Source organism: Stenella coeruleoalba (assembly GCF_951394435.1).
Source record: "Stenella coeruleoalba genome assembly, chromosome: 14".
NCBI classification, from domain to species: Eukaryota; Metazoa; Chordata; class Mammalia; order Artiodactyla; family Delphinidae; genus Stenella; species Stenella coeruleoalba.
The window spans coordinates 46047175-46335532 of NC_137160.1; the positions used below are offsets into that span (position 1 = coordinate 46047175).

General features: G+C 39.4%; 1 protein-coding gene across 2 annotated transcripts; it reads left to right on the plus strand.

The window, feature by feature from the left end:
- Window positions 1-12027: 12027 nt before the first annotated feature.
- Window positions 12028-226039, plus strand: CDH2 (cadherin 2). Of its 2 annotated transcripts, none has more exons than XM_079942955.1 (16): window positions 12028-12188; window positions 42013-42124; window positions 164222-164448; window positions 166115-166261; window positions 167996-168151; window positions 172390-172534; window positions 175221-175393; window positions 183340-183477; window positions 184154-184339; window positions 186929-187182; window positions 188605-188747; window positions 191600-191833; window positions 192136-192369; window positions 194326-194465; window positions 214384-214548; window positions 224527-226039. In XM_079942955.1, exons 1-16 carry the CDS (start codon window positions 12129-12131, stop codon window positions 224731-224733), a joined length of 2721 nt encoding a protein of 906 aa, XP_079799081.1. In that variant the 5' UTR covers window positions 12028-12128; the 3' UTR covers window positions 224734-226039. The 2 variants fall into 2 exon arrangements, with proteins under 2 accessions (XP_079799081.1, XP_079799082.1); XM_079942956.1 differs by lacking the exon at window positions 12028-12188 and adding an exon at window positions 13433-13451.
- The last annotated feature ends 62319 nt before the right edge of the window (window positions 226040-288358 follow it).

Sequence of the window (288358 nt, forward strand, 5' to 3'; positions counted from 1 at the left end):
GTATGAGCACCTCCTAATGGCTGGTTCAAAGAGCAAGGCCACTCCACTTCCATTTTTAGAGTTAGACATTTAAATAAAGCATTAAAAAAGTCAGTAGTGTGGGGGCTTCCCTGGTGGCGCAGTGGTTGAGAGTCCGCCTGCCGATGCAGGGGACACGGGTTTGTGCCCCGGTCTGGGAAGATCCCACGTGCCGCAGAGCGGCTAGGCCTGTGAACAATGGCCGCTGAGCCTGCGCGTCCGGAGCCTGTGCTCTGCAACTGGAGAGGCCACAACAGTGAGAGGACCGCGTACCGCAAAAAAAGTCAACAGTGTGATAGCTGAGCATCCTTTTGTTCTTTCCTCGCCACTTACCCCCTCCTTATTTGTGTTTTCTTCCTTGCTTGTTTTTAAGATATTGTAAGCTGACTCAGAAGAAACAGATTTTTAAACATAGCATCAATCACAGAGAGCTAAGAAGTTATATTAGCTATAGGTTTTGATTCAAAGGAAAACAAAGGTGGAGAAATGTTTAGTGGAGACAAACGTGGTCAAAAGTAAATATTTTTAAACAAAACAGAAGTTGGGAAAATGGTAACTAAGGGTACAAAATATTTATTTATTAACATCTTTATTGGAGTATAATTGCTTTACAATGGTGTGTTAATTTCTACTGTGTAACAAAGTGAATCAGCTATATGTATACATATATCTCCATATCCCTTCCCACTCTCCCTATCCCACCCCTCTAGGTGGTCACAAAGCACTAAGCTGATCTCCCTGTGCTATGAGGCTGCTTCCCACCAGCTATCTATTTTACATCTGGTAGTGTGTATATGTCAATGCTACTCTCTCACTTCGTCCCAGCTTACCCGTCCCCCTCCCTGTGTCCTCAAGTCCATTTTCCACGTCTTTATTCGTCCTGCCCCTAGGTTCATCAGAACCTTTTTTTTTTTTTAGATTCCATATATATGTGTTAGCATATGGTATTTTTCTCTTTCTGACTTACTTCACTCTGTATGACAGACTCTCTAGGTCCATCCACCTCACTACAAATAGCTCAGTTTCGTTTCTTCTTATGGTTGAGTAATATTCCATAGTATATATGTGCCACATCTTCTTTATCCAGTCATCTGTCGATGGACACTTAGGTTGCTTCCATGTCCTGGCTATTGTAAATAGTGCTGCAGTGAACGTTGTGGTGCATGTCTCTTTGAATTATGGTTTTCTCAGGGTATATGCCCAGTAGTGGGATTGCTGGGTCATATGGTAGTTCTATTTTTAGTTTTTTTTAGGAACCTCCATATTGTTCTCCATAGTGGCTGAATCAACTTACATTCCCACCAACAGTGCAAGGGGGTTCCCTTTTCTCCACACCCTCTCCAGCATTTATTGTTTGTAGATTTTTTGATGATGGCCATTCTGACTGGTGTGAGGTGATATCTCATTGTAGTTTTGATTTGCATTTCTCTAATGATTAGTGATGTTGAGCATCCTTTCATGTGTTTGTTGGCCATCTGTATATCCTCTTTGGAGAAATGTCTATTTCGGTCTTCTGCCCATTTTTGGATTGGGTTGTTTGTTTTTTTGATATTGAGCTGCACGTATATTTTGGAGATTAATCCTTTGTCAGTTGCTTCACTTGCAAATATTTTCTCCCATTCTGAGGGCTGTCTTTTCATCTTGTTTATTTTTATGTTCAAAATTTTGCACAAAGAGTTAAGAAGTTTCATTCTGGAAGAATATTAATTATGATATTGGTGTTTACAGTAAATGCAATGTTGTGGAGGATCACATCTTTTTAACCATTAGTGAAGATTTTTAACATTAACTTTGGGAAACTTAAAATAGCAAATATATTTTTACTTTAACTTTCATAATCATCTGATTTTGCTATATGGATTATAGGAGATGCTGTCAGTAGTCTGAACTGCAGGACATAGAGGAATGCAAAAGGATTCCTTAAAGGTGTATATCATGGGCAAGCAACTGGATTGATTTTGTGAGTTTTAAAAATAGACAAACAAAAAAACCAGGAAAAAAATATGTACCACAGGGGAACGCCTTTAAGGTTTTAGTCAGGGTCTTGGGTTAGTTTTTCTAGGCTCCACTGACCAAACTAAAGCATTTCCTCCTTATTCTAATCCTGATTTCCTCAGGCAGGAGCTATATGAACTCATCATCTACTCATCACTAGCTTTTGCCAGGTACATGGAGTAGAAAAGTCTCTCTAGAGTTTTCATCGTCCGTGTTCCTGTTCGCCATGGTTCTCCCTCCCCGCCAGCGTGTTCCTTGCCCCACTGTTTCTTTCCCCATAAACTCTATAGTCTGTACAGAGCTGCTCTAAGTTGACCTGTCCTCCTCATAGCTAAGGGTAAAAGAAATTGATTGGCAGTTTTGGTCTTGTAGTTTGTTCTCACTCAGAGAAGTTCTCTGCACACAGTCTTTTAAAAGTCATCTTTTTTTAAGAGTAATTATTTCCCTTATTATTAAAACTCGGCTTTTTCCTCCCATACGTTAATACATTTGTTATTACTAATAAGTGGTTTCCTACCCAATTCTAATGAAAGGTAAACCGGATACTCTCAGCAAAAGAGATACATTTCTTAGAACTGATTATCTGGAAATAAAAATCTTCTGGTGAAATGGTGAATGATTTCTATGCATCTGTTAAATGGATGCTAATATCCCTCTGAATTCCAAGCTTGCAATCATCATGTGGCTAAAGTCTTTATAAATCCCTATAAGGTGAAGTGATGGTACCCTGCTGAATAGCAAGATGATGAAATTCAACCTCATAAGGCTTCGAACAAATATTGGGTCGACCAAAAGTTTCATTCAGGTTTTCCGAAAGACGTTACAGAAAAACCCAAATGAACTTTTTGGCCAACCCAATAGAAGGTTTATACTAAGTGAGAGTGAAGAGCAATTAAATATTCAGTCAGTGATTCTCAGCACCAGGCGTGTTAGTGGGGAAAGTAGTAATGACTGTCCCCACCAGGAACATGTCACAATATTTTGGGGGGCAAGTTAAGGTAAAAGCACCTATTGATTCACATACATTTATAGGGTTCACCTCCCCCAATGAAAGATTTTTTTTCTAAGACATTTTAGCACCCACATATAGTATGACAACACCAGAAAAAAAAAAATAGTTGAAGACAATTGTACTGATATATATATATATATATATATATATATACATTAGTTAATGAGACACTTCTTTCTCCTCTAAATTTCAAGTTTGGATTACTAATGCTGTAAATTTATATCTTATCATTGTCTATTGGAATCATGAATCTAGCCATATTATATAGATAAGTACTTCATTCTGCATTGTTTTAGCTAGTGAGAAAGCAAGTAAACACATTAGGTGAATACACACCCATGAATTGCTTCAACAGCATGTGGTAAAACCTTAAAAATAGTTTTCATAACTATTATGTACGTTGAGGATAGAGCACTTACATTTTTTTAAGCTGAAAACTATAGGGGCTAAAACAATGATTTGGGACTAGGTAATTTGTGGAGGTGACACTATTTCTCTTAAAACATGGAGAATGGGGGTGTCCTTAATTAATTGGAGGAGGGGCTGGGTCCTAGTGGGAGTTCTAAGCTGCTGCCATGAACATGGGCCTCCCTTGAGACTGATGTGTATCTCATCCTTGGGATGGGATAGATGACCAACTTAGACAGGGGAAAATGTGAGCAATCATCCAACCTCCAGAAGATCACCGAGGGCTTCTTCTTTCCTCTGTCAAGTGATAAGTCACAGATTAAATCTGGACAGAGATAAGTAAGGTCAAGCCAGCAGCACAGGGCAGTGTGGCATGAGCCTGTCCCAGCGGGGGAGACTCTTTATACACTTGTGTGGGGCAGACATTAGAAAACTCTGAACTCATGACCCAGGGAAAACTGAGGCAGGGTAGGGCGGCTTATCAAAATCTGGGAGGATTAAGTGACATTCTGCATACTGAACATTATCCCCAAGAAAGTCTCTCTAACATCAAAAACAGAGACAACAATAAACCCTGCAAGAAAAGCAACAGAGAGAAAACCAAGGTAATCCAATGAGCAGAAGACAACTTTTAAGCAATATGTGAAGAGATAAGAAAAACTCTCACATCCATGAAACAAGAGCAAGTTTCTAGGAAAGAAACTATCAGAGAACCAAAAGCTCTTGGAAATTAAAAACATGATCAACTTTTCAACAGAAAGGCTGGAAGAGAGAGCTAAAGAAATCTTCCAGGAAATTTATTTGAAAGAGAGAAAGAAATTGTGGGGTGGGGGAGGTGAGAAAGATAAGAAAATTAAGGATTAATCTGTGAAGTTCTAAAAAACAGGAGTTCCAGAAAATTAAGGAAAAAAAAATAAAAGAAGCCAACATATGTCTTCCTTAGTTAAAGCGTATACTACCTCATTAACAGATGAATAGTGCTTATTTTTGACTTAAAAACAAACAAAAAACCCAAAAAGTCATTGTACATCATTTCCACCTTTACAAAAATAACTCAAGAGGAGAATTTTTGAAGTATAAACAGGGTTTTAATATTTGTTGAAGTAAACAATTTAAGAGTTGAGAGTTAGCAGCTGACAACCCCACTAGCAAGCATCTGAGTGAAACTTTCTAACTGGCAGCGGTGACGACTTGCCCTTATCAAGAGATGTGCAAATTCTGGGACAGGACATTCTGCCATGGATGGACTGTTACTTATCAGTTGCCCTGTTGTGTGGCCCTTCCTATCTATTCTAGATGCCAAAAGGCTGTCCGCACGCTCTTGTCCAAATTCCACGTCCTGTGTTTTGTTTTGTTGCAAAAACTGAGCAAATGTTTACTGAACAATTACTGGGATTATGACCTTGTCCCTATCCTGTAGTTTGGCCATAGTCCACGTTCTATCCACACACGAGCCCCTTCCCTCATTAGAGAGCACAAACCTCAGGTGTTTTGTTTTGTTTTGTTTTAAAGCACATTCTCTGCATTCAAAGACCTTATTCTTTTTTTAAATTATTATTAATTAATTTATTTATTTTGGCTGTGTTGGGTCTTCGTTTCTGTGTGAGGGCTTTCTCTAGTGGTGGCAAGTGGGGGCTACTCTTCATCGCTGTGTGCGGGCCCCTCACTGTCGCGGCCTCTCTTGCTGGGGAGCGCAGGCTCCGGACGCGGCCTAGTTGCTCCGCGGCATGTGGGATCCTCCCAGACCAGGGCTCGAACCCGTGTCCCCTGCATTAGCAGGCAGACTCCCAACCACTGCCCCCTCAGGTGCTTTCTTTAGTCCCCACCTTCTTCTGATGTTCGCTTGTTCACTTGTGTCCATTTGTCCCTGCTTCTTCTCACCCCTTCCCTCAGAGCCTTGATGATCAGACTCCTTAAAGAACTCTTCCTTCAACTGGAGACATCAGGTGTCCTAGGGATCCTCAAAGAGTCTGAAATTTCATAAGGCTTGGATCAATTCATTTTGAAATGCAAATATGTGTTTTTTATTGGCCAGCCTAACAACATCAGCAGGGAGAACATTCCCATCTCCTGCAAACTCGTTTTTGAAAAACCTTTCTCAGGGATGACTCAAAATAATAGACCTCCCAGAAGGATAATGCTTATTTGTGATATCACTCAGCTCTTTTGAGCTATGTAAAGAATGAATCACAGTGACATACGTTATAAATTCTGTGATAAATGGGACTATGGTTGACTTTTTGCATTCACTGTATAAAAGGAAAACTCAGATTGTATCTTTCCAGAGAGTGCTGTGATATAGAGAATCAACTCTGAATCATCTGTGAATGATCATGGTGCACAGAACAATATAATTTTCTCAAGTATCTATGCATGAACATGTGTTGCTTTTGTAATAGAAAGCTAAATATGTTATTTTTAAATTTTGTGGATAAATGAAAATTAAAAAGGAGGAAGATTTAATAAGCACTTGGTGGCTTGTTGGTTATGCCATATCATTAAAATGTGACTTAACTTTTGGAACCAATTAATCATTCCTCTTGTGGTAGCTGAAGCCACAGCCTTAAAGAATTCCATGTATTTCTCTAGAACTTCTCTCTAAAGAACTAAATAGGCTTTACTGACATCCTTTTCTTAGTCCTCTGGCATTTTCTGAGGACAGTGGAATTATTTCTCTTCTACAGATGAAAAAGCATGTAAAGACATGAAGTGGCATGTTTAAGATTATTCAGCCAGCCATTGACCTGGGAAGAGAACACAGGTATCCATAGCTTAATAAATACTTTATCAACTGCCTCTATTTTCACTGGAGGAAAGGGTACAGTCAATAAAAGTTTAGATACTAAAGATGTCTTACTATCGTCTAAACACTGAGAGTTGTATTTCAGAACTTTCCAGAAAGCAGAACTTTGCTTTTAAAAGGACATGAGGGCAAAAGCTTGGTACCACTAAACGTTACCAAAGTCTTCAGTATGATTTGTTTTATTTTCTGAAGAGAGGTTTAGCTTGAGAAATAGGCAATCTGACTTTTAAATAATCCAAAGTGGTACCCCATAAATACTCACACTTCTGCTGTAGAAGGTAGATTTCTTGAATAGCATGCAAATCATATTTTCTCAGATACAGGTGATCTTCAAGCAGGACTCACGAAATCAACTAGGAAACCTGGACTCTGGGAATGAGTAGGCAGAAAGTGGTTCGAGAACTTTCAAGAGCCAGGTTCACAGGAGAAAGGCTCTGAGCAAAACGCGTTGTAGTCCTGGTCTTGCTATTATCAACTTCTGAGATAATTCAAAAATGAATTCGTTTTCCTGTATGAAATCAATATATTGACATTGACTATACTGTTCCTATGAATACTTCCATATTCTCAGATTTGTTTTTATGCATTTCATAAAGCCACCAAATTTTTTATTACTTTTATCAGCCTGTGTGTTACTTACAGAGCCATTACGATCTACATTAGAGATTTCGGGTTGTTCTGTAAGATCTGAGCCTCCCGAATAAAACTCTGATTAAAAGTCTCGGCTTTTTTTTTTTTTTTTTCAATTGCAGACAGAACTGGAGGAGGTGAGAGGAACAGTCACCGAGATTCCTGAGTAACTCCACTCCAAATCCTCAGTGGAAATAATCATACTTCATACATGTACAGATAAAAAGCTAAGGTCCTGGGCTTCCCTGGTGGCGCAGTGGTTGAGAGTCCGCCTGCCGATGCAGGGGACAGGGGTTCGTGCCCCGGTCCGGGAAGATCCCACATGCCGCGGAGCGGCTGGGCCCGTGAGCCATGGCCTCTGGGCCTGCGCGTCCGGAGTCTGTGCTCCGCAGTGGGAGAGGCCAAAACACTGAGAGGCCCGCGTACCACAAAAAAAAAAGCTAAGTTCCTAGTGTGTTGCTCTGTGTTCATATCAGGCTTTCTTAAGAAATTCTGGTATATTATCCACATTTGGGAGAGAGGGAAAAAGAACCTCAGAAATGTTCAGAAACTCACCCAAGTTCATGGAGCTAAGTCTACCTGAATTCAAATCCATAATCTGTTTATTACACCCTTCCACCTTCCAGAAGGGGACTTGGTGGTGCTCCTCCTAATACACGGGCCGCTTGTGAATAACTTCCCTCGTCATGCAAATGTATAACAAACTCATTTTCTCACTTCCTTGACTGTATAGACTTCAAGTGATAAATTTGGTGATATTTTCCATAAAAACTTTGAGTTTCATTTTCAAATACTGAAAAAAAGAAAGGTAAATAATATTTCCAAACTAGAGTGGATTTTTTTTTTAAAAGCCAGGTTTTTCTTCTAGTATTGGAACAGATCATGACTTCTCTCGGTGAGGATCAGATGAACGGATGGCTTGCACTTGGCTATAGGTTATATCAGAGATAATGACTCTTGAAATGCCAGAATCACACTAAGTCCCATGAGATGATCGTACTGAGAAAGGCATCTGAGAATGGAGACCAGTGAAAGGAAACGCAGACTTACATCTCCAATCAGACATACTTTGAAGAACAAAATACCTGAGGGAAATACTAGACAAATCCCCAGCATTATTAAATTCTCCTTTTCTTGTTTTTAAACCATCCTCATTCCACATAGGTGAATTTTTCTAAAGTTAAAAGAGACTCCGTAGGGGAGACTGGGAGTAAGACTGAGTCCCAGCCAGCGTTCTCTACTTGCCCGCTGGTAGCCTTCTGTACGTCTTTAAGCCTCAGTGTTCCTGTAAAATGAGGGAGTTGCACAGACCACCTTTACGTTTCATTTACAACAGTCCATGACTCTAAAAGGCCTATGAACCCAGGGAAGGTCAGTTTTAACAGACTAAAGCTGGCTGGGGAGAAACCTGCAAATGTGACGGCTACTTCCTAAGGGACAAGGGATAATCCCAGCTTGCCCTGGAGATGGGGAGAGAAAGGGGGAAGCGTGGAAGGTCTTGAGTTAACATTTGGGAAGGACACTCAGCTGGGTGTCAGAGGCCAAGACTAGTGTGTGTCCTTCCCCAGAGGTGTGTGTGTCTGGGAGGAGTGTGTGTGCAGACTTGACAACTACTGTTTGCATTTCTTTCCAATGTCAGGATCCTTTCAGAAAAACATTCACGTAATGTATGTTTAGCAACTCCTGTTTGAGAATACACACCAGAAAAAAAAGTTATTATGACTTTTCTTTGAAATGAACGTTTAAAAAGGAATCATCATGGCATTTACATGCATATGAAAACTTGCCATGAGTGCAAGAGGCGTCATTTATTCAGTCTGTCTGTAATGTTTGATGCAGGTATTCATTTGCAGACCTCTTGTAGTAAATCGGCAGCAGTGCCTAGGTCAGAAATCAAGGGATTAGGCGGATTTTCAGTGTTATGAGTCCAGCCTTAGTTTTAATTATTATTTTTCTGGTTTTCCCCCTCTTTCCCCCCTTCCCTCACAATCAAGCTGTTTCTCTGGGTCACTGCCTAAGTCCCTGCAGCCCTGGAGCTGAGCAAGCTGATAGGAAGTCTTCAGACTGGCAATGCCTTGAGGAGAAGCTGAAATCCTGACCGCTGGGTCACCACTTGCCCAGAGAAATGAAAGGCCCCATTAGATTACCTTTAGAATGGTGCAATGAAAGTACCATTTGTGTTGGGTGTCAAAGTCAACACTAGATCTACTTTCATTAGCATCAAATGGATGCACAAGTCTCCAATAAGTTGATTTGAGACTAGGCTATCCCTTCTTGTGATCAAAGGCTGATTAGCAAGGTTCGGCTGACCACGTGATCAGGTTAAACTCAGGCAAGATTCCAAAGCAGTCCATAACCATTGAAGAGTGAGAGGCATGGAAGCTGGACATAAAATAAAAAAGTAAAAAAAAAAAATGCTGCCAATGCTTACCTGTCTGATTGAAATCTACTGGAGTCAGAGAATTAGTTGACTGACAGGCATTCCAAAGCAGATTTTGAAGTCATAATAAGAGTTTAATTTATAAGGGGCAAGGTGTTTAAAGCTTCAAGCAAATAATACTAACAAGCAATAGTTATTCATGCTGAAATCTCTTCTACCTTTACATTAATCAGAATGGCAATAAACATCAGTGGCTATTGCTGGGAGTGGTGAGGATGTAAGTAAAGCCTCAAGTCCAGGATCACAGCTTAATTCTTAGGCATAGAGATGGGATCTATAAATTCCACTTTGGAATACAACAAAGGATATCCCCATATTGCTACTAAGTGTTTTACTATTATGCATGACTCCTTGAAAGTGGAATTTATAAATACCCTATTGCGAGGAGTAATTTTAGGCCAATCAGCCATAGTATGACAATAATATCTAGCAAAGAAGGAAGAGAAAGAACAAGTGGGGCCTTTTGTCTTTAAATTTAATTAACATGACCTTCCTTATCCTTTTGAAAAGAAAATCCAGAAAAAATTTTTGAATTTCATTTTAAAAAGGCCTACAATATTATGTTTTAATTAAAATTGCATAAACTTCCCTATGAATATTGAATTTTGAAAAGCCTAGCCAGCGACAGTACATTATTAAAAGCTACATCACTTACGTCAAAGAAATTAGTACTTGATTTTTAGAGATTCATTATCAAGTTCTTAAATGATCAGTATCCTGAAACTCAAATTCAAATAATCTTAATACTTCAGTTACCCAAAGCAGAAGAGTAATGTACATTAACCGCAACGAAGTTCGATGACCTCCGAAGTGCTGAAACGCTTAGAAAAAAAACCGTATTTTTATTTACCTGAAAAACCTTAAAAAAAAAAAAGTTCTGACAAAAACTTAATACCTCGCCAAAATCAATTGCTCCTCACCCTTCCCTCCATTCCACAAATGCTTGTGACCCAAACTTGTAAAGTCTCTCACTTTTTGTGAACCACCCCAAGTTCATGCCTTAAAAGGAGGAAGCAAATATCCTTTACTTGGTGCGAACTCTGAATCAGTCATTCATGTCTCAGATAATCCTATTTTCACGGCAAGTTCTGGTTTTAGGTCGTTTTCCCTTTTCTCTTTCTTTCTTTACTTTCTTTTGTTGTTATGGGGGGGGGGTGTACGGAGGGAGTCAAAGTCCCTTAGACCGTTTGCTAAAAATAGTGAACAGTATCACTAACGAGTAGAAACAGACAACAGGAGATTTCAAATAAAATAACACGCACTCTCAACCCCCCAGAGGGAAAAACAACAAAACAAGCACACACAAACTTGGGCTGTTCCAGCACATCCGCAACGGAGGGAGAGGTGCGTGCGCCCGAGAGAAGCCACGGGGCCTCCCCCCTCCAGGCCCGCAGGTGGCTCGCGGCGAGCGCCGCAGACAACAATGGCCAGGATGGGCTTTGCCTGCGTCGCCAGTTTGCTGTGTCGGCCCCTGCCCAGAAAAACAGCCAGAACAGAAAGAGAAGCGTGCGTGAGGCGACGGAGAACGCATTCCCTCTCCAAAGCCTAATCTCTGATTCCCCTTCGCGGTCCACAAATGAACCTGCCACCAATCAAGTTCCTGCGCAAGTTCTTTTCTTTCCCGCAGCCCCTCCACCTGCCGGGGCGGTGCTCTGCGCACCCCAGGCCTCCCTCCGGCGACCCCCCGCTGGCTGCAGCAAAAATGGGGCGCTTCGGCTGGGCGGGGGCGGGCGGCTGCCGCGGATCCGGCCGGCTACCGCTGCAGCTTGGTGGCCTCCGATTGGCCACGACGCGGGCGGGGAAGCTCGGCGGAGGAGGGAGGCGGGGGCGAGGGCGGCGGCGGCGGGAGGAGATCCGAGCGGGGAGCGGGCTGCGCAGCCAGGCAGCTCGCGGGGCGGGCGAGCGCGGGGAGAGCGGCGGCGGCAGCTCGCCCTGGTCGCGCTCGCGGAGGACGAGCGGGGCGCGCAGGCGGCGGCGGCGGAGGGGGTTGGGGCGGCGCGCGCGAGTGAGCGGCGCGGGGCGAGAACCGGCGGGCGGGTTCCCGGCGGGCGGGAACCAGCAGGGGCAGCCGCGGCGGCAGCTACGCGGGACGGAGCCGCGGCAGGAGCGGCCGCGCCGGACCCTGGCCTCACCCCCGCGGGTCGAGGCCAGAGAACAGTCTCCAACTCTCCCAGGGACCGGAAAGGGGAGCCCAGAAAGGGTCCTCAGCCCACACGCAGCGGGGGCGGCGGGACAGCTGCCCTTTGTGGGCGCAGCGCTCACGGCCCGAAGCGCCCTCCCCGCGGCGCTTTCGCCGCCGTCTTCGTCGTGCCGAGCGGCCCTGGAGAGGGGACCCGGAGGAAGCAAAACCCTGAGACCGAAACCTCGCGTTGCGGAGCTCCTGGGGGGTGCCAGCCGCTCTTCTTCCACCTCCGCATCCTCCACCGGCCAAGGTCCCCGCCGCCTGCATCCCTCCTGGCTTCCGCTGCGCTTTGGGCAGAGCAGCCGGCGCTGCCACCGCGGCCCCCCACCCCCCACACACACACAGAGACACCCTCACGCGCACGCCCGCCTTCTCCCCCGCCCCCTCCCCAGCTCCTTGATCTCTCGGTCTGTTTTATTACTCGCGTTGCGAGTCCCGCGGACTCCGCGGCCCGCTATTTGTCATCAGCTCTCTCTCCATTGGCGGGGAGCGGGGAGCAGCGGCGAAGGGGGTGGGGTGGGGAGGGAAGGGAAGGGGGTGGAAACTGCCTGGAGCCGTCTCTCCGCGCCGCTGTTGGTGCTGCCGCCGCTGCTGCCGCCGCCGCCGCCTCCGGCTCCTCGCTCGGCCCTTCTCCGCCTCCATGTGCCGGATAGTGGGAGCGCCGCGGACCCTGCTGCCGCTGCTGGCGGCCCTGCTTCAGGTACGCGACGGTCCCCGCGGGCCGGGCCGCGGGCGGGGTGGGGCGGGCGGCGCCGGGTCCCTTTGTTCCCCGCGCCGCTGCGGGGCCCGGCTGCGCACCCGGGAAGGGAGTTGCCGCACCAAGCGGGCGGGAGCTGCGCAGACACTAGGCTTGGGCAGGGCGCAAGGGCAGGGCTGCCGGAGCCAGCCGGTCTCCCGCGCCTCTCTTGGCGGGTCCCGAAGGGGCCGATCGCGGGCCCCCTCTGCTCCTGCGGGGTCAGGCGAGCTCGCGGGGCGGGGGGTGTCCCTAGGCAGCAGAAAGGTGAGGTAGGATAGCACTCCGGTTTTGCAGTTTTCCGCGCTTCTCGCCCTTAGCATTGAACTTTGCTCCATTTTTTGTTTGTTTATTTCTGCAGGGATGGGTCGCGAGTTTGCAGTAGGAATTCTCACTCTGGTATCTTAGTTACGGGACTTGCTTCCACCCCACCTCACCCTGGCACCCGCGCGCCTCCCGGTGCCCAAGGGCTCCCCCGTCCTATTGTCTTTATCGCAGCTTAGAGTTGCTTCTTATTTTTGTTTTCCTGCCCTCACAATTTATTTTTTTGAGTCGGTCCTACCTGAAAAGAAAACCTCACCCCCTAGCCCCAAAGAGTCTACGCGGGTCGGCGCCTCCGCACCCAGCCCCTGGCCCGCACGCCCCTTATCCCGCCGGGCGGGGAGAAGTTCCGTTACTCGGCTTTTATTCTTCTCCTGTCCGGCTGCCTCTGCCGTGCGTGCGTCCTGGGGGCGCCTTTACTTTTCACGCCTTCGGGAGAGCGCCAGACAGCCTTTCCCTGCAGTCGGTACCGGGAGGCTCCTCCGCGGCAGGAAGCACCTGCTCCAGGCTGGTCGCAGCCTCCCTCCCCACTCCGCGCCGCGGATCCCCAGTCCGGCCGAGCGCCCAACTTTCCCGCGGCGTCCGCCCGGAGGATGTACCGAGGCCCCTCCCGGCTGGCCAGTCGGGTCTTCTGAAGCGACGCCACGCGCCGCGGCTGCGACACCCGCGCTGGGCGGGGTCCGGGCGGGGGTCGCGAGTCTGCCCCCGCGAGCGGCGGGGGCCCCAAGCAGCTGCGGGAGAGGGGCGTGTCCGCCTTCACTTTAGGGCAGGATCTTCAGGGGAATCCGCCTGAAGGGCCCCCAGCGCACCGCCGACGGCTAGGAGTGGCCGGCCGGTGGCCGCTCCAAAAAGTGCGGGCGCGGCTTGGAAGTGCCTTTGCCACCGGGGCGACCGGGGCAGAGACAGATGGTGCGGATCGTCCCTCTCTGTGGTCTGCGTGAGTCAGGGCCTGGCGCGCTCCGGCCGCGGGCGCCGGGGGCTGGATCGGGCTGGCGCCCGCGGTCTCTCACACTCCCTCCCGCCACCCCCTAGAGGGGTGTGGGCCGCGGCTGCGCCGAGCCCTGTCCATGGTGCGCCGGCTCCGCGCTCTCCTCCCCCGGGTCCAGTTCTCCTACTTTCCCGGCTTTCTCCCTCCCACTGGCTCCCGGGCCGCCCGGGTCCCGCCGTTCCTTTCTCCTTTCTTGGGTTTCTCCTTTTGTTCTTATCATCTCCAGCTGGTCTTTTTCTTTCCCCTTCCCCCATTCGCCAGTCCGCTCCCCCTCCCCCGTCCCCATTCTCTCTCCTGACTCGGGGGTTTCAAAACTGTTAGACATTTTGGCCTCTGCACTTTTGGGGAGTGGATGGAATTTCTCCTAACTTGGGGGAGGAGACCTGCCAGTCACTTGCTAACAAAAGTACCTCCTGTTATAAAACCGCCCTTTATTCTTGGAGCGCACACTCATTATTTCACCTCCTGTCACTTCATTTATTGTTTCTTCTTTTAAAATGGGGTTTATTGAAGAGGTTAGGCTGAATGGGGAAGAAGGAGAAAAGTGCTACTTCAAGTGTTTGAAGTTAAGGGGAAAGCAAGATAAACTTAACCCTGTGGACATCAGGTTTTTTTAAAACAAATATGTCATAGATTAAACAAATCTCACTTTAAAAAACATTATGTTTTGGATATCATGGCATGGTCTGACTTATTTACAGGCAACTTATAATAAGTCCTAAGAGTGTGAGTCCAGCAGTGGATGGTATGCTCACCAACTTTTTGATCTGAAAGTAAGTTTTAATTGAATACTGTGCAGTGAAGTTAGGACAGGAGGAGACGTTTGTTGGTCGCTAATAACATGGGACTAAAGTGTGTACCACTGGAGCAATCTCATTTCCTCTTTGAGTCATCTGCCTTGAAACCAGGTGTGGATTTTGTAGGTCATTTTATTTCCTTAAGCATTTTTAAAATACATCATTTATAAACGTCAAATCACGCCCTTCCCTTTTCCATTGTATGTTCTTTCTCAGTTTCTTCCAAGCCAATGTCTTGTTGACTTTTATAAACCTCGAGGAAAGGGGAGATTAAAACTTTGTCATCAAGTTTGGGTTATTCACGGGTTCGAGTCGAGCAATAACATTGAGTGGTTTGCAAGGTCATTAGAAGTGGAAGCAGAGCAGTTTATGCAACACGAGTTTTAGGGTTAAGTGCACCTTGTGGATTGTACACACTGAGATTGGAAATGACTTTGTGCTAATGGTCTGATTTACACACCAGAATAACACAGATCTATTCGCAAGGTGAAAATGGCCCCTCTGCAGTCATCTGCTATTAAAAGTCTAGGTTTTTGTTTGTTTGTTTGTTCATTTGTTTTCAGGCCAGACTAAGGAGTCATGAGTTTTAGAAAAGAGAATGAGTAGGTTATTAGTGTAGATAACGGAGCCGCCTTATTTTTTTCAGACCAGTTAAAGAAGAATAATTGAATATTCAAAAGGACTTTATCCCTTTAATTAACTGAAGTGTTCTTTTACTTGGAACACTTTTTTCACTTTGAGAGAATCTTTACTAGTTGAGTTATTCTGTTACCTAGATTTACATAATTCTAGTCAATTTTGCATATTATGATACTCAGGTTTAAGATTTTCTCTATTCTTCCTCATTTTAGCTTGAGGCATTAGCATCGTCCTATTTTTAAAAAAAGCAGAATTTGAGCATTAAACTTCACTGATCAAGGGATATCACAAAGTTATGACAAGCTTTCCTTTTAAATTATACAAGTGACTTTCAAATCCTTAAATAGATTTATCATCAGGAATAAAAACCAATTTTACTTTTACTACCCATCCAGTAATGAATAGATTAGAAGCCTGCTTTGTTTTTCTAGTTCACATTTTAATTGCATAGCTGCATTGTTCTAATTTAAATATGTTTGTATGGGTTATGAAGAATCAAGGACACCTCCTTAAGATTCACAGATATTCTAGATTCTTAGTCTTATTGCCTTGGTTCTGCTTTCAACCCTGGATGAGGATGTATGAAAAAAGATGCACAAACCATATGTGATTTTCACCTATTAAGTATAGACGTTCAAGGCATTAATATTCAACACGTGAAATGTAAAAAAAAGCTTTGTTTTAGAATGTGGAAAATCTAGGATACAATAATCATTTTAAGTATAGACCATATATGTATTCACCATGTTTATTTGATTTTCAACAGCTTTGTAACAAGTTCCTATGAAATTAAGAATTAACATAGTTGGTGTTCACAGTTTATTCCACTTATGCGTCTCTGCCCTTTTTTAAACTTGTGGCATGTGGCCATGACTAACAAGTGGTGCATTGCACATGTTCTAGGGGTGATTTGAAAAATAATTTGTGTATCCTAAAATATTATAAACATATTTTAAAATTATATACATAAATTAAAATTATATATAATTTTTTAGGCCTTAATTGCAAGTTCAAAATTTACTTACAAAGTAGACTTTCATACCTTCATCAGAGTCTACCCTGACCTTCTTCTAAAAGTTTGAACTGAGATTTTAAGGGGAAATTCTTTTAGATAGTTTGTATTTTTTACGTGTAGAGACTCAATTCTTCTTGGAACAGATTATTTTGGTGACAGTGTATTGCACCAAACTGTCCTTAATTTCCGTTTTCATTAAAAAATCTTCAATTCTTAAATCTGTTGCGCCTCATTAAGCTTTAGGGTTATTAATTGTGAAATGTCAGGACTTAAAGCAACAGTTAATCTTGCTTTAAAACGCCTTCAAAAAAATCCTCATCCCCATCGTGTTTTCAAAGGGATAGTCTCAAGTTAGAAGAGTGATTTAAAAAAAAAATCAGCTGTTATTTAAGAAGTGTAGTGTTTGTATGTACTTTCTATGGGTTTGCCCAAGTTAACATTATTCAAATTTGCTCTTTGGGCTCAAATACAAAAATTAATCAAGTTTAAGCACTGCATAGACTTGTGGTGAATTTCATCAGCCATTTAAAAAATATGATAGATTTGGAATTTGGGTTTTGTTATTTGAGTAATTATTTCACATCTGCCATGAGTACACCTTCTAGAATCTATTTTCAAGTTGGGTTAAGAACTTTAAGCTGAAACATAATTTGTACCAACAAATCATTACGCCTCACATTTCTGTTTTTTTCCTTCTACAAATTTATTTTTGTTTGAATTTTTCAGTAAATTATGCCAGTTAATTTGAGCGGATGATAGTCTTTGTGTATTTAACTAAATGTAGATAAGTTTTAAATTAAGCAAACCTATTCATGCCAGGGAGGAAGTATATACAGATAAATATTGTAGTAAGAGCTACATCTTCTGCATATACCAAGTGATGAGTTTAAAGTAGGCAGAAGGTGAATTCAGGATCTAAATGGGACCTTGTGAAAAATTTGAACTTAAAGATTATGATTTGTGTTACAATCGAGTTTTTAAGCTCTATTTTAGATTATGCGTAAACACTGCTCAGTTTTTCCATCTTACTCTCTTTAGGACCCAGTGTACTTCCTTGTCTGAGCTTCCAACTGTACTTACAGCAGGCAGGCTCTTGGGTTGCATATATATGCGCAGTACGTAGGTTGAGGACTGCTATCTACATGCGTTCCCTGCAACATTTACCACAATTTGGCATGAACTGTCAATTGATAGTTAATTGATAACTTTGTGTGTGTCATCCAAGGTGGTTTGGGCACAAAGAGTATAATAGCTTTGTTCTGTGCAAGTGAGCTGCCCTGACATAGTGTCAAGGTCAAGAGCTAGTGTCAAGGGCAGAAAGCCTGGGGTTCTAATCCGGTCCAGATGTAGTTTAGTCTCTTAAACTCTGCTGACCTCATTTTCCTCAATAATAAAACCTCGGGCCTGGTTGGATTAGTTGATCTCTAAGGGACTTTCTAGTTCTGTGACTCTTGGGACTGCTTAAAATATCCCAAAATGATTCCTTTTCAAAGACTTTGGAATGACTTTAATAACTAACCTGAAATGCAGAGATTTTTCAGGTATTCAGAGTGATAGAGTATGATTTTTGAGGGCTATTGACAATAGTTTATCATATATGATAGCATATCATTCAGCATTAAGAATATAGCTCTTTTGGATGGACCTAGAGATTATCATATGAAGTGAAATAAGTCAGACAGAGAAAGACAAATATCATATGATATCACGTATATGTGGAACCTAAAAAAATGCAAATGAACTTATTTGCAAAACAGAAATAGACTCACAGACATAGAAAACAAACTTATGGTTACCAAAGGCGAAAGGGGGGAGAGATAAATTAGGAGTTTGGGATTAACATATACACACTACTATGTATAAAGTAGATAAACAACAAGGACCTACTATATATAGCACAGGGAACTATATTCAGTAGCTTGTAATAACCTATTAAGGAAAAGAATCTGAAGAAGAACTTATATACATATATATATATGTATGTATGTTTAACTGAATCACCTTGCTGTATACCTGAACTAACACAACATTGTAAATTAACAATAAATAATAGTTCTTTTTTAAAAAAAATATGGCCTCTTGACCTAGCAAGTTCTTCTCTAGTCATTTTTACAGATATGTCTGTATTCATGATGTATGCATGATGTATATATATTTACACATACAGGGATTTGCATTGAAGCATTGTTTATAATTACAAAAGATCAGATTAGATGGTCTCTGAAAGTCCGGTAGGGACTGATTTAATAAATTGTGGAATAATGTGCAGTCAGATTTGAGAACCCCTGCTGTGTGGAACAAAACATTTTAGTTCTACTTACAGTTCAAGAAAATTATTGTTAAACCACCTAATGTTTTAGCATAATCACTAGGTATCTACCTAGAAAAGCTTCAGGGAAGGACAGCCAAAATCATCAGTGGGATTTCAAGGCCTCTGAATGAAGAGGAATTGGACATAGACCACAGAGAGAAGCTATAACTGAAGAACAGAAAATCAATGAGAGTAGAAATAAGATGAAGATGACATACACTAACACTAGAACATCCTAAAGTTGGGTTGAGAACAACCCGTAGCAGGCTGAGCTTATAAGTAAGTCCAAGGAAAATTGGCTAAATTTAATGGGTAGTTATGTAATAGATAGTTTGCATGTTGTATCATGGAATGACCACACTGTGCTGAGTTATCTGTGCCCGAGAGATTATACTAGTTGGTTAAACCATTAAGATATTTCTTACATTCTCTTGACTGATTGAATATTTAATTTTTAACCTGTTCTGATAGTGAAAAGGTAGCCTAAAGTGGACCTTACTAGTACCTAGAACTTGAGATCCAGGAGAATGTTTAGTATTAGAATCAGATGTTTTGGTCTACAGTCTCAATTAAGTAAGATATTTAACTTTCTCAGGTAGCATTGGGAGAATTCGTGGTGTAATGCTTTTAAAACAGCTTGAGTCATTTAAAAGGAGGTGTTATTATAAACATAATATGGCATTCATAATCCAGTAACTTGGAGAAGTATTTGATCCATGATCTGTTCTTAGATTTTCTTTTGCAAAATATACCTACCTATACTAAAAATAAATAAATAAATCCTGGAATAATAGTGTACTTCTGTACTCCTACATACTGTTATTTTAATATTGTTTTTTATGTTAATTTTAAAAATTAACTTGACCATAGCATACTTATGTACGACCATATAGTTTTATATTTTTATGGTCTTAGTTTTAATGTTTGTTTTTGTGTTTTTTAAAAAATTGTACTTGACCATCATAATTTAAAACATTCATGTGGAGTTTCCCCACCCCCATTCTGTATATAATTTAGTGTTTTGGTGAATTAAGGAATTAGTAAAAAAAAAAAAAAAAAAAAAAAAAAATTAAAGGATCATAATTTGGAATCTTTATTATTCCAGAAATTATTGGAACTAGAAATGTGAAATGACTCTCTTTATCCTCATTATTATAATAAATTTTGAGTTTATTCAACTTTCTTCTATTGCATTAAATATCAAAATTGGTAAAATTCTGGCAAAGGGAAATCTAAATTGTAGGGACAGGAAATAGTTTAGTGGTTTCTGGGGCTGGATGTGGATGGAGACAAGAGATTGTTTACAAAGGGGCATGAGGGAATTTTGTGGGTGACAGGAATGCTCTAGAACTTGACAGTGGTGGTTAGGTGAATGTATAATTTTTGAAACTCATTGAACTATACTCTTAAAATGGATGCATTTTATTGTATGTAAATCATACCACAATAAAATTGGTTAAAATATAAATGACAATTCACACATTAAAAAAAAAAGTATCGAATTTCGTATTACTGCTTCCAGTAAGGAATCTAAGGAATGCCCTTTCAGTGTTTTTTTTTTCCCATATGCAGTTCTAAGACATTTCACAATTTATTTTATTTTTAGTAATAATCAGTAGGTCATTCATATAAGTCAGAAGAGCACACATGCCAGATAAAACTATTTGAAACTTTAGATATTTGCTGTCATCTCTTCAAATATTTTTTTTAAAACCAACGTCTGGTAGTACTAAACCTTAAAAATGAAATAAGTTTAATTGTAGGGAAGGAAATTAACATGTTACGTCAGTTAATTATTTCTATAACCTTGTAACATAGGTGGTTTTATTTCCATTTTAGAGACTATCAAAGAGGGAGTCAGACAGTCTGAGTATTTATTGTGAGAGTGCATAGTAGAGCCATATCTGGTTATAGCAGAGTTAAGCCTGACTGCAGGGCCCAAGGTGTTTTCCCTCCACCAGGCTGGGACCCTTTTAATATGATATTCAGGGAATGAATATCGAATTAGAGGGAAATTTCAATTCCTCACTACTGAGTTTATAAGGTTTTTGTAAAGTAGTTAACTTTTGAGTTACATTCTCTATTTAATTTTGACCTTAAATAGTTTGATTTATTTTGGCATCTGAAACCAAAATTTAATGCTTGGTTAAGATTTTCATTCTTTTTTTTTTTAATATGTTCCCTTAGAGAAAGAAGAAAAAAAATCTTAGGTAAATGATTCATAATCAGTTTTATAATGTTCTTCAGATTGTCTTGATCAACAAATAATGTGTTGGTAAGTACTCAAAAAATATCTTTTTGTGTGTGAATCCTGGAATTTAAAATACTTTCTAAGAGCCAAGAAAGCCTCAGGCTACGCATGGTTGTTTTTGTTTTTTGGGTTTTTTTTTTTTTTGAAACTGTGTTTTTTCAATAAAAGTAAATTCAAGAGATTCTGTCATTGTGTTAAAACATTTTAATGTTTAATGGCACATTTTCCATGTTTGAGTAATTCGAATTACTTCTCCCACAAATGAAACCAGTTGACATCTTTTAAAAATATATACATCCACATCTACAACAGGTTTTTGTGTGACTGTTTTGTGGCGTGACTGAGTACACGCTGATTTGTTTGCTGCCCAGAAAGCCTAGAACTATTTTGTTTGTAACTTGACCTATCGTTGGTGGGTGGATACACTTGGCTTGACTATAATAGCAAACAAAATGTCTCTTAGTTGGTTGGGGAGCTGTTAAGCGAACTCTGAAATAAATCACTTAAAAAACATTAAACTTATTAAGTTAAAGGCTATGATTTAATCCCTATGCTTAACACAAATCTTTAATAAATCAGAGGCTGTGGCTACTTTAATTTTTCTTCTTTTGTTGTCTTAATTGGTTAACACAACAGTTCAAAGTCTGCAGTTCATTCTTTATGGCTTTCTGGTCCAGTTAGTAAAGAAAAGTGTGTTCTGTGCAACCAAAATATTAGTCTTTCACAGCTCCTTTGGTATACACCCCCACAAGAGCAACTCCAAGATTGGGTTCTCATGTCTTGCTTCTCATATTTCAGGAAATTCAAATTTTAAATTTCACACACACACACACACACACACACACACACACACACACTCACTCTTTATGAAAGTATCAAATGTATATGGGACAGTGCACGTATAAGTGGATAGCCTGCTGAGTGTTCATTAATTGATCATAGTATTTAATCAGCACTCAGTCAAGACACAGCATTCCAGCATCCCAGGGGTACCCTCTCCAATTTGAGCCATCTCTTCAGTGGTTACTATTTACTTGACTTCTAATGGCATATATCAGTTTAGCTTATTCCCATACTTTATGAAGTCGTACACTGTACGCCGTTTTGTAGCTGGCATCTTTCACTCAATTTGTAGAATCATCTGTATATTTGTATCTTATATATTTTTTAATAGTCACAAAATTAGGAAAGGCTCATGGACTCTATAGAAGGATCTGGGGGATGAAGGAAGGTGTAAGCTGAGTTAAAAACAAAAATAAAAACAGGCTGTTTCATTGCAGCTAAAGGTCACTTCAGTGTTCATGGTGTCAAACCACGAAACACCTTTTGTGGATTTTCCTACCTAGATATCTTCTTCTTTAGTTCTGGTAAATTGGCAATATTGTTCACCAAAAACCAAAGACATTTGGAATTTAGTAAGGTATAGCTTTTCTTGGCTTCCCTATATCAGAAGGAGGATGGAGACAAAGCACTAAATATCTTTTTGACTTGAAGTCTTAAAGCAGAAGGTTTGGGTGTTAAGACTAATCTTTTCAGTGATGCTTCTTAATACCTTCTCTGAGCTTCCTAGTGACCCACTTCTCAATGAGGTCCTACCCAGATTTGTTTTTAATTAATTTTTATTGGAGTATAGTTGCTTTGCAATGTTGTGTTAGTTTCTACTGTACAGCAGAATGAATCAGCCATACATATATATTTATCCCCTTTTTGGATTTCTTTCCCATCTAGGTCACCACAGTGCATTAAGTAGAGTTCCCTGTGCTATACAGTATGTTCTCATCAATTATGTTTTATACATAGTATCAAGATTTGTTTTTAATTTAAAAAAGGTTAAGTTGGGGGTTATAATACCACAGACTGCTAGTTTTCCGGCTGGTCAGTGCATCTTTGGGTATAGTTGATCCTCTTTTGTGTTTGTGTAGCTTTTTTAAATATCTGAGAGGTTGCCATGAAGGATGCGGAGCGCCATGCTTGTCCCAAGCTTTCTTTCTGAGGGCCTTTTCTCTCCATTTATAATACATGTTGAGTAGAGCTAGAATCTAGGTGGAGGATTCCATGCATAAGGATAAGGACTAAGGAATCCATATCCAGAGGGAATGGCCCACCAAGGGTCTGGTTTTTTTCAAGGCAGCTCTCATTCATTTATGTTTGTACATGAGTGGACTTCACAATATTTAGAAAGATTGTACTCTTGTGTGGCTTTAGCTTATTGATATCTAATTGGTACTTCACTTGTGTTCCGCCCTTACACATGGTTTTCTACCATAAAAGCAATTGTTTACATACAGTGTTTGTGTTTTCAGCATTAAATTTTATTTACAGTTCTGTCTTTTTTGTTTGACAGATAGCTAAGAACATTTGGGGAGAATCGCATAACCATTGATTTAATTTACCATCTGATTTATAGCTAAGTGCCTTGTAAATGAAGCTGAATTAAATCCGTGATTTGGTTTATGGTCTTTCCCTTTATTTGAGGCTGTCTCAATGGAGCTTTGTTTGAAAGGGGGATAGTGGTATATTTGAATGTAGATAACAACGGATTATGTGTAGATAGCTTATAACATTTTATGGCCTAGAATAAAGGCATTTTGGAAAACAGTGAGGTTACTTTTTCTAGTGTTTGTGTATGTAATGGATTTGTTAAGAATCGTCAAGACTCTGATATCTTATTTTCTGAAGTCTTGGTTCTTCATAATTAAAATAAATAATATATAATAATATACATAACATGTAATATGTATTATATATTATATATAGGTTGTATATATTGGAATAAAATTATATATAATAAATTAAATATATATACATATGGTGTGTTTCTGGAATACTACTTCGGTGGGTATGCCAAGATATAAATTGAGACTGTCCACCTCCAAACACAGTCTTCTCAAACATCATGCTGTATCAAATTATATTTACCTCTTTATATTTCCACATTGAGATATTTTGCTTATCTGAAATTTACTTTTGTATTTGGTATGAAATAGGAGGTCTTTTTTTTTTTTTTTTTTGCGGTACGCGGGCCTCTCACTGTTGTGGCCTCTCCCGTTGCGGAGCACAGGCTCCGGACGCGCGGGCTCGGCGGCCATGGCTCACGGGCCCAGCCGCTCCGCGGCACGTGGGATCTTCCCGGACCGGGGCACAAATCCGTATCCTCTGCATCGGCAGGTGCTGACTGTCAACCACTGCGCCACCAGGGAAGCCCCGAAATAGGAGGTCTTAACATGTGGGTAGCTGTCATTTGTCAAAGAAAACTTCTGGTTTTTCTAAACAAATGCTTCCTCTATTAAGTACAGGTTGCCATAGGCTTCTGGATGTCCTTTTTTCTCTCTCCAATTGTGCTGATTGCCTAGTGAGGCAGTGTGCACAATGGTTAAGAATGTTGGCTCTGGAGCAGGACGACCTGTTTGGGGCCCTGGTTTTGACACTTGGCTGTTGTGTGAAGTTGGACAGCATGTGTGGCGTTTCTATCACGCAGGATGTCTGTTTGTAAAATGGGGGTAATAAGTAGTATCTGTCATGAGGTTGTTAGGAAGAGTAGGTGGGTTAATGTATATACATCATTTAGAAAAGTGCTTTCATATGGTAAACAAGATGTAAGATCTTTAACTGAAGATTTGGGGGTATAATCATTACCCTCGTTTTACACAAACGTAATCAAGGGGTAATTTAATTGTTTGAATAAGTTTGAGTACTTGGTACATTCGAAGCGCTGTTCTGTGTTCAGTGTTCCAGGGGGATAACTTGTCCTTCTGCATGGAATGCTGCCAGTGCCCCTTAGATGGCATGTGGAAGCCACAATTGAAGGGCGCATGTTTTAACATTCCTCCTTTAATTCTAACAGATGTTGTCTAGGCTGATACAATTAGGGAAAGGGATGAATATATATGGAGTGTCATTCTGTCAGCAATTTGATTTGGGAATTACAGGTAATCAAACAGGAGCTATTCTGGTGTCTTCGTAGGTCTGTCTCTTTGCTTCTGTGATTTAATTCTTTAATGTTCTTTTATGGACACAAGCGTGTGTGTGTGTGTGTGTGTTGTTTTGAGACTAGCCTGCAACCAGAGTAGGTTACTTAGTCTCTGAATGTTTTTAACATGATCATGAGGACCCAGCAGAGAGGAGAGGGTTGAGGGTAGTCTTATCATACTGGTTGATGCCAGTACAGAATCTGCAAAAACAGAGTGAAGGTAGATTCATTGTTCTTGTAGATGTTGATGATTTATTGATGATTAGATGCAAGAAATGTTACATTTAACTTAGTTTCATTCTATCTTAATAATATTGCATTATTTTTGAGTAATTACTATGTGCAGGCACTGTTCAAAGTACTTTACATTTATTAACTCATTTAATTTGCAAAAAAATTTTACTCAATTACGTATGAGGACACCAAAGTACAGATAGGTTAAACTGAGGTGCCCAAAGTTATTTTGTTAAGTGATGGAGCTAGGATTCAAATGCCAGCAGCCTGATGTCGGAGCCTGTGTTCCTAGGTTTGATATTTATTTGAATGTAGGTAAAAAAATTAAGGCAGGATAGACTTTTTAAAACAGCTTTTTCCATTGTAAAATGTGGTACATGTAGAGGAGTATATAAAGCATATATGCAGTTTAAACAATAATTAAAGTTTACAAAATATGTCCATACAACTACCAGACATCTTGAGAAATAGAATATTACCAGTGCCTTGAAAGTCTCCAGAGTACTGTTCCCATTTCCCTCCTTCCTCCCAGACGTAACCATTATCTTCATTTTTGTGACAATTATTCATCGATTTTCCTTATAGTTTTATCATCTATGTATATATTCCTTTTATATATGTGTAAATGTATATATAGAGATGTTTATATAAATGTGTATATATCATGCATATATGTGTAAATGTACCATGTATACGTGTGTATGTATATGTGTGTATATATACACAAATGTGTGTGTGTGTATATATATATATATAATATATTTTTTGTGATTCCTTCTTCTCAGTATTATGTCCATAAGATTCATTCAACTGAGTCGTGTAGCTATAATGTATGCATTTTCACTGCTCTAGAGCACTGCATGCTATAAATACGATACAATTTACTTACTCAGTTTATTGCTGATGGACTGTGTGTCTGGTTTCAGAATTTTGCTGCTGCAGACATTCCTGTACATGCCACCTGGTCGTAAGTGCCAGGGATACTCTAGGGCTGCATTTCCCAAATTTTAGCTTATATAAAAATCACCTAAAGCTTGTTAAACAGATTCCTGGCACGATCCCCTGAGCTCCTGATTCAGTACATCTCCAGCAAGCTCCCAGTGATGGAATGCTGGTCTGCTCTGGGGTATGTCCCAAGGAGTAGGATTGCTGGGTTACAAGTTATGTGCCTGTTCTTCTTTACCAGCTACTGCAAGAGTTGTTCTCCAGCTGCGCCACCAGCACCACGTACATACTTTTCTTTTTTCATAATCTTAGTATACATACTCTAGTTAAGCTTTAGCATTTTTAACGACCTGGTGGACTGCATAATGGTATCTCTTTTTGGTTTCAATTTGTATTCTTTTTGTTACTAACACGATGGAGATTGTTTTCCGGCCTTTCGTCTTCCTTGCGGTGTCTGCAGAGCCCTAGTCCATGGAATGAAGTTTGTAACTCGTCTGTAGCTTGGCCTTGCTATTTGTTGCCCATTCTCTTTGCCTAACGTTTCCAGTCATGGTTTGTATAGTATCTTTCCAAGGAGTGTGAGCCTTCTGGAGAGCTCACTCGTGATTAAATCTATTATTTGTGGAGTGCTTACTATGTTCCAGGCCAAGCAGGCTGCCTGCATTGTCTTATGTAATCCTCACCTCAGCTTCCTGAGATAAGTCGGCATCATTATCATCATCCATTTTACAAAAGTCTGAATGCAGCCTGGCTTAACCCAAAGGCACAGCTCTAGGAACCTCCCAGGGTTTGAGTATTTCTTCCGCCCTGGTAACAATCAGGTCCTTGGGAGTCTCCAAGAGCTGACCCAGTGGGAGCAAGATAAGTCTTTCTATTCAAGGTTTTGTAGGATTGCAGCCTGGAGGAGAATTTGGACTCTAGAATGAAGTCTTCAAGGATCTCAATTCCAGGGAGCAACCTTTGGCCTTATGAATGGGAAAATCTAACACTGAGCCAGTATTAGGCTAGGCTGCTGTGGAAGTAGGTGATTTCTGTCTCTGGCCAAACCACCCCTAGTGGTGATTTTAAGAGATGCAGGTAACTGATTGGTTGACAGTGCTGTGAATTGCCGTTTTTCCCGACCTCAAGCGGCTTGGCCCTGAACTGTAGACACCCAGCAATGCAGAGGCACATGTGATTCTCTGTTCCCAGGACTTGGGCTTCACCGAGCACTTGAAGAGACTTGGTTGTCTGCTCTCAGACCCTCAGTGTCCAGCCATCCTAGTGGTCTTGCGGCCCTGCTGGCGGTCTCAGGATGTTATTTGGCCTGGCTTCTTTTTGATCTTCAGCCTTGGCCTCTGAGTATTCAGTAATGTTGAGACCTTGTTGGTAATTTTGTTGTCTTTGAAGAGACCTAATAAATAGTGCTTCTTATCCATCTGAGTTCTGGATGAATAAGACAAAAGAGTCAGCAGATAAAGAACCACAGTACAACCTTTATTACTGAGAAGGATGAGGGTAGAACATACATAGGTCGCTGAATTAATTCCCCTCCCCCTGCACCCGCCTCCCATCTTTAATGGTGCTGGATGAGAGCCAGCTTCCCACCTAGGGATCCTGCTGTTTTAAGGTCATCTACAGCATAGAAACATTTGCACTGTGGAAGGAGGCTGGGCATCCAACAGAAAAGAGGTGAGGAAGGGACCAGGCTCTGTGTGCCCAGTCGTTTCATCCAAACTGACCAGAAAGGTTGACAGAGGTTGGGGAGTGGGTGGAGGTGGGACGTTGCTCACGTAGCTCTGTGTGGAAGGAGGGAGTAAGGGTTCCGCTAAGCCTTCCGCAGAGTTTGCATTAACCATTGAGTTTATTATGTTCTTACCCATCAAGTGTGTGCTCATCCCAAAGAGTGGCAGTCACCCTCAGAGGGAGAGATGGACTCTCTCAGGACAGTCTTGCTCCCAACTTCATGAAGTCCTGGACGATCAATAGCTTTACTTTATAAAGAATCCTCGAGCCTAATGCAGCACGCAGGATGGTCACAGCAGCGCGGGCGCATCTCGGAAACACTGTGTGTTAGATTCCAGAGCAGTGTGATAAAGCAAATACCGTAGTAAATGGAGTCACAAACTTTTTGGTTTCCTAGTGCATATAAAAGTTCTGTGTACACTATACTGTAGTCTTTTAAGTGTGCAGTAGCATTATGTCTACAAACGCAATGTACATGCCTTCATCAAAAAAGACTTCAGGGCTTCCCTGGTGGCGCAGTGGTTGGGAGTCCGCCTGCCGATGCAGGGGACACGAGTTCGTGCCCCTGTCCGGGAAGATCCCACATGCCGCGGAGCGGCTGGACCCGTGAGCCACGGCCGCTGAGCCTGCGCATCCGGAGCCTGTGCTCTGCCACAGGAGAGGCTACAACAGTGAGAGGCCCGCGTAGAGCAAAAAAAAAGACTTTATTGCTAAAAAATGCTAACCGTCATCTGACAATGCACAGTTGCCACAAACCTTCCATTTGTAAAAAAGAAAATCAATACCTGCAGAGTGCAGTAAAGCTGCGTATGCCTGTAGCTGTGCAGCCTACAGAGTTGGAAAGCAAACCGATCCTGATCCTAGGCGAGTTTTTCTAGGCGACATTATGACCCCAGAGCCTGTTCTTAAATGTCCCAAAGACCATGATAGGAAGCAGGTGACATCTGAGGGAAGGACTCACCATGGGTGGCAAGAACCTTCCCTGGTTGAGTCTTTCCCCAATGCTAATGGGGCTAAGCCTGTTGTCTGTAAGTCGTGACCTTTGAACTAAACACAGAGGTCAAAGGGGAAATGGAGACTTACAGAGACAGAATATGCTGGATGAGAAGGAAGGGCACCTCCAAAAAGATGGGGATCACCACCGGGGGTATTTCTGAACCTTGCACATAGGTGGCAGTATCTCAAACGCCAGCTTCCTGAAAGAAAACCCAGAAGGCACAGGTGGGTCCCCTCCCCCCGGATAAATACAGAATGCTAAATTTAACCTCCCACAGGGAGCCTCTCCCAGATGAATTTTGATTTGCAACCAGCACATTCAAACCTTCTACCTGGCCTTCCCCTGTGAGCCCCTCGAGGCTGTCAGCCCGCCACTGTCCCCAGCGTGGGTTCTGTTGGGTAGATGACTGGGGGATGCACTGTCTTGGGAGCAGGTGTTTTCTGTCTCTCACCACTTGCTGTGGGGTTGCTTTGGCCAAAAAAGGCCATGTGCGGGGGAAGATTTCTCCTTAGTTTATAAAGATCAGTCCAGACTGCTTGGTGGAGGCTGGCCCTTGAGCCTGTGGTCAGGTTACAAGAAGCCAAGATGTGCCTTCTTTGGCCTCCGAATGCAGAGCAGAATTAGAGGCGGGCAATCCAGTGCCGCCCTCCTAGACCTGTCATTCATAATTTGAAGTGAGAACCTCCACAAGGCTCTTGAGTTCACTGCATTTAAAAATAGCAAATATTGTTCTGCTCACTAGTCTTTAGGCAGGAGATGTTGAAATAATCCCCTTTTTCTGTGCCTCAGCTGTCTCTGCTCATTCACGGGCACCCCCAGGAGTCCTGAGCTGCCTCAGACCTTTACCAAGGCCATGCTGCTACGGCCCTCACCCAAAGGCCTTTGCCATTTGGCCGTGGTCACCGCGTGGCCTGTCTCCTTGGTCCATGGCCTTCCCTGAAGTCCACCGTCTTTGCTCTGGGCCCTACCTCTGTAAACAAGCACTTTCCTAGAGAATAACCACCGTAAGTTGTGGTCACACATCAAGATCAAAATACCCTGTGGTTTAGGAACTAAAGCCTGTTGATGTTAAAAGCTGCCTGCCCAACTATAAAAACCCACCACACTGCACAATCAAGACTGCAAACCACCAAGTTGAAAAACAGGCAGGGCCCTAGGAAAGCACCCTTCCTCCCCTGCCCAGAGCCCCAGTACCTCCGGGACTGTTTTCCTCCCCAGCACTGGATTCCTTTTTTTATTATTTCTCAAAGTCTCCAGGGCGTACACCAAATGCCTAAGTCTTTGAAGGGGCCCAATAAATGGGACCTCTCCTCCCTGAACCAGGTTCCGAACAGAGTGAGATAGAAGCCATGAGAGTCAACAGTTAGGAAAGGAGAATCTCACCATGGTTCTGGTGAGATCTGGGCTGGAAGGCATGGCCTTTATCCGTGGGCTTGTCTGTTGCCCATATGGAACCCCAGAATTCCACAGACCTGCTCACTCAGTTGCAGGTGGTGCTGCCCCCCACCTACAAGTGCTGCAGGGGATCCGTGAGCTCCCAGCGTGGAAAATGAGATCACCACGCTTGTTCTCTGTGGGCCTGCGACTCCCAGGTGGGAGGAGTAGGGGGCAGAGCTGGGCACCAGGTGCCAAGATTGTTATTTCGAATTCAGCCTTCAGATAAGTTCAGTTCATCCCTCTTCTCTCTACAGTAGCAGCTCACACATTTCTTGGTCTAAGGGCCCTTTTACACTCTTAAAAATCATTAAGTGCCCTAATGAGCTTCTATAATGTGGGTAATATCTACCGTTGTTTAGCATATTAGAAATTAAACTGAGGAAATTGTATGGTATTGATTTAATTCATTTAAAAGTATTAAACCCATTATGTAACACAAATACCAATTTTTATGAAAAATAACTATATTTTCCAAAGCAGAACAATGAAATTAGTAGGAAGAGTAGCATTGTGCTTTTGTATTTTTGCACATCTCCATGTCTGACTTAGTAGAAGACGGTGGGTTTCCTGTATCTGCTTCTGCGTTTACTCTGTGAAGGTATGACACATCACTCACCCTTTGGAAAACTCCACTTGACACTCGTGAGAGAATGCGAGTGGAAAGGATAAGAATGTTGTTATATTATGGAAGTAGTGTTGCCTTTTCAGTTCCCCTGGAAGGATCTTGGGGACCCATAGGGATCCCGAGACCACACTTTGAGAACTGCTGTTCAGTCTGACTGACAGGTGGAGTGGAAACAGATGAGAGTATTAGAGAAGCAGAGTTCCTTCCACACGGAAAGAAGCTTCGAGAAGGGAAGATGCACTCCCCCTCTACAGGTTATACAGTGCAATTGTCCAAATGCCAGACTTAAACTACTCAAGATGGAAGGTGGGCTGGTGGAAGAAATGCTAGTCTGCAGTCCCCCCGAGTTGAACCTGAAACTGGTGGCATTAGCCCTGTAACCTGTGGGTTAGCATGCAGGGCTGGTGCGCTGGCTTCTTCATGGCTTAACCTAGAACACCGCCGGGCAGGGTGCTGCTTTGGGAGCAGGTTCAGGAATGGCTTGGAACGCTGACGTTATTGACAGAGCCCTCTTCACGGCAGCACATTTCTGGAGGCTGTGCTGGGAATGTGATTTTCTCACAAGAATAATGGTATAATTGTCTTGATAATTATCTCATCAAGGACTCAGAATGAGATAAATCATCACCATGGCCAGCTATTCAAATTAAATCAGAGTTACAGGCACTAGAAGCATTGGTAACCATTTTTAAAAAGTGAAATCATGTTCCAGGTTTTATGAAACAGACGTAATTGTACATGAAGACCAAGGAGTGTGGGGTACAGAAAGTGTACAAAGAGTCTATCACAGGCTGTAATTAAGCCCTCATCGATATATCACCTACAGAAAATGAATACACTCACCATGGTGGGTATTTACTGATCATTTTCCATGTGTGCTTTTAGAAGAGTTTGGGGTTGGTTATGGTGGGGGCCGGGTAGGGCGGGGAGTGGGGTGACTTAAAAAACAAGTTGTTTATAAAAGTTTGACCTGATGTCTTCTCTCCGTTTTTTTCACATGGTGAACAGAAACACTGTAATTATTCTGTTAACGTATGTCACAGTCATATTTGAGGATCATATTTTAGGAAAAAATTCACAATGGCAGCAGGTAGATTTGTCACTTGGTCTTAATTCTTATAGGACAATTTCCAGCCCTTAGCCAGTGTCTGAGGATGCTTCCTGATGGTTTGTGTGTGTGTGTGTGTGCCTGTGTGTGTGTGTGTGAGATGGGGCAGTGGCTAACAGTGGTCCCCAAAGCCTTTTGGTGTAGGTTTGAATATCATCCCTAAATTGACTAGCTAAATGCCTCATGGCGGTTTCCCTTCAGTTTGCTTCCTTGCCTGCGAAACAGCAGTAGTAATAGTACCTACCTTGTAGGGTGGTTGTGAAGATTGTTGAGATCTATGCATGGAAAGCATTGTAGCACCGTTCCTAGGCACTCGATAAATATTAGCAATCACCAACGTTCAGTGTATTTAGTTAATTTCCAAGTTGATTATAGCCACAGTCTGATGCCACGTACTCTACTACTTGATGGCATTTTGAACCTTGTGTAAAAGCACAGTCTCTGCTGAGTGTAATGAGTTGATGGGGCAAAATCAATCAAAGCCAGGATTGGCCACGTCTACTGGAATTGCTGCTGTAGGCACTTCTGGAACTTTCAGTGGCAGTTTAATTGCATAACTGCCTGAGCCACTGTCTCAGGATTGTGTTATACTTCTATAAGCCGAGTCAGTCTGTAGGTGTAGCGTTGCTACCCCTGACGTTAAACATCCAGATGCTTATTGTAAACTCCTGTCTATCTTTTGAGACTCCACTCCACAAAGTCTTGATGCCTAGGAAGCCTCCCCTCACAGGGGCTGAAGAGATCAGCGACTGCACAGACCTCTGTGGACGTGACTTGCTACATGTTTGTATGTGGCCTAAGGTCTGATAGGTTCAACTCCTGAGAAGTCCACACTCTAAACTGCACCTCCGATGAGGCACTCTGATTTTTGTCTGTCAAGCGTTTGTACTGCAGTGCTGTCCTCCAGCTCAGAGTTCAAGGTCACCATGGTTGTCAGGTTCCTGGACCAGCATCAACACTGCTGTTTGACTCTCTTTGTCCTTACTTGATTAAAAGAAATGAAAATCAGAAAAAAATAAAAGTACTGATACCAGAGATATTCAAGGACCTGTACTAAGAATTGAAATAAAGATGGACACGAGGTGGGTCACGGGGGGCAGTGTGACCCCTGCACCTAAGGTGGTCTAGGTTGTATTATGAAGGCAAGAAAGAGTTAACCCGTTCAAAACGCTGTGCTCTCCCTCCAGGACAGTACGTGACAAAACAAAAATATCAAAGTCCAGGGTTAAACTTCTGCACGTTTCAAGTATATTTCCAGGGATATGAAATCCAAAGTGTCATCAGTGGCATGACTTATGCAGAGAAAGATCTTTAAGGAGTGGCACTAGCTCTTGAATAATCTTCTTAACATAGCCTCCCACGTCATGGATGGAATCCTGTGAAATGTAGAGAATCTGGCAAATGTATGGTGATAAATTGGATTTAAACATTAAAAAAAAATTAGTCATGCAGAATTGGTCTTGAAGGGTTCCATTATTCTATTACCATGTACCCCACTAACTGCTTTAAAAGTGTCTTCACTAATTGCTTATATTTGCTTATATTGTTTGGAAGACATACAGGCATAATAAAAGCATCCTCAGAGCTGTCCCCACCACCACCGCTACCCACCCACACCCACACATCACCTGTTATGAAAGGAATTTCACTTGTTTTCTTTTGTACATGTTTGTGAATGAAGTTTTATTCTTTGTCACCTTGGTTTCTTTTTTTTTTCTTTTTTTAAATTTTTTATACAGCAGGTTCTTATTAGTTATCTATTTTATATGTATCACTGTATACATGTCAATCCCAATCTCCCAGTTCATCACACCAGCACCCCGCCCCCCGCCACTTCCCACCCTTGGTGTCCATATGTTTGTTCTCTACTTCTGTGTCTCTGTTTCTGCCCTGCAAACCGGTTCATCTGTACCATTTTTCTAGATTCCACATATATGTGTTAATATATGATATTTGTTTTTCTCTTTCTGACTTATTTCACTCTGTATGACAGTCTCTAGATCCATCCACGTCTCTAAAACTGACCCAATTTCATTCCTTTTTATGGCTGAGTAATATTCCATTGTATATGTATACCACATCTTTATCCATTCGTCTGTCGATGGGCATTTAGGTTGCTTCCATGACCTGACTATTATAAATAGTGTTGCAGTGAACATTGGGGGTGCATGTCTTTTTGAATTATGGTTTTCTCTGGGTATATGCCCAGTAGTGGGCTTGCTGGGTCATATGGTAATTCTGTTTTTAGTTTTTTAAGGAACCTCCATACTGTTCTCCATAGTGGCTGTATCTATTTACATACCCACCAACAGTGCATCACCTTGGTTTCTTTTCAGTATTCCTACTTCACAAAATTCTTTAAAAATATTTCTCGGGTATTTATGTAGCAAAGAGATAAAAGTCTTCACAAAAAAACCCCCAACAATATCATGACAATAGCTAACCCTTGTCTTATGGTGAATCAGGTGTTGTTGCTATGCCTCAAAGCAATCCTAGGAGACCAGTACTTCTTCTTCTCCTCCCCCACCCCCCCCCTTCTTCTTCTCCATATTATTATTATGGAAAAGGTGGAGGCACAGATGAATTTATAAAGCTTGTCAAGGTCACATAGGTAGCCAGAGGGGAGCCAGGATTTAAACCTAAGCGGTTTGCTTGGAGACCCAGGTCTTAACTACTACACACATTCCTGCCTTTGTTTCCGTAAAGAATAAGGGGAACAGACATATAAAGCAAAAAGAGTTTTCCAGCTTTGTGGACTGCATTTGATCATCTACCTTCTCAGTACTTTAATTGTTAGTAGATTCTGACCATCTGAAAGGGAAAAAAGGAAGAGATCAATGTATGGGGGGGGAACCCAAACATTCAATTGGTTAAACTTAAAGAGTTTATGATAATCAGCAGAGCCTCGGTTTTAGGTAGGCTGTCTTCAGAGCCAGAAAGAAAAGAGGAAGGTTCCATTAGGTTTGGGCTGCTTTCAGATGTGAAACGTTGAGCCAGTCACCATGAATGATCTTGATCAGGAAGAAGAGGGGCACGGAAAGGTCCGCTGTGGCTTCGGTGGAATATTTTAAGAGCTTGGATTCAGGAGTGACTTGGAGGAAATTGGAAAGCAGAGCCAGTGACCAAGGAAGACTATAAAAAAGAATCACGGAAATAGGAACCTCAAAGAGTAGTGGACTCAGCTTGAAAGCTCGTGGTACTGAGACTATGGGAAAATCATAACGAGAATAAAAAGCGATGTCACTGTGGGTTCAGAACCGGAACAGATAGACCAATCCTAACAGGCCCGCAGAACTTCTCCGCTCCCATTATGCTTCTGTCCTTTTTAGACAAGGAGGTCGATCTTCCGCCTGGGAAGAGTAGAGCAAATACTTGTAAGAGGAAATTGAAACTCAGGATAGGTGAGCTGATTGTATTGAGCACGCAGAGCAGCACTAAATGAGTGGGGATCCTCTGCTCAGCGTGAATTTCATCCTGGTGGGCCAGGAGGACGTGCCCACTGCTTTCATCTTGGAAGAATTGTGGAGAACAGGGGAATTACTAATGGACTGGGGATGGGTTAATGTCCCAAGTAAAAGAAAAGCCAGGGCTTCCCTGGTGGCGCAGTGGTTGAGAGTCCGCCTGCCGATGCAGGGGACACGGGTTCGTGTCCCGGTCCGGGAGGATCCCACATGCCACGGGGCGGCTGGGTCCGTGAGCCGTGGCCGCTGAGCCTGCGCGTCCAGAGCCTGTGCTCCTCAACGGGAGAGGCCACAACAGTGAGAGGCCCGCGTACCGCAAAAAAAAAAAAAAAAAAAGCCAAATCCAGAAAATGTGGTGTTCAAACAAAAGAATAGAGGGCCCCATGCTGACCTGGGGCAGAATTCTGCAGCCAGTAATGAGGAAAGTTTGGCTTGCAATTTTCATTTTCAGATGTACACAGTAACTAGGAAACAGCATGGACTTGTTCAGAACAGAAAAAAATAATTGTTTCTTTATTCCCTTTTGTTGCAAAGTTATTCAACTTGGAGACTAGGGCGGAAAGGCAGGCATGCCGATATCTGGAGTTCAGAAAGGTTTGGGGAGATGGAGGTATTGGGTTGGATGTGTGGCTGCCCAGTGCTGCACGGACACTTGTTAAACATACTGATTTATCCACCACAGCTCTTAAGATTCTGTGTTAGTGAGTCTTGGGTTGGGACCCAGGAATCAATTTTTGGTGAATGTCCCAGATTACTTGCTATGCTGAGTAAGTTGGGAATGACTGGGCTTTAGGACAGATGTACGAGGTAGAATCGTGTTGTCATCATAGTATCAATACTGATGTTACTCAGGGCTAATACACTGAATAACCACGTGCCAGACACTATTCTAAGTGCTTTACACACGTGATCTCATTTAATCCTCACACCCGCCCTGTGCGTGGGTGCTATCTCAATATACGTATTGCACACATGGGGGAACTGGGACTTCTGAGGTCTCACAGATAGTAAGTGATGGGCAGGATTCAAACTCAGGCAGTCTGGCGTGTTGAAAGTCTGGGCTGTCCCTCTTAAGAGCCTGGTTTATGGCTCTGGGTCAGTGGGAAGGGCCATGCCTGGGCATGTGTCATGCCCTGTCTTTAACATCAGAGTAGCATCATTATGAAGACATTGGGGTGATCCAGACAGCCGGGAGGAATGACTAAATCTGGATGGGAGTATTAATTTATCGAGATCAAGTCTTGGAGGGTTAAATGTAATTGCTGCCCCTCAGGGCCCCAAGTCAGAGCAAAGATACTGGAAGCCACTACTTAACAGTTGCCTGGTAAAAAAGACCTGGGTTGTTTGGGTTGACTGCGCGCTCAATATAAATCAACAAGGCCTTTGTCTCTGCTGTACCTTTTGCCTGGGATGCCCTTTTCCACTTCCTCCTCTTTCTCCTGGCAAAATTTTAATCATCTTTAAAGGCAGAGCCTAAATGTCACTGCAGCTATGGAGTCTTCTTTGATTTCTACAGGCAGATTTATCATCCCATTCTGCTGCTTTAGCACTTTGTTCCGGATGTTATAATTTTGCGATTATCTTTCTTAGCTTGTGCCACTCATGTCCACGGTCACTCAGCTGGAAACACGGAGGAGGAGGGCAGAACCTCCTTCCTCCCTCCCTCCCCTCCCTCCCACTCGAGTCCCTGCCGAGGAATCAATTTTAACTGTCTGCGTATTGATACAATCGCCCCTTTCTCATTCCTGCAGCCCCTGCCTGATTCAAGTCTGTGCCCTAACTTGTCGCCAACCTGTCACTTGTTGCCCCCCAACAAAACACACACATTTCCCACGAAGCATCAGAGAATTCTCTATCAAACACAATCTGCCTGTGCTGAAAATGTGTGCCTGGCTCCCCACAGCCAACAGGATAACCCCAAGCCCCCAGCCATCTATGATCTAACACTGTCTAACTCTCCAGCCTCAACTTTTGACTCCCTGCCTTGCTTCTTGGACTCCCGTGACACTGAACTCATTGTAATTCCCCAGGCAGTGTGCTGTTTCTTGCTGCCTTGTTCTGGCTCAAGCAGTGACTGCCTGGGATGGCTTCCCTGCCCACCGCCCCCCACCCCACTGCCTGACTCCTCCTGGGCTCGGCTTGGGAGGCCCCCAGATCCCTGCCCTGGGCTCTCCCCATGCCCTCTGCATCCCTCTACCTCTCACTGCCACTTTCTATTGCAATTATCTCTATTTTGCTCTCACTTGAAGCCTTGAACTTCCTAAGTGCAGGGCTGTGTTTCCTTCTGTTTCCCCTGGCAAGTGGACACTTAATACATGTTTCTGCAAAGAATTGTAACTATTTGTCCTACTTGGCAAGACTAGAGGATTAGAATCTTGCCCTTTCCTCTTCCTGGAGGTGAGGTCTTGGGTATTCACCTCTGAGGGAGAATCTGTTTGCTTATTTGTAAAATTCGGATAATTACAGTCCCCTCGGGGGCTATTGTGAGAATTAAGCAAGATGGCAGTGTTTTATAAAATTTAGCATCCTATTCCAGGGATCCACAAACTTCAGTCCTGCTGCCTGAGTTTGTATGGCCAAGAATCTTTTCCACATTTTTAAATGCTTTTTAAAAAATCGTAATAATAACTTTTGACCCTTGAAAACTATATGAAATTTCAATTTTGATGTCCATGAATGAAGTTTTATTTGAATGACCAGAGCCACGTTTATTCATCTACTGATTGCCCACTTTTGCACTTCGGCAGCAGAGCCGAGTTCATTATTCAAGTTAGGAAAATGCATGCGATTCACTGCCCACTCCTTGTACACGGAACTTTTTGAGAGGAGGTTTCCTCTCTTTGAACTTCTGGAGCCCTCCCCCTGGTCCCCGCAGTGATGAGTTAGTGTCGGGGGTGGGGAAGCCACAGGAGCTGGCTTTGGGCTTTCGGAAAAGGAGAACGTTCCAGTAAGAGTTTCGTGGGCTGTTGGGATAGATAGTGACCTCTGCACTGCTGGGGGTGTTAAGGGTAGTGGTCACTGGTTTTCTGTGTCACTGTGGAGCAGGGTGTCACAACATTGGCCCTATTGACATCTGGGGCTGGATAATTCTCTGTGGTAGGGGCTGTCCTGGGCATTGTGTAATGGTTGGCAGCATCCCTGGCCTCTGGCCACTAAAAGCCAGTGGCGTCACCTCTTCCAGTTTCAATGACAAATGTGTCCAGATGTTGCCAGATGTCCCGAGGGGGCAGTACCACCCCGGGTTGAGAATGAATGTTGGAGAACGTTGAAGCATTATGGGTGAGACTACAAAACTTTCAATGTCCAAAAAGCTGTTGGCACTAGAGGCTTCATGAGTTGGAGCTGGCTTCCCTGGGTGGGTTGTGTCACCAGCTCCGGGGTCTCGCATGATCCCGGACTTGGTCCCAGCCCCTGTTTTGTAAGGTTGCTGTGAGCATTGGATGAGATATCCACGCATCTACAAAAGACCTGTTTGGCGATTGTATTCATTTCAGTGCTTCCTGTCTGCTTTAGGAACATGTTACTTTTGTTATTCCTGGACTGAATATTAAGAGGGGAAATTAATAATAAAGTAATAGGGAGAAATACATACTTGAATAATTTTATGGAGCCTGTATTTAAGAAAACACATTATAAGGGCTTCCCTGGTGGTGCAGTGGTTGAGAGTCCGCCTGCCGATGCAGGGGACACGGGTTTGTGCCCCGGTCCGGGAAGATTCCACATGCCGCGGAGCGGCTGGGCCCGTGAGCCATGGCCGCTGAGCCTGCGCGTCCGGAGCCTGTGCTCCGCAACGGGAGAGGCCACAGCAGTGAGAGGCCCACGTACCGCAAAAAAAAAAAAAAAAAAAAGAAAGAAAAAGAAAACACATTATAGAATAATAATAGCATGTTATTTTGTGGGTCCATTTTGTCTTGGGGAAGAAGACTTCAGAAAAGTTTCAGTTGTTTAAAAATATGAAAATCTCATAAAGTAATACAGGACGCCCATGGCTGTTTAATATTGGTAGCCAGCATTTGTTAGGCCACAACAGTGAGAGGCCCGCGTACCGCAAAAAAAAAAAAAAGAAGAGATGACAGTTTTCCTCTAGTCTGTAGATTTCATTGCCCTCTGAGAGTTCACCTAGAAAACCACACACCGCCCTAACCCTACCACCCACAGGATGGAATGTGACCCTTGTTTGTCTCTGGCCTGCTGCCCCCTCCGAGCTCTGTTCCCATCTACCTCTTGGGGTTGGATCCCCACCATGGCTCCCCTCTGTAGCGGGAAGGCTGGAGGTAAAAAGGCCCCTTAACCCCTAACCTGTCACTGGGACACAGATTTAGAACACATTGGTCCAACTTATATGGCGAACTTGGGACTTCCCTTTGTTTGTTCTAGTTAGCTAAAAGTTAACTAGAAGCGCTTGCTCTGTGCCAGGGCCAGTATAAATGCCTGGATGGTTGCAGCTGGCAAGTAGCAAAATATCACCCTGTGTCCCAAACTCGATGGCTGTTGGAAGCCCAAGTTCTTACTTCTCAGAGAGTCCTAGCGATTTTCTCTTTCTCACTTTGAAATACGTAGAGCAGGCAGGGTATACAGGGAATGATATACTTTGCACCCACATGTCTGTGCACACCTTCACATTTTACCCTGTTTGCTTTAGATTCTTTTAGAAAGAAATGAATTATGACAAATAAAATCAAAGCTGCCTGTAGGATTCTTCCTGATGCTTTTCCTGACTCACCTTCCCCTGGGGTAGCGACTCTCCTAAATTTGGTGCTTATCGCTACTTTGTATATTTTTATATTCTTACTACATATGTATGTTGTACATTAGCCTTTGAATTCATACCTTATATATAAAAACAGTCATCAATCATGCTTTGGATTTTTGGGTTTTGTTTGCACGATTTAGACTGCAGTGCACCTTGTTGCCAGTCTGAATGTGGAATGTCGTATGAATAGATTTCTGAACTTACTAAAGATAATAGTCGTTCCTAGGTTGATTTATAATTAAATTTCTTTTTCAACCTTACTTGAAAGTTAAAGAAACTGAGTATTTGTTTTGAGATGGAACCTCGTGGATAGATGTAGCTCCAATTCTTCCACTTTAATGCTTTTTTTTGACTAAGTGAAAATTTATTGGTCCATTTCTCCTATTGATGGGCGTTTAGGTAGTTTCTAGGTCCTGCAGTTACAACCATGCTGCAGTGAACATTGCTGCACACGTTGACTGGGGCACCCATGGGAGAGTTTCCCAGGGAATATACCTGCCATGTAGGATATGTCTACTTTTACCTTTACTAGGAGTTTCCGAATTGCACTCTAAGGTGATACCTGTGTAAGGGGGGTGATTGTTCTGTATCCTTGACTCGAGACAATCTTCTCTTGCCCTTAACAGACTTAATATTGTTTGCTAATTTGTTGGGTCTGACCTAATATCTCACTGTTGCTCCAAATACGGTTTTGAGATTAGATACTGTGTGAGATGTAACAAAGTCCAAATGTCCTTTTCTCTTGATTTTCTCGGATCTGAAAAGAATCCTTTAAATACTAGATTAGTCTGGATCCTTGCAACTTCAGTATTTGCAGTACTTCCCATGCATCATCCAGGAAGTCCTGTAGTTGTGAAGCTGTGCTGTATGGCTTCATTCAGACAACTGTTTCGAGGTCTCCCTATTTCTGGGGCCTCCCTTTCTCCTTCGTCCCAATTTCTTGTTCTCCTCCCCAGCGCAGACTTCTCCTAAGGCTGGTCCTGGAGCTTTTAAAATCCCTCCTTCAGGCAGCTTCTGTCCACTCTCTTCCTCCTGTATTTGGATCCCCATCAGGGCCGGGTAAAGATTTTTATAATTAACGTAAATGCTGCATGAGTTCTACTGAGGCTTAATCATCCTGTGATGATGTCAGTAGGAAGTAGGGAAATTAACTTGGGGTGGGGACGGTGGCGGCAGGTGGATAGCACTTGGCATGACGGAGATTTCAGCCCACTGGGAAGTTAGCTGTGTATGTGATGAGACAGAAGAAAACGGCAAGAGATAGTGACTTTCTCATTTTTAAGTATAAAAAGGAAACATAATTATATTAATTTTTATTTACATTTTTAATGTGTTCTTGCCCTTGATCAAATTAGAGAAAGATACACTTTTTTTTTTAACTGAAGTATAGTTGACTTACAATGTTGTGTTAGTTTCAGGTGTACAGCAAAGTGATCAGTTTTATATATATATATATATATATATATGTATATATATATATATTCTTTTTCAGATTCTTTTCCCTTATAGGTTATTAGAAGATATTGAATATAGTTCCCTGTGCCATACAGTAGGTCCTTGTTTTTTATCTATTTTATATATAGTAGTGTGTATCTGTTAATCCCAAATTCCTAATTTATCCTTCCCCTGCCTTTCCCCTTTGGTAACCATAAGTTTGTTTTCTATCTGTGTCTGTGAGTCTAGAGAAATATATACTTTCGATTGGCTGGTTTTACTTGGTATGAGACACTCTATATCCTTCAGTAAATATATTGCAATTTTGCTTTTTAATTCAAGGGTATATTGAAACAAACTTCATAGAGGATTAGACGAGAATATAGAAATCAATATACTCAAACGTACACATGTTTCTTGCGAAGTTAAGTTAGTGAAGGTGATTTGTGGAGGCTCAAAACTCTCGGGCTGTCCCCACACCTCCTGCTTCACTTGAGAGTTTTTCATTCACAATGACCATTTTGATGGAAATGTTCAGTCCTTAGAAGAACCTGGAATGTGCATTATTTAGATTTTACTGGACAAGTGGGATTTGTTTCTTCTACCCTAGTTATCAAAAAGATTAACCCTTTGACCTCTACACTCTAATCGCAACCACTCTGAAAACAAAGGGGTTATTTGTACAAACTAGTGGGAAAAGCAAGGCTTTATGCCAAGTGGGATGTTTCTCGGTTGAAGGAGGTGGCAATCACCGCGCACATTTTTTTTCTTGTGTTGCAGGCGTCTGTGGAGGCTTCTGGTGAGATCGCATTATGCAAGACTGGATTTCCTGAAGATGTTTACAGTGCAGTCTTGTCCCAGGATGTGCTCGAAGGACAGCCTCTTCTCAATGGTAGGATCTCAAAAGATACATTTGTACACACAGCGTCTGTGCTCTTGAAAGACTGTTCCATGCTGCAGTTAAAAAAGTCTCTAAATGATCTCTACTGTACAATAAGTATGAATTTTTCACTGTCCCTATAATGAAGCTGTAGGGACTTTATTTTAGGATTACAGAAGAGCTCACGAATCTCTTATGTACGTAACTGGAAGGCTCCCGATCTCTTGAAAACGTCAGAGAGCTTTCATTTTTCATTTACAGTGGAAACCATCACACAATTAATTTTTACAATTTTCTGCCTACATTTTACTTATGTTGAAAAATCATATTTACCAAATATCTGATTCTACTGCTTTTAAAAATTATTTACAGCTGTCATCTACTTAGTATTTTGAATCAAAGAAATGACTATAATATTATCTCTGCTGAGACATGTCAAACTTTAATATTTAGCAAAATTATAATGAACAGATTTAGCAGGTAAAGAAAGTCTCAAGACAGGAGCATGAAATCCATCTTTTTATTATGCCATTGTTTATAGAAATTACTAGATAGCTGCTTTAGTTGTAATATATGTGAGTTTCCAATATAGACTCATCTTCTATCTAAATATGGATCAAAGTCATCACAGTTATCATATGAAATCTCTTGCCAATAAGTCTAGATTAAATCTGAAATAAAACTTGAAATCAAAAGCAAAATTCAAAGTCCTTTCTGTTACCTCTAATTGAAAGCAAATAAAATTTTGGGTAGTAATATTTTCATGGACTTATTTATCATTACTCAAAATGTCATTGAAATAGGAAAGCAAGAAGAATTGATTAAGAAGTTGTATTTAGGTTCTAATTTCCCACAAATCGTGCATCTCTCTGAGCCTGTTTTAGACAGTCGCTTTTAGAAAATCTGAGCGACCTCAACTAATTAATTTACACGGGACTCTACCACACAGCCTTAATTGAAGTGTCTCTGTAGCTCTGACAAACCTTAGTGGTACCATACTTAAGAATACCATAGACAGAGGACTTTGAAATGTAAATGGACCCTACTAAGCATCTGTGGTGCAGGTCATCTTTTATTTTAATTTCTGTTCTGATTGTGATTTGCTTACACCTATGTGATCTTTCTGAAGTTGATTTCTTATTTAAAGACATCCTCCCGTCCCTGCCTCATCACGTGGTATTTTAATGAGTAAATGTTAAATCAGTCTGTCTCAATGCTGAATTGCTATCTCATCTAGTGGTTAATGGTTGATGCGATAGAGGTTTAATTCAAATCAAAATGTGTAGTTTTTTTTACTTAATACAAGTTTCAGAGTTCTGCACATTTGTCATTTTCTTTAAATCTATAAATTATTATGCGGCATCCTAGGACCTATGTGACCTTAAATATTATTTGAATGCTGAAAAAATATATTGATATGATTCTAAAGAATAATTCAGGCAGAGCAAAAATGTCAGTGGAATTTGTTGCATTTTATTTTTGAGATACATTTTTAAATGGATAATTCCTTCTCCTACTTTCTCCTTCTAAAAGCTTGTTGAAATTTGCTGGTTACAAATAAACACACGGTCTGTCTCTAGAAGCCATTGATTTAAGATGAAATACATTGGCATGCTGAATAGTTTTGAAAATGAAAGCCTGTTTTTTAGTTATTAGATAATGCTGGTGACAGTAGAAACCGGACACAGCTGATTGCCAGTGTCATTTTAGTATAACCTAGAAACTTGGAACTTCGCTGGACTTGTAAATATAAAAGATTGAAAATACTTCTGACTTTGTGCTCTAGCCATCTCTGAGGGGAGTGTGTATGACAGTCTCTGGTAGAATTTCTGCGCTTTCCGTATGCCCAGTTATTACCATTTTTATCTTTTAGCCTTTTTGATAAAACTGTTTCTCTTCTGATACACCATTATTTTTTTTCTTTATCATTCATAGAATATGTTAAAGAACACCAGCATCTCAATGTGTGAAACGTAAAGTTCATAGTATTGATTCCTAGAAAAAACGGGTTTTTTTGGAAGGAGGAGGGCTTTTGTGAAACATCAACATTCCTTTTTACAAGAGTGTTGTCACCGGTTATATTTATTTGGGAGAATTGTTACTTAGAAGAATTCTAGTTATTTATTATTTTTTTTTACCTTTTCTGTCTTTTTGGAGCTTTTAGTGAGATGATAATCCAAAGTTGGGTGTGTCCACTGAACCCAAATAAATACCATACCATAATTATATTCACGAATTCTACGTTCTGCGCTAAGTCCATTCACCATGTATATTCTAAAGCTGAGAGGAATCTATTGCAAGACCAACCAGAGTGATCACTTTTGCCATGGTTTTATGATTTACAGTGTTCAAGGAAAGAAGTAATTGTGCATAAGAAATATGCAACAGTTTTCCAAGGCATTTGCCTCATGGCAGGTTCTACCATATTAAGGTTGACATTAGAGTCTAAAAACCTGTTGAAGTCACGACTCCTAACTCTTGATGCTTCCTTTAATTTCCCACTGATGACATTTGGGGAGAGGAGGACAGTAGTCCAACCGTATGTATAGGCTGGTTTCATAGTGTACGTTCCTGGTGCACTAGACTTTGTACAAAAGTTTAACATTTGGGTGTGTAAGTGCCATGCAAGCTGATTCTTTTTCAAACAGTGAAGTCACAATCTTTGTGAAGGTGCTTGAAAAACATCAAGCATTGGCTAGAGAGAGACAGCGTTATAGTCATGTTAGAAAAGCGGGCTCTAGTCTAAAGAGCGTCCTCTTCTCCCATCCGCCCCTTCTATTTTCTGCCGTTGTAATGAATTTCATAGAAAGACTGGACCCAATGAGCTAGTGCTATCCCTCCAATTTCTCTTACGGTTTTCATCAGAGAGTTTTTGGTAAAGTCATAAAGAGGGCAAATGTATTTTGTGATAAACCTTCCCATTTCACATTATATCATGTTGAATATTTCTACTCTTTTGAAAAGAGGTCAGTACTTCAAAAAAATGGTTATCTAGGCCTCTCTCTGTTCCATTTTGTTAGCAAAACCAGATTTTACTTAACTGTGCCTCTATTTTTGCACTTACAGGTGGTTTCCAGTTTTTCTCTTACATATTGTGCTGCCGTGGAGATTCTTTTTTAGCGAACTCTGATTTTTCTGTAGGGGTATTTTCTTTGGGGATTTGTGTTCGAAAGTAAAATTACTAGGTCAAAGGGAATGGAGAGCGTATATACTTTTTTGGTGCATTTTTGTAGACCTCTTCTTTTCAGGGCTGAAGGTCTGTTAGTTCTTTTCTCCATCCTCATTACCATTGAATTTTACAATGTTTTTTATTTTCCTACTTCCCCTCAGGTGAAAAACATTCCTTTTTTATCGTGTGGTATTCTCTGCTTGCCTTTTGTAAATTAGGATCAATTTTAATATGTTTAGGTCGTCATTTTTATGTTGCATTTTTCTATTCTGTTTTAAAAGCATTTCTTGCCAACCCCCTCATTTTACAGGTAAGCACATTGGAGCTCAGAGACATAATAATAGGCTTTTCCCATGACTGTACAGTTCTTTAGATTGTTAACTATAGATCCGGAATTAGAACGCAGGTTTCTGATATCTAATTTAGTGATGATGATGATGATGATGGTGATAAAAAGCCATTATACAATAACCCAGGAAAGAGTGAGAGCTAGCCTACCTGTCCATGTGTCTCGTGACAAGTTTATCTTAGAGTTGGTCTTCTTTATTTCCCACTTAACACCATGGTTTGTGTGTTACTAGACGCATTTGGGAATTGGTGACGCTAAGGCAAACAAACCCCCCTATGATTAAAAAAAATCTCTCAATGATTGTCACTATGAGTATTTTGTGCATACCTGTTTACAAGCAGAAACATTTAGGGCTTTAGAAAATAATAGTTAGTCTTGAATATTTAACTTACACTCCACTGAACTAGAAAAAAATCTCTTGTGGGAGCACATTACTTGAAATAAAATAACTGCAATCATAAATTTTCATTCTGTCACCAGCAGTGTGTCTGACACTAGGAAATAACAACCATGCTGCAATATCAGCAGAGAGCATCTAAGCCGTTTTTCGGCTGGATGTGAAGAGTGATTTTCCTGTGTGTTTTGCATTGGTGGTCCGCATGCTTAGACATCTCGCTAAGTAAACTCCTCCAACTCTGGTCAACATAAATAGCAACCTGCAATTACCAAGAAGCTCTTCAGTAATGCATTCAGACTCACCAACTCTGGGCAGCCCATGATGATTATTTTCAACTAGATGGAATTTGATTTAGATTAGTTTACTTACTGATTGAGGCTCGCCCGCATTAACATGCTGAGAGGAAGCTGTCATATGGTATCTTTAGATACCAGTACTGAAATTTTTTTATTATCTAGCAGGACTATACAACTGCACTACTTTTTTAGTAATATAAGTGCTTGTGTATGTTACGCATTACTGAATTGGGAAGCCATCTATATTTTAAGCAGTTCTGCTGTGTTCCAGGCTTGTATGAATATGTTAGGAAACCTTGGCTTTTGTTTCAATTACTGTGGTTTTTTTTACATTTTGATAAATATTTTTTGTTGTTGTTATTGAATGTGTAAATGTTTTAAGATATTTAAAAGGTAGGTTTCTAAGCATCTTGTTTATACCGTTGGGCAGCCCTTTACACTTTACTGATTCCCAGTTGATTGTGGGAAAAGGTGTTAAGGACTGAGATCGTTCTCTTGGATATTGATGATAGGCTCTTAGGAGTTACAAATGAAATAAAGATTCTCAGGGATGGAGAACTTTTTTTTTAATACCTCGTGGCATTTATTTTTTAAAGAACTATTAAGAATGTAATAAGATCAACATAAGAACTAAGAAATTTCATCCTTGTTTTCATCGTAATCATTTAGACTTTATTTAAGACTTGGGGGCTTCCCTGGTGTCGCAGTGGTTGAGAGTCCGCCTGCCGATGCAGGGGACACGGGTTCGTGCCCCGGTCTGGGAAGGTCCCACACCTTGAAAAGTTATTTTCAATAACTTTCAATAACTTTCAATAACTTTTTGAGGAACTGACAAGCTGTTCTCCACAGCAGCTGAATCATTTTGCATTCCCACCAGCACTATGCAAGGGTTCCAATTGTTCGGCATTCTCACTAAAACTTGTTGTTTTCTGTTTATTTTGATAGTAACCATCCTAGTGAGTGTGAAGTGGTACCTCTTTGTGGTTGTGATTTGCATTTCCCGAAAGACTAATAATGTTGAGAATCTTCTCATGTGTATCATTGGTATATCTTCTTTAAAGAAAGGTCCTTTGCCCATTTTTTAATTGTTTGGTTTTCATTTTTGAGTTGTAAAAGTTTTTACGTATTCTGGATACTAGACCCTTATGAGATAGATGATTTGTAAGTATTTCTCCCATTCTCTAGGCTGTCTTTTCACTTCCTTGATAACGTTCTTTTATGCAAAAAGTTTCTAACTTTGACGAGGTGCAACTTACCTGTTTTTCCTCTTATTGCTCTTGCTTTTGGTGTCACATCTAAGAACCCATTGTAAAATCCAAGGTCATAAAGATTTATTCCTGTGTTTTCTTCTAAGATTTTTATGGTTTTAGCTCTTCTATTTAGATCACTGACCCATTTTGAGTTCATTTTCGTATGTAGTGTGAGATAGATGTCCAACTTTGTTCTCGGAATATGTTTTGGCAGTAGAGCTGACAGGATTTGATGGATTGGTTGTGAGAAAAGAGGGGTCAAGGATGACTCCGTGATATTTGGTCTGAACCCTGGGTAGGACATTAGTCACTGTGATGGGAACGATCAGGAACTTGGTTTGAGTGTGTGGAGATGAATATCAAAGATAGGTAAGAAGACATTGAGTTGTGGGTTTGGGGTTTAGTGGAGTGGGCTGGGCTCTAGAGTGGGGCGTCCTAAGTGTATGAAGGAAAGCCATGACCCAGGGTGAAATCATAAGAGGATTTTCACAAAGTGTGAGGAGGAGAAAGCCAAAGAGAGAAAGAAATGGTTTCGTATGGTGCCTTTGAGCACTCCAGGGTTAGGAAGTCAGGATTAAGAGGTGGTATGGAGATAAACAACAAGGTCCTACTGCATAGCACAGGGAACTATATTCAATATCCTATGATAAACCATACTGGAAAAGAATATGAAAAAGAATGTATATAGAGAGGTACATATATGTATAACTGAATCACTTTGTTGTACAGTAGAAATTAACACAACAGCAGGTTCCCACTAGCTATCAGTTTTACACATGGTAGTGTATTTATGGCAAACCTAATCTTCCAATTCATCCCACCCTCCCCTTGCCCCCTGTGTCCACCTGTCCATTCTCTATGTCTGCGTTTCTGTTCCTGCCCTGAAGATAGGTTCATCTTGCTCTTTGATGACCTAGATGGGTGGGATGGGGTGGGGAGGGAGGTCCAAGAGGGAGGGGACATAAGTATACATATAGCTGATTCACTTCATTGTACAGCGGAAACTAACACAACATTGTAAAGCAATTATACTCCAATAAAAAAATTTAAAAATAAGTTTACATTGTAAATCAACTCTACTTCAATAAAATAAAATTTTAAAAAACCTCAAAAGATTGGTTTTATGCCTTTATCAACATGATAATGGGCATTTCCTCTAAAATTTAGATAGTTTTTGACTAGGGTCTCAAATATTTGGGATGTATGGCTGTTAAAATTTTATGCAGGAGCTTTTTCATCCCTTTACAGTTATGATTTCTTATTTTAAAGATATGACTGGGGCTTCCCTGGTGGCGCAGTGGTTGAGAGTCCGCCTGCCGATGCAGGGGACGCGGGTTCATGCCCCGGTCCGGGAAGATCCCACACGCCGCGGAGCGGCTGGGCCCGTGAGCCATGGCCGCTGAGCCTGCGCGTCCGGAGCCTGTGCTCCACAACGGGAGAGGCCACAACAGTGAGAGGGAGGCCTGCGTACCACAGGAAAAAAAAAAAAAAAAAAAAGGTATGACTCAAAAGGAAAAAAAGAGGGGGAATGGAGACCAAGAAAGAGTGACCAGAGAGTTAGGGGAAAAATCAGTAGGATGTGGTGTCTTCAAAGGCATGGTGGTAGCTGGACGTCTTTGACTCAGGTGTATTCCACAGTCAGGTGGAGGAAGGAAGCTCGCTACAGATTGAGTTTTCCTTTAGAAGGAAGGAGAGAAATTGGGTGGAGGTTGGAGAGGGAAGCAGGGTCAACCAAGGATGTTGGGCTTTTTGTTTTTTTATTTAAGTAAAGTTGAATTACAATGTGTTAATTACTGCTGTACAGCGAAGTGACTCAGTTATACATATATACATTCTTTTTCATATTCTTTTCCATTATGGTTTATCACAGGATATTGATTATAGTTCCCGGAGCTTTACAGTAGGACCTTGTTGTTTATCCATCCTATATGTAATAGTTTGCATCTGCTAATACCAAACTTCCACTCCTGCCCTCTCCCACCCAAGGATGTTTTTTTGTTTGTTTTTTAAATTGAATTGTATACTTTATTTATTTATTTTTAAATTTATTTATTCTTTATTTTTGGCTGTTTTTTGGGTCTTTGTTGCTGCATGTGGGCTTTCTCTAGTTGTGGCGAGCAGGGCCTACTCTTCGTTGTGGTGCGTGGGCTTCTCATTGTGGTGGCTTCTCTTGTTGCAGAGCATGGGCTCTAGGCACTCGGGCTTCAGTAGTTGTGGCACATGGGCTCAGTAGTTGTGGCTCGTGGGTTCTAGAGCACAGACTCAGTAGTTGTGGCGCACGGGCTTAGTTGCTCCGCGGCATGTGGGATCTTCCCGGACCAGGGCTTGTACCCGTGTCCCCTGCATTGGCAGGCGGATTCTTAACCACTGTGCCCCCAGGGAAGTCCCAAGGATAGTTTTTAAGGATGGGAGTAACATGTTTGCATGTTGATGGCAAAGACTCCAGTAGGGAGGGAAGGTGATGGTGCAGAAGAGAGGAGACAATTACCAGGGCAATATCATGGAGTGGACTAAAAAGTGAGATCATGTGGGACTTAGAAATCTGTACTTATGATGAGCTCCATGGATGGTCTTATGTACCTGTCTTTGGGCACCACTCTAGCCCATTTTGTTGACTTATTCCTAAAAGGGTTTTAAAGTCCTTCCTTTCAGCTTGATGATTTTATGTCAGCAGAAGGTTTGCTGTACAGAAATGGCAGCTAGGATAAAAATGAAACCCTTGTGGTGTTCAATGATGTAAACAGTGTTTTCATCGTTGTAGCATCCCTGACAGATGGTTATCCAGTTTCTGCAAGAATACCACTGCTCCTCCCTCCCCCCACAGGAGGAGGAGATCACTCCTTTCCAGAATCTGCTCCATCGTTGGAGAGCTCTTACTGTTGAAAAGTGATTTCTGAAAAAGTTTAACTGAAGCATATGTTCCTAAAGATTTTACCCACTGGTGCCTGTTTCGTCATTTAGCACTGCACGGAGAAGCGAGTGTGTTCTCTTATGCTCTGAGGTAATTCATTTCATCAGTTTTTGTTCAATGAGTATTTTTGATCATTCATCACATGTCAGGTCCTTTTCAAGGAACAGGGCAATGCTGGTCAACAAGATGGGCAAAATCCTTGCAGTGGAAACTTACACTGAGAGATCCTTCAAATACCTGAGCATAATCACCTTGGCTCCTTAAATCTCTGCTGCAGGCTGAACATCAAAACGTTTCTTCCGTGGTGTTTGAACATTCTGGTTTACTCTTTCCTTTCAAACAGAGGAAGCTGAGCTTCCCTCCAGGACTGAACGCATACCTTCTATGTCCTGCCTGTGCTGCCAAGGTGTCCTTCTTGCCTTCGATGTGGATGCCACACTAGTGCAGCCCAAGGTGGACTTAGCATTGTTCACTGCTGCGTCCTTCTGTTGGCTCCTGTTAAGACTGTGGTTAACGAACACTCATGGGTGTTTTTCAGATGAACTGCTTACCATCTTGCACTTAAAAAAAATGATTTTTGAACTCGATCTGCTTACTGTCTTGCACTTTAAAAAAGTGATTTTTTTGAACTCAAATGTTAAACCTATACGTAGATTTTTTTTTTTCAGAAAGGCCCTAGCTTCAACACCATCTGGAGACCCCAACTGGCAACCTAGACACATAGAAGCCCCAGGAATCAATGCCAGTATTTCTTTTAAATCTTCATTTGAACGAAGGGGCATATGATAACATCTGTACGTTTAAGATGACATAAGATGCCGAATTGGTGGAGTAAAGCATACACACACACACACAACACACACACACTCACACACTCTTTAAATTGCTAAATGACCAAAAAGTGGTAGATGAGTTTCAGCCTATAGCAACTTCGAGACACATGTTAAGATTCTATTTGAATTCATGGTTTATGGTTTTCTTAAAATAGGATTTCTCCATGTCAGGCAGTGGAGAAAAGGCCCATGGCAGATATGTGTAGGTATAAATAAGAGGGGATTTAGATCACCCCAGTTACTACTGTTTGACGTTCCTGCTGCAAAATGAATTTCCTTCGTCTTAACGGAAAATAAAAATCATCTATTTTCAAGAATGCACCTATCTTATTAAAGCACATCTATCGGTGTTACGAAGTCTCCATTTCATCTTGAGGACTTCTACCTCAGTAGATGGTTATCCCCTAAGTTGACGGAACATAGAACAGAGATGAACCTTTTATTGCCTTTGGAGATGTGAGCACTGGTTTTTTTTGGTGTTTGGGGTTTTTTTTTTTTTTGGCCTTCAGTAACTTTGTGTTTTGAACCCTGTCTCTGCAGGATTCTAAAGTTTGCTTTTTTAATTGTTCCTCATTGAATCTTTTATAGCGCACCCTAGTAGGGGTTTGCTCACTTTCAAGGGGAAAGTCACTGATACCTCATTCTATTATTTTTCTTTCTTCAATGTGGACTAGTTTCCTTTTGTGGATATTTTAGCTTGCTGTGATTTTAGGGGGAAAAATGTCTTTTAGGTTTGTTTTTTTCCCCCAAAGGGAATCATCATCGTACGCTGTTGTTTCAAGAGTGAAGTTGAGAATGCCAACCACTGTTGAAGACGTGTGTCTCTGCACTGGCACGTGCCTTCTCTGAGCCTCACTGTAGCAGCCAGTCAGGCTTTGTGATGGTGCATCGTTTCTCCTTTGTGTAAGGTTTCCAGTCTATGAGGAGGTATCCCTGTAACATACAAATCCATCAGATTTTAATTGCACTGCCTTGTAATGACTGTTACATGGCTCTGCACTCTTTGCATGCTTTTATTCTTTCGAGTGTAACTTTTGTTGGTAGTGTCTGTATTAAAAAAGTACAGGAACTTACTCTTCCAGAGTTCTCTTAACTTACTTTTTTTTAAACCAATATGATTGGTTTTTAGACATTCCAGTTTTTACCGATGAAATCCGAGTGATTCTAATAAAGGTGGTCTTCCGCCTGACTTACACAGTTGGCCCTTAGTGTGTATTTACATGACAGAAACACAGATTAGATGGATCCTTAGAGGTGTTATACTTTGAAGATTGTACATTGCCTCTTCTCGAGTGCTTTTTTATGAAGAAGCCTACTTTCTTCTCTTTGTTTGGACAGTTTTGGATCATCTAAAATAGATATTGATGAAACCTTTGTTCATGTTTACAATCCAAACATATCTGTGTCCACTATTATTATATTTTTGTTTTTTTTAAACATCTGAATATTTATTTTACCAGATGAGGAGACTATTAAGTTCTAAAAAAGTGCTAATAAATCGAGACTAAGATTCTTCACTTACCTGGTAGAAAAAGAGTTACATCAAAGGAAATGGCTCATAAATTCTAATTCCTAGGGTTGAAATCTCCTCTTTCCTGGCCCCTTCATTCACTTGCTGATGTCGTGGTCTAACCCAGGGCATCTCTATCGGAGGGGAAGCACCCGATAGACTACATTTGATTTTCCTCTGACATCAACTGGCTTTCCGGAAGTTCTCCTTTCCTGTTAGCCCTTGACTTTATTGAGCCATTTGTTGAAGGGCATTTTCAAACCCTACAAACAAGGGCTAGTTCATTATTACTTTTGTCTTTTATGTCAGAGTTTCACTTTAAATTAAGTGTCCTCAGATTAAGGTATTATGAATTTAACAAAATGTTGATTTGGAAATTCTCAGAGCCTGGGGAGTATTTGTGTTCCCAACATTTATTCAACAAATATTTGTTTTTTCTTCTGGGTAAGGAAGTCACTCTGCATTGCTTTGGAAAATGCCAGTGCCCAGCTCACATTTATTACTTGTGGTAGCGGGGAAAATAGTCCCAATTTGTGGTAATTATTTAAATTATAAATGTTTCTTTGGAGCATTTCTGTGTGGTTTTAAAGGGCAAAAATAATGGGCCACCTTAATGAAATGCTCGGTGAAAAAATTCGACAGAGCTGAATATTTGTTCTCCTAATTCCTTTGTGAAATTAAACCCTGCAGATTTTCACATTATGCATATATGTAATTATTCCTTCAGTTCAGTCACTTTGATTCGCTGTAGCATCTTTTGTTGACTTGTCATCTCTTCTGTCGTTGTAGAAGACATTTATTAAAGCATCTTGTTGCATTTATATTGTAGGAAAATGTTCCCTTATGAGGTAATCTCACATTAACTACTCAAATTGATAAAGCCCCAGTATGGTATTGTCACTTTACTAATGATTAGCAAATTAGTAGATAGCGTGAATTCTCAATCCCTATTAGTGCCACATTCTCAGAAGTTCAGTAGTTTTATATTTAAATGCCCTAATTGCTTAACCTATCTCAAATAATAATCACAATTTATTATTTTCCAAGCAACCATTTAAATAAACTAAGCAGTTAAGAGCAGGATGCATCCTTTGTTTTGCTGATTATTGATGTATAATGTCTGGTGGTTGCAGCCTGCACATTTGGGCGATGCTACGTTGAAATTTGTAAGAATCGCCTTACCTTCCACATTCAGATTGGTTATTTATAAGTGTATTATATTTGCATAGCATCTTATACTTCTTGAGAAATTTCATAAATGTTATTTTGGCTGCCCCAAACTCTGAGGGACAGCTAGGATGGGGCCCGGGGGTGCAGAGAGGGGAACATTTCTATGCCCACATGATGAAAGTGAGTTTACGGAGGTGAGGTGATTCACTTGGAATCATGAGTAATAAGTGGCTGGATGTGGTCTGGATATTGTCTTCTGATTTCTGTCCCTTGTACAGAGTCCTTCCCCTCCAGCTCATGAGAGATCCCTTTCTGAGCAGCCTTTCTGCTGCTCAGAAAGGCTGCTTCGCGTGGGACATTTTGTGCCCCTTCGACGCTCTCACCCCCCACGTGCCAGTACTCACTCGCTTGTCTGGGGTTTTAAAATCTGTGTTGCCAGACAAGGTGCAAGTTCATTTTCTCATCCGTTCTTTTATAAGAATGACCACAAAACGTTGCTCAGTTCCCTAGTGAGATCATCTGAGTTCTTCTCAGTCATTTGGTCCAATTGCCCCACCTTTCTGAACTCTAATAGGTTCTCAGCAACTTAGGTGTGTTTTAGGGGTTTTTGTCGTTGTTGTTGTTGTTGTTTGCTTATTTGTTTGTTTTCGTGGTGTGTCATCACCGTCTACTCAGCATACTCTACGCCCTGAATGTTTTCTACTTAAGAAATAGAAATTCATTTCTATGGAAGATGATAGAAGACACACGTAGCCCTCATGAAGCAGCATCTTGGTTTTGCCAGATGCAGCTCGTTGGGCACAGATAGAGAGATGAATCCTCTTGTTTGCCCAGAATACTTGTTGTTAATTGAAGGTCTAGCATATGAGAGCTCTAGACAGCAACAGAAGTCTGTGTATAAACAAGAGATTTCATGGTCCAATAATGATAATAGATTTTTTATTTATCAAGTGACTGTATGTTCCAGGTCCTCATAGAAGTTAAGTTTCATCTTTAGCTGTGTTTCCATGTAAGTAAATTCAGATGTAAACAGTTTTAAAGTGACTTCCCTGAGGTATACCATTAGCAAGTGGTGGAACTGGGGGTTGAGTCTGGGTCTGTGGGATGTCTACTCCTGTGCTCTTCCTGATGGACTGTGTTGCCTCCATAGGGTGTGCTGAAAAGTCAGGTCAGTGAGGGACCAGATCCAGCAGGGATGAGGTATTGGAGGAGGTGATTGAGCAACACTTTGGAGAGGGGCAGTTTGGATACATAAGGAGGTGACATAGAATAAGGGGTGTGTGTCTGAGATCAGATGGACATGGGAGGAAGATTTTTATTGGAGAACACACCCCCAAAATGTGGACTGATGGGACAAAGTCTTAAAGATCCTTGAGTTCCAGAGTGAGGGATTGAGTTGGCTGTTGAGGTGGGAGTCATCCAGAGACGGGAAGGAGAATTAGGTAATTACGGATTCTGGAGAGGACCATATGGATGAAGCTGACTTTAAAAGCTATAAACAGTACGTGCATAATGATTTGTGGTGAATCAGTGGCATGGTGGACATCATGGCAGCCTTCCCTGAGATTCATTCCTCAATTACTGTGCAGTTCTTAGCTTTAGGAGAAGTTTAATCCTCCTCCAGTTTTAGGGAAGAGGCATCACAGCCTTATTCCGAAGACCGCAGAGGAAACCTTTGGACCAGTGATGTCAAGTTTAGGGAAATTTTACTCCTTCTCCATCTGCAGGGGCAGGAGAAACTGGTTTACAGGGTTATGGCCAGGAAGGGGAAGTATCAAGACAGAGGTAAGAAAGGTGCTGCTTTGATCAGGGGTCTGTGCTTTTCTGCTGAGGGCTTGAGATGGTGGTCAGCTCTATGTGGTGGGACGTGTCACTTATTTACCCATTATCCTCAGGGCCTCACACAAGACCTCCCAAATCCTGGCCGTAGCTCTAGCTGATAGATTAAATGAGTGTGAACAAAAGTTTGGAGATTTACGAGAAATAGGAAATGAGGTCAAGGAGAGTATCATCTGTTGCAGGGAATAGTGTGGAAATTAAAAGAAAAATGAAGTCTTTAGTAATTTTGAAAGATGTAAATGGGATGCTAGCTTGTGAATTGATGAAAAGTATTTGGGTAAAAGGAAATTTTGACTAAGCTGTAGGGTCTCACTGTTTTAGGACACAAAAAACTGCTTTGGGAACAATTTCTTCTCTACTGTATCCTTATTTTTTTCTCTCTCTCTCTCGCTAAATGGACCTTTTTTTTTTTTTCTAAATCTCTTCCAAAATATTTTGATTTTCTTACAAGAATATATTGTAAGATAGAAAAGTGCAGGAAGAAAAATTAAGGGTTTTTCTAGGTCAGATCTTAATAGAAAATCACCATAGCAGTGATTGATGTGCTATGTGAAGATTCTATCAAAGTATTCCTGTAACTTGCCTAGAAGTGAAGTAAGGGATTGTCATTAAAAATCCTCAGGGTGCTTGCATAGGAACCTTGCTATGGTCATAGGGACCTTGCTGTGGTCGTCTTCACCCTATGGCCTCTGTTCTTACAAAGTAAGGATGCAAATGTCATTCAGAGGGTTGGATTTTTAAAAATTGAAAGGAAATTCACTATCCAAGAAATTTTTTCCTTTGGTTTCTGTCTGAGTCCTTTTGGGCTGCTGTAACAGAGTACTGTAGACTTACACACAACAGAAATTTATTTCTCACTGCTCTGGAGGCTGGGAAGTCCAAGATCTAGACTCTGGCTGATACACTGAGGGCCTGCTTCCTGGTTCACAGACAGCTGTCTTCTCATGGGGTCCTCACATGGTGGAAAGGGCAGGGGAGCTCACTGTTATTTGTTTTTTTTCCATAAGGACACTAATCCCATCATGGGGGCTCCACCCTCATAACCTGATCACCTCCAAAAGTCCTACCTCCAAATGCCATCATATCAGGGAATAGGTTTCAACATATGAATTTTGGGGGAGCCACAAATATTCAGTCTATAGCAAGTTCCTAGCATAAAATTTAGTATTTACTAAACATAAGTTTTAGTATTTTTGAAAAAGAAAAGATATACAATTCTAGATTTGTGAAAAGGACAGAAGAGACTTGAAAGGAAATCATCACTTTCAAACACTGTACAACTTAGAATATCGTAGCTGAACTTTTGTGTGTAGTTATATGGTATCTGTGGGTCTAAAATGACATTTGCTTTCTCAGATTTTTGGAACTATTTTTTTGGTTATATGTCTGGTTAGCTGAGGACATGGTGTAAAGAGATTTTTTAAAAATAAAGATTCCATTGAATAGATGAGTATGTGTGCTCAGATACGTGCCTGATTCTAAATTTTTAATTAACTCTTAAAGGGGGTTCATCAAAATTGGGGATTACTGAAGCCTCAGCCTCCCATGGAAATTTAATCCTTTCACTCTTCTCAACTGCTTTAAAGAGGGCTATTGCCCTCACAGTGGAACTCCACTTTGGAAAGTCTTGGCAGAATTACAGCTCTCAGGGCCCCAATGGAGGCCTCCAACATAATTTTAGACTTTAGTCCCTGGAGACGGAGCCCAAATCTTCTCCTGCAGGGCTCGCTGGAAGAGGCCTGCTCAGCTGCTGTGATGCTCTCTGTTTTCTCAGGACTTTTGCCAATTAATTCTGCCATACAGACCCCAGCTTGGTGTCATTACTTCGCAGATGCCCTGTGTGGGGTGGGTGTATACCCGTGTCTTTTAGGGCACTAGTTTTCAAATTGCTATGACTGGGAGATGTCAGAAATACATTTTATGATCCTGTATATATGTATTTCACAAGACAGTACACTTACCCTTGACTGTGATGTACTCCATTTTCCATTCCATTCCAAATTATACTAATAATCTGTTGTTATCCGTACTTTGAAAAGCAGTGTATTCGCCCTGCTTTCTAGCGTGGAGGGAGTACTCAGCCCCAGAGTCTCCAGAGGGTTTCTGTCTGTTCTCCAGCAGAAGTGGCCCTCCGATGACCTGCCATGACTTCCCCATGCCCACAGTCACTCTATTAGTGCTAATGCCATTCCCAAGTGGTCATAATGCTTCTAACTAGTATTTATTTATTGAACACTGTGTGCTAGATATGAAAGGTTTTTTTGTGTGTTTGAATGACCACCCATTTGCTTTACAATCATCCGTTAGGTGTGAGCGCTGTGATTGTATGTCTATTTTACAAATGAAAAGAGAGGTTCCTTATTCTGTGAAGGATGTAGCAGAGAAGGGACACTATGCTTAAAGCTGAATTATTCCAAAAGTATGGCTTTTTAACCTAATAACACCTCTCTTATGTAGTTCTAGATTTCCTCAAAATAGGTAAGAAAGTTATATAAATTATGACTGATGACATATAGAGTCGTCATTCTTTTTTCTTATATTTATTTTATTAAAAAAATTTTTTGGGGGGGCTGCATTAGGTCTTAGTTGTGGCACGCGGGACCTTCGTTGAGGCATGTGAGATCTTTCGTTGCGGCACGGGCTCCTCCTTGTGGCATGCAGGCTGCTCTCTAGCTGCGGCGTGTGGGATCCAGACGCGTGGGCTCTGTAGTTTGCGGCTCACAGGCTCTAGTTGAGGCGGGCGAACTCAATAGTTGTGGCGCGGGCTTAGTCACCCTGTGGCATGTGGGATCTTAGTTCCCCGACCAGGGATTGAACCCACATCCGCTGCATTGGAAGGTGGATTCTTTACCACTGGAGCACCAGGGAAGTCCTTCCTCATTCATTTTCTGTAAGTTAATAAATTTTATTTTCCAAGTTGTGGCCAGGACTAGAGTCTCACTGGTATTCATCTGATTTGCAAATCATAAGCTGAACTTTCATTAAGAACAAGAAAGTTTTGATAGTTTATCTTTGGTTTATGTTTACCAAAGGAATCAAGGCCATCTTCTTTCACATATTTTTTGATAATTAAAGCATATTTACTTAAATCATGGATAGATTTTTATACACAGGTAGTTATGTTTTGTTTGTGAGTTTAAAATGTTTACAGCTGTAATTTTAAAATATTAAAGTGATGGAAGCAAATTCGTTTTCAGAGAAAAATGACTTAGCCTTAGGAATATGTCAACTTTGGACTTGATGTTTTAAAAGGCAAATTACAATTTTCAGTGGAGTAGCTAATAAACAGATCACACAAAGGCAATTCTAAGTTCTGTTTGTGTATAGAAGGGGCAAAAATCACATAATATATGATGCCTAATTGTTTTGAGTTGGCTAGGATACCAACTGAACCCTAGGGTCCTGAACCTGTTTATGAAGGTCTAATGTTATTAGAGGTTATGAGTGTGACCTGTCCCTTGTTGGCTGCATCTGAAATTAGTCTACAAATTTACTTTCAAATATAAGCAAAACAGCAATTCAGATAGGCTTTGGCTTACACTGGTGTATCTGCAAGAACCAAATAAATAGGGTGTGTATTGAACTTGTGGTAAAGCTCCTTCTATTTATTGTGTTTTTGTGTCCTTCTTTGGGAGGTAGCCTCATTAATAACAGGGTTAATGCTAAACCCAGTGTTCAGTGAGTTCCTTAACTCATGCCATTGAAACATATTAGAATAAAACTTTGAATACTGTAGGTTAACTATCAAGGTTCTTTGGAGGGTAGCTAACCATATGAGAAATAAATATACTACATCTGATATTTTGGGTACACACTTATTGTTTCATACACACAGAGTTCTTGATGAATAATTTAGGAAATTACATAAGTGATAAGGTTATAAAACTTATAATTTTAAAAGTTTTTCAGCACCTATTAATTAGTTTTAATTTTACATTTGATTACAGAAAAACCAAATGAAAAACTGACAAGGAATTTCATGATAACATTGTTAAAGTACATCAAAAGTGTGATAACGAGTTATCATGAACTCCTCGTACCTGTTCACGGCCTACTGACCACACTGTTTCACTGTTTCCTTTAGTCACATGTCCTGGGAACATCAGCAGTGTCCCAGGATGGCAGCCAACTCGTCATTGGTCACTTCTTTATCATTTCATTCATTAACTCAAATATTTGTCACTGTGCTTGCTTTTTTTTTTTTTTTTTTTTTTGCGGTACGCGGGCCTCTCACTGTTGTGGCCTCTCCCGTTGCGGAGCACAGGCTCCGGACGCGCAGGCTCAGCAGCCATGGCTCAAGGGCCCAGCCCCTCCGTGGCATGTGGGATCTTCCCTGCATCAGCAGGCGGACTCTCAACCACTGCGCCACCAGGGAAGCCCATCACTGCGCATATTTTTAAGGTTACAAGTTAATAGGTAATAGTTCGGCTTTGCAAAATATTTGACCACCGTCACCTTTGGCCAGCGATACCCATGCCCTTTGATGCCTAAGCACATAGAGCTTCACAATCTGTTAACCATACAGTTTGCTGAGTTCATGTGTTTATATGAAATGAAAGAGGAAATGACACACGTTTTTGTTCCTTTATGAAAGAATTTTCTAATTAAGTTCGTACTGAAATACAAGCCTTGAAGGTCTTGTATACATTAGGGCAACTCTGCTTCCAACCATAAAAAACCCCACTTTTTTTAGACCTAATTATGTATGTTTTTAGACCTAATTATATATAACCCCACTTTTTTTAGACCTAATTATAAATATATATATATATGTTTTTTTTTTTGGCATGGCTTAAATTACTGTATTGTAGTCAACCTTAGTGCTCTACTTTTTTAAAAGATTATTTTCCTTATTAAAAAGTGGAATCAGCATCATTTTAATAACATTAAATAAAATCTTACATGTGTGTGAATAGGTAAATTGGTTTGACCATTGCTCACTAAAAAGTATCTTTCCTTCACCTCAGGGCCTTGTACTGATGGCTGCTTCCAGATTCTAGATAGGGCTCGAAGAACCTGTCCCTCCAGCTACCGGAATTTGAATTGGTTATTATTAGGGGGAAACTTATAAATTTCCAAGCCACTCAAACTTTGAATCCATCAGCCAAATCCAGAGCTGCTGCCATGGGAACCGGGGGGAAAGCCCTACAGATTTTCACCTTATTTCTTCTGTATCAGCTTGGTGGATTGGATGACTTGACAGTCATTCTTTTTCTCTACAGAAGAAGATGATTTAATAAGTAACACAATGTTTATCTTTTTTTATAATAAAAATTCCTCTCCAAGTTATATTCCATACTGCTGCTGGAATTCTGTATACAGAATGGGTACTGTGTCTGTCGCCTGCCTAATGGGTCTACATGGGCCAGCAGTGCTGTGAGGACAAAGTCTAGCTGCCTGGTGTACCATGCAAGGCCTTCACCTGCAGGATCTGGCCCTGAAACTCGCCTCTGCAGTTACTTCGCCCCACGGCCCTTGTGGTCATTCTGGGCCCCGTCATAGGGAACTATTATTGATGCGTCCTGGTTGCAGATTGGATCACGTTGCCATATCTTTGCAGGTGCTGATCTGTCTCTCCAGAACCTACTAGCCCCCTCCGTCCACCTTGCAACTCTAGGAAGTTGGAAGTCACTTTTCCATGCTAGCTTTGCAGTTCTGCCAGACTGGCCTGTGTCTTTTTTTTTTTTTTTTGGCGGTACGCGGGCTTCTCACTGTTGTGGCCTCTCCCGTTGCGGAGCACAGGCTCCGGACGCGCAGGCTCAGCGGCCATGGCTCACGGGCCTAGCCGCTCCGCGGCATGTGGGATCTTCCCGGACCGGGGCATGAACGCTGTCCCCTGCATCGGCAGGCGGACTCTCAACCACTGCGCCACCAGGGAAGCCCGGCCTGTGTCTTATTCACATATTTATCTCCTGTGCCAAGCACAGCACACTCAGTACTATCTGAAATCAATGATGGATTTCACTCACTCATTCTCTTTATTCAAGAGATTAGAAAATTGGAGCGATTTACCCAATATTAAAATTTTTTTCAAGGGTAATTATTTGTAGACGAGAGATTAGAAGCCCTCTGTGTTTTATATTTATGTACGTGTTAGGGGCTTAGATGTGTTGTTTAGCTTAATTATCTTATCAACCAGTGGGGTAAATTTTATATATATTTGAAAGGGATTGAGTAAACAGATTCGGAAAAGCTAAAGAGTTTGCACAAGCACGTAGCTAGTATTTGAAAGATTCCATATTTTATCAAAAGGCTACGTGCCATCTCTCTAAGGCTAGCGTATGTATACACTGTTCTGGACTTTAAAGAAATGATTCATTTTGATTTTTAAAAGTTTATTATGTAGTCATATTATCTCCCCCTATTATTCTGTTTAAGTTTTATCTCATATATCCACTTGAGGACAGTGTATAATTAAGCAAACAGTCATGGATATCATGGTCCATTTTTCTCTGAATGATAGCAGTCTTCAAAATAAAAAAAAAACCAATTGTACAGTTTTAAAAGCATAGCATCTGGATATTTCCTCTAGAATAACAATGTATGACCTTTTAACAATCTCATTTTATTAAACGTTTCCCTGTTTTTCTTTAAATGTGAACCCTTGTGCTGTCGGTCTGAGCAGTTCTAAGTGTTTAAACAGTGCAGTTAACTGTAGACTTCATCTCTTTTCCTGTAAAAATACTCTACTTAAGGTAAATTTTCATGTTTTTCATTTTCCATACTATTTTCAGTTCAACTTAAGGAGAATGTTGACACCATCTTGCATATTTTCTATACTCCCAAATATTTCTGAAATGGTAAACATATGCATTTTGTAATCAGGATCTGTGAGTTGTAGGTCATAAACTGTATCTGAGATGTAGCCCCTTCACCTTCCTTCAAATACTGAAGATAATAACAGTCCTTATTTTGCAAACCTGTTAGGATGAATATACGAGTTAATATTTATAAACTGCTTAGAACAATGCCCGCCCATAGTAAATGCTACATAAATGTTCATTATGATGATTGAGGGTTCTTTTTTTTTTTTTTGGAGGTACGAGGGCCTCTCACTGTTGTGGCCTCTCCCGTTGCGGAGCACAGGCTCCGGACGCGCAGGCTCAGCGGCCATGGCTCACGGGCCCAGCCGCTCCGCGGCACGTGGGATCTTCCCAGACCAGGGCACGAACCCGTGTCCCCTGCATCGGCAGGCGGACTCTCAACCCCTGCGCCACCAGGGAAGCCCAATTGAGGGTTCTTTAACTTCTACACCTTCCTTTTCATCCTTGATTTTCAGAAATCAAGTTAATTTGTATTTAATAGGTTAGGGTAGATAAGTCCATTCTTATAAAACAAATATTTGGGTTGAGTTCCTCATTCCTCTCTCTCCTCAGTGTATTTCCACTTAATCTTGACCTCCTTTTGAAGAAGAAAATTAATGTTAATTTTGAGTCTTACTCTCTTCCACCTCTTGTCTTCTTGGAGTCACTGCTGGCTGATATTAGTTTTTGTACTCAGTGTATTAATTGAGCAGGGGCAGCTGCTTTAGTCATTCTAGGTACTTTGTAAATATTGGTTAAATGAATCAATGGCTGGGCAGTAATGTGCTGAGTTTCTGGCTTCTCGACCTTCAGAGGTCAGTTTTCTCATACTTCATAGTCTGAAACATAAATATTAAAGGAGAAGTCTCTCCCTCCTGCTTCCCCAAATAGAAAAGTCCTTATTATCTGCGTCACAGCTATGGTGGTCTCCTGATAAAGTGGACCTAAAGATTTTAGAATCTAAACCCCAGGCAGTTTTTAAAATAACTCATATTTGTATCTAATACTGTTTTCAAATAACTGTCTTAAAATTTCAGAACCAACCCAGTGAGTAGGCAGTGTGTACTCCATAATACTGAAACTGAAAAGCATAGCAACTCGCCTAAGGTACTGCACTGCACAGCCCTTTAGTGGCTGAACCGGGATTTGGACTGCATTCAAGTTTGAATCCAGTTCCGGGGCTAGATTTCCCCACCGTTAACCACCCTCCTCTGAACTACAACCAATTACTTTATTTTTTAAATGAGTCATCCTTTAATCATTATTGGTCAGTGAGGTTGAAGAGACCTAAGAGATAAGGAGGAAATGAATGCAGTGATTTAATCCTAAATCATTGTCGTCCTGTCTTTCAAATATGGTAATATTGGAGTAGTAAATGTAGATGATAATAATGAGTAAATATGATAGTGGATCAAAGTACTTAACCCGTTGAACTTGGAAGAGAAGGTGGAAGAACTTTTCAGAAATATTCCTCTGGCTGAAGTTTAGAAAAACAAGTTTTTCGTGTATTTGTTTTAAAATCGAGAATTAGAACATGTAAAGACGGACACTCACGAAATTTGGGAACACATGCTTGGCCTGGGTTCTGAAAACCAGGAGAAGGGGGTGTATGTTTACCCCTTGACAGCGGTTTTTTATTGTAATAAGATCAGTTGGCAGCATATCCAGGCATTTTGAATGAAAATTGAGTTTGACTGAAGAAAATCATGTCCTTCCAAATGAAAGTGAGCAGATGTACAAAACGAACCTTAAAATTAATCTTGGATTTACTCCTGCTTGTGATGCACGTGATCGTGTGAATGCATCAATTCACAGTCATGTTGAAAATGACAAGGGCAAAGGGAAAGCTGCTGCAGATTTAAAGTTTAAAAAAATCATTACAGACATAATTGGGGAGTTTCCACTGTATTGAACAACTGTCTTGAGGAGACAATTGCCTTTCTGCTTGAAGTCTGCAAAGAAGATATTCCTCTTTTTAAAGTCGTTTTACCTTTAACTTATTATGACGTCCTTTTTAAAACTGAGAAATCTTTGAATTGAATACAAGTTGTATCTCCCTGCCTCTTCTCTAACTGAATGCTGTCTATTATTTTAATCATGTTAATCTACTACTTAGTGGAAAACGCTGCTCTGTGGCTGCGGAGAACAAAAGTGCTTTCTGTTTCTCCTTCTTTAGTGAACCGGCCTTCACATGGTGCAGAACAGTCAGGGCTTTAATCCGAGCTGATCAATACATTCCGAACCCTTTATTTAGTGAGATCAATACAGTGTAATGAAGTCTGCGTTCCAGCTTCTTTCCAAACATTCCGGCCGGGCCAGGGAGGTGTCTGTTTTTCTGTTCTAAAGCACAATCAAAATTATGGTAGAGGTTTTTTCTTATTATTCTGGACTGGGCAGCGCTTTTGAGCGCCCTCCGGACAAGCTCCACCAAGCGCACTCCCCAGTCCATCCAAAGACGTGTCTCCTATAATAATGAAGGCGTCAAGAGAAATCATGTGATTCCAGAGAGAAAAATTAGTGTCAGCAAAATACTGCTTCAGTAATATCTGTGACTCAATCATGTAAGATGACTGCTGCTAAATGGCTTGGAATAAAATACTTTTTATGAAAGTATGCCCACAGATTAGCTGCGTGCTTGTGAAAAGTCTGTGGATTCTCAGAGAGGTGATCTGTCCACTGTAATTTTTGTATAGATTCATTTGCAGCAGGAATACAACAAATTGGAATCTATCGTACTTTCTTTTGTGTTTCTGTGTTTTGTTCAGGCTTTGCTCTTAGTGAGACTTTTAAGCAGTTTTCATCTTAACTTTAAAAATATTTTTATATTTGGAACAGTGTTTTAGGGCATTTGGGATATCCGTTTTATAACTTTTGCATCAAGATATGCAGGCAGAACTGAAGCCTGAACATTGGTCCCTTATATAAAGTGCTAAAACACAATTTGTCATCTTGTTGGCTGTTTATATCTTCATATATTGTTTACAAACTTTCAGCATGACCTAACAATGTTCTGAGACTGTTCTTGCTTGGCATAGTCTATCTCAATGAAGGTGGTCCTATTTATTGGAAATTACTTGTTTTTCATATGGCAGCTAAGTCATTAATATGAGACCCACTGGAGATTTTTTTATTTTCTAGTTTCTGTTATACGAAATGTTGTAAGCTAATGTTTATATTCTTAGGCAAACATGAAGCACATACATGACTTCGAGTGTGCTAAGAGAGTTGTGTGTAAGAACGTTTGGAGGAATCACCTGATAGGGTGTTGAATCAAAACTGCTTATTTCTCAGTGTTTTTTTTTATTTTTATTTTTTTGGGCCCCGCCGATCAGCCTGTTCCCGGGGATCTTAGTTCCCTGGGCTGTCGGCAGTGAAAGCGCGGAGTCCTTACCACTGGACCGCCAGGGAAGTCCCCTCAGTGTTTTATAATTAGAAATCTTCATGTTGACAATTTCTCCTTAACCATATTTTATAAGATCGAAGAAAAGACTAGAATTTTAGACTTGCAAGGAATTTTGCACATGGCCTAGGCGAGCCCTGCCCCCCTTCCATGGGGTCTGTGAATTAAAACAGTAAACCACAAACTAGCTAACTTAATTTATGCTGACTTTGCTCACAGAGTAAAATGAGACTGTGAACATACTCAATAGTAAGAGCCAGGGTGAGGATGAATAGGAAATAAAAAACCTACTTGGAGAAAAGGCAGCACCTTTGAGCACCTGCTGTGCACGAATACTGTACCTCAGGGGTCCCTAACCCCTGGGGCCGCGGACCACTACCGGTCCGTGGCCTGTTAGGAACTGGGCCGCACAGCAGGAGGTGAGTGGCAGGCAAAGCTTCACCTGCCGCTCCCACTCGCTCCCCATCGCTCGCACTACCGCCTGAACCAACCCCACCACCACCACCACAACCCGTCTGTGGAAAAATTGTCTTCCACGAAACCGGTCCCCGGTGCCAAAGGGTTGGGGACCGCTGCTGTAGCGCATATGTGGACAGAAACAGTTTTGCTTTCTCTGAGCTTTTCATCAAATAGTGGAGCTGAGCACAACGGCAGACAGTTGAAATGTTAGGGGATCCATGAAGGAGTGATTCCTTGCGTGTGTGGTGGTTGGGAAAGGCTTCCTGCAGACATGGCCTTGGAGCTTGGCCTTAAAACAGAAGCATGAATTTGATGAAACTGACTGTGATTTTCTGCTGGCAGTTGTTGGGTAGGGGGTACCGGGAGGAGAAGGGAGCCTAGCCTAAGACTTTCAAGATGTGTGAATAAGTATTAGTAACTAGAAGACTGCCGGTACCTCTGACGAAAATAAGGAAGCACCAAGACCAAATTTCAAGGGTGAGCAGGGAAGACCACCCTCCTTTTCTAGCACCTGTGGTTCTGCTGAGCAAAGGATGTGTGGTTCCGTTGAACCTTTCATGGTTCATCACACCAGTGTGAGTGTGGTTTTAGTTTATGGCACGACAGTGACCTTGTTTTTCTTGGTAACCCTCATCCTGGGCACACAGTCAATACTCAGTAGATTTCTGTTGGATTAATGAAAGAGGATAAAGAATTCTGATCATTGGAAAGATAACTGAGGGGAGGACATCCAGTAGTGTGGCTTGGGTTTACTTGGAGCTGGGGGAGAGGTTTGAGAACCTAATCTAGCTAGTTAGTTACAGATGGTGCTTTAAAGCCTAGAATCTAGAGAAGAGTATGCCTTGGACTGCCTCGTGGGATCCAAACGTGGAGCTGAAGGAGGTTAGGAGAGAAACCAGTACAGTGTAAACGAAGGACAAAGAAAATCTCAAGAGTGAAGGAATGACCAAGGAGTTAAAATACTGCAGGGAGGCCAAGAAAAATGAGACATAATGAAAAGGTTGCATTTGGTGAATGGGCAGCCTTTGAGGCCCTTGAGAGTAGTTTAAATTGAGCGGTTAAGAGGAAAATATGTGTTTCTTTAAGAAAACATTCCCATGCTTTCACATGTTATTTGTAATGTGCTGGACAATTTAGTTTATTTAAGTGTTTTCTATTGACCCTTCACCCCTGGGTAACCAGCAGGCTGAGGGTTTCTTGTGGTCATTTTAGTTGATTGAAAGCTGGTTACTGCGTAAAACATATTCTAAGTACTGGATACTTTTGTGAAACTGCACAGAAGAATAACATTAGTGTTTCACTGTGGTTTCCATGGATTTCTCTGTTTGTCCTTGACTTGTAATGAGCCTGTTAACGGTAAGCTGTCCCAGTGCCTGTGGATAGAGTCAAATTCCATGAGTAACAGCTTACACCTGTGGCCAAAGGGACTTTCTCTTGAGAAGGGCTGAAACCCTTGCCAAACAATTTAATTTTCAAATCAGGAAATTGTTATCAAAGGAAATAAAAACAAGAAGACAACTTTTGATAGGATGGGTGACGTCTGTGTCTAGGGATGACCATTCTATGTTGTGTCTTTATTTCTTCAGCACTGTTGTTTCGCTCTTAGGTTTACAATTTAGGACAGGATAGATGGGGTCGATGGAGTACCATAGGTTTTCTGTCTGACTCGGGCATAAATCATGCCTTCCTTTTATATCTATCACTTTTATAGTACTGCTCATCTGTCTTCTTTCTTACGGTCATGTCTTTTCAGTACACACAGGCTGTCTAGCTATGTCCTGTTGGATGCAATATCAATTTTGGTCATAGACAAGCATGTACTTGTTTTATACCTATAACTATGTAACAGCAAAAACTTTCTGGAGAAGACTAAGTAATGTATACAAGTTATGTATCAAAATCTGTATCTTTTCTGTGATGGAATATCCTGGCATTTCTTTGCTCAAGTTCTTGACTAGTCATATTTGAAAGCGTCTACTCCAGACAAAAGCATTAGGGAGAGGAAGTTTAAGAAATATGTTAGGGCTGTCAGCAAAATATTCCATCCGAAAATGACTGGGGCCCATACACACATATATGTATAAGACACAGGTGTATGATACATACATATATGTGTGTCTGTGTGTATCGTTTCAATCGTGTGTGTGTGTGTGTGTGTGTGTGTAATATAATTTAGACAGAATACTTAAGGATAATTAAAAAGTGTGGGTTTTGTTCACTTGGTTTATGAATTATGTAAGATACAAATTTGGCTGTGTGAAACAGGAGCTAGAAATAACAATAACTTAAAAGGAAGGAAGTTTATTTCCCTCACATGTAGCCATTTGGAAGTTGCCACTGGACATTCAGGGGAGGCAGGGTGACTTTGCTTCATAAAGTCACCCAGAGATCCCGGCTCCTTTGTCACTGTTTTGCCTTCCAAAGTGTCGCCCTCATTTGCACAGCCCAAGATGGCTCATAGTCAAGTTTACAGGCCAAGCAGCAGAAAGGGAGAGAATACCCCTTTTGTTTCAAGGCATGGTCTGGGAGTTGCACACATCACTGACCCTCACATCCTGTTGGCCAGAGGTTTCATAGGAAGCACAACCACCTGAAGGAAGGCAGGGAAATAACTTTATTCTGAGCTGCTGTGCGCCCAACTAAAAATTCTGTTACTTTGGAAGAAGGTAAGAATAAAAATCGGATTACAGTTTCTGTCCTAGGGCACAATAGAGTTTGTGTATCTAAATTGCAGTAATGTCATTCTCTATATTTGCATGATTATAGATCATTTATTGAATGTCTGCTCAATATTGGTCAATATTAAGGCATTATTGAATGCTTTATGAATGATGCATAAGACATCTCCTACAACTGGAAAACGTGATGATCTCAAACTCCAGAACTTTGATCTGCGGAATTTGGTTGTGTGGTGGGTGGCACTGAATTGCTGCTGGAGGCCCTTTTGTTTCCCAGCAGGTTAGCGTTGGCCTGTGTCTGATGACTTCTTGAATGCTGTTCTGTTCATTCATTTATTTCAGTCCTTTGTTAAGCTCCTCTAAGTGGAGGTCCTGTACCAGGTACTACATGAGATAGAAAGTGAATGGGACATAGGCTTTAGCATTAAGGTGTTTACAGTTGTCTCCACATCCCTGTGAAAAACTGGCCTTGACGATCATGGCTGTATCTGGTGAACATCACAGGCATAATTGCCCCAAAAGTCTCTTCTTCCTCATTCCATTCACTCAGAGTCTACTCTGTACCATATTCCCTGAACACAATCCACTTTAGACCTGGTTGCTATCATGGGAAATATTTTTTTGAAGGTTCAGGTTCTTTCTGTTCCTTGGATTCGTTTTTGGTTTTGAATTTTCTAATATATTACGAAGTTGCCCCCACTGTAGTCAATTGGTCATGTCGGGGAGCAAGGAAAATAACTTTATTAATGTCTGTTTAATTAGTGAATTTTCAGGATTCGAAAAGTGCTTTTTTTTAGCATAACAAATATACTTTTAGCTAGTAGTTATGCATATTCTTCTCCTTTCTTGAGCAATTCAGATATTAAAATTTCCCATTTAATCGCACTATAACTTCTGGATATTTTAGAATGAACAATCTTAAGAAATTAGAGGCAATTTTAATACAAATTGATGGAATGCATCAATAACCATTAAGGTATACTGGCTAAGCCTCTCTTAGGTGCACTTGGGTTTGATTCTTAAAATTCCATACACAGCAAAACCTGGAATGACCTTCATATTGCTTGTGTCCTGAAATTAGCACACACACACTCATCAGACCCTAAATGTATTATGAAACAATAACATACTCAGCCATAAAAAGAACTAAATAATGCCATTTGTAGCAACACGGATGGACCTAGAGGGAAGTGAAGGAAGTCAAAGGAAGACAAGTATCATATGATGTTAGTTATATGTGGAATCTAAAAAATGATACAAGTGAACTTACTTACAAAACAGAAATAGACTCACAGACATAGAAAACAAACTTATGGTTACCATAGGGGGAGCGGGGAAGGGATAATTTATGTTTAAAAAAAATAACAAAAAACTGGTCACCTAGTTTTATCTTTGTTTTTGTTATTCTCTTTAATGAGAACTTTGGACCTTGTTCTTTTTAGCAGTATTCTTTTGAAATTGTTTGATTATTTTCTTTGATTATATTACAACAGTGAGGACCAATAGTGATGTTACTAAAAGTCTTATATAGTAGAACATGGAACACTGCTTGGCTGTAAAAATGCATCAGTACATTTGTGGCAAAATCAGCACTTGTTCCTAATTCTTTTTTGCCTATTTGCACTTCTGTCCTTTCATTTCTCACTCTTCTTTCAAACTCAGTCTATTCTCTGTCCTTTCGTGTGGATATAAGTGGATATTAATTATCATATAGACAAATCTTGAAAGATTCTGCTTTACAGTATGGATAGAATCATATCATGGGGAAAAAACAAAACTCAACGGGGGCAAACAGAAAAGGAAAATGTCTCTATTGCCCTATACTTGGCAGAGGGCAGAGAAGATTTAAATAAAGATGGAGATATCACATCGCTAATCTTTGTTTTGATTTTTAATAAATTAAGTCAGATCAAACACTTAGGTTGGGGTATGTGAAAACTCTTAATTTTTCCCCAGGACTGTACATAGTATTTAGATGACAGGCAGCCTAAGCTATTAGCTAGAGCAACAGTCTAGGAGTCAGGAAATTTGGGCTTCAGGGCTAGCCTGTTTTCTTATTTGTAAACTGCAGGGCTTGCACTATGTGATCACTAAGATTTCTCTCAGGTCTGTGATTTTCATTTTACTGGTTACTTTTATCTTAAAATTAACATAAAATAAAACAATAAGTCAGCAGTTTTTAAAGCCACTTTCTGCAAAGCAGGATTTGTGCATAGATCTGTGCAATCCATCTTACCTTAAAGATACACACTTTTCTTGATAGCTTAAATTCTTCCTTAATAAAATTTGTGACCTAGTGATGGTAAGCTCTGGTCCCTGGGGATAGCATGCAGCCTCTTCCTACTGTGATCGAGGAGCACTTACATAAAATCTCTTTGAACTAGTTCACAAGTGAAGCTGTGGGTGTGCATCTGGTGTGGGCAGCCGTGCCAGGTGTGCATCCTTTACAGACGAGAGGATGCCCAGCCTGCTGGTTGTCTGATCTGCTGGTTGTGAACATTTGTCCCTGTTGTATATTTTTTCCTTTATCCGTATTCCCCTTGGATCACATGTCTGGCCATATGGATTTAGTTCACTTAATTTGAGGTTGGTATTTCCAGTCCCAGTCTTATTTAGAACAGTTTGGTTTTCACAAGTAGGTGTGGCTTTCTGTTCATGTGTCATTGCTTCCCCTTTGTGTAGTAAGAGTCAATTTTAATTTAAAGGGAATATTCAATATCAGTATGAAGAAAAATGAGTAAGATAAACAAGCCACTCTTCAAACTTCAGAAGTTAGAAGATTTGTTTCAAACACATTGTAATTTGTGAGGGAGGGAGAGTACAAAAACCAGATTGGGGACACAGTTGTGGGAGATGTAGCTGTTTAATGAACCCTATCCCACCTACAATATTTAAGTAATCTAGCTTTTAATAAGATGAAATACTGATTCTTCCCACTTCATTCCTAAGACAGGTACTTACTACATAAAACAAGCAGCAATTCCTTTGGAGTATGCCTGTGTGAACTTTTTCAGTTCCCTTTAGTAAGGGCTGGTTCAGTTTCAGGAAGTCAGGAGTTCAGACTTCTAGTGGTTCAAACATCGAGTGTCTATTGTGTCACACTGATTCTGAGCTCAGGATCAAAGGCCAATAGGGAAATAGCTTGAAAACTATTAACAAATAAAAGAGTTGTTTGGAAAAGTGTGAAACACATAGTCTTTGCTCTTGACTGGTCTTAGAGAGAAACCTTGAATGTCAATGACCTTTGGTATCATCTTGTTTAATCCTCTGGCCTTTTGGGAGTTCTTTCTAAAATAGGCACATGTGGGCTTCCCTGGTGGCGCAGTGGTTGAGGGGTCCGCCTGCCGATGCAGGGGATACGGGTTCGTGCCCCGGTCCGGGAAGATCCCACATGCCGCGGAGCGGCTGGGCCCGTGGGCCGTGGCCGCTGAGCCTGCGCGTCCGGAGCCTGTGCTCCGCAGCGGGAGAGGCCACAGCAGTGAGAGGCCCGCGTACAGCAAAAAAAAATAAATAAAATAAAATAAAATAAAATAGGCACATGCATGGTCATTCACTCTCCATGTAAAATCTTACAGTGATAAGGAGCCCACTTCCTACTGAAATAGTTATTTTTCTGAGAAGCTTTGTATTAAGCTAAAATCCGTGTGGTGTGATCCAAAATGGTTCATAAAAGGGTGTTCGAAATGTACATAGAGTTTGATCAGAAAACAAGTTAAAGCAATTAGTAAAATTTAAAACATTATGCAGGATTTCCCTGGTGCGTAGTGGTTACAAATCCTCCTGCCAATGCAGGGTACACAGGTTCAATCCCTGGTCCGGGAAGATCCCATGTGCCGCGGAGCAGCTAAGCCTGTGGCCCCAACTGCTGAGCCTGTGCTCTAGAGCCTGCGAGCCACAACTACTGAGCCCACATGCCACAACTACTGAAGCTCACGAGCCTAGAGCCCGTGCTCCGCAACAAGAGAAGCCACCACAATGAGAAGCCCGCGCACAGCAATTAAGACCCACTGCAGCCAAAAATAAATAAATAAATAAATAAAAATAAAAAATAAAACCACCATATTAAATAAAACATTATGCAAATGTATCATCTGTTATCACCTTCATTCTTATAGATGCTCAGGCTTCAAAGTTATCTAGTCTGAAAATTCTTTGATTATTAAACTCTGTCAACCAGTGGTCTCTCCCTAACAAGTTGTCCGTTTTAGCTTAGCAATTCCAGGTCATTTGGATTAAAAAATAAGTAAAATTTCAAAAAAAAAATTGCCTAGTGAAGGCTTTCACCCCAGTTTCTCAACCTCAGCACTGTTCACGTTTTGGACCAAATAATTCTTTGATGTGTGCAACTGTCCTGGGCATTGTACCGTGTTTTGCAGCATCCCTGACCCCTACCCATTAGATGCCTCAGTATTTTGGTGACAATCAAAAATACCTCTAAAACCGGCCATGTTACCTGGAGGGCAGAATCACCCAGAGTTGAGAGTCATTGCATTAAACAATTATTACCATCATTTAACACCCGAAATGTCGGAATGAAGGATAAGGCTTCTCAAGGAAGGATAGTGTGGGAAACTTAAGCTGACCTAATAAAAATGCAGTATTAAAATTTTATGAGATTTATGTAGTTTACTTGTTTTCCGGATACATGTTTGACAGATCTGGACCAGATCATAGAAGGTGAAGTGGAGTTCAGATGCACCACTTGTTCCATCACTGAAAAAAATCATTGTAAAAATTCTAACTCACATAGGCATGTTTGTATAAATGGAGGTAATAATTTTAACATCTGTTACATGATTTTGGAGTATTCTAGGCAAACTGGAAATGGCCAGTACAGTTGTTGTGGTGGTTCTGGTGTGGTTCTGATGAGGGTCCTGTTGACCTTCATGATTGGGTAGCCAGGGGCCCTGACATCAGGAAATTCCCTGAGAAAGATATGGGGACCAGTGGGAAGTTTTGTCACCAGCCAGTAGGAAACACTGGCCTGTGTTAGGGAATCCTTAGGGGTTGACTCATTTGATTTCCTCTTCCAGTCACGAATGGGTGCTGAAGTGGTCAGACCCAGAAGAGCATGGTGATTCATGCTGGGGACATTCCTGCATCTTCCAGTTTGGAAGGTTTGAAGAATGAGGCAGGAATGAAAGTGATATGACTCATGCCCCCTTGTGGAAGTCATCACTGTGGCACCTGTGGGTAGGGGACTCTTTGTCAGGAATATCTCCCATAAAATCCTTCAGCCACCGCTACAGCCAGGAGGCAGCACTCTAGGTAAACCCAGTTCTTTCCAGGGTATCACTTTGGTTCCCAGCCTTCAAGTAAAGGCTGAAGACACCTGGCACTCCAGGGTTCTTAACTCATTGAGTTTCAATTGGCAAGATACATCTTCCAGGAGTGAGAATGGACCTACTCCTTTGACATCACTGAGTCACCGCTTAGGACCTCCTGGTTATTATTAGGGATTTGTCAAACCCCTCTGGTGGGTTGGGCAGGAAAATGATTGAGAACTGGGGGAGCCTAAAAAATTTTTGACAGACGGAAGCTAAACCTTAATACTGTTTCTTGTAAAATATTTTTCCAATATTTGTTTCCATTATGAAGGCAGCCTACAATTTAGATAGAGGGTATTACAATTTTTTTTTTTTTAGAAGATGGACAGGTTGAGCCAAAGTTTGCAATGTGCCTGAGGTTATGGCATATTAATAACTGATTCAAGGCCTCACAATTTTAGATGCCCCATAACTAAAACCTCTCATGACATAGTAACCTTAGGTATTTTACTGACATCAGATTTAGATGATGATAACATTGATCTACAGCTTTAATGTGAGTCATTTTTCAAAACCATCTTTGACAGCTACATGGCATAGAAAGAAGAGGAAAAGAATACAATTTAAATGAAACGAAAGCAGATTTTATTGCTCATCAGTTGTCAGTTAAATTTAGAAATAAATTCAAATAAAAACTTAAGTAATCCAGATATGAAGAACTTAATTGCTTATTTTTTTTCTTATTCATCACATGTTTCTGTACTAATTGTATGTTGGAGGATCAGTTAGAAAAATAATTAGTAGTGCGGGCATATAGGCCTGGGTTAAATTGGAAATATTTTAGGACCGGTTCTCTTTTTTTTTTTTTTTTGTGCGGTACGCGGGCCTCTCACTGTTGTGGCCTCTCCCGTTGCGGAGCACAGGCTCCGGACGCGCAGGCTCAGCGGCCATGGCTCACGGGCCCAGCCGCTCCGCAGCATGTGGGATGTTCCCGGACTGGGGCACGAACCCGTGTCCCCTGCATCGGCAGGCGGACTCTCAACCACTGCGCCACCAGGGAAGCCCAGGACCGGTTCTCTTGTCCCACTTAACGTCTTAATTGTTGGAGTGGAGGATGACACTACCAAATACCATGGAACCTGATTTCTTTCCAAATGACTGCTCATGTGTTACATTGCCTTTTTCCTTTGTCCTTTTCAAGATACTGTCATTTTTCCTTAGTTTTTTAAAAAGGTAAATGCACATCTTCATTATGCCTCCTTAGAATTTGTATAAATCACTCAGTCTCTTGTGGAAGGTAACTTTATATACACTAGGAATCATGAAAAGCTTGATGGAATGTATAGCAGTAGTATTCCATGTTCCCTGTCCTTTTTTCCGAGCTAATCCTAAGTTATTTTTTAAAATCATGCTCATTTTACACAGTATTCTGAGGAAGAAGATCTGTATAAATGCCTACAGTAGGGATGTTTCAGTCCCAATTGCTATGAAGTTCTCTCTGATGTCTAAGTTTAAATCGTTCATGTTTCATGTATGCCTAATCTATCTCTATCTTGCCTTCCCTTCTCAGGCAGCAGAGAATTTTGTGCCACATCTTTGGTGAACATATGCCTTTTTTTCATCTTGTTTTTCTTTCTTCTCCTGGCTTACAACAGTATTTTGACACTTCTGAATTTCAGACAATCAACTATGTGTGTATTTAAACGTTCTGTTTAATATGGTGGCCAGCAGCCCAGATGTGGCTACTGGACATTGTAATGTGGCTACTTTTTTGAAGACTGAGTACAAAAAAAGGAATATAAAACGTCTCCTTTTTTGATTACATATTAAAATGATAGTATTTTGGATATGTTGGGTTAAATAAAATCTATTAAAATTAATTTCACTTGCTTCTTTTATACCTTTTTTTTTTTTTGGCGGTACGCGGGCCTCTCACTGTTGTGGCCTCTCCCGTTGCGGAGCACAGGCTCCAGATGCACAGGCTCAGCGGCCATGGCTCACGGGCCCAGTCGCTCCATGGCATGTGGGATCTTCCCGGACCGGGGCACGAACCCGTGTCCCCTGCATCGGCAGGCGAACTCCCAACCACTGCACCACCAGGGAAGCCCCATATACCTTCTTTTTTTTTAAACTGACTACTGGAAACTGTAAAATTACACATGCAACTCATATAATATTCCCACTGGGCAGCGCTGCTCCAAAATCTATTTAGTTTATTTGCACCTTAGAACCCAGATTCAATATTTTACTCAGGGTCTGATAAATGTAGATGGTGTGGAAAGAATATTTACTGTCTTCATATTCTGTGAATGCTTCCCTATACTTTTAACCACTCCTCTAGTATTCTTAAATTTTAGCAAAACAGACAAATATATTTAAAATAAAATTTTTTCTTGTTCCACAGATTTGGCCCCCTTGATTTCCTTCCCTGTGTTGTCTCTATGCCTTTGACTTTCTTCCTTAAAAGAATTAGTGGACACCCTTTCAATGGCTGGGCCTTGTTTGCTTGCCAGCCTGCAGAGATAAGGGGTCTTAGACTGCACTTTGATCTGCTTGTTTGTGTTTGTAAATCTGCTACTTGAATGTGGGCTGAGATTCTCAGGAAGTTTTTTCGTTCTTCTTTTAAAATAAATTTTGAGGGACTTCCCTGGTGGCGCAGTGGTTAGGAACCTGCCTGCCAGGTTAGGAACCTGCCTGGACACGGGTTCGAGCCCTGGTCTGGGAAGGTCCCCCATGCCGTGGAGCAACTAAGCCTGTACGCCACAACTACTGAGACTGCGCTCTAGAGCCCACGAGCCACAACTACTGAGACTATGTGCCTCAACTACTGAAGCCCACACGCCTAGAGCCCATGCTCTGCAACAAGAGAAGCCACTGCAGTGAGAAGCCCGTGCACCACAACGAAGAGCAGCCCCTGCTCGCCGGAACTAGAGAAAGCCCACGCGCAGCAACGAAGACCCCAGGCAGCCAAAAATAAATAAATAAATGAATAAATTTATAAAATAGATAAATAAATAAATTAAATTAATTTTGAGTGACCAATTAGAGGACATTTATAAGAAGTCACATACATGATTTCTTATAAAAGATGACCAAGTAAGCAATACAATGTAGTCTTAAGAAACTTCCTTTTTTTTTTCAAACCAGCCTGGTAATTTCTTTTAAGAGCCTTTGAAGCTTTCGCGAAATTCTACATGAACTTCATAGCCTTTTGTTGAATCTGTCACCTCGGTGCCTCCTTCAAAGGAATTTCGGTGTGGCCTTTTCACTGGCCATTTGGTGTCCTCTCTACTGAGAGCAGCCTGGAATGCCCTGCTGCTCATTAAGAGCCTGGTGTGGAATTCTGCGGGCAGAGACATCACTAACCCATCTGAGGACGGGAGTGCAGCAAGTCAGAAGGTTTTATTTTGGATCAGTGAATTTGTCTGTGGCTGTAGAGCTGAAACATGAAACAAACCAGCCCTGGAGACATAGCGTCTTGCATTTGTAGTGGAAGAGATTTAATGAGTGGTCGGGTAGTAACACAGACATGATTCATGCTCTATCTCCTGATGACGAAAGACTCCAAATACGTTCAGTGTACTGATAGTGCATTTCTTAAATGCTAAATATATCTAACTCTTATCCACTAACTTTGTCAGGGTCATTGTCTGCTGCCCTTAAATGTTAAGGTCAAACTGTCTTTCTAGTTTTGTAGATATAAAACTCTATCTCTGTGACAGAAGCGAGGAAAGAAAATATATACAAAAATAAGTGTACACTTGTATAACGTGGTTAGCTTAAAATTTTGAAAGCAATCACTGTAATGCCCTTAAGCTATTTACAATTGTGATTCTTGTTGTTTACTTTATTCTTGTTATCTACTCTTCCTGAGTTTGGAACTGAATCACAGAACTTTAGATCGGGCGGGAAAGACTTTAGAGATTGTCTGTTTCAAGCTCTTAATCTTTCCAAGTTGCATATTAGTAAACGCGGTTTGAAGAAGGTAAACGCCTTCTTTCAAGTCTCCCTGCTAATGAACAGCATAGGTTAAACCAAACTTTGAATTTCTGACACTTCCGTTTAGTGTTCCTTCTGCCGGCATTTGACTCTTCTCACTCAGAAAGTTTCAGGCAGATCCAGACATCTGTGTTTTTAATTTCAAAGAAGCAACACCTGCCTCTCTGATCCTCAGTTACTTCATTTATAAAATGATAGGTCTTGGTTAGAAGATTCCTAAGATGTTTTTGCGCTCCCACAAATTATAGCACAAGAGTTATTTCTTTTTTTGACGTGGACAGTGTCATTACCTCAAATGCATATGTTTCCAATCTTTAAAAAAGCCACTTCTGTTTCAAGGTTATGTTAAGTAACATTCAAATTACAGCTGAAACCGAAGAGAAAAGAAGGAACTTGAGATTCCCTTGCCTGGGTGGGGAGGAGAGACTTGAGTACACGATGTGTTCGCGCCTCGTGAGCTCTGAGCATCTTCATCTCGGTCAGGGTGGGGAGGGGGCACTGAAGCCGAGGGCAGGCTGCTGGGCTTTGAGATTTGGTGATAGAAGTCCGGCTCTGTTGTTTTCTTTCCTGGCCGTATCTGTCTTGCCTGTTTCCAAGGCCTGTAAGTAGGCCAGGCGAGCCACTGAAGGTCAGCCTTGGGAGTTGATAGAAGAACTGATAAGAACTCTGTTACAACGCTGGGCAAGAAGGCACCTGATTCGGTGCCGACTGTCAGATGGGCGTGTTCTTTCTTCATCCTCTTCTTTAATTTCTCTACCAACCCAGTTCAGCTTGATTTACCTTCAGTCCTGCTGTGTCTCTGAATTGGACCGTGGAGGCAGTGTGGCTGGGTGAAGGGAACCCACGATTTGGAGAATAGAGATTTGCGTTCTGCAGCCAGCTGGGTGCCCTTGGCCAAGCCTGGCCACCTCCCTCTGGCTTCAGTTTCAGCTGCAGCCTACAGAGGCCTGGGCAGCTTTCTCTTCTGGACTCTTGATGCAGTAGTAACAGGTTCACTTCAGCACTTATGTCCCACACTTACTTTGTGGTCATCACTGCCTTATTTGGTAGCAGAAAGTCATCCTCTGTATACCTTTGGCTCCTGAATAGCATGTAAGCTCACCGCCTCCAGATAACCCCTACTATTGCTTAGGGGGTCAGCCCACTAGCTGGCAGTGCAGACTTTTAATTTAAGGATTGGGGAACAGAGGCAAAGATTTATTTTCAAGAAACAATTGATGCGGTGAAGGAATGTGGCTGATAGAGGGTCCCACGTAGGGAGATGCTGTTTTCTGTTAGTCTTTGGCTGGAACTAAAACAAAGCAGGGGGGACTTCCCTGGCGGTCCAGTGGTTAAGACTTCGCCTTCCAATGCAGGGGGTGCGGGTTTGAACCATGGTCGGGGAGCTAAGATCCCACATGCCTTGGGGCCAAAAAACCAAAACATAAAGCGGAAGCGATATTCTAACAAATTCAATAAAGACTTTAAAAATGGTCCACATCAAAAAAAATTCTTTTTCTTTAAAAGTTAAAACACAGAAAGGAAAACAAAGCAGGATTTACCAGAGGACAGTGCATCGCAGTGGTGATAACAGCAGAGGTCCCGCGTGTAACTAGTCCAGCGTGAGAGTGTTCTCATTTCATAAGCTCGCATGGGCAACGCCAAGTTCATAATTCAGAAAGACAGTCAACTCCAAAAGGTTGATTGCCTTTCACCTCTTATCTCAAGAAAGGACAGCACATCGCCCTGTTTTTGTATACTCCTGCCGTGACAATTCCTTCTGTCAAAAAGGATTTTCTCCAGAAGGATAGTGTGTAAATTCTTGTCTGATCATTCAAAAAAGGAAGGGAATAGTGTGTATTAACTAGCATTTATTTTTGAAAATACGGCTCTGACATATGAAAGAGGAATTAACAACCCCCTGTAAGTGTTGACACTATTTATGTACTTTTAATGATAATAAGAATACATAATTTTATAAACACTAAAGAAAGCTTTCTTTCTGATCTGCTTCTCTAGACATGAAAGTTTGGGGGGTTTTTTTTTGGCTTTTGTTTTTAGAGTTTCATATTGCAAAGTAGTAGGGAAAGTGTCAAAGAGATTTTGACACCAGCTATTTGTGAAATCACCTTGAAGGAAGACTTGGTTCTGTCTTGCATGATATTGAAATCTGCAATAATAAATCATTCCCCAGTTTGGGGGACTAATATTGCAAAATGTCTTATTTGTATGATCGTTCCCATAGTTAGCGTCTCATATTATTTATTATGATAATACTTAGAAGGAGACATGGAAACTAACACAGCATTGTAAATCAACTCTACTTCAATTAAAAAAATAAATAAATAAAATAGAAGGAGACACGGCCAAAGAGTTCCACTTTAAGTTTTCATTATGCTCAGTAAACCTTTCTCCTTAAATCTTTCATGAACTGTAAGGGGGAAGAAAGCATGACTCTTTATTTCTAAATATGTACAGATAAAGGAATTCCCCCCAGTTAAACTTAGATGGCATTCCATTATTTATTTATTTGTCAGTTCTTTGTAAACTGGCAAAACTTCCTTCTATCATAAGTGTTAAAATTTACACTAAAGGTTACTTAAGGTCACAGGCCTATCTACCAAAATTTATTTATTTTGTGGCCTAGGAATCTTGTTTCTACGGGAAGTTTTCTTAATTTGTGTTGGGCATTTCAAGGACAAACTTTCTCTTTTGACCCTTATTAGTTCCAATCATAAGAGTTTGTAGATACAGTATTTATGTCGTTAGCAGTCTCATTATTTTCCCACTGCATGGTGGCCATGGTTCAGATGCTGGTTGAATAAGATTAATCAGACTGCTTTTAGTACTGGAGAAGGTGCTGCCCTGTTGTCAAAGTATTATTTACTGTTCAACATGGACAGAACCTGTTGAGGGATGACTGGACTTGGGTTTCATTATTCTGCATTTCTTCACAGATCAGGTAAATGGAATTCTATAGACTACGAAGAGAGGGAAGTGTTTCAGATTTGTTTAGACATTTCTCTTGCTTCTAGTTAAGGTCAAGAAAATTTGGGAAAAGCTGTTCTGTTCTAACCGTGACCTGTTTTTTTTTAAAGTACCCCTTTAAGTTTTTGCAAAGCAGAGTTCACATCAATAGAAAATGGCTAGTTAAAACCTTCTGATATGTCATCTGCCTAATGCAAAATATTACCATAGAATTAAACCAGAGTTTGTAGTTTTGTAATTGAGGTTTGTGTATATCAGGCACGCACAAATGGATTTTGAGGACGTAGAATAAACTTGATTTCTCTGAAATTCCTCGTTGGATGGATGTTGTGTTTGACTGGTAAAGGGACACAAATGTGTCTTCGAGCAGCCGCTTGGTTAAAAGTTGAGCCCCAGTCTGTTGGGATGAGTGAGAATTGGTCAGGATTCAAGGGTCTATGATTGCATTTCATGTGTTTGCTATCTCAACGGATGGATCTGTTTCTTTGAGAATTTGTACTTCGTCCTTCAGCAATGACTAGATACACCAATGACTGTAGATGCCATGGACCAGAAAGAGTTAATGATGCTTTTCAGTAGAATGTTATGTTTCCCATAGTAGTTTTTAAATTTATGGATCAAATAAGCAACTGGGAGTTTTCAGTACTTTTTCAGGTCTTTGGAAGTTGGCTCAAAAGCCTGATCCAAGGAAAATGATTTCACTTTTTATCTTTCCAGGGTTTCCATGCCCTCTCAACACCTGTGTACTAATGGGATAAGGAAGAATGGTTTTCACTTCTTGGAACCTGCAGGCTATCAAATGGAGGGAGAAAAAATGGAAATGCTTTCCTCTGTCTACCAGGTTTTATTATGGAAACTGTTCACCAGATAATTGGGTTTAATTTGAAACAGAGGAGAAGATTTGTATTGTAAACAAGAAAGTTCTTTGAAGATAAATCTTGTTAGTAGCTGGAGGAAGCCTTGACATATATATATATATATATATATATATATATTTATATTTATTTATTTTTTTTAATGGCCTTGAGTGAGAGGCTGCTTTTCTTTTTCTTTTTTTTTTCACCCCCTTTCCTTCCTTTTTGCTAGACTCCAAAGTGTTATGGGACTGGAAGGTGATAATTAGTAGTCTTCACCTGTTTTTTTTGTTGTTTGTTTTTTGGATTTTTTTGCAAGTAGGCTAATTAAAATGCATAAAAACTTTTACTTCCTTTGTTTCCCGTACTTCTTTTGACAACTGCCTTTCTGATCTTCTGCCCTCTTCTCTGCAACCCTCTTTGTTTTATTGACTGATTCTTATATACAGCAGAGAAGAACTCTAATATGCTTATTTGTAACTCTTACGTGTTAGGGGAATGAGTTCCACTTGTAAATGCAAGGCTTGTAGCAATATTATACTCCTATGAAGTCATTTATTCAGTTCTTCTAGTTCTTTACATGGGGCTTTTTCTTACTTAGTCTTGTGTCATCTTAAGGCCTTAGAAAATAGTGTTCCTACACTCTTAGATATTATAATATATCACGGATTCCACGGTTTCTGCGTTAATATGCATACCAGCTCTCATTCTAGACTTTACTGTCACACCAAGAACCAGCTAATTTTTCAACATTTTAAACATAACATATGTAGGTATTGGAGTGTTGTAGATATGTGTCTAGGTTCACTTTTAAGTTTTAGGTGTCTTGCTTCGGAGAATATATTATTCCTGATGAGCTTTGATTTTATAGTCTAAAATGGTGCTAGATTTTTATGAGACATTAACTCCAGCAAATGTACTGTAGTAGAATATTCTAGTTTTGTCTACTTTTAATTGTCAAACTTGTGGGGTTTTCCAGTTTTACTGTCCAAGTTTCTCACCATCTCAGAAAATATTTGGCAGGGAATTGGTAATGAATGCTTAGTTTTGTGTGTGTGTGCGTGTGCACATTTCTAATTAGTCCCTCTTCGTATGTAATTTTGATTTTTCTATTTATATCCAAAATAATTTTCACTAAACATTTGTGTAGCTAAATGAACTGTAAAAAAAATAATTGTCTCATGCGACCTAGAATATAATTCATACAGTTAGACTAGCTAAATCTAAATTATAAATTATTTTAAGGACTTGAATTTGATTTTTTAAAAAGCTGATATATAAGATACTTATTCTATAGGAAAATAGTTTATAAAGAATAGTTTAGTCAAGCCAGAAACAAGAGTCTATGAAATGAGACAGATGCTCTGAGTCTCAGAAACAGATGACTAGCTCATCTTGTGGACTTCCTCACTGTTGAGTACTTACAAGTTACATGATTTTTAAAAAATCATATCTATAAATTTATAACTGTAGTGGATAATTTCTATAGATAGTTTTTTTCTTTCTCAGATGAAAAATTAAATTCAAGCCACCTATCAGGGAAGAAGAAAAAAACCCAGTGAGTTGATGCTCATAAGATACAGATAACACTTTCCAACCCCATGTTTGCTCATGGTGACTGACTGCTGGCAGGAAATAAACATTTTCAAGAATCTCACATTCATAATCTCAGAGCAGAGAACTTGTGAATAAGCCCTTTGAGGGAGGTAATAGCATGAGGATATTACTCAAGAGAATGCATTCTACTCATTTCCCATTTATTACAACATCCAGTTACTGCTTTTATGGTAGGTCCTCAATTAACTAATCCACACAGTTGTTGTTTTTTTTTTTTCCTGGTTCATTATAGTCCTGTAGGGGTTAACCAGGAACCTAGTTCTATTCAAGCTTTACTTTTAAACATTTTTATAAAACGCATTAGGAGACTTCGGCTATTTATTATAACACCAATAATGAATGTGATTATATTTTTAATTAAGGACTGTGCATTGACCTGGGTGAATATTTTTGTGAATTTGAATTTTCATTTTAGAGTTCTGTGACACGGCCATGCCCCAGAAGTTAGAGGAAAGAGTAAAAGGTTTATTGAATGACAGATACGAATTTGTTCTGATGTCAAATTGAACTTTTCCCTCTAAGATTAGAGTAAAAAGAATTTTTTTTTAACTTTAAATATATAAAAGTGATGGCTTCCATTTAATTGAGGCTTACTGTATTTCTTCTTCTGAAAGTCTTACTTTGAAAAGGATAGAAGGAATCTGGAAGTATTCATACTTAATAGTATGAATAAAATTCATACTTAATAGTTTGCTTCATTCAGATTTATTTTGATTGGCATGTGATTCTTATGTTGTGTTCTGAAATAGCCGAAATCACAACATCTTGATAGAGTCTCCTCTATTTTTGAATTGTTTTAAATAGTAACTGAAAAATTTGCATTAATTGAACAGTACCTTGTCATAACATTTGCTTTGTGTCATGAAAGGTTACCTATATTTGGAAGTAACATTTTGGTAAAAGGAAGATTATGGAATATTTATGAACTTTCTCTCTCACAGATTCATAGGTTATTAGAACAGGATGGAACTTTAGAGCTTTTCAACCACAACCTTCTCAATTTACAGTGGAAGGAAATGAGGTCCAGAGAGATTAAATGACTTGCCCAAGGACACACAGCTGAAGAGCTGTATAAAAAGGACTGTAACCCTGAACTCTTAGCTGCAGGTCAGGTATTTTGTTTGTTTGTTTGTTTGTTTGCTTTGCGGTACACGGGCCTCTCACTGTTGTGGCCTCTCCCGTTGCGGAGCACAGGCTCCGGACGCGCAGGCGCAGCGGCCATGGCTCACGGGCCCAGCCGCTCCGCGGCATGTGGGATCCTCCCGGACGGGAGCACAAACCCGTGTGCCCTGCATAAGCAGGCAGACTTTCAACCACTGCGCCACCAGGGAAGCCCCAGGTCAGGTATTTTTACTATGAAAAATTCTCTCCAATAAATGTACTATAACTTCAAAAAATTATGGTGTGAAGCTGGAGGGTGTTGAATTTTATTTTCAGTATACTTCATTATGGTGAATTAGTTTTTGCATCCACGTATATGTTTAGGTAGTTAAATGCCTTTATTTGTATGAAAGTATGTTTAATTCAATTTGTGAATTAATTGCAAGAATAAGTTTATTTGGGTGAGGATAATTTTATTTATTTTCATGACCCAGTTTTAGGACTTTTGCTCCTGAAAACCTCCATAAGATAGTGGGGAGGAATAGGGATACTGTGTAAAACAACTAGTTTAAATTCTTGGATTACTTCCTGGTTTTTACAAAAATGTTTGAAGAAAGATGAGAATTAATTATCATCTGTTTATGACCCTTAGTTTCAATATACCAAGAGTTATAATTTCAACTTCGAGGTAACTGAATTTTATTGTATAGAACAGCTACCTGTGCACTTTTAATTACCTTTGTTTTAGTTAATTTCTTCAGATGCAAATGCGTGAGGAATCTTTCAGTGCATAGATTTGTGGTAAATATTGGGTTGGCTGAATTGGTCGTTTGGGGTTTTCCATAAGATCTTACAGAAAAATCCGAATGAACTTTTTGGCCAATCCAATATTTTCACGGCCATAATATTTGGTACAGAACCAACAGAAACTGTTGATAACATTATTTATAGTATTCTTTCATTATAAATCTGTTTAAATAACCAAAATCAATAATATAACCAACTGGAGTTAACAGTGATTGTTTTCTTAGAGGGGCAGACAGAAAAAAGGCACAGCCAGTTGGCATCAAAGTATAGCAAGAGTTTAGTGCCACTGGCCACAGCTGGTGGAGTTTGCCAAAAAAGTGCTACTCCAACTTCTATTGGGCCATTGATATTCACATGTGCAGCCTTTTTTCATATTATAGAGCCCAAAACTTTTCTTTTAATTGCATTTTAAAATCCTGTTAATTTTTTTGTTGGCATTTATAAATATGTAAGAGTTTATCAGTTGGGCTTAAGACGCTTACTTATATTACTTCATTTATTTCTTAACTGGCTGTTCATTGATTACCTACCTACAAGTACCTATTAAGTAACTAGTGAAAACAGGGTGCTCTTTCTAGGCAAATCATGTTTTGATGATTGTAATCAGCTCCGTTGTACGTATTCATGTGTTTTTCCTGACTTCACATTTACACTCTAAATTTTTTTATAATTTGAAAGCCAGTTTCAAATTGCAGTGTTAGGCATTCTTAGGTAATTAGCATTGCTCAGTAGTTATTAATAGCCTCTTTTTATACTTTACAGTTCCTTCTAATTTCCATTTCTCAGATAAGTAGTTTTGGGCCACAACCCTAACCCCCTGCTGCCTCTCCCACAAATAAGCCAAATAAATAAGGCCTCTAATGACAAAAATTGGCTTCAAACCACAAGATAAGTTTTAGGATTTTCTATGTTTACTTTACATTAAGTGCCTAAACTCTTGACTTAAACAGGCAAGAGAGTAATTTACATATTCATTAAAAAATAAATAATAATCTGCTCTGCCACCGCCCTTCCCCAAGGTACCAGCTACTGTCACTCACTAATGGATACTCAGTGTGGGAATGGGCCTCTTGTCCTGCATAAAGTTCCACAGCCTTGACTGCCGGGCTGGATGTATAGAACCAGAAAGCAGAGATTTGGGTCTATGGTAGTGTACCCAGTATTTCTAGTTCAAACAGAACAAAACCAAAGAAAACGTTTCGGGCTAGGCTGTGCTTGAAATTTTTCATTTCTTAATTCTTTAGGTATTTTGCAGTCCATCAATTCCAAACGCTTGGGGATTCATTTCTCCATTTCATAAAGTTAAAAAAAAATAAGGTTTTTTTCCTACGAAAATTAACTCATGATTTCTTGGTTTATGGAAAACATCACAGTTTCCCCCAAAGAGAGGGAGGAACCACTCACTTTTACTTTCTCTTCTAAATGGGAAGGGAGGACACAGGCCAATTTCACAGTAGAAGTGGTTTCAGCCCCTCCCATGGAGTTGATAAGACTGGGGGGCCTTTCTGTACAGATGGCCGAGGGAAAGGGGAACACGCATCAGCTTCTCACACTGCATGTCCATCGCTGGCTCCCTCTTGAGCAGTTTGAGAAACAGGAAGAGAAGTAGGTAGAAATGGAGAGGGCAGAGAAAACCTGAAACAGGTGCACGAGTGGCTAATTTTGGCTTTGATAGGATATTCATTAAGACCAAAGCAGGGAGTCTTGGTAGGGTGAAGTAATTTTATTTTTTACTTTTGCGTATTTGGAAGCCTTCTTAAGCAATCAAGGAAATTAGAAACCCTTTGATACTTAGGGCAGATTTTGTGATCTATTGTGTTTGGTTTCCTGGATTCCAGAGAAGTTTATTCCTGTCCTTTAATCAATTCTTTCTCTTTTTAAAACTGAGTCCCCAAGAACTGCTATTTCTGGCAAACATAATGTTTTACTCAAAATTGCACGTAGGTATTAGGTAAGCTGGGTGAGATTAAATTCTGAAACGTGTTGTGGTGTATTTGTTTATACATCACAGGTGTGGGTACAGTCAAGTCTCCAGGTGGCTTTTGGAGAAGTTTAAGTTAAGAGGGTGCTGTTAAAGAAATGCATACAGCTGCAGATGGCTTTGAGAGGCGGGAAAATTCACCACTAACTTCATTATGGGAGATGAAAATAAGTTGTGTGTAGTCGGGAGGGTCATGTAAATAGCTCCAGGGCTCAGATGACACTGCCAGGGAGGTAGCAGCTATGTGTGTAGCTGAGAATGGGAACATGGGAAGCTCTCGAATATTCTCGAACAGAAGTTTGGACATAAAAAATATTAAGTGGGAAGCAACCTCCTGAGGTTTTCTAGGTATAGTGTAACTGGAGAGTTATTTAAATCATTCACATGAATTCATTAGCAACAGCTGTGTTAGAGGTGAACTATTACGTTTTGTAATCCAGATCGCCATGGTGAGTCCTCCACTCGGAGGTCCTAGAATCAGATTTGAAGTGTCATGAGTAATATGACAGTAACACTTGTTAACAAATTTTACAGAATTTCCCTTTTTTAAAACATGTGTCTGAGTGAATTCCAGTTTACCCCTCTTAGTGGAGTTTGTCTTACTTGCGTTCAGACCTTCTTGTTCAATGGGACAGACGGATAAAGTGTCAGCTAGGTGAAGCACATGTCATTGCCATGCAGGTGGCCTGTCCTGAGCTAGCGTCTCAAAATTTACTGTAATAACTGTAGAGAGCCTAATAATTGTAGTCCTTTAAGTTCCAACAAAAAGTTTTTAGGTTTTTTAGAAATTTTTAAAATATGCTTACATGATGCATAGTCTTAAATATGCATAACGTTGGATTGTCTCATGGTTGAAGAGTCTGCCAAGCTAGACTGAAGACCAGAGGCATCGTGTCATGTACCAGATTTGGAGAAACTCAGGCCCTCTGTCTTTCTCGTATATACCATGGTAGTCTAGCATGGTATACTACTGTATTACTAAGGGTCTTCCAGAGAAACACTTATATATGTTTTATTGTATAAACCCTTATATATGATTTATTGTAAGGAATTGGCTCAAGTGGTTATGGAGGCTAAGTGCCGAGGTCTACAAGCTGGACACCCAGGAGAGCCGGTGGCGTAGTTCTGGCCTGAGGACCATAGGCTCAAGGCCCAGGAAAAGTCGATGTTTCAGTTCCAAGTCCCAAAGCAGGAAAAAACTGATGTCCAAGTTCGAAGGCAGTCAGGCAGGAGGGATTCTCTTTTACTTGGAGGGGAGGATTAGCGTTTTTTGTTCTATTCAGGCTTTAACTGATTAGATGAGGTCTACCCACATTAGGGAGGGCAATCTGCTTTACTCAGTCTACCTGTTTAATTCAATTTCATCCAAAAACACCCTCACAGAAGCACTCAGAGTAATGTTTTACCAAATACCTGGGCAACCTGTGGCCCAGTCAAGTTGACATAAAATTTCCACATCACACATGGTGTCTGTACAGTGCCCAGAACAATACAAACACCAGTGCTTAATAAATATTGATGGATGGATGGATGATGGATGGATAAATGACAGTTCATTATAGAAGTTAAAGAATCATAAGTTTCCATTCTGTAAATCTGGAAATACTTCTGTTTTTGCTGGTTGAAAAGTCATAATTTCACAGATGTTTTTTGAAATATAATATTCTTTGAACCTTGCATTTAACATATGGGCCAAGCCGAAGGTTATTCCTACCTTTGAATGTACTCAAAGATACTCAAAAGGATCTAAACCCGTCTCTTCTCTGAAATTGCACACCATTCATTTTCCTTGCTATTTGCTTCTCTTAATATCTCATTGCCTCTCAGTTTTTCTTAAATTTCCATGGCCTCTTTTTTCCCCTATCCTCATGGTATTTAATATTTATATTTAATTTTGTTTTTATTTATCTTTATTTATACTTACTATTTATCTTTTCATCACTCTAAGTCATTTTGGTTTTCGTGAGTTCTGCTCTTAATGAACTTCTTTCTAATGGATTATTGCCAATTGACTTTATTTTCACTGTGTTGATAATAACTTTTCAGATTTTAATTGATGAAAAATTGTTCAATGAAATCTTCCAACTGATTATAAACTTATTAGTATGACTACAAACACAAAAAATGAGATACAACATCAATATTTTAAAACTTATTTATGGGGCTTCCCTGGTGGCGCAGTGGTTGAGAGTCCGCCTGCCAATGCAGGGGACGCGGGTTCGTGCCCCGATCTGGGAAGATCCCACATGCCGCGGAGCGGCTGGGCCCGTGAGCCATGGCCGCTGAGCCTGCGCGTCCGGAGCCTGTGCTCCGCAACGGGAGAGGCCACAACAGTGAGAGGCCCGCGTACCGCAAAAAACAAAACAAAACAAAAACTTATTTATTATATATAAATAACTTGAGTTCATTTTCTCTTAATCTGGTATTTTCACCATAGGATCATAACATTTTCTTGACCTGCATTCCTTTTAATTCCTACAGAACAGACACTGTCAATGTTTAGGGGACATCGTTAATTTTAAGTAACCCTCAATATTATAAAATATTTAATGGTGTAAAGGGAGTTCTGAAAATATTATGGAAATACCATAATTTAGAGGATTTTGTTAGTAATTGTTTTCTTCCTCTAATCAAAAAGTTAACATTTGCTCTAGAAAGTTTGAATTGATAATCATGTACTTTCTAAAAACAATTGAAGTATGGTAAGTTTACTTTGAAACAGCAGATGAGCAAAGAGAAGAAAATAAATATCCCTCGTGACAGACTTTGTTGGCTGTGACATGGAGAGACTTCTGTTCCTAGTTTATCCATCTAGTTCTCCCCTATGATACTGTATATGGACAGTAAATCCTTGTTATTCAGGGATTCTGTACTTGTGAACTCACCTCCTCCCTAAAATTTATTTGTAACCCCCTAATCAGTACTTGCACCTCTCTCAAGGTCATTCACAGCCAAGTGCAGCGTGGCAAAAATTTGTCACCTAATATACACTTTCCCTGCTGATACTGAGCAAAGCAACACTCTGCTTTGTTTCAGTCCTCATCCTGTAAACAGGTGTCCTTCTTACAGTCTGTTTAGTTGCACTTTTTGTTGGTGATTTTCTTGTACTCACAGGCGTAGTACTGAAGTTCTGTCTAGTGTTCCTAAGTGCAAGAAGGCTGTGATGTGCCTTTTGGAGAAAATAGGTGTGTCATTTAAGCTTCATTCAGGCATGTGCTGTAGTGCCCTTAGCCGTGTGCTCAACATTAATGAATTATCAATATATGTTTAATCAGTGTCTTTAAGCAGAAATACACATACCACAAAGTTATGTATTGATTAGTTGACATTAATGTTGTGACCAGAGGTGTGCAGGACCCTAACTCCGAATTTCTCTTAGGAGCAATAATTAAATATTCACTAAATCAGTGTTTGAAGTGATTTTATAGAACATAACTACAGAGAATAACAAGAATCAACTTTTTTTTTTTTTCACTTTTCAAAAGTTGACTTGCACTGTACATTTGTGCGTTTTTCCTTAATGGTGTATTTTGAATATTTTTCTGTGTCGTTAAATATTCTTCGGTGTCTTTTTAATGTCTCTGTAGCAATACAGTATGCGGATGGGCTGTCAGTTTATTTAATAAAAGTCTTTTTATAGAGCAGTAACTAACCCTCCCCCCCAACTTTTTGCTGTTGTATGCGATTCTGGAATAAACATCGTTGTAGCTTAATCTTTATCATGTACATGATTATTTCCTCAGGATAAATTTTCTGCAAATGAAATTTTGGAACACAGGGTACGCACATTGAGAATTTTGCTGTTTGTAAAATTCCTTTGTGATCTTTCTAATGTATTCTTTTCTAAAAAAAAGGAAATTAACAAAATAAACTCTCCATTTTGATCAAATTTTGAAAACTTTTATGGGATTTTGAAAAAATTATAAGTTATTTTTATCTTTCATTTCAGTGGCCATTTATAGCAACTGTTTTCTAATATATTTAACTTGCAGGGCAGTGTATTTTAGACAGGGAGAGAATTGCAGATTAGATAAGAATGCACTTGCAGGAGCCCTTAGGGTTTTTTAGTCCAACCTTCTCTTTGTATTGATACAGTTGAAGACTGGTTTGAATATTCTAATGTGAATTCAAGATTTTAAAAAAAACCAAACTGGGGAATGGGGGAGGGATGGATTGGGAGTTTGGGGTTAGCAGATAAAAACTATTACATATAGAATGGATAAACAACGAGGTCCTACTGTATAGCACAGGGAATTATAGTCAATATCCTGTAATAAACCATAATAGAAAAGAATATACATGTATAACCGAGTCACTTTGCTGTACACCAGAAACGAACACAACATTGTAGATCTACAATACATGAATATAAATAAATAAATAAATAATAAATAAGTTCCTTTCCAAAAAAGAACCAAACTACATAGCTTTATTTTCTTCTGAATGTTATAACCCATAGGTATGGAGGAGAACTCAGACTGTTTACCTCCATTTACAGCCCCTCTTTGATTTCTTTTGTCTAGCTCTGTTAGAGATCTCTAAATTCAGGAAGCAAGAATCACACATCTGTTCTTTGTAGATGCAGGTGTGTAAGCGCAGAAGGGGTATCACTCCCTCCCCGGCCCCACAAGTCAGAACAAGTACACATAGACCCTCTGCTGCAAGGGAGATCCTGATTAATGCCTTAGGAGGAATCTGAGCTGAATACACTGGAAATACAGAGGTTGGAGTAAATGTTACTTTCTGCTGTGAGAATTGACGGCTGAAAGAGGTGACGTGTGTGCTAGACATTGAAAGATGACTTATGTTAATGGGAAAAATTATCTAATGCTATAAATTTGCATGCCTCTACTACATTGGCAGATGTTTAATTTTGCATATGATTTTTCTTGAGTAGTGAGCGTGTCTAGCTTATCATTTATTTTAAGCATTGCTGCTACAAGAGAACAAATGTTGATTTATGCCATTTACTTCTTATTTACAAAGTACATGTGGCATTTCATAGTTTGCACATTTCCTCATATCAGATTTTTCAGTTTGTTTCTGCAGTGCCTTTGAGATCGTAAATTATTGAATAAGTAATATTAGATTGTGTTGCTATATTTTAATTTGTTAACATTTTACCCTAATCTGATCATTTTGGATTTTGTTCCACTTTTTGATTATTACAGATAATGCCAAAGAACAGCTTAATGCTCACATCTTTTTTATTTCTTGTGGGATATTTTTAGAGCATATATTCCTAGGAGTGGAATTACTTGGAGCTGTTTCATTGCTTTTGTCGTGTATTTTCATACTGCTTTCCAAAAACGTGTTGTTAATTAATAGTATTCTTTACAGTAGTTACCCCATCATCGTGTGTTATTTTAAAAAAAAGGGTCTTGCTTCCTTAGCGGCCATAAAATGGCATCTCAAGTTTGCTTTAATTTATGTATCTTTGATTTCTAGCAAGGGTAGACCTTTTTCTAATAGTATTTACTGTTGGAATTTTGTCTTGTGTAAAATCATTATTCATAATTTTTACCCAAATACTTGCCCAGTGGAGCCTTTTCTTTGCCACAATTAAGGTCATTCCATTTTTTATGGAGTTATTCCATATACTTTTTATGTACGTAAAATTTAAAGTCTCTAATGTGTACGTTCACAGACCTAGTGGTACAGAGGGAACTGCACCTCATGTTATTGGGTTTTCATTTGGATCCAGACTAAGGAATAAATACATGTGTGCACCACCCTCATAATAACCCCTAAAAGAAGCAGAGCTAGTACAAAGGGCGAAATTCCCATATAGTTTATTTTTTGACATTGGAATGCACCCAGTTATTCACAGTAATCACCTCTTAGGCCTCATACCAATTCGTTCATCCCTTTTCTGTTGTTATTATACCTCATGTACGTACACTCTCCATTTGTAGGACTTAATCTCAGTACATCGTAATTCTTTTTTATGTGTCTGTGTTCCCTCTTCCGGATGCTTCCTGGGAGGTGGAAACCCATAGTCAGATTCTTCTTTTTTTTTTAATTCCTCACGCCTAACACATAACAATGCAGTTCCTCCTACGTTTGTTCATTAATTCAAGTATTTATTGGATGTCTGAGTGCTGTCCTAAGATTTATTGGGCACAGAGTATATAAAGATGAGAAAACCCTGGTGCCTGAAGTCTGGCCAGACTATTTATGGAGGGAAAACCTGGGTCCCTAGATAATTTACAAGTCTGATTTTAGAGCTTAAAAGGGTCTTAAGCACTAGAAAATATGAGTTGAGACACTTTTTTAAAGCAGCAATGATCAGGAATTATTGGAAAAATTATGTAATAACATGCTATAAATTCATCAAAGGTTATTTTCCCAAACTTGATCAACTTTTAATTAAATTGGCCTGGCCAGCTATAAATCCCCACACTCATTCATTAAAAACTTCAAGTCCTAGAAGAGTAGCATTTAGAGCTGGGAGAGATCTTAGAAATCATCTATTTAAAACTCTTTACAGTTGGGGAAGCCGAACTGCAAAGCGGTTGTGACTTTCCTCAGGCTAGCTGAGGTTTTTATTTCAAAAAGAAAATATTTCAAAAAGGTAGAAGGATATATTTCTTAAGAAATATAATGAAGAACTTTAGGCACCTCTTTGCATATTTGAGCCTAAGAGTTTTTAATCAAATGCGAGAATAACTTAGGTTTGCTCATTCGTGGGCTGTGACAGTGTGTCCAATTGGCCTTTAGGGAAGTCTGTGTCATATGCTACCCCATCTCTCATCATCCTATGTGTTTCTCCAAAAATGCTTCCTGTGTATGCTGTCTGCTTTTTAAAAAGTGGGATTGAAGTTTTGGGACTTTAGTTATAGTCCTCTTTGTGACAAGGACATGAACAAATTACTACTGGGTTTTGAGTTTTCGTTTTTCCATATTCTCTATAATATGTAAAAGAATGAAATAGGCTATGTCAAGGAAATTGTATTAGTCATGCAACCGGCTGGCAGTATTAGTGTTTTTCACAGTGTTTTGTCTGAACTTTGTCAAGTGCTTTTTTGTTTTCGAGAACAATCGAATGTTTTGTTTTGTCTTTTTTTTTTTTTTTTTACTTTGCTTAGACTTTAAAAGATAAAGACATATTTTTCTTAATCACACCAGACACAGCTAACAGTGGCCTCCATATGGGATTAGAATGGAGTAAAAGGCAGAAAGAAACCTTTGAAACTCTATAGTATCTCTTTACTGAGTTCCAAAAACTTAGAACTCCCACCTTATTACTTTATTACATGGAAACTCTCAGTTAAGATAAGGGCTCAGGGGGCTTCCCTGGTGGCGCAGTGGTTGAGAGTCCGCCTGCCGATGCAAGGGACACGGGTTCTTGCCCCGGTCCGGGAAGATCCCACGTGCCGCGGAGCGGCTGGGCCTGTGAGCCATGGTCGCTGAGCCTGCGCATCCGGAGCCTGTGCTCCGCAACGGGAGAGGCCACAGCAGTGAGAGGCCCACGTACCGCAAAAAAAAAAAAAAAAAAAAAAATGGGCTCAGGGGCAAAAAACTCCAGTTAAAATCTTCTAACTTGGGCTTTGTTTCTGATCCATGTCAGAAGTTTTACTTCTTGAGTACTTTTTAGGGTAGTATTTGATTTTTCTGAAATGCCAAATTTTGTATGTTTGTGTGTTTTTTTTCTGGAAAATGGGATTTATAACATCATCAACAGTATTTTCAAAGGTGAAAGAGGTGACTTATGAAAAGGCAAACAACTCTGTTGTCACTATCTTTTTGAACAAGTCCTTCAGAATGACAGAGGTGACAGTTCAGTGTTACCTACATTTGTGATTTGTTCAACAGTATGAAAAGTATTCAGATTCATTGGTTGTCTTTGGAAAGAGATGTAACTTAGATGTAGGGCAGTGGCCTCGGCTTGAACATTGAATGATTCCACTTGGTTGTCGAGAAAATTTCTTTTTGATGGACCTCATCCTTTACTGTTAAAATGAGGGGAAAGATGTGAAGATTTCTGTGATTCTGTCCTTCTCGTATAATTTCATGCATTCTATGGAATGTAAATAAAATTAGAAATAAATACTAGAAGTGTGATTTCGTGCCACCTGGGTTATAGATTTTGCCTAGCTGTGGTTTCCTTAAAGATATGGTCTCTGACAAAAATAATATTTCTGTATTAGGATTTTCAACTGCTTAGTTTTTGTAAGGCTTTTACAATTTTCATGCTTCTTGCTTTTTGTTTTGTTTTGTTTTTTTCTCCTCTGATCAATATTTTATTCCTATTTCTTGATTTAGGGCTGTTGAAAGAATTTTGACAATTGGATTGAATGCCTCCCCTTGGGCTTCTGAGTGCTAACAAATAAAATTTGTGTGTCTAACTCTTCCTCTAACTTATTTATGTTGGTTTGATCATAACCATTCCAAATTTATACACAAAAAGTTATCATTTCTTCAGTTATAAAAAGGCTAAGGTTAGACCACGACTAGCACTGACCGTTGTTGGTTTGGCATCATGGTCAGTGATTTTCCTGACTTTTCCACAGTCTTCTTTCCTTGGCCTTGGAGATAAACAATGCTGGGCTGAGAAGATTAGACAGAAATGAAGAGGGTTAAGTTTTGGTCAGTGGGGATGTTACAGGCTGAATTTGTCCCCCTCCAAATTCATATATTGAACCTACAGTACCTCTAAAAATGACTGTATTTGGAGAGAAGGTCTTTCCAGAGGTAATTAAGGCAAAATAAGGTCATCGAGTCAAAATGAGGTCATCAGGGTGAGCCCTAATCCGATGTGACCTGAGTCCTTACAAGAGGAGATCAGGATACAGACATACCCAGAGGGAAGACCACGTAAAGACACAGGGAGAAGACGGGCATCCATAAGCCAGGCAGAGAGGCCTCAATGGAAATCAACCCTGCCTGCACCTTGATCTCAGACTTCCAGCCTCCAGAATTGTGAGAAAATAAATGTCTGTTGTTAGCCACCAAGTCTGTGGTACTTCTCTAGGCAGCCCTAGCGAACTAATACCGGGGGTCGTGTTTCAAGCTCAGTTAATCAACTGACAAAAATAAATCTATCATTTTCCTTTGGAAACAATGTCCCTTCCTCACAGCCCCTTTGAGAGTGTCCTAAAACCATCAGTATTTTGTTAATTTTCCAATGGCAGCTCCTTCAGGGCGCTGATCAGTAGGTTGTCTTTAAAGTATCTTTTTCTGTGAAGCTTCAGGAAACATATACTTCGAAAAAGAATTTGCGTTAATCATTAGGATTAATTGCTCCATTCCCATCACAATATTATTTTATCTTCTTTGATGGTTTAAATTAATAAGTTGTTTTTTTCTTCCCCAATTTACAAAAACACACTGAAAGAATTGTGAAATATGTGCCAGACAGACTGAAAGACAAAGTCTCTGGCTAACTGAACTAGAGGGAATTCAACCCACTTGGTTACAGAGTAGGTGAAAGGCAGCTCAGTGCCAGGGGGCATTTTTCATTTGCCATTTTCTCAAGGTAATTGAAGAATAAAGGGAGAAAAAAGAGGGAAAGGGAAGAAAGTACAATTTTATCACCTCTGCTCTCAATTTGGTTTATGATCCCTAATTGTTGATTTCTAGTAGGGAAAACAAAAACGAAAGCAACCTTTTTGCAATCATGTAGGTATTACAGAAATCAGTACTCTTAAGTTTACTTTCTTCTTGTGGCTTCATATCAGAGTATATCTAGATTCTATCATTTTTACAGCTTTATCCTGGAAAATACGGGATAGTCGACCTATGCAATTAAATGCAAAATCAATGTAAACTGCCCAAAGGACTAACATATTGGGTATTAGATTGTGGAGACAAATGCTTTTTCAGTCCTCTTGTGGTTCTACCACTATTGGATGTAGAAATTTAAGGCTTAATCTCTATTATCTCAATGTTCTAGTTGTAGGCAGAGTGAAAAGGAATAAAAAGACTTTTCTTTTCTTCCCCAATCCAGAAAGTTGCATTAGAAATATTATACTGGCTTCTGGGTGATTTTAGGCCATGATAGATGCAACATTCTACAGTACAGTAAGAGAAAATTTGTCTTTTGCCCTGAAGTTATATTTTAGGTTTCGTTACGTTCTTATCTACCATAAGATTGGAAGGAGAAAATCTTGTAGAGCATTTCCAAGAGTGTACTGAAATGCAGTAGGATATATACACAGTGTTGACTTCTGAATTCTGGAAAGGTAAAGGAGAAATGTCCTCTTTGGAAGGAAGATTGTGGGTAGCACCGGAGCAGGGTTTATAGATCTTTACCTGGGTGGAAGCTAGTAGACCTCAGTGTTGTCAAGTTAACTATCCTGCTCACGGGAGTGTGACCTTGGCAAGATGGTTCCATCATCTCTGGCCCTCAGTTGTCCTTCAGTGGTGACATGAGGGAGGTGGATGAGATTTGGGCTCTTTCCTTTTAGGGACCTCAGAATCATTGCCCAATACACAAATCCATATTAATACCACACGTTTGCCACTATTCTTCAAATGAATTTAGATGCGATTGAGATAATTGCAATATGCATCCGTTTAAAAGCATATTGAATTCAAAATAGTTCTTTCATTATCATTATCTTAGTCCACAGATGCTAAAAAGAACATTACCAATATGTGGGAGGAAGTCAGTTCTGTGTTTTGTGTACTTTTTTTTATAAATTAAACATTAGAACTTACATTCCAAAAGGAAAGGAACAGCCTCATTGATCTCTAAGACCCTTACAGCTATGGCAGCCAATAATTTTTTGAAAGTTGCTATCTACACTTTAGTTTCTCATCACTGAAACCTCAAAGATTTACTAAAAGGATAAAATCAAAAAGTTTATAAAAACACAATTTACAGTGGGTTTGAAGGGTCTCTGTCTGCCAAACACGGATCCGAAGTGTGGACAGCTCCAGTGGGACCGGCATGGGGCTCTGTCTTGTGTCCTGCCAGTGTTCCTGGCACCTGTCATACACTGTTAGGTGGTATGTGACAAAAAAATATTTGTTGCTGACTGTATCTCTCGGAAAAAGACCTGGTTTCAGCTAACCTTACTTCCCCCAATTTTTCTTTTAAAAAACAGTTATAGATATAACCAAATAGGAAATTGATAAATTAGATATAACCATTTGCTTTAGAAAGATTATTGGGCCTGAAAGAAATTGCAGTGGAAATTGTTTTACATTATTTAAAATTTTTAAATAATTAACTTTATTAAATAATAATTAAATAATTGAAGCATGACTCTCTTTACAGACCATCAATTTATAGGCTTTTTAGGAAGAAGACTGTGAAAAAACAGATATTCTTGTATACAGAGAGGTACGACCATTTAAACTTTTTCTCACATTTTTAGGAAATGCTGTTGACAATGAGAATAATTGTGATGTATATAACTATAATGTGAAGAAATGTGTGCAACTGGTTATTCTTTCTAAGTGGTGACTGAATATTATTGTTTGATTTTTCTGTGGTAATTATTATGTGGTTTCTGACTCCTTTATTTGAAGTCCTAAAATCTTTCTTCCAGAAAGTTATCAGTTCATGGTGTCCTTATCTGGCTTAGAGTCAGAGAAGTTTGTTTGGCATTTAGGTTTTTAGGAGGTTTGTTTCTACTGCAAGTAAAGGGAACATCCTTCTAATCTGTTGTCAAACTCTTCTTCTTTCTCTTTTCTATTCAATGTGTATTCAGTTATGAGAAAGAAGAAATGAATAAAACTAAGCCACATAAATAATAATGAATAAAACTAAGTAGTTTTTTATTTGTTTATAAAGCTCTTTTAGAATCGCTATTATAAATTATACTTAAGTGTAATAGTCTGTATAATAATTTTCTTTAAGTCAGCTTTGGTTTCCCTTTGAATTTGCACTGTAGTCTTTACCTGACACCCAGCATAAACCTCTTGCTTTCTCTCACACTACGCAGGCTCTGCTTCCACTCGGTTCGCACTTACACTGTTTTGTATCCTTGTTATCTTTTGGTATGTACAGAGAGCCCCCAGTTTAGAAACACTTGACTTGCTGGGAAGGTGGCTGCCATGGAAACCTCCCTCAATCCCCTAGGAACCCTTCCCCACCACTGGGGACGCTGCTAGAGCTGGGAGCTTTACTGTCTCTATCTGCTACTTTAGGAGGTACCCAGCTCACTAGACCCCTCTAGGACAGACCTACACTCAGAAAGAACATTTCCTGCCCCATCACTGTCAGGGTCTGCGTGCATTCAAGTACATGAGGTTCCTTGTGCTGGTAATTCACTATTTTAGAAAGGATTCTAGGTTAGAAAGGATTCTCTGAGCTATTTTGGAGACATCCCTATGATTCCCAATTTAGTTTGAAATAAATCAAGAGTCAGACCTGTAAATTAACTTTCAAACCCATTTGTATGTTCAGGGTTCACATGTCTTATTTCTGATACTAGATTTTCAGTCTCACTGGGTAAGGGCAGTTGCTTAAAAGTGCCCAGAGCGATTTTTGCTTATATACTCAAAAATGCAATTCACGGGCTTCCCTGGTGGCGCAGTGGTTGAGAGTCCGCCTGCCGATGCAGGGGACACGGGTTCGTGCCCCGGTCCGGGAAGATCCCACATGCCGCGGAGCGGCTGGGCCCATGAGCCATGACCGCTGAGCCTGTGCGTCCGGAGCCTGTGCTCCACAACGGAAGAGGCCACAACAGTGAGAGGCCCGTGCACCCCCCCCCTCAAAAAAAAAAAAAAAGCAATTCACTTTTTGAGTACCAGTCTACACCCCCCACCCCATAAAAAAGAAAAGAATTATACTTTAATTTGATGTGAAAGTCTCTTTTTTCTTTAACCTATTTTTGTCAATTTAGCCATATAACTTAGTTGCTTCTCATCCATTAAGCCTAATTGATCAAGGTAGTATTTCATTTTCTCTGACTTACTGTCTGGTTTAACATTTTCACTAAGGAGCCTAGTTACCAAAGAGTCATCTTTTCATTTTGACAAACTAAGCATGTCCACTGAGGAGCTTGTGTTTGTAAATTTTACATTCCAGCCCCTCTGAGGGGGAAAAATAATGAGGAGACAAACAATACAGACCACTAGCCTGGATTTCCCTGTCCTTGTATTGTACCGCAGCTATAATTTCCCTGTCCCAGGGCTCCCATGGTAGAAGTCTGGTCAGCATTATTTTTTGTTCTGTTTTCTTGCTGTTTTTACGACTGGAGCAGTGGAAAAATATGTATTTCAGCAGGAGATGATGACAGCTAAGTGGCCTTGCCACACTTTTCAAAATATGACAGTATTATATCCAAGGAGTATATATTTGGGTATTGAGGTATTTGAGGTATAGAAAGAAAGAAAGATTGTTATTTTATTTATTTTTTATTTTTTTACTTTTTAACCGAATGTAGTAAAAAGATTGGATGAAGACAGTCCCAGGAGTACAAACTCACTGTGTCCAAATGGTGTCATTGCAGGAGGGCATGAGTGTGTAGCTTGTTTGTGTTGGCATGCAGGCATGTATAGAGGGTGGTATAAAATACCCTGGCATGTGAGACAGCAAGAAGATGCTTTTAGTCCTTGAACCCGATTACTGTTTCTGTTAGAACATGTGCTCTGCTTTCTTCAGGCAGGCTCGTCGTGTTTACACCATTCCATCTTTGTCTCTCCTCATGGCATGGGGAGAAACACTTTATGCTTCCCTGCGCTTCCTGCGCTTCTCTTCACAACAGATGCACAGCCCTTTGTGTGCTTTGCCTCAAACTTCTCTTTCATCCTGTCTTTTGTATCTTTCGCAAGGAAATTGATCTCATAAAGAATGCTATCAAATTCATCAACAGGCAAAAGCTAGCATTTCAGAGTATAAGGAAGAGGCATAAAAAGAATGCAATCGTAAGCTTGACTGTTTCAACAGAGCTGCTCAGCAGAAAATATGAAATCGGCCTGCATGCCATGAAATCACTCAGGGCATGGCTAGCGAAAGAATTTCACAATGTGGATAACCTCCAGCCCTCTGACTGTATGCAAAGTAGAAGGCCTGAATAAGAGTATTGTGTTAGAAAACCTTAAGCTGGAGGGAGTCTAAAAAGCCCAATCTCGCTGTTTATTTTGGACATTCAAATGCTGTCTAAGAGAAGAGAACTCATTATGACTCAGTTCCGTTAATTAGACGTAAATTACCATCTTTTGTCTGATACAAAAGAAGGTAAAGGGAACTCTGCAAGACCAAAGGATACAGAAATTCTAATGAGATGAGGGCATGGTCTGGGAAACCCAGACTGAACACAGGAGCCATTCAACTTGAGGCGAGCCCCTAGTAGGGCTTGTGTATGAGCAAAAAGCAAAAACATACATTTGTAATTGTCCAGATTCATATACTATTGAGAGCCGTGGTCAATGCTCCCACAGAGCTCATAGGGTCCTGATTTTGACAGGATGTGAGGCTGACCCAGGAAATTTGCTCTTCTTATCCATTCCTGATTCCACTCTTAAGATTTTTGTTGTGTACACAGTCTGTTCTCAGTGGGAAATGAAAGGCCTCAACCGTGATTGAATGATAAGTAAATGGACCTTTTAACTTAAAAACAATGAAGTCTTAATAAATCAAGGAAATTAGCAAAGTTTGACCAGGAGACTTAAGGAGTTAAACAGAAGGAGAGAAATTGTTTAAGCTTAACAATAACTGGAGAAGTACAAAATTCTGCTGTTGGAAAGGACTGTAGGGTAATTCTGGAACTGAAAAGCCACTTCATTAGGCTAAGAAAATAGTAACCCCATTAATCCTTTCTTTAGAAATGTATAAACACGTTCTTAATTGCATCAACTTCTCAGTGGCAAACCAGGTTGTTCCAGAGCAAATTTAGCCTCACTGTTTCTGCCTACTAGAAAGTTGCCCTTGTGTTGGGCAGAAATTAACAGGGTCTCAAAGGTCCTATGGTCTGGTCACTAAATGTCATTAGTTTCTAAAACAAGTTTATAATACAGTGGTAAACATGCTTCCTGGTGGATAATATTTTCATTCCTCTTTGAGAAGATGGGCGCAGTAGGAGTTTATATCCTGTGTCCTACGCTGTTGACTATCATGCTATGAGTTCACATGACTCTAATGCTAATTTTATAGGAAGTTATAATGTTAGAAGTAATTAGTTCATTCATTCAGCACATTAAGTACATATTAAGTCCCAAACACAGTGTTATGCAGGAGGGATTCAAGGATTACTGTGACCCAAGGATAGCGAGTACAGGACCACACTTGGAAGAAAGTTCCCTCAGGTCAAGATGCCCATGAACATGGTAATGTCAGTCACTGCCAAGTACCTCACTGAACATGGTTTTCTGAAGACGGCGGTTAAGTCCAGGCAAATAGGTCCAGATCTAGGAGTCCCCAGGAGGGAGCTGGTTGTTGATAGCATACTGTAGTGGATGGAATCATTCAGGATGAGTGAGAAGAGCCAGGACTTGGGAATGATGCCCCCAGGGTATTAAGATTCAAGGGGCGGGTGGGAAATTGAGGCACCTGAGATGGAAAATCAAGCCTGTTCAGAGAAGCAGGGTGAAACAAGTAGAGGCCATGCTGTGATTGCCGGGCAGCACAGTTCCTTTTCTCAGTATGCTTGAGTTGTAGGGTGCATGTGTCTGTCCATTTGCATGCGTTGTGGTGGGAGGTGGGGGGCACGGAAGAAAGGGACTGCCAAGTGGAGCCTGAAAAGTGTAGTTAGTGATTAGCCTGGAGAGAAAAATGGTCATTTTGGAACAAGCTTATGGCCTGCATACAGGAAAGTGTAAAAAGAGTAGTTGAAAAAAGGAAAGGAGGGGGTGACCTACGTCTCTAGGTGAAATCAGGGTCAAGGACAAAGTTGGAAGGCTAGTCACCAATAGGAAGAGAACTTCCAACTGTATTCCTGGAGTTGGGAATGGGTGTGAATGCTGATAACTTTATAGGTAGAAGAGTGGGGAATTGAACTTTGACCATCGCTGGTGGCCTCCATCTTCCCAGGAGAGTAGGAGGTAAAGTCACCCGTTGGTTGGGTGGGAGTCTAGTGAAGGTTCAGTATGGTCCCTGAAGGAGGGGGAGAAAAAAGTGTTATCAGAAACTTCATGCCTACTAGTTACCCAATTAGGACTCAAGGCGTGCATTGGAGGAGATGCAGAGCTGCAAGATTTTTTTCCAGAAACTCTCAGCTTCCTGCATCTGGGTGAGATGGTGCTTTGCTATATCGATCCCAGTTTTCAAGTTTTGCTGGGCGGATGAGGTTGAAAGATCAGGCCAAAATGGAACAATCATTTAGCTGATCAGTAACCTAGTAAGGGTGGCCTGGGGCTTAGATACGTGGACCGTGATGTCTGTGTGTGTGCGTGCACACGCCGTGGCTTCTCAGTACCCTTCCTTCTCTATGAAATGTGTTGATAGTGGCGTGGAGAAACCAGGTAAACAGGGAGATACTCTGGCCATTTCTCAGATGCTTGACCACAGATGAAGACACAAAAAGCAAGCCCTGAAGTGTTGGTGATTCTTCCTGTCATCATTTGGTACTCTTGAGTCTTCCGGGAAAGCAAAATAATGAAGAAACAACAAAGGAGGGAACATAAAAGTCCTTTCTCTGGTGTGTTTGATCTCAGTGACTCTGGCTGAATCCACCCCATTGATGTCCTTAGAATTCTGAGTAAGGGGTTGAATTCTGTCTTCAATATTGCTTGCTAGTTTTCAGGCAACAAAGAAACTGTGGATACTGCCTTTGATATTTGTAAAAACTCAGAGACTAAGAGGTATACAGAGAGTTAAATAAATAGGATTCATTTATGCTAGCTGCCAGCCCTGAGTCATGTACCGTTGGTATTCGGTAATTTGAATTTGTCAGACAAAAGTCTTCATGGCTGATTTGTTTACTGGCTACCCAGGACAGGCTGCAGATTGTATGTGAACCCAGCTGGAGACAGCTCTCTAAATTCTGCAAAATTGCTCTCTGCTGTACTCTGCAAGGCAGCTGGGGAGCTAACTAAACCAAAATATGTACCTTCTCACCCCCATGTAAAAATGTGAGTTTGAGGAGTTGGTCATAGAACCAACCTAATGTGTTCTCCAAACACTGAATTTAGGACAGTGATTATTGCCTACCCTGACGTTGTAATATCTGTGCCTGTTTCCGTTTGCCTTAAGGAAAATCATGGTTTTAATTCATTTGACTATAGTGTGTGTATGTATATTTTCAGTCGGCCTTAAATTTGTCATACCTTTGAGGAATGAGAGAACATATTGAAATCAAGCTTCAGGGGGCTGGGGACTTTGTGAGTAAACCTAGGCCTGAAAATAAGGCAATCTGGGTTCTGGTTCTTGTTCAGCAACTAACCAGCTTCGTAACCTTGAGTGAGTCACTTATCTCTGGGGTCTTAATTTCCTCTGCCATAAAATGATCTTTAAGGTCTTTTCCAGCTCTTAATAATTCGTGATTCTTTCAGTTGTGTTTGAAAGAGTTTTACAACAGTTGTTTTTTTTCTTGCTGTTTTCTACTCGGGTAAATGTGATCCACATTTTTTTTTCCTGGCACAACAGTGCTTGTGCTTAAACTATAGATTACCCAGGTTTCTGTTGGATCAAAGCCCTTTCTTTTCAAATTCTTAGTCTTCTATGTGTCTCGTGACTTTTGACTATTTGTCTATTCATTACCACCTCAGGGAGAGGTGGACAGGGATGATAAAATATAAGATTTAGGCAAGAGGGCTTCCCTGGTGGCGCAGTGGTTGAGAGCCCGCCTGCCGATGCAGGGGACACGGGTTCGTGCCCCGGTCCGGAAAGATCCCACATGCCGTGGAGCGGCTGGGCCCGTGAGCCATGGCTGCTGAGCCTGTGCGTCCGGAGCCTGTGCTCCACAACGGAAGAGGCCACAACAGTGAGAGGCCCGAGTACTGCAAAAAAAAAAAAAGATTTAGGCAAGATACTGCTGTAGGCTTTGTCCTGATGTTGAAAATGAGTTTCTTGGGGGATGTTATCTGTAGTTACTTAATTATACTCTCTATGTCTCCAGGAGCTAATTGAAGGAATGGCTTTACAAACAGATCAACAAGAGCACACATCTTTTCTAGGACTTCTCCCCTAGGAAGTTCATGGGCAGGAAATTTCATATCAGCATTCTTTTCTGCTTGGGTTGGCATAAATTGTTACTTGCTTTTAGGCTGCTCCGAAGTGTTTATAGCGCATTTTAGTTTAGTCCAGTGTGAAGAAGAACAAACCCTACTCCTGTGGTCATAGACCAGGGTGGGAAAGAACCTGTGGGAAAGAACCTTCGAGGTGATTCAGACCAGTCCTCCACCAGTGCTGAAATCCTCCCCTTCAGAGAAGACTCTCACTCTCGCCTGTGGGTACTGACAGTATTTTTCCTGTTCTTTCTCCTTGAGTCCTAAATAATGAAAAAAAATTTAACGTGTGTTTGCATTAGATTCAAGAAACTAAAGCTGAAGTACAATTAAGAAAGCAGTCATTTAAGGAACAGCTGTGTGGTCATAAGACAACATGTGTAATGCACCCATTTCATAATCTAATGTAAAATAGGATTAATGAAATGATAGGAATTGCTTTGTGAATCTTTGAACAGTTTGTAGGAAAAAAAAGAAATTAATTTCTAGATGGGGGTGCCTCTTAAAATCTTTAATGTGACAAAGATACTTCATAGGAATTTGATCCACTGTGGCTAGTTTGAATCGACTTAGGTTATGAAGAAGTCTCCAGAGAAGAAATGTAACCAAGCCTAAAAGGATTGGTTGCCATTTTTAAAACTTAAAAAAAAAAACAAAACCCTGAGGTAGCTGTGTTCCTTATAGTAATAGGAAGAAAATACTTGGATCAGCCATTTGGTTACAATAAGCTTGCAAATAGTTCACAGCAAGATTTTTCTTACCAAACTATAAACTTAATTTTGAACTTGAATATGTTATGTGAGGAGCCGTTACAGAAAAAGGTACTGTTTAAGAGATGGCAATGAAGAAAATATGAACCTCTCGCTTTCTGACCTGCATATGCTGTGCATTTTAATCAAATGAAATACCCTGCTCTAAAATGTTTCACCTTTGGCAAACATTATTCACATATATTTCATTACCTTAATGTGAAATTATGTGTGAGGTTCCACAGCCACTAAGCTAACCGTTTAAACCATGCTGACATGGACTGATGCTTGTAGCGTAGAAAATAATGGATTTTACAGATGCGACGTAATCATTATTCAGCAAAGTCTTATGAACCATCCAGGAAGCATTGTTACACATGGTAGGTGAAATAATACAATTAAAGTTGTGCTTTACTCATATAATAGAGAGTAAATTGCTTCTGTAGGACGGTCTAAGAAGTAAGACTTATAATACTGCAACTTGCAAAAAACACCTTAGCAGATAAAATATTACAGCTGGTTTATAAAAAACTTTAAAAATAGCCCGTTTGTGAGGGATGCCTTGTAATTTTAAAACATTCCCTAAAAGTTAATTTTAATATCTAGGTATAAGCTGTTTGCCTAAAACATACTTTAAATGGCTCCACTCTGGGCTTCAGTGACTATTTATCTTGACTAGTGCTTTATGAAGTACTTCGGGATATAAAAGGGACCTGTCCTAATGGAATAAAATACACCTGGGGAGAATTACTAATTTGAGTAAATAATTTAAAAGCAATTAAATGTAAATTGTTAGAGTTAAAGGAATCCAGGAAAGGAGAGATTATCCTGACCTAGATGGACAAACAGCATCTAGGACTGGATCTAGAATGATGAGGGCAAGTGTAAGTGACTCCAATGATCTATAAGAGGCCCTGCTAGGCCCTTTGTGGATGGTAAGCCTCATAACAGCCTTTTCTCAACCAGGAGCCCAAGTCTCAGAGCTTAGTCACTTACCCTTGATCACAAAGCTACTTTGGGATAAGAAGACATTCAAAGTGGAAGGAATGCTTAAAAAAGGCCCTGAGGTAGGCTCAGCGGTGCTTTCCAGGAGTTCATGGCTGCTGAGCTTATAGGAAATCTGCATTACTGGAAAAATGATTTACATACGAGCCAGGACCCTTTTGATTATCGTTAAATATCTTTCTTGGTATTTATTACAAGGTGTGGAATATCTTAGGTGCTCAGGTATCTTAGTTGACAGTGTGCAGGAGAAATGCATCTTTCTCAATTTACTGTATAATACTTAAATGAGGTTGGTCATTGGGTTAAAAGTTAGCATGAGCATGATTTCACAAATGAGCCATAAGTATTATACGAACAAAATAACTTTTTAAACTGTATTAAAACTTGTGGTAATTTGTTTCCCCATTCTTTGATAATCAAAGGTGTCAGATTTTTTTTTAAAGTACTTCCTTTTCCTTTGTTGTCTTGTGCTGTTAATTTTTGAAAGACCTATTAAAGATTATTAAATTTATGTGGTATTGTCTGACAACTTCAAAATTTAGAAAGTGAGGCATCTTTACAGCAAAAATCAACCAGTTTGCATTGTAAACTTGTGTCTTAGTGTAATTTCTGTGGAATTTTAATTTCTTTTTGAATAGGAATGGGCTATTTCAAGTTGCCTTATTAAATAGGAAATGAAAACAGAGATTTCTGTATTCTGGTGTTAGATTCTGGTGTTATTCATGGTTTTTAGAATATCCCTGAAAGGCCTCTGGGCTTGTGTTAGATTTCAGGTAGTGACCTTCAATATTCATGGCTAATTTCTCTTTGGCCTTACAGCAGCTGTCTTTTTGTGTTTTTTTTCTTTGCCTTCAGGCCTTGTCTTTTCTCCACTTTCTGGTAAATTAATTACCAGAATATTCTTTCTCTTTTGAATATCAGCCCTGAGGAATCTGTCATTAGTCACTGAAAACTCCTCAGGGTCCCTGAATCAGACTCTGGGTAAATTCATTCTAGAGAATTTCAGTTTACATGTTAGATGTAGGAAGATGTTTTTCTGACCTCATGTTTCCCTTTGCTAAAATTTTTTTTTTTTTAATGTAGAAAATAACGGGCCAGTTTTTAAAAATCAGTTAAGTCTGTACGATCATATGACACATTTTCTCTGGAAAAAATAATTCACGTTTTATAAAGGTTACCCACTGTATCTGCTAGAGTTAAAGTCTCGGTCATAGGGCCTTGCTCTAACAATGTAGGGCTGTGGTTTTGAGGACAGTGTCCTGTTGACAGAGCTCTCCCCTTCTCAAGTATGTGTCATCTTGCCTCTGACCTGATAACAGAACTGGAATTGGGAATCTTTACCACTTTAAACCATTGACCAGAGCATCCTTTTTTTTAAGTAAATTGATCCTACAAAGGAAAAATATTCATTGGGATTAGGGAATTTAAAGCCATGATCTCTAAAAAAGCAGGATAATTTGCATCAAGGGAAAGCACAGAGCTATAGAACAGCAAATAATTGGAGAGACCCAAATACAGCTGAATATGTATTTGATTGTATACAGACAGGACCCACACAAGATTGGAAATAATGTAAACCTTTCACTATGCCTCTCTTGTAAATAATATTTATTTTCTTGCTAGGTTGCCGTATTTTAAGAATTAATGGAGAAATTAAAGAAAGGAGTAGAAAGAATGATTAGAGAACAAGGATTTTTATAATATATTCAGTGGACGAGAAATATGGCTTATCCCCACCTATGGAGGAGGAGAGGAGATGAATTACTTTTTAACTACAGAGCTTTACTTTGAGAAATTAAGCCAAGTGTCTACTGAAAAAAACACACAACCTAAAAGTTGAAAATTCTGTGTAAGAAGGAATCTTAATTTAAATAGCTAAATGTTGTTATTTTCATTATTTATTTAGCAAATATTTGTTGAGCACTTAACATGTTGCTAGATGCAAAGATAAATAAGAAACATTCTTATAGGCTTGAGGAACTGAAAGTCCACTAGTAAAACCAGGTAAACAATTACAGTTCAAGGTGGGCTCTACTCTCTTGATTCGTATGTGGCAGACTGATGTTATGAGTGTCCAGAGGAAATTCCCATTCTAAGTTATCCCAGATTTGGTTGCTCAGCCCTGTGTGAAATAAGCACGCTCACAATGGAAGAGTGAGCAGTGGGCTTTGGAGGCATAAAAGACAGGGATGAGACTGCTGGGGAAAAGGCACAGAAAGCTGTGGATGTGTGGAAATGTTCTCCTAGAGTCTGGAAAGATAAGCAGGAGTTTTTCTGCTGGAGAAAGGTATTTCAGGCAGAAAGACACCATGTGCAAATGCACGAGTGCTTGAAAGAACACAGTACAGTAAGTCCCCTACATGCGAACCTTCAAGTTGCGAACTTTCAAAGATGTGAACGTGCATTCGCAAGTCCAACCACGTGAGCTAGTTCACGTGTCTGGCGTACATTGTCGCGTGTGTGCATCCTCTACAAGTGGCTGTGCTTTTGTGTACTTTACTGTACAGTACTGTATAGAGTACAATAGTATAGTGTCTTTATTTCAAGCCCAGGATATCTGGAAGCAAGTGTAAGAGCAGCGGTGACGTAGCCGGTACTGCTAAGAAGCTCTAGCTGTTGTATTGTACTACTGTACTTTTCAAGGTACTGTACTGTAAGATTAAAAATATTTTCTTTATTTTTTGTGTTTGTTTTTTATGTATTATTTGTGCAAAGAGTATTATAAACCTATTACAGTACAGTACTATATAGCCGATTGTGTTAGTTGGGTACCTAGGCTAACTTTGTTGGACATACGAACAAATTGGACTTAACGAACACGCTCTCGGAATGGAACTCATTCATATGTAGGGGACTTACTGTACTGGAAGGGAGAATTTAGTGTAGCTTGGGTATTAGATGTGAGGAAGGGGAGGCTCAGGAGGTGAGGCAGGCTGGTAAGATCAGGAAGCACTTGGTTCTGATGTTGGAGATAACATCATTCCACTCCCTTACCCCAGTTTCCCAGTTAGTCACCAGCGATTGCCCCTGCCACCTCAACCTACCTTTCCTTAAGTTCTTCCTCAACACTCTACCTTTCCTGTTGCTGAAATATAGATTCTCCTCTTTTTTTTTTTAACTTATGTATTTATTTTATTTATTTATTTTTGGCTGCGTTGGGTCTTCCTTGCTGTGTGCAGGCTTTCTCTAGTTGCAGCGAGCGGGGGTTACTCTTCGTTGCGGTGCGCGGGCTTCTCATTGCGGTGGCTTTTCTTGTTGCAGAGCACGGGCTCTAGGCACGCGGGCTTCAGTAGTTGTGGCTTGCGGGCTCTAGGGCGCAGGCTCTGTAGTTGTGGCGCACGGGTTTAGTTGCTCCACGGCATGTGGGAACTTCCCTGTCCAGGGCTTGAACCCTTGTCCCCTGCACTGGCAGGCGGATTCTTAACCACTGTGCCACCAGGGAAGCCCACTCCTTTTTTTATCAAGACATTAGTGAATCAAGAAATTCGTTAATAATTCTCCATCTCATTTATATGTGAACATCACTACTTTCCTTGTACGAATTGAATAAGTGTAGTGTTTGCCCAAGACAGGGAGCTTAAGATGACCTGGAAAGTTCTTTCAGCCCTGGAGAATCCTTTGAGTTAATCTGGAGGGTTCTGGGGCACAGAGTAGGTCTTGGAAAGCACATTCCAAGATCTTTTGAAAACTGTGTTTTCACGTCAAGTGGAAATGCAAAAGGAATGTAATGTGTTCTGTATGCAAGGACATTTTGCAAGTAGTTAAGTATATATGCCGTGGCGTGGATGTCTCCTGGTACAAAGCTTACATCCAACTTTGTGTTCTCTGAACAGAGCCTAATCAGTTTTGAACTTGATAACCAAGTAGTGCGTCCCTTGCAATGGCCACAGATATGATTTAGCATCTAGAATTTTACAAAGCTTCCACTTTATAGGAGAATAAATGTTAGTGATAACCACTGTTCCTTTTCTTTTAAAACACGATAGATGTTTGCAATTTCTTTTAATTTTTTTCTGTTGATTTTTAGAGGAAGTTAAAAGATGATGGTCTTTCCGGGTTTTCGGACATTACTCTGTTAGAAGGCTTTAGTGTAACAGAAGCAGGAATTTTTGAATGTCCTTGTACTGGTGATTTCCTTTACTAGAGGACATATCAATCTTGTTTTAATTTCTAGTTTGATAACATCTTCCTTTATAAATTTACATTTTAGTCAATTTGGATTCTGAAATCTCTGATGTGATTTATTCATTTAATATTTATTCCAAGATTATGACTTCTGCTTTTCACAAGCAGAATAAAATGTTGTTACTCAGTTGTTGGTTTTTCCCAGTTTGAACATACTTAGAACAACAGTGTGGCCAATGTACCAGAAAACAGTAACTATCTAAAATAGGAAACATAAAATGAACATTTATGGCCAATTTAGCTACTTAATACAAATAGCACCCAGGTTTCCTTCTTAAAGTGAAAAGATACATCTATAGATAATGATGACTGATGATTACGATAATGATGGTAATGATAATGACAAAACTTTATTAAGAACAGGAGATAGGTACCGTATAGAGTACTTTGCATGCATCATCTCATTTAATTTTCACAGCTCTTTGCTTTTTCACCTGTCAGAGATTGGCAAAGATGTTTGGGTATAATTTTGTGAGAGATCTGATGAACTAAGCAATGCATTCCCTAAAAACAGCGTTTCTCAAGCTTGGAATTTAAAAAAGGGCCTCTTTCACAGACGATTTAAATTCTATCATGTTAGTTATAACATGCAAAATATGAAACTAGTTAAGCCTTTCTTACAATACATCTCTCATAAAGGCAAAGTAGTTTTAAGCCACACCAGAAAACTAAAAAGTCATTAGAATTGGAGTTAGAGTGTTAATTCAGTGTCATGGATGATGAGGTTTTGTTGAAACAAGCATTACACAAAATGTGTCTATTACGCTAATGGGTTCAGTGTTCTCATATATGCATGTGTCACATGGCAACCAACTTCCCTCACTGCTTTCCTCGTTCAGGTGATTTCAAAGCTTCGTACAGCATGGCATGGCATCATTTGACCTTTGCTTGACAAGACAGTATCATATACATATCAAGTCCACCTTCCCATGACTGCTTTGTACCTCTTTGTACATGTGGGCACAGGCGGGCATCAAATACTCGTGCTAACTTGGTGAATAAAAAACAAGATCTAATTTAAAAAATCCTTGTAGAGTGAGAATTTCTAGTTTTCCAGAATTCTTTGGGCACATCTGCTGCCCCTGCTAAATGAAATTAATACGGTAGAAATAATAAGAGGACGAATGGCTAGGTGCTGTGCTAAGCTCTTAGGCCCCATCTTATTGAATCGTGCAGCAACCCCGGGAGCCAGGTCATCTTGTTAACCCTCTTCTGTAGATAAGGACACTGAATCTTGGACATATTGAGTAAAGGCCTCCCAAGGTCACATGACGAGTAGCAAATGATTTTGTACCCAGGGACTTTCATTCTAGAGCCTGTAATCCTCCCACAGTAGCTTCATGTCTTTACCAATTCTATAAATATATATGGTGTACTTTCCAATGTACCAGGTCCCAAGTCAAATGCTTCCCATGCATTACAGTCTTTACAAGAATCTCAGCAGAGTGGCACTGTCATCTGCCTTTGGTAAGCTGAGAAGGCTCAAGGTCACCCGTTTAGTAACAGTCACCCCCCACCTTGAAAACAAAGTAACGATTTAAAGATGCAGAGTCAGCGTTAAAAGCAGAGTTTAAAGTAATGTCTTCATTTTCTAGCGCTTCAGGAGCTTGATTTATATTTTTCAAAGAAAAACAATCAACTAAGAGATCTTATACTTATATTGATTTTTTTTAAAAGAAAAACTTAAAAAACGTCATTAGAAAACAGGCCTAGTAAGCTTTTTTTTTTTTTTTAAGAACCTAGTAAGCTTTTTAAAGGCCTCTGTTGTACGTAAACCTTGACAAAGGATATGAAATAAATGCCTTGTGAAATGAAGTTCTCAACATTAAAAACATTCTTGGTCAGCAAATTTTGTGGCAAATTTATCAGTGTGGTAAATATTTCATTTACTAATAGGGCTATTTGGAAGAAGGCTTGTTTACACTAGGGAACTGAAGGAAATGTAATCCAAATGACAGGGCATAATGATTCTCAGTGATATTCTCGCAGTACCCTCTGGCTTATATGCATTTGTAAAGTGATTATTTAAAAAAAAAAAAACACTCTGTGTCACCATCTATATAATTTATGTGAGATTGTTGACAATTAGTATACTGGTAGCTCAGACAGTAATAGGAACTCTAGGTGTGTGTATGTGTGAGTACGCATGTAGGTGTGTATAGGCACACACACGTACATAACTGTGTAACCCGTGAATCTAACTAGAGTTCACATGCTTTGGAACATTGATGGATTTTTTATTTTGAATTTATGATCCCACTCATGTTCAAATATTACTTTGCATACAGCAGAAATTGCCTTGGGTGCAAACAATTAAGGACTTTTTTTAAAATTGAAGTATAGTTAATTTACAATGTTGTGTTAGTTTCTGGTGTACAGCAAAGTGATTCAGTTACACATATATATGTATTCTTTTTCATATTTTTTCCATTATAGGTGATTACAAGATATTGAATATAGTTTGTGCTATACGGTAGGACTTTGTTGTTTATCTATTTTGTATATAGTAGTTTGTATCTGCTAATCCCAAACTCCTAATTTATCCCTCCCTCCACCCCCTTTCCCCTTTGGTAACCTTGTCTGTGAGTCTGTCTGTAAATAAGTTCATTTGTATCATATTTTAGATTCCACTTATAAGTGATATCATATAATATTTGTCTTTCTCTGTCTGACTTACTTCACTTAGTATGATACTCTCTAGGTCCATCCATGTGGCTACAAATGGCATTATTTCATTCTTTTTTAATGGCTGAGTAGTATTCCATTGTAAACTCTAATTCAAAAACATACATGCATCCCAGTGTTCATTGCAGCACTATTTACAATAGCCAAGCCATGGAAGCAACCTAAATGTCCATCGACAGAGGAATGGATAGAGAAGATGTGGTATTTAAGGTCTTTTAATAGATTACTTCTGTTTGAAGGATAATACATTGTGATGATGAATATATCCTAAAGTTCAGAAAGTCTCCCCCTGTTACGCGTAAAAGTTTCATGGAAAATTATCGTTTTGTTTTGGTTTTGGTCTCTGTCATTTAGATATGACCTTCTCATCTGTTCTGTTACTCAGAACTCTTGATTGGTTACTTGCGAAGTTCTGGAGCAGTAGTGTGGGTAACTAGAGGGATGGAGTCCCTGACCTGGTGAAACTAGTGAGTCAGACAGACAGCTAACAAGTCGTGATACCAAATTGTGGTGAGGATGGAGAAGATTCATGCCAGGTTGTCTCCAAGGTTGAGCAAAGGAAAGAGAGAGCCACGTGGATGCGGACGCTGCTCAGAAGCTGGAAAGCATGCAGTATGGCGGTCATATAAGGCTAGCCTGGGGATAGGTGGGTGGTTAGCTTGGATGGGCCAAAGTGCTCTTTATACCATTTAAAGAAGATTCAACTCAAGAGAGAGGACAAAGAAAGAGATAAGAAAAAGGTACAAAAGTGGGAGAGGAACAGGAGAAAATGATAACCAAGAGCTAGGTTAGGGGTGGGAGGGTGAAGGTTCAGGGCAGAGTTGACGGTGTCAAATCTGACTGCATCTTTCAAGACAAGCTGTCTACAGAGTCGTTGACTTGGGCAATTAAGCAGTCATTGGTGGGCTTATCAAAAGCAATATCATTATCCCTACTGTCTATTGAATTTCTAGGATCTTAGAAGAGAAATTGTATAAGAAAGTCCCATACATGTACACACTGCTATATTTAAAAAAGATAACCAACAAGGACCTACTGTATAGCACAGGGGACTCTGCTCAATGTTATGTGGCAGCCTGGATGGGAGGGGAGTCTTGTGGAGAATAGATACATGTATATGTAGGGCTGAGTCACTTTGCTGTGCACCTGCAACTATCACAACATTGTTAATCGGCTATACTCCAATACAAAATAAAAAGTTAAAAAAAAAAAAAAAAGAAAGTCTCATAAAACTAGTCCCTTTTTGGTTTTGTTTTTTTTAATTAGTTTTTTTTTGGCTGCGTTGGGTCTTCATTGCTGTGTGCGGGCTTTCTCTAGTTGCGGCCAGCGGGGGCTACTCTTCATTGCAGTGCACGGTCTTCTCACTGCGGTGGCTTCTCTTTTTGTGGAGCACGGGCTCTAGGTGCGCGGGCTTCGGTAGTTGCAGCACTCTGGCTCAGTAGTTGTGGCTTGCGAGCTCTAGAGTGCAGGCTCAGTAGTTGTGGTGCATGGGCTTAGTTGCTCCCCGGCATGTGGGATCTTCCCAGACCAGGGCTCGAACCCATGTCCCCTGCATTGGCAGGCGGATTCCTAACCACTGCACCACCAAGGAAGTCCCGTCCCTTTTTCTAATGATGGTGGAACTACCATAGGCAGCATTCTTGCCACCCTTAGGGTTATTAGTGAAGTCCCCAAGATGAGAAGGAGGAGGGAGGGAAGAAAGGCTTCCTCAAGCTACTTCAAGGAAATGGACAGTGTACATAGACTCATCTCGAATTTTTAAGTGGCAGGATTTATCTTAAGTAGCTTATAAACAAAATTACTTGGGTTGGTTACTGATCAAGAAAATGCATGCTGGCTTTTCAGAATGCCGGCGGTTTCTTATTTAGCAATAAAAGAGGTTTAATTATTTGCCTGCTTTTGAACTAATGGGAAGATAAGGGGTGAGAAGGGTAGGGTGGGTCAGGGTCCTGCAGTTCCAGGAAGGCTGAGGTGGCCTCCTGTCCCCAGTGTTCTGCTGTGAAGGCATTGATGATGGAGTTACAGTTATGGACAGATGTCCCTCTGTCCCCCCCATCTCTGTTTCTTTCACTCACTCACTTGCCCTTGTGAACTTCCTGCTTCATTCTCCAGGGAACAGAGATGACCTTCCAGCTTGTACACACCTGAATTTTTGCTCAGAGCAGAGATGACCTTCCAGCTTGTACACACCTGCTTTTTTGCTCACTAGCACTTTTTTTTCTGTCCCTTTAGGAACTGGGAAATACATATTTTCCCAGCTTCTTCCTCCTACTTAAAGGAAGGGAAAAAAGGTGGGGGGAGGAGGGAGGGAACAAAAATTGGCAGAAAACCCTGCAAGAGAATGAGTTTAACAGATTTGTTCGGTTCTGGATTTCTGTCTTCCTGTTCCTTAAATCTGTCAGAAAAGCTAAGGCCCTGCCCCCACGATGAATAAAATCCCTAAGGCCACTGTCTGAAAAGAGGGGAGATACGCATCATTTTCTCTCCAGATTATCAGAGGAAGATCCATGCAGACAGAACCAAGACACAAGTCATTATCTTTGAATTATTGGTGGGAAATCAAATTAATGCTGGAGGCTTATTAGCTGGGCTAATGTGGAGGAAGAAGAAAAAATAATTGAAAAACAGAATGTCTAATGAATAATAAATACGTAAAATCTAGTTGTAATTTAATCCGAATCCTACCACTAATGTATTGCTCGTAATTAGCGGTGTGGCATGCTTTTTTACCATTTCCTGAAATTTCACCTCTCTACCTACGCTGTCTGATAAATGCTGAAACATTTATCTTAGGATGTTTAATTACTTGTTTACACTTGGTTGTCTCCAGTTAGGCCAGGGACCTCGGTGAGAGCTGGGACCAGGCATACTGGCTTCTCAGTGATCCACCCACAATAGATGTTCCAGAAGGCTCTTGCATGCATCAGAGAAAGACAAGCAGTTTTTATTTTGTAGAGATCGATCTAGTGAGGCGTCCAGCTTCAGAAGAGAGGCTGGACCAGTGGTGTTCTCTTCCCAGATGCACTGGCTCCGCGCTTTGCCCTTTGCATTTCGGCCCTGGCTTCTCCCTGGGCTTGTGGAGTTCGTCTCCTGCCGTGGGATGGAATGACCCCCACTGCAGCCCACCTCTACTCCACCCCTTAAGAACCTTAGCAACTTTTACGCACTTTTCCCAGCCTTAGCAATAAGGAGGGTAATTATACCTACCTCCTTGGCTGGTAATAGGACTCAAAAAGGATAATTACTATGAAAGCACTTTGTAAATTATGAAGGCAGTAGTTGTAGTTAGGGCTGTTAAGAGGGCAGAACAATAGCTGCAGATACTATACTTCCTAAGCAACGTTTACTCTTGGCAAGGTGCCTCATACAGAGAAGAAGATAGATAGGTAGATAGACAGATAGACAGACAAATAGATAATAGAGGGAGAGTGTGTGTGTAAATTTTCTTGACCTGCAGAGTTCTTGCCTAATTCAAAGCTGTATCCCCCCAATCACACCTCAATTTTCCCATCTCTGATCCTGTGCAGATCGGGTTAGCTGTCTGGCTAGTCACCGTGTTTTCTCATCCTCCTGAGCCCATCTTGCCTCCTGGGCTTCTCGCGGCTGTGGAGGCGCTGGAGGCCTGAAAGTAGACCTTCACTTTTCGCATTATTCTCGGTTGGGAGGCTGCTTGTGTATCACATTTTTTTATAGACTCTCCAGGGAAGTGGAACCTTCAGGGTTTTTCAAAGTGAGGTGGAGGGCGAGGTAAGTCATTCCTCCAGATGCATCCAGATAAGTTGGGTGGTCAGCACTGAACACAGCTCAGGCTCATTATGGGGGTGACTCCAGCATCACATGAAACGTGGTCCATGCCTTCATGTATCTCACGTTCTGGTGGGGCCTCTTATTCCTTGTGTGTGTGTGCTGTACTAACAGGTATCAAATAAGCTTGTGGAAGCCCAGGGACTGGGTACTGCTCATCTTCAGGTGAGATATCAAATGTTGTCTTTTATCCTCAAGATTTCAGAGAGGAACGTTCAAGGCAGCCCACCTGGAAGGTGTCCTGGAAAGTCGCGTTAAGATGAGTTGGTTGTCACTGGGTCTCTTGGTTCTGGACACTTGAAACTTGGAGTGAAAAACCATGGCACAGAGGACAAAATGAGGAGGATAGTTCCTTCGGGAAGAATGAAATTCAGTTTCCATTGCCTGGGAGTAATATTGGAGGTTCAGAAAAAATTGACTCTTTTTACCACTTAGAGAATAATCATATAGATATTTTCAGACTGTTACCTCGAAAAATTTTGAAGAAGCATGTCAAATTCTAGATTAACAAGACAAGCAAAGGGTAGCATTACAGTGTCAGTGTTATCGAATTTCCAAAATTGAAAATACTTACTGGAATATAAAGATATGTAGAAAATTCTTTGCATAAATTCTGAAATAATGTGCATCTCCCCAAGTAAAAAATGTGTCAAGGTTACTACAATTTCAAAATGGTTGAGCTGAATGAGTTTTCATGGTGGTTCTATTTCATATGGTAAACAGAAACAGCTCAGTCATTTACCAGGCATAGTCTTGGTTAAGGGAGAATCCAGGAATATGCTCTTTGAGCGATACATGACTGTTCTCCAAAAATAGCAAGAGAGAGAGAGAGAGAGAGAGAGAAAGACTAAAGATGGTTTATTATATGGTAGGGAATGACTTGTCCTTTTCTTATTTAACCTCAGTTTCTCATGTTATTAAACAGATTTCGGATTGAATAGCTTTTCACTATTGATAGCATGGTGCCTATCAGGCTGTGTCCAATTAGTCACTAGTTAATGGAACAGCCCAGGATCTAGTTCACCATGATGAGTTGGCTCTACAGCTCTTCTTTAGCTGGAGGGCATTTCTTGTCAGCCTTTTTAAGACCAAGTTTAGTCTTAAAGCTGCTGCTACTGAGTGATAGTGGCTAATGTCATTATCTTCATGTATGAACATTGGGTGTCATAACCTTGCCACCAGGCTTACTGAAGCTATTTTGGTCATGCTGTTGACACTTCTGCTTTTAATACCAAGTGTCTGCATTATCGGCTGTATGAGCAAATTTGGTTTATTTTTAATTTGTTGATAAGTTTTGTGCTGGTTAAGAACATTTATCTGAGGGTTCCTTCTCAGATTGTTCAAAGTGGTCTTGATAGTGACATTATGAGTGTTTATGTGTGTGCGTGTTTGTTGATTTCGCTTACTTGGTGCTTCAGAAATGCACACGGACTACGTATCATTTGGACTCTCTGGAACATTCTTTGTGTTTATAAATAACCAGCATACTTGCTCATAATGTTGACAATTTAAAGCAAGCAACTCTGATATTTTTTTTTTTCCTCTTTTGCTCTTAGCTTTCAAAATTTGAAACACTGTGTGAAGTGCTTGGGGACCAGGAATCTTTTCTTTGTTCCTCCAGGTCGGCTCTCTGCCCCAGGAGGCTGGCCCGTATGGGCTACACCATTGGGCTCCTTTGCCCTCTGTTTCTGGATGGATTTAGCCAATGAAATCCTTGCCAGAGAATCCATTTCTAGATTCCTTATACTTGAAACTCAGAAATAATTTTTATTTCACCATAACTAGACAATCCATCATTTCATAAATGAGAAAATTGAGGCCCATATAAGGTGGTGAGCCTTGCTTTTAACTCTTACAACTGGACTCTCAGGGACATTTAGTACTTTTGACCGTAATCTTGAACGGTAAGTAAATTATTTTACTTTGCGGAGAGGATGCTTTGTAGAGCTTGATAGGATGAGTATATTTAGTCAAGAAAGTAAAACTAGATAAGAGTTACTATTTTTAAAAGTAGTTAATTGGAAGTAACCCAAATGTCCATCAGCTGATGAATGGGTACATAAAATGTGGCATAGCTGTCTAAAATAATATTTTTCATCCATAAAAAGAAATGAGGTTCTGTTACATTCTACAACCTGGATGAATCTTGAGAACATTATACTAAGTGAAAGAAGCCAGTCAGGAAGGGCCATATGTTCCATGTATATCTAAAAAATAGGTAGATCCGGCTTCCCTGGTGGCGCAGTGGTTGAGAGTCCGCCTGCCGATGCAGGGGACACGGGTTCGTGCCCCGGTTCGGGAACATCCCACATGCCACGGAGCGGCTGGGCCCGTGAGCCATGGCCGCTGAGCCTGCGTGTCCGGAGCCTGTGCTCCGCAACGGGAAAGGCCACAGCAGTGGGAGGCCCGCGTACTGGGAAAAAAAAAAAAAAGGTAGCTCTATAGAGGCAGAGAGTAGATCAGTGGGTGCCTAGGGTTCGGTAGTAGGGAGTTGAGATGGGGGGTGGTAAGGGAGGTGATAGCTAAGAGGGGCAGAGTTTCTTTTTGGATTAAAAAAATTGTGGTAATGGAAGTACAACTCTGTGAATATACTAAATGCCATTGAATTGTATACTTTAAATGGGTAAATTGTATAATATGTGAATTACATCTCAATAAAGGTATGGAAAAATTAGTCAGTGTCGCTGGAAATAAACAAAGAACAAACAAAACCAAAACCACAAACACAGGAATACATATACTGCATATTCAATATGAGTTTACCAGTATTTGCTTTCAGATTCTGTGAATTTTTAACATAAATTTCTAGTTATTGCCGTTACCATGAAGTATATAAATCCATGCAATCTCTTTGTTAGTACATTTATAGAGTTTGTTTTCCCTTCCAGTTTATGAGGTTTTGTTTTTGTAGGTTTGTTTGTTTATGAGAAGAAAGATTCAGGTAGAAAACTAAATTTCTATGATGCTTTTGTTTTAGGGCTTTTATTTCAAGTGTTACTTGAAATTTACTTTGGGCTTTTCCATTTTGGGGCTTTGCCACTTCTTTCATGTTGGAGGAGCATGTATACAAATGCTGCAAGAGTTGAGTCTCTGGAATGTTCAATGTGCTCATACTGTGGATTTCAGATTCTGACAATACACATTTTTTTTGTAACTTACAGGTTAAAATTTTTTTTTCCATCTGATCCAGTGGTAAAACTTATCCTTTGCGCCATTCAGATTCAACTTGACTATAATAGAAATCATTATTCAAACAGTAGAGTAGTACCAGCCTTTCAGTGGCACCTAAACTGAAAAGAGAATTAGTAAAACGGTTTTAATTACATGCTTGTCTGTTTGATAGGCAGTAAGAAAAGGAGAGTTTAGCCTTTGAAAAGTGAAAGGGGTCTATTTGGAAAAGGGGGTTGTCAATACAATCCCATGCACCGCTATCAAGAATTATTCTGAAAACTGTTGATGCATTAAACATAAGAACCTTTGTTCGAACTCTCGCTCTAAAGGTGGCAACCTTCAACTCTAAAAATACTCTGATTAGGAATCCAAGTTTTACTTTCAATCATGTAAAAGCAGTGTTTCGCTTCATGAAATATCTGCAATTTTGAAGTTCATCTGTAACTGGTTTTGAAAATAAAATTATTTTACATTTCGTAATTATCTGCTTTGGCTAAGTCTTTTCTTTTTCCTGTGTGCAGTTGAAATAAGCCGTCCAGTTCAATCCATTTGAGTTCTAGCTTTTCAGATAAACATTTTGAATTTAAGAATAATTCTTTTAAAGACAGTGATTAAGTACCCTTCAAACAGTTATCATAGAGAGTTGTGGCAGAAATTGACACGCAGATCTTGAAACTAGCAGGCTCTCAGGTGTTTGATGAACAAATAGGGAAAGTGGGGGGATGTAGCCCCAAACCCTATCACCTCGCACCCCCACTTTAACCAGAAAGCCCCAAGATGCCTTCTTCCTCAGATTTACTATGTATCTTAAGGAATAATCATCAGGGCCTAGGGAGAGTGAAATTTAATTTTGATCTTTTTCAAACCCCCAGCATTCAAGTCTGGCGTTGCCTACAAGAAATGAATGCCGATGGTTGTCCTGCTTTTCTGAGTCGTTAATCACCTCGTTACCCAGGGGACTGACTAGATCTTCCTCTAAGATACCCTTGCTTATGGTCTCCTGCAGAATTTAATATTGTAGAATTGGACACGATGATGATGATGATGACGATGACAATGACAATGACTACCGTGGAGAAGGTGTTGATGTAATATCTCTTATCATGTCAGCACTCTGGGAAAACAAGGAACCAATTCTATAGCAAGTGACCATGGATTTCTTTGGAGGTTGACAATAACGGGATTATCAGCGTAGCCAGCATTCTTCGCACTTGAGCCAGCGTCTGAGAATGTAGAACAGTAATCCCTCTTCCATATTAGGAGATGGAAGCGTTTTATAGTTGAAAATAGCAGTCCTTTCAGAAGATTTCTCTGTTACGTTTGCTCTGGGAGGGATTCTTCTTAACGTACAATTTGAGTGCCTTTTTGAGTAATACATCTTCTGTAATTAAAGCATTGTTTTGGAGACTCCTTAATCAGCCTATTACCTGCATCCTGATATCTGGGTGTTACATTGCATAGATTATTAATTGTGATGCCTAATAGAGTTGGGCCCCTGGTTTGGATCTTGGCTTATATCTTATTACCTCTCTGAACAGTGAAGTGTCAACGGGAGATAAACCCCTTGATGACTGAGTTTCTGACTCTCCTCCCAAGAGCTCCCTTTACAAGAGGGACTGAGGCATGTTGAAATGAGCTACAAACGAGGGTGGTCACAGTAATTTATAGTTTTTTAGTGGCCACCGAGCACAGCACTTGAGTTGTAGCACAACACCATTTGTGACGTGCTTGGGTCTGAGAAATCTGATGATGGTAGGCAGCTGCTGGGAAGGAAGGGACCTGAAAATTCATGGTTCTTGAACAGGACAAGCGGAGGGAGTAGCAAAGAGCAGAGGCGGGTTTATCAGGAAGCTAAGGAAGCTGGAAGTTCAGGGCCCCTCACTTGCAGGCCCTGAGTGATGGGATTTGTTGGGATTTATTCCAGAGTCTCCTCCAAGGGGACGAGAAGCCAGGTTGTAATCTGAAAACATTTCTAGTAAATGGTTTGAAGAAAAGAAAAAGAATAAATGAATGTGGAAACCAAGCCAGATGTATTCAGAAACCTGAAGCCCTGTTTAAAAAAGTACAGAATGTAAAATGGGGTGAACATTTACTTAAAATGAGAGAAATGAATCACCAAAATTACTGGAGCCTTGAGAGATTCAGGTCTCTTTCTTCTGAGATCTCTTCAGGAAGTTCAGAACACTAGGAGGGGTGGCTAGTTACGTTCATCCCTGTTTTTCTATTGTAGTCTCTCTTTCAGTCCTTTCTTTCTCTTTTTTTCTTCCCCCCTTCCTCACCCCCTCCCTCTGTATCTCTCTCTCTCCCTCCCCCTTTCTCCCTCTCCTCCTATTCTCTACTTCAGTACACTCTGGTATATCCCCATAAGCTCTGGCTGGTACTTCATGGAAAAATTTCTACTTTTGGAAGCCCGTAAAAGAAAAAGAATGGGGAAAACTGTTCTAATTCCCAGAGATCACTTCCATCCAAATACTAGATTCAGAGGTGAGGCTCCTTTTGAGACAGGAGAAAGAAACTCTCCCTCTCCCCGCTCCCTTCCCGCTTTGAGGAATTTATAGTTTTAAGAGATTTCCAGATGTTTCTCATCCAGACACGTCTGGAGAAATAAATGAAGGACAGCATATATTTTAACTTGTTTTGGCTGTTAACACCTCTCAGGCAGGCAATAAATATTGTATTACTTTTTCCTTTGCTTAAGTTGGCCTTAATGATAGAATAAATTGGGGCTGGTTGTATGTAGTAGAATGTGCTGCTAGTGATTTTTGAAGATTGGAGAATATAGATGGTTACCAGTAATAATAGGAAGCTCCTTTAGGGAAAAAAAAAAAATGTAGAAAAGCCTATTAATGCTTTTTGAAGCGTGAAAGAGGATACTTTGTCTACAAATCCCAGGGACGTGTAGCTTAAATGATGTGAAGTTTTACATATACACAGTTCCGCTGTCAGATCTGCCCCAGCCAGGGGAATTTGTCTCCGTAGACACCCCGCTACAGATCATTAATGGGTTCAGGCTTCCCTTTACGGCTTCCTGAAGCTATAGGCCTCCTGCTGACATTTAGTTTTGCATGCAGATGAGAAAGGAACCCTTGTGCAAAGTTTTTATTAGGGTGCGTTAATGATGCTTTGCTGCTCCATACGACGGGTGAGAGGGATCTGCTGTTGTGCTGGGTGTGTGCCCCCATAAATAACTTGCCAGGGGTCCCCATTTCTTTTTCCTCCAGATGAGAAAGACTGCTTCTCCTCCCATCCCCCCAAACAATGGGGTGTTCTTCTGCCTTTGGTCCGTGTACTCTTCCTCTGTTGCTGGTTCTTGACTCCCTGCCCACTTTTCTTTTCTTTTTTCCTTTGACACCAGACAGTGACTGTGTTATAGTAGTCATGAGATGTACAGTAAAATGGTTGAGATTCGAAATGCAAGAAAACGATATCAACGTTGCTGTCGCCCTATAATAATTTGGGAGTGTGTGATTTTTGTCCAAGTCCTTTTTCATGAAATAAATAGAATTGTACAAAGCTCTCTGCTTTTATTTTTTTAGAAAATCACCCTTAAAATGAGTGGCTTAAGAGGGAGTAGCTGCTTTTTGAAGCCCTGCTTGTTTTTCTATGATATTATAATATAGTCTGAACAATTTGGGAGCCTGTTAGGCTTGTATAAAACTTGCATTTCACAATTTGTGATGTTTCATTCCATTTTTTCCCTTAATGTTGTACCATTAAAATTTGGAAAGTTTTCATATACGCGGCCGCCCGATTTCATGTTAATGTGGTTCCTATTTGCATTTCTCAACTACCTAGTGTGGATTATCTGATTGGCAGTATCAGGAGATGTTTTTAAAAAACACCTAGGAATTATAAAAGTTTTCATCTATAGTATGCTGTAAAAATAATGAAGACACCCAAAACTGAGACTCTATTATTGACTCAAGTTGCGTCTATTAGATTATAAATCGCCGTCAGTTAGTTGAATGTTCTATAGTTCCTGTTGGAAACATCGCTAGATCCTTTCATTTAGTGGACAGGTGCATGAAAAGTTGCCAGGTGTCTATCCTATTCCATTGTATTCCCTTCCTTTTGAAACAATGTTAGCCACTTTTTAAAGTTAAAAGAGACATAAGTGGCTAGAATAAAGATTCAATATCTCACAAGTTTATTGCAAAAAATAAGGCTGTTCATTGCAGCTGTTTGTAAAATTTAAAGACAGGAACAAACCAAATGACTCTGAGTTGGGTACTGGTTGAATAGATTATAGTACATCCATCGGAGCAAGTACTATGCGGCTATAAAAGGAATGCGGGCTATCTATAAACTGCTGTGGAGAGATCTCTTAAATAAAATGTTAAGTGAAAACAGCACTGCCCAGGAAAGTGTACTCAAATAAACAGTGCTACTGCTTATTTAAGGGGGGTGTTTTGTGGATTTGGCTCTGGAAATGTGTCCATATTTTACATAAGTATAAAACAAAATCAATAAAATGAAGACAACCATTAAAGATGAAATAAATAAACCTCACTGTATATCTAGTTTCTGGTCTAACCAGTCAGAGACAAACCATTTCAAATGATACTAAGACACAGAAGTTTGACTGTATATCCTCAGTGGATTATACTCTAAGATCTAAAAAAAGAGGCAAAGAAATTTTAAATGTTCTCACAATCATATTTGGTAGCAGTGTTAGTTTTGGAAACTGTTGTGTGTGTAATTGTGGGGTAAAGCAAGTAAGTGACCATGTTTTTGGCTGGGAGAAGGGAGATGTAAGATTAGTGTGGCTGAGTAAAAATCCTGATACCCTGAATCAAGTCAGAGGTATCAAAATGAATTCATCTTTAAAATGTTTATTTCTTAAATGTGTCCTTTAAAATACCTGAAAACAATGAACATCCTTCCAGTAGCCATGAGTTCCCCTGGGGTCCACATTGAGATTCACCAGAAGGAACCTCTTGGAAGAAATGGCTGATTCCAGGTGAATGGCAAGAAGTGTGTCGACCGAAAAAAATGCACAACCTTAGCTGAGAGTTATGTGTTATTCAGTGGACATGCTGAGGACTTAAGCCCGGGAGTCAGCCTCTCAGATAGCTGTGAGGGACTGTTCCAAAGAGGTAAGGGAGAAGCCGGGATATAGGATGTTTTGCAACAAAAACCAGTAGTCAGAACATCAAAAGATTACTGTTAATTGAAGAAAACCAGACATCTCAAGTTAATGAATTTAGTGCTTTTCTATGTATGGGAAGATGCAAGAATCTAGGCTCAATGAAATCATCTCTTTGATTTGCACCTTGATTATCTAAGGCCAGTATCCTGTTTTTCTCCATCCTGAATCCCCTCAGGTTGCACACCTGAGGCTGCAGGGGCTGATGGCTTGATGGCCACAACATCCTTTGTTTACTGATATGGCAGGTGACATTCTCTGTCCACAAGTATATGGGATGACCTGGAATATCTTGTTGCCCCACCACACAGCAACACAACTATCAACGATCACTAGTCTTATCAAACAGTTTCCCCAAGTTAGGTCAGCTTTGGCCATGAACAAGGTTAATGACTGCAGTGGAAAAAAAACGAACCCATTTTGGTCATTGATTTGAAAATTGTTAAATAATGGGAAATAATAAAGTATTTATCTTGTTTTTTTCTATAATGCTTGATTTCATGGTAGCCCTATATATGAATAGATGGTGGGAGTAAGTTCCTTTTTATAGAAGTATTGAAGCTAATACATGAAGAAGGAACTACAGAAATCATCACCATTTTGCATCTCTTATTAAAATAGTGTTTCTAGGCAATGATCACCAGTGACTAAAAGAAAGAAAATCTGTTGTTTCCTTCTTCTAAGAGTACACAACATCATCTGTGAACTAGCGTCACCTGACAAAAAAAGTAATTAATAAGCCTGGATTTGATCGAGCTTCTAGATCTGTCAGCTTGTAAGAAACACAGAGGGCAGAGGATCATGTTACATGACATTATAGAATTACAATCAGCCAAGATCTAGATTGTGGGGAAATGCTGTAGCCCAAATGATCTGGTTTCTTCAGCAACAGCAAAAAACTTAAAAGGAAAAAGGGGATGGAGAACTTATAAATTAAAGGAGCCAGTCTCACTGGAATCTGATTCAAACAAATGTGTATGTGTGTGTGCAGGTTTATAATAGACATACAAATACACGTAAAGTCTATATGTGAAACAAGCACATCTACATGCAAATGTGTATGTATATATGCATACGTATGTATATACATGACAGTCAGGGAAATTCGATTCCTGACTGAATATTTGGTAATTGTAATGAATTATAGTTCACTTTGAGATATGATACGTATTACCATCTTTACAAAATGTTTAATACTTATTAAAATATTAAAGTAATACTGACTTGCCTGATTATGAATGAAGTCAGTGACTTAAGTTTTAGAGTTTTCAGCATTACATAGTATATTCGTTTGCTCGGGTTGTCATAACAAAATACCACAGGCTGGGGGGCTTAAAACAGCAGAAACTTACTTTCTCACAGTTCTGGAGGCTAAAAAGTCCAAGATCAAGTTGTTGGCAGGTTGAGTTTCTGCTGAGGCCTCTCTCCTTGGCTTACAGGTGGCCGCCTTCCTACCATGTCCTCACGTGATCTTTTCTCAGTGTATGTGCCTATCTGTGTCCCCATTTCCTCTACTTATAAGGACTCCAGTCATACTGGATTAGGACCTGCCCATGTGACTTCATTTTACCTTCATTACTTCTTTAAATTCCTTATATTCTAAGGTACTGAGGGTTAGAGCTTCCACTTATGAATTTGGGGGGTAGGGACAAAATTGAGCCCATAACACACAAAATATGTTTTAGTGATCTGAGGCGAGAGATTGATTTCTTTTCTTGTTCAAAAAACAAGTTAGCTAGTTTCAGTGATCTAACCTATATATATATTCTTTTTCATTGTCTTTTCCATTATGGTTTATTACAGGATATTGACTATAGTTCCCTGTGCTATACAGTAGGACCTTGTTGTTTATCTATGTTATATATATATTAGAAGTTTGTATCTGCTAATCCCAAACTCCTAATTTATCCCTCCCCCACCCCCTTTCCCCTTTGGTGACCATAAATTTGTTTTCTATGTCTGTGAGTCTATTTCTGTTTTGTAAATAAGTTCATTTGTATCATATTTTAGATTCCACATATAAGTGATATCATATGATGTTTGTCTTTCTCTGGCTTACTTCACTTAGTATGATACTCTCTAGGTCCATCCATGTTGCTGCAAATGACATTATTTCCTCCTTTTTTATGACCGAGTAGTATTCCATTGTATATATGTACCACATCTTCTTTATCCAGTCATCTATCGATGGACACTTCAGTTGCTTCCATGTCTTGGCTGTTGTAAATAATACTGCTGTGAACATTGAGGTGCATGAATCTTTTCGAATTAGAGTTTTCTCCAGATATATGCCCAGGAGTGGGATTGCTGGATCATTTGGCAGCTCTATTTTTAGTGTTTTAAGGAACCTCCATACTGTTCTCCATAGTGGCTGCACCAATTTACATTCCCACCAACAGTGTAGGAGGGTTCCTTTTTCTCCACACTCTCTTCAGCATTTATTGTTTCAACCATCTATTTCTTGGTGTCCAACAAGCGGAAGCCCTTGGAGAACACCTGGCCACCTGGTCATGCCAGATATTTTCACTTTCTGTCCTTTGTCCGTTTCTGCTTTGTTCCCGTGCTGGTTTCCTTTTCTTTTCTTTTGATGCATGTGCAACACTGAAGTTAGGGCACTATCTAATCATTTGAAACCACCTCTCTACAGTTTTTGGAATTTCCCACCCTTTCCAAACAAATGAGTAAGACCCTATAGAGAAGCAAACCCTTAAGTATGATGTAAGCTTTTTATTTAAATTAACTTAAGAAAGAATGTTCTTCAGAGTTCACTTCCGTAGGCTTTTTAATGACAATGAACTCTGAGAAGTTTAAATGCAATTTTTCATTCGCTGTTGTTACAGCCTAAATATAAACTAACATTCAAGTAATGATTTCTCCCCCTTTGTCTGTTTAATTACAAGTTTGATATACATATTGTTACCATGTCTTCTCTTAGTCATACATCCCTTACACAAATTACTTTCCATGTGTTATAAATTGAAAATGGAAATTATGACTTATCTAATTACTTTTTCATTTCTTCATTGTGCCTTTTGGAAAAGTATTGTAGTGCTGGGAAATACAAGTAATTTTCCTTGTGAAATAGACTGATGGGAAAACAAACTTGCTTTAAACTTCGTAGACTGGTTATTCCATGATGCCAAACAGTTATCACTGATTGTATTAGGGCTGTCATGGCATTGTGATTCTGTAAGAAAGTGTTCACATTTTTTGAGACAGATACCAATGGGATCAAGAATTTGCTTTAAAATACTTAAGCAGTGACGACAAAAGAGACAGAAGAGACACATACGGCAAAATTCTGATAATAGCCCACTCTGGATGATTGGTATGAGTTCATTGTGCATTCTCTCCTTTTGTGTATTTTACAGTTATTCCCAATTAAAATTAATGTCATGACATAATTATCATCATTACATAGTGAGTCCATAGAAAAATATATACCAGTAAGTATTTACCACATTGATTCATACAGTTTGTTTTCCTAGAGACACAGGCATTCCTAGCAGGCCTGATACAGACTGTGTGCTAGGAAACGTAGACATAAAGAATCTTGTACCAGGGGAAGGGCAATTCTACAGTTAGTAGGAAGCATTTTTGAGTATGGTTCATTTGCAGCAAAGGATTAAATTATTTTTTTTTTTATTAAAAATCTTGAGCACTAAAATCTTAATTTTTAAAAGTCAAGCATTCCTGATAGGTATTAGAATGATTCTGACATAGAATCTGTCATCTTACATGCAATTACCTCCGTTTACTTTATAGACTTCATTTCTTAGGATGAGCAGACATTTTTGGTTGCAAGCCTGATATTACTGACTGTAGAGATAATGTCATCCTATCAATTATGCAAGTGTTATTTTTAGTGCATTTGGTATCTTTGCAAGGTCATTTTTACTCCTAACATAATATCTAGTTTTCCTACATCTTAAAGTTTTGAAAGGTCTTTACCCAGTGTCATGTGAGCTATCCTTTAGTTTCCACTACTATGAAATAGCCTGACCACCCTGAAATATTAGGAAATATATCTGATAAAACAGGAATTTTATGAGCAACAGGAATTTTATGATAGTTTAGTATAATGCTTAGAAGGGCTGATTCTCTGCGTCAGAATCTTTTAAAAGCTACCATCCATAGGATAATATTCATAGTTATCTGTTTTTTAATAATATGCGTAAGATTTAGAAATGGGGAAGGAAAATTGTTTGAAAGAATTGTTTTCTTCTCGGTTCTTAGTATGTCTGTATAAGTAGCCCTTATCAAGCCTGAGCTAACTTAATGATCATAGATGAAAAGAAGTAAACTTAAGTACCCTCTTGAGCTAAAACTTATGTCTGTCTTAGGAATTTTCTAGGTTGTACTTCTCCTTTACAAGAAGAGAGCTTTCAGTCATCCCCAGAGGCCTCTCCTTGTCAAGTGGACCATCTGGGGGTGGGAACGGGAGAGCTATTTCAGTGCCAGATGAGTCCCTACAGAGCAACAAAAATGAAAAAGACATTATATCTCCTCTGTGGAGTCAGCTTGTTCCTCCTTTAAACATTCTTAAATAGAAAAAACCTTTACTGAAATATGGTAAGTATTAAGGATGCACCTACCTGAAATCGAGAGCTGCAGCCTATTAGCTCTGTGGACTAAGTTACTTAACCTCTGTGAGTTTTGATTCCCTTATCAGAAGGGGAATAAAGTTACATTACGGGAATTGTTTTAAGAGTCAAATGAATAGAAAGTGACTGCTTTAGTGCCTGAGATGCTGAGGCTGAAACATCATGTTGAAGAAATGGCAGCAGCTACTTACATGAACTTGGAGGGGGTTAAAACTAAGAAGGTCCAATTTGATTGAGGCTTTTAACTATAGTCTAACAGCAATAATGAAATCTCTATGTTTTTATTTCACCCTATACCATTATTTAACATATAGACACTATTTATGATGATATGTTAATCATATCATTATTAGTACTATTATCTTAGTGAGCTCTTGCCAAAATAATGCTGCATAACAGACCACTGCAAAACTCAGTGGCAGGCACAGCAATCATTATTCCTGCTCGTGCATTTGTGGACTGGGGAAGGCTCAGCTGCTCCAGGCTGGGCTTGGATACAAGCTGCAGACTGAGTTTCTATCTGCTCCACATTCCCTTCATCCTCCTGAACTCCGTGGTAGCCAGATCATGTTCCTTTGCACCGTGATGGCATCCTCCAAGAAGGCAGGCCCCTCAGTGGAAGCGCGTTTCAAGCATTGGCTTGTGTCACGTCTAGTAACATCCCCGTGGCCAAAGCAAGACACAGATTCAAGCCCAACATCAATGGAATGGGAAAGTAATATTCTGCCCATAGCGGGGGAAGAAGCGAGTGAATATTTCCTGTCTAGTAATTCAAACGATTAAAATGATTATCATCATCTGTCATTATTATTCATTGCATTTGGTTACATTGTATTGAAAGTTTCTAAAAGCAGCGAACAGGTCTGCAGGATACGGCTGAGAAGGTTTTTTGTTGTTGGTTGTTTACTTTTTGACGCTGAATGTGCATGTGGCCTTGTCATGGACGTTATTCAGTGATGAGTTCATCTAGTCCCTCAGCATCCTTCTGGTCAGTACGCTATGCCCAATGAACAAACGCATATAAAAATTGTAAGGCACATTGGTGCTTCTGTGGTATCGTTAATGATCGCATCTAGCCGAGGATGTTTTCTGTTTTATCAATCTGCATTATTCCATCTAACTTGCCCTTCAGTCTACCACAGTGTGTATTTGTACTGTTCATTTCATCTCTGTGTGAAGAGTTTCATCTCTCACTGAAGGTAGAGTTTCAGGAGCTTGTTTAGCATTGTAACAGGTGAATTGGAAATAGCTGTAAAGCAACTAGTGACTTGTTTTGGCACAAGTACCACGTGCCCACGGCACGTTTTTGTGTAGACATCACAGAGGGGACTTTTAAAATGCATGCTGCTGCTTTCAGACTTTTCCTTGCACCTCCACATGACCCCAAACAAATCAATCATAAGCCCTCTGGTTGAAAACTTTTCCCGTATATGATGTGACACCAGCGGAATCTTTTTAAAAAGAACTGTGTTTCCCTCTAAATGTACAATAACTAGGAGCATAACATGGGTTCAGGGAAAAAAATAGTGCGTAAAGGGGCGTCAGAGGCTGCTGGGGATTTCATGCTGGAGTGAGCAAGTGGACTGGCAAGGTTTGTCTTTCTGCTTGCATGCAGATAGTATTGTCTGTCCTTTCTTTTTCCCCATACACAAGTGGGAGGAGAGGGCTGTTTCACCTGCCATTGATGAAAATCAAACTCCCAATGTCTGATGGCAGGCTGCTCTTTCACGCTCTGCCGTTTTTGTTTCAACAGAAATTGAGTTTGTTGTTTTTGCTGGCAGTGTTTGCCTCTTCTGAAGTAGGGAGACTGCTGCATTTAGTTAGGGGTTCAGTGTTTTTTCCTTCCATTCAGATTCATGTCCCTGAGTATCGTGCTTCCGATATATTAAATAGAAACACCTCCACGTAGGCTGGGAAATAGCGTCATGAATAACACTGTAGTTTTGAAGAAATGCCAAAAAAACTTTAACGTCAGTCTCTCGTTTCCCACTTTGTATGCTTTGGGGACACTGGACCCACATTACATATCAAATTCAGTTACTCTTTATAACAACTGGAATTATTTATCACCATGTGACGCATATTTTGGCAGGGTTGTTTCTGTGTATACGTTTAACATGATAAAATCTTTGACCATCATGTCAAGTGAGAAGCAGAGGTGGAGCCGAAGTGTAACAGGAAATTTTATTTCAGCTCCCCTCCCCTTTTATTTTTTGGCATTCGGCATTTAAACACTAAAGGTAAAAAAAAAATACCACATTTCAAACTCACCAAAGCATTATTCTGCATACGGAAATGAGCTGGTTAGTCAATCTTTTGTGGGACTTCCCTGGTGGCACAGTGGTTAAGAATCTGCCTGCCAGTGCAGGGGACACGGGTTCAATCCCTGGTCCAGGAAGATCCCACATGCCACGGAGCAACTAAGCCCATGCACCACAACTACTGAGCCCGTGTGCTGCAACTACTGAAGCCCGTGCACCTAGAGCCCGTGCTCTGCAACGAGAGAAGCCACCACAGTGAGAAGCCCGTGCACCACAATGAAGAGTAGCCCCCATTCGCTGCAACTAGAGAAAGCCCACATGCAACAACGAAGACCCAATGCAGCCAAAAATAATTAAAAATAAATAGATAAATAAATAAAATGTTTTGTAATGAGAACTTAAATAATCAGATGAAAACTCGATTTTACCTTAACGGATAATTATGGAACTGAAGTCTAGCCTGGCTTTAGAAGGCAAGTTTTAACGTTATATTTTTTATTTTAAAAGGATAATCATAAGTATTACAGTTCATTGGCTGAGTGCTCGGGAGGCCAATCTTACCCTCTGGTCTTAAAACATCTTGGGATGTAAAGCGAAGAGTATTTTGACATGTTTTCTTGCTCAGCAATGAATATAGAGGGTCAAGGCTTTCTATGGACAGATGTTTGACCTTTATCAGTATCTCATTCCTTCTTGGCTTCTAGCAAGCTTCTAGGTATTTAAATCTCTTAGTGCTTTTTTTACTCAGCTGCCTTTCCTACAGCTGAGAATCCACTTCTTCTGGAAGTGATGGTAATTCGTTTCTGAACTCCCTGGAGCGTGGCAGATCACAACCATAGAAGATCTGAAGGGTTAAGGAATCCCTCTAGGAATCCCATCAAATACTATCATTTGGTTTCTCACACATCCCAGTAATGCCTGCTTCTTGAAATTCATCGTCTTCCTTTCCCAACCCTCCACTAGATTTCACAAAGGTAATATCGTGTACCTGCCTTTTCGGCAGCTTGAAAAGGAGAAATTTACTTCTGCTTAATCAGTCATGGCTCCTGTCACTTTCATCCATTATTCCAGTTCAACAGAAGTGAGATCTTAAATGCAAAATTATGTCTTGCTCCCAGGGAAGTAAATTGGAGAAGTCTAAACAATTTTTTTTAACTGTTTATTAAACTTAGAATGGATAGTGCTCTTAAAGTCTATTAAAATGTCCATTCATTTCCTTTAGATTTTTTGACTGAGTAGGTTGAAACTGATGGATAAATTATGTCAATTTTATTCTGGTCTGTGACAATATGTAGAAGATCTGTTATCTAGGATGCATTCTGGAAATTTGCAGAGTGTTTTTCTCAGCACCGAGTCTTATATTACAACATAATTTGATTCAGGAATGTAAGATTTTCTTCTAAATTGTTAGTTCTCTTTACTTCCCTTCCTTGAATCACCTTATGTCAAAAAATACTGATTTTTTTTTTTTGGTTTCTGACCACATCTTTGCATATTTTCTTAATGTTTTATTATTGCATATTTATCAACATTTTTTAAAGAAGTAATTCTCTATTTTAATCAGCTATCAAACAGTTTCCCCCAGTGCTTTTTTTTTTTTTTTTTTTTGGCGGTACGCGGGCCTCTCACTGTTGTGGCCTATCCCGTTGCGGAGCACAGGCTCCGGACGCGCAGGCTCAGCGGCCATGGCTCACCGGCGCAGCCGCTCCGCGGCATGTGGGATCCTCCCGGACCAGGGCACGAACCCGTGTCCCCTGCATTGGCAGGTGGACTCTCAACCACTGCGCCACCAGGGAAGCCCTCCCCCAGTTCATTTTTATCTTCTTGTTTTCTTCTAAAACTTTCAGTACCCATTAAGGAAGTTATGCAACTTAACACTAAAGTTGCCCAAATTTCCTAATAATATAGGAGATGGTCTCAGATTACTAGACACTAGTAAGCTGTTTTCTGGTGTTGCCCAGTAATGCACCACATTGAAATTCTTTAGACCAGAAGACATTTATAAGTCTCTCAAATTGTCATTTAAGGGGCAATAGCCATCTTACGAAACTGCACGCTTGCCTCAGCCCCTTTTGGAATAACATGTCAGCTTCATCACACACGTGGTTACCTTCAATAGGGTATTCTGAATAGCTATGATGGAATGTCTTCTTAATTAGTAGAAATCATAATTATGAACAGTTATGATATTCTATATTATTGTGGGTCCTGTGAGATGCTGAATGTCTTCGGACTCCAAAACATACTCTGAACTTTGCTTTTTATTCTTGAAATTCAAATTTTAAATTCCCTTAGCTGTCTCTTTCTGTTTGTTACCTTCATTCAGGGAGCATATATTAAGGGCCTGTTATGGGCCAGACCTGAGCTGATCATCAGTGACCCTAAAGGAAAAAGGCACAGCTCTGCCCTTTCAGTTTGGAAAAATAGGTACACAAACACATTAAATACAAGTGTGAGTGCTATGATGGAGGTATTTAAGGTTACATTTGCAACTGGTTACAGTTGGAGCACAAATGTGTGGGAGGGCTATATCTGCCGAGGCTTCATAAAGGAAATGACCCTCGAAAGATGCATAGCCACTTGCCAGGGTGCTGAAGGAAGGACGTTCCACTCAGATGGACCAGCAGGAACAGGCTGCTGTGGTCCAGAAACTGTAAGCAAGTAGATGTGATTGGAGCAGAGTTCACTAGCAAGGCATGATGAGAGAATGAGAGAATTAACTCCAGGCCATGGCCACATTGTCAAGGACATGTGTAACAGTCCAAAGAGTACATCTTTATTCTCTAATCAATGGAGAGCTATTAATAGACTTAAACTTGATCTGCTTTGAGTTTTAGAAAGACATCTTCATTAGCTGTTGGGAGGGTAAATTTGGTGAGCTCTGCAAAGGCCAAGCATATCAGATAGGAAGCTATTGTTGGAAGCCTGGTGAGAGGCATAGAAGATCTTTGTGCCCAGAGAAGGGGAGAGGACGGATTTGAGAGATGTTAAGGGGGTAAATTTTACAGGGTGGGGTTCGAGTGGGATGAAGAAAGAGTTTTAAGATGATTAGACTTGTGGCTAGGTGACTGATGGTTGATGGTATCCTTCATTCTTCAAAGTAAGGGATGTACGAGAACCCAGATTGAAAGGAATGAAGATGTTAATTTTTCTTTTGGATAGATTGAATTTGAAATTTGAGGTCTGTCTACATGGAAAGGTCATAGAGACCCTTAAATCTGTGGCTCTGAATCTCAAGAAAGGGCTTGAGGTTAAAGATATACATTTAAGTCATAATGAAATAAAATGGCTGTCATTTATGGAAAACATTCTATATGCTAGACCCTGTGCTACTTATTTATATATATATTCTTTTTCATCTTTAGTATAACTCTAGGAACAAGATATGATTATCCTCACTTTATTAAAGGGTAACTATGTTTTAGAGAGGTGAGAAAACTTGTGCGAACTTCCACATCTAATAATTAGCAGGTCCAGCATTGAAGCCAAACATATATCATTAAAACTATGTTCACTGACCAAGTACCACAACTACTGAAGCCCGCGTGCTGCAACTACTGAAGCCCGTGCACCTAGAGCCCGTGCTGTGCAACAAGAGAAGCCACCCAATGAGAAGCCCGCGCACCGCAATGAAGAGTAACCCCCGCTCGCAGCAACTACAGAAAAGCCCGCACACAGCAACAAAGACCCAAGGCAGCCAAAAATAAAAATAAATAAATTTATTTTTTTAAAAATTATGTTCACTGTCTTTTCCATTATTTTGTTTTAGGAAGAATTGGAAGCAAGGGATGGAAGTGGTGACAGGCTATGTGTGCACTTGGACCTGGATTTGAAAGCTTATTGGAGAGCCATCCAGAGAATATCAGAATGTTGGCAGATTTGATTTTATCTTATTGGCAGTTGGGAACAGTGAAAGTCTTTAGCAGGGTAATTAGAAAAAAGGAAATGAATTCAAATAAGGATACAAAATGAACCAGTGAAAAGGGATATATTGGGTTGGCCAAAAAGTTTGTCTGGGTTTTTTCTGTAAGACGTTATGGGAAAACCCGAACGAACTTTGTGTCCAACCTGATAACATTATAATATTAATGTTCTTTTGGTTACAAATAACAGAAACCAACTTAAGCAAAAAGGATTGTTTATTGGAAGAATCCCAAGAAAGTCTCCCAGAAACAAAGTAAGAGGTTAACAGCCAAGAAGTGGAGCAGTTTGTGGAATTTCCCCTCCAGGGTTCAGCCGAAAATTAACATGCTATCTGCAGGGCCCTGGCTTTCTGTATCTCTGTTCAAAATTTCAAGAAGCTAAAAAAGAGATGCACGGTCTAGCTGGGGGTGGTTCCTCAGCGCTGCTCCTGTCACTTGAGATAATTCACTTGGAAACCTGGCCTCTCCAGCTCCTTTCCGTCTCTTGTCCAACTTTTGATCTTAGGGAAATCATTTCTTCTATCTTTATTTGTTAACTTGAAATGAAAATGACATTTTTCGAAGGTGTGGGCCATAAGAATAATGCTAGTGGGATATTTATTTCATAAGGAAAAGTCATAAAGTTAGAAGTGAAATGAAAGGTAATGAAAACTCACTGCCACTAAAGAACTTATTCAAGTGCCCTTAAAAATCACAGATCTCCAGGAACTTCTCCAAATCAAACCTGTTTTTCAGATATCCACATTTTATCTCCACAGTAGGAAGGAGGTCGCTCCTTTCACTCCTGTGCCAGGTCATGATTTCTGCTAGAAGTCACTAGTTCTAGTTACTCTGTGTTTTCTTCCTCTTCTTTAGTGGAAAATGATGAAATTCCTTCATTTTGTAGACTTCAAGTAGAAATAAGGCTAAAAGTGTATTTTTAAAACCTTATTTTCCTTTAATGACTTATCCGTGTAAACATGGCCTTCATTCACTTAAAAACTTGTGCGGTGGGAGTGGGGGATGTCTTGTTCACTGCTGTATTCCTAAGGCTCATAACAGTGCCTTGCACATAGTAGGTGTTCAATAAGTAATTGTTACTCAGCGGTAAGAAAAGGATGAAATAATGCCATTTGCAGCAACATGGATGGACCTAGCAATTATCATACTAGGTAAAGTAAGCTGGACAGAGAAAGACACATATCATATGATACCACTTATATGTGGAATCTAAAAAACAATGATCCAAATGAACTTATATACAAAACAGAAGTAGACCCACAGACACAGAAAACAAACTTAGGGTTACCAAAGGGGAGAGGGATAAACTAGGAGTTTGGGATTAACATATACACACGACTCTATATAATATAGATAACCAACGAGGACCTACTGTATAGCACAGGGAACTCCACTCAATATTTTGTAATAACCCATAAGGGAAAAGAATCTGAAAAGGCATATATATATATATGACAATCACTTTGCTGTACACCTGAAACTAACACAACATTGTAAGTCAACTATACCTCAATGAAAAATAAGTAATTGTTAAATGAATGAATGATTTTATGACATGTTAAAGTGAGGTGATTTGTCTACTTATTTTCAACATGAAGAATACAACAGAATTTATCAAAGTTTAAGATGTGTATATGCTTTGGGTGTGTTATGTCAGGCCATCAATGGAGATGCACCAACTATAATACCATTTTATAGAGAGTGGATTTTAGTGTCAAACAGATCACCTTAGATGTCATCTGAGGCAGGTTAATCATGGAATTACCAAAGAATCTTTAACTTAGAGTACACTTAAAGTAAAATAATAAAGCACTATTTCAGTAATTCCAATGCTATATTATTGGCTATTATAAAAACAGAAAATCTTGTCTGTGAATTAACAGAAAAATAAATCAATTGGTCTAAATACAATGTTCAGAATTTTGTTTCCTTTATACATACAGTCAAAAACATTTAACAACAAAATGTATTAGTAAAATATAAAAGCACATATATTGTGAATAAAAAAAGTGCTTATTAACAATTTGGTGTTTCAAATATACCAGCTACAGGGCTTCCCTGGTGGTGCAGTGGTTGAGAGTCCGCCTGCCGATGCAGGGGACGCAGGTTCGTGCCCCGGTCCGGGAACATCCCACATGCCGCGGAGCGGCTGGGCCCGTGAGCCATGGCCGCTGAGCCTGCACATCCGGAGCCTGTGCTCCGCGACAGGAGAGGCCACAACAGTGGGAGGCCCGCGTACAGCAAAAACAAAAAAAAACCAAAAAAACAAATATACCAGCTACGGCTTTCATATTTCCTGTTTTTATGATGATGATTGCCCTCCTAGTATACAGCTGTTTCTCAGTTGTAACTACAAAGGGTGTAACAAAACCTAAGAACAACTATTTAAAGAGAAAATCGTTTCTTGGTATTAATTCATTTGTTTCATCAATAAATTATATTTTTAAAAGTTTTCATCTGTAAGATGTATAAAGTCTGAAGATTTAACGTGTAACATGGTGACTATAACACTATTGTATATTTGAGTTTTACTAAAACAATAGAACTTAAAGGTCCTCACCAAAAAATAAATATAAATATATATACACACATATAAAATATGTGAGGTGATAGATGTGTTAATTAACTAGATGAGAGGAATCTTCACAATGTACACGTATATCAAATCATCACAATGTATGCTTTAAATATCTTACAGTTTATTCATCAGTTATACCTCAATAAGGCCAATGAATGAAAAATTGTATTTAAGTGAAATCAGGGTTACATAAGGTAATTGGAAACATTTTGACAAAATGGTATACCTTTGTGTATTCATTTTTAGAAAATAAACATACATTTTCATTTCATCCATTCTTACGGTTACTGGGAACTTTATAATTTGCTTATGAATGACAAGGAAATATGTGAAGTGTAGGATTGTTAAAAAGTGCCAGATGGACAGCACTTAGCACACAAGCTCTCTCTATCAGTTCAGGAACAGGTATAAAAGTGATGCGGAGGCAGGTCCTTTTTTCTGCAATGCTTCTTAATTCTGCTGAGAATGATTCATTTCTAAGAAGGAAAGGAAAGAGGTGGATTGATCTCTAGGCTAATTCTATTCCTAATCTCTTTGAGCCTGCTAACAGTGTTGCTTGCACTACTGTGGCATTTTTTCCTGTTGTCATGGACACTTATCCATTGAAAACACACAGATGCCTGCTGACTGTCCATTTTTTTCACTTTGCCTGGTGAGTCTTGGGTCTGATTCAGGCTTTGATTAAAGCAAGAAGTACTCAGTAGAAATCCATTCTTCTTATTTCATGTAAAACTCGATGTGTGATTCCAGTGAGAAATTAAATGAATTGTGATTTTTTTTTTTAAGAAAAGTCAAAAAGATTTATGAAGCCCAGGTGCCTGTGGATACCTTATTTTAACAGATTTTCACAGCAGGAAACCACTTTTACGAACATGCCAATTAAGAGAGATTGTTTCACGAATGTATCAAACGATAGGATTTCATTAGTTTATAAATGTGTAATCTAGTGTGGTTTCTAAGGGAAAGATAGTTTTATTCATAAATATATTGATTCATGGCAAGGCTTATGTTTTTACTCTCCACTTGTGCTTACTATGGACTCCTCTCCCAAAACTGAAAGGCAGTGAGGTATTTTTGAAAAAGCATACCAGGCTTTGGAATCACACAGCCATGTTCAAATACTAGTTCCACCACCGTGTGACCTTGGACCTGGTATTTTATCTCCCTGTAACTTGTTTTCTTTCTTCTTTTTCTTTTCATCTCTAAAATAGCATCTACCTTTTAGAGTTGTTTTTAGGATTAAATGAGATCGTGTATGTAGTGTGTCTGGCATAATCACTGAATCAATGGACCAAAGATCTTTCAATATGAGAATGATGAGCTAGAATCCTTGGTCTTTGTTTTTCTTTCACTATCCTGTGAGTCTCTGGAGGTCAGGACTGGAGTTCCCCATCTTGGTGTTCTGTGTTTAATACTGCTGCACTTAGTAGGGTATTCACTGTAGTGAGGGTTTGCAGAATTCCACTTCAAAGCTCAGCTGGACTGTGTCAGTTCAACTTCTCCTTTATACTGTTTCCTCCGCTTTCTGCATCTGATGTCTTTCAAGCAGTTATCAATTTTGCAACCTATGGATGACCTTGTTTCTGACACTTCTGTTAACAGGAGGGAAAACTACGAAATTTTGTGTTGAGTGCAGATCTTAGGAACGCAGTGTTTATCAGGGCACTGACCTAAGAAAATTACCATGCTCTGTTCCTCACGGAATTTTAGCTACTGGGAAATGAGTTCATTATTTTGCCATTGGCGTCACATTTTTGGAGGACTGCCTTAGCAGAAATCATAATTTACCCTCTGCTCATATGAAGGCAGTTTTGAGCTCTTCAAGCGCTATATAGCTGTAGGATAGTGGTCCTATTATTATCTTAATCAGACAGTACAGCTGATACAATTCCCTTTGCTAAAGAGCAATGTCTTAGCTGTAAAGCAGAGCAGTGGAAAGGGCCACAGCATGACACACAGTTGCTTGGACACTTAACTCCAAGGCCCTGGGCACAAGTGCTTAGTCAACGTTCAATAAGCATCACGGGCTCCAACTAAGAAGATAGATATTTGTTCTTTGGTGACACCATCGTAAGGTATTATCATAATAAAAACTATTTGCAACTTTTATTTGTGCTCAATTAGTCAAAAAAGGCTTTGCTTCTATTTTGGGCATTGCTGGTCAGTCATGACAATAGCAAAGCCTGCGTCATCATCAGAATATAGTTTAAAAGACATTGACTCATTGTTGGTTGCCTAATACTCTCCTTTTCTTGCACCATGAATGTTGACTTACTTTAACTTCGTTTCCTTTGTGTTTGCGGTGTCACTGTAAAATACCAAGATCTGTTTTATAGTCACACAAGACTAAATTTGGGGGAATTGCTTATCCCTACGACTAGTAGAATTGGAGGGAAATTATCCTTACAAATCAGTCGTGAGAAGAACCTCGATTTGACCAAAAAAACACATGATACAGACTGTGAAATCCTGACTTGGCACTGATAGAGCAGAAAATAGGTCATTTAACAAGCCATCAGCTAAATGTGAGCTAGAAACCTACCATTATTTGTAGTTCATTTGGTCCCGAATAATGGCAGTTTGCTCTCTTTGACAGTCATGGGACCTCCGGCAGGTTGCTTCATCTCCCTGAGCTTTAATGAATTCATTGTAAAATGGAAATATGAGTTGCTGCCTACTCAGGCTGGAGTGAATCGTCAGGTACCATTAGGGTCACATCTGGGAATCACTGAAATGTCAGCGCCAGTCTCCGCCAGTCTCCGCCAGTCTCCCCCATCCAAGAGCAGATTGGAAGGAACACTAGAAGAATGCAGCCAAGTGAAGGGGACCACTGTGCCCATGTGCCCTGACCTCAAACACCTGCCATCCCATGCATCGTATGTTCCTGCCCTCCCCTGAGCCTCAGAATCCTCAGATGTCAGAACTGGATTCATGCAGTATAGGTTGTGGCCTCACCAGAGATAACTTCCAGTGACTGTGGAAAGGAGAGAAATGAAGGGGTTCTTTGTGACATGAGACCCAAGCCATAAATCTGGTAGAGCATTAAGCAAGGGACCAAGAACTTAAAGAATGACTCTTAGAGGCCGCTGCCACCCTGTGTACCACACCAGAGATGGGGCATGCATGGCTCAATGATCATTAATCCTTCCAAAGATTTTTAGGCTCAGAAGAAGTTGCCAAGCCTGCCTAAGAGATACAAAAGCTGAAAACTAGTTTACATTCAGTAGGTACTCAAGTGTTGTTTGCAATAATTCGCACCAGCATTGGAGCTCTTAAGAATTTAATTTTGTGAGTTTTATGTTTGAAAAAGGTAGTAGCAAGTTAGAATACGGCACAGAGGAAAAAAACCCAAATTACCAAAGGTTCAGGAGTAAAGAAGGGAATAGATTTTATAAGGAGGAAAAAAAAGACAAAAGCTTGACTCAGTAAGTTTTTATCTTTTTGAAGAGATGTCTGCGGATGAGATGGCTATCAGGTGTTTTCTGTCAATTAGACAACTAAACAAGATCACCTCAGCAGGAAAATTTTAGATTAGACATGACTCTCCCTGAAAGATCTCACCCCATCCCTGTGGCTTCGGCTGAGCGCACGATTTGTGTGTCTGTCTCTCTAGTCAAACTAAGAGCTCCTTCAGATAAGGTCTGTATGGTAATTTATGAATTCCTTCTACCTAGCCCCGTGTCAGGCATTCAGAAGATGCACGATTCGTATATTTTTATTTTATTTTTTTATTTTAATTTTTTTTATTTATTTATTTTTGCGGTACGTGGGCCTCTCTCACTGTTGTGGCCTCTCCCGTTGCGGGGTACAGGCTCCGGACGCGCAGGCTCAGCGGCCATGGCTCACGGGCCCAGCTGCTCCGCGGCATGTGGGATCTTCCCGGACCGGGGCACGAACCCGTGTCCCCTGCAAAGGCAGGCAGACTCTCAACCACTGCGCCACCAGGGAAGCCCCGTATATTCCTTTTAATGCTAAATTAAATCAGCAGTTCTGGAAAGGAGTCTTTCCTAAAACTATTTCCTCCCTCAAATTTAACCCATTTCCACTCCTCTTTTTAAACAGTCAGCTAGACTCAAAACATTGGAATCCTTTTCGACTCCTGACGTTTCCTTCCTGGCCGTTTCTCCTCCTCACATCTAATTAGTCTTCTCTTCCTATGGATTCTTTTTTCACCACTTCTCTGAATCTGTATTTCTTCTTTGGGATTCCTGTTGCCATCACTGGCTCGGGTCCCTAGTTCATGCTCAAACACTGATCTCTTCAGTAAAATGTCTTTGGCTTTTCACCCTAATCCCAGCCTGTGTGTTTAAGTTAGGTCATTTGTCCCAAAACACTACTTGCGCTTTCCCCGCCCCAAAATCTTCAGCATCTGTCTCCCAAATTTTCACAAGCGCTCTACAGTTTGTCTATACTAAATCTGTAGGCGCATCTTCCACTCTATCCCTACATTAACTTGATATTTCAAGCAGTGGTTAGCTTTCGCCTTTCCTTGGGTATGTTGTAAGTCTTCTTTCCTCTGCTCTGGGTTATTCCAGTTACCTACCAGAATTCCCTTTTCTTCCTAGTATCATCTTCCCAAATCCTCCAAGGTTCACAATTGCCCCAAAATACTTCTGTAGACTTCCTCACTGGTTCCCACAGTACTCTCATGCTATACTCAACTATTTAGCATATGGTATGAACTGGAAAGTTAATTGATGAAAGGGGGATGTTTCAGAACAAGACAACGTCTGACTAGCCATTGTTAAAAGTAGTTCTGCCTTCACGCGAGAACCCTATCTGAAAACCTTATAAAGTTTTTTGGAACGTTTAACGTCTGTAGGAATCTGAGAGAAAAAGCGCTCAAGAATCTTGTGCCTACCCATTAGCGAAATTATTTGTAGGCATTATTTGTTTTACACTTTGAGCATCTTTTAGGTGCATTTAGAGCATAGAGTGCATTTCTCTAATTACGAAATTTTGTATTTTAACAAGTATTCTCCGACACACTCATTTTGACATTTAATCTTGGATCCATACCCAATTTTGGGTACAAAACCAACGAGTCCTTACCAGCCTTAATGATCTTAGAAGCACTTTGAGCGCTGCTGGGTACACAAAGCACGTTCATTATTGACCTCTCATCCAAGTTGCTTCTTTGGAGAAAGCTACGAGAGCTACAGATATTTATTACTTAACAAATTGCTAAATAACAGGTGACGGAGAGTGACTAGCTGACAAAACTAGGTAGAACACTCATCTTAAGAGAACCCAAAGGGGGAGATTTGTCCAAAGAGAAAAGCTGTTTCCCCCACCCCTACCCCCACCCCCAAGAATTTATTCTGTTGTATTTTGTTTTGCAAACAGACAAAAGGACCGGCAGAGCTCAGGAGGGTTTTGTGTTGCACCGAGGTTGGGGGCAAGAATTTGAAAGGGATCAGTGAATCAGATGTAATGTGGACCCTGTTAAGCCACCCAATCTCTCTTTTTTGCTGACGGTCAGTATTCCAGTTATAAAAAGCTGCAGAGGCATTTCCGCCCACTCGAAAGAACTTTATCCCTGTTTTTATTCTGACATACCTATTATGACTTTGTTCACTAAGCAGAAGGAATTATGGGAAATGGAAATTCAATGGCATGTTTTTATTAAAGGGCTATGTGTGTATCTTCATGGAGAAATTAAAGAACCAAGCAGAATCCTACATTTTCCTTTCAGATAACAGAAATTGCCTTATTCATTCTCACTAACAGTGATTTGGTTGAACCAGAAAACAAAGTAGCATAAAATGAGAAGGCTTATATACAAAGCATATTTTATATTTTAAAAAAAAGAAGTCAGTGATGCTATGAATTTCTGTGATTCTAAAAATCAAATTAAAACATAATCACAGGGACTTCCTTGGTGATGCAGTGGGTAAGAATCCACTTGCCAATGCACAGGACATGGGTTCGAGCCCTGGTCCAGTAAGATCCCACATGCCGGGGAGCAGCTAAGCCCATGAGCCACAACTGCTGAGCCTGTGAGCCACAACTACTGAAGCCCGTGCACCTAGAGCCTGTGCTCTGCAACAAGAGAAGCCACCGCAATGAGAAGCCCGTGCACCGCAACGAAGAGTAGCCCCCACTCGCCGCAACTAAAGAAAACCTAAGAGCAGCAACGAAGACCCAACGCAGCCAAAAAAACAAAAAAACATAATCACAAAAAAACTGTGCACATGTATTCTGTGGGACAGGGGTGGTGGTTTAAGGAGGGAATGCTTAAAAGCCGTATTTCTCCTTTGCCTTCCTTAGTGCTGTAAGTATAGAGAATTGCACGTCTTCAAATCCAGCTGCTGATACTTGGCAACAGACTCTGTTCGTCCCTTTCTGTATGTAGTAGACATTTTCCTGCAAACTGCAAATAAATGAAAGGTTTACAAGCCACACGTTTTTGTGGCAAACTTTATCCCTTTTGCGATACTCTATTTAAACATGTTTTTAAATGTCACCTTCAGCATTTTGATTTCGTGGCCTAATTTCCCTAATCCCCACTATGTAGATCTTCATCTTAAATCACATAATTTGCTAGAGAAATATTTAGATGAGACTGTGACTTCCTTGATGGTAGAACACTTGCCATGTTTACGTTTAGATTTCAGCTCCTTCCTTACAGGAGGACGGACACGTTCAGACATGGGAAAAGGAGTAAGAAGATAGAATATTAGGCAGCTATGAAAAGGAATCTTATAAATAGAAAAACATTATTCATGTCCCTTTACATTTTAGTTCAGATGTCTATATTTTTACAAATCTAATTTATTTATTTATTAACCTGTATTTAGTTGCCTAAATGTGCTTAAGATTAAGAATGTGTCGCATACTTCTCTTACTTAAGATATACTTTGAGTTTAGTAGATCTTCCTGAAAATAAAGTCAAATTTAAAAGTCCTTGGCTACGAGTCATCTTTAAATAAGAGATCTCTGTTAACCTAAAGTAACTCTGCAAGTCTGAGAAATGAAGGTTAACCTCATTAATTTTGTAAAAATTTGCCAGACATCAAGGGATTTGAAACCGCCTAGAAAAATAATCAGATATTCAACAAAGTTTCTTGTTTTAAAGGCTAAACTGTAATCCATGAAAGAATTATCCAAAGGTGGTATATGCATATAAAACAAGCGGTTTAAAGAAATTGACTTTGAACCTGAAAAAAAAAGAATGCTACTCATTAGAAACCAAAACTTGGAAGCAGAATGTTTTTGTCTGGCCATTATAGTAAGAACTGAATAAAGAATGTCTCCTTTATAACAAACACTGAGTTTATTTTATTGGAAACTTTTAAAAGAAAATACGTCGTGTAAAAGCTAAAGGAGTACCTATTTTACTTCATCTTGAAATAGTCACATTGGTTTTCTTGCCGTATAATCTCCCAAGGAACTTTGTAGGTCCTCAATTTATCTTTCCTGAGGAGCATTTATGCTATAAATTGCAAACTTAGGAGAAATCATGGATCGCATCTTTAGTTGTCTCGAATGCATATTTTTATCTTCCAGAGTTTTTATTTCCAGAGAAGTATTTCTAAAGAACTGTTCTAAAGAAATGTCTTCTAAAGAAGTTCAGGCTTTACCTCTTCTCATTGACATTCATTATTATTATTATTATTTTTCTTCTTTTTGCGGTACGCAGGCCTCTCACTGCTGTGGCCTCTCCCGCTGCGGAGCACAGGCTCCAGACACGCAGGCTCAGCAGCCACGGCTCACGGGCCCAGCCGCTCCGCGGCATGCGGGATCTTCCCGGACCCGGGCACGAACCCGCGTCCCCTGCATCAGCAGGCGGACTCTCAACCACTGCGCCACCAGGAAAGCCCGACATTCATTATTTTTAAAGGGAGTGAGGAATAGAATTTGGAACTTGAAATACTGGTCGTATCTTTTGCCTTCAACGATTTATACTCATTGTGACACCCTAGTACAGAAATGACTGAAATCTGTTCATGCAAAGAAGGTGATTGGTCTATCAGAGGAAGAGTTGTGTTTCAAACAGAATAACTTAAGCTTCTTTTACTTTTCTTGGTAACAAAGAAATTCTAGCAAAAGGAAAGCAACCAGATTATAAAGTACAATTCATTAATGCCCATGTAATTTGTTAACCTCTTGAAAGGAAGAGTGACCATTGAATCATTGTCATGATTTCGATTACTCTAGCTGTTGCTGCCCTTTCATCCATCGTTACATGGAATGTGATACTTAGATTTTAACTTTGCTCTGGGATTTGATAGCTTTTAATAACTAGAGAACAATACATTTAAAATGATTTTATTCCTGTAGGAGTAGTCCTTTGCTTTTTGTCTCGGAGAAGCCATTGTCTTTTACTTAAAACTTACTCAACAACAATTAAAACAAAACAACCAAAAAACAAAAAAAAAACGAGTATCACGTTTAGTGGTAATATTCACTCAGGGGTTTGTTATGATATTGAATTTTAGAATATGTGTATGCATATTTTTAGTGCTATAAAAGATATTAGCAGTCTTCCAGTGAGACTTTCCCATAAGAAATGAAGATCCAAAGCTGTTCAGAGGATTATTGGGCATCAGTGGGACCGCAACCAAAACTGAATTTACTGACTTGTGGTCCTCTCTTCTCTTTATTTTTTGCAAACAAGAACAGAATGATAAGGAAAAAAATCTCATCATCAATGCAGTTCCTTCTTATTCAGAGAAAAGTACACTACGTCAGACTAGTTGAGGGTACGGTTCAATTGAGTATAAAACGGTAGTGTTTTAATGGAGATTTCTTATAAAATACATGAGATTAGAGTTGGCCTTTATTATACAAGCAGTGTTTTGGTTTTTTTTTTTTTTTAGTATCTTAGCTTTATGAATAATTCATCTGATTAGAGGCTGAAGTTACCTCTGTACTGTACTCCAAATTAAAGTGCATATTTAGTGCCCCTGTTGTTTGGACTATAATTTATTCAAGGCGTGCTTGTTATATAATGAGTCTGATTTTTCTGTGTGATTTGCGGAATCAATCCTATTTCTTTATAATCACATCTTGCATATTATATTGTGTATTTTTGAATAATTCCCACGTTTAAAAAATGCCACTCATGGTCTTCCTCATGTTAAGAGGTCACCCATGGGCTCTGGAAAAGAGGAAATGCTAAGCCTTTTTTAAAAACTAGAATGGCATTTAAATTTTAACAGTGAATCCTACTGTCACATAGGCATGGTATACACACGCACTGCCCCTGAATTCTATGAACCAATTTCATGTGCATCAGTGATTAGATTGTTCGTTTGTACCTCTGTTGACATTTCTTCTTTTAGCTGAATGGATTTCAGTCTACCTGGAGACTGCTTCTCTCAGTAAAGCCTTTAGCCCATAAGACTCCCTCCCCCACAAAGATAATATGTCCCCAAAACTCCTTGCCAAACAAATTTGCCCTAGAAAAAGATCCTTTACAGATACTCATCCTTAACAAAGGCATTAAGCGAGAAGCAGCTGAGCTGATCCAGACACCACTCTTTCCATAAACGCTGATGCCTCTGTGAAGGCACCATCACTGCCAGACTGCCATGCCTCGATCACGTTAAAGCCACCACCTCTCGCCCGTCGCCACGCAGCCTATCGGAGTCCTGTTCATCCTTCTCTGCTCAGTTCAAAAGTCGGCTGCCATTTCACTACATCTTTAGTGATCGCCTTTCTCCCTTCGGTTGTAATTGTCAAAAGCTTTGGTTTAGCCCATCTTGTTATATATTGTTCTACTTTACTGTTAGTTATTGGAGCCCTTTCCTCCTAATTTTAAACTCCTAGAGGTTAGGGATCTTGTTATCTTCATTTCAGTATTCATCTTAAATGGCAAACAAGGAATCATTTGGTTAATTTTCATTGAGAGTGGGCTGTTCGGGGAGAAATGGAAATCAACCTTCGTCCTCAGAGGTAATGGGTGCCTCTTAGGATGCCCGCAAAGGATTTCGGGCAGCAGTGGCCACACTCTCAATGTGATGAGGGAACTTACACTCTGTGGCCTTCTGTTTCCCTATATATGAAGATGGGCAGCTAAAGAAAGAATAGGAAAAAATAAGTACATGAAAGTATTTATATCATTGTAGGTGATATTTAAATGAGACATATCACAAACATTCTAAACTCTGAACTCTGGGCTTGGAAACAGTAATACTGAGAGTATTAGTTGACTGCTTACTCTGTACATGCTGAGTTACTCTGTAAGTTGACCACCTACTCTGTAGTTACTACTTACTCAGAGTACAGCACTAAGTAGACAGATAGATGGATTCACACATACATACAAAATAAGTTCATGTGATGTTATTAACTAGTACTGTCGGATCTGCGGAAGAGGGTGAAATCCCCACCTTTGTCTTTTGTTTCTTTATATCGAATCATCCAAGGAATATAAAAAAGAATGTGTATATATATATGTATTACTGAGTCCTTTTGCTGTACAGCAGAAATTAACACAACATTGTAAATCAACTATACTTCAATTTTTAAAAAAGTTAAAAAAAAAAAAAGAGTCATCCTATCCACCTTCTCATTGAAGCAGGTTATAGCTGGTGGTTAAGATGCTGAAACCCACAAGTTGCTTTATGCCCATTCTTAGTGGTCCCCAGTTTTGAGGAGACTTCATGCATACAAGAATGAACACTAGCTCAGCACTAGACTGTTGTTGTTTGCCTTATTCTTCAGTGTTGAGGAGCTGGTTGGAATTTGTTCATTCCTCCTGCAAGTTTTCAAACCACCGTTGGCTGAGAGGTCATGTAGTACAGTAGAGCACAGACTCTGGGAGGTCTGTGGCAGCCCAGCCATGGCTACACGTTTTGCCCATTAGGCCAATGACTAGGCTGCAAACATCAAAACACTTTCGTTTGCTGCCTCTCTATTTGCTTAGCTCTTATTAAGATGCATGATATGCTGTGCTCCTCGCCTATGTGTTCTGTGATTCCTATTACTCATCCCTAGTCAACCCAGGTAATAAATAAAAAGAGTGTCTTGCATTCCTTTTATTCATTCTCTGGTTTGATTGGAAAAAGTCAACTCTAATCATGTATTGCTATCAGTGACATGGAAAACAAAAGAAAGGAAGCAAGTTGGAAAAATTTAGGAAAGGTGACTTTATCTATAAAGACTAAAAAGACTAAAATTAAGTGGTCTTTTACCTGGGCAATTGATTAATCAATTAATTGATTAATTATCAATTAATTAATCAATCTCCTGCCTGCCTGTTGTCCAAGTTTTCTTGCTTCCTCTCTTATTCTTTCCTCTCCTCTCTTCTGCGTTGTGTAATATTCCAAATATACGGAAAAGGGCCTGGGGCAGGAATCAGTGTAGCTTGTTGGAGGAATCACCAGACGGCCTACGTGACTGTGGCTGCCCAGTGAGCTCCAAGAGGAAAGGAGGAAGAGGTTGCAGGGCCAAGGGCTTTTGTTAAGGATTTTGTTCTACGTGGTGTGATAGGAAGCCTTTGAGCATGATTTAATTTATGTTTTTAAAAGGCCAGTCTAGGTGTCGCAGAGAGTGGGAGTGATAGGCGAGTCAGAGGCTCCAGCTGTAATTCAACCCAGATAATGGCTGGTGCCGTGGGGGTGCTGAGAAATGGCCATATTGGGGATATATTTTGAAAGCAGAGCTGACAGAACTTTCAAATAGATTCCTTTTGGAATAAGACAGGAGTCAAGCTCAACTCCTAGTCTTGTAGTCAGAGCATTTGGGTGAAGGGTGAAACTGTTCACCATGGCATTTGTTGAGGGCAGAAGTGAATCAAGAGTTGGCTTTGGAACCTGTTCAGTTTGAGTTTCCTATTCGATGTCCAAATGGAGGTGGCAAGTAGGCAATTGGATATTGGAGTCTAGAGCTCGAGGGAACAGTCAAGGTTTTATAGACTTTCTCAACAATCTTCTTTGTGTAGGTGGTTTTTAAAACCTTGGGGCTGGTTGAAATCACCTAGGGTGAGAATGGAAAGAAGTGAAGATGCCGGGCTGAAGCTTGAGGCATCTTACAGAATTGCAGAAGAAGTAGCCAGTGGGTTAGAGCGAACCAGAGGAATGTTCCATGAAATTAAATTCATTTGAAGTGTGTTAGATTCTGATTGTTGATTTCGTTGACTGTCCTTAGTATTAGATTGTTTGATGTACGATACTTTGGGATTGTGGAATTTTTGTTTTCATCTCTCATTCTGCCCTTGCACAAAACCACTCTGAGCCCAGTCCCAGCCCCACATCCTGGCGTCAAATGGCAACCTAGATGCTGTGCCCTACGTCTTCTGACCTTCAAGCCCCTTAACCCAACAGAATCTGAACTTCCAGTTGTCCCTGCCTGCTTCCTATCCAGGTGGCAAATTACATTAAGTTCATTTCTGGTCCACAGAGATGTTTATTTTGTTTTAGAGTGTGGCTAGATTTTGTCTCTCTCTTTTTAAAAACTCTTTATACTTCATCATTGCTGCCTGTTTGGAGCAAGGTTGTCCATCGAAAACATGACCCGACTGTGCCATGCCACGCTATCCAGAAGTCTCCTTCATACCTTGCATTTCTATTTGTTCTTGGTTTTTATATCCCTCTTTTTTTTTTAAATGGGATTTTTTTAAGATGAAAAATCCACATTTAATAGATCTTTCATCATCCCTGTTTAGGTGTATGTTTTTATATCTTTGTCTCAATTATTTACGTGTGTTGTTTTAATTCATTTTAACGACTCTGGAAGTCAAATGTCTAAGTTACTTTTTTAAAAATAGGGCTTTTAGTATATTATCCTAAAACATTAGTATTGCTGGGGCTTTTAGGCAAAAAGATGTAATTCCAACTGGTCTGCTTAATGCATCTACTTATCAGGATGGGATAAGGATATTGTTTTAGCCTAAGTCAGTTTTTTGTAGCTAACACATGCAGACTGAGAATTGGTTAAGTTGGGAGTAAATAGTGTGTACATAGGATACTTGCCTTGACATCCTCTTGGTTAATGTAGTGAAAATCCTTTAATACATGCCTGTGTATTCATGGGGTAAATCAAACATGCAAAATCTTTATCTCTGTAAAACTTAGAGATACCCTGACCCTTCATAAGTTTACCTTAGAGCTGGACTAAGTGTCATTTGGAAAAGCAGGGGTAAGAATAATGTCCCTGGACAGAACACTCATGCACCTAAGATGTTTTCAGATAAATCACAGTGTGGAGCATGTGAGCTGGCCATAATATTACAGTGTGTGACCATTCATCCCATGCACTTTGATATAATTAAGGAGAATGGTGAAATAGAAGTGTAATCATTTCTCCAAGAGGGAATGTCAACGCATTAATGAGTAGAAGGCTTATTATTGTCAGTTGAAGCAGCAGATTTTTGCCCAGCAATTTGGATTGCTGAGTTGGTGTGTTCACAGAGGTAGATGTTCATTTCAGGCTGTGATAGAAGGGAGGGGAACGCTTTTGAAGAGGATTTTTTGTTTCACTTTTTTGTTTGTTTGGTTGGTTCTTTTAAACCAATGACAGCGTTTTGGAATGACTGCAATTTTGGGCATTATAATAAAAATTTAATAAGCATAAAATATAATTTCTAAATATAAATAATTGACATTTAAAAGAGTATTACTCAAATATTTATGCATTTGCGTAAAACCAAATAATCTTGAAATAGCCCTTTACTACTATTATATTGATGCATTAAACTCATAGCCCATTTTTTTTATTATATGTCATAGATTACTTACCCTTGTTTTTCTTGTGACTAGCTGCAGTAGATCAGAGTAAGTACTAAGAAATACTGTCCGGTTAGGCTGTTGGAAGAATACTTTCATGCTGTTAGAGCAGCTTTCTAGGGTTTATACAATAATTCTTCAAAAAGTTGGAAACTGGTCTACTGAGACAATAAAAAAATGGAGGCCATGTTTTACCCCAGGTTATACAGTGATGTTTACCCACTAACAACCCATTAACTGAATCTACATTAGAATTTGTTCATTGCTTTTACTACTTAAATTTCATTGGCAACTTAGAGACTTCATATAATTACTTTGAGCAACTTCATTGGCTCTGTGAAAGACATAGTAACATTGATGACATTTTTATGGAATCCGACATATATTAAATACTTAATACACATCATGTTGCTCATGTTCAGAAAAATGTAGACAGCCTTTAGAAATAACGCATGTAATATTGTGGGTTTTGGTGTTGCTTTTGTTAAATTTTTAGTTTGTTTTCTGTAGAAAGTCCAACTTTGCTCTTTGCAAAGTTCTTTCCAGTAGCTAGTGAGCCAGTATTTCTTTGGGGGGAATTTGGCAGTAATAATTGGGAATTCAGCTTTTAAATTATGAGTTATGTGTTATGGCAGATTTTCAAGAGCTGTTTTATATATCAGTACATTGTCATTTCTTCATATATGACAAGGATATTTTTCTCTAAAATCGAGTAAAGGAATAAATATTTCTTAAATTGTTTTAAGTGTTTAGGATAAAAATCTTATCCTTTCTGTTTTCTAACTTTACTATCAGCAGATAATTTGGGATTTAATAGTTTAATAGTTCAATGGACTTTAATTGCCATTCATGTGATATCATGTCATACTGTAGGACTGAGTTGCTTAATGAACATTATGTTCTATGTACCTCTTTCTCTTATTCAAATTTTATAAAATGTACAACATCCTTTTGTTCCTTGGTATACCCATGTCTTACTTAGCAAGTTGGGCATTCTGGGGAGACGTTCCCTCTTTCTGGTCTCTGTGGCACATTTTTAAGCCACATTGTTGAAATTGATTTAAACACAAGATTAGTTTAGTTTTGTTTTTTCCTTTCTAGTGGTATACTTGAAAACTCCAATTAGCAAGAATTTCTTTTTTCAGCAAAGTTTATTCGGAGAACTCTGTTTTCTTTAAAAATTAATAAAAACCTGCCACAAAACTTAGGAATTAGGATCCTTCTTTGTTGACATAAGTAGCCTGAAACATAAAGCTAACTAAATTGCATCAAATTTCAGAGACTAATAATCATACATTTGGGAAAAAGAGCTTCCACACAACCTGTGTTCTGTCAGAGTAATTTAATTAGAGGTAGTGATATTTCAGTGTAATTTGTTAATGGGCACATTCTGCAAAAAAAAAAAAAAAAGTAATTCTGCCTGAACACTGATCATTTAATATATTTTTAGCTGGATTCTGTCAAAAGAAAGGGTTTTCATTGAATTTCATGAAACAGAGATGCCTGGAGGAAGAATATCAATGAAGTGAAGAACAGAAGAACAGTTTAAATTTTTTGAGTTACTAGAATTGCATATAAGGGAGAATGTAATAACCTTACTGCTTTTCCAGAGGTTTAATACATGAAATCGTATGCATAGCATTATTGGACAATTGAAAATCTAAATTTCATATTTTGAATGTCATAATCATCATCCCTACTGCTTGTTTGATTTTTTTCAATTTCACGAAGAATATCGTAGCTCTTTATTCCTTTCTTTTATTTGTGGCAACTTGTATATAGATGTTAGTTAAATACTACATGACTTGCCCTGGAAAGAAAATGAAATAACAGCTTCTCTAGATTTTATAACATTTTAGAGAACATTATAATAAAACCTCTTGCTTTTGGTGGGGAAATACCAACGCTTTTAGTAAGAAGAAATATTTTAGTTGTATTAATTTGATCTACAATAAGTTTGATTCTGATTTATTTCATTTCATAGACACTTCATCCTAATTCTGCTGCAGTGAGAGGGATTTAGGTCACTCAAGTTGAGACCTTATCATGATAGGCTAGGATGTGCTGCAGTAACAATTACCCCCATTCTTCTGTGCTTAACGTAAAAAATGTCAATTTCCCCTTCCTGCGAAGAAGTCCTCGGTGGAAGCAGGAGACTCTCCAGGGCAGTTCTCCATGGCTGGGCTCACTCACCCCGGGGGTTCGATCCTGTTATTATCTGCGTTTAACATGTCCTTTCTTAATTGCCACTGCAGGGAAAGAGGGCATCAACTTTTTTTTTTTTAATTTCTGCTGTTCAGCAAAGTGACTCAGGTGGCTCTCCCTCTCTCTCTCTCTCTCTCTCTCTCTCTCTCTCTCTCTCTCTCTCTCTTTCTCTCTCTCTCTCTCTCTCTATATATATATATATATATTCTTTTTTATATTCTTTTCCATTATCGTTTATCCCAGAACATTCAATATAGTTCCCTGTGCTATACAGTAGGACCTTGTTGTCCATCCATTCTCTATGCATCTACTAACCCCAGACTCCCAGTCCATCCCTTCCCAACACCCCCCGCCCTGCTGCCCCTGGCAATCACAAGTCTGTTCTCTATATCTGCGAGTTTTATAAAGAAGTTCATTTGTGTCATATTTTAGATTCCACATGTAAGTGATATCGTAACGTATTTGTCTTTCTCTTTTTGACTTACTGCACTTAGTATGATAACCTCTAGTTGCATCCATGCTGCTGCAAATGGCATTATTTCATTCTTTTTTATGGCTGAGTAGTATTCCATTGCATATATGTACCACATCTTCTTTATCCATTACTCTCTCAATGGACATTTAGGTTGTTTCTGTGTCTTGGTTATTGTGAATAGTGCTGCTGTGGACATAGGTGTACGTGTATGTTTTTGAATTATAGTTTTGTCTGGCTGTAGAGGGTATCAACTTTTAAATGCTGCTGCTGGGAAGCAATATGTGTGACTTCAATCCCCAGATTTTATTGGCCAAAGTAATCCACATGGTCATGCTGAAGGCCAAGGAGATGAGAAGTGTCATCTTTATGAATGTTTAGAAAGAGGAGAAAAACTGAAATTATTGGTCATCATTCTCAATGCCAACTGAAGCGTTAATATTTCAGCAGTACGGCAAAATAGATCAGTGTTTCCCAACCAGATTGCCAAGAATGGGATATAAGTGTGCTGTAGATACTCATGGTTGAACTTTTTTATAGTGTTAAAAATGTGAAGGCATTTTTATTATAAAACAGGTCAGTAAATTAACTCACAATAGTGAACATTACATTTGAATGCTCTTTCATTGCTTTCTGTAAAAACTTCCTGAAAGTTTTTATTATTTTTATTATTTTTCTCTTTTGCTAAGATTTGCATAGACCCAAGTCTCCACATAGCATCTCCCCAGATCTTTTCATTGGCCAAGTACTTGCCGCACATGGAGTGAGCACCAAAATGTCCCCTTTCCCACTGAAGCCCCCCAGTCACCTGATCATTGTTTTCATATCAGCGTGTTTATCCTAAGTGAAAATTTTATGCAAATGTTACTTTTATTATTCTTTCAATTTAATTTGCTTGCATCTTTTGCTCATACTTTTCTCCATTTAATTGTAAAAGAGAAGGTATATATAAATTTTATGTTTTTGTCAGGTACCAGAGAATTATTAACTTGGTTAGATTTCTCAGTTGTTTATTTCTTCTTCCCTCCTTCTTTTTCTTTTTTCTACTTTCTTCTTTTGCTTTTTTTCCTTTATTCCTGTTGGATTTTAAAGTTAACAGTCAAAATCTTTTCTCGATGGAAACCAATAGTTAATTTTTGTGTGTTTTTTAAAATTAAAATGTCTCTATTATGTTAAATTTATATAGGTTTTTGGAAACAAATTCCTTAGAATTAAATTGATTGGTTTTTCTGGACATAAAATTTACTAAATTACTAAACAGGACTGTAAGTTACAGAAATGGATTGCTTTCAAAATATTTTTTGATTATCCAGAACTGTAAATAATGATTATATTTTGTACATTTTTAAGACTTTCAATTATTAAATTAAGTGAAAATTAATATTCAGTATTCCAATTTAGATTACAGTACGTTTAATTTTCCAAGCTTTTCATATGCCTTATATTTAAATGTTTTAACAATGCAGAAGACCTGAAATATATTTATTTTATAGTTGTAATATTTATAATATTCATTAGTATATTACAGGATAATATTACTTATACTTTACTATTTATATATTATATGTATATTATATATTATTTACACATAGATTTTCTGAAGCTATACATGCCTGCAGTCTCTTTTGTCTTTAGATTTCATTTTAAAGTATGTTTACTTTCCCAACCCAGTGGAAAATGAAAAGACTTCAGTTACAAAAACCCCTTCAAATGTTTTCCCTCAAATTGGAATTCATGAGTCCTTATAATTATTCTCACACCTGGTCTAAAGGTTTTATTTGATGCAAACGTGAGCCAGTGAAGCTACATGCAGGACTAATTGTGTGCTCACTGTACCCCAAAACAACCAATTTAGGCAGAAGAAATTTGGGATTCTCTTAAGCAGAAAGTAAGCAAATTCCTTTATGAGATTGAGTATAGCACTACATGATCAAGTTCTAAAAGCCATTTATGGGATTTTCCACTTAATGCCTGAGGCCAAAATGCCTCACACAAAGGCAGAATTTCTTAGTTTACCAGCCTATATGTGTATCATCAGTGCTATACTGGAAACCAAGGAAGTAGAAGAAATCGAAAAGGAGCCACTTTTGAATAATACACTCAGGAGAGGTACTGTTGGCATGTCACACATCATAGTGACAGCACTAATCAAAAAGATGATTAGATCAAAAGAGTGATCATTGCATGTTGATGACTTTAAGGAATTAATAAATATGTTGGCTAATAGCAGTCGTTAGAATCCTTAAAGAGCATTATTCATTTTGGAAAAAAAAGGAGGACAAACTTTTGTAAATCATACATTCAAAGACCCAAATGAACACTTTAAAGCAAGATTTTAAGCAAATATTACATGAGGCTGATGCTTTGGCCATAATGGCGTGAAGGTATAATGGCTATAAATGGTATGAAGATATATAAACATCAGGAATTTAATCTGAGAGCCCCATGATTCTGTTAGTTTTACTCACCTAGAAACTCTTGTATATAAAGGTTTGCTCATAAATCTTAAAACCACATAAATTGATATTATGAAAATAAATGGCAACAGCTTTATGCAAAGATCAGGGATTAGAAAAACGTATTTGCTGATATATACCAAAGTGCCCAAGCTGTCCAAAGGACACTTTTTTTGCAAGAGTTTATTAGCTAATAGAAAAATGGATTGTGAGTGTGTTTGAATGTTGTTCACTGCAGATTTGTTGAAGGAGAGTTATTTGCTTGAAAAAAATAACCTATTTAACTGACATTTTGGAGCACCTGAATGAACTTAATTGAAAATCGCAAAGGCCATGTAAATAATAGTACACATACTCACCAAGCTTATGGATTTGAAACAAAGTTCAGCTTTGGAAAAAGGATAAAAATGATTCATTTGTGATGTTTAGTTGGTGTTACATTTTAAATCCTAAGGAAGAATTATTGACTGTTAGAGCAATATATATATGCTTGAAGTCAAGTTTTATCATTATTTTAAAATACTTAGGATGAAAAAATATGAAAACTTTTGCATTTCCACAAGGAATTTCAACATTGTATTTGTCAATTAAGAAAAAGAAGGACCAGGAAATTTAATCAGTATATCCCTCATGGTTCATGACGAGAAAGAACTTTCTGTCAATTGGAGAAAAAGTGATGAACTCTGTGCTACCCATTTGCTACCACCAACTTTTGTGAATAAAGTTTGCCTTGGTGGTAATTATCAAGCATTTGATGTCTCTGTCATAAAACTTGTTATTAAAAAGGCATTTCATGCAAATAAGCTCAAATTTCTTATTAAAGATTTTTAAAAATTCTTTTGTATGGAAGTTTTATGTATATTTCATAGTCAGTATGTTTCCCAAAACTCTGTATTTCATTTTTCTTATCATAATTATATGCTATAAAGAAAATGGAATGACTTTTTCCACCAAGGTCCATATGGAAATTTCCAAACTGTCTCTAGTGTATCCTACTGTGCATGTGTGAAAAGGATTGGTGGACCCTAAATGGTTCTAGGAAAAATTGTTCCTCAAATTGAAACTCAGAAAGGGCCTAGAGTAAGCGAAGAATATCTAAGCAGATTTATGAACAAACCTGCACTTGGTAACCTTTCTCCATTGGAATCTGTAAGTAAAAACACCATGAAATCCTTAATGTTGAGACAGTTCTTCTCTACCTTCCTCCCTATCACTTCTTCACTAATAGCTAGCTAGCTAACTCCTTAATAAATCTTGCCCTGTCCCCATAGAAGGAGAACGTCTGTTAACACTGTGAAACTATTTCTGTTTTCCCAGTATGCCTTCAGAGATAGCAATTCATGTGGGAAAAAGATACAATAAAAAAGTCAAAGATATATTTAGGCACAAAACTATTTTACAGTGTTCTCTTGTGATTGTTTCTAAACATGGGTGATGTTTCACTCAGGCAAAAATTGTAAACTGTATGTGTGTATTTGCACATTTTCATTTCTGTGGTTTATGTACTGCTATTAACTGCTAATACATTTAATGTATAAGATCCGTGGTTTGCCATTAATATTTTATAAGGATATTATGGTTTTATGGTCAACATTAATTTGAGGTATGGCTTTAAGAGTCAAAAGTACTTTAAAATAATTATTTCACTGGTGTTTAATTTCATATTAATCATGTTAACAAAGTTTTATGTAGGCTAGAACACAGTAACTATATATTATATGTAAACTATGCAATGACTCTAATAATAAATTTCTTGTTTAATATGATGATGTTTTTAGGCACAAACATTTAATTGTGTGTAGAGTTGTTTTAAATTTGAATGATCCAGTGGATCAAGTTTGCTTTTTCAGTTGTCTAAGGCAATTTATTTCCTTTTCTCCTATGTTTTGAAATTCTACAGCTTCTACTCTAAGTTATTTGAGCACTTAAGCAAAATTAACGTCTTAATGTAAAGAAGATCGTCAGAAAAAAAATATTTCAAGTTGAGTTCGATTGTTTTTCAAATAACAGAATTTCAGCTTTATTACATGTCTGGTAAAATATTATGACTTTCATGAAACTACCTTCAGTATCTCCATACATAGGGTGTTTATGTAAAGTTATTGATTCAGTTATATTATCCAGCTCCAGCTAATACCACGTTGGGGCAATTCACTGGAACTCACGTTTGGGAGAGACAGGATATTGACAACTATCTACTCCTTTTAAATATCTAATAATATAGCTAGTTCCCCTAAAGGAAGTATTTTTTAATTACGAATCGACTTTATTTTTTAGAACAATTCTAAGTTTACAGAAAAATCGAGCACCAAGTGAAGAGTTCCATATCCACCCCACCCCATAGTTTTCCCTATTATTAACGTCTCGCATTAATGTGGCACATTTGTTACAACCGATAATGATACATTACTGTAAAGTCCTTAATTTTACTTTAGGATTCACCCTTTGTGTTGCTCAGTCCATGAGTTTTGACAAACGCGTCCTGTCACGTATCTGCCATCACAGTATCATACAGAATAGTTTCACTGCTAAGGATGCATTTTAATTTCAGGTAAATGTATCATCACCTTTTCTTAAAAACCTATACATTAAAAAATGATCAAACTGCTTCATATTTTGGAAAATAAATGTTGAAAATCGTATTATATTACTCAGAATTCTTTACCTACTATCCATTAGGAAAATATGTTAATAACAGAAACAGCGTGGTTCCAGTGAACTATGTATTTCTCCTCACAAGTCATATAACTATGATGTTTGCCTTCCTCATCTCAAAGTGGAAATTTAAATCTAATCTTAATTTTACCGTGTCCCTTGAATATCTCGTTCTCCCTTTCAAGTGGCTTCTGTCCACTCTCCTTTTTATTTTTAACCAGGTTTTCTGGTAAACATATTTTGCCATAGTCCTCCTGAAAACCGTTTTGAAAGTCCATAACTGGTAAATAAATATATTATATAAATTATAAATATGTATTAGTGCTGTAACTGAGATTCTGTAACATAGCGGTTTTCCACTTTTTCTATTAATTTCTATGTTTCTGTAAAAACTTTCTCCTAAGTAAGTTTCAGCGCTTGGTGCTAGGGCAGAAGTGAATCTGGTCAATTTTGAGAAAATATTCATGGTGCATCTAAGTCATAAATGAACAAAACAACACACAATAAACGCTGACCAATGGTTAACAAATGGAATTCGTGTATTGTCCATTTAGTAGACTACAGAGTGGGTGGTTTCAATGACAGAAATTTATTTTCTCACAGTTCTGGAGGCTGGAAGTCTGAGATCAAGGGGCCAGCCGGTTTGGGTTTTCTTGAGACCTTTCTCTTTGGCTTGCAGATGGCCATCTTTTCCTCTGTGCGCACAATGGTCTTTCCTCTACGTATATGTGCATCTATGTCCAAATTTCCTCTTCTTATAAGACACCAGTCATATTGGATGAGGGCCCAGCCATATGAGCTCATTTACCTTAATTACCTCTTTAAAAACCGTATCTCCAAATATACTTATATTCTAAGGTACTGGGAATTAGGGCTTCAGCCTGTGAATTTTGGGGAACAGAATTCAGTCCATAACACTCATTGAAATTAATAAGCTTTTTAATTTGCATGACTTGAAAACAGTAAAACCTGGTAATTATTGATTAAGCATGTGAACCAGGCATATTTTGTGCATTAAATCACAACCACGGGATGAAATCAGGATTGATACTTCACTAAGGAGAACTTTTTCATTTGGCAATGGACCTTGAGTTGAGGTATTGATTCCACTGGTTGAATGTACAAAGGGAATTATGTAATACAAGACCTTTCTCTAAAACTGAGTAATGTCCCAAATGCTGCTTATTTTAATATTAAAGCAAATGAAAATTACCAGTTGTTTTAAAAACCCAGAACAATTTAATAACAGAAATATTAAACCAATGGGGGCAGGGGTATTAGAAAAGCGAAACAATTTTAAGTAACTAACCATTATGCAATTTCCTCCCACGTGTTTTCTCCGATGTCAAACTCTCTGGGATCACCCACTTCTCATTCATAGGATGTGCAGTGACCCTTTGTAGGAAAAGGCACATTTTTTCCTTCTTTGCTAATACATTTTTTCAAAGGCCTGTATCTTTCCTAGCCTGCATCTTTCTGACACCTGAATCCAAATAGGTAAGCTGAGTACCAAATTAGCCGAAGTCAGTGGCAGTAACAGTGAGTGTGAATTTTTCTCATTTGCCACACACTCTCATTAGCCTGTGAGGGGCTCAGCTCCTCCCCTCTGTGGGACATTCAAGCTATGCTCCAAATGAAGAACTCCTTTTTAATATGCTAGTTACTTTGGTACTTTCAGAGATCTAAATGTGGCATTACTCTCTTCCCAAGCATCTATCAAGCCTCTTTTACTTTACTTTTGTTGTCTATTAAAGGTTTAAGACGTGAAGATCCCTTTGTGCTCCTATAAGGCAAACAACCACTAACAGTCAAAAGCTTGGAGAATTGGTGGCTTTCTGAATTTTCTTCCGCATCTGTAGAACAGATAAAATGATTCCTACTTTGGGTGGTTATTCTTAAGGTTAAAGTAAATAACCTTAAGTGTCTTGTTCAGTGCCTAGCATTCAACAAATGTTAATTCATTTTCTTTCACAGCCCAACACCCTAAGTGTTCATCATCATATGAATGGCTAAAGATGTGGTATACACACACACACACACACACACACACACACACACATACACACACACACACACAATGGAATACTACTCAGCCATAAAAAAGAATGAAGTTTTACCACTTGCAGCAACATGGGTGGACTTGGAGAGGACTATGCTAAGTGAAATAAGTCAGACAGAGAAAGACAAATACTGTATGATATCACTTATATGTGCGATCTAAAAAATACCACAAACTAGTGAATGAAACAAAAAAGAAGCAGACTCACAAATCTAGAGAACAAACTAGTGGTTACCAGTGGGGGGAAGCGGGGAGGGGCAATACAGGGGTGAGGGTGGGAGTCACAAATGATTGAGTGTAACATAGACTATAGGGATGTCCTGTACAACATGGGGAATATAGCTAATATTTGGAATAACTGTAAATGGAGTGGTGTAACTTTTAAAAAAATTTTTAATGAAAATTTAATAATGTAAAAATAAAATTTTGGGGGCTTCCCTGGTGGCGCAGTGGTTGAGAGTCCGCCTGCTGATGCAGGGGACGCGGGTTCGTGCCCCGGTCCGGGAAGATCCCACATGCCGTGGAGCGGCTGGGCCTGTGAGCCATGGCCGCTGAGCCTGCACGTCCGGAGCCTGTGCTCCGCAACGGGAGAGGCCACAACAGTGAGAGGCCCGCGTACCGCAAAAAATAAAATAAAATAAAATTTTTGTGTTTCATGATGCTACGTTTTATTTTTAACCTAATCAGGATATAGCATTAGATGAATAGCTTTTTTTGCCTTTGTGGTATAATTAGTCTTACGTATTTATTATCTTCTGCAGTGAAGTTTAGCAACTGCAACGGGAAAAGAAAAGTACAGTATGAAAGCAGCGAACCAGCAGATTTTAAGGTGGATGCAGATGGTATGGTGTATGCCGTGAGAAGCTTTCCCCTCTCCTCTGAGCACTCAAAGTTCCTGATATATGCTCAAGACAAAGAGACTCAGGAAAAGTGGCAAGTGGCAGTAAAATTGAGCCTCAAACCAACCTTATCTGAGGATTCAGTGAAGGTAGAGTATCCAAGTATGGCTTTGGATGGAGTTATGTTTGCAGATCAGAAATGTGCAGTTTGAACTAAATACATACTTTGCATCACATTAATGGGTGGCCAATATTTGACTTTGTATCAGCTTCATTTGCTACAATAGTATTTTGCTGTTTTTAACCTTATAAGATGCTTAGACAAAATATATTATCAGCAATCCTAAACTGTATTTGAAAGGTTTGTTTATACTTTGAGATTTATAACTTAATTTAAATTAGAAGTAGTTGTTTGTTTTAAATTTCTTAGAAACTTGATAAGGTGTTAAATTTAACCACAAAATAAACAATTGTTTGTAAGATGTCACCAGCCAAATTTATTAGATGGGAAATACAGATTTATAGTAGTAGAAGGAAAGAATTTCTGTCAAGGAGTACTGGGTTTTTGTTTTGTCTCTTAATAATTAAATTGAGGAGTATGAATTATTTATACTACCGACATGACTTTTAGGAATAATATACTCCCTCTGGTGGAAGCTGCTATAAGCCAAGATAAAATAAATAAGATACATTTCTAACAGAGTAAAGTTCAATTCAGTTCAATATTTATTGAGCACTTATTTTGTGTAAGGCACTATTTTAAGAATTTTAAATAGAAACGTTAACTTCTTCAGTAAAGTTATGATAACATTATTAGTTCTGAATATTCTAGTCCTTTGAGTTGATTAATATAATCTCAAGTCCATGATTTTATGACTTTTACATTTTGTATATTTATTGTACTGTGAGAGATAAGAATACACACATTCTTTTCTGGTATTTCATTGTAAATGTGATATACACAGCCATAATCAAATATGAATAAATTTAGAGAAAAAGATATTTTTTCTCTTATACCCATGTTGGACTTTCATTATGTGACATGTAATTTGTTAATCTATTAACTGTTAGGGGAAATCATGTCATTTGGGTACTATAAAGTAAGGAACTGGTAACTGAGTGAAAAGATGCTTTGGTTGTTGTTGATGATTCGCTGTGTTCCAGCAAACTAGCTTGGATCTTTGCATTGAAGCAGCAAGGGCTAATGGCTAAAATGTCTACAGACATAGGGAGAAACAGAAGAAAATGTTGACACCCAGCAGAGATTAATACCCCATGTGCAAAGTGGGTCATCTCCAGCATCCATCACGACTGACATAGGTTTAGAATAAGTACAGCATTAATTCTGTGGGATTTAATAGGGTCATAAATATGTGAGACGTTCCTTAGCAGTATGTATTAAACTTCTTTTGAAATCCAAATTATATTTTAGCACATCAAGATCTAAATTTAACGTACACAGGAGCACATTACCTGAACTATGGTTTAAACTAATGAGAAATGTATAAAAGGGCACTATTAAACTTTGCTCAGTATTAACTGCTATCTAAGATGGCTTATAGAAACCGCAAATAGTTTACACAGCTGTGCCACATAATAAATTTTTCGGAATTCAATTTTTCAGTGAACACTGTCACCCACAATTTTACGGTGTTTTCTATTATTTTAATGGGACGAGGAGAGGGCCTCCAGACCTGTTTTCTTGTTCATAATAAACTGTGATTCCTATGCTTACAGGTATCCATTGATATTGATGTACTTTCAGAAAATGTTTTCCTAGTACTCAGGAATGTCTTCTTGTATTTTAATGCAAAGGAATCACGAGAAATTGAAGAAATAGTATTCCCAAGACAATTGACTAAGCACAATGGCTACCTACAAAGGCAGAAGAGAGACTGGGTTATCCCTCCAATCAACTTGCCAGAAAACTCCAGAGGGCCTTTTCCTCAAGAACTTGTCAGGGTAGGGTGGCACAATTTCATTGATCTCCATGGCATGTGTCAAGTGTATGTTAGAAGTGCTTTTGTCTCTTTTTTCACAAGGTAGAGTTTACAACATGTATGTACTAAAACATATTTTGTTTTGTAGTGATGAAATGTCTGTAGTGTTATAAACAGTCTCTTCTCCATTTTTTCATTACCTCAGATTATTTATAGATAGAGCACTCTGTGGGTCAGTCCTATATTTCATGGATGATAAAGTTTGTTCAGTGTCTGAATACATACGCCTTAGCTCCAACATGCTTCACACCCACACCGTACCCTTTCCCACACACCTTAGCTTCCCTGTCTGAAATCTGCACTCCCCGTGATGATCTTTGCCCTCTACAAATAGCTTTTGGGCCAAAGAAAAAATAAAGGGGCAATCATTGCTAAAAATGCCAGTACCAAGTGCGTTTGAGAGTTTTCTAAAGAAATAAAAAATGACCTCTGATACCATTAACAGACTCCCTGGGGCTGTGCAAAAACATAGGCTTTCAGAGCTGAAGAGTGAGATTTTTCTCCATTTACTCTAAATGCATACCATCGGACCCAGAGAACAAAATGACGGATATCTCTACACGTTTAGTAAAATGAGCAACCTTTTATTTATTACAAAAAGAAAATAAGACAAAGTCATTGTATTCCCATCTAGTAGAAAGTAAATGTTTCTGTATAGGATTAATTTAACATTCCAACATACAGAAAGCTGTATTTTTTAATAAGTCATTTATTTGTGTTGTATAGTCTATGGTAATGAGCATTATAATTCAGTTTAACAATGAAAGACGTAGCCCCCCAATCGAGGTGTTTTCTGTGTTTCTACTTTAATGGAGAATGAGAAAAGAATTTTGCCTTAGCTAAAAAAACAAAACAAAACAAAAACTGGATTCTGTTACTGGATTAAAGATATCTACCTAATACACAAATATCTTCTATCATCACCTCCAAATAGTATTGCTCAGCTGGCCCTTTCTCTGTACTGTTCTCCTTCCTCCCTTTTTATAACCTGTTCCTATGACCACTCATCTGTAAACTTATTTTTCCAGGAATTGTTGTATTTGGAGGAGAAGGCAGTGAGCCTATAATGGGTGTAATTTTTAAGAGTAATAGAGATATATTATAAAATCATTTCTTGCTTGCTTTGTTATTAATAAAGACTTCGGGGTATTAGGTGCCACCTTAAAATAACATGAGAAGCTTTGGTTGCAGTGAAAAACATCGGCACGATGCAAGTACAGGAATCTCACTTCCAGGCTCAACCATAATCTTAGAGTTCCCATGTAAGGCTCTTTCACACTATGGTGAGACAATTATTTCTTATCCTAACTCGTGCAAAAAGTAAACAATTTCTATCTTCATTAAATTGGACACCTGTTACAGGGTTAAATATTCTAAACTCCAGATTCCCAGGAGAGACTTTGATTCTGTTTAAAAACTGATGCTCCTTAATTTTGACTTTTGCACTACTCCTAGTGTGTGTTCTTTTAGATGTTAACATTGCCCCCAGTCCTTCTGGTGATAGGTGACATCTCGTTTTGAAGCCCATCACCCAGCAGCAAGGAAAAGGGGCAGGACAGGCAGAGTTTCAAGGGTTTTCTGGGAAGAGATGGTATACGTTTGTAACTGGAAGAGACCGTGAGGTGTGGCATGCCCTGTCTCTGATAATGAGCTTATTTAGTCCCTTGTTTAATGTGATTGTCTTCTTGACCCTCAGATCAGGTCCGATAGAGATAAAAACCTCTCTCTGCGGTACAGCGTAACTGGGCCGGGAGCCGACCAGCCTCCAACTGGTATCTTCATTATCAACCCCATCTCAGGTCAGCTGTCAGTGACCAAGCCTCTGGATCGCGAGCTCATAGCCCGGTTTCATGTAAGATTTCAGCCAGCTGATAATTCTCTGTATTAATACTCTTCCAAATATGTGCAGGGTTTAACATTTGCCTCTCACGTCAGTCTTAAAGCTTTGATCCTGATTCTAACACCAGAAATGTACTTGTAGCCTTTTCAGTTTATTTTTAATAAGTTTACTTATTGTTTATTTTATTTATTTGTTTATAGTTTTTACCGTACTATAACTTACAGTTTTCATAAAATTGATGAATGCTCGTGGTAAAAAACAAACAATGCCAAAGAAAAAACTAAAACTGCTTAAAATCATATTACTGTTTACATGCTGATACTTGCCTTCAGATACGTGGCTAAGAATTTATAAGAACAAATTTACATGAAAGTGGTCAATACTGTTTCATATAAATTATATAAAGACCACAACATTTTTAATGGTTGTATAGTATTCGTTGAATACATAAACTGTCATTTTAATAGCAGTTTCTTATTAATATACATTTATGTTTGTCATTTTATCTGTTCCTGCTGGTATTATTATTACCATTAGAGTCGTAGTAAATGGATAGCACATTTTTGTTTTGTTATTTGTTGGTCATATTAACTCCAGAAAGATGTGCCGTTTTGGTCTGCCTATTGGGAATTAAGATTTCCCTTTTCCACATAACCCTGCCAATACTTGGTTTCATCAATCTGCCAGTCTGAACAATCTTTTCTTAGGTATATTATCTAGTTATATTTCTTATGCTAATTTTTGTGTTATTTTTCTATTTTATTCATTTTCCTATTAAGTTATAACAGCTTTTGTATATAGTTATATGTTCATATTTTTTAATATACGTATTTGTTTGAAACTGATTTAAAAATAATATTGTAATGAGTATTTTAAAACTCAAGAATTACCTAATATTAAAGTCTTAATTCCAGAAAGCATTTTTCTTTCATTTTTTTCTAGCCATGCTTGCACATTTTTCTGGAACAAGATTTCAACAATTTTTTCATGCATTTAATATAGAAACCTAAGTTGATCTTTATTACTTCTCCAGTTTCTATAGGAATTACTAAAACTTTTAATGAAAGTATCATTTTCTCTTAGAAAAGAATATTGGCACATTGTAAAAACTTCAAATAATACAGAAATGAAATTTTTCAAATAATACAGTATTAATAAGAAAGTGAAAAGAATTTGAAATCCCAGTACATAAAACTAACCATTTTCTTTTTTTTTTTTTTCCCTAACTTTGGTGATATTCTGTAAGATATTTCTCTGTGCATAGATTCATAAATGTATTGTTTTGAAATTGGGATCATTCTCTGAAACCAGCTTTTGTCACTTAGCAATCATAAGATTTAGCATCTTTCCATGTCAGTAAATCACTGTTTATTTATATCATCATTTTTGATTGCTCTAAAGTAATTTTAAGTAATTACCTACTGGTAGATATTTGGGTAATTTAGTTCTTTCAGTTGTATTTTACAACTACTGTATAAATAATGTGACAATGAACATCTCTCTGTACATTTTCGCATTATATCCTTGGAAAAATTTCCTAAAATTGGAATTATTTTGATAAATATAGTGAAATTGTTCTCTAGAATAGTTGTATTGTGTTGCACTACCTTCCCACTATATAGTAGATACTTTCCACTCCATTATCAATTCCAGGCATTATTTATTTATTGCCAGTACTATTGGTAAAAGAATTATCTTGACGTTTTAAGTTGCATATGTTGAATATCATGATATCCTTACTCCTGTCTTATGTTGAATTTGGGCAGGGGGTTGTTTATCTTTTTCTGTACTCTTAAGAACCTTTTATCTACTAGCGTTGTTAATACATGATTTGTCATATATTTCCCCTTTTGTTTATTTTTAAACTTTGTTTATAGTTTTTACCTTATTATAACTTACAGTTTTTACATGGTGATGTTTGTTGTTGTTGTTTTAATTTTATCAGGCATTCTGGCTTTCCAGAGATGTTGATAAAGGTTTTTCCCTCTCCAAGATGCTAATCTCCTCCATTTTATCTGTTTTATTTATTTATTTATTTTTGCCTCTACATGTTCAACCTCTGTGGAGTTTAGTTTAGTAAAAGAAGAAAGGGATATAGATCCACTTTGCTTTTCCTTTACGGCCAGCGCAATTATCCCAACACCATATATTGAATTAGTATTCCCATTGATTTAGCATGTCATTCCATACTTTTTACTCCACCTATGCATGTGTTTGTTTTTAGACTCTTATTTTTCTCATTAATATATTTGTTGAATTTTTGCACTTGTACAAACTTTTAAGATTATTGAAGTTTTGAAAATTATTAATTAATTAATTAATTAATTAAAATCAATATTAAAATATTGATATGTGGTAGAGCAAGACTCCCCTAGATATAAACAGGCAAATAAGCATATAAAAAACTAAAAATGTTTTAAATCCGAAGTATCACTCAACTCCCTCCTCCCAAAGGCCTTGATTGTTCTATCAACCAATTCTTCTAAAATCCTTGAGGAACATGTAATTCGAATGCTTTTTATATTGTTCTAAAACATAAAGAAAGAAGTAAAACTTGCAAGCCTTTCACAAAAACATCACATTTATAAGAAAACTTAATAAAGGCAGCACACAATAGACCAGTCCTTAATTAGACTAGTTTCTAATTTATGAATACAAATAATATCAATATCAAAAATTCTAAATCTCTCTTCTGTACGAATTCTCACTATCTGAACTTCTGTGGTTAAAACTCAGGAAATAAATATTTTCAGGTCAATTTCGGGGTGAATTCTTGATCTCCAGATTCTCAGTACTTGCACATAAATGAGCAATATCCGTAACAAAATAGAATTAATTATAGAATGGCCAGGATAGTTCATTATTAAGAATCTCTTAATGTAATAAGAGTATTATTATTATTTAATACCATCAATGTATTAAATAAGTCAAGGGAAAAAGGAATTCTTTCTGTAGGTGTTGAAAAGGCCAGTGTAATAAAATTTACATTGTTTCATGTGTTAACCTCTAAATAAAAAAAGGATATGTTGATGATTCTTTAGGTTGATAAAGCATATCCGACAGAAACCAGCAAGCAGCATCATACTTAACAGGAAAATCATAGAAGCATTCTCTTTTAAAGAAACAATTCAGTGAACAGTACATAGCTTTTGAAAAGATTGAAATGGTTTTCTATGTTCCGGATGAAAAGATTTTGAAGATACTTTGCCAAGAGTAGCTGAGTGATTATATTTGTTTAAAAAGGAAGAAAAGGGCTTCCCTGGTGGCGCAGTGGTTGAGAGTCCGCCTGCCAATGCAGGGGACGCGGGTTTGTGCCCCAGTCCGGGAAGATCCCACATGCCGCGGAGCGGCTGGGCCCGTGAGCCATGGCCGCTGAGCCTGCGCGTCCGGAGCCTGTGCTCCGCAATGGGAGAGGCCACAACAGTGAGAGGCCTGCGTACCGCAAAAAAAAAAAAAAAAAGGAAGAAAAAGATAAAATTTCTAGAAAAGTACCTATAATACTGAGAACTCAACCTTGGGAGAGTAACAACTGCCTTATGTACTTTTAATATTTATGAGTGAGTGACTTTTACAATTAAAAAAGAGTCAAAATTCCTTGTACACACTTAATTCTTTCTAGATTCTCTCCTTTTCTCTTGTTCTCTATGACTATTCTAGGCCAGTACCACATTTTTAATTACCCTGACTCTTGTACGGACTTAGCAAAAGGATTTGGGAGCTGGACAGAACTGGCTTTGGACAGGGGCTCTGTCAGTAAACAGAGTAAAGTTACTTAGCTTTTCTGAAGCTCAATTTCCTTACCTTCAAATGTGGATTTGTTTCTACCTCACTCTTTTGTATATATATTAAACAAAGTAAAATCCCTAGAGCTCTGAGCAGGGTGCCTGGCAGATAGCAAGTGCTGACCTTTTGCTACTCCATCTCCCCTAATTATATAGAGTTTGGCTAACTTAAATTTTGATGGGACAAATAGCTTTTTTTTTCCCCTTTGGCCATACCACGCTGCTTGTGGGACCTTAGTTCCCCAAATAGGGATCAAACCCGTGCCCTCGCCAGTGAAAGCTCGGAGCCCTAACCACTGGACCACCAGGGAATTCCTTTTTTTTTTTTTTTTTTTTTTTTGATGGGACGAATAGCTTTTGGTTTTCAGTCCATCTGTGCTGTTTTGGTAGCATGGGTATGTTGTCTTTTATCTTCTCACTCGAGACCTAAATCTGTTAAATTGTTTTGTTTTCTAATTACTCTTGCAGTTGAGGGCGCATGCAGTGGATATTAATGGAAACCAAGTGGAGAACCCGATTGACATTGTCATCAATGTTATTGACATGAATGATAACAGACCCGAGTTCTTACACCAGGTTTGGAATGGGACGGTTCCTGAGGGATCAAAGCCTGGTAAGTTCAAAGATCATAATTTGGAGATTGCTTGAGGAAATGCAATGTAATCCAACACGTATATAAGCAGGATAAGGAGAAATCACGTGAGCCTTTTGTGTCATTTTCTTTCATTCGTGCTGCTTTTAGGCAAAAAGGAAGGTAACTTAGGGAAAAACAGACTGAAGAGAGAAAACAGAAAAATACCCCTCTACTGCCTACAATAACTTTTTCCACTTTTGAAAAAATATATGCTACAGTATCTGACTCTAGACTGTAAAATCTATACAATCCTTTGATTCTGCTACGGTTGATAAAGGCCATACAGCTAGGAAGTGAACACTGGAAGACCAGGGTCTTTCTGTTTGTAAAGTGTAGATTTTATCTTATTAGTCGTAGCAGCACCTAAAGCAACTGGAGTGTCTTAAAACACGTGGCGTTCCTAGGACCAGGCAGTGGGGCAAAACCAAAAGCAGAGAGGGGGCTTGGTGACAGCTCAGATTCTCTAGCTACACAAGATACTTCCTTTCAGGGTGACCCTAATGTCTTCTGCAGCCCTTGCATTTAAACTAGTGTCATGGAAAGTGACCTAGCCTAGAAAGAGCAGCTACCAGAAAGCCTCTCGCCGTTGTGAAGTGATATTTGACCAAGATTTTAGATTTCTGTACTGAAAACCCCGTAAACTTCAGTCACAGTGGAATACCAAGGCCAGAAAGGTCTCTTGAGTTTGGAAAACTTGTGGACAAGAAATCAGTTGGGATAGAGATGGTAAAAGGAAACATTTTGCCAGCTTTCCTGAGATGTTTGGGTATTTAGAGAGACTTAATTAATTATAGTTTAATATTTTGTATGTAAGAAAGCCTCGACATTTCAACTTACGCTATGCGTTTCCTTCGTCATCTATACTGGATTTGCATAAGCCAATTTATAGATATAGCCAACTATGCCTTAAACTGGCACTTTTCCTGGTCCAAATACACTTGTCTGTATCCTCAGAAGAGTGGGGTGTGCAGGCAGCTGGGTGGGAAGACAGGGCCTGTGCCGGAAGTTCAACCATCTGTGGCTCTGAGTCACATTTCAGAGTCGCATTCGTCAGTATTTTAAAATACAGGAAAAAAAAAATCAAAAAATGTTAAACATATCCTTACTAAAACACAAGGCTTTTACATATATTCTAAGGATAAATAAACGTTGTGCTTTTTTGCCTGGGGAAGGTTTTCGGTCTTTTAAAATCATTCATTCTCTTTTTTCCTCTATTATTTCTAATTGTATCAAAAGTATTGTTTCATAAAACTTGTCAAAAATAAACCATTACAGATATATTTATTACGCATCTGACCATGAATTGCCATAAATCCCTCCCATAAATAAATGACTCTCAGTGACCAGGAGACATAAAGACATTTCGTGAGTCGATTTCCTGCAGTGTAAGTTTGAAAACATCCTTCTAGGCAAGGTTTGATAATGTCATGAATCTTGAGTTAGACTAAGATGCAATATTGTAAGCAGTATTTGGTTCAAGATTCCAAAACATATTTTTTTTTGTTTCAACAATTCATTCATTCAACAAATATTTATAGAGCACATGCTGTGTGCCAGGCAGTGTTCTGGCACTGTGGATACAGCAGTGACAAGTTAGTTGTGCCCTGTTGGAGCTTAAAATCTAGTAGAGGAGAAATGTAAAAGGCAAACAAGCAAGTAAATGTGCAGTAAAATTTTGGGAAAAAGAATAAAGTTGGCACATCATCAAATAGCGTGTCTTGTTTAGAGGGACAAGTTCTGAAAAGAGATTTGAATTATGTGAACAAGCCTTCGTTAATTCTGGGGCAAAAAAAATGTACCCTGTGGAGGGAACAGCAATGGTAAAGGCTCTAAACTAGAACTGACCATAGGGTACTTACAAAGATGGTAGACTGGAGATGGAACATTTTATAATCCAGTTCTTATAAAGATCACAAAGAACAAACCATCTTTAATAGTAACTACTTTTCTCTCTACTTCTCAGTTGCACAGAGTGTCTAGCTAGTTGGAATTTATTTGATCCTGGTGCTTTGTAGACTTCCTTTCCACAATATCTAGTAAATTGAAGTCCCTGAGTTTGTTACAGTGTTCTTTTAATCTCCTAGGAAATAATGAACCACAATGCAAAACTCCCTATATTCAATGTACCAAAAAGTCATGCATGGAATGATTCCTCGCGACCTCAGTAAATGGAGTGTGTGTCCTTACGCAGCTGGCTTACTTTCAGAAAGTGACTTAGGCATTGGGGAGAATCATGCCCAGCATGTCATTTTAGATGTTACTGCATAACGGAAAAGTACGGCAGAGGGAAGGCATTGGTGGCCATAAAAGAAGTTTCAGATGGCATCCATGTTACTTATTATTTGCATTTTGTATCAGTGAAGGTCTAAAGGGGTTCTTTCTTTGAATCATACAGTGAATTTGTCTTCTAAGTATATGGAAACATTGAGTCTTTATAGATGTAAATTTAAAAAAAAATTATTTTCCTTTCAAGCATCACAACCATGTCCAGTATTTTTTGAATTGAGTACTCTTCTTATCAGTAGTGTTTTTAATCAAGTCGAAATGATTACATGTTGCTTTGAAAAAGTGGAATGAAGATTGATGGAGAAGGTAAATATACCTTCCGTTTGGGAGACGCTGACATGAAGTGTGACCATTCATTGTCCATGTCTGCTGTGTCTAGGAACATATGTGATGACGGTCACTGCAATTGATGCTGACGATCCAAATGCCCTCAATGGGATGCTGAGGTACAGAATCCTGTCCCAGGCACCAAGCAGCCCTTCGCCCAACATGTTTACAATCAACAACGAGACTGGGGACATTATCACAGTGGCAGCTGGACTAGACAGAGAGGTAAGCCAACTGACATCTGTATTTGAATTTGTTTGTAATCTTAAAAGTGCACAGGGTCACATACAGTTTGTCTCCAGGTAATAACGACTCCACAACATTATTCACAATGCTCACGGTCACGAAGAAATCTGTTGTACTGCTTTCTACAGAACTTCAAGTTGGTCAGATGATCTAGGTATACTGGATGAATCTTTGCTGGTCCATGTAATATTTAATGTGATCATTGACTAAGTTATGCCAATAACCCTCTGGCATCTCATTTTTACAGTTCTTGGCATTTTTCTGTTTTCCCTCATATTCAAAGGTTTTGGTGAGGAATTAAGTGAAAAATCATGCCCAAATAAAGTATACATAAATTTAGGATAATTTTTAACGTTCGTATTTCTAAGAGGCTACAGACAACATGTATGATGAGTATTTTTGTGGCCTCCTGATTTAGTGCAGAAGAGATGATCTCCTTCCCTTTAACTTTAAATAAGATTAACTTATTTAACAGGTTTGAACACCAAGAATGGCATTCATTCTGCTGACAAGCCTTTAAAGTTCTAAATTCAGAGAAACACATTTCTGGCCTAATATTTTGTTGCAAAGGCATAAAATCTTGACAGTATTGAACTATTATGTAGTATCACAGGCTGAGAGGGAATAGGTATTTCAGTCGTTCCAGATGGGTCATCTCGCTGTGACAGACCTGAGCCCATCATGCTCCGGCACCCTGCTGTGTTTTGTTCACGTGATTCCTTCTGCCAGGAATGTCTTGCCCATTTTTCTTGATCTTGAAGCTTCCAATTCTTCATGCTGCCATTCAAGCCCTGCTTATATCCTTTCCTGAAAACTCTAGCCCTCACAAATTTTTTACACCCTTTCTCTATTCTGTTCTGACCATTTCCTTAGAGATTCTCAAGGTCATTAGTGAGCATTGGTGATCACTGTGTGAGTGAATTATCCAGGTGCCAACTCGTAGAGATCCGTGCTTGTAGATTTCTGGCTGAGCCAGCTTTTGTAGTGATAAGACCTCATATTATGTGTGTCAAAAGGAACCAACCATTAGACCTACCATACTAAATACTATTGACAAGGATTTTAGGAGTTGGTTTTTATGACGCTTTATTTGCCTTAGTAAGTAGCATCCACTTGAATTGGATTGAAGAAAACATTACTATTGCAATTCATTATATACGCAAGATAGTGCTAGCAACACTTTAATAAAGTAATATGAGCCAATCAAGATTACTTAATTCACAACTGAGCTGAGACCTTACTTAGGAGTTAGATGTATGGCTATTACATTGTGCTTATTAATTCCCACGTGTCAACAATTCTTCCTCTAGGAATGTTTTGCACCAGAGATGGTTGAAATTTAGTTTTTGCAGTAGTACCTTTAGTTCAGTGATATTTGGAACATGTATGTCTTTACACCTCTTCCATTACTGTATGAAATACTATTCTTAAATGTCAGTAAATTCAGCATGAATGCTATATTTTATATGAGAATATGTTATATTTTTTAATATTGTCTCTTGAGTGCCAGGCTGCTCACATACTAAGTTGGTATAGCTCATCTCCCAAAGCTAATATTTCTCTTTCATTTCACACTCTCATTGTGAGATACAGAAATGGAGCTTCATCTTGTTTTCATACGGTAATATTCACATTTAGCCTCACTGTTTTATGAAAAGCAAGAGGCATAGAGAATGAAAGATAGTTTTGCCAAAGCAAACCAACTGTATTTAAAAATCAAAGCGACTGTATTTAGTTTAGAGGGTGAAAGTCAGAAGTCAGGCTGTACTTTGGGTAAGGATGTCTTGCGGTGAACGGAAGCAGCTATCCACGACCCGATGAAATGAATGTGGACGTGAATTCAAAGCTGGTGAATCACGGGTTAGCTACAGTATGAGAAATTGCTCCTTAACAGTGAAATTATTAAACACAACAACGAGTTACTAGGGAAAATTACAGAAAACCTTCCTTTCCTAAAAGTCATTTAACATGGGGAAAACGTATCTGTCTTGGATGGTTTATGGTAATTCTGCCTGAGGCCGGGGGTACCTTATTCTGACATCTCCGGGCCTCCGTGCAGGCTGGAGGTGCTTTTATTTCTATTAGAATTCACAGTTTTCTTTATGTTGAGTCATTTCCGTTGTCATCCTCCCAGGATGGATGACACCTTTAAGTGATTCCTAATCACTGAAATGCTCACTGAGATTCAGCTTTTTATTTACCTTTCATCTCCACGTTTAAAAAAATTCCAATTCTTGGGGTTTTTCCAGGCCTAAAGCTGTACCCACCATACTTGCCAGTCTTCAATTTTTTAACCTCCACCTGATTTCTTTTTTGGGGGGGGTTTCCAAATACATTTTTTAAAATTTATTTTATTGAAGTATAGTTGATTTACAATGTTATGTTAATTTCTGCTGTACTGCAAAGTGATTCCATTTTACATATATCCTTTTTATCAGTTTTATAAAATATTCTTTTTCATGTTCTTTTCCATTATGGTTGATTACAGGATATTGAATATAGTTCCCTGTACTATACAGTAGGACCTTGTTGTTTATCCACCTGACTTCTTGTTGCCTGATTTGGTGGTACCCATTCCTGGCATTTTCTTCTTTGCTCCAGCTTTTATATGTCCCTCTCCTGCCCTTTTCGGTCAGGACTACTGATGAGTTACCCTCTGCTTCACTAGGTTTGAATCATTCTGGCTTTGCCTGTGATGGGCTATTTGACCTTCAGTGTATTAACCTGAAACCTCAGCTCCCCCGTCTGTAAATGGGGGTGATAATATTACATCTACTCCATGGGACGGTTGTAAGGATGACGTAACGCGAGGCAGAAAGCCTTCAGGATAGTGTCCAATACATACTAACTCTCATTTTCCCCGCTGCCATCGTAAATCCTTTCCCAGCATCCAGTGTACGATCACCATCACTTTGACTCCTCATCATAATTTTTCTCATGATGAAGAAAGAATTATGCTTCCTGTTTTCCACGCCAAATAATACGTTTACTCGTGCCCTCAATTCTGTGTTCTCTCCTGAAGAAATGTTCTCCTGTTTCCTGTGGTCTTGGTCTTCCCTCCTCTGCAGGTTCCCTCCTACAAACCCCACTGGTTCCTTCATAATCCACAACCCACAGCATGAAGTCAGAGCTCTTTAACGTGGCGCTCCAGACCCTCGAGCACACTGGTCCCAAAGCCTTCTTTAGTCCAAGCTCCTAGAATTCCTTACGTCCTGCTAAGGAGCCACTGATGCCCTCCGCCCATACAGCCACACGTCAGTCCTCGTACAGATCTGAACTTATTCTATTCTTCTCTGTCTTTTGTTTCCCCTGCCTGAAGATTTCTGTCCCATCTCTCTATAGAGCAGGCTAATGCTCACTCTCCAAGAGCCGGGTCCTCAGCCCCTCCCCAGGGCACACACAGTGGCGTGTGTTCCTCCAGATACGCGGAGACCGTGTTACGTGGACAACATACCTGCCTGCCAGCTCCTGGTATTCACTGAGGTCCATGTGCTCCTCTTTTCACCTTGAACAGGAACCTGGAAGAAAAGTTCAAGTTACTCGATTTTCTTCTTGTCAACAGCAGACTCCTAAGAAGGGCAGCCCGTACTCACCTCTCACCCCTCCCTTTTCCTGGTCTCCTTGGAATCTGGCTTTCCGCCTCCTTCCCCCACTCAGGATTCACTCAGGCCGTGCCTATATTCCCACTTGCTTGGAGGGCACTCATATAGCACAACAATTAATGGTACAGACTCTGGACTCATAGAGACCTGGATTCAAATCTTTTCTCAGCTGCTTATGACTCGGTGTCAATGGGCAAAGCTTCCCTGGCTCCCTAAGCCTTGGTTTCCTCCTCTGTAAAATGGGGATGAAAACAGTCCACCTGCCTTATAGGTTTATTTTGAGGCCTAAATGAGACACAATGTATAGTGTGGCTCATAGTTAGTGCTCCTTTGCAATAAATGTTATTTTTTTATTATCAAGGCCCTTAGAACAATGCCCCGGTATACAGTAACCATTCAAAAAAAATGTTTTAGCCCACAAACTTACAAGGTAGATAGCACCGTCAGCCCCATTTCACAGATGAGGGAACTGGGGCTTTGCATTTAAGACTTTGAACAGGGTCACGAACCTGCACTTCCCTCCCAAGTTCTCAGACATTATTACTTACTTGTCCATCCTTGAACTCAATGCATCTTTTCAAAAGCAAACCTGTCATCTCCCTAAACCTGTGCTTCCTGAGGAATTTTCTATTTCATGTGATCAGTGTGCCACCTCCCCAGTTTCCCAAGATCATGGTCTATACCTCCCTTTCCTGTGCCCTGCCTTCCATCCACTGATAGATTTAGCCGTCAAGTTCCTCTCAGTCTACCCCCAAAATGCGTCTTGCATTCATTCCTCCCTCCAGGCTTGGAGGACTGGTTGAAGGCACCCTATGAAAGCTTCCTCCCATCACTTCTTCCTACTCTCACCATGGTTGCATTGCACATTTGGCCCTGTGACCCATTCATATTTGTCTCTTTCACTTAATGGCAGCAAAGCCATCTCTGGTTTTGTTCCTTGTTTTCTCCAGGTAAGCACTACACTGCCTGGCACCTAGTAGACACTCATTAAATGTGTGCCAAATGGATGACTGACTGTTCTCACCTCTTCGTTCACTTAGAGCACTCTGGTTCAGGGCTCTAGTTTCAAAAGTGTGGCACACAAGTATAATGGTTTTAACTGATACACGTAGGGAAGCCTCTAGGGAAAACCAGAGACCACAAGTCTTTTAGAAGCTACTCCATCAAATAGAGACTGCCAGAGCACAGGCATTGTACTATGTTTAGTTTTAGAGTTATATTAATGGCAAGTGATGCTACTTTTCCATTTACAGTACTTTTACAATAAATTGTTTTTTAAAAGGGAGTTCACGTCAAGATAAATAGTAAGTGACTCATGGTGTAGAAATATGAGGATATAGCAGAATTGGGAAGATGGTATATGAATCAGTTTAGCGGTTTGGGAAACAGTGAGCTAGTTTATGCTCCCAGTATATATGTTTTAATGAATAAATGATAGCTAGCCATGTAAATAAGGAGATGGTTTTTCCCAAACCTGAAGTGATTTTTATAACATAATGCAAGGCCCGAGGTTTCCCATACATTCACCCACCAGCTACAGATTCAAAAGCATTTGTCCCTTGCTTATGCTGTGTCAGGCATTACGCTATATGCCAGGGACATAAAGGTCTGCAAAGCAGTGACCCTGGGGAGGGGTGTGGGTATATGTGTATGTAGCCGGGGAGGACAGACAGATGGACTGATAACAGCCTCAGAAACTAGAAACAGTGATAGAGGTGTGTCCTGAGTAGGCAAACAGCTCTTCCTCAAGGACTTTCAGAAGTCATCTCTGAGGCGACTTTAAGCTTCGTGTTTGCTAGGCTCCGATAAAGGGGGAAGGGTATTCTGGGCCAGGGTTTCTCAACCTCGGCTCTGTTGACATTTTGGACAGGATAAGTCTCTGTTGTGGGAGCCTGTCCTGTGCATCGTAGGTGCTTAGTAGCGTCTGTGGTCTCTACCCATTAGACGTCAGTAGCACTACCCAGTTGTGACAACCAGAAATGTCTCAGGTTATTGACAAATATCCCCTGGGGGAGTTATAGGGCAAAATCGCTCCAGTTAAGAACCACTGATTCAGGCAGAGGAAAATGCCAAATGCAGTGGCGCAGGGATGCGATAGGCATTTGAAGATAAATACAAACAGCTCAAGGTATGGGGTCAGTGAATGGAAGGTGAGAGCTTTGGTGGGAAAGGTGAGTCACAGACATGGAAGGATTGACAGCAAGCAGAGGGGTTGAGACTTTGTCCTTTCTAGAACAGAAAGCAAGGAAATGTTTTTAAGCAAAGCCCCCTTGATCAGATGCGAAACTATGAGGGTGGGAAGTCAAATTCTTATGAAATCTAAATGTCAGTCATTCAGAACCAGATGCCAAGTGACTAAATTAGGCAAGAAGCTCTAAATAGTTTGGTTGTCTAAAACATAGACTGCGATGACTTCCTTACTAAATGTAAAAGCATTTTTACCAATCAGGCACTTAAAATTGGAGATTATATTATCTACCAAGTTGGTATTTTTCTTTACTCGAAGAAGCACCGCATTTTAGAAATAACAATGTTCTTTTGTAACTTAGATATCTGAAGACTCGCTTGAAGCAATGGGAAATTTCAGGTATTAGCTACTGATCCCAATATTTCAGCTCAGTGGAAAATTGTACATATTATGCTTATATAATTCTAAAGATCACTGTAAAGTAGACATTAACAAAGAACCATATCTCCAGATAATACCTATGTACACTTTTTATCTTCTGTAAAAAATTCCATTTTTTTCTTTTTTGAGAATGTTCATGTTTCTGCAAATAGCAGCCAACAAAAATGGCATTTCAAAGTCATAACAAATTTTTATTTTTCATGATTTTCAGCTGGGAGGCTGAATTGAATGCCCTACAAAATTCTCTTGTTAACTGTGAGAGCATTATGCCGAAATGACACTCTTGATTGGGAATGGAAATCATTGAGAAATATTTTAGCCTATGTAAGCATTATGGTGAGGGGTTATGGGTTAAGAAAAATTAAAATGGCTCAACCAACACTATTCCTTTGTTTCTTTTTTTTTTTTTTCCCCAATCAAAAAAGTGGGTGTTTTTTTTGGAAGACAAAGGAAAAGGAACTGAAATAACTGCTAAAGATTGGCGTCTTGGTGGACAGACACTAAAAATTGAATGTGTGAGGTTTGACTTTCCCTCCTACCCCTTTCTTTGCCTTGCCTTTGCCACTAACAGCTAAAGCAAGAGCTACAATTTGTGTCTGTTCTCTCTAAGCTCCAGAAATCCCTCAAGAGTGGCCATTCATAATGTTGGCTATACTTAGAATTAGAGAAAACTACTCGTTGCAGTGACTGTTTATTTTTGTATGAAGAAGTGAGTTTTGTTGTTCAGGATGTTTTAACATGTTTCAATGATCTATGTTTTTTATCTGTGCCAATTTCCACAGAGATTTCTAATGATTTCAGGTATTTGTTTTGTTTAGGTTTTCCTAATACAGAACTTCATCAACTAGTGCTGTAGACATTTCAGACGATCTCAAGGTTTTTCTCTGAGACACATTACAGCTGAATATGGCTCCCCTTTAAAAACTTCAGTCTGGAATTTGAAAGCAGTGATGCTATTTGATATTAACCATCTATATGAAAATGTATCCGTATTCATTATAGGTCTGTGGACCCAATGAGTGTTCTGCCCAAACAGCAGTCCACTGAGTATGCAACTATTAAATACCTACTGTGTTACAAAATGAAGGATATAGACACAAACCCTTTATTCTGGTTTTGACTTCATTTAACAATGTCTCTCTCCTCTATAGTTGTAAATAGTATACACTAATGGAAATTCGGAGAAAATTACTGTATCAACCTTGGTATAATAGAAGGAACATCTTTAAGGATATATAAAAGGAAAGCATATATACTTTATGAATTATATATGCTTTCTTCTCTCTCAAGTTTCTTTATTGTTTTCAGTATCCTAAACCGAGTAGAAATTAACGTCTGAGAAAGTAAATACAAACCACAAGACTTGAATGCTTGATGACAATGTTGTGAAGTTCAGAAGAAAAAGAAAGGTTGAGACCAGATGGAAGTTTCAGCTTCGCAGTGAATTTCACACATCTGCCACGCTTTCCTTTCCGCCAGTAGAGGCGAAAACATATAGTTAAATCTCTCTAGACAAGGACCAGACCTGTGCTTCACAAGTTAAAGTAAACTCCACTTGGGAAATTTTGAGTCCTGTTAATCAGGGTGAATAATGCTGTGCTTTCCGTGTGTAATCAAGAGCCGTTTACAGAACAACCGTTATGTCTTCTTGAGGAATTCGTTGCCTTTAAGTTGTTATCTTTATGTCTTTTTAGAAAGTGCAACAGTATACGTTAATAATTCAAGCTACAGACATGGAAGGCAATCCCACATATGGCCTTTCAAACACAGCCACGGCTGTCATCACGGTGACAGATGTCAACGACAATCCTCCGGAGTTTACTGCCATGACAGTAAGTACAGACTGTCACTCACGGAAGTCTAGGCCTGCGGTCCATTACTGAGAAGTTTTGTCATGAATAATAAACGCGTTAAAACAGAGCTGGAACTTGCTTCATTCTTCTCATTGTAGAATGGCTACTGACTCCTAAGTTTCCTGTCACTTACACCAGGGTTTTAAATAAGGCACCGAAGTCATTTGTTTTGTCGTTCTCTCCAAGTCCACTGATAAAGCTGTTAAAACATGCTGCCTGGAAGAAATGCCCTAAAGAGACTTTATGCTGTTATAACAAAATATTTATAAATATCTTCAGTTGCACGAACCACGTGACTGATAGATGCTACTTTGTCAGCATATCATTATGATCTCTTGAGTAAAATGATTTCCTTCAGACAAGTCCTTGACTCCTGCCCACTCCCCCCCACCCAGATACTCACCGAAGGATGCTAATTTAATATTAATGAAACTGTAACATAATTTCAAAAAAAAATTTTGAGGGCCGAAAAAAGTTATAGTATTTTTAAAGTCAAACATAAATGCTGTGATTACCTGCATTACTGATCTCCTCGTTTAGTGTGGATAATAAAGATGTAATGGGGTGGTAACATCAGGGCAGTGTGGTCATCAAGACACACTGTCCTTCAGCGGTGCCTGTTGCTCCTCTGACTGAGCTTTGTCTTTTCTTATAGTTCTATGGCGAAGTCCCTGAAAACAGGGTAGATATCATAGTTGCTAATCTAACGGTGACAGACAAGGATCAGCCCCACACGCCAGCCTGGAACGCCGTCTACAGAATCAGCGGCGGGGACCCCGCCGGGCGCTTTGCCATTCAGACCGACGCCAACAGTAACGACGGCTTAGTCACCGTAGTAAAAGTAAGTGCGATGGTCTCTCTGATGGCCACTCTGCAGCAACCCATATATGCCACCCCTTAGTTTGTTATTGAATCTCAGGACCTTTTTCTTTCGAACATCTCTGAATCTGAGTTCATGTATTTGGAGGAGTCACGTTTGTTATTTTTCACTTAGGCCGAGGCCAGCATAGATAGTCTCACTTTATCCCTGGAATATGACTGTGTTTCAGTCATCGGGGAGTTTTAACAGTGAAGACAGGACAGCCCTCAACATTGCTGTCAGTGCCATGGATATGTTAGTGATATGTTACATCATGGATTTTTGATGGCCAATTGATAGCTATTAAGAAGGATGCCCCACACGTACTATTCTTATGTCTACAGGTTGCTATTAGAGTATTGGCTCAGGGAACAAACCAGAAAATATCACAGACATAATACAGGGTGAGTGTAGGCAAGGAGAGGGCCTATGCTCTTAAAAGGTTTCGAATTTACATTGCTGTTTTTTTTCTTTTTTTTTAAGTATTAGCTTGCATTTCCTTTTGTTTTTTTTTAAATTTTTTATTTAATTTTGGCTGCGTTGGGTCTTTGTTGCTGCACGTGGGCTTTCTCCAGTTGCGGTGAGCGGGGGCCACTCCCTACCATGGCGCGCGGGCTTCTTGTTACGGTGGCGTCCCCCATCATGGAGCACGGGCTTCAGGCGCACTGGCCCCAGCAGTTGTGGCTCGCGGGCTCTAGAGCACAGGCTCAGTAGTTGTGCACGGGCTTAGTTGCTCTGCGGCATGTGGGATCTTCCCAGACCAGGGCTCGAGCCCGCGTCCCCTGCATTGGCAGGCGGAGGTCAACCACTGTGCCACCAGGGAAGTCCCTACATTACTGTTTTTAAGTGCTATTTTCAAGACTTTAAGAAATTGGTCCTTCTGACCCTTAATTGTCAAAAAAAAATAAAGCTGAGTGCCGGAAGTAAAAGGGTAACAAATAGATGGTACTAACGGATGGAAGAGCTCTTTGAAGCGATCATCTCTTTTTAGCCATCCAGGGAAGAGAGCTGCTTCTTTGCCTCACATCCCAACATTCTTGATTCGTAAGGGAACCTGAATGTTGGTCTTACAGAGAAAGGTGTACCAAGGGCTCCGTTGCCAAGAATGTTATATATGTGTGAGTAGAACGGTAATCTCCCCCTTGAGGTGGGAGTGGGAGATTCTCTGAACACAGCGTAGTGAGTGACAGTGCCACCCCTCTGTGTTCGAATCCCAGCTCTGCCCTTTGTAGTGGAGACAACATGGCAGGTTTTTTAAGCCTCAGGTTCTTACACAGACAGTGAGGAGATAACTGGTACCTAAGTCTCAGTGTTGTTCTGTGGGATAAATAAGCTTAATACCCATTAAAGGTCTTAGCAAAAGTAAATGTTGTCAGGGATGTTTCATGGAGCTAATGCGCTTACTCAAAAGAATTGTCTTCTTCCTTGGCTTCTTTGCCGTCTTGTTGAAAATAATTCAGAAAGGGAAGTTGAACTGGGGATTGTAGAGTGAGAGGGAAGAAACTCTGAAGAGTTGAGGAGGTGGTCTAGGTGAAGAAACTGGTGTGGTCTGTGCTAATATTGTGGCTTTCTCGTAGCTGCTGCCCTTGGTCCTTCTTAGACTCTCCAGGATGGCATGAGAGCTCTCCAAGCTCTTTTTTTCATACTGTTATGCACAGTAATGCTTACCTGCACCTCAGCTAGAAGATGATCAGGGAAATTAAGAGGGAAAGTCCAGTCTGGTCCCTTGAATCCTGGTAACTTTTCTATTGACAATGGGATTCAGTGGAACTCTGGAAGTTAATATTTACATTAAGGTTATTCACTCATTGCCTTTATCTAGAGTGGCATTTTTAGATTTGGGATTTGTACAGACCAGTAAAATCCCCAAAATTATTCTGGAAAACAGCCAGAAAAAAATAAAGTTTTTAGTTTGCTAACTAAGGAAAAAATAAAAATCCTTCTACCTACAAACACTGCTGTTTATTTAAGGTGTATATGTGTGTGTACTCTAAAATGTATACTTCAAATTATGAATGATACTTTTAAATAGAGTAAGTTTAGCTTTATGAGAAAAAAAAAAATCACATTTTCTAGTTTTGCTTTTGTCCGCTTTTGTCCACTTTGTTGACCACAGACTGGTAAAAGCTTTCCCGGGTGAGGAGTGGTCTTTGTACCCGTGTTTGAGAGTTCAATCGACACCATCATGTTCTCACTTGATCCCAGATTATTTAGTATTTTTTTTATTTTTGGTCAACAGTGCTGTTCTTAAGAATAACTCAGTTGTTAGATGTAGCTAAATAAATACAGCGTGAATAGTAATAAGCATTATTTTGTGAACATAAATCTGTGAAATGCCCAAGATATATAAATATCTTATATAAGTAGGTTAAATTGCGATAAATGTTTCAGTCAATGGCCATGCTAATGCATATTTTCCAGAAATTTGAGAGGAACCTATGGTGTAGTGAATGAAAAATTAATGTTTTAGAAACGGAGTTGCTAGAAGGATAAACTGCAGAATGCAAATATTCTTATTTCCTGCAAAAAGACGGTTTCTCCTTTAAAAAAATTTTTTTTTTCTTTTTCCAGCCAATCGACTTTGAAACAAATAGGATGTATGTCCTTACTGTCGCTGCAGAAAATCAAGTGCCATTAGCCAAGGGTATTCAGCACCCACCTCAGTCAACTGCAACTGTGTCTGTCACGGTTATTGATGTGAATGAAAACCCTTATTTTGCCCCAAATCCTAAGATCATTCGCCAAGAGGAAGGTCTTCACGCCGGTACCATGTTAACAACGTTCACTGCTCAGGACCCAGATCGATATATGCAGCAAAATATTAGGTATCAAATGCCATTTTGTAATTTACGTTCTGTTCTATGCTGTGCACAAAATCTATTCGCCATCTGAGTGAGAAATTTTCATTAGCACGCAAACTCCTTATTACGAGATTATTTTTAATTCTTTGATGAAGTTTCTTCAGTGGACCCATGAGTGTATTATATCGGAAATATAAGATGGATCTACTCATGTATTATTTAAAGAAATAACTTTTCAGCCTCTTTTCTCCTGTCCTCTTTCCTTTTTTAAAATCTTTAGTAATAATTTAGCCTGTGCTTTTATGCCAACCATCACATAAAGTTTCTCCTGTGAGTAAATAGGGGAGTCTCAGAAGCTTATAACATTTACCTCTTCCCCACACATCAGGAAGAAAAGAAAACTCATGCCAACACCAAGATATAAGAGCTAATTATCTTCATCCCTCACCTGCACAGTGGTTGTAGGACTTCCAAAACATATGTGTAAAGATTTCCAGCCTCAGCAAAGTCTAGTTTATCCTTCCTAATGAGGGAGTAGATGGTTAGCAGAGCATACTCCACATGACTGTTATCCATCGCTGGTGATGGTCATTTTTAAAATTAGCTCATATTTTATTTAACTTCTTTCAGAACTGTTGCTAACAGATTCAGAATAACTGCGTATCTTCTTCATGTCTCTATACATTGGAATCAAGATAGAGAAATAGCTAGTGAATAGGTATCCTGGACTCCTGCAAATTTTTACCTCTCAAAACATAGGATATGTTTTCCAATTTGTCTATTGGTTTCCAAGCTTGAAAATTTTATCCCCACGCCACATAAAAAAGGAGGTTAAGCTGATACAGATAAATCTGCTCAGACCACGGGACTTGCCTTGAAGGGTGTAGTTCTGAGGCTTGGCCCAGGTGGGGAGATCCTAGGAGGAATGGGAATTGGTGGGCGGGGGGAGGTCCTCCCCACTGTGACCACATCTCCACCATGATAAGGTGGTAAACGTTTTAGGAGTGTTCTGTGATAGAAAATTCAACTTCTATGAAAATGTCTCTTCAGCCCTATACATTAGGGCTCCTGCTCGCTTAGAAGATATATTTGAGCTATTTTTTCTGCACCGTTGCTATCCTATGAACTAGATAAGAGCTTAAAATCAGATCTGTCAAATCCCCCTTAACCCCAAACTGCAGTAGGGAGACTGGGCTCCTGGTCTTTCCCCTGGAACACCTATGCAATGTTTCCTGTGCGCCTGGCCACGCAGCACACAACCTTCATGTACCTCCCCAAACCACTGCCACAGAAATTCTTTCCCGCGTTACGGCTGCATGTCCAACCATCATCTACAAAAATGCAAGTTAATGCACTGGTTTCACCTGGGACTAAACCTGAAAAATAGGCTTTATTTTTTAAGTGTCATGTCAAAAATATTAAATGTATTGTGCTTTCATTTTGTAGATACACAAAATTATCTGATCCTGCCAACTGGCTAAAAATAGATCCTGTGAATGGGCAGATAACTACAATTGCTGTTTTGGACAGAGAATCTCCAAATGTGAAAAATAATATATATAACGCTACTTTCCTTGCTTCTGACAATGGTACGTAATTAAATATAGTCACTCTATTATCCTGGATGTTGTTAAGCGCGTAGAGCCTTATCACAAATGCATCATCAGGAAATGAAGTTTTCTACAAAACCCAATTGTCTAGAAAACTGACCTTCATTCTTCTAAGGCCCCAATTTCTATTTTCCATTTCCACTGGGCTTTCTGTGATACATCCCCTGTCTTCTGTAATGAATGTTCCCAATGTCCTTATACCCTCCGTGGTCACCTAGTATTGTGATCACAAGCCTTTGTGGTTTTTCTGCCCTGCTGCACCTTGATGCCTCAGTGGCCCAGACACAGTGGTTTTTGAGGTGGTCTTTTTATATTTCTTCTAGTCAATGTGTTTGTTGCCATTAGTTTGTCTGTATCTAGCATTTTTTCTAATTCTCTACCTCTAGTCTGCCACAGGCTAGGAAACTCTAAATTTCATGCCTAAATTGAAATAATTGAGTACTTGAGCTTTAGTGTGTTGGTTTTGAAAAACATAAACATATAGTTTAGCATCTTTTTTATTTCTGGGTCTCTGCTGGATTCTAAATGGCTGATATTAACAGAGAGCACTTTTTTTGAGATATGTAAGATGAAAATGACTCAAGTTAAACTGGAGTCGGACTTGTTTCAGCTCTCAATATGACATGGTTTAAGAGTGAAGCTTTGAAGTTCCACCTGACCCCCAGGGTCCAGACTCCAGTTCTATCATTTTCTAACTGCAGGACTGGCAAACTTTTAAAGCTGTCCATTTCCTTTTTCTGTTAAATAGGGATAATGGTAGCAGTATGTAACTCAGCGTACAGGGGAAGATAACAAGGCTTATACATGTAAAGGTTTTAAAACAGTGCCTGGCACAAACTAAACACTCAAATAAGCATTTCTATATGTGTTAATAGTTTTAAAACTGAATCATGACCATCTTTTAAAATCATTTTAATGTTGGACTATGAATGTTAGCATCTAATAAAAATAGTAGGCTTTTCTATTTGGTGGCCAAGATATGCAGTTTGAAAAACGTTGCATATCAACATTTTTGATAAGAACAGTTTCAAAGAACCTTTCCAAATCCTGTATAATAAGATTCAATGAGATCATTATCTGTCAGAAATCTACAAGGTGACAGGGCCAAAGCAATATTTCTTATACTTTCTAATATGAGACCTACTGTTCAAATATTTAGAATTGAAACTTGGCAGGAACCTCTTCTGCCATTTCACATCAAAGCACAGCATTCGTGTGTGTTGTATCTTGTCTCGCCATATGTAAGTGGTAGCTTTCTCCACGGTGAAACTTAAAGTAATATATCTTGCACCATTATGTTGAGATTTAAAGAGCTATAAAATTATATGTATATATGTTGGTTGTGAGTTACAACCAGATTTTTCACTCACCAAGGTGGATTGTTTTCTACTTGAAAGGGTGTTTGATACAAGAGAGAAGTGAGCAGTTAAATCTGTGTAGCTGTGATGCTTTGCAAATGCACTTGACTTTAAATCACAAGACTGGATTTAGAGCCCCGGTTCTGCTCCTTAATAATTGGACAAGCTGTTATACTCTCTGTGCCTTTGTTTCATTATTAATTGTTGTTTTTGCTGCTTGCTATTCTGTGAAGTTGTTATGGCAGTCAAATAATATTAAATGTGGTAATAAATGTGAAACTAACTCAAACTACAAAGAATCATAGTGGTTCTGGTGCTATTAGAATATGGTGAACAGCCATCCTACCGCTCCACCTTAAACTCCCTGCTCTCAGAGCCACCCGTACTCCTTAGAGAGGTCCGTGGAGATTTCTCCTTGTCCCCTCCTGAGGAGTGTACGTGTGCACCTTCCTAGTTTCATGACCTTGGGCAGGTCACTTAAACCTCTGGGTTTCAATATTCAGCCTTATTTAGAAAATTCCTATATTTCTATTATATTAGATTTATATAACATATATCAATTATATAATTAAATGTAATTGTCTTATATATTTAATATAATGTTTATATAATAATGTTTTCATTACATTTTATATATTTGTTATATATTTATTTATAAATATTTATAACACAGCAGAGTCCAAGTCACCAGTCTAAATGTTCACAAGTGATAAGTACAGAGACCGCATTTTATAGTGGAATGAGAATGGATTTGGGGTCAGGCAGACCAGCCTTTACTAGCAACCCTACCACTTCTAAGAGGGTGTGACCGTGACCAGTTTACAGCAACTTCGGTGCCTATCTGTTTAAACCTACTTCGTAGGATGACAATGAAATAACGTATAGGGAGCAACCTAATACTTTCTCAAGGAGGTAGTTGGTTGATCAGTAAATACCATGTCTCTTCTCCATGGGCTCCTCCCCAAGATGAGGTCTGTGGGTCCATATTCACTTGTCTGTAGACTGTTTCGATATTTCAGAGCAGTGTCTGGGCTTGAAAAGCATTCTCGGGTTCTTTTGTGCACACGGCTTGGTTCTCCCTCAAAGAGTAGGGCCCATGAGATCATGAGCCCGGGGTTCTGCTTCTCTTACAATCCCTGGTGCCTAGAGGAGCGCGATGTGCACGGGGCCCAGAGTAAGGACGGCGAGGGCGCTGGATCACCCTTGGCCGGGCCAGGGGCGTGCGCGTGCACCTTGTTACCGCCCCTCAGCGCCCGCAGCCCCAGCGGGGGCAGCACAGGGTCATCCTGCAAAAGAGGCATGAAGTGGCCTTGTACCAAAAACAGTCTGCCGAGATGCTGTGGCAACTACATTCTTCCAAGGTTACGCAGTGATAGGGGCAAGCAGGCTGGAAACTTAAGAGTTTCATCGTAAGTGAGTCTCAAGGGAAAGAATTGTTCAGCATCGGTTTGTGGTTTTTTTCTCCCTTTTAAGGAATCCCTCCTATGAGTGGAACAGGAACGCTGCAGATCTATTTACTTGATATTAACGACAATGCCCCTCAAGTGCTACCTCAAGAGGCAGAGACTTGCGAAACTCCGGACCCCAATTCAATTAACATCACGGCACTTGACTATGACATTGATCCAAACGCTGGACCATTTGCTTTTGATCTTCCTTTGTCTCCAGTGACTATTAAGAGAAATTGGACCATCACTCGGCTTAATGGTGAGAACAGGTTCATTATTTGAATATATGTGCAGTTGAGAGGCTTTGACCTGGCATGAAAAGTTAATTTTAAGTGCTTTATTATCTTCCCCTTAAATGTATTTTAAAAGCTACTTAAAGTTTAAATAAGATATTAGAAGCCCTTAAAGACAAAAAAAAAAAAAAAAAACTTGACAGTGCAGGATAGTTGAAAACTGCTTTATACGTACCATTCGGGAGTAATACGTTCTGGAAAATGCCATGTGTTTTTGAATCGTATAATGTATGAACTATCAGACTGTATTTTTCCCTTTTTTGTATAGGTGATTTTGCTCAGCTCAATTTAAAGATAAAATTTCTAGAAGCCGGGATATATGAAGTTCCAATCATAATCACAGATTCGGGTAATCCTCCCAAGTCAAATATTTCCATCCTTCGCGTGAAGGTTTGCCAGTGTGACTCCAACGGGGACTGCACAGATGTGGATAGAATTGTGGGCGCAGGGCTGGGCACGGGCGCCATCATTGCAATCCTGCTTTGCATCATCATCCTGCTCAGTGAGTACTTTCCTCGTCTCTTAGGTGTAATTCTTGTTGCTTCTAGGATGTTTAGCAAAGTAACTTTTTATTGTCGCCTTTCATCGTAACCTAACAACACTCTTGCACCTCTGAGCATTTTCTTGCAGCCACGCCCACTTCAGAATGAGAGAAGCCCTGAGCATCCTTGCAAGCACTTACATGTTTGCAGCAAACCCAGCCAGCCTACCTCTTTTGTGCCCTGTTGCAGTTTTCTGATGCTGATCGCTTGGGGAGCTGTAGCAAACTCTTTTCATAGAAAAATATTAGACAGTGCTCAGTTGGAGCCCTTCTCTTAGGATTCGAGTCTGAATTCGTGGCACGTAGTTGGTGATTTAGGAAAATAAGTGTATTGCTTTCCTTCATATAAAGTGCAGTCAGCAACCTGCTCCAGCCATGCAAGGATCAAGGTATTTGTTTTCGACGGGCTGCATAAAATAGTGAGAGATTGTACTTCATACAGCACGTTGGATAATAGAAATGATTGCACAGCTCAATAAACTGTCTGTCTTTAGAGCAAGTCTAGATTAAGGAATTGCTCCTTTTTAAAATACTTTGCAGTCTTTGGTTCAGTGGAATGCAAGGAATTAACCACTGGGAAGTACTTTAGGAGCCACTTGTAAGCATGCAGGTTAAAAGAATAAATTGCCTGGACCCTGTGTTGTATCGTTGAATAGCAGCAGGACTTAGTTTACTGTGCGGTCATGCTATGCACCAATCACTTTCTTGAAAGTGTTGGCCGTTTCTTTTATGTTTTCTCCATTTGCAAGTGTTCTAGTAATTTAGAATGCTGTCCCTTTTTTTTTCTAAGCAATTACTGTAGAGGGCTAAGCATTTTTTACTTCCTATGTGGAGACTACTCTGACTATAATTTGAAACCTACATGCTGTACTAATAATCCACTTGCTGGACTTAGCCCTGGAACAATGGCAAATGAGATCATGTATCTGCCTTTAAAAGGAGGATATTTACTTTTATGGCCAATAATAAAAATGTGCTCAAATAGAGTCATTAAATCTTTTGCTTCAGGATGTAAACTGATAGCCCCAGGTTTTAGAAGGAATGTGCACTAGATGTACTCTTAAGGATATGCTTCAGTTTCAACTAACGTGGGGCATATACACCAACCTTATCAAGAAAGACTTAGAGCTGATGGATTGTGGCATGAAGAAGTGACTCAAGCCATTTTGAAGGAAAACGAATCAATGCTGGTTGTAGCGTCAACGCACTGGAAAATTTATGATTCTAATCCTGGCACAGAAATGTAAAGCATGAACGCCTAATGTTATTTCAGTGCTCAAACTAATCCCCTGGCCTTCTTACCTGAAACACGCAGTGGAATAGGAAAGGGAAAAGCACAACAGTGCAGTAGAAGGACCCAGGCCCTTGGGAGTCAAAAATCCTCATGATCAGGTCGCTGATCCAGGTCTAATATACTACCAAAGGCACCTTGGCAAGCACGTCCTGCCCTTGACAAGTGCCCTTCTCTCTGATTTGGGGAGTAGAATGATGACGGATCAACTGGAATGAAACAGCAATTAAATAACGAGTGACTGTTTCACTTACTGTTGTTTGCTGTTCTAAAATTTACAAGCCATTATATTAAGCGTATCCTATCCTCTGGCAAGACAAAGTAAAAGACAGAAATAGTTTTTGTCCCCATTTGTAGATGGTAAAACTGAGGACAGACGTCCACTCAGTGAGTTCACAGGGCACCAGTTTGCAGAACCCGGGTCCTCACACTCTAAACCTAGCGCTCAGGGCCTCTGCTTTGTCTTGGCTCTGGTCATGTGAGGCCAGAAATAGGTAACAGAGTAAAAGACACATTACAAGTTTTCCAGCCATATAAGTATAAATTTTTAATGTTGAAGACTGTGATTAGACAGGTCGAGTTTTTAAAATTACAACACTGTACGTCTTTACTCTCTTTCTGCCTAGTCCTCGTTCTGATGTTTGTAGTATGGATGAAACGTCGGGATAAGGAACGCCAGGCCAAGCAACTTTTAATTGATCCAGAAGACGATGTAAGAGATAATATTTTAAAATATGATGAAGAAGGTGGAGGAGAAGAAGACCAGGTGAGCAATGTTTTAAATCTTTAAATCTCTAAGTAAAATTTTATCATCTTAAAATTAAAGTGGTGGGCTTCCCTGGTGGCGCAGTGGTTGAGAGTCCGCCTGCCGATGCAGGGGACGCGGGTTCATGCCCCGGTCTGGGAAGATCCCACGTGCCGCAGAGCGGCTGGGCCCATGAGCCATGGCCACTGAGCCTGCACGTGTGCTCTGCAACGGGAGAGGCCACAACAGTGAGAGGCCTGCGTACCGCAAAAAAACAAACAAACCAAAAAAAAAAATTAAAGTGGTGGGGAAAATATTAATACATAGAGTAAAAGAATGGGATCAAGTTTCTTTTCCTTTATCACATTCTCAGACACTTGGTGAATTCTTTCCAACCTGTGCTGCTTATTGATTTTTTTTTCCCAAAGTGCCAAATGTCATTGTATTTATTTTGTGAGAAGATCATTAACATTGATTCAAGGAGCCCAGGATTTACACCTAATACTAATTATATCCGTACTGATAAAAATGTTTTTCTTTACAGTTTTTCTTCATTGCATATCGAAACTAAAAGTAAAAGTAGTTTCTATGTTGGAATTTGGATTTTTATCAGTATGGCAGAAAAAGCACAAGCTATTCATTTCATAAACACTTACCAAGCACATTCAATAATCCAGGCACTATTTTAATCATTGGGGAAACAGAGGTGGGCAGAGCCAACAAAGATTTGCCCTCAAGAATCTTACTTTTTTTTTCTTTTTGGCCACTCCGCACATGGCTTGTGGGATCTTAGTTCCCCAACCAAGGACTGAACCCGGGCCCTGGCAGGGAAAGTGCTGAGTCCTAACCACTGGACCGCTAGGGAATTCCCAAGAGTCTTACATTCTTGAGAATGTAAGAGACAATATCTAGCTCACCTCTGTACCCGTGATGTCTGTCATGGTGCCTGGCTTATAGTAGTTGCTTAATAAATGTTGAGCTCCTGACTGGTTATAGAACATGAGCTTCTGTATGTACATAAGGAACTGCATCCCTGTTTGAGGATGGGAATGACCAATACGTGGAAAATGAAGAACTTTATCTGCTGGGAAGCAGCATTGTAGCTATCATTATAACTAACACTTTCAAGGTCTGTACTACATACCAGGCATTCTGCTAAGCACATTAAATGCTGTTACCTCTTAAATCTTTGAAAGCTGTGTACTGTATTGTGACTATGTCCACTTTTGTGTTAGCAAACAGATAGGGATTGTTGGAGTCTATAAATTCATACAACTAGGAAGTGATAGAAGTAGGATTTGAATCCAGGTCTGTCTGATGATACAGCCTAAACTAACTATATAGTTATCAATATACAGTTCCTTTTGAAATGATCTGGAAGGTATGAGTATAATCCATGAGCAATCACTGTGAGAGGTATTTCTTAGATACATTGGGTAGCTCTCACTTCCATATACTAATGCAAGTGTTGGGGGTAGTAGTCAGGTAAAGAACCCAGAATTCTTGGGTCTGGGATCATTATCAGTAAATTCAAAATACTTTGTCTGCAGAGTATATACGTAGACATTAGTGATAGGACTGTTAACTTGAAAAATTAATTCAAGCAAATTTCTGAACATATGTTCTCTTTCTCTTCTTTACTCCTTTGAGGAAATAATATATCGCTTTTGGTTTTACAAAGCACATTCACACCCATTGTTGTGTTTCATCTTTGTGGCAGTCCATCAGAGTTTTCCATTTGAACAGGTTTTGTGATTTGCTCTCCAAGTCTGTAACTGGCAGAGTCAGAACTCAAGCCCGAATCTTCCGATTCCTGATTCCATGCTTGGTTTACAATACCTCAATTCTCTCATTTAGAAGAGATATGTATTTTAAATCTGTCGAAAACTTGACTCATGTGTAAAGCTGTTTTGAATACTGACTAATTAAAGTGGCTCTATAAATACACCCCAGGGTTTCTTGCTTATAAATGTCTTTGGATATTAAAATTCATGTTTGGCTTAATCCCTCATTAATCTGTCCTTTCACTTTCCTGAGCTATGTTCAAGAACAGCAAACATTATACTGATCACATTATCTCATAAGTCTTCTTCTTTCAGCATTTTATTTTTCATGTCATTGTGCATAATTTTCTAGGCATAAACCTAAACCCAACTCAGTGAAGCTTTGGTAAAAATAGTAACAACTAGAAGGACATCAGTCATGACTGAATGCTGCCTAGAATCAAGAACCAAGATATTTCACAGCTTCCGAGGGTCTGGACCAGGGTACTTGATGTCAGCTGATCTGGCTTTTTCTCCTCCCTTCCAATTCCTTTAAGAAATTATTTAATGAAATTTTATTGTTGTCGTTATTTTAGGAAAGACTTAACTTCCATTACTGACTGTGTCCACTTAGATTGATGCTTGAGATCAAATGGTAAAACTTACCTATTGCAAGATTTATTAAAATTGTTATCGATCTTCAACCTCTTCTTTACCTGACCCGGGACATTTTCTCTGCTCCCAGATCAACTCTTGGGCACGAATGTGTCGCTTCCTACCCACTTTCTTGATAGTCCAGAGACTCTTCTGGAACTTGCTGTGGATTGACCTCAGTGGCTCGTTTCTTTATTGAAATAGCGCTGGTCTTCCTGTGCTGTCTTCCTGTTGCCTCTTGGTTCTTTGATGGCAGTTCCGTCTAGATCAAGAGCCTCCACCCATTCTCTGATCCTGTTACGATTCCCATTTGCAGTTCTCATTATAGAAAATTGTGACAAAATTAGATAACGGGTTTTTTATTCACTCTAACTTGGACCTCATAATAGCGGAATAAAATATGCAGCATAGGAAGCCTACACCGAAGGTTCTGTCTCCTCTGCCTCTAAAGTGGTTCATGAAATCCACTCACTTTCACCATCATCCAGGCCACTGCCTTCACTTAGGTCAGAAGCATCACTGACCTGCGGCGGCCTCCTCATGAGCGTCCGGTCTCTGGATGCACACCCCATCTGCTCTTTGGAAATTATCAAATCCAAACTCCCTCCTTAGTATGACAGATCTGTGGCCCTGCACCCACCCTTTGGTGGACCCCCACTTTGTGCGCTAGGTAAAGGCCTATGGGAAGGAGCTGGTGGTAGGTACGGGCTCCCCAAGGATGTGACTTCATCAAGCCTATATCCACTCATGGCCACTAAAGTTTCCTTCAGAGTCGGGGTGATCCGTCCTTCTCCCATTGAATGACTCTTCTCACTCTTCCTCTGGGGATAAGAACAGTTATGAGTCTTCTTTCTCCTAGAAAGGGCTTGCTGGTTTCTTTATTTTCATTCAGTTAGATCTCATTATGTTTTTAGCTATCTTATGTTCTCAGAAATCTGTGATTTAGTAACATACCTGGCTCGTTCTCAGCATTAGAGTGTCAGTGATAATCTCATGCTTTTCTCTATCCCAACCAGAAGCAGAAGGCTTCCTCCCTGTTTAAGAGTATAATCATCACTCATGTCAACAAAGCCTGTTTCCATTACCCCAGAAGCTCACTGTGTTTCAGGCAGTATGCCCTGTGTCAAAAGTAACTAGTATTTTTTATTTCTATCACCATAGATGGGCATTACCTGGTTTTGGATTTTATTATAAAAATGGATGTCATACAGTAGGTACTTTTCCTGCCTGGCTTCCTTTACTCGATATTTTATCTGTAAGATTCATCCGTGCTACATTTAGAAGTAGTTCATTTCTTGTCATTGCCAAATACTGTTGTGTTGTGAGAATTGACCACATTTTATTTATCCATCCTACTACACTTGGCATTTGAGTTGATCCAGCTGAGTTATTATGAATAAAACTGCCATGAATGTTCTTATGCCTGTGTTTTGGCACACTTGCGCTGGTATGTGCTCAGGGGTTGAATTTCTAGGTCCTAGAATATGCATATAGGTGCAGCCCTCAGTACAATCCTGCCAGTTTTCCGAAGTGATTGTACCAGTTCACACTCCCCCGGCCACAGCGGCATACGAGACTTCCCATTGCCCTACATCCTCACTAGCCCTTGGGTTTTCTCAGTCTTTCAAAATTTTAGCCACTCTGGTGGTATATGCCTCATTATGATTTAATTGGGATGTTCCTACTGACTTACTTGCCCTTTTGATATCTTCTCTGTGAAGTGTCTGTTCAGCTTACTTGTTTACTTTTCTATTGGGTTGTTTGTCTTTTTCTTATTGATTTGTAGGAGGGCCTTCTGTACTATGGATATCAGTTCTTTGTCGGATAAATGTATTATAAATATCTTCTATTCTGTAGCTTGCTTTTTTATTCTCTTAGTGGTACCTTATGATGAAAAGAAGTTTTTAATTTTAATGAAGTCTAATTTATCAGTTTTTTCCATCATGGTTAGTACATTTATACCTATTTAAGGAAACTTTGTCTCCCTGAGTTAATGAATGCCCCCCCAAAATAATTTTGCCTTCTTGAAGCTTTATGGTTTTACCTATTATATTAAGTCTGTGATCCATCTGTAATGGATTATTCGTGTAGTACAAGTAAGCCAGAAAGAGAAAAACAAATATCGTATAGTAACGCATATTTGTGGAATCTAGAAAAATGGTACAGATGAACCTAATTTCAGGGCAGGAATAGAGAAGCAGACGTAGAGAACGGACATATGGACACAGAGGGGTGGGGGTGGGACAAATTGGGAGATTAGGTTTGACATAAATACACTACCATGTGTGAAATAGCTAGCACGTGGGAACCTGCTGTATAGCACAGGGAGCTCAGCTCGGTGCTCTGTGACGACCTAGTTGGGTAGGATGGGGGTGGAGGGAGGTCCAAGAGGGAGGGGATATAGATATACATCTAGCTGATTCACTTCATTGTACAGCAGAAACTAACACAGCATTATAAAGCAATTATACTCCAATAAAAAAAAAAAAGATATAGATCAGGGGTCTCTTGTTTTCTTCCTAGCTGGCTATCCAGCACTGTTTACTAAAAAGGTAACCCATCTCCACTGCATTGAAGGGGTTCGTTTGTCATAAAGCAGGTGGTTATATATGTGTGGACCTGTGGGGTGGCTTCCAGATGCTCTGTGCTGTACTAGTTGTCCTATTTGTCTATTCTTAGGCCAATACCATGCTGTTTTCATTACTAGAGCTTTCTAATATATCTCCCTATCTGTTAGGATATTTTCTCCAATAGAATTCATCAAGATTTCTATTTTAAAGTTTTGGATGGATTTTATCATTTACTTTTTTTCCTTAAGAAAAAGAAACACTTTATTTAATACTCTTACTTTCTAAGTGAATTTATGCCAAATGCTTCTCCATGTTCTAAACAAGATGCCATTGCTTTTTAATCTTAAAGTCATAGCCGGTTCCTGAGAAGTTCAGTTTTGTGAAGTATACTGTATACTATTGTCCATAATTCACATGTGGCTCCCTGTTAGAAATTCTGTTTCTTTGAAGCATGCATTAAGCCTTTTTGGCACCAGACTTTGGCTCATACTTTTTATTGTTTTTTTTTTGAAGACATTATGTTTTTACAAGAGTGAGCCTCGGAAATGGAACTGGTGCCACGTTACATTCTAGACAAGTTTTGGTCGATTTTTATTACACGTAGCAGGTATTTTACAGAGCATGGGTGTTACCTCCAGATGTGGTTGGAGACTGTGCCACGGGAAGCAGACAGCTTGTCATGATCAGGCTGTGGTCTGCCGGACGTCTCCGCCAGACAGTCTTTCAGAATCATCAACTTTCAAAGATGGGTAGACCTCAGAGGTCAGTTTAGCTAGTTGGTGGAGGCTTGTGGCTACAGGCAAAGGCAGGTCTGCAGCAGCTGTCGCCAGGAGGCTACGACGCCTAGCCTAAAGCTGGCTTAGCCAAAATTCTTATTCTTCCCGCCCAGAGGAAGTATCCTTAAGGAGCTAACTGATTAGAAAGAAAACAAAGCAAACCAGTCCTTTACAAGGGAGCCTTTATCTTCCCTGCTGTTGATTAGCATCTCTGTTTAAGTTCTGTGCCAAAACACAGGTTGCTAGTTTCTTTAACAAAATAGCTAAAACTATAGAGCCTAAGAAAAGAAAAACAAAACAAACAGACCAAAAAAACACCTCCACATCTTTTCTCTTGTCTTGTGGACAGCAGACTTGTCTCGGTGCGTGTGGCTATTCTGCTCTGGTTTCCATTGTCATGTGACTAGGTTGGGCCCCTTTCTGAAACTGGCATTAGATGTGTTCTGAACACAACCATTATTTCCTCACAGCGCTGTTGGCAGTTGGACAGACTCAGTATAATGCCCAGTCTCTTTCGAGAGGGTGAGGTCCCTTCTTTATCTGCTTCACTGCCGTGATCGGGGGGCTTTGGGTGTTTATCGAGTCATGTTTAATTATCCTCATTAGTAAATGTCCTTCAGTGCCCTTTTGGTCAGTGGAGCTGATTGCAGACACTGGCTCCCTTTTCACGATCTTTGTATCTGGTTCCTTCCATATCAGAATCACTAATAAAATACGGGTGAATGTACAATGGAACCACCTGATAGTTCACTTCTCCTGGAGCCCATCCCCTTTTAGCCCCAGGATGGGAAACAGAAACTGCTAGCTTCCTGCTCTCTAAATCTTAGACTTAATTACGATTACTGTTACATTAAACAGACATATACTGAATGTGTGTTATGTTTGTAATACTCACTAGTGCTGTCTTTAAACAACCTCTGCCTAAATCTCTTGACATGATACAGCTTCATTCTCCATAATAACAGCAGAAGCTATTGTTGGGGGGGGGCAGGGTGTGTGTGGTAACCTACGTATTAGGCACGATACTGAATACCTGTACTAAGTGCTTTATATCTGTAATTTCATTTGACCCTCCCCCAGTCCAGCAAAGAAGGTCCCCACTGTTAGAAAGTAGTGAAGGTGGGGATTAAATCCTAGTAGGCCTGAGCCCAAAGAAGATGGTACCTTCCTTGGCAAAGCTGAAACTCAGCCTGGCAACGAAAACAGTGCCTTTCACAATGTCATCTGAATTTATCGGAAGAAGGCCGTCCCCTTCTTGAAGTAGGCTCCGGGTGAATGAAAACTACTACAGTAGTTTTCTCTGCTCTTAAAATTTAACTTGGGAAGATTTTCCGTTCCCGAGGCCTTGGGCTGTCTGGGGGCTCTGGGTCTATGGAAGAAGGTGCTGCCACGCACGTTCAGAAGTTTCTAGTGACAGTCAGTGGATGCTGGGAGCCTTAGGACCACAGCTGGTGGTTCAGGGGAACAAGCGTAGCCGTAAGGGAGCAGGCTTGTCATCTGCACAAGCAGAGTCAACTCATTTGAGATTAACGCTGACGCTGGTCAGGGCTGATCCGGACGGAAAGTGTGAATAGCTACATGAAGACGCCGCTCTCTGGGTCACTCTTGGATTCTCAGCCCTTGTTATCCACTGGGTACCACTCTGAATTCCCATACCCACTGCTGCTGTTGAGCAGAGCCTCACAATTGGCTAATAAGCTGTTTGCTCTCAGTCTCTTGCCCCAAGGCCCAGCACCTCTTGGGCTCAGCAGGCTTCACATTCCAGGCCGAAGGGGACTCTCAGAATGCCCAAACTTGGTTCCTGAAGTCTTAGAGACTTGCTCTGGGCTAGTTTCTTTTGCACTAGAGATGCTTCTGAGCTCTCTGAGAAGGTACCTGCTACCAGCCCTGATGGTTCGGGGCCGCGTCGGAAAGCAGGATTCTGGATCACTTGAAAGTCACAGTTCAGACACAGGGGGTCTGTTCATGAAAAGCCCACAGCTGTGTTTTGTTCAGCTGGCAGAGTTTAAAAACCGACAAAAATTCACATAAAAGAATTCTGGCTCTTCCTGTCCTCTCAAAAAATGGAAAGATGGCCTGCATCCTGACGTGGCAGTGATTGTTGGAAACTAAACAGAGACGTCTTCTTTAAGCAGCAAACACGTTCCAATAATTGTTGGTTTCCTTTTTTCCATACCAGGCCAGCTTTATGGATTTATGTTATCTGCTTATCCTTTGGAGAGACCCCTTTTTGCAGACTCTGATTCAATTATATAATAATTATTATGCTTTGGATGAACAAAACCAAATTCCTATGGGAAGGAGGTACTACAGTGCTCTGAAACCATGGGATAGTTTCCTGTAGTACTGGTTTTTGAAAAAGAGAAAGAAAGAACGAGAATTAGCCACAAATATATTTAGGCAGATCTCTTAGTTAAAATAGGCTAGCTGCTCTAACAAGCTCCAAGATTTCAGTGACCTAAGCCTCATTGAAGTTTATTTCTTGCTTACTTGGCCGTAATTGGGTTTCGAGTCATGGGAGTTTGGAATGGAGAGAGAAAGTTCGTGCCATTCCACGCAGTCACTCAGAGCGCCAGTGACTCCCCCATCTTCCACATGTGGCTTCCAAGGTCACCCTAGCCATACATACATGTGTCACTGGGTGACAGAAGGGCAGGAAGGATGATTTGTGGGAGATTTTCATGGGCCAGGCCTGGAAATGAGACACATCACTTCCACTCCTGCCTTGAGAGAAGAATAAATGGGTTTGGTGACCAGCTGGAAGGCTCTAGCCACCCTGGTTAGGTACCTGGGTTTAGAGAATCTTTCTGAGGTTCTGTGAGAACATGCTTTCTCACAGTAACTACCCACAGCCAAATCAAGAGCATCGATCTGACCCATCCAGATGTGTCAGAAAGAAGTGGGTCCCTGGACACGGAGGAGACACAGGAGGTCCAGCAGGAAAATGGGACACTGTGTGTCGGGCTCACCTAAACCCAGGGAGAGCGGCTGTCCCCCACTTGGGGAGCACTGCCCCTGCACCCCGGGGATACTAAAGTCTTCTTGATCGAGGCCCAGCACTTGCACGTGAAAGGAATCACGTATTTAAGGATAAAAGGAGTCATGCCAGGAGCTCTTTTTAGTGGGCAGGGATTCCAAAGCCCAAAAGATCCAGATGTGATTGCTGTATGAGTGTCAACTGGCTTTTTTTTTTTTTTCAATGAAATTAGTGTCTTACGCGATTTCTAGAAATTAGTCTCAGTATTTCAGTAGATCAGATCCCCAGCATCTCCATGACTCAGAAAGCACATTTAGCAGAATTGAAGTGACTGAGCTGGGGAAAGAACCCACAGTTCCTGTGACTCAGGGTTTGGCTTTGAGGAAGGGGGACTCTGCAGGTTGATGACTCACTTTTACCTCCCATTGATCCTCCACCTTGCATTTTAAACTGCAGTAGAATTGAACTTCCTATACATCTAACCTGTCTCACGCTATTTCACACTTTTATGGCTTAGTCCACAGTCTTGCCCTCCCTGACTCTATTCAGCCCCCAAGATTCCATCTCAGGACATCTCTCAGGGTCGCAGGCTGAATCAGGTGTCTCTGCTGCGTGCTCCCACAGCATATCCCATGTCTGCCTCTATTTTGAGATCTTGTGTGCAGCCCTGGTCCTGACCTTAAAGGCCCTGAGAGCAGGGACTTGTCACATTCATTTTTTTCTTCCAGCATCTAGGACAATTGGCACCTCGCAGGCACTCATAGAATGTTTGTGCATTGGGCCCTCTTCCAGAATCTCTTAGTTTGCAAGTCTTTCTACAGGGTTAATTGAACCATTACAGCCTGATAACTTCACTTTCATTTTTTGAAATCTGTGATGGCTTCAGGAAACGATGATCAGATTCATAAATGCCAGTGTTTCATTACATACTTGTCCTGTGTCAGGCACTGGGCTCTGCTCTCAGTTCACGTGTCTTTTATAATCTTTTATAATCCCAACAACCCTATGCAGTAGATATTGCCATTAGTCCAGTTTTCAAACCCAGGTCCACGTGACTTGAGAGGCCCAGCTCTTACGCACCGGGATGGAGGTCACATGAAAGATGTTTTATTTACTCTTGCTTGTCTATGGCAGGCAGGTGTTACTCTGTACAAACAGTGAGGCTGGGCACTTAGCCTCAGTTTATTAGATGACCACTGGTAATCTGGCTTTAGAACAGGCAAAGGGTAAGACCCAATTAATTCGTTAAGCATGGCTTGCAAAATTGAGCACATTTTGACACTGACAAGTGTAGAAGCTTGGAAAAGCAATTTGAGCAGCCAAGTTATTAGAAGACCTGAGATACAATCTGGGCAACAGGTACTAAAATCTAAAATCCACGCTGGATACCTAGACAGAAGGATGAGACACAGGTACAAGAAAGCACCTGGAGACCAAACCAGCCACTTCCCTGAGACCAGGGATCTCTGCTTGAGCCAAGACGGTCTCTAAAGATTACCCACCAATCTCAGGAACCAGCCCCAGTGTGGGCAACCAAGCCTGACCCTCTGACTCAAGCAGAGAATGAAACCGGTATATTTGATTCTTCGAAATAACTGCTTTACAAAATCATTCTGCTTTATAAACAAGCTAACAGATGGCTGACTCTGGACATAACTGTGGAGACCACTTTCAACATTTTCATTGCTGGCCAAAGCACACTCTTGTAAATATGTTCCCAAGTTGTTCATGCATTTATACCCACCTGCAAACTCCAGTATATATTAGCTATTGAAAGAGTGACACTGATTTCACAAAAGGAAAGTTTCACCAGGAATTTGGGCTAGCACACTGCCATCCCTTTTTTCATGCTGTTTTCAAAAACCCTCATGGCCAGGTGACCCACTGGTAGGCTACAGACAACATATGGTCTGAACTGGTTGGTACCCATTCCCTATTGGGCATTCAGTATTTTTAATGTGCACTTGATTTGCACGTGACTTTTTTATTTACTATCCTGATCACTTCACGTAAATTAACACAATATTTTATGTAATTCATCTTAATGTTTATTCTTCCTGACTTTTAAGTTTATTACATTTAGTTTTAGAGGAATGGAAAGTTACCCAGCAATACAGAGATAAAGATTTGTATGCCAAGTATGTGTTACCAGGATGTAAAAAAAAGCTAGGATACTAAGTGGAATATGCCAGACTTCTACCAGTTGTCCAGATCTACCAGTTGCCTATTTCTATAAAGTTGTATTGGAACTTTATAAAAATTCCATTTTGTGTGGCCTTGCGCCATGTCCACAGCTTACGTACTGCCTATAGCTACTATGACACAGCAGCAGCAGAGTTGAGGTGTTTTGACAGAGACTCGATGGCCCAAAAAGCCTGAAATATTTACTATCAGGTCTTACGGGAAAAGTTGATCCCTGCTATAGACGTCTTTCCATTAATGAAGTCTTCATTCACTCTTTTGTCCAAAGGTTGAATACTCTGAAGGTTAGCACAGGAAATGTATGTAATCTGCCCAAGGTCACCCAGATAGATAGGGTAGAGCCGGGATTTGAATCCAGATGCTCTGATTTCAGAATCCATTTTTTAAAATCACAATACTATACTCCCTTTTCTGTATTGATTTCATTTGTAAATTTATCTTAAAACAAAGACTATATCTCTTTAGGAAATTCCAAAACAATGTGACATAAACGAGTGAAGGATTTTGATGCCGTCACCATATTCCCAACCAAATACTGCCATTCCTTTATTACCTATCTTTAGATTTCCTCCAAGGTAGAATAATAGGTCACGCTAAGACAGAATGACCTTGACCTTTTCAGAGTGGTGACATTTTTGTGTTACATAAGGAGAAGTTGGGGCTTGGGGTGAGAATGTATTACTGAAGATGCATTCAGAAAGCTATACTTTTTGTCTCCCAAGACAGTGCTTGAAAGGGTTAAAAAAACATGTCCATGTTTATAAGGCAGTAACTGAATTACATGGAAAGAATGGGAAATTACAAACATCAGGGTAAAAAATAAATCTTACATTTTGAGAGAAGCATATCATCTGTCTGAAGCCCCTGTTACTCTGCTAGAAATGCTTTGTGTATCCACATCCTTATTCCTTTCAGCAACACCTCTTTCACAGCTCCTTACACCTTCATTTTCCATATTTTTGTAATAGTTTTATCTATTATGTTAAATTTGTATTAGCTTTAAATGTGTCCTTTTAAAAGACACTAGACTAAAAGCTCTATGAGGTCAGTAACCAAGTCTCTGGCCCAAGAGACTCTTCAGAAAGTCTTTGTTGAATCAAATTGAATTGCATTGTATTTGCTGCATGTGTTTCCAGAAAAACGTGCCATAATTTTACAATGGGAAATAAGTTGTGATAAAATTTCAACAGTGCCAGTTTCTGAAGCAGAACCACAATTTTGCACCAAAGAATGTGCTCATTCTCGAAAACAGAGTTTTAAAAGAAGCTGTGACAGGGCAGCATGAACGGTAAACCACGGAAGCAGAAGCCATGAATGTGTTTAATGGAGACTCACCTCCCTCCCACTGTGGTGAGTGGTAAAGTGGCTCTCCAGTGAGATGAAAACAGAGAATGGGGGACCTTCATCTATATATTAAGTCTCCAAGTTACTTTATTTCTATTAGGCTTATGATTTAAACCAGAAAAGCTGTTAGCGAATCTTTTGTTTTGAGGGCTTTCGTAATCCCTAGAATCAACCTCGTTTTCCACATCAATTCCCCTGTGTAAATAGCTAACCATCGTAACTACACCTCACTGGGGAAGAAAATCAGGTTGTAATGTAATTTACATAAAGCTTGCAAGTGTATTCAACTTAGCTGTCCGCGGCTGTATAGTAATGTGTTGACACCTTATCGTTATTTTATTCAATTATTTTAATGCCAGGAGCTATATAGGGTGAGGTAATAATGTTCTCCTTTTCCATCTTCCTTTCCTTTTTGTGGCTGACTGAAGGGTTTCTTACCTTTGCCACAGGCAAGAAAAAGTAAAAGGTATCGGGTACCTTTTTTTTTCCCCTTGAGAATTTTGTCCATTTACTTTCATGTTAGTATTTTTATTTCTCTCACTCAGTCTTGAAACATTAAAAATATTTACCTTATCTATATGGGAATTTGAAAGTTACTTGCCTTTGCTACTGTAAAAGGAATTTTCCACTTGTACCAAACAGCCAAACTGGCTCTTGTGTTCCATCCCTGGTTCTCACCGGTGGAGGCTGAGAAAGGACCGGGAACTTTGAGAGCCCTCCCCCTCCCTCACGTGACAGACTGTTGTTGGACCCAAGTGAAGACTCCTTTCTGACTGAAAGTCAGTGAGGCTTTAACCGGCTGTGCGCAGACCAGAGTCCTGGATTCCACGGCCTAGTTAGCATAACCACCTTGAACTTCCCTTCTGGCTCTTAAAGCCCCTCATTTTCCCCCCTTCAGCAAACTCTTCTGTCCCTTTCTTCACTGGCCCAGGCAACAAGGTACAGCCTTTTTTTTGAAGAATAGTTGGTTTACAATGTTGTGTTTAATTTCTCCTGTACAGCAAAGTGACTCAGGTATACAAATATATATTGTTTTTCATATTCTTTTCCATTATGGTTTATCACAGGATATTGAATGTAGTTCCCTGTGCTATACAGTAGGACCTTGTTGTTTTTCCGTCTGATATGTAATAGTTTGCATCTGCTAATCCCAAACTTCCAGTCCTTCCCTCCCTCACCCCGCCCCGCCCTTGACAGCCACAGTTCTATTCTCTATATATGAAGATACAGCTTTTTTTAGTTGTTATTTTGCTTGCTCTGGTGGTCTCTGTTTGCTCCTTCCACACTGTTTCACTGAGTCCATGATCTTGGGCAGATCATTAACCTCTCTGAGTTACGGGAATCAATGGGATAGAACAGCACTCTCTTGGCAGGATTTTGCTTGGAGCGTCTGAGATATCACATAAGGAGGCACCTAAGGTAACGCCTGACAGATGATGGGCACCAGGTAAAGGCTGGTTTCCTTCTTTCACACGCTCAGAGCTAAAAATGGCATCAGGCACCCAGTAAGCTCTCTTTGGATACTCATGAAACGGTAAATGAATATTTTCATCGCTCTATAAAACAGACGTAATTGGGGCTTCCCTGGTGGCGCAGTGGTTGAGAGTCCGCCTGCCGATGCAGGGGACACGGGTTCGTGCCCCGGTCCGGGAGGATCCCACATGCCGCGGAGCGGCTGGGCCCGTGAGCCATGGCCGCTGAGCCTGCGCGTCCGGAGCCTGTGCTCCGCAACGGGAGAGGCCACAACAGTGAGAGGCCCGCGTACCGCAAATAAATAAATAAATTAATTAATTTAAAAAAAAAAAGACATAATTGCACGATTCTGTAGATTCTACCAGCCACAGAGCTTTCTGAAATTTTTGCCTGGGAATCTAGAATTTCACTTTATACTGAAGCAGCATTTTATTTTATTTAAACGTAACCAAATGCCTTCAGGTCAATTCGTGGTATCATTTTCTGAACCAATTATAGATCATTGCAAGTCAGTGGAATTTAATAAGAAAAGACAGAACCAGAGTTAAAGCTGCTGACTAACTTCTTAGTAACTCTCCCAGAATTGTGTCACCTTTAAGACATTTTAAATCATAGACCCAAAAAGAAGTGTTTTCAGTTACTTGCAATGTTAATATCTAAAAACCCTAATTCTATGCCTGCTTCTCATGACCATTGCCAAATAACACATATTCCAAACGTTAGTTAAAATAAGATTTTCCATGGCCTTAGTTTGAAAACTGGATTTCTCTGGGAAGTTAATGTTGACAAAGTAAGGTTGACAATTGTAAGAGAATTTTCAGATCCACTGTTTCTCTAGAGAGGTTTAGGAACCAAATAAAGATTTCTTCTGGGGTTTTTTCTAATCTTCAGAAGTAAGGCCATGAACCCAGTGACCCTGAGAATGTTTTCAGTCTCTGTAATTCTCTTTAGAATTCTTATCCTACATGCTGTAATTTGTGTGTTTAAGTAAAGCATCATGGGATTATAAAGATATATAATTTAGGGTGTATAATTTCACATAGAGTGACCCCTTACCAAAAGGCTTAAAATTGGATCCTCGGGGCAGGACTCTGCCATAGAGCACAGATGGATGTGGACAGAAAAACCGTCTCTGTGATCTGAAGACACTTCTGCCCACTTCATACCACCATCAGATTTTCATATCCCGTATTTGCAATAGACAAGGGAAACCATCACAGAGAAGAGTTAAGCCGCGTGTTTTAACCCAAATTCTAGTTTCCTGTAAATCAGTGGGTTTGTGCCTCTTTTTTAGATATCAGTGTATCTGAGGAACATGACACGTTTGCATCACGGAGGGGGAGGTACTCACCATGGCCAAGAGTGTCAGCAATGGGACCCAGGGTCTTTTTCCCTTCCTCCCCATTGTGAATCACTGCCATGGTGTGTCACGCGATCCAAAGCACATTTCTTGCTCTTGTGCACATCTGGCATGAATGTCATCCCTGAGACTTTTATTCAACACATTTTTAGTGAGCACTTTCTATGGGCCTGACATATTGACCACAGACATCTTTAGACTTCCTGCTCTGGTTCTTAAGATAGTAGGAAAGGGCTATCGAAAGGAAGGTAAGAATCTGTAAATGAATATGCTCGTGCATGTGTACACTAATAAGCGAAGCAGGCCAAGTGGACGGTCTGTCCTTGTCCAAACGAGATAGATGCTCTCAGCTGTAACAGCTTTCTGTGTCAGAAGTTAAGCCTGGTTTTACACCACATCTTCCTATTTGCAGGCAAAATATCCCAAAGTCTGAGTGTTGACAACTTATTAGAAAATTTTTTCAACGCTGTCAACCAAACATAATGCATTTCTGCTTGTAACCTTTGGATATAGTGGGAGCTGTATAAGAAATCAAGGTGGACAAGTCCTTTCCACGTAAGAAACATCCCACTGCCTCTCGTGGCTCCAGTTATGCCAAAGAAATCACTCTGTATTCTTATATGGAGTTGTCGTGATATACTGAGGACGGTCAAGGAATGTGTTACCAGGTTAAAGACAGTCCTTGAGCATAAGATTCAATTACTTAATTTCATGTAATTGAGATCTCTAATAGAGCATTTTTCACCCTCAGTGTAAAAATATTTATTAACTGTCATCATCCCTGTACTTAGAGTCTGTTTTTCCCTTTCTACAAAAAGCTTCCGGGCTTCCCTGGTGGCGCAGTGGTTGAGAGTCTGCCTGCCGATGCAGGGGACACGGGTTCGTGCCCCGGTCCGGGAAGATCCCACATGCCGCGGAGCCGCTAGGCCCGTGAGCCATGGCCGCTGAGCCTGCACGTCCGGAGCCTGTGCTCCGCAACGGGAGAGGCCACAGCAGTGAGAGGTCTGCATATCGCAAAAAAAAAAAAAAAAAAAAAAAAGCTTCCATCATTGTCAGAAGACACGCTTACTCATGGCTAAGCCCCTCTGTTAAGCTTGGTAGTTATGTAATTAAACATCACCTGGAAAACGATGCTTCTTCATATGTAAGCGTTCAGAATTCTCTAAATGAAGCCCTCTTTTTATTTTGTATGACATTTTAACATTTCAAAGGCTTTCCCGTCTGTCATACCATTATGTGCCTCTGCCTTAAGATAGTCTATAAATAACTCACACGTCCTATAAAATTTTAAATGGAGCCCATGTGTGCAAGATCAAGGTGTTTTCACTCAAGTTTTGTATGGGTGCTTTGAAATACTCTACCCTCACAAAAGGAGACAGCATCCCCATGCCTTTGCTCACGCTGTTGATTCCACCAGAATGGTCCTTTCTCCCAAACCCACGTGTCATTCAAGGTTCGAACCTAACGCGCTCTTTCCCTCTCTGAGCGTTTTATACTTGGCGATGTACCAACCGTACATCCCACTCTGGCTTGTCCTACTCTGTGTGCCTGCCTCCCCTCCCGTAACACCTTGTACATCCCTCAGAGGAGGAGCTTTTCCTGAGTGCCTTCACTCGTTGGCTTAGTTGAAGCCCTTGGTTAAGAGTTGTTTAGGGGAGGGTTGTCAGAACAACTAGGGCGTCTCAACGAACAGAGCTCAGTGTTAGATTGACATTTGGAAGTCAGACACACCTGGTTTTGATTCTCATGTCAATCGAATACCAGCTGTGTGACCTTGGACAAGTTACTCAACCTTTCCGAGTCTGTTTCTTCATCTAAAATTATGGTAATAAAGCATTCTTCAGAAAGAAGAAAGGAGAAGTATCAGTGAGAAGACACTTACAGGAGGCTGGTATAGCTCCTGGTACATAGTGGGTTGAATGTCAGTGACTCCTTTGTTGTTTTAATCATTCTTCACCTTCCTGCCCCTTCTCCCTCATCCATCCAACCTTGTAGCTGGGACTTGACTCGCCTTCCCGGATGCCTGCGCCAGGAGCTAGGCTTTAGAGTCTAATCCATTTGAAGTCAGAGCCTGTCTCTGTGTCTCAGTAGATATGGAGCCATCGACAGATGACTTGGGTGATTTGAGACTCAGTTTCCTCAATTCTTAACTGAGGATACTAAAACTTAACGTCACACAGTGTTGTTCAGAGCATTAAATGAGCAAACATATGTAAAGGATCTCGAGCATTGCCAGAACATGGTAAATATTCAAGCGTCGAATGAATCAAAACCACTATAGAGATAACTGTAAACAGTTTTGAGCTGGTTTCAGACAGAGATGAAGCCTGAACTAAAAAGAGTACCAGCAAATCTGTACTTTCTGTAAATATCAACAGTGAATTAGAGAATTTCAGTTAAGCTGGGGATGTGACGTTTTATATCACCAGAATTTAGAGGTTTGAAAACTATAAAGTATTTGCCCAAACCTAAAATTTTGATGCATTTCCACATTATAGTTAGTGTCTTTGGACATTCCTGTCCAGCTGGCTGATGCTAAAGCTGAAAGTAGTTCTGAAGGTCCACCCAATGCCCAGAGCATCCTTCTTCCCAAGTTCTTCTCTGCCCCTCAAAGTGAACAGGCTGTTATTTCCAAGACATTCCCACAGGACTGCACCAGAAGAGAATCCACACTCCCTGGCTTCTTACCTCTGGGCCAGAGGTTGGAAAACTTTTTCTTTAAAGGGCTAGATAGCAAGGCTTTGGGGGCCACATATAGTCTCCGTAGAATATTCTTTGTCTTCTTTATTGTTACCGTTGTTTTAAATAATCCTTTAAAAATGTAAAAGCCATTCTTCAAGAAAAACAGGCCACAGATCAGACTGGACCCACCAACAATAGTTTGCAGACTCTAGACCAGCGGTCCCCAACCTTTTTGGCACCAGGGACCGGTTTTGTGGAAGACAATTTTTCCACGGACCAGAGTGGGGTGGGGTGATGGCTTGGGGATGATTCAAGTGCATTATATTCATTGTGCACTTTATTTCTATTATTATTACATTGTAATATATAATGAAATGATTATACAACTCACCATAATGCTGACAGGAGGCGGAGCTCAGGTGGTAATGAGAGCGATGGGGAGCGGCTGTAAATACAGATGAATCTTCACTCTCTCACCCGCCGCCCACCTCCTACTGTGGGGCCTGGTCTGTGCCCTGGGGGTTGGGGACCCCTGCTCTAGACCACTGAAGGGAGGGAGGAGTGAAGTGGTTTTGAAACCTTGATGAACTAATGCCTTCCTCTAAGTAAAGGAAAATACACTTGCAACAGTTTCTTTTAATATGAAAGCAATGTAACATTGTAGGGGAGGAAAAAGTTTTCTCGACCCTCCTCAGGTCCCTGGCTGAGTCTGAAAATTAAACCAACAAAGACAGATTAACAAGAGAAGAGCACACACGTTTGATCGAACTTTTACCTGTACATGGGGACCTTCACAAGAGAATGAAGACCTGAAGAAGTGACCAGAGCAAGAAGAGCTTATACCCTTTAGACAAAGAAACAGTAAATTTGTAAAGAATTGACAAGACAAAGGGTTTGGGCTGAGAGTAGTAAATGGTGAAGTAACTAGGAAGTTAAGAGTTATTTTAAGAAGGTTTGCCGTAAAAAAAGAAAAAGAAATAATGCCATTTGCAGCAACATGGATGGACCTAGAGATTGCCATATTGAGTGAAGTAAGTCAGACAGAGAAAGACAAATATATGATATCATTTATATGTGGAATCTAAAACAAGGGTACAAATGAACTTATCTACAAAACAGAAATAGAGTTACAGATGTAGAAAACAAACTTATGGCTATCAGGGGTAAGGGAGGGAGGGATAAATTGGGAGACTGGGATTGACATATACACACTACTGTATATAATAAAATAGATAACTAATAAGGACCTACTGTATAGAACAAGGAACTCTACTCAATACTCTGTAATGGCCTATATGGGAAAACAATCTAGAAAAGAGTGGATATATGTATATGTATAACTGATTCGCTTGGAAACTAACACAACATTGTAAATCAACTATACTCCAATAAAAATTTTTTTAAAAAAATAACATTTCATTATAGTAATAAAATACACCCAAATATGACCGCCGCATTGCAGAATTACAGATGAGATTGCTTTCTTTATAGCTTTTTTATTTTCTGAGTTTTATATCATAAACACGTAATTCTTTTATCATTAAAGAAAGGTTTGTTTGTGCAGAGTTCTAGGTCCCAAATCCTAGTCTCTGATGATGAAGAGGACTTTCCTCCTCCTGGTCCAGGAGGGGGCTTTTCACATGGGAACGTTACGACCTGTTTCAGGGAAGAAGGGTGAGGTGGGAAGAGTCAGAGGGACGTTCCTGCTTCTGCCGTTTTTAAAAAGAGTGCTTGAGCTTCAGATATTTAATATGCCACGATGCCATAGTTTGGGGTAGCTGTCCTGAACCCCATCAACATTAAGCTAGTACTTTTACTTCTATGGTACAACTATATTTTCTAGTCGGTTTTTTAGTCACTTTGTAGTGGGACCTCATCTCACTGCTGTTTCCCATTGGAAACTGATGAGGAACATAGGAAAGCAGATGGCGCACAGACTGTCGAAATGAAAAACACAGAAGAAAGAGCTGCGTGAAAGAAATATTTAATCATAACATGAAAAGCTCCTAGTGGCAACTTTTCCATTATGTTAAATTTCATTCATTTCTATGCATTCTGGGTATGAGTTTAAAAACAGAGGTGGTAACTTTCCATCTTAATGCCCGTCTCCCATGGGGTGTTGGTTTTGTCTCTTGCAGGACTATGATTTGAGCCAGCTCCAGCAGCCTGATACCGTGGAGCCAGATGCCATCAAGCCGGTCGGAATCCGACGGTTGGATGAGAGACCCATCCATGCTGAGCCCCAGTACCCGGTTCGATCTGCAGCCCCGCACCCTGGGGACATCGGTGACTTTATTAATGAGGTGCAAAGAGAGACTCACTTTTTTTTATAAGGGTGTTCATTTTATGCTAACAGTTAGTACTATGGAGACCACAAGTTGCTGGGAATACAGCTATGTAGTTCATTAAAACACAATTCTTTTTCCTAACTTTATGCAAAAGGAAATGTGGCTTCAGTAACAGAACAGATGAGATGGCTTTGGTCAGCCCAAAAGAGACGGATCAACTAATGTTCTGCATTTGTAAATGACATCCGTATATATTATCAGTATTAGTCACACTCTCTCCAAAAGAATTTTTTCCCTAGATTACAAGTAATAAATAGGCTAACGATATTATAGTGAATTCTAATTTCAGTTATTAACACCGATACATGTAATAAGAGTTCACTTTCATTTTCCTCACACTGTACCCTTTGAATGCCACAAATGGTGAGAATTCAGTGCCTACCCAACGAGAGGTCCATCATATGAGATTAACAGGAAGAGCAGCTAAATTAAATATTATGTAAGTGATTTAAATACTTGTCTAGTTGAGGAGTTTTAAGAGCTTCTGCAAGAGGCAGCTAATTCTCTGTTGAATACAACAGATACGATTTCCACTGTCAAAATTATTACGGTATTCTCTTATTTCATTACTGACCAAGAGTTCTGCTACACTTAATCCTTAAGTTTTGAAGTCAGATGATTTATACTGCTTCTTTTGATCATGTCTACAGTTTTACTGCAATTCTTTTTTTTTTTTTTTTTTTTTTTTTTTTTGCGGTACGCTGGCCTCTCACTGTCGTGGCCTCTCCCGTTGCGGAGCACAGGCTCCGGACGCGCAGGCTTAGCGGCCATGGCTCACGGGCCCAGCCGCTCCGCGGCATGTGGGATCTTCCCGGACCGGGGCACGAACCTGTGTCCCCTGCATCGGCAGGTGGACTCTCAACCACTGCGCCACCAGGGAAGCCTTGCAATTCTTCTTTCGAATTTTTATTGTTAGTATAAGAAAATGATACATATTGATATTGATCGCGAATATATGGCAGGGCCTGTGTTCTCTGGCCAGATCCTCCCACTCAGAATCTCCAAGATTAGAATTGGTCTCAGTGCCTTACAAAGTGGAAAGCATCTGTTGTATATATTGCCTTCAGTCTCGTGCAGATAAGACTCATTTCCTGGGCTTCCTTGAAATAGTTGTATATTACATCTACATAATCAATCTACCTTAGATTTTTAGATGCTCTTATAGTTTGTAGGAAAAGTTTTGAAACAAAATTAGCTTATCTGTCTTTACAATATTCATTACTATCTATTCCTAAAATACATGCTACTTTTTGAACTTATCTGTTCACTTCTGTTAAATTGGTAATGGGTTAATTTGTAGTAGACACGATTTAAAAGCTGATAGAAGGCAAAAACAGGATGCTGGTAACTCCTTTATGTACAAAAATATGCCCCGACTTTTCCAGATTACTTATATACATATAGGCCTGGTTAGGGGAATTAGCAGGAATATATATGATATAAATATAATATATATTATATAAAACATATATATTATATAAAATATAATATTTTTATATATATATAAAACTAGATATTTTTGAATATATAAGAGTGCCTGATGATTTTACTTCTGATGATTTTACTTCTAATTTAGCTTTCGTCATTACAAGAAATTATTTATTCCCGTGGTTGTCAGGTTTCAAGATATAGCGAACCTTTGACTGTAGGTGTAGGCACTGGATTTTTTTCAAGCAAGATTTCTGGCTTTGGTGTAATTCAGCAAATACTTACCTGAATGTTTCTGCCAGTCCCTGAAGTGTCACTGTTCCGTGGGCTTCCATCCCATCCAGGACACTCTGCTTTTCTCGTGATAAAATTCAAGCACTAAGGGTCATTTCTAAGGCTGTCTGTAATCTGATTCCTGCCCTCTCTTCCCTCCACATTCCCTTTCTGTGCTGCAGCCCCCTGAACTATTTGTAGTTCCTCAAAAGCATCACAGGTTTAACTATAACTTTTGCAAAGCCCTTCCTTCTTGACCTTCAGTGAGACACTCATTTAGCCTTCAGATTCAACTCAAGCGCCCCTTCTCTGTGAAGCCCCTTTGATACCCCTGGGAAGGTTACAAGACTCTCCCTCACCATGGGGTGTCACTGTTAGTATTTATTTCTTCCTTATGAGTGCGTCCATTCTCTCTGAAACGGGGGCCATTTCCCGTTCTTCTTTGTGTAACCTAAACATCTACTATGTTGCATAACTCTTAGATTCTGTTGTTTCAAGGAATTCAAGGACTGTGGCGGGCGTGTAGGGCATGCAGCCATGAGCATCACCCATCTGCATTTGGCTGGGATTCACTGGGGCCCATGTCTAGAGGCTTTCGCTCTCACTGGTGCCGATTACATTCAGGAAGTGAGGATATTGGCTGTTCCAAGTTGTGTGTTTTGTGTACCTTGTGTTTGTGTCTGGTGCGTTCACTCATTTTTTTTTTTTTTTTAACATGACTGGATTTTCTTCAGTAGAGAGAGGAGAGTATCTAGTTAGTAAGGTTCAGTTGCCCAACCCTTCTAATGCCACAGTAGGAAAAGGTACACAGTAGGAATTTCCGTTTGGAATCGCCTTTTCCTAAAACAGCGCCCAGGTACACAGTCTATAAAGTGGCTGGAGGTCGTAGCAAACATGCGTGAGTACATATATGAAGAAGTTTGTTCTGAACAACTGACTTGCCGATTAACTTCCAGAATACAACCCATTCATACTCTGAAAATTGTCTGCATTTGTTAGAAATGGCTCATGTGGAAATCATCTTGAGCTTGGTTAAGGATTATTCATTTACCAGATAACTACCGAGTATCTATGGTGTGTACATCCTGTGCCAGTGATGTGTAGATAAGACATTAGACAGAGATTCTCTCTGTGTGAGTTCCCTGCGCTGCTGCTAGCGTGATCTCTGTGCCAGGCAAACGTTCCAGTATCTGAACTCTTACTTTGCCAGGCAGAGGACACCCATTAGATCTGGTTCTTATTAGGTGGTCCGGCTTCATCTCAGGCCCCTCCCCTACCTGCATCCTACAGGCCAGCAACAGAGACCTCTACTTGTAATTTCTTCTCAGCTTGTGATTCCATGCCAGCACCAGTTCCCACGGTGTTTTTCCTGCCTGGAGTGTCCTTTGCCCTTTTTCTAGATATTAGTTAAGTCCTTACCAGACCAAGAAGGGTCAGGGACACAGAGTATGGGTGGGCACCATCCTGCAACATCCCAATGTACCTAGAACTCGCCTCCCTCCATGACTCCTATCCCAAGCATCCCTTCTACCTCCCCTCAGGGCCCTCCTGTGGTCCAGTGGAAGAGGTGTATCCCTGGGGAATCATTGTGGGGCACACTGGTTCGGTGAGTACATGAATGGACAAAAGGATCACATTTGGAAATTATTCCCCAAATGGCTACTGAATCCTTGAAATTGAATGTGATTGTAAGGCAGAGGAATATGGAGTAGAAAGGGGAACCCAAAATCTATACCTAGAAATGCCCTACTTTTGGACACAGGAAAAAGAAAGTCTAAGGCGTTTAAGGTGTCACAGAAAACAACTAAAAAGAGGGTCGAGGGATGTGATGGTCAGGTCTGTGGAAAAGTCCAAAGAGATCAAACTGTTCAAAGGCCTAAATCAGAGATTACATTCAGACTCACTGTGTAGATTCTTCCACCTAAGACACGCATTAAGACTTGTACAGTATCTTTCTATAATTGGACAGATAAAAATAAATACAGGTAAAGTTTTAAAAGTGGTTGCAGTCACCTAGAAAGAACTCAAGCACATTTTATAAATACACTTAAAATACAAACAGATTTCTTTATCCCCAGGTTTTATTTGGTTTAGCATAATACCGAATGTTCCAAAGGAAGAAGAATATAGTGGTGATTATAATTGGAGTGTGTTTACAGGTGTAAGGAATAGGTAAACGCATGAGAAATTTTTCTAGTTTGCTTATTTAAATAATAAATCTCAAAAATGATAGCATTTCCAGATGGTAGGTAGGGTAAAACAAATCACACATTTTTGAATTTTAAACACAGAATTTCATTCTATTTTGAGATTTTTAAACAAGACCTTCAGATGGTGAAGAGTTGAAACAGTGTCATTTAATCTCAGCCCGACAGTAGATATTAGCATACCTCCAGTAACGATACTAATTCTGTATATTTCTTTATCTCAGGAATCTAAAAACCAAGGACATATTTCTATTAAAGGACTGACTTTTGATTAATAGTATTAAAAAACTTACGGAAGGTGCTCCTGGAATACTTTGTTTAAAACTCCTGAAGTTTAAAATTGTTGCCTTTTTTCTATTAATTAAATTTAACATGTTCTTTTAAAAATATCTTTGTCTTCTCCTACAAGAGTTAGGCGTTTTAGTTCAAATCCAGGTGCCTCATTTAACAGCTCTGTGACCTTGTACAAGGTCAAGGTCCTTGGACGTAACCACTTGGATTTCTAGTTTTCTTATTCATAAAATGGGGGTGAGAATAGACCCTTCTATTAAGATTGCAGTGAGGAATGAATAATAAAATCGATGTAAAGTGCTTGGTATAGTGGCTGTTGCATAGTAAAATCTCTTAATTATTATTAGTATTGTATTATCATTACAAGTTACTATTCAGGAGTAAAAGCTTTCTACTGCCCTATATCTGTAAATAAAACAGATAGAAACCTCTCCTTTTCAAAAAAAAAAAAAAAAAAGCTTTCAGTAAAAATGAATTTCCCAGAAGGAGACATAGTCATGTTGGCGTTGGTAAGTCACAGAATTCCACTGTCATGTGATCATGGTATACTTTTATGTCCGCAGAGATTTTAAACCTAAATCCTAGCTTCTTCTGAAAGGTATAGATAGAAACATGAACGAGGTGCTGAGGAGAAAAAATTAAGCCCAGGACAACAGTACAAAGCTACCATCTAGAATACTTACTGGATGTCAAGCAGTGTTTTGGACAGCGGATATGAAATGAATACAACACCACCTCAGCAGAAAGGGATGTCACAATCTAGTGTAACCAAAACATGGCAATAAAAGTAAAGAGGACCAGAGAGACCACAGGAATTACTCTCGGTCATGGTTAGGGGAAAACTTCCAGGCAGCAGAAGTGACTTTTTTTTTTTTTTTTTTTTTTTGCTGTATGTGGGCCTCTCACTACTGTGGCCTCTCCCGTTGCAGAGCACAGGCTCTGACGCGCAGGCTCAGCGGCCATAGCTCACGGGCCCAGCCGCTCCGCGGCATGTGGGATCTTCCCGGACCGGGGCATGAACCCGTGTCCCCTGCATCGGCAGGCGGACTCTCAACCACTGCGCCACCAGGGAAGCCCAGAAGTGACATTTTTAACAGTGGATGGATGGAAATTAAATGAAAAAATATGAGATGGGACATTTTAAACAAAAGGAATCCCATTTCAGCTAGCAGGAAATGAATGCATAAGTAACATGGAGGTACACTAAGAACATGACTTTTTTAGGTTTGGGGAGATTTTGGTGAATAATTCAGTTATGGTTGCTGGAATTGAGAAGAGTTGCAACAGAAGAGGTGGGTGAACAGATTAGGTTCACTGAATGCTCCTCAGAGGGTTTTGACATCATCCTATAGCTTACTCTAACATCAGGCATCAGGCATTTGAGTAACACCTAGTTTTTTCCATGTCTGCAAACTTCATCTATGATGTACTTATTAAACTTTTAATCAATTGTAACTTTTTTTTAAATAAAAATAATTGTTTTAAAGTGCCTGTGCACCAATTAAAAATCATCTTGCGTACACCTAGGGGGACTCCTCCCTTATTTTGGAAACACTGCTGTAGGGGATAGCAATCAGAAAGTTTTACTTGGCGTGGGGAGGATGTGACATCAAATAATCAAATAACGTCTGAGAAAGGAACCAATAGTTGTTTGTAAGTAAGAAACAGGAATAGGGAATTCCCTGGCAGTCCAGTGATTAAGGCTCTGCGCTTTCACTACCGAGGGCCTGGGTTCCATCCCTAGTCTGTGAACTAAGATCTCACAAGCTGCACACCGCACCCCCCCCAAAAAAAGCAGGAATAGTCCTGGGGACAGGGAGACCAGTCAGGCCTTTGCTGTGGTCCAGGCAGGATATAATGATGACCTGAACTAAGGCGGTGGATTTGAGACAATAGAGGACTGAATGTAAGGGATCAATAGGACCTCTTTCCTCTTACATCCTTCGTGTGTTCCCTCACCCAAGAATGTGGGTTTTTTATAGTCCCTATAGAAGCATGTCTCCATCCATAAAGCATGGGATCAGAAGTCTATAAATATAAGCTCAGCAAGAATTCAGCCAGGGCCACAGCTCTTTGATTTGACAGAGGCAGTTCACTATGGAAACTAGTTCAGATTTATCCAGAGTTCAAGCTCTGCCTGTCCAGGAAAGGTGAAACAAGCGCATCCTCTTCTAGATTTAGTCAAACCCAGGTAGGGAGAGAGAAACACATGCAGTTAGCTTGTAAATGTGGCAACAGCGTGTCACACATCATGTGAAGGGGTGTCCACACGTACAAATAAAGGAATCCCATAGGGAGGACCAGAGCTCGTGTGCCCCGCCTCCCACTCCCAGATTTATCGGTACGTTCACCCTGGTTGCCGGCCTGTCACCATCAGTTTCTCAGGACTTGACTATGAACTTTTTAGAATTACCAGAATACTACCCGGAATTGATATATAATGCCTCAGCCGGAACAGTCATATTTTATTCTCGGATACAAATCAGTGCGCTCCAAGTGGAGGGGACTTAAAGTTCTTAACCTTCAGCCTAGAAAGACGGCTCTTGCCTAAGAATTCTTGAAAACTTCACTGGGTTTTGCTCTTTTGTAATCATGAAAACCTGAGGCAGTGTTTGATGTTCTGGCTAGCACAGTGACCTCTCAGGGGTTTTATAGCCTGAACCCCTTTTTTAAAAAAGAAGTAAAGCATAGATTCAACAGCTATCAGAATGACCAGAAAGTCAGGGCAGGAGATTAAAAAAATTTTTAAGAAATATTTTTGAGAACCTCGGTGGTGAGTATGGAGGTGGATTCTCACCAGTGTTATAATTGTTTTAAGGAAACTAATTAGGTGGTATAGACATTTGATGAAGAGTCTTGGGCCCTTTAACACACCGGTGAAGACCAGGGAGCGTCTAGCATTTATTTTAAGTCACAGGAAGCACAGGCCATGGTTTTCATCTCCAGGGAATCCAGGCACACATGATGCCCTGCCATTGACCCTTTCAAGTTCGTCTTCACCTTTCCGTATTTCCAGTTTGGTGCTGATGCCATGATTCACATATCTTCTGTATTTCAGGATCCAGGCAGAAGGAAAACTTTCCTCTGGGGCAGGCTCGTCTCCTGGCAGAGGGGGAAAGGCGAGGGGACTGGTGGAAGCATGTTAGACTCTTCGAGTCTCCTCCACGCAGCTGCTTCCATCCATTGGCCAACGCCAGTCGGGTAGCCAAGCCTGACAGTGGGTTAGGGAAGTCAGCTGGCTCCAGAGAGGCACTTGTGGTGCTGCGGGCGTGTGATCCACCCACAGGGAGAGGATGGTGAATCACTGAGGACAGTAACACAATCTACCACAAAAAGGAATTAGGAATTTTGAGAAATTGGGAGTTTGCAGTTCTCCGTCTTAACAATTGCCCTGTAGCTTATTCCGTAAATATGATCAAGAAACTCCTATCCAAAATTATTTGTGTTTTATATACTGAAGTAGTTCAAGGAAGACTTGTTTTATTTTACTTTACACAGGCATGTCTGGGTTATAGTCTACCTGAGAAGAGGAACAGTGGTGTTTAATTAAAGGTTAGGATTGTTGGTGAGACAGACTTTGGGATGGGGAAGCAGTAGGGTGTACTTTTCTTTCTGGTTTTTGATTGAAGTCCAGCAGCTGCCATTTTGTTTCTAAAATGCTATGTCTTCACATCTATTTTTCTTTTTTTCAAATTCCAAAGCAAGAATCTTTTTCTCTAACCTTAAAAATTAAAAAAAAAAAAAAATCACTAATATTCCTTGAGCTCTAACAAGTGCCAGACACTGTGGTGAGCCCTTGGGTCCCTTTATTTTATTTGGTCTCCGTAATGATCCTATTACTGTGATTACAGTTGCAGATGAGGAAATGAAGCTGGTAGAGCTTAGCCCAGGTCCCACAGCTAGTACTGTGCGGAGCCGAAGCGTCGCCCCAGAGTCTGAGCTCTTAACCACTACGTGTGCTGACTCTGACCTTAATTTTCATGCCCTTTTCCCTCTCCCTCCTCCTTTCTACTGATAAAAAACATATATGTACTCATAAAACACATGTGGATTGGAAGGACTGATCTAAAGATGGACAGTTCATCACGTCTTGGATGAGTGAAGCCACCATAAGCCCACCGGCATTTTTTTTTAAGTCTTTATTGGACTATAATTGCTTCACAATACTGTGTTAGTTTCTGTTGTACACCAAAGTGAATCAGCTATATGCATACATATGTCCCCATATCCCCTCCCTCATGAGCCTCCCTCCCATCCTTCCTATCCCACCCCTCTAGGTCATAGGAAAGCACCAATCTGATCTCCCTGTGCTATGCGGCTGCTTCCCACTAGCTATTTTACATTCGGTAGTGTATGTATGTCGATGCTACTCTCACTTCGTCCCAGCTTCCCCCTCCCACCCTGTGTCCTCAAGTCCATTTTCTATGTCTACATCTAAGAGTTGTGGGAAAAGAGAATGATTGTTTGGAGACTAACATTGGTATATCTTGGACTTACTAGAATGGAAGTGGGAAAAAAATAGAGAAAAAAATACTTAGTATTTTTAGTATAAAAAAAATACTTAGTATGTGGCAAAAAGACATAGTATTAAATCTTTAAAGTTTTGTAGAGCATAATTATGAATTACGATAGCTTCAGATACATGAGTTATGTATAAAGAAAGCATCTTTTTGCAGGAGTTAAGTGTATTGATAAGCATTTCATTGATTCTTATTTTTCCAATTCTTTTTAAGAGCCATGTATACACATATTACTTTACATTGGCAGGATCCTCTTCCTCAATGTTTATACTATGTATTGATATTGGATCATGACGTTTCTAAAGCCTGTGGGAGCTAGAAGTCACTCCGTTCTTAAAAAATAATACCTGATCACAATTTATCAATTAATTTCACATTTTATGTTCTGTTGAGAACATAAATGATTTAGTGAATAACTTTCCTTGTATTGTAATCACTTCTGGCCCATCTTCTTTCTTCCTTTGACATCTTTCCAAACTTATGTCAAATAGAATGCCACTTCCTCCTTGGACACGTAGCTCTCATCGCCGGTCGAAGTTCGTTTTCAGCATTCTGATAATTTTTGTCTAGACTTCATAGTTTGGGTACTTGTTTATCATTTATTTCATACTACAATAACGTCTGTTATGCTAGACTGTAAGCTTACAGAGGGCAAGGATCATATGGCACTCATTTCTATGTCTCTCTTTTTGCCTTGCCTATAATTCCTTTTAAGCCAGTCTGTTGTCAGAATCCTCTGACTGACCCTACATAGATTAGGGTCCACATACCACATGATTTCATAGCCTTCTGTATTATTTCATGTAACTTACTCTTCCAGTAATTATTCAAAACTGGTCTTGCCCGATGTACTGTTACAGGAATGCATCACCAGACTTCATTTAGGGTCTTCCCCCTCACAGCTTCAGGCAGTTGGCCATTCATTTCTGTCACCTGTCAAACGCATTCTCCAATGAACCCTGTCCCGTGGTATGTTTCGGCCTCACTGGGCTAGACTCCTTAGGGTTCTTTCTTCGCAGAGGAAAAGACAACAGTTAGTTTTTGTCTAACTTTCAAACATGGTGATAATCCCAGTTTCTCTGGGTTGCAAATGCGGTGGTCTGCAGGTGGAAACTTAAAAACAAGCGTTTGATGCCACGGGACCACTAGCGTCTGCTTGTGGAGTTGCTAATTGTAACCCTCTCTTCATCCTTTTCTTGTCTTCCAAACTGCAGGGCCTTAAAGCTGCTGACAACGATCCCACAGCTCCGCCGTATGACTCCCTCTTAGTGTTTGACTATGAAGGCAGTGGTTCCACGGCCGGGTCCTTGAGCTCCCTGAACTCCTCCAGTAGTGGAGGCGACCAGGATTATGACTACCTGAACGACTGGGGGCCCCGCTTCAAGAAACTCGCCGACATGTATGGTGGAGGTGATGACTGAACTTCAGGGTGAACTTCGCTTTTGGACAAGTACAAACAATTTCAACTGATATTCCCAAAAAGCATTCAGAAGCTAGGCTTGAACTTTGTAGTCTACTAGCACAGTGCTTGCTGGAGGCTGTGGCAGAGGCTGTAAACCAGTTTGGGCTCAGAGGGAATATCAGTGATCCAATACTGTTTGGAAAGACACTGAGCTCAGTTACACTTGAATTTTACAGTACAGAAGCACTGGGATTTTATGTGCCTTTTTGTACCTTTTTCAGATTGGAATTAGTTTTATGTTTAAGGCTTTAATGGTACTGATTTCTGAAACGATAAGTAAAAGACAAAATATTTTGTGGTGGGAGCAGTAAGTTAAACCATGATATGCTTCGACACGCTTTTGTTACAATGCATTTGCTTTTATTAAAAATACGGAATTAAAGAGACAAAACCACTCATGGAGCAATTTTATTATCTTGGGGGATGAGACCATGAGATTGGAAAATGTACATTACTTCTAGATTTAGACTTTAGTTTTTTTTTGTTTTTTTTTTTTCCACTAAAATCTTAAAACTTATGCAGCTGGTTGCAAATAAAGGGAGTTTTCATATCACCAATTTGTAGCAAAATTGAATTTTTTCATAAACTAGAATGTTAGACACATTTTGGTCTTAATCCATGTACACTTTTTTATTTACTGTATTTTTTCCACTTCACTGTAAAAATGGTATGTGTACATAATGTTTTATTGGCATAGTCTATGGAGAAGTGCAGAAACTTCAGAACACGTGTATGTATTATTTGGACTGGATTCAGGTTTTTTGCATGTTTATATCTTTCGTTATGGATAAAGTATTTACAAAACAGTGACATTTGATTCAGTTGTTGAGCTGTAGTTAGAATACTCAATTTTTAATTTTTTAATTTTTTTTATTTTTTATTTTCATTTTTGTTTGGGGAGGGAGAAAAGTTCTTAGCACAAATGTTTTACATAATTTGTACCAAAAAAAAAAAAAAAAGGAAACATAAGAAACGAAAGGGGTGGCCTGACACTGGTGGCACTACTAAAGTGTGTGTTTTTTTAAAAAAATGAAAAAAAAAGCTTTTAAACTGGAGAGACTTCTGACAACAGCTTTGCCTCTGTATTGTGTACCAGAATATAAATGATACACCTCTGACCCCAGCGTTCTGAATAAAATGCTAATTTTGGATCTGGTGACTGGTTTGAACTTTTTCTTTTCTACTTGAGCTGCTTTGAATGTTGCAAAGATCCAGGTCCTGGAGTTGCGTTGAGAACCGTAGTACAAAAGCGTGTATTAGTTCTTGCACTGTTCACCACTGAAAGCCTTAGTGTGGCAGCCGTGTCCAGTGGGCAGCAGAGAGAACCACTGTGGATCTTCTCATCATAGAAGAAAAACATCGAGTGACACAAGAATAGACTACACTGAAGGTGGTACACAAATCACATCCTTAAGTTCAGTGAACTTTGTGTCATTCCTAACATCCTTTATGCCCTTCTGCTCGTGCTTGTGGTTACAACTGACTCCAACGGGCCTTTCCCACTAGAGCACCAGTTTAAAGAAAAGCTCACTAAAAAGGGCTAGAGCTGGCCCTGGAAACTGCAGCGGATGCCAGGAATTCCCAGGCAATCTGTTGAAGCCATTGTTTGATGTATCTAGTGAAATACACTTTGGTCTGACTTCTATTCATTGACTGGACCTTTTTTTCCCCCCAGCTTTATTAAAGAGGTATAACTGACAAAATTTTGTATATTTGAAGTGTACGATGTGATGACTTGATATACGTATACGTTGTGAAATGATTTCCACAATCATGTTATTTAATGAATCTATCACCTCACATAGTTACCCTTTTTGTGTATGTGTGGTGAGAACACTTAAGATCTACTCTCTTAACAGACTTCAAGCACATAGTACAGTAGGAACCTGATGTAGTCACAGAGGACAGAAAAGCAAAACCACCTTACTCAGTTCTGTAAAACTGTTCAGTGTCATACTATGATTCATAAATGGATTTTAAGAGACTTGAAAAAATTCTCACTCTATTTTCCTGTATCCCTCATGATCGTTATCTCACTACATATGCTTATGTTGTACACTTTGAAAAAAACTTACACAATATACCTCCTCTAATTAACTCCATGTGGTTTTTTGCTTAACTTAAAGATAATTTTATATTAGTGAAATTTACTTTTCTATTGATTCACTCTGTAAGCAATAGTTTCTTGTGACTTTTCTAATCATTGAATGCCAGACCTTACCTCTGGGAACTTTCATAATGAAACTTACTAATTTGCTAATTGGAAGTCTTTTTTTTTTAATGGAATTTTAGACTGCACCTCTGTGCTGCTGTACATCCAAATGAAAACTGAACTATCTTCTTAAATTCAAATGTTGCAACATTTAAAATTCGCAGCACTCAGGTAAACAAATATAATTACTTTCTTTTTTTAAATTTTATTTATTTTTGGCTGTGTTGGGTCTTCCTTAATGCGCTCAGACTTTCTTTAGTTGCAGTGAGCGGGGACTACTCTTCGTTGCGGTGAGCAGGCTTCTCAATGCAGTGGCTTCCCTTGTTGCGGAGCATGGGCTCTAGGCGTGCAGGCTTCAGTAGTTGTGGCGCACAGGCTTAGTTGCTCCACGGCATGTGGCTTCTTCCCAGACCAGGGATCGAACTCGTGTCCCCTGAATTGGCAGGTGGATTCTTAACCACTGTGCCACCAGGGAAGTCCCCCAATTACTTTCTTATGGTTGATGTTCAGTCACAGACTATCTCTAACACAGGCATACATTGTTCTATTGCCCTTTGCTTTATTGCGCTTTGCAGATACTGCATTTTTATACAAAATGAAGGTTTGTGGCAACCCTGCGTGGAGCACATCTATCATGCCATTTTTACAACAGCATTTGTGTAACTGCTTGTTTCTGTGTCACATTTTGGTAATTCTTGCAATATTATAAACCCTCCACCAGCATAAAAGATTATTACTCACTGAAGCCTCAGATGATGGTTAGCATTTTTTTAGCAATAAAGTATTTTTTAATTAAGGTAAGTGCATTTTTTTAGACATAATGCTGATGCCTACTTAGTAGACTACAGTATGGTGTAAACATAACTTTTTTTTTTTTTTTGCGGTACGCGGGCCTCACTGTTGTGGCCTCTCCCGTTGCGGAGCACAGGCTCCAGACGCGCAGGCCCAGCGGCCATGGCTCATGGGCCCAGCCGCTCCGTGGCATGTGGGATCTTCCCGGACCGGGACACAAACCCACGTCTGCTGCATCGGCAGGCGGACTCTCAACCACTGCGCCACCAGGGAAGCCCTAAACATAACTTTTATGTGCACCAGGAAACCAGAAAAAATTTGTGTGGCTCTATAGCGATATTCACTTTATTGTAGTGGTCTGTAACTGAACCCTCAATATCTCTGAGGTATGCTTGTGTGTGTGTGTGTGTATATATATATATATATATATATATATATATATATATATATATATATACACACACACACACACACAGACATATATATATAAATTTTAAGCACTAATAATAAGCATTTTATATATACACAATCAGTAAATGTAAACATAGTATTTTTCAAAACTTCCCTTTTTTGCAGGAGTAATTCATGACTACATTTCCTTTGTGAAAATACTTTTTCAAATTTAAAAAAAACAGGAAACAGAAAGTAGAAGCCCCCTGCCCTGATACAGGAGGAACATCTGTTTAGCTATTTAATATATAATTTCTAGTCTTTTCCAAAAAAGCATTTTTACATATACCTTTCCATAAAGATTTTATTTTGTTTTGTTTTCATGAAAGTGGGATTGTACATTATGTATTTTCTGTAATTTGTCTTTTTCACTAGGAATGAATCTTGGAAATTTTTCCATATTAGTGTACATATCTACTTCATTCTTTTTAATTGCTACATATAGTATACCTTAATATGCACATAGAGTTTAACACTTTCCCAAGTCACTGGTCCCCAACCTTTTTGGCACCAGGGACCAGTTTCATGGGAGACAGTTTTTCCACGAATGGGGTGGAGGATGGTTTGGGAATGATTCAAGTGTATTACATTTTTTGTGCACTTTATTTCTATTATTATTACATTGTAATATATAATGAAATAATTATACAACTCACCATAATGCAGAATCAGTGTGAGCCCTGAGCTTGTTTTCACTTGCCACTCACTGATAGGGTTTTGACGAGCCTGCAAGCAATTGACATATTAAGGTCTCTGTGCAGTCAAACCTCTGTGCTAATGATAATCTGTATTTGCAGCCGCTCGCCAGCACTAGCATCACCGCCTCAGCTCCACCTCAGATCATCAGGCATTAGATTCTCATATGGAGCGCATAGCCTAGATCCCTCGCATGTGCAGTTCACACTAGGGTTCGCGCTCCTATGAGAATCTAATGCCGGTGGAACTCACGTGGTAATGCGAGCGATGGGGATCAGCTGTAAATACAGATGAAGCTTCACTCGCTCACCCGCCGCTCACCTCCTGCTGTGTGGCCCGGTTCCTAACAGGCCATGGACCAGTACCAGTCCTCGGCCCAAGGGTTGGGGACCCCTGTCCTAAGTAATTGGGTGTTTCCAACTTTTTCACTACTACAAACAACGCTGCAATCAGTTAACATCCTTCTGCCTGTCTCTTCGTATGTTAGATGCTTGGAGGTGGAATTGCTAGATTAAAGAATGTGAAGAGTAGTTAATTAAATATGGCTAAAATTATAAGTGTTTTAATGTTACTTCAAAGTGCCTTTTAGCTAAAAGATGATGAGGCTTTCTAAAAGCCAGCAACTTCCTTCTTTGGCAAAAGGATTTTATGCTGCTCAAAATAGTAACCACAAAATGTAAGACAATCTAGCCAAGGCCTTTTTCTTTTTTCTTTGGAAGGTAGCCTTTGAGTCAGGCCACAGTGCTAGTTTCAAATACTCTGTAAAATGACTGTAACTATGTAATGTAATAAAACCTTGAAGACTATATTTATGAACGTGGTTTATGGACCCCATCAAGAAACATGTTTTTCTAGGTCGTTTCTGGTGATTTGGATCACTTCTGCAACATTGCCAATAAAAAAACTTGCATACAAAGTGCTAGAATCTCTGTGAAGTGGGTTATTTTCCATGACAAAAATGTCTGCATTTTAAATTTTAATGAGACATGACCAAATTGCCCTAATAAACACTACACCAATTGACACTCCCGAAAACACTGTATATAAAAATCTATAGATCCTCATCTTCAACAATCTGAGACATTACACGTGTTTAAAAGTTTTGCCAATATGATACACAACATAAGATAAACTCATGCTAATTATGACTTTCCTGATTACTAATGAGATGGGTTGGTGATTTTTTTCTTACGTTTATTAGCCATTTGTGTTTCTTTGAATTGCCTATTTTTATTTCCCTATTGAATTACTTGGCTTTTTCCAATTGATTAGTAAGAACTTGTTACCTGCATTTTTCTTCCCGGTCTTTTGCTAGTCTTGTAAATTTGTCTATGGTGTTTTACGGACAAACACTTCATTTATGTGGTTTACTCTGTCAGTATTTTCAACCGTAGATTTTTGAGAGCGTCTTCTCACTTCCAAATTATAAAATTATTATCCTGTTTTCTGTTTTTTTATGGTTTTGCACTTATTTAGCTCTTTAATTTACCTGATAATTATTTTGTATGAGGTAGAAATCTAACTTTTAAAATCCTCTCTAGGGGCTTCCCTGGTGGCACAGTGGTTAAGAATCCGCCTGCCAATGCAGGGGACATGGGTTCGAGCCCTGGTCCGGGAAGGTCCCACATGCTGCGGAGCAACTAAACCCATGTGCCACAACTATTGAGCCTGCGCTCTAGAGCCCGGACTCCGCAACAAGCGAAGCCACCGTAATGAGAAGCCTGCGCACCACAACCAAGAGTAGCCCCCGCTCACTGCAACTAGAAAAAGCCTGAGCACATTAATGAAGACCCAACGCAGCCAAAAATAAATAAATAACTTTCTAGATAACATGGTGTGTTTTCCAAACACCATTTGTTAACCCAATCATAACCCACCTTTATCATATACACAATTCCCATAGAAGTGTATGATTATTTCTAGACCATTTATTCTGATCATTTACTTAATCCCTGAACATTACTAGATCTTTATACTAGAATATAATTTCTGACAAGCCAGTCCACACAGTTCTTTCTTCTAATCAAAATTTTCTATATTCTTTCTTTTGTACGTTAATTTTAGAAACTTTTTGTCAAGTTCCATAACAAATTTTCTTGGAAATTTTATAGAGCTGTGAAGAGTTAATAGCTTCATCTATTCTCCCATCCAATACTATAATCTCTCTCGCTTTTCCGATTATATATAGAGTTTTATTAAACATCTCATTTTATTACACTGTTTTATAATTTTTACTTCATTAGTGCAATCTACTTTTGCAGCATTTTTTTCAAATGATTCTTTTACTGCTGTATTGGAAATTTATCCACGTTTATTTATTTTTCTTGTTTCTAACTGTCACTTTACTCTTGTGTTATTTCTAATAGCTTTTTAGTGATTCTCTTGGATTTTTCTGATAGATAATCATTATTGCATACAATGAGGTTTTTTCCTTATTCCAAGATCAATACTAAGTTTATTTCCTGTGTAGTTAGTAATAATGTCAATCATAGCTTTTATTGTTTCTATCGATAGGATAGTTTTGTATATTTCATCATTATGTATAACATTTACTATAGGTATAGGTATATTTCATGGTATAGCTAGCTGACTTTGAGATTTTATGAGTGTCCATGTTGAATTTTATAAAATGCATTTCCTTCATCCACAGAGATACTAAAATATTAATCCATTCATATAGTGAAATATGCCATTAGGTTTTCTAATATTGAATCAAACTTTTTTGGAATAAACCTACTTGGTCATAATGTTATTCTTTTAATGGACTCACGTATTTGATTTGCTGCCACTTTACTTAGGACTTTTAAATTACATGTAATTTTTTGTACTTTTATGTTTTTCCACTATTCTTGCTCAATGTTAATCCTAGATTTATTCTGGCCTCAATAAAGAATTAGGAAGACTGCCATTTTTTCTGTGCTCTGAGATAATTTATATAAACTGGGATTATCTATTCATAAAAATTTGTTAGAATTCTACAATTTTACCATTGTGGGGATAGGCTTTTCCCAGTAGAAACTGGTGTATTAGACATTATGCTTCTTTTTGACCAATTTTCACAATTTACATCTTCCTGAAAAAGTGTCTATCTAACATTTTAAAAATTTATTGATAGAAAGTTCCATATAGGATTTAAAAACTCTGTTTCATATCTGAAGTTATGTATCCTTTTTTTTCTGTCTTTTACTTTTTTTTCCTTTTTCCTTCAACAGAGTAGTTTAAAGTGTCTATTTTTCTGTTCAAATAGCTAGCTTTTTGATTTATTGATATAGAATATTTATTCACTTGATTACAGGGTACACATTTTTCTAAACCTGTTTCTTTTATTCTTCAAGTATTTAGTGTTTTACTTACTTTTGACTTATCAGTTTCTGTAGCATTTTGGATTTCTGTATGTCAGGCCATATTGATGTGTGCTTAAAACTGTTCTATCCTCTAGTTTGGTTTTTAGCTTTTATCAGTGGGAAACATCTTGCTTGACAACTTTTAGTGCTTTTGGCCCTAAATTCCATTTTGTCTGTCCTTCATGTAGCCATACCTGTCTTCCTTTTTCTACTGGTTTTGTTTTAGCATTTGCCTGATATAGCTTGGTCCATCTCTTTATTGTTAAGGATTTTTGAATAATTTTGCCTTTTATATCCTTGCAACCAACATACAAATTTAAATTTGTTTTACTGCCATTTTCAAACAGGCACCATAAAAGAGGATGGGTCAAAACATCAGTCTTGATAATGGTTTTTACAATTTGGTCTTGATTTGCTTTTTACAATTCACCATCTCTGCAACCAGTAACCTCCAATCATGTATTTTTAGAAGTGAACCTCAGTGAACTGGGCATATGAGGTGACCCTCCCACTAATAGTTCACACTGCTTTTCATGGTATCTGCAGACCAATGGCATGTGAACTGATTGACCCCTATGGTATGAAAACAGTAAAGGCATTAAAAAAACAGGTCTCTTTCCACTCTCATTTTTACCTTGCAGCTTTACAGTTGTTCATTTACATATTTTCTCCTCATTGGGAGGGGAAAATGTATCATTTTTGTATTCAAAGGAAAAACTGGAAGACCTAAAGAAAGCCATACTACCCTGAACTGTCGCTTTTTTTTAACTCATAGGAGATGCTAGTGAGATGAAACAAATATAAAATACCTGACAGGTGTATTACTACCATGTGTTCAACAACAAACAAAAACCCTTCTTCTTAGAAAATATCAGTTGATTAACCCCCTTTAAGAAGGCATTTGGAGGACTTCCCTGGTGGTCCAGTGGTTAAGAATCAGCCTTCCAATACGGGGGACACGGTTTTGATCCTTGGTCGGGGAACTAAGATCGCACATGCCTCGGGGCAACTAAGCCCTTGCGCCACAACTACAGAGCCCATGCGCTCTGGAGCCCAGTGCCACAACTAGAGAGAAGCCTGCACACCACAATGAAAGATCCCACCTGTCGCAGCTAAGACCCAATGCAGCCAAAACTAAATAAATAAATAAATATTTTTTTAAAAAAGAAGGCATTTGGAGGAGGAAAGCAACAAAACTCTCTTTTTCTTGAGGCAGCCAATTCAGTCTTACTATAGATACTACTTTTTGATTGACTGTGAGCATTTCTATAAGGTTGTTAATGAAAGTTCATATATCACCATTTTTCTCTGTTTGTTAGCCAGTCTAATTAAGAGTTCAGTGGGTGGAAATTAGCTAAAATAAGTTTGTGGGAGATTATCTATAGATTTAAAGTAATTCAGATTCCCTTCATTTCTCTTACAACAAATGATTGTGCTGAATATAGGTGCAACTTGAAAGTGTGAGAATATATTTATTCTTTTGTTTTAACAAAATATATGTCCCTGTAAGCATTGTGATACTGATTATTTTAAGTGCCTACACATACATGGAGAACGGGCTGGGGTGGAGTGGGTCTCTTGACTAGAAATGCTTTTATGAATCAGAAACATGATGGTGGGCTGATATTTTTGAGGTATCCTATTACTCTAAATCAATATATATATTTAATATATTGGATTCATTTATTCAATTTTTAAAGTTTCAACATGTTGACCTCAAGGATAATTCTTAAAAGCATTTATTTGTTCAGGAATGCATGATGAACTTAATTACTGCATGGATACCAGTCAGCTGCTACAGTAATTTGTTTTTTGATCTTCTTCTGCAACGAATGTACTTTGAGTAAGAAGCTTCAAGTTTTACAATGGTACCTTTATCTTGTATGTTAATACATATATATCAGCGACGGTTTATTTTTTCAGTTTCTACTTTGTGGGAAATACAGTTTGCATAGTACAATTTTAGAGTTTGCCGCTTTTTTCTAATAGGGTTTTTGATTGTGTGTGGTAAAAACATTTACTGTGGTAACATCCAAGTCAGAAGAGAAATATGACTGGTTTGTATGAAAATATTTTCTAATTTAGTTTATTTTAATTTTAAATGGCTTCTGTATTTGGAGGGTTACTTGAGACTGTATTTTAATAATGTTTTTCTTGTTTCATGAGATTATTTTTTACCTTCCTGTTTAAATCCCTTTTGATCGTTAGTATAAATAAAGGCATCAACAACCACAGGCTGAAAGAAACTTCTTCCTTTGCCCCAGGGTTTTTTCACCTTCTGTACTTACTTAGTTCATATCACTGCACTAGGATCTCTACGACCTTCAGAGTAAGTCAAACTGAATCAATGCCTTATCTTCCCAGTCCCCCTATGAACTTATAAATTGAAGTTGACTCTTGTGTTTGGAGAAAATATGGCCTCATAGACTCTATTGAACTAAACCTTTTGCTCACATATACCCCAAAACACATACACACTCAACTACATGGAAAAATTTTAACCATACTGAGTTCTTTTTATGTGCAAAGATACTGATTTAGTCACTCAGCATATTGGCTCATTTAATGCTTACAGTAATTACCTACGTCATTGCTTCTAATAGACTTATCATTTTTTCCCCCACAATGTAATAATTCCAAGATCAGAAAGCATCATACAATTACAGAGTGAATCCCAGCCTGGTGGTGCAGCACTATAGTTGTGTTATCAAACTCAGGCTCAGCTGCTCATCGTTCAAGAATACAATACTGAGAGACAGGTGTTGGGTAAAAGAAACGACAGCTTTATCGAGGAAGCTGGCAATCATGGGGAAAAGGTAGACTCATGTCCCAAAGAACCAACTCCCCACTCCCTAAGTTTGCTTGGATATTTTATAGGGAAAAGAAGAACGGACTACGGGCTGGGTAGGGGACAGTCTTCTATTTTCAGAGATGATTGTCTCCATTGTGCAATTCCAAGGAGCCACCATGTCTCGCTTGTGGTTGGAACATTATCTGAGCCATAAATCTCTGGTCAGCTAGTCCTTCTGGTTCCAACCGGTCTGAGGTCTACATGCCTGTGGGCAGCATACAGTTAACTTATTCCACCTGTGGGGGATTCAGTACCTGCAAAACAGCTCAAAGGATATGGCTCAGAATGTTATGTATAGCCCTTGAAGAGGAGCCATTGTTTAATGGCTAAACTATTATTATTTTGTCTTGCTTGACTATTTTCCTTTGTTTCTGCATTTTCTCATATCTCTGATTAAATTTATTCTTTGGAACTTGGGGAAGGCCTAAGAGGCTAGAGTTTTTTGGTTTTTGTTTTTTGCAAACAAGGCAGGCAGAGGACATGAGAGGCCGGCAGGGCAGGGGCAGGTGGCTGTCCAGAGAAGGCCCATAGCACCCTATTCTGTTAAAGTTGTGTGAAAACTCCCCAGTGACGCCTTTTGATAACAACAATAAAGCACTAGCATCAGCATGGCTTGGAGTCTATGATATACGTATTAAGGTATATAAGGTCGCTTCTATTTTCCCCAGTTTCTTTAGATGGAGAAGCCAGAGCAGAAGTTACGTGGCTTGTCCACTAACACTCAGCTAGTAAGTGGCAGAGCCAAGATTTAAGCCCAACCGTCTGGCTCCTGGTCTGACACTATCTCATCACTCAGTGGCAGCAGGCACTGAGTGAAAAAACACACGGCTGAGTGAACAAAGGAAAAAGCAGCTCTACTGCACACTATCCTTTATGTTAGGGGCACCATATAGGATTGCCACTGGGGATGTCAAGACAGTCGAATATCTTTAATTTACATACCTCAGTTAAACTTTTAAATGAGTGCAACCTACATTTTAAAAATAAATCATATATTTTACAAGGAAACATACATATACTATGACACTCTGAGAAGGAGGTATGTGGGAGGGAGGGGAGGTATGTAGTGAAGAGGTATGTGGGAGGGAGGGGAGTCGGAGACCCCAAGATGAGAGGGGAATTTTTAAATTTCATCGTTCCTTATACTCACTAAGTCATTTTCTCGGACTGTTTATACCAAGACTGGTACAGTCCTAGCATTCTTACGCATCAATCCCTTCCCCAATCTTAGGCAGACAGCACTGTGCCCTGTTGACCCAAGACCTGGAGAGCTGCTCCAAGCATCCTTCCTCTCCGAGCCTCTATCAACAGTCTCTCTCATTCATTCATACGAGACCCACCTGTCATCTCTAGCCCAAACGTTTCATTTTCCGGCGTAAGCTGAACAATTTTGGAAATCAAAGTAACGTTTCCAAGGCTCTGGGGGAACATTCAGTCTGCCAGCAGAAACTCATTTTCTTCTCAGCTAAGAAAGATGAATCTTTTATTCTGTTCCTTTACCCAACATAGCCGGTTTGTTTTTCCAATATACTAACTTCTGGCCTGCCAGAACACTGCAGCAACCTCAAGTGCCTTAAGGAGAAACTAAACTTTCTCAAAGGCACAGGCGGCTGTGATTCTCCCTGGGTTCGGATCCTGTTCTGCCCATTAACTGCTTCATATCTTCCGATAATCTGCTTGGTCTCTCAGTGTCCTTGTCTGTAAAATAGGGGTACGTCACAGGGCTGTTGGGAGGACAGTGCCTGTGACCTTGATCACAGTAATCACTCCATAGAAGTTAGCTATTCTTATCTACTGTCATTAAGACATAGTCATCTTTATCTACCTATCCATATGTCCTTTTATAATTTACAAGAGAAGAAAATGCTTTCACTTTCAAAAAGCTTTCTCACTTTAACTTTCAATGTTATCTCTTGTTTTTTCAAAGATTATTAACCAGGTTCAGTTGGAACTTTCATAAGAACTTTAAGATTCTATAATACATATGCTTTCACCTTTTCAGTGTGTACACCTACCTTGATAAAAGACTTTATTTTACCTCTTTAAGTTGAAGAAAATCTGTTTTCTGCAGTCTATTTTTAAAACTCTGTTATCTTTATTAAAAGCAGCATTAAATATATTTTATATAATGTATTTGGCCCTAATAGTCAAGTTTATGGAAGCAAAATAGTCCATGGGCTTCCCTGGTGGCGCAGTGGTTGAGAGTCCGCCTGCCGATGCAGGATTCGTGCCCCGGTCTGGGAGGATCCCACATGCCGTGGAGCAGGTGGGCCCGTGAGCCATGGCCGCTGAGCCTGCGCGTCCGGAGCCTGTGCTCCGCAACGGGAGAGGCCACAACAGTGAGAGGCCCGCGTACCGCAAAAAAAAAAAAAAAAAAAAAAAAAAAAAGTCCATGATTCCAGGCCCCAATAACCAGACTGCTTCAACACCTATCAACTCTGTTTCCTTAATCACCAAGACTAAGAACATCCAAGTACACCCAGGAAACTTGGAACTACAGAAATTCTAAAAACTGAATAAATTGACTGGAAATGATAGATCCTAAAGAGATAAAACTTTATTACTTTGGAAATTTTCTTTGTGGACTTCTGCAAAAAAGATTCAGACTTAATAACTGAGCTATGTGAGCAGAATCATCTATTTCAGCTTGGCTCACCTAATTCTAAATCCACTTTCTAATATTCCTTCTTAATAGTACCATTCCTCTTAAGCCCTTTGACTGCATGTATAGGAATCTTTCAAAAATTAGGTCATCATGCAACATTAAACCTTAATAAATGGATGTATAGGGCATAGCAGCAAATACATTAAATTGCTTTTTGTTAATCATGATTACATTCTGTACAAGAACTTAATGCCAGTATTACCCAGTTTATTAAATTATTCGGCACAACTGGAGAATGTCAAATGAGATAATTGATATGAAGATATGTTATAAACTGTAAAGGGCAGTATAAATGTTAGGTCTCAAATATTAAATTCATAACTTGGAAAATTGAACAGCATATGTATCTTCAGAAAGACACTACATAGATTGAAGCCTCAAATATGTGTCTCCCTTATGTATTAAAAGCTAGTTCCTAGCTATCCCAGAAATTACTGATATCACAACCCAGAGAGGGCAGAGATAGAGCTATTAGCTTGTTCTTTCGTTTCAGCATTCATTTGCTTGATAATTTTAATTTTCTTAAATAATTTATTGTAACTATGGACTTCTTAATGGTGGGATAAAATAAGTAAATAGTGTGACAAAATAATCCCTTGTCCTTTGATGCATGGTGTCTTCTACTATTTTTGCATGTTAAGTTGATTCTTCTATTGTCAAATCGTTATTCTAACATGACTACACTAGTTCTCTAGGAAAGATGCAATGCGTAAGTAAATAAGTCATGGAGATCTTGAAGAATGAAGGAACCATAACCTGAGCTAAGGACACTGAAGTCGCTCATGGGTCTCAGGGTTGAAAAGCATGGCTCTGCAGATGAACATTAAGTAAAACTATTCCCCAAATCAAACACAAGAACACCAAAGAGATAGCAAGGGTCCCTTCAATAAGGAAGTACAGCCAGGAAGGTAGAGAGACTTGAAGTGGCAGAGTTATTGGCCAGTGGTTCCTGAACTTACCTACACACTAGAATGCTGGCAGTATTTTAAAAATACTAATGCCTGGCTCCCATCCCGAAATACCCAAGGCCACACTCTGAGCAAATGAACCTACCATGTGAAATCACCCAAGCGAAAAACCAGTCCAGGTTTGCCTAAAAGTATTGTAGAGGTCCCTTCTGACTTGAGAGAGTTGGTAACTTCTTAACACTTAATTAAGAACATGTCCCAGGATGAGTTCTGAAGGAAGCAGATTCTGAGATGATTGGCATGAGGAAGTTTATCAGGGAGGGCTCTGGTGATCGATGTTTGTGGAAAACAAGTGGAAGAAACCAGATTAGGAAGAAGGAGATGATGAGCTGCCATGCTGTCTCAAGGAAGACCTCAGCTGACATGTCAGGCTGTTATAAACCTGCACATGTCCTTCAGAGTTGCTCTAAATTGAGGCAAGGACATTGCATCTCTACAGCCCCACGTAGACCAATCACTGGATGCATGGCGCCCTAGGAGGGTTTCTGACCTAGATAACTGGGCACTGTCCGGTAGAGGCAATCTTGAAAGAAGACTGCCAGGACTGTCTGTCGGCAGCTTTCTCAGCTACTGGGGAACTACATTCTCCAATTCTCAAGAAAGTTCTGGGAGGCACACCATAAGGAATGCTTATTAACTGTTTTAAACGTTAGTACCTAGCCATTTTATTATGTGGTCTAGTAAAAACAAAATTAAACCACCTGGTATACAAATTCCTCTTACAGGAAATAAGGCAATGTGTAGGAACATAACTTCTTGGGGTTGAGACCGAGTATAAAAGAGGTGAATAAAGAATATCATATTTGAAATCCAGAGGAATGAGAGTGGTGGTGTGGGGTGGAAGTCAGAAAAGCATGGGGTAAAGATGAGAGAATACGTGTGATTAAATATCATTAGGGAAAAGATTAATGTGAGGGATGTTTGATATTCAACTTCAGTTTTTTAGCACTGTGGTGTATAAACCACCCCTCCATTTCCACCCATAATAGACATGCGGGAGGGTTTGGGGGTTTTGCTTTGTTGTTTGTCTTATTGTGTGTTTCTGGTGTTTTGTGGAAATCAATTAAAGATACATCAGAAATGTTGATACAGAGGGGGGTGGGGATGGACAGATTGAAATAGAAGTAATGGAGCTCTTAAGGACACCGAAACCCCAGGAGACATCTAAAATTGCAGCTATTTTTATTACTTCCAGCGTTTGCCCACAGCAATTAGCTCATACATGCAAGGGCTTAACGCGCTTGCTTTGGTGCCTGCAAGGAAGAAACTGTAGGGAAACTCACTGGGTCCTAATGTACAGCCAAGTCGAAGGAGAAGAAGTCCAAGAAATAAAGGTGGTGGGAAATGTAGGATGCATTCCCAAATATACACAGAAAGAAAAGTCATCTGACCCAGAAGGCCCACAAACATTCTCCTGACAGAGATAGTTCTTTGCGTAAACCTCTAGGGGTGTAGTTCTATAATTTAAAGGAGTTCCTTCTATCCAGATTGTAAATATCATGCCCCCTGAATTTTTAAATTCCTTGTTAAAAATGTTTTTGCTTTCCTTCAAATATCCTAATTTAGCTGGTAAAATTTGCATGTACCCACATGTTAGTAGACCAGTTGACTGGTGTGCATGCCTTAAATTCTATTAGATTATACATACAGAGGTTTAGATATGACATTGCACTGTACTGTTCAATGCTGCTTAAAGAACTAATTTTTTAAAAATGGCCTAGAGGGCTTCCCTGGTGGCACAGTGGTTGAGAGTCCGCCTGCCGATGCAGGGGATACGGGTTCGTGCCCCGGTCCGGGAAGATCCCACATGCCGCAGAGCGGCTGGGCCCATGAGCCATGGCCGCTGAGCCTGCGCATCCGGAGCCTGTGCTCCACAACGGGAGAGGCCACACCAGCGAGAGGCCCGCGTACTGCAAAAAAAAAAAAAAAGAAAAAAAAAATGCCCTAGAGGTTTGGTTCCTCAAGATAAAGAAAATATTCAGAAAGTAATAAAGTACAGTTTGTTAAAGAACTTTAGCAGATAATTACTTCTTAATAAAGTCGCATCTTCTAGAACAAATTTTAAACTGACATTAATCTCAGAGATTTGAAAAAAATGTTTGTGATTGGAAAAAAATAACCCAAAGTTTTCTTCATTTTATTCTTCTCATAACTTTTTATCACCTTAAGAATGTGGGTGTCAGATGTAAGAATTATCCATTATAAAAATTCATTAAGGTATGTGAGAACAAACATGATTGACAAATATTGACTGTATAGTCGAACAGCATATCCAATTGAACACCGTGTGTGCTTTTCAAAATGTATGCCTATAGTTTTAAAGAAGGTAAAAAATAATTTACTGGTGTTTTCAGAATTAAATGCAAGCTGCAATTCTTCATTTATAGCAGATGATTTTTTGACTTGACTATCTGGATTATATATTTTTTGATTAACTGAAGTACTGAGCTATTCAATTTTTTTTTTGAGCTATTCCGTTTTGATCAAGGAAGCTTAAAATGTAGTTTTCACATCTTTAACTCCCTAGTGATCCTAATGTTGTCTTGCACACACCATAGGTTTTTTAACAATTAGTGAACAGAATTTGGAGAGAAAATTAGAGCATGTGGCTGAGACTGTAGATTAGTTTCATGTTATCCAGTGGTACATATCAATGATTATTGGATAAAACAGTAAAAAGGCATATTAAAAATAACAAAAATATAAATTAGCCTAATGTCATAGAGCAATAACATAATCCTTTGTTTTATACATAGCTTACACTTACTGATGTGCTTTAAATAACGTATCTTCCTTTAAAAGTATCCAAACAGCAATCCATCTTACAGTTGAGGAAACTAATGTTCAAAAAAAATAAGCGAGTTGTCTAAAATCACACTGTGGATTACAGAACTTGGAGGAAAACTCATGAATGTCTAATTCTAAAATCCAGTATTTTTAACCAACACATATTCTTTTTTTTTTTTTTTTTCCTGCAGTACGCGGGCCCCTCACTGCTATGGACTCTCCCTTTGCGGAGCACAGGCTCCGGACGTGCAGGCTCAGTGGCCATGGCTCACGGGCCCAGCCGCTCCGCGGCACGCGGGATCTTCCCAGACCAGGACACGAACCGGCGTTCCCCGCATCGGCAGGCGGACTCTCAACCACTGCGCCACCAGGGAAGCCCCCACATATTCTTTTAAATTAGTTTTCATTTTGATTGTAATAAATATTCATAAAACTGGTTTTATCTCCAATAAAGCAAAATTTCAGTCTTCACTTGTAAATTGTTCACATTCCGGTAAGATGTCAGCCTTTTAATATATTTGAAAGTTGACCGTATAATTGTAATGCCGCTAATGTTCCCAGCAAATAGCAGAAGTAGTCCAAAGGGGAGAAGAAGAGATAAGAAAGAAAAATATATAATCTATGAAAGAATGAGTGAGGAATAGATTGGTCTGCTTCTAGAAGGAGTTTGTAAGTAGCCAGGTTCATGGAATCAGGGATGTTATAGTTTAGTGGAAAGAGAAGGATTTTAGAGCTAGAAGTCCTGAGCTAGCACCCCAAAATTAATTGCCAATTACTAATGCCATGACTACATGTCAACCACACAAACTTTGTCAGCATTGGCATTTTTATCTCTACCATGGGCATAATAACAATGCCTGTCGTGTACTTAATTTAAAAGGCTATTGTGAGAGGCAAAAAGAAATGGTATATGAAAAATCTTTGTCAAATGTAAATGTATATAAATATTAATTTTGGTCTTTTAACCTTGACAGGTGATTATCACAGCAGTTGTGCATTATGAATAAGCCCGCGAATGAAGTCTATAACTTCAGCTTAGTTTTCCGCAGTCAAGACAAAGTAAAACTAAAAACATAAAACTAAAATTATCTGACCTTCCCAAGATGATCTATTTTCTGCCAATATTATAGCTGTGTTTATAGTACAGCAGAATAATATAGTCATTCACATAAGTCAAAGAGTTCAGGTTTTAGTGAAGCATTCTTAAAAGGGTTTTGTTAAATTCAACACTTTAGATGGGAATAAAAAATATCTTTTTGTCCTTAAGAGACAACTCTTGTGGTGCAAAAAACTACAAAGTATTAAAGAGACATATTCCACTTTGTACGTTAACCTGGAAAGATACTTAGTTGTTGAACAACCAATAGATTGAGCCTCTATGCTGTCCAAGCATGATGCCATGCATGAGTCTATAAATGTAATTAAGACTTGGGGTCTGCCCTGCAGGGGCTTCTGTCCCGACAGGGAGACGAGTCACATGACTAGCCACTACAAGACGTGGTAAGTGCACAGCAGAAATGAGGCTGATTGCATTGGAACTATGAAAAAGAATAAATGACTCTGTTTCTTCATCATGGCAATACTTAAAATGAGTGTGGAAGGATAATTTCCCAAACCCCAAGGGGAGAACATTCTAGAAGGGAATGACATCATCAAAAGCATCAAGGTGCGATGGCAAGGCTCATTTTCAGAATGGTCAAGTCATTTGACAGGACTGTAGAATAGAATGGGGTGACAAGGAATTAGGCTTGCTTGAAGTGGGATCAGGTTCAGATAGTGCTCAGCCCTGCATAGCATGCTAAAGAATTTAGATTTTTATGCCTTAGGTTATGGAAAGTTGTGATAAGTGGTTAATATCCAAATACATAAAGAACTCATACAACTCAATAGCAAAATACCACGCAATGTGATTACTAAGTGGGTAAGGAAACCAAATAGACATTTTTCCAAAGAGCGTACTCACATGGCCAACAGGAACATGAAAAGGTGTTCAGCATCACTAATCATCAGGGAAATGAAAATCAAAAACGCTGACCTATCACCTCAGACCTTGTTAGAATGGCTATTATTAAAAAGGCAAGATAATAAGTATTGGTGAGGATGTGGTGAAAAAAGAACCCTTGTGCACTATTAGTGGGAATGTAAATTGGTATGACCACTGCGGAAAACAGTATGGAAGTTCCTCAAATAATTAAAAATAGAACTACCATATGATCCACCAATCCCACTTCTGGGTATATATCCGAAGGAAATGAAAACAGAATCTTGAAGAGATAACCTGCACTCCCATGTTCATTGCAGCATTATACACAATAGTCAAGATATAGGATCAACTTAAGTGCCCATCAGCAGATGAACGGATAAAAAATAGGAAATTCTGCCATTTGCAACAAAATTGGCTGGATTGCCCTTGAGGGCATTATGTGAAGTGAAATGTCAGATAAAGACAAATATGTATGATTTCACTTATTTGTAGCATCTCAAAAATCCCAACTTGTGAAAACAGACAGTAGAATGAATGGTGGGTAACAGGTGCTGAGGGGTTGGGGAAATGTGAGATGTTGGTCAAAATGTACAAACTTCCAGTTATAAGATGAATAAATTCTGGGCACTTATTGTACCGCATGGTGATTATAGTTAATAATCCTATGTTTTATACTAGAAAATTTCTGAAAGAGTAAAACTTAAATGTTCTCACAGCAAAAAAAGAAATGATAAGACTTGATGAAGATATCAGCTAATGCTAAAGTGGTAATCATTTTGCAATATACAAGTGTGTCAAGTCAACATATAATATTATACACCTTAAACTTATACAATGTTATGTGCCAATTTTATCTCAATAAAGCTGGAAAATAAATTAGATTAAAATAAAATAAAATGATTCTCATAAAGTCCTGTGATCAACGACCAAAGAAAGCACATGTATATAACTATTTCATTGCACTTTAATATTATTAGGATGGTTCAGCCCTTAATGTGATTGTTTTATTTAATAAATGTATTATGAATATTGTTATATGGCCCTTTAAGGGAGATCTTGACTGAGAAAATAACTGACTTTTTGGGTAGGAAAGAGATACGCTAAAATTGGAAAGGGTTCCTAAAAGAAAATCCAACAGTATCAAAGAAACAAGAGACCACTCTGATTCTGGTAGAAAAACAAATCTATTCCTCCTAGTTGCAGTAATGGAACCTTCGCTAGCTGAAAAGGAAATCTGTACATCAGAGAATAAATGGCACTCAGATTGCTCTCAGAATCATGTCAGAAGGTGATGGGGAGTTAACTGATACAACCTACTGGCTTGCTTGATAGACACAGACACAGACGCAGACAGCAGCATAAACCAGACCTAAAATGGAAGTAGGCAGAATCAGGAAAAGAAATAGACCTTACGAGATACATCTGTGTGCACACACGGGCATTAGCATACTTTATGTAAGTAATGTAGAATAGAGGAATCACAATTTTTTGGTATATTTTATCCTATTAAGTGTTTATTAAAATGAAGACGATGTGGGCAGGTCATTCATCGTTTTACCCTTTCACAATTGTGTGAGAAGTACTTTGTGTATTAGCTGCGTCTTTTCTGGCTTTAATTTACGTTATCTCAGTGAAACTACTCACATGGATCCCAAATAGGTCAAGCTCTTCAATCAAAGCTACCTGAAATTTTCGGCATTTGCTAATGTATTGTGGTATCAAAGTCAACAAGTCTGGTAAACTGCTACACAGGTTTGGGAAGACTTAGTTAAGAAAAACTTCAAATGTCTAAGAAAATATACACCGAGGCATAAGGCCATGCTGTTTAAATCCCAAACACTTCTAACTTGCTTTTCCCAAAACATCCCTTGACTCATCAGTCAGTTTCAAACCGTGAAGACTTTGGGTATCCAGGATGGATTAGAGTTACACAATGTTTGACTTCTCAAGGTAAAAGCACTATATTGGGTCCCAAGACATCTTTTCTGCTAACGTAATAAATCTCTCTTTACTTCTCTCTCTTCTTTTTTCTAACCTAAGAACTGGAATTATGCAAATTAAAACAGATCACTAAAACAGCAAAATCATAGTTTTTACAAAATGCTATAGATTTCTGGAATGATATATATACATTATGATTTTTTTAGGTCATGGGAATGACTAAACAATTAATTCACAATGTTCTTTACATTTTTTAGATTTATAGTTGAAAGTGAAGAGGATCTATTTCCATAAAGGCCAGAATGTATGGATTTGATGGTTTTATTGTTGACCAAGATATTCTTTGATTAAATGGAAAATTTCCCTTTATCTATGAAGTTGATATTAGATACAGAGGAAGACACGCATTTTTGTGTAAGAAGTTTCTTTAACATTATCACTGTTTCCCCTCCTGTTAATGGTATACATTAACAAGAATAGGTGAGATTTGAGATGCAGGCTTTCCATTTTCTCTCTGCAAAAATCTTCGCCCATACAGAGCTTCTACCTTTGACCTTGGCTTCATCAACACCATGATCTCAGCAATTCATCTATCATCTCTGCCTTTTGACCTAACAAATATGACTGCATTACATCAGAGAAGAGTGCCAGGGTCAACAATATTTTAGAGTTACGACTGCATATGAACCTATGTGCTTGCATTTTCAGCAATACTGTTGTCTAGTGCTATTTACTTCTAAAATAAAAAGGAGCAAATAATGTGATTTGCTATCAAATATGATTCCAAACAGCAAATATTGTTAATATCTCTGGACAATAGAGTAGGATTCAGTAGGCCTGGTTACAAAGCCAATTCTAGCTTTCTCTTAAATAATGCTCTATATTTATTTGAATGATATCTGATTGGTTATTGATAAATACTAAAAATCAATGAAGCGAACTGATTGACCTAATATTCCACTTGTCTATATCTTTTGTAAGTCAAAACTCCAAGTAAGGAATTTAAGAGTTAAAATATTGTGCTGGTGCCAACCCCCCTCACCATTTATGTGTTTTCTAACTGGAACGGTTACGTCTGTGCAACACAATTCAGCCTTCAGGCCAGAATGGATGGGGCTAATACCAGTTTACTTCTGAAAACATTTCATTCATTGCAAGTAAGATTTCAGCTCCATCTTTCTCCTCTATCAATGGGGCCAAAGTGTGCTTGGAGTTATTAAGTAACCACTTTCCATCATATGGGTTGAAAAACAAAGGGAACTGGCCTCCACTATGGACTAACCCAGCAACTGTGCAGAGACAGAAATCAGAGGGGATAGGAGACTCCTTGAGACAGGAGTCCTATCCCTCCTTCTCAGACTTTCTTTAGCACCAGCCCCACTGTCCTCTGTAAGTTCCAAAAGAGACCCCTGAATCCTGGCTCTAAATTTAATCCTTTGCTTAAAACGATTTTCTTTTACCTAAAACCAAAGAAGGCCTGAGAAATATAACTGGTAACCAAGAAGTGTCCAAGAGAAATCAAAGAAGGTTAATTGGTTCATAATCCCCAAAGATTCTGGCCTAAGAATTTCTTGCAAAAGGCAAAGTTAACTTAATTTAAATATTTTTCATATACATAGAATCAAGCAACTGTCATAATGACATAGTAGAAAAATCTCCAGTAAACTTGGTCTCTCTATACAGTAAGAGCCCCAAATAAATATGGCGTTTCAAGAGGGTAAAGCCATATATTATGCTAACAGTTAACCCGACAAAGACATGTTATTCTGCATGTGGGACAGGTAGCATTAATTTCTTAGAATAAGCAAATTAACATGAAATATGAATTTGATTCTGGTTCATTTGGGGAAAACAAGATCCCGCCTACCTTGAGACAGAGGTACCATATGGACATAAGCATAGGCAATGAGAAGAAGACACTGGAAGAAGGCACATTGCCAAATATCATGAGTTTTAATCTGTTTACCAATGGTGTCCTAGATACCTTAAAGGCCTTTACTTTTCCCCCAGAGTTTTCAGGCTACAGCATGAATATGAATATGTATTAAGAGGGATAAATGATTCAACTAAGATTTATTCTGTTAACTAAGAGAGCCAGAGGCAATTTCATATTTGCATTTTTATTCTCACCTCTTAAAATAAGATTACATAAATTCTAAATTATCCAGTTGTTTTCCAAAACTTTTTTTTGCATCACATTTTGAATTAAAATTTATATTTGAAATAAAATCAATTTGGGGGGAAAAATCACTCTCTTCCACTTATGGGATTTGGTGGAAACTTTGAATTTCTCTTTTTATAATACTTTTCCAAACACTATTGACCATGCAATGAATATTTTCATTTCTAAATTCAAGACTGGTGTTTAGTTAATGTCTATATTTTAAAAAATATGAAGTGATTCAATGAGATAAGGTGAGTGAACTGGTTCATATTTCTAGAACAAATGGATCAAACCTCACGTAATCAGAAGATTTGAAGAAATAAAATGTCTTGTCCCTTAAACTATACTGAATAACTGAAGTGTGCTTATATTTTAATATTTTCACATACTCATTAAATTGATGTGTAATTTTCAATCATTGCTAATTCCATTACTTTATGGGGCAACATAGTTTAGAAATCGTACAAACAGAAACCTTGACCTTTTGAACTGGGGTTTGAAAATGATAGAAAGAGGGTTAAAAAGATGCTATCAGTTCTTAGATCTCTGCTCCAGGAAATTACATTTCAGCTGCTCCTTCACTGTTATTTATTTATTTATTTATTTATTTATTTTGCGGTACGCGTGCCTCTCACTGCTGTGGCCTCTCCTGTTGCGGAGCACAGGCTCCGGACGCCCAGGCTCAGCAGCCATGGCTCACGGGCCCAGCCGCTCCGCGGCATGTGGGATCTTCCCGGACCAGGGCACGAACCCGTGTCCCCTGCATCGGCAGGCGGACTCTCAACCACTGCGCCACCAGGGAAGCCCCCACTGCTATTTTTATAAACAAAAAGAAATAGTTATTGCTGGTATAACTATGGGATGCACTTCAAAGACTGATATTATTACACAGTGAATAAGGCACTACATAAATCAGAACTTTAAAAACAGGCAAATTTGATGTGTGGCTTCAAGGGCACTTATGGGCATAGTGCCTTCTCAATGTGAATGACTAACTTCCATTATTGTTAATAATATTTTCTCATATAAGTATCTCAGGGAAGGAAACCATTTTCCTTTTATTGGTTGCCATTCCCATGTTTCTGAGTGTGTGTCAGCTCTTTGCAGATTGAACTAAATATTAGTTAATATTTAACTGATTTAAATGTATATTAAATCTCCTCATAACAAGATGGTGAGCTACTTAAGACTATTACTAGTTTTTAATACTAGAACAAAGATGATGTCAGATGTTGAAACATCAGTGAGCTATCATTATTTAATCGCTCTTTGTGTACAGCACAGTACTGCTTTCCTGTGTTTTGGTAAAGAGTATCTTTTGAGGTTGTAAAACATTTTACTGTATCTCTTACAAAAAGTAAACTTCAAATTTTAAGCAGCTGATGACATAATAAACCAAAACAGATAGGACCTATCATCGCCATTTGGATAGTCTTAGGACCTAAGGACCCAGAAGAAATGAGGTTGGTAGTACTAAATCAATCCCTACTGGGTAGTAACTCACTTCAATTTCCCATTACACATAATTCAACATGGAGGACAACCAACTAAAAAAAGGTTGAAGACTGTTGTTCTGGGAACATAAATTGCTTATTACTTCTTATGATTGAAAAAGATTATTTCTTCTAGTCAAAATTAGTATTAGTGATAGGCAAGTATGACAGTTAAAAGGACAAAAATGGAAGCTCACCGCAGAGATGGAGATAAGGGAATATTTGCCAAGATTGGACAGTATTTTTAAGCATAAATAAAAACTAGATTTTAGGGAACTTATCATTACTAAAATGATATTAACTGAAATGCATAAAAGGCAAACACAAGGTTTTAAAGAAGCAAAGAGTGGGTAAAACAAAGGTACCAGAAATAAGTATGGGGGGAGAGATTACACTCTATCCACAGAGCAGGTTCTCGGTAACAAAAACAAAGACTGTAAAATACCTTCAGCTTATTCTGCCTAAGTTTCCATTTCCTTAACCAGGAAATAGAGATATTAATAATCATACATACTTCATAGCATTGTTCTGAGCATTAAATGAGTTAATATGTATGAAGTACTTTGAACAGTATCTTGTATATACAGTAACAACTCAATAGATGTAGCTTCTACCATTTTAATTATTATTGCACTATTTCTTCATGAAAAAGAAAGAGCTTGGAGAGTGATCACTTTCCAAGTGATTTATCCTTTATCTTCACAACAGAAAGAGATAACGTATTATAGACTAACCTGAGGAGTATTAAAAAATATCTATTAACTGAACAAATAAATTTAGGAGGGTCATAGGATACAATATCAATGTACAAAACTCATTTTTTTAATATACTAGCAACAATTGGAAAATAGAAGTAAAATATAATTCTATTTAAACATGTGACAAAAACGTAAAAGATTTAGATATAAATTTTATTTATTTATTTGGCCACGCTGCACAGCTTGTGGGATTTTGGTTCCCTGACCAGAGATCGAACCTGGGCCCCTGGCAATTAGAGCATGGAGTCCTAACCACTGGACCATCAGGGAATGCCCTAGATATAAATTTAACACATGATATTCATGACCTCTATGCTTAAAAATCTAAAATATACTGAAAGACTTACATGCATAGGGAGATATACTATGTTCATGAATTGTAAGATAAGATTGTTAAGATGCCAATTCTTAATCAGTTGACCAATAATTATATCAGCAAACTTGGGAGGTCTTTTACTACTTGACTTCAAGACTTACTATAAAGATATAATAATCAAGTCAGTATAGTATTGTTACAGAATAGACCAAAGAGATCAATGGAACAAAATACTCCTACAACAATCAATAGATTTTCAACAAATTTGCCAAAGCACTTCAACGTGGAAAGAAAAATCTCTTAACTAATGGTACTAGATCTGGATATCCACATGCAAAAATGAGAACCTTGACTCCTACCTCACACTGTACATAAAAGTTGACTTGATTTGGATCAAAGACCTAAACACAAATGGTAAAACTATACAGATTATAAAGGAGAGTAGAAGAAAATATTTTTACAACAGGCAGGCATTGACTTAGGCACAGAAAGCAATAACGGCAAAAGAAAAAAATGATAAATTAGGCTTCATCAAAACTAAAGTATTCTGCTTATCAAAAGACACTATAAAGAAAATAAATAGGCAAACTTCAACCTTGAAGAAAATATTTTCACCATATTTAGACAGAGAATTTGTACACAAGATATTTAACTCTTAGAACTCAATAATTAGATGACCAAAAAAATCAAAATATCTTGCAGGAAGATCCGCTATAACGAATCCAAGAAAACATTATTATGCAACAAGGTAATCCCTTCTATTGTTGAGCAGTTATAATAGACAGTGTCTCATTTTATTCATTTGTACATCTATTCAACAAAAGTTAGGTTAGGCTCTGGGAATACAAAAAGGAACAACTGATTGCTTCCTAGTGAAGTGAGTGAAAGGAGTGAATGAAATTGAATGAGTCAGACCAGAAAACAGGCAATCACAAAGTACCAGTATAAGGGGAAGTGAAGAATACTGCAGTGGCAAATAGGAGGATGAGCACACTCCGGGCATTAGCCGTGGTTATCCCAAGGAAGAAACATCAAAGCTAAGGCCTGAAGGTCAACAAAAGTTGGTAAGAGAAAGCAAGCATGTAGGGTTGAAAGAGGAGGAGATAGGAGATTTCAGACAGATGGAACAAAATAAGCAATGGTGAGAAAAAAGATGGTACATTGGGCAGACTGGAAATAATTCAGCATGGGAATTCACACAGGGTCTGTCTGCAAGCCTGGACCTAGGAACAACTAGGTGATTGGATTACGCCAAGGTTGGGATTGTGTTTGCCCTTGTTTGCCAGAGGGAATAAAAGCAGTTCATATTCTAGAGAGATACTATACAGTAGTGTCACCAGTATTTAGGTAGAGTCTATTTCTTCTAATGTCTTCTGCTGGCCGCCCTTAACAATAGAGTTCAAAATTCATCGCTATGGGGTCTTCTTTTCTTCTCTTCTCTGATAGTGTACTGTAGCTATCTTTATAGAGACATCACATTGTATTGTAAGTATTTGTTTCCTCACCAAATGAAGAGTGTCAAAGGCAGGAGTGACTGTTCACTCACCAATGTTAGCAGCTCATAGTAGGAAGCCTTGAACACAGTAGACATTTAGTAATCAAAACCAGCCGGTTCCTGGTTCCACATACAGTGTGTAAGTTATCTATACAGCAACCATGTTCCTCTGATTATTAAGAACAGGCTGATTTTCAAATTTTCTGTCTTGTTCCCTCTCAATAAACAATGAAAATACCCCAGAAACTCCAAATGACATCTTTTACTGCCTTTTCAATGCCTTCAACGCCTTTGCAATTTGAGTGAACACAACAATTCTTTGTCTGACTATGGGTACCAATTTTTTCATTCAGAGAATGAATTCACCAAAGTATATGCCATGTTGCCTGCAAGCGTCAGTGCCTAGGAGGCAGAAATTAATTGTGAGAATGTTCTGCTCAATTGATAGCGTGCTGGAGTTGCTCAATAGTTATTTAAAATATCAACAAAACTTGTTTCTTTGCTTTGACATTTGAACCAGCTATAGAATGTTGGGCAAGGATTTTGATTCCCATACATCTGCATGCCAGAGTTGAAAAATAAGGGGCTTCTTTTTCCTTCAGAATTGTTTCATGCCTGTATCAAAATACCAAGTTACCATGGTGATGGTTACTCGTAAATAGGGCAACTCTACCCCCACCTCACCCCCCATAGAAGCAAATGTAACACAAAAGGGAGGAAAAATAAGCTCTCAAACAGAGGACAAAAGAGCCTGGGGAAAATCCCCACAGAGAAAGAGATAAAGGCTGTTCCAGATAAAAGTCTTGGAAGGTAACAGGCATTCCTTTTCCCTCCTCCTCACAAGCCGAAGAGGGTGGGACCTTGAATCCCTGAATGCTTGTAGTGTGGGGGGAGTACAGAGGCGGCCCACAGAGGTTGTATTTGCTGAGCACAGTGAAAATAAGGCGTTAATAAAAATAATAATAACTAACATTCATTGAGAGCCTATTCTGGCCATGCTTTATTGCACAAACTCATTCAGTCCTCATAACACTTCTGTGAGGTAGATCAAAAGGCTATTTAAGGTCTTAGGCTGGGATTCAAGCTCATGCACTTCACCTCTTTCGTTACTGCCTGAGAAGTAATGAGGAAGAAATATGAAAATCTAAAGGAAAGACCCTGGCCTGATCTTTTAGAAAAGAGTTCAGGAGAGAAGCAGCAGCAAAGTCAGGGTATGACCAACTAACTCGAGCTATCAGTTGCCCTGAGCTCCGAGAGGGGCCCTGGGAGGACAGCCAGGTTGGATTGGGAGGATTCTGGTAGGGGGAAGACAGCTTCAAATTACAGAAGAAAGTTGCGGTCAGAACAGAAGAGGAAAACCTTCTGCTAACTGATTCTGGATAGAAATTGAGGTCTATGTGCGTACAATTAGCTTCTGTGGGTGAAAATATCCCTTATTCCAACCCAACATGTCTCTCAGCTGTACGTCTTCCTTCAGTGAACATGTTTTCCATTTTATTTTAATCAAGTTTCAACAAATTGGTAGGTTGGGGGGATTGGTGACCTGCAGCTTTTATTGTCATCTACCCCATCTCTGAAACAGTCTTGATTTCTGGTTTCCTTTAGTTTAGGCTGCAAGCTCTGTGAAGAAAGAAAACGTTGCTTCAATCTGTGCTCCACCTGGTCTAGAAGAAGAGATGGGAACCCAAGGCAGTGGTTCATGGTGGCGACAGTGCTGAAGTGGCTTGTAGGGAAGAGCCCTAACCTCGCAGAAACAGAATAGTTTTGTCAGAGATGCGTGCAAGTCTCCTCCAAAACCAGACAGCAAATCCTAACCAGGCCCCAATGTTGCACTATAAGGAATTTTTTTTTTAAAGATTTATTTATTTATTTTATTCATTTTTGGCTGTGTCAGGTCTTAGTTGCAGCACACGGCACCTTCGTTGAGGCATGAGGGATCTTTAGTTGCTGTTGCTGTGGCATGTGGGCTCTTCGTTGCGGCACACGGGCTCCTCCCTAGTTGTGGAGCGTGGGTTTTCTCTTCTCTACTTGTGGCGTGTGGGCTCCAGAGCGCGTGGGCTCCAGAGCACGTGGGCTCTGCAGTTTTGCGGCACATGGGCTCTCTAGTTGAAGCACTCGAGCTCAGCAGTTATGGCATGCGGACTTAGTTGCCCCATGGCACGTAGGATCTTAGTTCCCTGACTAGGGATCAAACCCACGTCCCCTGCATTGTAAGGCGGATTCTTTACCACTGGACCGCCAGGGAAGTCCCCACTGTAGGGAATTATGAAATGCTGTTTGTTTAAATGTCAATACCATAACTAATGCAACAAAAAATGAATACTGTTCTGCAAAATAGATGCGTTGGAAGTTTATGTGTTCATTTTAATGAAGGTGCCATTTGTGCAAAATCCATTGAAATGTCTCGTGGAGCGATCCCCATCATTCGTCATCATGTCTCATTTTCCTCCCTGAATCCTACTAGCCAGATTCATCACCTATTTTATTAACCATACTGGACTCCACATAACTTTCTTTTCAAAAATCGAATCCATTGTCAAAGGTTTAAGCTTCTCTACTGAGGATTTCCCGGAATACGTTGTGAGCTCTCAGAGAGCAATTCCAAAAGAGGAAATGCAAAGTGTTTTGGTCAAGGGTCAGCGTCACAGTAAACGTGCCCTCCAAAGGTGAATGCTTTGATGCGGTCTGTACTCACACAGACTTGTAAAATTTGGTAGACTCGAAATAAATCAGCCACTTTCCTTACCAGACACACCCATTAGATTATGGTCAACAACTTGGTATAATGATATAAACAGTGAAGACAATATTAGGCAAATTCAGGACTAATTGTCTGTACCTTTCTTATGAAGTGCTTTTTATTTTTTGAGTTTGCTCTATTGCAAAATTTTTAAGGTAGATTTTTGTTTTTGGAGACTATACCCTTAAAGAAAAATCTTACTAAGGAAATTGATGCTCATTCGTTCAAACACTCTTGTGGAATTAAGTACATCTTTTCCTACAACAATTGGATGAAGTTCCGCAAAAGAGTGATTACCATAAGTGATGAAAGTAACACCAATGACTTTGATCAATAAAATCTCTAATAGAGATTTTCTAAGGACGCACAGAGCACATGTGCCATTGTAGGTCTCACTGATATTCTGCCTTCCATTTTATGCATTTAGCTCTGTGCAAATTATCTAAATTGTGTGTACCTTATTCAAATAAAATTGCCAACTCCTTGAGGGTAAAGTACTACCCATGATAGTGCTAAACACCTGGGAAAAACTGGTATTTTACACGTAATCGGTCATAATAAGCAAAACTACAAGTCGATAACCAATGCAAGTCATAAAAGTGAAATGAAGTGTGTTCTTCTCCACTGTTACATTTCCCCTGATTTAAAAAATATATAAAACATTTCTGGCTTTTCTACAGTTCTTTGCTATTTGATATAAAGAAACTTGACTGATAATAAGACCTACCCCTGGCAAATGTAGCTGGATCAATATTTGCATGATTTAATTTTATCTTAATTGGGTATCTTGAGACACACTGAAGGGGGATTTTTCTCAGTATGTGCCAGTAAGTAGTCTCTTCCATTTGCTCTTCTTAAAATTGTATCCAAAGGCAAATATTCCAACTGTTTCCCTTTCTCCACTGATACCGAGCTCAGAACTAAACTGCATGATTGCCAAGATTTTACTATATTCAAAAGCAAGCCAGCTCACATTAGGGACCTACAGATGGAGGAGTAAGCAAACCTAACACTTTAAGTTGTAACGTCGAAAGGCCTTTTTAGGAGTCTTCTAATTTAATGCAATGCAACTTCAAGTTTTTACAAAGCTTTTTCTAATGCAAACTCTGTTTCTGCTAGAATCTCAACTTCGAAAGGCCTTTTTAGGAGTCTTCTAATTTAATGCAATGCAACTTCAAGTTTTTACAAAGCTTTTTCTAATGCAAACTCTGTTCCTGCTAGAATCTCAACTTCGAAAGGCCTTTTTAGGAGTCTTCTAATTTAATGCAATGAAACTTCAAGTTGCTACAAAGCCTTTTTCTAATGCAAACTCTGTTTCTGCTAGAATCTCACATATTGGCATGTATTAAATATATTTCAGTAATTCAAAAGAAGTATCAAATATATAAAATGTATAATCCTGTTACAAGAAATACTCATGTATTCATGCCCATTCAGAGAACAATAATTTCAAAATTATGGCTGAAGTCCCCTGAGTGTCCCTCCCCAATCCATTTCCCATCTGTCACCCTCAGATGTTACCACTAGCCTATATTTTATACTTATCATTCCCTCATGATTTTTAACAGTGTTCCCAAAAATGATGTGACCCTAAATATATAGTTTTTTAAAACTTTTAATTTAGAAATGATTTTAGACTCACTGAAATGTTACAAAGTCACTACAGAGAGTTCCTGTGTAGTATAATCTTCATGCAGCTTCCCCTAAAGTTACCATCTTGCATAGTTCAATTATCAAACCCAGGAAACTAACGTTGGAAAAATATATGAACTACAGACCTTTTCAGATCTCACCATTTTTTCCCAGCAATGCTCTTTTCTGTTCCAGATTCTAATCCAGGATCTTACATTGCATTTAGTGTTAATTTGCATAACTCATTATGATTTAATTTAAATATTTTCCCATATGTTTCAGGACTATTTTATTTCCTTTTTTGTTTGAATTGTTTATTATGTCCTTTCAGAATTTTCTATGAAGACTTGATTCTTTGTCCCCCTCAATTTTTGAATTCTTTATAAATTAAGAATTTAGTCCTTTGTCTGTCACATATATTGAAAGTCCTTTGTCTGTCACATATATTTCTCCTAGTTGTTCAATTGTCTTTTGATTTTATTTTTGGTATTTTGTGCAACATGAATTTTGAATTTTTATGTGGTCAAACTTAATCTTTTCTTTTATTGCATCTGTATTTTGAGTCATAATTAGAAAGTCTTCATCTACTCTGAAGTTAAAGATTCATTTACCCATGTTTTATTCTTGTGTTTGTAAGATTTAATTTTTTATATGTAAGTACCTAAACCATTTGGAGTTTATTTTTGTGTATGGGGTGAGATATAGATCTACTTGTATCTTTTTCCAAGTTGCTAAACAGTTATCTTGGCACCATTTATTTTAAAGTCAATCTTGTCCCAGTGATTTGAAATGCCACCTTTATCACATGCTGAATTTTTATACGTATTTGATTCTATTTCAGGGCTATATATTTTATTCCACTGTTCTGTCTAGTCATGCACCAGTACCATAATGGTTTAATTATAGACGCTTTAGCAGAGAGCAGAGTGTGCAGTAGAAGTTTGCTGAACATATAATTATAGAATCTTTTTATTTCAATATCTGGTAGAGGTGGTTTTCCTTATAGTTTTTCTCGCTTAGTGTTTTTCCACATACGCTTTAGTATCTTATCAACTTTGATTATTAATTTTTGGTTTTGCTTTGCATAGGTGTAATTCAGTTATCACTTTTGTGTAATATTCCATCATAGAATATATACAACAATTTATCCGTCCTACAGATGACAGGCATTTGGATTTTTTTACTTTTTTATTATCACAATCTCTACTGTTTTGGACAATCTAGAGTATGCCTTTATTGCACAAATGCAAGATTTCCCCTAGGGCATATACTTAAAAATGGAATTTGGGGACCATAGGATATAAACATTTTTCAACCTAACTAGATAATGCCAGCTTTCTTTCCAAAGAGGCTATTTCAGTTCATAGTTCCAGCAGTTATAAAAAGAGTACTGGTTAATTTTTAATCACGTAGTATTCTAGTTGCTCTTTTCTTTTTTTGTTGTTTTTTCTATTGTGCTACAATATACATGACATAAAGTTTACCATCTTAACTATTCTTAAGTATGGTTCCGTGTATTAAATATATTCATAATGCTGGACAGCCATCACCACCATCCATATAGAGAACTCAGTTTTGTGAAACTGAAACTCCACATTGATTAAGCAATAACTCTCCATTCCCCACTCTCTCCAGCCCCTGACAACCACCATTATGCTCTCTGTCTATGATTTTTACTACTCTATGTGTCTCACGTAATTGAAATTACAAAGTATTTGTCATGTTGTCACTGGCTTATTTCACAAAGCCTAATAACCTGAAGTTTCATCCATGTGGTAGCATATGTCAAAATTTCTTTCTTTTTAAAGATTGAATAATATTCTAATGTATTATTTACTACATTTTGTTCATTCAGTCAAGTGTCAATGGACACCTGGGCTGTATTCATGTTTTAGCTATTGTGAATAATGCTGCTTTGAAAATGGGTGTAACAATATCTCTTTGAGATCTTGCTTTCAATTCATTTGGGTGTTTACCTAGAAGAGGGATTACTGGACCACATGGTAGTTCTACTTTTAATTTTTTGAGGAACTGCCACATTTTCCAAAGTGGCTGCACCATTTTACATTTCCACCAGTAGTGCACAAAGTTTCCAATTATTCCACATCTTCATCCACACTTGCTGTTTTTCGTTTTTATGACAGCAGCCATCTAATGGATGTGAGGTGATATCTTATTGTAGTTTTGATTTGCATTTCCCTGATTATTAGTGATGTTGAGCATATTTTCATGTACTTATTGGCCATTTGGATGTCTTCTTTGGAGAAGTGTCTCTTCAGGTCCTTTGCCCATTTTGAATTGGGCTGTTTGGTTTTAGTTGTTGAGTTTTAGGAATTTTCTATAAATTCTGGATATTAACCCCTTACCAGATATCTGATTTTCAAATATGTTCTCCCAAAAAGTAAGTGGGTTGACTTTTTATTCTGTTGATAATGTCTTTTATTTTTATTAAAAATTAAAATTTTAATTTTAATGAAGTTCAATTTGTCTATTTTTTCTTCTGTTGCCTGTGCCTTTGGCACCATATCCAAGAAGGCATGGCCAAATCCAATGTCATGAAGCTTTTGCCCTATTTATTTTCCTTCTAAGAGTTCTATAGTTCTAGCTCTTACATTTAGGTCTTTGATCTATTTTGAGTTAGTTTTTGTATATGGTGCTAGGTAAGGGTCCAATTTCATTTCTTTCCAAATGCAAAGAGAAAAAAAAAAAGCGCAAAACCAGAGCAGAACATGCAAGAACCATGGGCAAGTGTAAAAGGAGTACCATACACTATACCTAATTGGAATATCAGAAGACGGAGAGAAGGGAGTGGAAGACATATTTGAAGAAATACTGGCACCAAGAACTTCTCAAAATGAATGGCAGACAGGGAACCATAGATCCAGGAGTGTCAGAGAACATCAAGGAGGATACATACCAAATAAAACACACCTAGGCAAGTTATATTCAAACTGCAAAAGCCTGTAGACAAAGAGAAAATATTGTGGTGATGGTTACACAACTCTACTAACGTAGCAAACGTCATTGAATTGTCCAGTTAAAATGGGTAAATGTTATGATATGTAAATTACACCTCAATAAAGCTGTTAAAGATATGCGTCAGTCACTCAGGGCAGTATTAAAAGCAAGTGTTGATGTCGAGGCAGATACAACATGTATCTGCATCAGGGAATCATTTCATTTTTTTCCTCAGCAATCAAGATTCTGAGGAGGTAAAAAAGAGGAGCCCTGCCAGAGCTTTGACCTGGGTGAGGCAACGTTAAATAAATAAGCATTTTATCTGTTGCTGTTCCACAGCCCAACTTTGAATCTGAGTCTGTTTCGGGTCTTCCCTCATTTTAAATTTGCTCATGTGTCACCAGTCATTTGCTTTATAACCTGACTGATGTATATTTTCCGGTCCCAACTTTTTAAAAAAGATAAGGGGAGGTTACCATGACAGAGGGTTAGATGCAAAATGAACCCCAGACTCCCAGGGACGAGAGTCTACTGGGAAGATACGCATTCCATGGGACTCATTTTTGTTTCAAATGCATGCGAATTTTCTGTTTCTAATCAGTGTTTCCTCCTCTCTTGAAAAGAAAAAATATAACCTTTAGAGTAGAATGGCCTCACTGACTTTTTCCCTCTGATGCAGTGCTTATCTGCTTCCCTCTGAAGGTTTCTCATTGGGTTTATCTGTCTTATGCTTTTAACAATTCCTGATCTGATTATTGTTATTTGTGCAGCCCTGAAGCCTTTTAATCCCTATGGGTGGACATCCATCATAAGGGCTGGTTGCTAGAGAAGAACATGATTTTCAAGAAGACTTTTGTCCTTCAATGGTAATCAGCACACAGATGCATCCTGCTTCTTCCCACTTTAACCTCTGTGGCCATCAGGGATGTTTTCATACAGTCTTAGGTTTTCTAATCCAGTAATTAGCTAGACCAATTTTATTAGTTTAAAAAAAAAAAAAAGGCAGTGAGAGAGGATAGATTCCTGGTTTAGGAATGAGGTAATTCATTCCAAGGTTAGCCTCTGACTCTGTATAACCCCGGCTGGGCAAATCATTTCAGTTTGGTTTGACAGCCTAAGCACTTCTGAAGCATTTGGGGGTTGACCTGGTAAGATTCATATCCATGCAACAAAACAAGTTATGCAGGAAAGATTAACTGAAATTATGTCATTGAAATTGATTTACCCCATCTAGTCAAAAGGGCAAAAGGCAAATAGTTCCTAGGAAATTGGTTTGGTAAATTCTTCCTTGGGGGGCAGTGAGTCATCATCTAAATGGTTGATCCATAGGCCCACTTGCCCTGCTTCTAATTGTCTGCTGAGAACAGACCCAACTCCACTGCCATGATCCTAGAGGGATGTGAATAGATTTTTTTCTTCCTTGTTTTAACAGAGCAGGAAGAAGAAATGGGCTAGGCAGAGAACTGGATTCAGTCAAGGAATTACACTGATCAAGAGAGAAGTTCCTAGAAGGAGAAAAGGAGGAAATGGAAACTTCCTCAGGGGATTCAGTAACACTGAATAAATGTGTGTGAATAAATAAACTGTGTCCCCAGGCTGTGAGCAATTTTGTGTCATTCAGTTTTAGCTCCCTTTTTGGATTCACTCTTTCCTGTATCTCTTACCAATGGTGTAGACCTTAAAACCTAAGATTTCTAACACCCTAGAAATGTCCCTGAACCTACAAATGTGATGTCAAAATATTGGACTTCCTCCAAGAAGTACACTTCTATTGCATTTTTATAAAACAAATTGATTCTTGATCTATTCCTCAGATGGCTTTCATGGAGTTTTGGAGTCAGACAATTTTGGTGAAACATACTTAAAAAATGTAGGCATAAGTAGATGCCAAACAAAACTAATACCACCAGCAAAAAAACAAAAACAAAACAGTAACTGTCCAAGTTACAATCTCAGAATTGCATAGAGTAATTTTATTTGGGCCAAAATTATTAATAACCTCAAAGAGTGATTTCTGTTACTTGGGGCTAGCTATATAGTCTTTTTGGGGGATTGAGTTTCTTCACCTTGAAAGTAGGTATAATAATTCCTAACTTTCTTGATTGTTGTGAATATTAAATTATAAAATATATTTAAATGTCAAGCTTGGTGCCTGGCATTTAAATTATAGTTTGCACTTCTATTTTCTGTACCTCAGTTTATTATATTGCAAACTAGAATGGCTTTTATAACCTGTTTTCAAATTATTGTGAGATAAGGGCATAATAAATAATGGGAAAATATTGATAAAATCATTACAGGACACATTGAGCATTAATACATTGCCTGCATACTTTGAATTCTAGTAAAGTCTGAGCCTGGGGAAAATTCAAAACTTCTACCACATGGAGATGCATTATTGGACAAGGAAACACTTGGCCAGGTCATTTCACTGGTCTGTAGGTCAGAAAGCCACAACAAACGGTGACATTAGTATTTCTAGTTCCATGTGGTTTGACCCTATTGACAAGCTGTGACTATTCATGTTGACCACATTTTACAATCCTGGTGTAATTTGTTCACCAAATGGTCTAAAGCCAAAGTCATAAGTCCCTTAAACCTAAGAATATACAAGTCTTTCAAAAGAGACAGCAGTAGCTACCAAGCCTAACAGTGTTTGTAAACATCGCTGGGAGGGGCCCTGAAACATTTTCAGGCTGATAGGATGGGCAAATGATATCAGAAAATGAAGGTACAGAACCGATTATGAAGGTTTAGGACAGCACCAGAGAACAGTTCTGTGTCCTTGGGTAGGTCTTTCCTTTCTTCCTGAAGCCATTGTGAGAACAGATTTCCTAATCCCCATATGGTACAGAGGATCTGGGAACCAGCCTGCAGATATTTTGAGCATATCTATCTCAACTTTTTTCATCAAGTTGTGGTTTTGCTTCTCAAACACTGAGGTGTATCCATGGACTTTTCTTATACAATGATATCATTCCTTCCATCTTATTGTTCTTTTCCCACATGCCAAACACTGCATGGTGCTAGATCATTCCACCTGAGTTTCTGACTGTGATTTCCCTATAAACTATGATTTATATGCCAGATATATAATTATATATATATAATATATATATAAGTGCAAACTATACTTTATATGCCAGATATATAATTTATATATCAGTTCATTACCTCAGGTGCTTTTGCTGCTCCCCCTGAGAATCTTTTAGGTACTTCTTAAAGTCTGTGAAAAGCAACTGTGAGAAGTTTTTGTTCTTTAATTAATCAAAGATGTTCCAGGCAATCAAGTATTATTTAGTATTCCTAGTATGATATTGCACATATGTGCCATAAACTAGGAAAAAAATCTGAGTTATAAATCTGAGTTATGGTCCTTACTATATTCAGTTAGTGCTTCCTGGGAAAATAATTAGTGGGTTATATATATATATATGTGTATATATATATACACATATATATATATATATATATTTTAAATTTTTTTGCGGTACGCGGGCCTCTCACTTGTTGTGGCCTCTCCCGTTGCGGAGCACAGGCTCCGGACGCGCAGGTTCAGTGGCCACGGCTCACGGGCCCAGCCGCTCCGCGGCACGTGGGATCTTCCCGGACCGGGGCACGAACCCGTGTCCCCTGCATCGGCAGGCGGACTCTCAACCACTGCGCCACCAGGGAAGTCCAGTGAGTTATATTTTTAAGATTGCTTTTCTCTTTGGTTTCTCTTTAATAGTGGATTCTAGCTTTGGTCTTTAGCATAAAGTTGTTAATGAGGCTATTCCTTACAAAGCACAGCTATTCTCTCCTTTCCAACAAGTGATTTCAAATCGCATACTCTCTCCTTGTTAAAGATGTCGATCTACCCTGTGATGACCAATCCTTACAGTATTATTTCACAGCAGAGAAGTCAAAATACTCAGATACCCACTCAATGACTCAGGTCTGTGTGAGACACAGTAATAATTACGGAAAGCTTGCTTGCTAAATTCATACCAAACTCCCATAACAGGCAGAGATCACTAGTCCAGACATCTGCCGGAGTCTAACAGAGGCCAAGAAGAAAATTAATCACATCTTCTCCCAAACAAGTTGCTAAAGTATATTTGTTTCACAAAATCAAATAATAGATGTTCTATTAACGGATGTGTGAGATAAATAAAAATAAGAGGATTGAAAACTACGCACAAGATTAGGTAATCTTTTCTCTCTTTACTTTCATTAAACTGTGAGATTCTCTGTGTATCCCCAGTGCCTAAAAGAGCCTGGCACATTGTTGAGACTGGCACATAAGAGACTGTTGAGTGAATGAGGGACAGCACAACTTTAATCTTAAAAGAATATAATGCTGGGCTTACTCCTACTTTCTTATACTCAGGTGTTTATCTTTAGTTACCAAATGGGGGTGTTGATGTACACATGTATGAAGACTTCAAATGTAGCAGTTCTTTTGGTTCAAAAATATCTATAAACTATCTATGCTGTGTGGGATACAGAAATAAACACGGCCGCATGTTCAGCCTTCAAGGAATAGGTAAATGATTTCTTTCTTTTCATGTCCAGGAAGATGGCAAAAAGTAATTTAATTTCAAGTTGAAAATGTTAACAGTTTCACTAAACTGGGTCCAAAAGACACGGGTACACCAAGTGTCAGTGAAAGAGTCACCATCATGAATTCATAAAGTTTAATACATAAAAGCAAGTGCCAAATTCTGGTAACTCGGTGATCACCTCTGAGTTTCAGACAGGCATTACAGGACTAGGCGTTTTCTAGGTCCTTCTCTATTTTAGTGAATGGTCTCTCAAGGACACTAGAATATTTTCATAGTTGCTCACACTTTTCCCATTTTCAAGCAGAAAAGGATCCAATGATATAATAACATAAAGCAACAGTTTGCAAATAACAGTATTTATTGTGCTAGTTTTTCTTGGTCGTAGTTTCAGGGAACAGTCAAGATTGATATACATGGGAAGAGGATGATACCTTCCACCCTTGACACCATCATCTGTTTCTAGGCTGACTTTAGAGGTGTGGATTCTGCTATGGACAGGGGCGACTCTTCACTGCTGGGACACAAGCCATCCTGACTCTGTGTCCCCTGTCCCTTTGATTTTCTCTTCTATAGTTGGGGGCAAAAAGATTTTCCTTTTTTGTGATTTTTGCTGAGTGAGAAACTCCAGGTTATTTCGGCTCCAAGTTTGGCAGCATAAACCCAGCCTAGGAATCTCTGTAATTTGTGATATTGGACGGTGCTGGGTATCCAAAATATTAGAACTTTTTTCAACTTACACACATCTGGGATGGAGAAAGTTAGGGCATTGGAATGGAGGGTTGAATCAGGTGTATGAGTATTCATATGCTTTAAAAATTCCCCAGGCGATTCTTACTTGGCCCAATTGCCAATCCCCCAAGAACCACTCCCCAGATGCACTAAGGCCTCAAGATCAAAATGAAATAGAGTACATTGGGACTTCCCTGGTGGTGAAGTGGTTAAGAATCTGCCTGCCAATGTAGGGGACATGGGTTCGATCCCTGGTCTGGGAAGATCCCACATGCCGAAGAGCAACGAAGCCTGTGCGCCACAACTACTGAGCCCACGTGCCGCAACTACTGAGCCCGGGTGCTGCAACTACTGAAGCCTGCATGCCTAGAGCCTGTGCTCCGCAACTAGAGAAGCCACTGCAATGAGAAGCCTGCGCACCTCAACAAAGAGTAGACCCCACTCGCCGCAACTAGAGAAAGCCCATGCGCAGCAATGAAGACCCAATGCAGCCAAAAGATAAAAATAAAGAAAAAGTAAAATAAAATGAAATAGAGTACATTAAAGAAATCAAATTTAGAATCAGCTTATGATCTACTATTTAATACTGTGTGTAGTCCAAACTTAACAAATTTAGAACAGAATCACACACCCACATGAGCTGATCTAATTGCTTGTGCTGCTGTCTGCAGTTCCGTGGCACATTGTGTACCAAGGCCAAGGCCGGAATAGCAGTAGCAGATCTCGGTGAAAATCTAATTTAAGGGACAACAGTAGTGATACTGAGGCCATGGCAAGCTAACCTCTATTTTTCATTCCCTAATAATTTTCTCAGAAAAACACCTTTGGGTACATAATTTATCTTGCTTAGTTTGGACCCAAAAGTGAATTTGAGAAAGGCTTCAGTGAAATTCAGTAGGTTTTAAAGTTATGCTGCTGTGATCAGCTGAATTTGCTTTGCTACAAGAATATAAGCAGAATTTGCTTCATAATGTACCACCGGATGGATATGGTTTGATTTCAGTCCAGAATGGTTTATTTTGAACATTCAACTTATGTGGATATTCTAATGTGGATGATAATGAATGATTAATGAAATTGTAACAAAATATTTCTTGCCTACTAAATTGCTCAACGGATGATATAGATATGACCTAATGAATCTTTCCCTCCACACTGAAAAACAGATGAATACTAAATGTTTCCTTCTTAATTTAATCATGATATCTTCAATACGGAGACCACAAGTAATTTGTTGAGAAGCACCATATAATCATTGTAAAGCCCGGTAGCTTAGCCTGAAATTTTTCCAAATAGGAAAGAAGATAGAGTTTTAAAATGTATTTTTTGTCACTGGTTTTTGTGAGCTACTCAGAGGAAAGACAAGTCTTTGTGCTCAAGTACCTGTTATACTGTCAGATACTAGATAAAACAACGTAGATAAATAAAAACCAACCAAGCAAACAGACAAATAACAACCACAGCAAAAATAAGGTAGACCCTTGGCTTGCTATTATCAAGTCTGTTTCAAAAAGGAAGGCCTGGATATTCTTTGCCGTTCCTAGGTTTGACAATCACCCAAGTAAAGTGCCAAGGTTAGAACTGGAGGGGAGGGGGGATATTGGAGTGCACACCCATCAGCAGAGTTTCAAAGATTTTATGTCAATTAAGTGGTAGATAAAAACCACCTTTCAAAAAGCCTACCACTAAAAGCTAGCTAATTCCACTCCATGTGTTTTTGATTAAAAAAAAAAATGTGGAAAGTAAGAGGTAACATTCTAATGTTTCTGTTCACTGTTTCTGCTTAGATGTTTATAAATTTTGTGGTGAGTGGGGTGATCGAAAATAGGGGCAGCCAGGGGCAGAAAATATGCAGCAACTTCTTCAAAGCAAAAGCTATTTTCTGTAACAAAGAATAAAAGTAATGTATTTCTTTGCCTCTCTGTCTCCCAGTTTGCCTTGCTCTCCTCCATCCCGCAGTCAGTCCAGCCTGGCCCTCCCTACTCTCTTATCCTTGGCATCCAGTCCCCATCTCTTTATTCAAGACCAGGGAAGACTCTGGCTCTACAGTAACCTAAATCAACGATTAGATGAGATGAGATTAGAATCAGACATGATTAGATTTGGGCTTTTTGTGTTTGAACGTTTTGGCTTCTAATTTCACTTTATGAAACTCTTAAAAATTAGATTAAACATATTTACTTCTAGCATAGCATCCATTTTATATATTTTTAATTTTTTTAGTATAACGTATATTTTAAAATTTATTTCTAATATAACTTATACCCTCATGAGATGAGGATGTTGGACTGAAGGGAGGAATGTGGGGATGGCGTTTATTTGCCAATATTTATGCTTGAAATTGTCTTCGGGACAACAAGTAAGTTCTACAAAGTAAAATCTTGATGAGTGCATTCCTGAGAAAATAACTTGGTTAAGAGCTGCTTTTTCTAACACTTGTTACATATCTTTATTTTATTATTTGAGCCTCTAACTCCTTGACTATTTTAACTTTTGCTGCTTTTCTCACTAGGATAGATCTTAACGATCCTTTACATAAGATTTTACATTAGATGGCATCAGATATAGTGTCTGAAGTTTTGGGAGCACTAAAAAAATGGCAGTTAGGAAAAATAACTAAGATGCCATCTATTGAGATTCCTGGGTAAGGTGTTTGATCAGCCTAGTCTACTTATAATTAATTCAATTAATATATTTGACCCCAGTAGGTGGTGAGCACTGTGTAAGGAGCTGGTGAAAGAAGAAAAATGACATCAATCTTGTCCTCTACCGTTTCCATGATAAAGAGAAAAAAGAATAAAATGATAGGAAGGATAAAATATTGTGAGAGCCCTGAGCAGAGCAATGAGCAATGATTTTTACTTGCAAGATCTCATGGAGAATAAATCAATTAACTCAGTTTAATTTCATAAATCTTTATGGATGGCAATTACATGCCTGGCTCTGTGGCAGGTGCTGGGGTTATGAGGGTCTATTAAGCCACCGTGCAAGGGTCTCACAGTCTAACCAGGAAACAGACAGATAAACACATAAACAACCAAATAGGCATGAATGGAGGCATAAAAGAACATAGTCCATCTTTAGAAATTACACATATTCCTGCGTTATAAATGGAAAAGAGAGGAAGTCATTGGAAATGTCATTATGGACCAGATGAGAGAGAATCTTGTATGTCATGCAAAGGACTTGAATTTTAACATTAAAGTATTATATTTTATGTTTAAGATTGGCCATTTCTAGCATTAGAGTGACTACAAAATATTTATGCATACCCCTATCATAAGACCAATGTTACATGAGATATTCTATGTTTTAACTCTGTTTCTTTTGCTATATTCTAAATTCCTTCAAGGTAATCAAAATATCTTGATTACCATACCACATCCATAGGAAGTATAATGTGAATATGATTTGGACTTAATTGATTATCAGCAAAATATTTAATATAGACCAAATACACTAACTGCTTCCTAAACAGTGGTTTACAAAATAAGCAGATATTTCCAAGTTCAAATATGCTGTTTTTTTCCAAACTGATCTTTGTTGCGGATACAACCTCAATTCCAAGCATAATTGTTCCTGTAATCCTAACAGTAGCAATGAATAAAAATTAGAAGAAGTAATGAACGAGTAGTTTGCTATTATTAAATAGACCTGTTTTTATGGAAGATTTGGCGATCTGTTTATGTATCATCCAGGGGAGAAACCATCCTAAGCTCTTTTACCCACTGTAGCCTTTTTTTTTTTTTTTTTTTTTTCTTCAGTACGTGGGCCTCTCACTGTTGTGGCCTCTCCCGTTGCGGAGCACATGCTCCGGACGCGCAGGCTCAGCGGCCATGGCTCACGGGCCTAGCCGCTCTGCGGCATGTGGGATCTTCCCGGACTGGGGCACGAACCCGTGTCCCCTGCATCGGCAGGCGGACTCTCAACCACTGCACCACCAGGGAAGCCCAGTTTACTTACATTTTTGATGGGGAGCAGGGTCCAGCCAATATTTCCATCCCTCTGCTAGAGAAAGCTTTCTCCTTTCATTGGAGAAGCAGCCCTGCTTCCTTCCATGTGAGCTGGTGGGCATGCCACTCTGGTATACTGCACATCCCTGTCATTTCTCTCTCCGCTCTCTTCCCCATTCCCCCAACCACTCTTCACCCCCCCCCAAGCTTACCACTGGGACATACTCACATCCCAAGTGAGGGCTATGGGTTCTCTCTCAATAATGTGAATTTGAACAAGAATACCGAAGGGCACAGGAGACTGAAGTTGAATATTCTCATGCTAGGAGTCTACAGGGTGGTCTCTGGTCGCTCCTGTTGAGATCGTCAAAGCTACCCCAATACCCAACTTCTCCAAGTCCTGACTGTTCCTTCTTTAGACTCGAGCCCCTGTAGGTTACAATATCCCCTTCCCGCTTTTGACTGAAATTAATCAGATTTTACTCTTTTTAAACAGAAGAACCATTTTGCATATACACTTGCAGGAATAGAGAGGTTAAACAAAATCATGCAACCTAAGATTTTTATGGAAAACTACATTTTCAAGAGACAGTTATATTGTTTGTTGATGTGTTGGCTTATTTGCTTTTTTTTTTTTCCAAGTCATCTTATTCTTTTATTGCTTTACGTAAACCAACTCCAGTGCCAGAAATGAAAGGATTGCCTGTGGCCACCTTGACAAAACACTCTAATAGTCATTTTAAGTGTATACATTGAAATCCACTATAAAATTCTTATTACCCTTTCTGGTGAACTCTGGAGTGGCAGGTATATCTGTAAACTGTGATTGTTTGCACTTGAAAGGATTTTGCTCCGCTTCTTTGGTGTCCTCAAAACACCAATTCTTCTTTATCACTCTGCATTAAAAACTCAAGGCTAACTTTTTCATTCCCCAAAGTTTTTCTGAATAATATACTTGGTTTGAAATAGGCTCTTAGAGTAGGACAGTGGTTGACTATAGATATTGGAAAGTGTTGGCTAATTCTTCCATTTTTGTTCCTGTGAATCAGCAAATGCATTTCTGCTTATGACCCTAGAATCAAAAGTGAATGCTGGAGAAATTAAACACCATTAATAATTCAGCAAGTAGGATGCATAATTTTATCCTTCTTTACAAGATAACATGCTGACATTGCTGTACTCAGTGAGGCTGATTTAAATAGGTATGATTACAGAGAGTCTGCATTTAAGGAAACATTAATACTTCTCTTCACCTTCAGAAAAGATACACTGAATTCGTTTTCTCCCCCTAACAAAGAATAATATTTCTGATAATGGAAACACCCAAAGATTCTGATAGAGATGAAAATTTAACACGTAACTTTGGAGTCATTTATTGCATTGCATGCTCCTTACCCTGTTCTTAGAACACTAAGGATGTGGAGCCATCGATGTACCTTTGTGACACATCACTGCTGAATGCCAAGCATAGTTGAAAAGAAATTCAAAGAAAATGTGCTGGATAACCATTCTAATTCCTCTCATTTGTCTAGAGAATTTTTGGTAAGGGGAATTGCTAACTGAATAAATAAAGCATGATTGCTCAATACCTCCTGTCCAATTTTTCTTTCACTAGGTTCACAGTTATTTTCATTCACTCCCCAAAGTCTCTACTATTAAAAAGATGGGTAAACTGCAGATTGAATCTTATTAGAGGCACCTAGGCACAAAGAAAAGGAATCATTTTATATTTCTGAGAACTATTGTATTGTCTCTAGAGTGCGTTTTAACATAAATATCATTTCGATTCAATGGAAGTTAGGTAAAATCAAATGACATTATTGTGTTTCGAAATCTAGAGGCAAATAAAACATCCAAAATACAATACTTAGATGCAATTCTCTCCTTTCGATGGTAGATAATCTTAGTAGTAGCTCTCATTATATCCACTCCGAAATATTATTTTCCTTTCATCCTTTTCTATTACAAAATAAAATAAAAGGATTTCAAGATACTTTTGAAAGGAAATTTATTATAAATTAAAATTTGTAATATTTGGAAAGTTTCAATTATCTGTGACCCCTATAATTCAAATGTTGTTGCGTTTAATGTTGTCCCAGAGGTCTTTGAGACTGTCCTCAATTCTTTTCATTCTTTTTTCTTTATTCTGCTCTGCAGTAGTTATTTCCATTATTTTATCTTCCAGGTCACTTATCCATTCTTCTGCCTCAGTTATTCTGCTATTGATTCCTTCTACAGAATTTTAAATTTCATTCATTGTGTTGTTCATCATCATTTGTTTGCTCTTTAGTTCTTCTAGGTGCTTGTTAAACGTTTCTTGTATTTTCTCCATTCTTTTTCCAAGATTTTGGATCATGTTCACTATCATTATTCTGAATTCTTTTTCAGGTAGACTGCCTATTTCCTCTTCATTTGTTTGGTCTGGTGGGTTTTTACCTTGCCCCTTCATCTGCTGTGTGTTTCTCTGTCTTCTCATTTTGCTTAACTTACTGTGTTTGGGGTCTCCTTTTCACAGCCTGCAGGTTCGTAGTTCCCGTGGTTTTTGGTGTCTGCCCCCAGTGGGTAAGGTTGGTTCAGTGGGTTGTGTAGGCTTCCTTGTGGAAGGGACTAGTGCCTGTGTTCTGGTGGATGAGGCTGGAACTTGTCTTTCTGGTGGGCAGGACCACGTCCGGTGGTTTGTTTTGGGGTGTATGTGACCTTATTATGATTTTAGGCAGCCTCTCTGCTAATGCGTGGGGGTGTGTTCCTGTCTTGCTAGTTGTTTGGCATAGGGTGTCCAGCACTCTAGCTTGCTGGTATTTGAGTGGAGCTGGATCTTAGTGCTGAGATGGAGATCTCTGGGAGAGCTTTCACTCTCCCAGAGTTTGATATTACGTGGAGCTGGGAGGTCTCTGGTGGACCAATGTCCTGAACTCGGCTCTGCCACCTCAGAGGCACAGGCCTGAGACCCAGCCAGAGCACCGATACCCTGTCTGCCACACGGCTCAGAAGAAAAGGGAGAAAAAAAGAAAAGAAAAGAATGTTATTAAAATAAAAAATAATTATTAAAAACAAGAAAAATTAAAAAGAGAGAAAAAAAATAAAGAGAGCAACCAAACCAAAAAACAAATCTACCAATGATAACATGTGCTAAAAATTATACTAAAAAAAAAAGGACCGAGAGAACCCTTGGACAAATGATAAAAGCAAAGTTATACAGACAAAATCACACAAAGAAGCATACACATACACACTCACAAAAAGAGAAAAATATATATATCTGTATATAAAAAAAGGAGGAAGAGAGCAACCAAATCAATAAACAAATCTGCCAATGATAATAAACTCTAAATACTAAACTAAGATAAACATAAAGCCAGGAGCAAATTAGATGCAGAAAGCAAACCCCAAGTCTACAGTTGCTCCCAAAGTCCACTGCCACAATTTGGGATGATTCGTTGTCTATTCAGATATTCCTGAGATGCAGGGTACATCAATTTGATTGTGGAAATTTAATCCGCCGCTCCTGAGGCTGCTGGGAGAAATCTCCCTTTCTCTTCTCTGTTCGCACAGCTCCCAGGGTTCAGCTTCAGATTTGGCCCTGCCTCTGCTTGTAGGTCGCTGGAAGGCGTCTGTTCTTCGCTCAGACAGGGCGGGGTTAAAGGAGCGGCTGATTCGGGGTCTCTGGCTCACTCAGGCTGGGGGGGGAAGGGAGGGGCACATAGCGCGGGGGTCAGCCTGCGGCAGCAGAGGCCGGCATGACGGTCACACCAGCCTGAGGCGGCCGTGAGTTCTCCCGGGGAAGTTGTCCCTGGATCATGGGACCCTGGCAGGGGCGGGCTGCACAGGCTCCCGGGAGGGGAGGTGTGGAGAGTGACCTGTGCTCGCACACAGGCTTCTTGGTGGTGGCAGCAGCAGCCTTAGCGTCTCATGTCCGTCTCTGCGGCCCGCTCTGATAGCCCCGGCTCGTGCCCATCTCTGGAGCTCCTTTAAGTGGTGCTCTTAATCCCCTCTCCTCGTGCACCAGGAAACAATGGGCTCTTGCCTCTTAGGTAGTTCCAGACCTTCTCCCGGACTCCCTCCTGTCTAGCTGTGGCGCACTAAGCCCCTGCAGGCTGTGTTCACGCCGCCAACCCCAGTCCTCTCCCTGCGCTCTGACCGAAGCCTGAGCCTCAGCTCCCAGCCCCGCCCGCCCCGGCGGGTGAGCAGACAAGCCTCTCGGGCTGGTGAGTGCTGGTCGGCACCGATCCTCTGTGTGGGAATTTCTCCGCTTTGCCCTCCGCACCCCTGTGGCTGTGCTCTCCTCCGCGGCTCCGAAGCTTCCCCCGCTCCGCCACCCGCAGTCTCCGCCAGCGAAGGGGCTCCTAGTGTGGAAACCTTTCCTACTTCACAGCTCCCTCACAGAGTTGCAGGTCCCATCCGTACTCTTTTGTCTCTGTTTTTTCTTTTTTCTTTTGCCCTACCCAGGTACGTGGGGAGTTTCTTGCCTTTTGGGAGGTCTGAGGTCTTCTGCCGGCGTTCAGTAGGTGCTCTGTAGGAGTTGTTCCACGTGTAGATGTATTTCTGATGTGTTTGTGGGGAGGAAGGTGATCTCCGCGTCTTACTCTTCCGCCATCTTGAAGGTCTCCTGGACATCGTTTTAGGGACCAATTTATTATTTTGAGTGAAATAATTATTATTATTTATTATTTAATAATAATAATTGAGTGAGTGAATCTTGGATCAACTAAATTTTTTTGTGAGGTTACTTGCTGGGCTTTCAGAAATTGCTGAATCTAAGAAATAGCCTGCAAAGCTTAAGGACTGAGCTGTAAGCATAAGAACCCTTTACAGACAGTGCATTCATAGAGTCATCACTCCTCTTCCTAAGTGAAAAGGGTACATTTCTTTGGCTAATCATTTTCAGGACAATAATATGGTGTTCAGTTCGGTAAATAGTCTCATTCACTTCTTTGGACTAAATAGAAAGCACACGAGAGTTAAGTGGGGATACAGTGAATTCTTTATTAGCCTGGGGTGGTTAATTTTGATAACAGCCACTGGTTGCCAAGGACCTCGATGGTAGTCTCCTCGCCTTATCTCATTTAACCTTTTCAACATCTTGATGAAGAATATTGATTTATGAGCAATCTAAAACGTAAAGCAATGAATAAAGTTTTATGCCTGATAAGTGGCAGGGCTGTATTTTAATCTGACCCAAGAACCTGTTCTCTTAACCATTATGCCATAGACTAGTTTTGTGTTTAGCAGTCTGTGCTTCATTTTCTCCAGTTTTTCCTCCACCCTTGATAATTCTACTCTTCATTTCACAGATCCAGAGTAGAGTAACAGATGGTCCAAAATAGTATTAGCTGATACTTAACTGAGTCTTTATGGTACTTCCAGCATTGGAAGATAACTGCTTCCTTATCTTTATTTTAAAGACAGAGAACTGAGCATTTATGTAATACAGTTAAGGAGGAAAACTAAGAAGGAAGTTGTGATGTACTGGGTTGTGGCCCCTCAAAGTTTGTATGTAAAAGCCCTCATCACCAGTACTGTGGAATGTGATTTTATTTGGAGATAGGGCCTTTATAGAGGTAATTAAGGTAGGCTCTAATCCCATATGATTGGTGTCTTTATATGAAGAAATTTAGACACAGACAAGTATGGAGGGAACACCACGTGAAAACACAGGTAAAGATGCACCGTCTACAAGCCAAAGATCAAGGCTTCAGAGAAACTAACCTTGCCAATAGCTTGAGCTCAGACATCTAGCCTCCAGAATTATAAGAAAATAAATTTCTGTTGTTATGGCAGTCCTAGTAAGCTAATACAGAAGCCTAGGATAAGGGTTTAGGGTAACATGAGGAATAAATTTATTCCACAATCCCTATGACTAACATTGACTGGAGATGTTATCTAAACAAGCAGAATTATTACTATCCAGGTGTATTAAGTCAACTGCTTTCCAAGCTCTTGCAACTTAGGCAGGAGAAACAGGTAAACAATAAAATGTAGGACATTTCTTAAATCTGTTGACCGGTAAAGACTGCCAAGTGTTTGGTGCTTAAATCAAAAACGAAAATGGCTATCAGATAAAAATTAATAGATTGATAACAATTAATTACCAAGTAAAATGGCAGAAAACGTAAACATTGAATAACCAATGAGAATCAATGCCAAAAAGGAAGAATTTAACACATGAGAAATGCTTAATGAAAAGACATGAGACGAAAACCGTTGTTATTGTTTGTTTCAAGAAAGGTCATTGCATTTATAGATAGGATTAAACTCTGAGGAAATACTCTCGCTTTTTTTGCCCTGTTCATTATTATAATACATGGCCACTAGCATTCATCAGAGGTGGATTTTCAAGGGGACTTTGCAGCGTTACTTGAAAATTTTGCTTCATGGTTGTTTATGTTTTTGATGGTAAGTAAGATAATTAACTTTGCCTTTTACCTGTGCAGTTTTTAAAAGAGCAGAGAGGGCTTCCCTGGTGGCGCAGTGGTTGAGAGTCCGCCTGCCGATGCAGGGGACACGGGTTCGTGCCCCGGTCCGGGAAGATCCCACATGCCGCGGAGCGGCTGGGCCCGTGAGCCATGGCCGCTGAGCCTGCGCGTCCGGAGCCTGTGCTCCGCAATGGGAGAGGCCACAACAGTGAGAGGCCCACGTACCGCAAAAAAAAAAAAAAAAGAGCAGAGAATATTTCACCTGTGACATTTTCCATTTAGCCATCATCACCTCAGAGTAGTGAATTCCAAAGAGTGTCGCCAAACCCTAGGTTCACAGCCTGTTAATAAAAATGGTATCTATTTACTTAGAAATCCCTTTTGAGAAATTTGCCTTGTGTAACTAACTTGCACTGCCATACCAATAAAAGTTCATTTTTTTCTTTTAACATCTAAAATGACAAAATCAAGAGTTTTAGTAACTTCATAAAATTATTTTAAAATTATTGTTTAGTCTATATTAAGATGAAAAGTCAACTGACTGGAAGGATCTGAGAGATAAATCAATTAACTCAATTAACTAGAAAGTTACAAGGATCTGAACTGACAGATTTGATTTGTAGCCAGCAAATAATAAGGATGTTGATAAGGATGATGATATGAATACATGAGCATTTGTTGAGTATTTACTAGGTTTTAGGCCATGACCTAAAACTTCTTAGAGGCTTTACGTGCTAATGGACATTGTGGAGCTCCAATTGTAGAATGTAGTATGAACCCTTACTTAAAATTATTTCACCACGGAGATCCCTCTTTTCATAAACACGTAGTAAGACTAGTGCTTGGAAGAGAACAATTTGGGAAAGATTATCTTAAGCTCACATTTGCCCTTATAATTAACATCAGCTTTATGTTGACTAACTGCTTATTAGTAATTATGGAACTAACTCTTTCTGGGGACTGAAGAGGGTGCTGAATAAGCATCTTTTATCCTCTCAACGACATTTAGAAATGCTCATAACAAGTATATGAGTTAGCTGTCTCTGCATTACAAGCCTACCAAACTTCAGTGGCTTAAAACAGTAACAACCATTTATTTAGCTCATGGGTCTGCAGGTTAATGACTTAGACTGGACTCAACTGGGTGGTTTTTCTGATCCTTGCTGGGCTCACTCTCATGGCTACGGGCAAATGTGTCTGCATAATGGGGTGGCTCTCTCACATGCCTTGTGTCCCGGCAAGGGCAATTGGACTCTCCTCCATGAGGTCTCTCATCTTTCAGGAGGCTAACCCAGGGTTGTTCACATGGTGATTGCCGAGTTCCAAAAGACAACATGGAAGCATGCAAGGACTCTTGAGGCCTAGGATCAAAACTGGCACACTGTCACATTTTACAAGTCACAAATGCAGCCCAGCTGATGCAGAATTAGTTTTAGGTTGGTCTTTTAACTTTGTTTATAGTAAATTTTTTCCATGCATAAATATTTAAATAGTAAAGTTTATCAGTTATTAATTTTTGGATTCTGGGTTTGGTGTCATACTTAGACTTGTTTATTTGATAGTTTTTCCCCTAAAAATTAAAAAAATAATAAAATTTATATATTAAAAAACTTGAAGAAACTATGGGGAAATTTAAAAACTGACCTCAATACGGGAGAGGACTCCTAAACTGAAAAGAAGAAATCACCAAAAAACCCCCAAAAAAACCCCCAAAAAACAGCTCAACAGATTTGCCCTTATAAAATAATAAAGCATGTGTCACTCTCAGCTGATGAAATTGCCTTCTGTTTTACTAGGAAAATGAAAGCCAATCAGTAGGAAATGTTCAAGTTTCCACCACTATGTCTACCCATATACCAGCATCTATGTCCATATCTTTCCCCTCCTCATGTCACTATGAATAAACGATCCATATTTTTATCTAAAGTCAAGTCTTCCATTAATCTAGTAGATCCTGAGGTTTCTTTCCAACTCCATATGTTGCTCCACTAAATCTTCTCTATTCTGAATCTTTTCCCCAAGTATCTTTCTCATCAACATAGAAACCAGTCATATTACTCTCATCTCAAATAAATCTCTCTCTCATCTAGCTTCCTCTCTAGCTACCGCTACTCCTCTTTGCAGCAAAACTAAACCCAAGTGTTGTATTTACTTGCTGTTTCCAACTCCTTTCCCCCTATTTTTCTCTCAAACCGATTCCAAGAGGCTTTCACTCAAACTCTTCCTGTCAAGGTAACTGACAACTTCCATGTCATTATACTCATGGCACGTCTGAATCTCAGTTACTGTTCTATCCAGTCAACAGAATTTGCCCCATTGGTTATTCTCTCCTCTTCAAACTATCTCTTTCCCTATATTTCAGGAATCTTCTATCTTTCCTCCTCCTAAATGGCCATTTCTCAGACTCTTCTGCTGGTTGTCATTCCCTAGAGCTCAGACTTTGCTCCTCTTCTTTTTTATACCTACAATCACTCTCTGAGTGATCTCATCTCATCTAATGGCCCTTTTTCTTTCACTTGACTATCTTAAGGACCATTCCATCCTTCTGGTTGCCCAGGCCAAAAATCTTAGAGTCATCACTGTCTTGTTTTCACCTTCTAAAACCTTGCCCTGAGTAAATCCTGTCAACTCTTTCCTAATGTACATCTAGGGTCTGACCATTCTAAATCAGTATCACCTTATTCTGTCTTTTGTTTGGATTAATGCAGTATCCTCCTAACCGTGATACCTGCTTCCACATATTTCCAATATGGCACCCGGAATGAGCCTATAAGTCAAATCATGGCACTTATGTATGTAAAATTTTGCAGTGATCCATTTTTCATTCGAAGTGCATGCCAAGGTCTAACAATGGTGCACTAGGTTTTTCATTATCTGGGTCCCTATAACCTCTCTAACGGCATCTCAACCTCAACTGATTCTAGCCACACCAGTATTGTTTGTACTCTTCCTTAAACATAACTGGCATATCTCATCTGTTGACTTTGCACTTGCTATTTCTTCTGCCTGGCTAGCCCCACCCCTCCCTTCAAGTTTTTGCTCAAACGTCATCCCCCCTGACCACCCTACTAAAAGTTGCAGTCGTCATCACTAGCATCTTTTATCTCCTGTGTATCACTTTTATCCGTAACATTGCCATCTTCTAACATAATATCAGTTAATTTTCTATCTGTTTGTTGTCTTTCTCCCTCAACTAGAATACAAACTTCATGAAGTCCAGGATTTTTGACTGTTTTGTTTTAGCTTCACAAAGGCCAGAGTTTTTACTGTTTTGTTCATTTCTGTGTCACAGGGCTCAAAACAGTGTGCAGCCCATAGCAAGATTTCAATGATTATTTCATGAATGAATGTCAAAAGGCACTCTGAACAATATTAAAATAGAAATAAAAATTGGGGAAGTATTTTAAAATTTATAACTTATTACTATGTTTGAGATTTGTTTAGAGATGAATAAAAATACTAACATCCCTATTAAAAAAATAAGCAATCATATACGAAATGACAATTTACAAAAATAAAGTATATGTACAAGACCATGCAACCTCAGTATATAAAAAAACACAGATTACAATAATAAAATTTTATATTTTCTTATGAATTTGGCAGAGAGATAAAATTGTTAATATTCAGTTATATTAAGTTTGTGAAGAAATGGATCCTTTGATATATTTCTTATGAGCATCAGAAGTCCTGTAAACAATTTTGTAATCCATGTAAAATAGCCTTTACATGGTATTTAAAGGTTTTGACCATAAAAGTCTACTTTTAGAGATTTATCTTAATAATTAGAGACATCTAGCAATGTATGAGAAAAACAAACAAACATATAAACCATCTAACTATCTACAATGGGGAATGGTTTAAAATATAACTATATAATTAAGTACTATATGGTTATTAAAAACATGTCATAAGATATTTACTGCAATAAGATAAAGTTTTCATAGCAATGAACTTGACCTTGAATCTATCCATAAACTCAAATTTGAATTTAACCCTTACAATCTGAATATATAATATAATCATAATCACAATTTTGCAAGAAAAATTTAAATGTCTATATGCATACATAAAATTGGAAGGAAATGCAATAGCATTTTAACAGTGGTTGGTAGTACTGTTATAGCTCTAGGAGTCAATCTTATTTCCTATACATTTCCTAATTCTCTGAATATGAAAATAAGCACATATTTTTGATAATCATTTGAAACCAACACAATTTAAATAGTCTCAATAAAAATAATTATAGTCCTGTGTCTGTTTTCCTAGTCAGCCATAGACCGTCTTCTGTCTTCCTGCAGAGTATCTGCTTACAACACACTTCTCTGTATTGATGTACTGATTGTACTAAGTGGAATTTAAATTTCCCTCAGTGGGTAGGACAGGTATCTTGTGAAACCGAAGTTGCCAGTATCTACGTCTAATTTTTAATTAAGTACAGTAATTCCTAGCCAGTACTAGCTATTATCATGTTTCTTCAATTCTGTGCCTTGATAAATAGCTCAAGGAATGTTATATAAAAAACATAACATGCAAAAATCTTCTCACTTTTAAAATAAGCTTTGGAAATAAAACCTCTTTGAATTCCCACTTTCTTGAAAAGCTGTGACTGGATGCTTGTTGAGAATAACCAACACACACACACACCACACACACACACACACACACACACACACACACACCACACACACACATACGGAACATTTTTTTCTTCCATAACACATCTTAATATCAGATTAAATCACTTTTCAAATATAAATGAAAACTCTTGGGGAAAGTTCAATTATTATTACCCCCATTTTATTTCAAAAGAAACATCTCTCAATAGAGTGGCTCATTCCTGGACTTTTAGATACTTGATTTAGTTCATGCCCAATTTGCTGGCTCGGACTCCTGCTGCTATTTGCTTCTAATCTGAAGTTGCCAATCTCATTCCTCTTATTTCAAGGTCTCTTGTTTTCTGAAGGTTATGTAGTGACTCGGGACTGGGGATTTGCAACTAAGATGTTCCAATCTGGGCTATACGTTTCTCATAACCATAAGTGGACCCGAGCACAACTGAGAGATATCGCTCCTCCACTACAATTGCATGCTACAATTCTTTTTGAAGGATCTTCAAGTAAGCTGAGGGTGAAAAAAAGTGATCGTAAAATTTTGCTTTAAAGTTGCTATAAAACCTAAATAGATGGATAGATAAATTTAGTCCATTCAACCAAAATTTATTGAGCACTTATAGATATTTTTTAAACGCTTCCCATCATGAAAACAAAGGCTGTCAGTCTACTTGTAAAACCTGAATACATTTAAGTTAGAATATATAAACAGAATATATAAAAAAATTGGGGTTTTATGACTACAAATGTTGGAAGTTGTCTTCAGTGCTATAGGGGCGCTGTAGAGCTTTGTGAGACAGAGGATCCTCAAGAACAGGGGTTGTGTTTATTTCACCCATGTGTCCTAGCCATGCAGTGTATGGGACAAACACTTTGTCCAAAGGATGCTTGGAAGATAAGAAGCAAAGAGGCTACTTTTGGTTTTTAGACCAATTCCCTCTTAGAGTTGAAATATAGTAACTTGAGATGTTTACGTTTAACCCCTGCCCATATTTGGCTTGTTGGCCAGATATTTCTGTTGCTCACTAAAGTTCTTCTGAAGGCCTATCATACACACAGTAAGTCCCCTACATATGAACCCTCAAGTTGCAAACTTTCACAGATGCAAACATGCGTTCTATCAACATCAGGCATGAATGAAATTGCAGCTTGCCCTCTGTCTCCTACTTCTGACGATCCTTCAGCTCTACCATCTCCCACCTCCTCTCCCTCCTCCACTCAGTAACTTGTCTCACCTGTTCACTCGATGCCAGCCCCTGTATGCCAGCTGTTGTACTGTACTACAGTACTTTTCAAGGTACTGTACTGTAAGATTAAAAATGTTTTCTTTATTTTTTGTTTGTTTTTTATGTATTATTTGTGTGAAAAATATTATAAACCTATTACAGTACAGTACTATATAGTCGATTGTGCTAGTTGGGTACCTAGGCTAACTTTGTTGGACTTATGAACAAACTGGACTTAAGAACATGCTCTCAGAACGGAACTTGTTCATATGTAGGGGACTTACTGTATATCAAGCATTTTATCTTAGCAAATAATATCAATATCTGTCACTTAAAGTAACATCAGGGCAATCCCTAAAATCTGTGTTAGGTAAATAACAAGAACACCATTTTGGCTTTTAGGGGAAAAAACTCAGGAAAGTAAAGAAGCAGAGAGAAAATATAATCTATTCTTGGCTTTCATTCATTCATTTATTTAGTGCCCACTTTATAAGCCAAACTCTGCTGAATGCTGACAATATACGAAGAAAATCTGTGGGACTTCCTTAGTGGTCCAGTGGTTAAGAATCTGCCTTCCAATGCAGGGGTCGCAGGTTCGATCCCTGGTCAGGGAACTAAGATCCTACATGCCACGAGGCAACTAAGCCTGCACCACAACTACTGAGCCCGTGCGCCTCAACTAGAGAGAAGCCTGCGTGCCACAACTAAGACCTGAGGCAGCCAAAAATAAATATATATATAAAAAGAAAATCTAATGTGGTCTCTGCTCTACCGGAGCTTAAAAGATAGTGGAGAATAAGACATTAATCAAATAAGTACAGAAATACATAAACTGGTGATAAGCATCAGGAAAAAGTTGAGGATGCTGAGAGTGTGTGCAATGGTGGATCTGGTCTGTGCTGGAGGGTCAGGAAAGGCTTCCTTGAACTGAGATCCTAATGGTAAGTAGAGTTCACTCAGTGAGGGGTCGTGGAATGTTCAGGCAGAGTATGAGCAGCAGGAGAAAAAGCTGTGATTTGGGGTGGGCTGGGGGAGGTGGGGAGGGGAACGTCATGATAGCTGGGGAAAATGGAAGAAGGCGAATGGGAAGGAAGCACCAAGGACAGTGAAAGGATGGTCTGAGATGAGCTGAAGGGGTAGGTGGGGCAAGGTCAGGGAAGCACTGGGAGGCCATATTAATAGGAGGAAACTGGGGTGTTTTAAAAGGCAAGATGTAGGGAAAAGCAGAGGATAGAGGACGAGGCTGTGGTGATTGCAATATGATTCAAATTGTGCTTCGAAAATATCACTCTGACTCCAAAGTGAGGACAGATTGAAGTAAGAAGTGGTTTATGTGAGATGATCCATTAGGAGGCTGAGATTCAGGGTGGGATGTGATGGTGGCTGGAGTTGGGTGGTGGTAGAGATCAAATGAATCCTTTGAGGTCTCCTGGGGATTTTGAAATGAGATCTTCAAAATAAAAGTTTCAAAATTTAGATAAGCAGTGAAATTCTGGGAGAGAAAATGTCATGTTGATGTGACCAATTGTAGCAGTTTACTTCTACTATGAGGTAATTCTTGTCATCCTTTGGAAAGATTGATTTTTAGGAAAGAAACTCAATTACCTATAAAATGTGACAAATTCAATAAGACAATGGAGCCAGATGGGCTTTCAGCTTAATTTTGACAAAGTGATGCCTGATGTGCATAGTTTTGTTTTTCTTATAGTTTTTAATGATACTTTGCAATCTGGGGAGTTACCAGAGTCAATAAGAAAGGCCATAGTGAAGCTTCCCAAGAAGCTAAGTTTTAAATCGTGCGTGTTGCTTGAGTTATTTTATTTCAGTTTAACGACCACAGATAGCATTCTAACATGAAATTATTACTGAAATCATGGGTACTAGGAAAGGCAATTTTCCTTCAAGAACAACACTCCTTATTATATATGCTGTTTTGGTTACACTGCTGAATTTTGGTGACAATCAAGAAGATTTTGACTGAATGAATTGCTTGTTAAAGGTTAGACTGTGGCTTTGTGAGAGAAGCATATTAGTATTATCCACTTTCAAATACTGTATAACCATATAATAAAAAAGTAATGGAAAAAGAAAAAAATATCTGTAATCACAATTTTCTAATACCCAAACTGTTTTCACTTACTCATGTTTTATTTAATAGTTTTGCATTGATATAGTCACAGTAAAGAGATAATTTATGTTACATAACATTGTATGATATATGTATTTCCATATTGCTATATTATGTGAAAGAAATATTTTAACAGCATAGTATCCTATTAAGTCAGTGGTCTAAAATGGATTTAACTATTCTCTTATTGGACATATAAGTTTTTATTTTCCAATTTAATATTAAATCATAACTTGCACTGAATATCATGCTGTACGTTGGTATCATCCTTTCCTTTGTATTTTTTTTAAAATGATACATTCCAACAGCTTGAAAATCTTGGCAAAAATGATAGAAACATTATCAAAAATGTTGAGATACATTCTCTACTTTCTAACTTAAACTGCTACTAGCGAGACATAAGTATATAACAGGGTTGGATACGATTATTTTTAAGTTCTAATAATTTAATAGAGAGTTAGTGATACACCACTTTAATTGTCATATCTTTGATGAGATGAGACTACTATTCTTCAAATTTTGCCTACAATCTATATCTCCCCTGTGGGATGACTGTAGCCATAGCCTTCTTCCCTTTATCTGTTGGTAATGTTATTAATTTGTATGAACTCAGCTTGTAGGATAAGTACTGAGAAGAAAAACAGGAAATAATAAACTTTTTTTTCTTTAATATTTTTCCCTTTAAAACTTCTCCCATGCCCCTCTCAGTTCTGTGGTAAACCAGTGGAAATTTCTCCATTCCTATTCCAGCCTGCACTATCCTCTGATCAATGTGACCCCCTTTCAGTCATTCCTGCCCACTAACTTTTCTCAGGGTCCCATAATCAATCTGAAGAAGAGTAAACAAATGTTATTAATACAAAATGGGGGAGGAATAGTTTTGTGCAAATTTGAAAGCAAAAGAAGATGAAGAGTGTACGGAATATAAATGGAGCTTGTGAAGCACCTGGTGCTTTGCTCCCAGGAAAGGGTGATGCATGCAGGGAATGGAGACCTCTCCCCAGGCAGAGTTGTTCTGCCGTCTGCTCTCTGCAGGTGCACCTGGGAACTTTTTTCCTGCCAAGATTATCTTAAGAGAATCACAAAATAAATTTTTGACCACCCCAAAGAATGGTTGTGTCAATTACAATATTAAAAATACCAGAATTTCTAGATTCTTCTTGGTAGAGAAAAATAATAAATAAAATGACCATTTGGAAACATTCTGAATTTTTGTTTGAATGTTATAGAGATTGGCCCTGACTAGATCTCTTTAAGAACAATGAATTGGTAATTTTTCTAAGGAATGTACACACATACTTTATGTCTGTGATTCTGATATACCCATCAATAATTAGCAAGTAAACATAGATATGTTTTCATTGTAATTATGTGTGAATTTAAAAGCCTCTAATATCTAGAGGTTCTTATCACATTAAAAATTATTTGCTGATTAATGCAAAATCACAGATTGTATTTGCATTTTTGAGTTTTCCCCCCCGAAATCACAATCCTTTTTTGGGCATTCAAACATTCCCTACTGAGGATCACAGACTTCAAGGATCATACTCTGTCAAGCATGTGGTAAAAGACCATTTTGGCTATAGGTGTAATAGTTTTCAAGGGTCGAGAGAATAGCACAACATATTTGGCCTATGAATTTATATGGTTGGAATCACTGTTTATGGCCGCTATAGCCTCATGAAATGTACTTCTTAAATAATAAGATTTGAGAGTCAAAATCACTCCTTGATCCATAGGCTACAGAATGGGTGTTGTGTTAGCAGGCATGAAAACAACATGAATCTCATCGTACATCTCCATCAGAGCTCTTGGGTGACCAGGTGCGTTGTCAGTGAGCAATAATATCTTGAAAGAAGTCTTTTCTCTGAGCAGTTGGCCTCAACTGTGGGCTTAAAATATTCAGTAAACCATGTTGTTAACAGCTGTGCTGTCATCCAGGCTTTGTTGTTCCATTTATAGGGCACAGGCAGAGTAGATTGAGCACAATTCTTCAGGGCCCTGGGATTTTCAGAATGGTAAATGGGCATTGGCTTCAACTTCAAGTCACCAGCTGCATTACCTCCTGACAAGAGAGTGGGCCTGTCCTTTGAATCTTTGAAGCCAGGCATTGACTTCTCCTCTCTACCTATGAAAGTCCTAGATGTCATCTTCTTCCAATATATGACTGTTTCATTTACATTGAAACTCTGTTGTTTAGTGTAGCCACCTACATTCATTATCTTAGCTAGATCTTCCGGACCACTTGTTGCAGCTTCTACATCAGTACTTGCTGCTTCACCTTGTACTTTGATATTATGGGGATGGCTTCCTTCCTTACACCTCATGAAGCAACCTCTGCTAGCTTCAAGCTTTTCTTCTGTGGCTTCCTCACCTCTCTCAGCCTTCATAGAACTGAGGAGAATTAGGGCCTTGCTCTGGATTAGGCTTTGGCTGAAGGAATATTGTGGCTGGTTTGATCTTCTAGCCAGACCACTCATACTTTCTCCATATCAGCAATAAGGCCATTTTGCTTTCTTATCATTTGTGTGTTCACTGGAGTAGCACTTTGAATTTCCTTCAAGAACTTTTCCTTTGCGTTCACAACTTAGCTAACTGAATGACGCAAGAGGCCTAGCTTTTGCATGCCTTCCCCACTCAGTTTAATAATCTCTAGCTTTTAATTTAAAATGAGAGACATGTAACTCTTCACATGAAGACTTAGAGGCCACTGTAGGATTATTAATTGCCTTAATTTCAATATTATTTTGTCTCAGGGGATAGGGAGGCCTGAGGTGAGGGGGAGAGATGGGGGAATGGCTAGTTGGTGGAACAGTTAGAACATACACAACATTTATCAATTAAGTTCACTAAGTTATACGGGCATGGTTAGTGGTACCCCAAAACAATTACTATAGTAACGTCAAAGATCACTGATCACAGATTACCATAACAAACATAATACTAATGTAAAAGTGAGAATTACCAAAATGTAACATAGAGACACAAAGTGAACAAACGCTGTTGGAAAAATGGTGCTGATAGACTTGCTCCACACAGGGTTGCCACAAACCTTCAATTTGTAAAAGAACACAGTATCTGCAAAGTGCAAAAGGATTAGATGACCACTAATGCCTTTTTTAAGTATAAAATTCAATGCTTCGATCATGTATTTATTAAATTATGAAATAATATGATTGCTTCATAAACAAAAGTGACAATCAGGTAGGACTTTTTTTTTACCCTGATTATTTTATTTTTTCAGTTTTTGAGGAATACCTGGAAGATCATCTTCCTGGAGCTTTAGGTGGGCTAAATTAAAAATAGATTTACCTGCATTCAGAGATGATGTCATAAATGACTAGATTATATATTGATGCATCACTTATTTTCTTTCTTTCTTTCTTTTTATTTTTGGCTGCATTGGGTCTTCATTGCTGCATGTGGGCTTTCTCTAGTTGCAGCGAGCGGGGGCTTCTCTTGTTGCGGAGCACAGGCTCTAGGTACGTGGGCTTCAGTAGTTGTGGCATGGGGGCTCAGTAGTTGTGGCTCACAGGCTCTAGAGCACAGGCTCAGTAGTTGTGGCGCACAGTTGCTCTGCAGCATTTGGATCTTCCCGGACCAGGGCTCAAATCCATGTCCCCTGCATTGGCAGGCAGATTCTTAACCACTGTGCCACCAGGGAAGTCCCTCACTTATTTTCTTTACACTTTTATCCCACTCATCTTCAGCATTCATAGGCTTTAACACTAAGCATACTAAGTGTGAATCCATATACTCTTTTAAAGAAGATCCTACATGCAGTTTTTACATAGTTATAAGTCTTATCTCTGGAAGCGAATATAATACAATAATCTCCTTTCCTAAACTTTAGCTACAGGATTTACTTATTAATCTGTTGGGCTCTACTCTAACACTACAATATTTGTAGATTCAAAAGTTACTCCCTGGGCTTCTCTGGTGGTGCAGTGGTTGAGAGTCCGCCTGCCGATGCAGGGGACATGGGTTTGTGCCCCGGTCCGGGAAGGTCCCACATGCCGCGGAGCGGCTGGGCCCGTGAGCCATGACCGCTGAGCCTGCACGTCCGGAGCCTGTGCTCCGCAGCGGGAGAGGCCACAGCAGTGAGAGGCCCGCGTACCACAGAAAAAAAAAAAAAAGTTACTCCGTAATTTGTCAAGAACTCAAATAGTTTCTTTCTAACATACTTTCAAGACGTGGTTCTGTAATAGCCATCTTCAGACCAGGAGTCACTGAAGACACTTAGAGGAATTTTCTCTGGGCAGGAAGAGTGCCCTTCCATCAGCTGTGTGCAGAGAAGGGCACCGGGGCCCTGTGCTCATAGAGAAACCAATCAGAGAATTCATGTTCAGAATGCGTCTAGGACCCATGGCTGTAATGAAATGTCTTGGTACTTCATTTCTCATTCAAAAATCAAGTGAATATCAATTCTTTCTGGGTCACTGTAACTTTTCTATCAGAATAGTAAGAACTATTTCCCAACGTTAAGGAAAAGTGAACATTCAAAATAGGTTACTTGTGTCTTTTCCCTACCTAGGTCTTCTTTGCGGGAGACTCTGAACAGAATAAAGATATGTTGATGATTTTGAGTCTGGCTCAGCCTGTATAAAGAAGCCTTAATTTTCTTTTTGAGGAACTTGGGTATACTACCAAATTCCATTTAAAGATATATTCTTTTAATAATACCAAAAACCTCTCTTAAAATAACATGCTTCAGCACTTCTAGGAAAGATACATTTTGAAAGGAGATGAACCAAAGTTCAGTTCTAAGTTGATTCCTCACCAGTGCCTCTATTCAGCTAGGAAAGCATCTCAACCCCTCCCCATCTGACCACACCAACTATTAAAACATCTAGAGTGTATACTCCAATAAAGATGTTAAAAAAAAAAAGAGAATAGCCATTATTTAAAAAAAAAAACTCCTAGAGTGTATATGTATGTTTTAGATACATAATACTTTGCACACACTCAGGTAATAAGTGAAAGTTAAAGAAGCTTCTACTGCACTCAGGCTCAGAGTAGAGCAATTAGTTGCACAATGTAAAGCTTAACGACACCGCCAGACAGTGTTGGATCACCCACTACTGTGTGCGTTACAAGCCTGCTCTGGTTTCTGGAGCTCAAGAAAAAATGCAGACACAATAGAAACATCTAGGAACACGATCCAAGGTTAGTAAAAAAATAAATTAAGCAAAATAAAGTCTCTGGTCTTTTAGAGCAGCAGTGACAGGTTCTGACCTGGGGTATAGGGTGGCAGAGGAAGGCCAGGGCTGCCAGACGTTTAACAGCTGTTCCTGGGACCTCCCTGGTGGTCCAGCGGTTAAGACTCTGTGCTTCCACTGTTAGGGGCACAGGTTCGATCCCTGGTTGGGGAACTAAGATCCTGCATGCCATGAGGTGCAGACAAACACCAAAAAACAACTGTTCCTGTGCCACCCAAAGAGACAACTGGGACACAGACTGGTGAGTGAATCTGCTGGCTACTTTATATGTCTCTAAAGAGAGCGGCAAAAAGCAGAGGCATGACCTGGATAACTTCATGATTACGGGTAATTAATTAATAGAATCTGGTCTCACCCACCCCTCATGTTTGGCTTCCAAGAACAATTGTGAGTTTGTTTTTCTGAATTATTAAGAAAAAACCCCATACAATTTTGGACTTCAGTGGGAATTCAGAGATTTTTACCAATCCGACTGTCATGGGTTGAAATCCATCCCTCCAAATTTTATAT

What these genes read in the sequence shown, in the direction of transcription:
- CDH2 (XM_079942955.1), top strand. Translation starts at nt 12,129, where the DNA reads ATGTGCCGGATAGTGGGAGCGCCGCGGACCCTGCTGCCGCTGCTGGCG. An exon ending in AGCTCATAGCCCGGTTTCAT is followed by an intron (nt 168,152 to 172,389) that starts GTAAGATTTCAG and finishes TTACTCTTGCAG; the next exon opens with TTGAGGGCGCATGCAGTGGA. An exon ending in GCTTAGTCACCGTAGTAAAA is followed by an intron (nt 184,340 to 186,928) that starts GTAAGTGCGATG and finishes TTCTTTTTCCAG; the next exon opens with CCAATCGACTTTGAAACAAA.